This window comes from Microtus oregoni, unplaced genomic scaffold (assembly GCF_018167655.1).
Source record: "Microtus oregoni isolate MIOR12 unplaced genomic scaffold, Mior012 000000F_ref0000247, whole genome shotgun sequence".
NCBI lineage: Eukaryota > Metazoa > Chordata > Mammalia > Rodentia > Cricetidae > Microtus > Microtus oregoni.
The window spans coordinates 80,568,986-80,857,343 of record NW_024543059.1 but is presented as its reverse complement, the minus strand read 5'-3'; the positions used below and the strand labels follow the sequence as shown (position 1 = coordinate 80,857,343).

General features: G+C 44.6%; 2 protein-coding genes and 1 non-coding gene across 10 annotated transcripts; 2 read left to right on the top strand and 1 right to left on the bottom strand.

Annotated features, from left to right (window-relative positions):
• The first annotated feature begins 89,346 nt into the window (after positions 1–89,346).
• Bcar3 (BCAR3 adaptor protein, NSP family member) lies at positions 89,347–195,472 on the top strand. 4 transcript variants are annotated; one of them, XM_041653379.1, is made up of 13 exons: positions 89,347–89,735; positions 95,611–95,938; positions 124,588–124,627; positions 172,914–173,042; positions 173,702–173,782; positions 176,193–176,635; positions 179,219–179,322; positions 180,323–180,963; positions 185,646–185,761; positions 188,813–188,984; positions 190,477–190,588; positions 190,742–190,954; positions 194,850–195,472. In XM_041653379.1, the coding sequence occupies exons 2-13, from the start codon at positions 95,622–95,624 to the stop codon at positions 195,026–195,028; spliced, it is 2,547 nt and encodes an 848-aa protein (XP_041509313.1). In that variant the 5' UTR covers positions 89,347–89,735; positions 95,611–95,621; the 3' UTR covers positions 195,029–195,472. The 4 variants fall into 4 exon arrangements, with proteins under 4 accessions (XP_041509313.1, XP_041509323.1, XP_041509333.1 ...); XM_041653389.1 differs by lacking the exon at positions 173,702–173,782 and having other exon boundaries at positions 89,352–89,735; XM_041653399.1 differs by lacking the exons at positions 89,347–89,735; positions 95,611–95,938; positions 124,588–124,627 and adding an exon at positions 153,096–153,242.
• On the top strand, positions 134,831–134,986 carry LOC121454265. The gene has a single exon (XR_005975201.1). It is a non-coding gene; the product is annotated as a U1 spliceosomal RNA (small nuclear RNA).
• Positions 195,473–202,545: 7,073 nt separating the features above from the next.
• On the bottom strand, positions 202,546–268,827 carry Fnbp1l (formin binding protein 1 like). Of its 5 annotated transcripts, none has more exons than XM_041648113.1 (17): positions 268,613–268,827; positions 243,032–243,147; positions 234,956–235,009; positions 233,542–233,689; positions 232,749–232,811; positions 227,478–227,582; positions 224,619–224,747; positions 221,795–221,941; positions 220,744–220,947; positions 219,346–219,504; positions 215,258–215,272; positions 212,371–212,480; positions 210,183–210,315; positions 209,747–209,841; positions 207,987–208,135; positions 206,401–206,559; positions 202,546–202,673 (listed from the first exon to the last, which is right to left on the bottom strand). In XM_041648113.1, exons 1-17 carry the CDS (start codon positions 268,634–268,636, stop codon positions 202,618–202,620), a joined length of 1,866 nt encoding a protein of 621 aa, XP_041504047.1. In that variant the 5' UTR covers positions 268,637–268,827; the 3' UTR covers positions 202,546–202,617. The 5 variants fall into 5 exon arrangements, with proteins under 5 accessions (XP_041504047.1, XP_041504072.1, XP_041504063.1 ...); XM_041648129.1 differs by lacking the exon at positions 202,546–202,673 and adding an exon at positions 202,927–205,154; XM_041648122.1 differs by lacking the exon at positions 202,546–202,673 and having other exon boundaries at positions 202,927–206,559.
• Between the last annotated feature and the right edge of the window lie 19,531 nt (positions 268,828–288,358).

The window sequence follows — 288,358 nt, the reverse complement described above, 5'->3', positions numbered from 1 at the left end:
GGGGTGGGGATCCCATCAGTTCAGTGGAAGAGATTCCAATAGAGGACCGGTTGTTGGCATTTTATTGATGATCAATTATAGTTTTAGTATTAAAGTCAAGGGAAACTAACGGGAGGAATAACTAACAGAGGCTTGAAGGCTGTGGCGGATGGACGGACTGACGGAGGATACACTGCTCCAGGGAGGACAGGATTTAGGTCACCCCTGATTTCCAGAAACCAGGAAAAGCCATTATAAGCTCTGGCGAATATGCTCCGTTCACCAGCTTTCATGGGGCCATGAAGAGATCTGACCATCCTAGAGTCCAGCAGAGAAAAACCCAGGTTGTCTAGGAATTTCCCCGAGGAAGATTTCTGCACACCCACCTGCTTTCTGGAACCCTCCCTGGAGGGCCCCACCTCCCACCTCTGAACCCTTCAAATCTGACCTCGTTCCATTCCACTGAGAAGCTCTTGTTTAGCGTTCACTGGCCTGTAAGGCGTGTTTTCCACCTAGGACCATCTCTTAAGCCTTCTGACTTTGTCAAGTGCCGTAATGATTGTTTGAGCAACGTTAGTCTTCAGCCACATGAAGATTTGTAAGCCCACCCCGTGGATTGTAGATGCCAACTCTGAGACCATTTTAGTCACCAGGAAGAAATATTAGAAAGGGACACGGAGTCTCCCCTTCCTGCCTCTGTGCTCTGTAAGCTAAAAATCTCTTCTCTCTAATGATCTGTCAATCTTCCAGTCCACCTTGATTTTAGTTCCTTTACACAGATCAGTCTCCCAGAGAAGCGGAATACCAGGGTGGCAAGTGTAGGAGTTAAGGGCCCAGCTTCACCAATGCTTCCAGCATGGCTGACTATCACTGTACACTTCTTTCAGTATTTACCCCAAAGACCACGATGCACAAAGATTTTAGAACCAAAAATGACGGCATATACTAACAAGATTAAATCGAAAAGAGTGGGTGTTTTAGTTAGGTTTTTAATGCTATGTTACAAGACGATGACCCAAAGCAACTTGGGGAGGAAAGGGTTTCGTCTTTCGGCTCTCAGGTCACACTCGGTCACTGAGGAAAGTGAGCAGGAATCCCAGCAGACCAGGAGCCCGGAAGCAGGAACTGGGGCAGAGGCATGGAGAGCTGCTGGCTTGTTCCCCATGGCTTGTTCTGTTTTCTTATGCAACCCACGCAGAACCGCCTGCCCAGGGTGGCTGTGCTCTCCTGCATCAGCCAAGAAAAGGCCCCACAAGCTTGCCTCAGGCCAATAGGATGGAGGCCTTTTCTCAACAGAGGGTCCTCCTTCTCAGACAACCCTGACTTCTGTCAAACTGACGGCAGCACCATTGGTCACAGAGATAAGTGCTGGGACAGGACTGTCACTGTTCCTGTAGGAACAGTTCAGCTGAAGGCTGGGGGTGCAGCTCAGTGGATGGAGCGCTGGCCTGGCCTGTATGAAGCCCAGGTCCAGTCCCCGGAGCCTCACAAAACTCAGAGGTGGTGTCGTGTACTTTTATAACCAGCACTCGGGAGGTGGAGGGAGGAGAGTCAGAAAGGCTTTCAAGCTCATCCTTGGGTACGGAATGAGTTCAAGGCCAGCCTGGGCTACGGAATGAGTTCAAGGCCAGCCTGGGCTGCATGAGACTCTCATCTTGAGTTAGAAACAGGTCCAGTTGCTCAAGGCAGACGTGAAACAAAAAGGAGCTGGGAAGAGCCGAGTGGCTCGTCACTTCCAGTAGTGGTAACAGGCTCAGCGTCTAAAGAACAGAGTTCTGCTTTGTCTACCCTGGCCTAGCCGCAGCATCTCCTGCCCTCAGTCTCAGAGCTACATCCAGCCCTTCTCTGTCTTCAAATTCAAACGTAATTGTGTTGCTCCCTCCTGCTTATGAATCTCCCGTGACTCCCATTGTCCTCAGACTCATCTCATACCAGGTCCCTCACAACCTGGCCCCTACTGGCCTCTCCAGCCTATCTCTTTATCTATGATCTGTAACTCAAACCTGTGATCTCGAGCTACAGCCCTTCCCCTTGACAGTCTAAACCACTGGCAGTTCTCAGAATAGTTCAGTTCATTGACTCTTCAATATCACCCTTCCCATACATGTCCCTATGCTTGTCCACTCCATCCTCTGGGATTTCCCATCTCCCCAGACTTGAACACAGCCCTTCATACATTATGTCGCAATTTCTTAAGAACGTTCCAGCCTCATACCTGAGGAGGGTAGGCTCCTCCCAGAAGAGACGACAGCTTTTGCTGTAAGTTCTCAGCATCTATATTCCTGGTAGGCACTTGGTAAATACCAGTGGAGCCGGTGGAAGGCTGGGCATTTCAAAAACTTTTGACCCAAGAGCATTCAGAGAAAGATGCTAAGAATGACGAGGGCCACAGAAATAGGATGGCAAACACCTGAAGGAGGTGAAACGCAGTTTAAGAGAGGCAGAACAAGTCAGCTCTGTGTCAAGGACTGCTGGGCAGACGTAGGCTATGATTCATAGAGGCTCACCAGAGGGCAGCAGTAATCTCTGGTGGAAGGAAGAGAAAGGATCCTGGGGCAAGGCAGGAGGCAGGCAGCTTGACAGCTTTGGGGAGTCGCCCTGAAAGAGGAAGGAGCACCACAGAGGAGCGATGGCTTTATTGATGACCTGAAGAGCTCCCGGCTCTGAAAGGCTCCAGTTCCACCTCAGGACTGTGGATGGAAAGATTCTCCTTTTGAGTGTGGTAGTCACCCAAGAGCAAAACTCTGATGGGACTTGTGTTCTGATGAGTGGTGCCGGACATCTAACTGTCCAGGATTCTCATGCAGCCATGCGCAGTTGAAAGGTACACAGTTGCTCTGGCCTTCCTTTCTTAGCAGATCCAGGGCACTTTACCTGCTCTAAGCTTATCTGAGAGGTCTGGTTTGCTGCACTGTTCCACTGGGGAAGGCAAGGGAGACGTGGAGAAATCATGAAACCTGTCCTAGGTTTGCAGATAGCAATGCGGCAGTCTTAATAGGAAATAGAACTCTTGTTTCTTCAACCGTGATGGAAAGGAACTCTCAGGTGTGACGGTTTCACGTGTCAACTTCTGTGAAGGTTCTCTGCTCTTGCTGTTTGTCCCCCTTTCATCAAGTATCAAGGACACAGTCTGCTGCCACCCCACTCTGAATGTGCTCCATCTTATCTGATCTTGGCTGATACTAACCTGGGAAATCCGGAGTGGTTTTTGGGATGGGCTTTGAAATTTGGATTGCTCGCTTGACCTCAAAAAAGCCTTTAAAGGGCTAGAGCAATGTCTCAGAGGTTGAGGGTTTGATTCCCAGTACACACACAGTGCTCATAATCACCCGTAACTCCAGTTACAGGGGATCCCATGCCCTATCCTGAACCCTCGGGCACTACACACACAAACATGGTGCACAGACATACCAGCAGACAAAACACTCATATGCACAAAAATAAAAATTAATTAATAAAAATAATGAAATAAAAATGTTTTAGAAACCCATTCAATTTCTTCTCTCATTCCTATTTTATCATCTTTCAGTTTCCCCATCATTAAAACTGATAAAAATAGTAGAATTACTTTCACAAAATTAATGTAAGTGTTGTAATATGGGCGGCGGGGCTGCGTCCCCAGCACCCCAGCCGCCCGCACGGCTAGCTTATGCCCCGAAATAATTACACGGACACTGTATTCTTTTAAACACTGCTTGGCCCATTCTCTTCTAGGCTAATTCTCACATATTAATTTAGCCCATTTCTAATCATCTGTGTATGGCACCCCAAGGTGCGCTTACCAGGAAGATTCTAGCCTATGTCCATCCTGGGTCGGAGCTTCATCCTGGGAGCGGGGCATGGCGTCTCTCTCAGACACCTGCTCCCGAGAGGAGAGATGTGGAGTCTCTGAGCTCACTTCCTCTTCCTCCCAGTATCCTGTTCTGTTTACTCCACCCACCTATCTTCTAACCAATAAAATGGGCCAAGGCAGTTCCTTTATTAGCCAATGACCTTCCTCCATCATGTAAGGATAAAATGAACACAGTACAAGGAAACATTGGCTACTATTGCTAGTACTGGATGAAGACTAGAATCAGGAATAAAGAGGTTTGATTTCTCATTCTGTGCTAAAATATAATTCAATGGTCATCAGATTATTCCATGCTTAAGCTGGGAAGTTTCTTACAGCTTCCACTGAGAGCCTGCATAGGTCTAAGAGATGATTCCTTGGCATAGAGTTAGATGGCGGCACCCAGATAGTGTTCCTCTGCTGCTGTTACTGGTCCTGAACCCCAATTTATCATTAGGACCAAGGTAATTCCTTAAAGTTGGACCCAGGATACAACTCATATTTCAATATCCTCCCTCTACTACAGTTCCGTGATTATGACTAGTATTCCTATCAAATGGAATTTGGCTAAATTGATAACCCTTTGGGTCATTAGTTTTTCTCCCTTAATGTGTGATTTTCACTTCTTTGCAAGTTCATGAGGATGTAGCAGGTTCAATTCCACCCTCCACAGTTCGCTCTTCTGTGTTTGGCGTTCACACATGAGACAAGAGAGCGGACACAAGGAAATGGTTTTGACTCTGGGTTCCCCCCGGTAGAGTCACTGGAGCCCAATGGAGGTGTGGCTCAGTTTCAGACAGAGACCAGGAGCCTTACGCAGTTTTTGTAACAAGTGATTCATGTTTTCCAGAGGTCAGGATCAGAGCCTGTAGGTGTCAGCCACCACTTGCCTCCACCATGACCAGTGGCCCCTTCCCCTTCTGATCCTCTGCCTGGAACAGGGCAAGTCTCCCTACCAAAGTCACAGCTCTTACGTTAGATGCTTCAAAGGCTTTTCTTGATATTCCAACTGAAAATCATAGTGGACAAGGACTTAGGATAGTTCCTCTGTGGATCTGGAACAAGAGACAGATGAGCCATCCAGGATCTTACTAGAAACCTTTTTTCCTTTCTCCTAAGCCAACCAGTGTCTCTGGATGAGTCCCAGCTGCCACCTCCCAAATGCCCCCACCCCCACCCCAGGGAAAAGACACTGCTTTTGTCCTCTCCCTTGCTCCATTTGCTATCCTGAAGCTCAGCCATGTACCCAACACCCTCATCGGATAACTTCCCCGGTGACCTATAAGGTGGACAGAAAGTGAGGGCAGCCTGCCAGCTGGGCTCCCTCCGCAACCTCTCACCTGAGAAACATGTGTGCCCCAGAGTTGGCAGGGCAGGGGAATTCTCCCCACCTGAAACGGTGCCCTTTCAAGGAAAGAATTAGACGGTTTCTTTTCATAGATTCACAAAGCAGAACAAACTCTTGGTCCATTCTTCTCTCCCAGACGAGATTAAGTGAAAACAATGATTGTTAAACTTAGAAAGAAAGAGAGGAAAACACCTCCCAGAGAATTGCTCTAACGTCCCCCTGGGGCGAGAGGGTTGTTTTTCCCTACTGGCCACTAACTCCCTTGGGATGCAATTGGAGCTCTTTGCCTATTGTTCCTGCTTTGGCTCTTTCTATCTCAGGACATTTATTTCTGCCTGAGTTCTTATCCAATCACCACCTCCCACCTGTACCTCAACACACGCCCCCCCCCCACTCATATCTCTATATACATTTAGTTGTATACTGTAATCACTGGAATCAACCCTGGAAGTATAGTCAGAGCCCAGGGTTTGCAAACCCAGAAACGTATTTTCCCAGGAGCTGCTTATGTAGCAACCCGGACGTTCTCCTGGCTCTGCCTTTTAATTAGTCCAGGGAGTTGCAGCCTGATGGGGTGGGTGTGTTTGCCAGCTGTGCTTTTCGGGAAGTTATATGGTTGGCCCTCATCCTGTCTCCTCCCCGGGTTAGGAAATTATAGACTGCTTGCTTGTCTTGGAAGTGTGAGTGCTGACCTTACCCCCACAGAACCTTGTATACCCTCAGGCCTGTTCCAGCCAGCGCTGGAATCCTTAGGGACCACTGTGACAACACCCGGCAAGCGCTCAGGTCTTGCAGCTCGTTGGAAAGATGGCCTTGCAGTTGAAGGAGCTGGCTTGCAGCAGTGACGGTTCAATTTGCTAGGGTGACCTATTGCAGAATCCATGTCTGCCAGGGGCCAGAGGAAAAATGTCATGGCTCGAGGGGTGCCTGCAGCTCTGTCATGCAGGGCACTGTTTGCACTTCAGGCTGCTGGACACCTTATACCCATGAAAAGAGAAGCCGGAGGGTCCCTTCTGGCCTCCCTCCTGAAAGGCTGCGCTATCTATACTTCCTCACGAGGCCCTGTGGGCTGTAGGGCTGAAATCAGATCTCCCATCGCTGCTGTCTAATCAAATGTTTCTCCTCTGCACAGACCGCTCTTACTTTGTTTATGAGTTCTGTCTCCGAGTGACTGCATCACACTCTCGGGTCTGGTTTTAAATTCCAAGGTCCAGTGTACCCTCTTTAAATGTGTGGCTGCTGGTGGCCTTCCTGCTTTTCTTTATTTTTTTTTCTTTTCTTTTTAAATAAAACATAGATGTCAGTGTCTCTCTAGTGTGTTCACACGGGTTGTGTTGGCCTTCACCTGACACTTCCAGTTTATACTCATCAGGGTTTAACACACACATTAATATAATATTAACTACATTCAACTTTCCACCTGCCAATCATAATTTCAATAGAAAGTTTTAAAAATGCACCAGCTGGTGATCACAAATGCTTCCCAGTGCCATAGATTCAGAATGACCATGTGTAGGCAGACTTTTCTGTTCCACCAGCCAGTTCCCAAATAATCACGTGGAGACTTATTATTAATTATCAACGATTGGCCAATAGCTTAGGCTTATTACTAACTAGCTCTTACAACTTAAATTAACCCATATTTATTAATTTACATGCTGCTACATGGCTCATGACTTGTTACCTCATTTTCTCCATGTCCTGCTTCCTCTGCATCTGGCTGGTGACTTTCCGTGACTCCGCCCTCCCTCTTCTTCCCAGCATTCTCTCAGTTTGGCTCTCCCACCTAACCTCTTCCTGCCTAGCTATTGGTCAGTCAGCTCTTTTATTAAACCAATCAGAAGGTGCCTTGGAAAAGACACATCTTCACAGTATACAAAAAGGTTATTATTCCACAACACCATGGAGGTTTACAGAGGTGTCAATGGGAAGTATTAACCTTCACTCATGAGCATGGAAAACCCTGTCATTCTTTCATGGTTTGTACTGTTTAAATGGCAGCACCACTCATGGTTCTTGATTATCAAGAAGATGTCACTTGCAAGTCATACCTGCCGGGTGGGTCTTTACATGTCACACCGTGGATGCACAAAGGGAAAGTAAGTGCCAGCTGGTGGAAGGCCATCTTGTTTAATTCGGAGTTGGAAAGAAGAGACAGGGTTTGGGCTACTGAGCTGTCTTCCACCTCCAACTGGTCTTGGTACAGATTCCTTGAGGGTGTCTCTTTCAGTTCATGCCTAAATTTAGAGACTCCCAAGCCTTAGGAGGGGCAGCCTCCTGGTTAAGAGTGGGTGTCTGCCTGGCCAAAAGATACAGACACATAAGTGGGTAGACACTTCCCCAAGCCTGTGGGTAGCAGATGACAGACCATGATCGTGGCCTTTCGGTGACACTTTCCAGAGCCATATAAAGCAAGCTGTAGGAGTGTGGTCCAAGGCACTTTGTGTTGAGTTGAATGAACAAAACTATGGCCAGTGGTAGGAATAGGTGTTGCAGGGGTGTGCAAGAGACAAACCCTACAGCTCACAAGCTGACTGTGTGTATCTCTGTGTTCTGGGCCATCATGTTCACAGCTTGGAATGGGCATCAGGGGAAGCATTTACACCATGGTGATTGCCAGAGGCTGCAAGTCAGGCTCTTGTCTGCCAGAGAGCCAGCTATTAAAGATTGCCAGGTGTGATGATACAGCCTGTAATCCTGGCACTCATGAGACTGAAGCAGGACAATTAGCCAGAGTTAGAGGTCAGTCTGTGTGCCATCGGTCATACAAGGCTAGCCTGGGCTACAAAGTAGGACCTGGCACACCGCTTGGAGTGAAGCTTGCATGTGTAGGTGAGCAGATGAGTTCATGAGTCCTGGCAAGGGCAGGAAAGTGAGGGAGGGCGACAAGTCTGGTCTTTGAAACCCAAGAGTATGAATGCAAATTCTGTCACTTACCAGCTGTGTGACCTGGGACAAATTATTTAACCTCTCTGGGCCCTGGTTTCCAGCTTATGGTTCCTATAAAAAATTTCCAAAGTCTTACATGCAAAGCACTTGTGACAGGGAACAGGGCCTGGCATGCCATCATCATTCACATGAGTGTGAACACCACACTCAGCCCCCCAGTCCTCTAGCCCCATCTGAAGAGCCCTCAGATGAGGTCCGCCTCCTGTGCCCCACTTCTGCTCTAACCCTGCTCCTAACTGCTCTTCCTGTCCCTTGCTCCTTTCAATGTATTCTCCATGCTGCGGCGCCTGTTCTAAAAGGCACTCCGAAATATAAAAGGCGGTCATACCATCTGTCCTCCTGGAGCCCTTGGCAGAGTCCACCCCACTTCCACGCCCACCTCTCATTCTCCTGACCTGCTCATGCACCTCGTAGAAACACCTGCAGCATGCAGCTCTCGGGTCACACATACCTAACACACTAACACTAACACACGGTAGTGTGTTAGCCTCCTCTTTTTCTTACCCGTCCTCATTGTTTCCTTCCAGAGAGCGTGAGGCCAGGCATTTCCTTCATCTTCTCGGAATCACTTAGTGCAAGACTCGGCATCCTGTGGCTTTTCAGTGGACATTTGCTATTAATCAGGTATGAGTTTGACCGGTGCAGCTTGGGCAAAGAAAATGGAGCATAAAAAGGTATAAAAAGCAGAAATTCGTCCCAGAGTCTCTTAGTGTTGTAGGTTGCTCATACAACTGTCGTGGGAAACTGAGACCACTCAGCAACACTCGCAAGGGCCAACTCTGTCCTAACCCCACAGACACCTTCTGACTGAGTTCTGCCTTTAACCTTGCTGGGTGCCTATCTGAAGGAGGAACCCTAAGCTAGGCATTCCTTAGGAAATTAGCAGGCCCCTGGTGGGTTAAAACCCTCTGTTGTTTTTTTCATGAAGGGCAGAGAAAGAGAATTCTTTCCTGTCTATTTCGCCGCCTTCTGGTTATCATAATGACTCTTTGTTGGTGGCAGAAGGCTTTTCGGAGCAGTGGGGCAACCTTCACCCTCGGCCCCACTTTAGACGAGCCCGTAACTGTGCCACAGGCTGCGGGTTGCATCACTCAGCCGTGCTGTGGGGTGAATCTGGGGATGAGGCCTGGCAGGGGTGATAGCTGATTCTGCAGAATCGTGTTCAGGAGAAGAGCAGTTAGGCTATGAGTGCTTCTGGCTGGAGCTTCAAGCCTGGAATCTTCAGCAGGGCATCTGCCCACGGCACTAGGCGGGAGGCTGGATACTGGGAGAAGCCATGTAGGGGATGCTTCATGTCCATGAACCTGGGGATATTGCCAGCTACACCACAATGCCTTCGCCACCTTTGCCCTCCTGCCGCCACTTCCAGCTGTCCACGCTGTACTAACTCTACCTGCGCTGATGTCACACATGATGCAGAAATGACCCAGGGAAGAAGACTGGACTCTAGATGGAGCATCCCTTGTCCTCACAACCCACGTGGGATTGTCTCCTCCCCCCCAAAGGAAAAGAGGAAGGCGCAGGGAAGCGACAGGAGAAGGCTGGGTTTTGTCAGGTGGCTCACCGGACTATGGACACTGTCCTGTTCCCATTGGCTACACAAAGGCACCCCATGGGATACTGCTTCCATCCACAGCGAAGTCAGCCCTGGAATTATGCAACTAGACTCCTACCAGCTCCCTCACAGCACTAGAGAGGCAAATGAAAAAGTGGGGATAAATGAAACTAAGGGGCTTGGAGAGGATGCTCAGTGGTTAGGGGCCTATGCTGTTCTTCCACAGGACCCGAGTTCGGTTTCCAGCACCCATGTCAGGTGGCTCACAACTGACTGTAAAGTCAGCTCCAGGGAGATTCGGAACCTCTGGCCTCCGAAGGCACAGGAACTCCTGTATGTGCTCATAGATGCCCCAAAACATAAAATAAAATGAATTAAAATGTAAAAAGAAGCTAGAGAGCTATCATAGATACCATCTCTCTGTTGGAGAAGAGGGTTGTGGCCAAGAGGCCTTCGGGTGTGCCTGCCTCTGCTCCTTTGGCCTGGCTCTGTCTCCCAGGCCCATAACTCCCTGGTTCTTTAGATCAATCACAAGACCCCCAGAGTGCGACAGGCGGCAGGGGTGAGAGTCTTTTCCTTTGCATCGCAGTGAGGAACCCGGAAGCTCCAAACACCTGCCCGTCACACCCAGAACAGACCCCAATCCACATGACTTTTTAACTTGTGCTGGAAGTGAAGCCAGACATGGGACAGGCCTTCAGGTCCTTCCTGCCACTCTATAACCTGAAGGAAGCTTAGACACTATGGCAGAGCATCTCTGCCTCAGTCCTCTTCCGTGTGTCTCTAGAAGTATGTATTTTAAAAGGGCAGGTGCCCACATATGTGGGACTAACTTTTATACAGAATTTGACACAGCAGTTACGGGGAAGCCACACGCTCGTCATCAAAGCCTCGCAACTCTCCGGGTACTGTGGGTACCCAGACTCATTCCAGTCCTTTTCAGAGGCTGTGTTGGGTTATTCCCTGGAGTCTGCCTTACAGGGGAAGGGCAGTAGGTAAAGACAAGCTTCTGTGCAAATGATAAATGACCTCTTAGCTGTTAACTGAGAGCCCTGTAGTTTTTGTTAATGTGGTTCTTTAAAAGTGATTTGTAAATATAAGTGTCTCTTAGGACAGTTTCAGTTGGAGGTGGGAAAACCAGCAGGGATACTAACTTGCTTCATCAGTGCTCCCTGCCCCCCAGGACTCCAAGAGAGCCAAGGGAGGACAAATGAAATGCGTGGCTGTTAGTGACATGGCCAGCATAGCCGGGGATGAGCGGGCCAAGCTAGTCTTCAGGCTGACTCTGCTCTGTGTCTGGTTTTGCATGTGAAGGGGAGTCTGATGTATGTATGATGAGGGGTAAGGACGTTGGTTACTAGACCAGTGGGCAACATGCGGAGACAGAGTGGCTTGGGAGAGCTCTGTAAGTGAGCAGCCCCTCATGGCTGACCTGGGTTGATCCTGGGTCAGCTGTTGTTCTTCAGAATTCAGGGGACCCCTGCTACCCAAGGCTAAGATACTCCTGGAACAGAAACCATCCTGGTTCACTAGAGAGCTTCAAACAGTGTTTCCTGCAACTCCTTTATGTAATGCGGAGCACTAAAACCTTGTTTTGCATCTTTGTGTTGTGGGCAGTTTTCCACAACACACTAAATGTGTCAGGAGTGAAAGAAACACAAGTCCAGATAACAGGGGTCATGCTGTCCCATCTCTTCTTGTCAAGGGTAGGTGAACTTCAGTGGCACACTGGCTCCGGCCTGTGGGGATTCCCAGTCTGATCTGAGCCCTAAAGTCAATGCAGTTTCAGATAACCCTGAGATGGGACATAAAGCAAACATAAAGTGAGACATTAGCTTAGATAATTCTGGATAATTAAATATGCCTTCCTCCTACATGTGTGCACCCCCGCCCACATTTTTACATACATACATCTATTAATTTTCATTCGTGTAATGATGAAAAATCCAGGTCAGATTTTTCCTCCGAGATGTCATGAAGCTGTCCTGAAAGAGCAGCGAATGGAAAGCACCCCCCGCCCCCCCCCCACACACACACATAATAACCACATTTTCACCGCCTGTTATCTGACTATTGGGCATCTTGCTCTTTGTGTTCAGGGACCCGAGGAAGCCCTAGATTTAGATTCACTTTCCCTGGTCCCCGTGTTGACAAGACCAGTGCTGGGGAATACAGTAGGATACTGGTTGTTTTTCCAGGAAGGCTGACCGAGCAGTTCTGCAAACCTCTGCAAGCGCAGGGCAGAATTCCACCCAGCCTTCCAAGTTTGCACAAGACCAGCACTAACAAAGCCAAAGTTTCATGTCCGGACTGTGGGAGTACTGCAATTCATTCTAAAGTGGCCATTCGATTTGGCTTTCAGTAAGCACTGGGATATGAGGCACTTTTGTTGCAAGGTGACAAGTCTTTTAAATGGTGTATGATGAGAACTGAAGTGACTGTGGTCAGTTTGCACACACGGTTGACTTAGATGTGTGGTCTACAGGGTGTGTGTGTGTGTGTGTGTGTGTGTGTGTGTGTATGTGTGTGTGTGTGTGCAGGTGAGGACAGGTGTGAAGGCATTTCTTCTCTATTCTACTTCAGAAGAATTCCTGATTTAAGCCCCGATGTCAACCTCACCACCTACATGGTGGACACTGGGAGCTCTGGTATCCTCACAGCAGGGATTTAGAGCTGTGGCATCTCAGTAGTTACTGATTTTGGGCTTATGCTTTTCTGAGTTTTTGTTTGTTTGCAACAAGGCATCCCTATGCAGCCTAGGTGAGCAGTAAACTTTCAGTCCTCCTTTCTCAGCCTGCCCAGGTCTGGGATAAGTGTCTGCCACCATGCCTGGTTGGGTTGCCTGTTAAAGTTCCACATGGAGCTGTCCCCGCCTGTCAAGATTGGAGTAATCACAGGCATGTGTAAAGGGTGGTGGTGTCAGTGTGCCCAAAGCAGAAGAAATTCTGCAGGACACTGCCTTGCTGGATCCCAAGAGGATGGGCCAAGGAGAAGCCAGTGCATCTCCACGGCAAAGAAGCAAGCTCTGTGAACCGTGAGACATCCTGCCCGATGGTATGGGGCTGCTCACGTTCCCTTTAGATGTCAACACTGAACACGTAGTTGCATCTTTGCTCCTCCCAACTGGAGCATATAATGAAGAGCACAGTGAGGAAACAGAAGACCCGGATTTGAGCCTCAGGTCTATCATTTACGGGCTATGGGTTTAGAGCAAGATGACTCTGGGCTATTTCTTTGCCTAAAAACCACCTCAAAGGTCCTTTAGAGGGACTTGAGCCTACTTCTGCCAGTCAGCTCTTTACTGCTATAGCAAAACACCTGCAACAATTAAGAAGCGAGAGGATTGAATCCGACTGTGCTTTCAGAAGGTCTCATCCTCAGTGGCCTGACTCCATCGTCCCTGGGCTGTGGTGAAGCAGGATACTATGGTGGAGCCAAGCTACTCAATTTATGACCACCAGGAATCACGGGAGTGAAGAGATCCAAAGACAAGATAAACCATTCTAGGAGCTCTTCTCAATGACCAACTTTGTTTAACCAAGTCTTCCCTCCTCAGCACTCATCCAACGGTGATTGTGAACTCATCAGTGGATTATTGGTGCCATATAATCCAGTCGCCTCCCAATGGCTCTCCTCAGAACACTGAGACAATGGGACCAAGCATTTGATACTGAAGTCTCAGGGACACTTCGTATCCAAACCATAACGGCACTCATGTCAGTGTGTGTAAAAGTACTCCGTAGGCTTAAAGCACCAAACAAATACATGTTATCAGTGAGGAGGATCGCTTTGCACATCACCTGATTTGCCCAGGAGATCTGAAGCAGTAAAGTCATAGGGATAAACATGTCGCCATTGCTGTGACACCCATACCAGACTCCAGACTGCTCTTTTCCTGAAAACAAAATAGAACAAAAAGTCAAATGAACAAAGGCTCGCCATAGCCAAAGGATGATGGTCTCTTCTGCTGCTTCCCGGACAGGGAGTCTGAGGTATTAGTTCCTTCTCTGTGAGAAAGGATGCGGATGCTCTTCAGTTTTTAGACACAGAAAGAGAGCTGTGGTCTATGGAGTCAGTGAAGGTCATCACTGGGCATAGCTTTCTCAGCCGTTCTCCCTGGACACACAGGACAATTAACACTCAGGAGGGTACCACTAATTCAGCTATATATAACATAAGCGAGGAAGGACATATCTATTCTTATGCCATGCATTTCAAATCTTTGGCAGCTCCTATCGCTAATAAACGAGAAGTTATTTGTGACACATCTCACAAGCAGCAATGGTGTACCTGAATCAAGCTTGTGAATGCTTATCTTCATCTGTGAACGGCGACGAGAATTTGTCTAATGCATTTTGGGGCTTCCAATGCCTGGTACGTGGTAGATATTTATTGTTGACTTAATTGGTAGCTATAACCGGGGAAGGAGAAACCTCGGCGCTCCCTACAGATAAGTTGGAGACCATTTCGAGCCTCAGGGGGCGACTTCGTCATAGCCGTGGTGGTATCATGACAGTCACATGTCGGACCACGTGGAGGATTTCATGGCTAGGGTGAGCCAGCACCCTTCACACTCTAAACTAATGACAGTTTTAAGTGCCGGAGTTAGTCCTCGGCTTCTTTCAGGTCTCCCTTTAAAGAGAGTGGTCTTCTGCCAGAAAGAAGCACCTGCGGTTTTGGCTTGATGGGGACGGAGGAACAGAGTGAAGGCGATAAGGTTCGGGGAACAAATGTAAACAGCCCAAGTCAGTCTTTAAGCACACAGCGAAGCGTCACTCCTGAGGGTCAGTTGTTCTAAAGATGCTAAAGGGGCGCGCTTTTATCCAGGTCCTGTGACGGGACTTGCGGATTTGAGGACTGCGGATGTGAAGGCCAAAGTTGGGGTGGATTTCTCTTCCTGTCTGGGAAAGCCTTACCTGTTTGGGGTTCAGCCTGCTGGGAGCAGTCTGGAGAATGGCCACCCATGAGAACTCGCGAGAGCACACAAGGGCTGTGACTCTGTTGGGTAATTTGTCACAAGTGTGTTCATAACCCACACCTCATGTGCGGAAGTTCGATTGTATAAACAGTAGATTTGTGAATTATTGAATATTCTACCTGTAGCTCAGAAAGAAAGTCAGTCTGAGGGCTGAGCAGTTGCTTAGGAAGCAAGCATTCGCTCTGAGGGGCAGTAGCATGGCTCTTTCAGCTTGCCAGGTGAACAGCTGCCGGAGGCTGAAAACCTCTGCCCACCTTGGTATCGGTTATAAAACAGACCAGGTTGGGAAAAACAAAAGATGGTTCCTTCCATCTTTTGAAAGACAGGAATTACAGAGAGCAAATAGAAGGAAAGAGGGACCGGATGAAGCACACAGACAGAGGGCACAGGGAGAGTCGGGTCACTTGCTGCACAGCCGACTCAGCTGTAGCTCAGTGTGAGCTTTACGTGTGACTAGACCCCGGTTTCAGCTCTGGGTCAGCGCCATACCAAGCTCTATGGGATGAAGTGAGCCGTCGGCCCCCAGACTTCAGTCAATGACCCAGAAAGAAGTGAGGGAAGTCTGTAGTTCCGGCCACTGTGCCTCACACAGGCTAAGTTTGTTATTTTGACCATATTCTTACGTTGTTGTGATTGCCATCGCCCAGTGTGACTGTTCCAGTGACCATTGCCACATCATACATAACACATTAGCCAGAAAGCATGCATGCATGCACACACACACACACACACACACACACACACACCACACATGACCTCATCCATTTCATATGTTCACAAACTGTGGGTCAGGAGTTATGAAGCAGCAGAAAAAAAAACTGGTTTGTCATTCTTTCATGTTTGAGGAATCAGCCGGGAAGATTCAAAATCCAGACTATCTTGCTGGTTGGGGCCTGGAATTATCGGGAGACTCATTCACTCATACTTACAGTGTCCCAGCCTGGAAGACACATGAATGTTGGAACTGCCAGCCAACTAGCCTACTTAGACCTCTTTCAGTGGCTTCCCCATAGCATGGCAGTCTTAGAGAACCGAGACTTCGGACATGACATTTGACTTCTTCCACAGTGAGTATCCTAAGAGAACCAGGGTCAGGTGAGTCACCTTTTCAACCTAGCCTGGGAAGTTTGCTGTGTTGCACTGGCTGCCAGCGAGTCCCTAAGCTTGACACGCGTGGGTGGAAGGAGTGTTAAAGACTATGTAGACATGTTTGGAAACCACCATAGTGATGATGGAAACAGTGATGCTTATCTGGTCCCCAGAATGCCTTTCAGGGGTGAACAGGACAAGAAAAAGGAGCCTATTTTGTCAGTGCAGAGCAAGGCTTGGGAAGGTCCCTCATCCCAATCTAAGCTGTGAGGCAGAGAGTGCTTGCTTAAGTGATGCCCTCAGTAGTCCCCACCACCTCCTCAGGGTGGTGGCTTTCCTTTCTCTGCCAAAAGGGGTGGCTCTGCCAGCAGTTTAACCAGAATCCTGCTTAAACTATTTCAGCAACGCCGGTGACTTCCTAGGGCAAATGGAATTGCTTCCACTTAGCCCGCACCTGGATTCTGAAGTCAGCTAATTTTAGACTCCTTGGTCCAATGCTAAATATCAAAGGGGAGTTGAAAGAATAATCTTTGCTCAATTAGAGTACAAATTCCTTCAACTGAGACCAATTCTGGTGCCTTGTTGTGTTAAGATAAGAAAACCCGCATTTATCACGTACCTTTAAGCTGAGACATTTCAAATAGAACAAGAAAGGGGAGGGGGGTGGGATCAAGAGCTTTGGGCAAATTACTCACCGAGAAAGTAAGCAGCGAGCACAGAGAGTTTTGTGGAAGTTGTGCAGATGTAGGGTGATTAGCATAATACTGTGTTCCTCTCCTGCGTGAAAGTCGGGCATCTCTAAATCCAACGTTTGATTTTAAGCTAATTTAGAAGTGATGTGAGGATGGATAATTTCCTAGCAAACATCTCCTGTGAAAACTGACATCTTAATTTCAATGTTTGTTAATGCGAGTTTCTAGACATTGGATTTTCTTCAAGTTGGACCAACTTGTATTACATAATTTCCAAGTAATTGCTAATATGATTTTAGATTTTTTTCCTTCTGCCTGTTGAAATATCCACTTTGAATATTGCATTCATAGAATTTTTCCTTTTACTTTATGTTTTTACAAATACGGTGGCAGTGAGGGAAGGGTAATAAGAACTGTGAAGAAACATTGGCCAGAATTAAAGCCAAACATAACCCTTTCCAGAGGGAATCTCAGTGGGAGATCGGTACAGAATTACCACACTCAAAGCCAGCAAAGATGGCTCCTTGAATAAAAGCACTTGCTACCCGTATGGTAAGATGAGTTCATCCCTGAGATGCACATGGTGGAAAGAGAGAACTGAGTCCCACAAGTCTCTTTTGACCTTCACAAGCATGTGTGGTGTGTGCCTCCTACACACAAAATGAGCACACACACACATTTCTTGTGTTGAAGGACTCATTATAATATTTTAAGGCATGTAAAATCTTTGTAGTTAACCTGAATCATTTGGCAAGTCTAGGCTTAATTTGAGCATTTTAAGAAGGGTAACTGAACACATGAGCGTTCACTCAGACTTTGATCTTGCACCTTCCTGTGTCTAGCACTTCCTTGATTTTGTGGGTAATAAAGGAGACATAAGAAAGTTTCTGTCTCTCCTTCCCACAATCGAACTATGGGCTGAGATAGGTGCACAGATGCTGTAACCGCCAGCTTCGGTCACAGCAATATCACGCAGGCAAGAATATAGTTGTAGATCATGTGATGCTGAACCGTCATGAGTGTTCTGTAAGATCATTACAGATGGTTCCCGGGCAGATATGCCCCTAATATAATTTATTAGCAACAATCCACATTTCCTATGGAATAGTTGTCTTTCTTTTCTCTATATTCTACAGAACTGTTCTGATAAAGGATCTAGACTACCCTCCCCTTCCACACAGAACAGCTTACTGCACAGCATATTGTCACATTAATCTAGCATGTTATTTGACCCTCAAAATAATTACATGCTTGTTTTTCTTTGGAAAATAAACTGCCACTTACAATGGGTCAAAACGTTGTCACCAGGAAGCTAGGATTATTGATGACTGAGGGATCATCAAAGACTCCTGTTACAGGAGCCGCAGGAAACTAACACCAACACACACATACACATGTGCGCGCGCACACACACACACACACACACACACACACACTAACATGGTAAAAAGAGAACCCTAGAGAAAAGATGTAGAAGGAAGAACACACATGATCAAGCATGAAGTATAAAGCTGGATGAAAGGAATTAAGCTGGAAGTAACTGGACCCGGAACTAACAGACACAAAGAATGAAGGCCATGGTGTGCTAGACCTGGCTCCTACAGGCTCATGGGGAATCCACTGTGCCACTGTCTCCAGTGCACATTGGGCGCCATCATGTCGGCAGTGAAGTGAGCCATAGTATGGGTATTTCACCATGGAAATGTGTGAACACCACAAAGCAGGGCTCCTCTCATCTAGCCAGAGATTGACAGGTGGGGGAAAAACAGGAGAATGGGGAATTAGGGAGGTGGGAGACTCTAGGTGGGTTTGTGAGGTTCTGGGAACTTGAATTCGGAACACAGTGTAGAAGCCTAGGTAAGTAGGCTGACTGCACTCATGTAGGTCTGTGCCGACCGCTCAATGCCATTACCGGCTTGTTGCATAGCACTGAGTGAATTCAGTTAATACTTGTTAAATAAATAAATAAATAAATAAATAAATAAATGTGTTAGGAAACTTTGACAGTTAATCCTGTCAACTTGATTGATCACGAGGGACATATCTTTGGGGAACTCTGTTTTTTCCACGCCCCTTTCCTGTTGCTGATTTCTCAGTTTCCCACCCACTACGAGATGAAAAGGCTCTTCTGCCACTAATTCCCATCACCATGATGTTCTGTCCTTGAGCATGGGCCAAGGGATGGTCCATTAAACCCTCTGAAACTAGGAACCAAAATAAAAATAAATCTTTCTTCATTTCCCCTCATTTGTGTCCATCAACACAGCGGACACAGAAGGGAAACAGGAAAGGAGGTATTTAGGGGTCTGTTTACCTAGTGACACTGGGCACAGGGTTCAGGGTGGCAGACATTTCCATCCTCTGGGGTGAGTATCTCCCAGTCTTTGGTCTCAGCCAGAACCACAGGCACTTGGTGGGACAACAAATGCTACTGTCAGGATGATAAGGCTGGAGATCATAGTGGTCAAAGGTCTAGAAATTAAAGCAACATGTCATGTGTAAGGTGGCGGTAAAGAGTCATCTTAAAGGGCTTAGATTTTATCCTGAAATCAATGGGAAAGTTCAGAAAGGTTTTAAACAGAGAACTATAGGGTCCAGTTCATATTGGGGAAAGGCAAGTCTAGCAGCAGTGCAAATCAGATTGAGAGAGAAAGGCAAGAAGTCAAGAAACTCACTAATAAGCTATTCTAATAATGCTGGTGAATGCTAATGAAATCCTAAAGTAATTTTGTGCTGTGGGGCATGGAGGAGACAAAGTCAAAGGATAATTAGGAGCTTTGGTCAACCACATGGGGTGAAGATGATACAAAAGACTATGGGTATGATGATGTAATGGTATTACTCTAAAAAGGAAAGGTAAGAAAAGGGTCTCAAGAAAGTTGAGGGTTATCCTTAGGATAGCCACTGGAATGCTGGACACAGACAGCCTGTGCTGCTGAGCAGTAAATCTAGAACCTAAACATAGCAGAATGTCTCATCAGAATCCACTCTCGTAGAATGGAGCCTGCCAATGTATATATTTTTGGGTCTGTCTCTCTATTCAAAAGTATGTTTCAAACCTGATGGTCAGAAATGGTGTTGAATGTGTGTACTCGCTGCAAGGGAAGCTGAAAAGTCAGTACCTAGACGATCTTTGATTCCTGCCTAAGGTCTTAAGGAAGAAAATTGTTCAACTGAAGGATTTCTGGAGGGATTGTTCTACCATAAATAGCAAAAATTCTCTAAATACATAAAGAGATAAACAAAGAAGATGAAGGCGAGAATCCTGAGGGAAATATTATCTAAGGGATAAAAAGAGTCGGTGAACTCTAAGGAAAAGGAAGATTCAGAAGAGTATAAAGGAAGAGAATGCATTGAGCGAGACTGAACGGCCATTGGATGTGACATTGTGAGGTGGCCGGTGGCCTGGGGGGGGGGTCACTTGCAAGGTCAAGTGAGGGCTCTCAGAAGCATGGAGTTATGTTAGTGAAGACAGAGGATAGACTTCCAAAAAGTTTGACTGTGGAGGAACAAAGGAAAAGAAAGTCGAAACTAAGGAGTGGCAGAGAATGGGAGGGTGTGGGCTGGAGTGTTTGAGCCTGGAGCACCGTGAGTGCATGCCAGGCCAACTCCGTGTTCTCTAAATGTGCCCACAGGCTGCAGGGAAAACAAATTTAGCAATGGCCTCTCCCTTTCTGTTACTCTGACGAAGCTGCTCTGTTCAGCAAAAGGTATTAGTGTTCCTTTCAAGGTCCTAAACTCCCTATGAATCTGCTTCTTTAGGGATTAAGGGCATAGAAAGCCTCAGCTTCGGTTCTAGTCTTTGCAAACGTTCCCTGTTCCCTGTAAAAGACTCCCGGGAAGGGCGGAGACATGATGTAGGTCGGAGACTTGACGTGAGCCCAACCTTGTAGCACCTCAGCCTGGTGCATCTTTACCAGACCTCAGAGGCGCATGGCATCTGGTCCAAGTATTTTAGAGTCTGCAGATGCCATCTCTTTTCTGTACCATCCTAGAAAACTCCAAAAACTAGATGTTCTCAGTGTCTTCCCATCCCACATGCTTGCAAGCCCAATGGCTAATATGCAATCAGCCGCCTTCCCTAGACAGAGGACAAGAAAAGCATCAGATCTTTGTCTGAATTGCAGTCCTCTTCACGCCAAAGATGTCTAACAATTAGACTCATAGGTACTGCATATGAGTTAATAAAAACTGGAGAATTCTAAGCACTTCTGTTTGTATTATCACATCCCCCAGGTACATGTCCATGAGTAAAGTTTAAGAGACTTACCTTTCAGATAGGGAAGCCACCAAGTAAGTGGCATAAGACAGGAGATACCCCACCTCCATTAACAGTGGGGTTATCAATGCCTGAAAGTCCAGGGTACTTTTTCTGCCAAACGAATAACAAGAGACACCTGGGAGAAAAAAAAAAGGTGAGCGGGTTGGAACAAGATGTTCAAGTCAGTCGCCCACCTGTGTATGTGTGTGTATGCTACCCAATAGTTTTGGGATGTCATTTTTCATTGACTGCCCATCTATCATTTGGTCTGAACTTTGCTAAGTAGACTAGGCAGGCTGGCCAGTGAATTCTAGGAATCCACCTGTTTCCCCATGCTGAAATGACAAGCATGTACAACCATACCCAGTTTTGTTGGTTTGTTTGGTTGTTTGATGTGGATTCTGAGGATTGAACTCAGGTTTTGCAGACGTGGTTTTACGGACTAAGCTATCTCCCCAACCCTTGATTGCCTACCTTTGATCTGCATAAAGCATTTTAGTTCAAAACAATCTAATATTTGGTGGTATCGGTATGGCCGTCGGGGCATAGGACAAAACCATTCTTGACGCAAATTAGTGGTGGCCCACCCTGCTCTCCTCACAGATGCTGTGGACGAGGGCTCTGCTCATTTGTTGAAGGTGAAATTATCTATCTCCTCGGAGACCTGCAGAGGCTGCCATGAATGGCAACTCCCTTCTGCACTACTGAGCTGGCAGTGTCCCCTTCTCCCTTCCCCCTTCCCTTAGCACTTTCATGACAGGCCCAGCTCAGAGGACCAGCTTCTGTTCTGCATGGTGGACTCTGCCCGGGTGACTTTTTACCCCTCATTTACTGAGAGCGGTCGGTTTGTTTGTGCACTGCTGACCCACAGTGATCCCAGCATCCAAATAAGGGTATACCTACTGGGTAGGGCAGACATGTGTGTGCCTGATTTCCAGCTAAGGTTCCTGGAGACGATTAAGTTAAATGCCTTTGAGTCTTGGCCAAGCTCATGGTAAAACTAGGCAAGGCCTTGAAGAGGAAACAGAAACCAAAGTTAGGGCAAAGTGGTTCATTTGCATTTTTTTCTTCCTTCTGACAGCATAGCAGCTTGAATTCTGAGGTTTCCTTGCGGGAAGGTAGGAAATGCATTGCAGGATGCTGGGCAGAGGTAACAGACCATGTCAATGAGGGGGTGTAGGGAGTAGCACAGGGAAAGCAGGACAGGGGTTTCTGCTGGCCTCTTTATGGTAACAACACAGTTGGGGAAAAGTAAGGTTTTATGTGGGATGTTCCAGAAGGAGACTAGAAGGAAGGCCCAGGATGCTTCAGGCTGCCTCATGGGGCTCTTTTCAGCCCCAGAATGCTGCTGTGGTTTTTGTGTGTGTCACCGGAGAGTGGCCCAGTGCTGTGATTGGAGAGGCCCAAGGACACTCTTAGATCCCCTTTTCCAATAATATTTGTTTTATGTGTGTAACTGTTTTGCTTGCATGTATGTATGTGCACCACATGCGTGTCAGGTACCCAAGGAGATTCAAAGTGGGCACCTGGTCACCTGGAACAGGACAGGAGTCACACGTGGTTGTGACCCACCACGCGGGTGCCGGGAACCGAACCCAGGTCCTCTTTCGGAACATCAGTCTCTCAGTAACCACAAACTCACTCTCCTCAGCTCCTCCCTCGAGCTCACCTGTTAGTGGTATAGAACGCTCCCATGAGAAGCACCATGGTCTTCCCAGGGCAGGAGCCCCTGAGGTAGTTTTTAACAAACATTAGAACACGTCCTTGGGGAGAAAACCAGTGCTGATGGGGACACCCCACCAACTGATCACCTTACCTGGGCTGACACTGGGAAGGGGTGCTAACAGGAGAAAATGATTTTGCTGCTAAGTTTTAATATGACCAACCTCATGCCCCGAGTCTTGACTTTTTAAATCTAGAAGGTGGAGCTAAGATCCTTGTAAGAGTAAAGGGAAAACTCGGGTAACCGTCGCATACAGTATGGATGGTGGAGGCCGTTGTTGTCCCTTGCCTTCTGGCCCTCAGGCTACAAGCTGTCTTTTCTCACCACCTTTCCTACCACCACCTGTCACCCATGACTCCCACCACCCCAGCCTGTCTTAGGTGTTCTTTTTACGTGACGTTGTATTCTTGACACTATTAAGTTTTAACCCTCCCCCGGCAAAGTACACAGCAGTAATGTAGACAGGGAGATGACAGGCACATGTGCCAATGGGGAGTCTTTATAGAAGGAGGCACCCTAAGTAAACATCTGTCCGCATGAGAGCAAATAATGAGGTCAGTGTACCTTGGGGTAACTTGGGGAAAACGGGTTGTCTGTTTGAATAATTGCTCTCAGCAAAATCCCACATCATTTCCTACACAAAGGACTCAGCCTGAAAAAACACCACCTGCTTGAGCCAAAGTAGTCAAGTGCCCAGAGGGAAAGCCGTAAGAGTGCTTTCCCGTAAAGGCGCACCTTTTAGCAGTGAAGAAGGCTTATTGGGCCCGGGGCAAAGGAATTTATCTTATGGGTCTTTTGCCTCAGAAGCTCAAGACCTCGTGACAGAGCTGGGAACCTTAAACTTGAGGCTGCGCTGGGGGCTGTTCATAGGGCCATCTGTCTCCAGGTGGGTTTCTCGTCCACTGATCTAAAATGGCGGCCTCCAGGACTTCCCTTGTGTGGTCTTTCTCTGCCATGTGATTTAATACATCAAATAAAGCTCCAAGGAGACATTATTAATTTGTCTGGCTCCCATTCTCTCCAGGATTAACTATTTTAGGAAGAAATGCACAGCATAAGAAGCCTTCCCCATGGTAACAGTGTCGTGGTAGCTTTCCTTCTGAGCGTCTTGAAAATACAACCTTGGTAACAGTTCACGCTTAGTGTGATGCTACTTTGGAGGAGATCCTGAGCTCAGTTTGGGGGAATCTCCAGGGCGCACCAGTCTAGATTTTGCTTGGCAAGTCTCCACCAAAGTAAATAATTACTGCTGATAAGAAAAGGGACAGGGTTCAGCAGAGCTGTGGTTGTCGTGAGCTCTGTGTGCGACTGAGCACAGACAGGAGCAGCTGAATCTCACTCTGCTGAGCCAGTGGGGTTTTCAAGCAGAAGAGTGAGAGAGGGTTTGTCTTGAACTGCCATCGCGATTTTCCCTTCAGAAACGTAACTTGGAAGTACTCGTGAACCCTTGAACCTGACCGTCTGTTTTACCCCATCTTCAGGGGTCTCCTATTAGCATAGGTGTCCGGGCTTCCCAGAGTGCTCCCAGCATTCCAGAGCAGAAAGTAGTGCTTCTGGGAGCTGCTGTGCCATGTTCTGCTATGGGGAAAAAAAGGTGGCAAGTAGCTTAAAATCACCCAGTAAATATACACAAGAAAGCTGGAACCCAAAGGCCGAAAGTGATCCATCTCAAGCAGTATCCAGGGATGCTGCTATTCAGCAAGCTTTATTCTGGGTGTAGTAGATACTCAAAACTAAGACATAATTCTTATCTTCGGGGTGTACACAGTCTTGTAATGGAGAGGAACACACTGGCTGGTCCTGTTAGCAGAGGAGCTCAAGAGGTGTCTGGAATTGGGAGAGGTGATCACTGTAGTGCTACTGGACTCTGAATTTCTCTGCGTTAGTGACTGAAATGGGAAGCCTTTAGTGGGAGATGGATGGTGTTGGGATTGTGGGAAAATAAGAATGAATACTTGACACACACGGCAAGGTTGCAGGAGGTATTCTGTGTAGCTTCAACTGTCAACTTGCCTGACACAGCCTAAAATTATCTGAGAGAATGGTCTCAATTGAGGAGTGGCCTAGGTAAGAGCAGCTTGCTGGCATGGATGTGGAGGATTATTTTGTTAATAATTGATGTAGGAGGGCCTGGCCCACTATAGATGGTACCTTTCCCTTGGATGGTGGTCCCCAGCTATAACCCAGTTAGCTGAGTATTAGTCAGCCAGTGAGCCAGGAACATCCTTGACTCCTGCTGTATTTATTTGGCTGTGAAGTGAGTTCCTGGACTGGAAGTAATGTTGTGTGAAATGGCAAGTAGACCTGCCTTCAAGTTTCCGCCTGAAGTTCTGCCCGGACTTCTGTCGTGATGGACTGTCACCTCAAATGTAAGCTGAAATACATCTTCCCACTACAAGGTGTTTTGGTCAGAGTGTTTAATCATAGCAAAGAGAAGAAGAGAAAACAATGTCTTAGTCCATTCTGTGTTATACCAGCAACTCAACCCAGATAATTTACAGTGAGTAGAAAATGCCAGGGACAAGATGGTGCCCATCTGCTGTCCCAGCACTGCAGATGCCAAGACAGGAGGATCACAAGTTCAAGGCCAGCCTTGCTAATATCAAGACTAAATCACAAACAACAACAAGACAGTTTATTTTACTTATGGCCGTTAAGACTGGGCGTTCCAAGAGCATGCTCCGACATGCTTGCAGCATCTAGTGACAGCCTTATTGTCACTGATAGCGTGGCAGGGGCATCACACGGCAAGACTGCTCAGCAAGCCTATGTCTCTTCTCATAAAACCACCGATGCCATCTCTGGGGTCTACCCTTAGCTACTTCTCAAAGACTCCACCTGCACCTCCAAACAGCCTTAGTATGTGAATATGGAAATTGTCTTTCCAGCACATGAACCCAGGCTCTGGCGAGGCAAGAGCAGGCTCTGCCACGGAGCACATCCACAGCTCACCAACAGGTGACTCTTTTGAGGACATAGTCAAAGCAGAGCAGAAATCATCCCGGAACGGGCTAGTTTGGGGGCCTCGGAGGAGGCCGTCACTGTTGCATGCTTTCTAGCCATGTTCCGAGCCCTCTCCTCCCACACTGAGTCACACCTGGCCATGGAACCATAACAGCATGGCAGAGAGGAGGGGAGAGGAGGATGACTAATGGCCTTGTGGCTAGTCTGTCAGATCATCCTGGGGGGATGACAGCTCTCCCTGCTTTGAGGCTATGCAAGCAGTCCATGGAGAGGCGGATTTAGAGATGAGCTGGGAATTCCTGACATCAGTGAGCATCAGTCTGTCCATCAAGTGAGCAAGCCCTCTTGGGAATGCTGGACTCTAAGCTTCAGGCAGCTGCAACTCTTGCTGACGTGTTTTGTCAACCCTCAAGAGCCAGAACCGAATTCCTGATTGCAGACACCATGAGAGACAAGAGAATGCTATTGCAGCTCTCAGCCAATGAGTTTAGAAGTTATTTATTTCCTTTTACCGAGAAATAGTGAACCTAGTACTCAAGAACATGGGCCTTCTATAGCCAGTCTAGATATCCCTTGACCGCTTTTCAATTTATCACTATCCTAAACATTCCTTTAATGTTATATGTGTGTGTTCATATGTGGGGGTGGGTGCATGGATGTGCGCACACACACGAAGTCCAGATGATACCTTGGGTGTCATTCTCAGAGCCATTTACTTTGGTTTTTTGAAGCAGGGTAGTCAACAAGCCCTGGATCCCCCGTCTCTTCCAACTGCTGGGGCTACAACTGGGCATTACTGCACTCAGCATCTTTAACGTGTGTTCTGAGAGTTGGATTTAGTCCTCAGCCTGCACAGTAAGAATTTTACCATCTCCCCAGTCCTCCTAAAATAATTTTAACACCAAAAGTGATTAAGTAACTTTATTAGTATTATATAAGGAAATATAACATTATATGATTTAATAAAATTTGCTCTATGTTTTAAAAGCGATGAATGGTTAGAAAAGAGGTTTGTGAAGTTAGACAGACTCTTCATTTTCTTTCTGAGGCTCGATATGAGGGAGGTGGCATTTCACTGTGTCCCTTCAATCACTTTCTTTATATGGTGGCATTTTGGCAAGAGAGTTCCTTTTCTGTGGGGTAGCATTTCTGAAATAGTTGTATGTGGGTTTTATTTGTTTGTTTTCTAAATAGTGGGCTTACAAAAATTCCCTGTTTCAACATGTAAAACAATGTACTTCAGCAGAAATTTATCAAGAGTTCCTGTCGGGGTTTAAAGGTAAGAGACCTAGCAATGCTCCGACCGATTTAGCTTAGGAGAGGACAAAGGGAGGGATTTATTATCCATGTGGATAATAAATTGCTTCTCACAGGTGTAGGTTCCATTTGGAATAGACCCAGATGCTCATGTGAACTGGAGACGATAGAGCCTAGCAGATGGAGGGAGGGAAGAAAAGCCAGGTCCCCCAGGAGTATTGGTTTCAATCACACCCACTCAAGGAACACTTCACTGAGATTTGGGGGATTATCAGGAACCATTAGCAAAAGCCCATTTTATAGCCTAAAACTACTGCCTCTGTTTTCTTCCTAGAGGCTACCTGGTCTTAGACCACTCTGCTGAGTTTCTCTCAGAAGAGCCCAGTGAATGACAGAGGAAGTGTAGACAAACCCAGCAAGCGTGTCTCTAATTCTTTCCGTGGCTAAATCAGGCTGCCACACTGCTGTCCCAGAGAGACATCTCTCCTGCATCAGCCACATCCTCACCATTAGTGCCCAGGGGAAATTGAAAGGACATCTTAGGGTTGGAAATGCCGGCAGAGATGCTGACTCGGGCCCTTTTCCCGTCTCCCCCTTGACCATGGATGGTATAATGGTGTGGTGTGGGGCAGATGCGTGGGCTTTCATTCAAACTGGACTCTGTCACTTACCATCTGGGTCCCCGCAACAGGTTAGTTTTAAGACCTGCCCGTGTGCATCCCTTAGAGCAGTGCTTCTCAACCTTCCTGATGCTGCGACCCTTTAATACAGTTCCTCATGTTGTGGCAAACCCCAACCATAACATTATTTCATTGCTACTTCATAACTAATTTTGCTATTGTTATGAATCCTAATGTAAATATCTGATGTCCAGATTATCTGCTATGTGACCCCTGTGAAAGTATCGTTTGACCCTCAAAGGGGCCGTGACTCAGGCTGAGAAACATTGCCTTTTGTGTGTTATACTGAGGACCGCATTTAAAAAGATAATACTTTCACCTGTTATTGCACACTTGCTGGGTGCTAGGCATTAAGTATCGACTTATCCTTATAGTCACAGAGTTACCAGGTATCAGAGTGACATGTTCAAGTCCAGGTGGTCTGACCTGGGTCTATGATCTTCACCCCACACTGCCCTGTCTTCACAGGGACAGCAGATGTTATTAACACGGTGACTGTTAATAAGATGTTCTTCTCAAACTGCAGTCTGGTTTCTCAATGTGGACCCTGTTGTCCCTGGGGTGTTGGGGCCCAACCATCAACCCCTACCCATTAGCACTGCTTCCGGGTCCCACCTGGAATTACATCTCTGAGTCCAGTAACATATTTTCTGAATTTGGGTGCTGGGTGCTTGATGGCAGCCAAGCTAGGAATACAAAGGGAGACAAGCAGGCATCAAGCCAAACACGACTTGGGCTCATTCGTAGCTGTTATCCAGCCAGCCGCAGCCAGCGGCAGAGGATGTGGAAGCCAGCAGGGCACAGGGCTGGAAGCACAACCCGCGCTCTGGGGTTATTCTTGACTTCCCATTAGAAATAAACAAAAGCAGGTGCTGCTGAATTTCCCATTGGCTTCTTGGCTTGACAGCTGGTCCCTAGTGCCTATGGCCTAAGATAGCAAAGATGTTAGGCCAGGTCACTGGACTAGAACAAAAGAGGGTGGGAAAGGCCAGTCCCCTCCCTGACCTCTGCTCGGCTCAGCTACCAGGCTGTGGGAATCCAGATGTGTCAGGGTTTGGGGGCTGGAAGGGGATGGGTCCAGAGTGTGAGGTGAGGGGATCGTTGAGCAGGAAGACCAAAGAAGGAAAAGGATGCTGAGCAAGCAGAGTAGATAAACCTAGGGACACCTTCTGATTGGGATTCCCTGATGGAAATCCCAGGGCTTCCCTGTGCCCATTAACCAAGCCCATGTTTGGGCAAGGACCCACCCACAATAGGCTAATGGAGAGGTGGGTGAGGGAGACACTGCTCACTGTGGGATTGAAAATGGTGGCCCAGCTTGTGGCCAAGGCCAGAAGGCTCCATAGCCACCATAGGTCTCTGGACTTTGTGCTGTGCATACGTATCTGTGCAAACGCATATCTCTCTGGATATGCCGACTGTCCTGGGCCTAACGGGCCTCATGTGTGGCTCTCTGTCAGCATCTGGGATGAGCAGTCTTCCAGGTGTCCACATGCCTACCTGGGTGACCAGATTTCTCAAATGGCACCACTTCCCAGTGTCACTCTGTCACAAAGGTTGTCAAGGCTGGCATTGAAGTGTGCTATACTCATATCTTAGGCATATTCTATCCCTCCAGGACAGGGCCAGGAACAGAATTTACAGAGCCAGGTGTCCAAGTTCTAGGCCTCTGGTTCAGAAGTTATCAGGAGTTTCAAGATGGTGACAGCATAGCATTCAACCAATTGTAGGGTCCTTCTAAGTTCAGGGCCCTATGCATGTTGGAACCCATTACATTCTTACGGAGCTGGCTCTGTCATGGGCTCAAAGAGGCTCATGTTCCATAGACAAGGCTAACTGGGTCAGAAATATTTCACAGGATACCTTTTGAGTCATTTTTAGTCTTTGAATACTAAAATATTGCATTATAAGATCCAGTCATCAAGATTTTTAACAAATCATTGCAGGATTTATAAACTCCAGAGGACCTTAACTTTGGGAGATTGGAACATCCAGGGGCTTATGTATTAGCTCATACTCAACTCAAATACATGTTTGGAATTGCTGCTTAGAATAGCCCTAGTTTCTCCCCTTCCCTGAGTACCAGTGATTCCGTCTCACTGCTTCACTCAGGGCAAGGGTCCCCCTCTAACCGGAGGGAAGCTTTTTTGAGGTTGGTGTAGAGTCAGTCAGCCCAGAGAAGACAAGTTCAGGAGAACCGAAGCTTATAGCCCAGTTCTACAGTGAGAAACTCGGGGAACAGAAACAAGGAGACTAGTTCATATGCATAGAGAAAGACGGTGTGCAATAGTTTTCAAGGTTGGACTTGCAGAAGGGTGGAGGCGGCGCCAGTTCAAGCCAAGTACTTGTGTAAATTGGACCAAGGAAACGTACCCTTAGAGAATGAGGCAAAGTTCTGGCCCTCGGGTTTCTCCAGGGTTTTTGCTTTCTGACTTGACTCCAAGTTAACCTTCATTGACCTGAAGGATCCCAAGGTCACTGGACTTAGCAAATTTGAATAAATGGCATCAGTCAAATTAAAATTTCAGTTTAACAATGAATAATGCTTTAATGTAAGGATGTCCTTTCCAACGCTTCTTCAAATATGAATTCTCAGTTGTCTTACATTTGAATTTGACTAGGAAGTTTGCATTTCATCAACCACGCGGACTTGTTACTCTTCCCCCACCTCTCCCAATTCAGGACTGGCTCTTCACAGCTATCAATGCTCCCAGACTCTGGCAAATCTCGGCAGGCTTTTAGGACTTTGCTGATCTACCCTGCCCAGCCAGCCCTGCCGAGGTAGACTCCACAGACACGCTGTTGGAGAAGCTGCTAACCACGGTGGGAGACACTGGTGCCAGGCAGACTCCTCTCTGACCAGAGGCCAAGCTCTGTTGGGCCTTTCGTGCATTCCTTCCCAGCTCAGCTCATCCTTGGCACTGATACCAGCAGCAGGAGAAGGAGGCTGAACACGAGCTTCGTTCCATCGCCAGCCTGCGGGGTGGGCTCTCTGTGGGTTAGGGTTGTGATTATGGCTTGGGGCTGCTTGTTGGACAAGTTTTTCTGGATTTCATTTTTAATTTCCATGTTTGGAAAAGAACAGATTTCCTTAAAGCATGTCATTCAGTCTGCTTAATATATACTCTATGGTTGGCCATATTGTCCCTACTTTGAAGCTGAGAAAACAGTCTTATTATAGGTAGGTGCCCAAGTTTGAATAAGCTCCAGTGTTGTTCAACTTTATCACTATGTTCAGCCTTATCACTGACCACACGACTCTATGCTTCTGAACAGTTATTGCTCACACACTCTCTACCCAATCTGATCTCTTGGTCTTTAACATCTTGCCACTTCATACAACTGTATTCCTTCTCTTAATTATTTTAAGCGTCCTCAGAAAATGAACACAAGACAGATGACGTAACACAGCAGAAATTTACTGTGGTAATCTGTTGTTGTTGTCCATGGTGAATGAAATACCTGAGGCTAGGTAACCTTATAAAACAAAAACAAAAACAAAAACCGTTTTGTTGATCTTACAGTTTTGGAGGCTCAACCTCTAAGATCATATAACCCCTATTGGTTTGGCCTCTGGTGCGGGCTCAGTGGTAGATGGTATCACGGCAGTGCGCCCACGGCAGCAAGAGATAACATGACTAGACAGGAAACCACAGAGACCTGGCCAGTCTCCGGCTATTATAACACCTTGTCCTTGTGAGAACTCACTCCAGAAGAACGCCATCCCCTCTGAGGACAGCACCTCCAGGGACCTGGCAGTCTCTCACAGAGATAGATGCCCCTTCTCAAAGGTCCCAGCACCCTCTGAACCTCTGGAGGACAAACCACATGGGGTTTATCTATTCTCACAGTTACGAGGCCAAACAGACAAAACCACAGCCACACCCTCAAATGAGTCTAGCTGTGAGTAGGGCTGCCTCCTGGAGGCTCCGAGGGAAGAGTGTCCCCAGTCCCAGCTTACTGCTGGAAGCAGGTGCGTGTGGCGCTCTGTGGTTAGGACTGCAGTGTCCTAACTTACCCCATCATCACCGTCACATGGCTCCTCTTGTCATTTTTAACTAAAAATATTTTCATATAAATACGTTTGAATGATAGTTCCACTTCTCCAACCCCTTATAGCTCCTCCCCACCTCCTTACCTACCCAACTTTATGTTCTTTTTCAGAAAACAATACACAAAAAGAAAACCAAAATTAACAACACAAATACATACACAAAACATCCCCCCCCTTCCAAGTCACTGGTGTTTTAACCACACTCCAGACCAGTCCCCAGGTCCAGGAGTAGTTGGGCAGTACCAAAGGAACTCGATGGTATTTTTGTAGAGTTTTTATGTCATTTTGCTTTGCTTTGGCAAATGTCTCGTTTCCTTTATGTCTCCCGGGGTCTGCTTCCATCTCAATTTCCTTGTCTCTGTCACGAAGACATCGTTAGGTTCACGCTAATGTACTATGACCTCATCTTAACCAGATACAGCCACACAAGCCCCTGGGTCCACACAGGACTGCATTTTGAAGTTTAGACAGATATGTATCCTTAGGTGGGGGTTGGAACACACTGCTCAATCCAGTATCCTGGTCTTTCTCTATCTGAGACGCTCACCTGCGCTGGACAGCACAGGAAACTCTGGACTGAGCATCTGTATTAAGTCCTCCCTATCTCCATTCCATTACTTTCTGGAAAATAAATTCACCCGTAGCTCTCCTTCCCTAACTTCAAAGTATGTGCCTTTTTGGCTTACATCAGCAGCTCTCAGCCTTGAGGGTGTAAAAGGTCAAAAACAATGGCTACGCTGGGCGTTGGGTGGTGGTGGCACACGCCTTTAATCCCAACACTTGGGAGGCAGAGACAGGCAGATCTCTGTGAGTTCGAGTCCAAACTGGTCTATAAGAACAAGTTCCAGGACAGGCTCCAAAGCTCTGTCTCAAAAAACCAAAACCAAAACCAGAAAGAAAGAAGAAGAAGAAAAAAGCAGTAGCCCTTAACCTGGGGGTCGTAATCCCTTTGGGAGCCAAACTATTCTTTTCCAGGGGTCCCATATCAGATATCTCAAATATCAGATATTTACAGTTCATAACAGTAGCAAAATTACAGTTATGAAGTAGCAATGAAAATAACTTTATGGTTGGGGGTCACCACAACTCAAGGAACTGTATTAAAGGGTCTCATCATTAGGAAGGTTGAGAACCACTGGTCAAGAGGAAATCCTTTTAGAATCCATAGTTTCTGGTTCATAGGTGAAGATAAAAGCTCAGGAATTTGCCTTCTGCCAGCTCCGGAAGATTCTGTAGGAAAGAGGAATTCAGATTCTGCCATTGCCCGCAGGAATCCTCATTCTTTGACCCAGCTTCTATTTTTAGTTGCACCTCCCAGTTCTCCAGCCTCAGCCAAGAGGCCTTCACCCAGCCAACTGGACTCCTCTCCCTCCACTCTCTCGTCTCCCACACAGGCATGGGGCACGGTGAAGTAGCACGGATATGCAGCCAGCCAGGGCGATTACTCAGCTGCCTGTCTCAGGTTCCTCAGCCCTAAAGCGGAGTAGCCCTCCTTCCCTGAGCCTGTGTGAGGAGAAGCCTTGACTGCAAAGGGCTTGGGGCTGGAAAACAGGTACACAGGAAGCATAAGTTTTTTATTTATTTTTTTGTTTAAAATTATCTTTGCTCATTTTTACCTTTCTTCTTGGGATTCTGCTCCATCTTTCTAGAAAAATTCCTTCCATCCATCCCAATCCAGAGAAGGCTTTGCCTATGTGATCTCTTCCCTAACTTCAGACCCGTACTTGCCCCCCTTTTAAAGTAGTTTGGTGTCTTTTTTTTAGTTTACTTTTTGCTTTTACATTTTTTGTTTCCCCCTTTTATTGAAAATAGATTTTTTTTTCTCCTCACATAGTGTTTCCTGATGATTTCTCCCTCCCCCTACTCCTTCCAATTCTTCCTCAACTCCTCTTCTATTCAGATCCACCCCCTTTCTGTCTCTCATTAGAAAACAGGCTTCCAAGGGATAGTAAGTATAATAAGATTAAAAAAAACACCCTAACCCATCAGAACAGGGTAATACAAGCAAACAGAAGGAAAAGAGCCCATGAAAAGGCACAAGAAACAAATATAGACATTGAGACTCACTCCTTCACACACTCAGGAATCCTATCAAAACTGTAACTATAAATAGATGCCAAGATATGTAGGGCAAAAGATTTTATCTGTGTGTGTGTGTGTGTAATTAAATTCAAAAGAAAAAGTCCCAATGATATGACATTATTGGACAAAGAACCTCCAAAGATGACATTGACATTCATTTTCTGTTGGCCATTTGCTGCTGGTCATGTGGCCAACCCTTAGAATAATTTATTTCCCATTTAGAGAATCATTAGGCTATATTTCAAAAACCTGTACTCCACAAAATTGTAAAACTTAAAGGAAATGGACAACTTTCTGGATAACTATCACTTAACAAAATTAAATCAAGACCAAATAAGCAAATTAAATAGACCTATAACTGCTAAAGAGATAGAAATAGTCATCAAAAGTCTCCCAACCAAAAAAAAAAAAAAAAAAAGTCCAGGACCAGATGGTTTCAGCTCAGAATTCTACAAGATTTTCAAAGAAGAACTAATACCAATACTCCTCAAATTGTTTCACACAATAGAAACAGAAGGAACATTGCGAAACTCTTTTTATTATGAGGCTACAATTATTCTGATACCCAAACCACATAAAGGCATTATTAAGAAATATAATTACAGACCAGTCTCATTCATGAACATTGATGCAAAAATATTCAATAAAATGCTGGCAAATCGAACCCAAGAATACATCAGAACCATCATCCACCATGATCAAGTAAGCTTTATCCCACAGATGCAGGGATGGTTCAACATAGGAAAATCTGTCAATGTAATCCGCCACATAAACAAACTGAAAAATAAAAACCACATGATCATCTCATTAGATGCTGAAAACGCCTTTGAGTGGTATAGTTGGATCTTGAGGTAGATTGATTCCTATCTTCCCAAGGAACCATCATGTGATTATACAAGTTTGCATTCCCACCTGCATGAATGAGTGTTCCCCTTGGCCGGCGTGAGCTGTCATTTGTTTTATGGATGTTAGTCATACTGAAGGTTCTAAGTAGTTTTGCTTTTAATTTCCCTGATGACTAAGGATGTCGAACATTCCTTTAAGTGTTTCTCAGATATTTGTGTTTCCTCGTTTGGAAATTCTGTTTAGAGCTGTACCCCATTTTTAAATGGGGTATTTCTTTGATATTTGGCTTTTGATTTCTTTATATATTTTGATATCCCTTTATTGGATGTGTAGTTGGGAAAAATATTATCTTCTCTGTAGGCTGCTGAATGACAATATCCTTGCCTTACAGGAGCTGTTCAGTTTCATGAGGTCCCATTTATTAATTGTTGTTCTTAGTGCCTGTGCTATTCATGCTCTGTTCAGAAAGTCTTCTGGGCCAATGAGCTCATAACTCTTCCCGACTCTCTCTTCTATCAGATTCGATGTATCTGCCTTATGTTGAGGTCCTTGATCCATTGGGATTAAGTTTGTGTAGGGTGAAAAGCATGACGCTATTTGCGTTCTTTTGCATGCCCCTGTCCAGTTTGACCGTTGCCATTTGAAGAAGCTATCTTTCCCCCAGTGGGTATTTTTGGCTTCTTTATAAAAATTCAGGTGTACATAAGTATGTGGACTCATGTCTGGGTCTTTAATCAGTTCTGTTGGTTACTGTGTCTTCTTTTTACTTACATATTTTGTTATTAAATTCTTTTGTCACTCTTCATTGCATAACATGAGGCAGAGGCAGAGCTTTTCTTTTGTCTCAACTGGCAGGTCCCAAATAATCACATGAAAGCTCATATTAATTACAGTATGTTTGGCCTACAGCTATTACCAATTCGGTCTTGCAACTTAGATTAACCCATTCCTATTCACCTGCATTTTGCCACGTCTTCATTGCTTTACCTGTTCTCTAGCGTATCCTGTTCCTCTGGTGACTGGTACGCATCTCTCCCTTTCGATTTTCAGTTTGTCTTTTCTGCCTAGCCTTATTGTGCCTTGCTTCCTTATTAATCAATGAGAGTAAGACATATTCACAGCATACAGAAGGATTATCCTACAACAGATATTCAGTTTACTACTTTAGAACTGAACTTCACAGGGCATTTTGGAATTTAATTCAGTGATGATGATATTTTGCTATTAAGTCATCTCCTCTGTCTTCCCACCTCTTCCTGCCATGATCTACCCTGTTTTCTTTCTCCTGAATTCTCCAAGTTTCATCTCTGTGGCCAGTGTGCAGTGCGCTTCACATTCTGAATGCCTTATTTAGAAACCAGATCTTGCTGCCCACTCACAGATATGGCCCAGACTTCTGGGTAAGAATGTTCTCCTCTGTTCTGCCTACAGAATCCAGAGGAAGGCTGCCAAGTGTTAGGCTTTCTATAGATGTGTTTGAATTTCAGAAAAAACAAACTGGCTACTACCAATGGATACTGGGAGAGTGTGAAATTCCAGCCGTGGACCTTGCTATCTTGGCCCAAAGAATCTTCTTTCTGAGAATATTATCAGCAGGCCCCCTTTCCAATCAATCGATGAAGGAACACTTCATAGACCTATAAACAAGATGTGCAACACTGAGGGATGAAACTCAGTGCCAGAACTCTTCCCAGGTATGAATAATGATACAGGTTAAATTACTAATAGTAGAAAAAAAGTAACTGGGCATGGTGGCTCATACATGTTATTCTAGCACTCAGAAAAATGTTGTAGGTGGATTGCCATGAATTTGAAGCCAGATTGTGATACATAATAAGTCTGAGGTTTGAGGCAAGCCCGGGCTATAATGTGAGATTATGTTTCAAAAATATTTTTTTAAACCTAGGACTCTGTATATGATAAGTAAGTGCTCTATCATTGGGTTATATCCCCAGTCTTTAAATCCATATGTATTTACATATGTCTATATCTATATCATCTATATCTATATACCTATTACACACACACACACACACACATTTGGAGGTTAGCCATATTCTCTTTAAATTATTCAGGCTGGTCTTGACCTCTCTCTATAGCTCATGCAGACTTCATACCTGTGCAACTAGGCCCAGCTGACTACAACTCTCCCATGGTAACATGTTACAGTTTATGTAGACGAGGGACCATTTTAGCAGGCTTTATAAGGGATATAGTCTCCCAAAGCAAAAGTGTTTGATGCTTATGAAGCTTTCAAAATAGCCTATGTTTTCTGCCATGGCTGTGCTCATGTCTCAGAGTGGCCACACGAGGAACAGGAAAAGAAGTTCTTTGTCCGGGAAATCAGATACAGAGCCTTGCTGGGCGTGGTTGCCCATTATCTGTTACTGAAACATTTAGGAGGCAGAGGCAGGAAGATCAGGAGTTCATGGTCATCCTTGGCTCTATGTGGAGTTTTGGACCACTCTGAGATCTTATCTTGAACAGGAAAAACAAACCCAAACATCATCTAGTTAGATGATGGCAAGTCACTCTACAGTGTGGCCACTGGTATGCGGTGTAGGGTTTAGAAGAATACAGAAGACACATCTGTAGACAGCTGCTTCTCAGCTTAGAGCACTAGCCTCTGAGGTCCAGGTCAACACTGACCAAGGTAGAAGGAGCATCAGAGTGTCCTAGCTTCATCTTCGTTAATGTGATAAAATTCTCTGACCAAAAACAACATAGGGGAGGAAAGGATTTATTTCATTTTATAATTCCATCATTAAGGAAGCATCAATAATGCCATCATTAAGGAAGTGAAAGTAGGAACTCAAGGCAAGAATTTGAGGGAAGGTCTGCTTGCTGTCCCCACACAACACTACCTCCAACCAAAAACAAAACAAAACAAACAGCAACAACAAAACCATTTTATAGCTGAAGAAGCATGGCAGGAGCCATGGGGGAGCATGCTGGCTGGCTGGCAGGCAGGTTTATGCTCAGCTAGCTTTCTGATACACATCAAGACCAGGAAGGATGCTCTTCACAGTGGGCTGAGCCTTCCTACACCAAACAACAGTCAAAGCCTCCCATAGACAAGTTAGCAGTCGGTGTGAGCTAGGCGATTCCTCACTGGAGACTTCCCTTCCAGATGATGCGAGGCTGTGACAAGTTGGTGTCTAAAACGAACCAGCATGGAGACAGCGCATACCACTCAAGAAGGCCTAGAACTGTCCCGGCTTCATCAGCGAATCTACACTAAACAATATTCCTATCACGGTGCCACTGCGGACAGATAAAGCTCTGAGCAGGGCAGGTACCATCTCTGCCCTTAGGAGCTGACAGTCCAGCTATGAAAACAAATCTTAACAGCTAGTTACAGTGGAGATAAGGCCACGGTGGGAAGTGCAGGGTGGCATGGGTGTTTAGCAAAAATGTTTGTCTAGTCTGGGAGCCAAGGACGTTAATGTGGTGGTTGAGGGGTTTGTAAGAGTTACCCATGGAAAAGGATTTCTCACAGAAAACCTCTGGGCTGCCTATCAGCTGCACCCAGAATCCCTTATGCTCTGTAGCCCTCCTGCTGGCCCAGTAATATCTCTGTACCTGCCTTGGTGTTGCTGTTTGCTTGGAGCTCTATTGGAGTCACAGATAACTGCCTGTTTTCCTGAGGTCTTGCTACACCTGGATGTCCTGGCCTTTGTACTTGATGGTTTGGTCCTGGTGGCCCGTTCAAAGATATGATGCCACCGCCACCTATTCATAAGCTTTAACACTGCTCCAGAACACCACATGATCTCTTCAAAGGTCAGCCCAGGCCACATCACCCTGCTCCTTGGCCTCTGTGACCGCAAGGCCAATCTATTACAGCCCCATCTTCCTCTGACTCATGCCTACAACACAGCCGCACCTTGTGGCAGAACCTAATTGAATGTCCTGGGTCACAAAGCATTGCATCCCCAACAGGAAGATCCAGTGTACCCCAAACATATCCATGTGTCCCATTTGAGGCAACCCACACTGAAGATGAATGTAGTCACTTCTGATTGACATGATTATACACATAAATACTAGTGTAGTTTATAACTCAGGCACAGGCACATGGCTTCTGTGGGATCTAGTGTCAAAGCTTTGCAGTCTTTGCTCTCTTTGCTGAGATGAGGTGGGTGAGTGAGGAGAAGGCCTCTCAGTGGGGGTGCAGGTCTCAGATCAGACTCCCCCCTAAATAGGAGTGTTTGGGAGAAGGGGGTATTCAGAGGCTCCCAACACTTGACTGATCTCATGAAGGCCTGAAATGTGGGCCTCAGCTTTCCTTCTGGAATCCGTCTTCAATGCAGTATCAACGGGAGAGAAGATACTTGGGTTCAGGTGGCACCTGAAACATTTTATTTTGACACCTACTGTTTGTTTCTGTAAGGCACAGGCTTCCACAGATGTCCCATCCCATTTAGAACCTGTTTTTGAAGCTGAGTCCGTGGCCTTCCACGGCCTTCCTTTTCAGCCTCCTCCCTCTCCATATCTCCATGACAAACAGATTGACTGAAGGGCTCAGCAGGTCCGGTGGCTTTCCCCTGGCATAAAGTCGCTGCTATGCTTTCTCTCTGATGAAAACAAAAATCCGTCGATTGACAGAAAGGTTGCAAAGATAGGGCAGAGTTCCTGTGTCTCCCCCCCTCTGCAGGTGTCCCTATTGTTAACACCTACGTTCCCATGGAGTCTGTTGTCCTAATGAGAACCCTGCTCCCCCCCCCCCTCCCGGCACCATGTTCAGATTCAATTAGTTGCTCCCAGTGTCCTGTTATTCTGCAGGATCTCACCCGGATGCCAGCCTGCCCCGAGTCACCCTCACCCTCCTCTGCCTTCTTCCCGACAGTGTCTGACTTTCTTTTGTTTTAATGACCTTGGCTGTTTTGAGGGATGCTGGCCGGAGGCTGTGTAAATAGGCCTTCGGTCTGACTGTGTATGAGAGAGTGTGCGGGTGTGTATTTGTGTGTGTGTGCACGTGTGTGTGTGTGTGTATGTATGCATGTGCACGTGTGTGCAGAGGCATGTGTGCAGAGGCTAGGTGTTGGTGTCAGGCCTCTTCCTCCATCGCTCTCCAGTTGAATTTTTTGAGACAGTTTTCCACTGACTCTGGAACTCTGGCTTACATAGCCTCCAGGAATCCACCTGCCTTTGTCTCTTCAGTGCTGGGATAACAGTTTCATCTTGCTGTGCCCCCCTTTTTATGGGTTCTGTAGGGACTGAGCCATCTCACCCGTCCTCCAGTCTGTTTTCCTTTGGTGCTTTGGCTAAACTAAAACGTTGCGTCTGTGGGGAGACCCCATCAGTGCCGCCTCGTTCTCCCATCACTACATCAAGGATCCAGGCATCGATCGGCATGAGTTAGCCCGGATCATCTGGCCTCATAAGATGCGCCAGGGTTCTCCATGGCTAGTTACTCCCCACTCACTTTCCACTCTGGATTCCCTGGAAGCAAAGCATGCTGGGGGGAGGTGGGGGCAGGAGGTGAGCTCTACTTCCTGAGCAGAGGCTATCTACCTATACCACCTGACTTCTCCTTTAGGGGATATCCCAGGGATGCTTTTGATGTGACTGAGAAAGTCCCTCTAGAACCTACTAACAGGCCAGTGGGGCTGTGCATGTGGATTTCTGTGGGGCGCATGCTGCAGACCCCACATGTGTCTCAAGGGGCCATACCCTGAGGGTTTCTAGCTTCTAGGCCTTAGGAACGGTTTTGACCTGCAGAATACAGGGCACACACGTATAGAAATGCAGCCACTGGCCAAATCATTGAGTCCTTAGAAAGCAATTAGCATCTGTGCATCGATATACAGCACCCTGATGAGTACCGAGGCACAGAGGACAGAGACGACGGAATCAGACAGACCCTAAGCATCACTGGACAGCATGCACACCAGCAAAGACCGCACGATGCTGTCGGCCCAGGGCCGGGAGTAAAGGAAGCAGCGAAGAGTGATGAGCGGTAGCGGGAAATCCACGGTGCTGCCGGGGGAGCTGATTTAGGGGAGGTCAGTGAGGGTCCCCCTGTGGATCTGAAGATGAAGAGGAGGAATGAAATATGAGGCCTGACAAGGACAGTCCAGGGCGAATAGCTCTCCAAACAAGGAACTGCGTGTGTTCAAAACAGACTAGTGTCAAGACAGACATCTGAGGAACCGAGAGAGGCATATGTAGAAAGACGGCTTTCCTGAAAAAAAATATCACATGTCAATGAAGTCATATGGAATGGTTCTGCTTTCTGAAAATGTTTTCTTCTAGAGAATTTAGCATGTGAAACTCGGTGATGTTTTGAAAATGTCTTTGCACCTTAATTTGTGGGTGAGTGTGAAGGATAAGCAGTTTAGAAACTCTGAACATTCAGTCTGCAGGAACAGCTTCCCAAGGGTGGTGGTTCTTTCTCTCTCTGGCTACTGAGGCCATGAAAGAAGTTTCAGGTTTGTGTAAGTGTGTGTGTGTGTGTGTGTGTGTGTGTGTGTGTGTGTGAGAGAGAGAGAGGGGGGGGGGGAGGGATAGAAAGGGGAATCAAACAGCAACCAAGCCAAAAGTTAGGATCCATCTTTAAGAAACCTTCCCCAGAGGGCTGGCCCATGACCCCCATTAAGGGAATAGTAAAAGAGCTTCTTGAAAGAAAAGCATCCCCCAGTTACAGTCAGCAGCAAAAGTGTTTGCATCCAGGTCCTTTACTGGTGGGAAGGGGGGCAGGCCACTCCCATGTTGCTACCGTGGATGCAAGGTACACACTCCCAGAAGAATCTAGAAAAGAAGGCCTGTCAACAGTTAAGTGTCTGCTTGCCTGCAAGCCAACAAGGCAGTTGGCCAGGGGATGAGGGGGAGAATTTTCCTAACTTAATCTCTTGCTAAGTCGCTTTCCTGGCCAAGGTCTGTACTCCTGCGAAGAGCATTGGTTTTCCAGAAACACCTTATCCCTGGGGCCAGGTTGGTGTTGAAGGATAGTCGTGGTTTTTTCTCAGCACACCTCTGGGACTACCCCTGTTGCTTCATTTTTCCTCCTCCAGGCATTTTGAAGTCTTGCAGGGAAGCTCAGAGATCTGCCCGAGGCTCTGTTCATAGCCACCGTTTTATTCTTCAGGCAGTGACCCCGACTGACATCATCCTGACCCCTCCATCTATTTGAATCTCTCATTCTTTTGTCTGGGTAAAAGCGCTCACTCTCAGAAGTCTGACTCCCCCACCCCCAGTGCCTAGCAAAGAAGGAGGAGCCTATTTGCTAGATTCTGGGGTCGGCAGCCCTCATTGGCAATCAAAGTGCAGACATACTCCTCTTCTGAATTCCTGCCCTGAACTTCAGCCCCGAACACAAGCTCTTCTGTTCTTCCGTTGCCCTCCGGCCACTGGGACCAGGACCGTGGAGAGGGGACTTATGATATAGAAAGGAATAAGTCACCCTTCCAACAGACCAGCATTTGGTACAGAAACAAGTTAGTTTCACTATTGTCCTGGCAATATGACTCCTCAGAGACAAAAAAAAACCCCTCACAGTGTGTTATGGTTCTATAGTGGCTGCCCGTGGATAAACGTCTGTGAAGGTGACAGAGTCCGAGACTCAGGCCTTATTATCCTGGGACCCCGGTGGGTCAGTGTCAGCTGCCTAATTTCTGAACTTAAAAAGTACATAATTATGGTATTGTTCGGCTGCCAAGAATTCTGGGTTAATCTCGGTTTTATTTTGACTGCTACCTAAAATAGCATGTCCCCGAGGACAACAGCAGAAAGCCGGGAGACCTAAACCAGCAGGGCAGGCCTGCCTGAGAGTCAGGCAACCTCCCGCTTGGGAGCATGGAGCCAGCTCATCGATCCTCCCCGCCACAAGCCTCTTCTAAGGTAGCCTCTGGCCCACAGGAGCCCCCACCCTACCACCACCCCAGGCCCAGGTTCAGGCCCAGGTCCAGGTCCACCCCCACAGCTTTGGATCTGGCTTGAGCCCATGTTGAGCTGCAAAGATCCAACCCCCAACATACTCGTATCCCCAGATGCACTCAGGATAGTTCCTGAGATGCTTTGGCGCAAACACGGTAACTAACATCTCCAGTCGAAGTGACTAAGTGAGTACCTGTCCCTGTGCAAGCAAGTAGCAGCCTGTTAGTCCTTGGGGGCCTGTGGCAGGTTCTTTGGCTAGTGTCTGACTTTACAACTAGTAAGAGGCAGAAATAGAATTCATCTTCAAGGAACCCTTGTGCCAGAGGCCGTCTCCTATCCAGGTAACACACGGTCTCCTGGAGGTGAATAGTAACTGTATTCAGGTTTCCATTTGTAAGTGGAGCCACCAGAAAAGCAGGCTTGTGAGTGGTGCCTTTCCTTCCTGTATCACGGGAAGAGACGGGTGAGCATTCTCCTCCATCCTCAGTTCAGTGCATGTATTCGGAAGGTCCACTGTCCCTCTGGGCCTCTGGGCTTTGTAATATATTAGCCATACATGGAAGGAAGAGATACTTATACTAAACCTTAAGGGCGTTGGATGCCGCTGTGTAGACAAGTGGAGACAGCCTTCTAAATTAGAATGGAAGACATGAGGAGGCCACTGCTGTGTTCCACCAGGGTGTCTTTTTTTGTGTGTGTGATAGGGTCTCTTAATGTAGTCCTGGCTGTCCTGGAACTCAATCTGTAGACCAGGGTAGCCTTGAACTCACAGACATTCTCCTGCCTCTGATTCCCAAGTGCTAGGATTAAAGGCGTATGCCACCACGCCAGGCAATGTCATCATCCTTGAGCCTTCTCTTCCTGACCCTCTGAGCAACTGGGCACAGGACTCCAGCCTGCAGGGCATGGCAGGAACTGAGTAACATCCTCTCCTCAGCACTGATGATCTCCACCAAGCTGACCTCAAGGCCTTCCCTGCTTCCTTCCGGCTCCACCTAATATCAAGTCAATTTCTCCAGTAGGAGACACCTCTGGAGTCCCGAGGTGCCCAGAGCTACCCCCCTCCAGCTCCTGCCGGTGGCAGCTGAATAGCAATGCCACCAAGGGTCAGCATTATCTCAGCTGGGGTACCCACCGAACTGGCTCAGCTTTGTTCCAGCCACTCAGAATCTCCAGCTACGCCAGCAGAACAATGTCAGGGCAGGTGGACAGCCTGAGAACACAGGGAAGGTACGGGCCGGCTACTCCAGATTGCTCCTCCTTTCCTCTACAGTTTATTAAGACGGGGAGAAAGAAGCCAGAGAGCCAGGCTCCCGGCTGCAGAGCAGAGAAGCTTGTCCTACTGGCCTCTTCTTCTTCGCTCTGTAGCCCAGGTTGTCTGGAACTCGTCATGTACCCTAGACTGACCTTAAACTAATAACAACCATCCTGCCTCAGACTTCTGAGTGTTGGGGATTACAGACACAATCCTTGCCCAGTTTAATCCCACCGCTTAAGGGGTCTGCCACCTTCCCAGGGACTCAAACCTTTAGCACAGGATCCTTCAGTGAATGTTCTACACAGGCGTGTGAACTGGAAACACTGTTGCTGTCTTTCTGACTGCTTTGTATCTTTGTGGGAAGGGAAAAGACACTTTAACCTGATAACCACAGGGTCCATCTTGTGAGCGTTTCCGCTATGGTTAGACCAACAGCACTGGATAGACATCATATCATTTAAACGTTCTGAGGAACTTGGATGTGGCTGTCTTTTCTTTCCTTTTATACTCAAGTAATGTGATGCTCAGAGGTGTGAAGTGGCTTGCCCAAGGTCATGGCTGGGATGTGAGAGAGCAAGGACTCACGTGTCTCCCTGAATTCGTATTTTTCTCCATTTAGTGTGGTGCATCCCTCCCTCGCATCATTCCTTATAATGTAGCCCGTGTCTGCACAGTATGCTGGCACGCTCTCACCTTGGCACATACAGACCCTCATCTTAGGCACCCAGTGTCCTTTTGGGGAGTGTCTGGTCACAGTAACTAAGTAAAAGCCTGCTTCTGTCCTTTTTTCTTTGCCACTGGTCCCAGTACGGTTTATGCTTACCACACACAACTGCCGCAAAATGTCTCTGCATCCTCCAGTTGGACTTCAGCATCTGCCTTAGTAAACGGTCAAGCTGACTGGAGGCCGATTGATCTAGGGACGTTCAGAACAGCCCCTGCACCTGTATCTGCCTGTCAGAGTCCATTCTGCGCCTATAGTGTGTCCGACCTCTATGTAAAGCTGACCAGATAATGCCCCCTTACAGGTTTGAATGTGGAGTGTCCTCCACGTCTTTGAACCCTTGAATCCCACCTGCTGGTCCTGTTTCGGGAGGCAGAGCATAGCAGACACAGTGAATCCTGCAAGAGGCTGGCCTTAAAGTATACAGCCCCACCCCTACTTTCTTACCTGCCTGTTCCACGGAGCTGTGAGGAAGTTCGGAGTCTCAGCCACGAGCTCCTACTGCCGGGGTGAGGCCTGCGGGTCACAGCCATGAGCTCCCCTCCTATTCAGCCATGCCTTCCCCACCATCATGGCCGTACCCTCACAGTCAGTCAAGATATTCCTTCCTTGAGCTTTTTCTCGTCAGGCGTTTGGTCAGAGCAAGGACAGAAGAAAAGTAACATGGGCTGTTGGGGGAGAAAAAACAGTGAGGAAGGAAGCCAGGGGACATACTGCAGCCTCCCACCCTTAGGCAGATGAGCCCAGGGTGTGTGCTACACTCCCTCAGAGGGACCACGGACAGTTGAAGCCAGTGTCCCATCGTGGCCACTAGCCCCTGCGCCACCTTTATTGTTCCTCCTCTTCCTTGTTTCTCACGTGTTGCCTGCCGCCGCCTCATTCTCCGGAATTATCCTCCTCATGAAATCCCGCACTGTTTGTGACCAAAGCTCCTGAAATCTGTTCTGGGGGACGATTGTGCGAACACACGCCGGCAGCAGTGTGCTTGTCTGTCTCACAGGCCAAGCGAAAACCTTTGAATGTATTCTCTTGAGGGCCTTGAGCTAAAGAAAACTTATGTTTTCAAAACAAAATGAGTAGCGGAATTGGGCCTCATTCCCAGGTCTGCTGGCTTCGGGCCAGGGCTGTTAAATCCTGCTGCTATTTCAACGTTCAGATGTGAGATCTGTGGATTTTTTTTTTTATTTTTTAAAAAGTCATTTCTCTTTCAAGGGGCAAGGAATACATATCTTGTAAAAGTAGAGAAGCACAAAAGACCTATTTTTGTAATCATTCCCACCACCAAAGGAGCACTGACATGCCATTGTTTTAAAGGTGTTTTGTTTTTTAATACAAAGCAGAGGGCTGAAGGCGTGGTCAGCGGCAGAGCGCCTGTCTACCATATCGGCAGCCCTGGGTTCCATTTCTAGCACACATAAAAGTATATTTAAGTGACTTAAAAGGCAGGAGAGCTTGCTTTGACCCCATGAAAAGGCCCCAGCCTATGTCTTGCTCTGACAGTATAAATCCCTATACTTCTGTCAGCCTACATAGGGCTCTCTCAGCGTGCAGCATCCCACAGGTTGACTTCCCGTCCTCCCTCTGGAGAAGGATGCTGACATTCTTGGTTCAGAGATAACTAACTCAGTGGGGCTGACAGATGACACCCATTGCTGCATGTCATCACAAATAGCTACGAGTTGGCTGAATGCTACCCTAGTGCATTAACGTCTGTGGCTTGTTCTGACAGAAAGCGACACAGTGTATACCCAAGGCCAAGCTCGCAGCTTTTATCTAGATGAGTTGGAGAGCAGAGGTAATGATTCATCACACGTGGGTCTGTAGGCTTCTCCCGAAGAGCCTCCATCTGTCCAGAACATGAGGGGAGAAGGGCTGTCGGGTTGATTGCCTTGGATCAGTCAAAACATCTGCATTCCTTCCCATCAAAGTCCTCAACACTTCAGAGGGTCTGATGGAAGCCAGCTCTGAGCTCAGCTCTCTGGCAGTTCATGGAAGTCTGAACCACGAGCTCTGGCACCCACAAAGCAGGCTGATGAAGTGGCAGCTAGACAATTTTGGAGTCAGGCATCTCCAGCGAGGATTGTGGTCTCATCCCTGACAAGCTGAGAGATGGCTAGTTGAATCTTCTCCGAACTCATCTTACCTTTCAAGGGCCCTGCCTGAGACACAGGAGTACATGAAAATTCTAAAGGTGGGTCTCCACTTCCCTCCTCCTTCCCAGATACTCATCAGTTAGCAGAGAAAGAAGATCTGTGGACTTTGCAAAACAAAGACATCTCTAAGACATTCACACTTCGAAATTTAAAAGGAAACAAGAATGGAAGCAGACCCACCATATACCAATGTCTCATAGTAGGCTATTGGGGCTTCTTTTAATCTTTTGTTATTCAATAAAGCTCAGGAGTCAAATATTAGGGAATAAACCCCATTGATCCACAGAACAGCAAAGCAAAGATCACATAAAATAATCTTCTCTACCTCTCTGCTCCCAAGGCATCTTTTTAAAAATTGATTTTTATTGAGCTCTACATTTTTCTCTGCTCCCCTCCCTGCTTCTCCCCTCCCCTTCAACCCTCTCCCAAGGTTCCCATGCTCCCAATTTACTCAGGAGATCGTGTCTGTTTCTACTTCCCATGTAGATTAGATCCATGTATGTCTGTCTTAGGGTCCTCATTGTTGTCTAGGTTCTCTGGGATTGTGGTTTGTAGGCTGATTTTCTTTGCTTTATGTTTAAAAGCCACTTATGAGTGATTACATATGTAATAGCTAGAACCTAGAAATAGCCTAAATGCCCCTTGACTGAAGAATGGATAAGGAAAATGTGGTATATTTACACAATGGAGTGCTACATAGCAGAAAAAACTTATGACATCTTGAAATTTGCAGGCAAATAGATGGAGCTAGAAAACATCATTTTGAGTGAGGTAACCCAGACCCAGAAAGACAAAACTCTGCCCCAACCCTAGTTCTGGAGAGTTTCCCTTTTTGGTAGGTTATAACTGATCGAATGAAAAGCATTTGCTAGTTTTACAAGATAGCTTTGGATTAAATGATCAAACTGATCAATGAATTACCATCTCTCCTAATCAAGAGGTTTCTCCTGTTCAAATCTAATCTTTATCAATCTGGATTGTATCCATAATTTTTCTTCTCTTGTGAAAACCAAAGCAAATATTCTTTCCCAAAGTAACATATATCCTGGTTTCCATTCTGAGGTCAACATATCCTTGAAGTACACAGGCCAATTTAATTCAGCAGTTTTTTCTACTAGCCAATGTCTCTCCACAGCTGTCATTCCTTATTTCATTAGCATTCAAAAGCTTTAAAGTTAACAGACAGCTATGTAGTCTATTTCTTGGGGTCCTTATTACCCCTTCCTGTTTATTAAGCATATCTTTTAAAGTGCAATTAGATCTTTTTATAATTGCTTGTCCTATAGGATTGAGTGGTATACTTGTAATATGCTTTATGTTGTAATATACAAAAAATTGTTTAACTTTATTAGATATATATACTGGAGTGTTGTCAGTCTTAATTTGTACAGGTATTCCCATGATGGCCATAACTTCTAAAAAAATGTATAATTACAGAATCAGCCTTTTCAGAACTCAAAACAGTTGCTCATTGAAATCCTGAATATATAGGTATGGTATTATACACATACTTTAATTTTACAAATTCCACAAAATGAAACACATCCATTTGCCAAATTGCATTTCTTTGAGTAACTTTTAGGTTAATTCCTGCAGGTAGTAGAGTTTGGTTATACAAAGAACAAATAGGACTTGTTGCCAAGTGATAGAAAAATATTTCTTTAAACCCTTGCTATTAACATGGTGTTTCTTATGAATTTTTGAGACTTCTAGCACATTTACTACCAACAGTTGATTGATTTCATTGAATTCTTGTGCTGGAGGGCCTGTTAGACATGTATGGGACATGTGTTAGACATATATGTGTCATATACAAGAGATGATTGCTATTTTTGATTATTTCTTGTAATTGAATAAGAAACAAAGTTAATTCTGAATCATCTGTAATAAGTTCAGTGGTTTCATTATATAAAACAACTCTGTATATTGACAGTAACTATTTTAAGAGGTTCAGGAAAATATAATAATATCACGAGAATAGCATATAAGTCCAACTTTTGAACAGAATCATAAGGGCTTGAGTCACTATTCTTAAATTTCCTGACTTATAGCCTGCCTTTCCTAATTTATTTGTGTCAGTATAGGATACAGGGCCTCCAGAGACCGATGTTCCTTATACCATGTGAGGAATGATCCAAATAGTTCTTTTTTTAAACTGAAGTCTCTTATTTTGGGATATTTGTTGCAAAAAAAAAGTTACTGAAAGCTCTTTGCCAATGTTCGTTTTCTGCCCATAATGAGGAAATTTTAGCATTAGTGAAAATCATCACAATTTCTGCCAGGTCTATTCCTGTTATTGACAAAGTCTCAATTTTCCTTTCATGATTAATTCTAAAACCTTTCTATGTTGGCAGAGGCTGCTCATTCATTCCCAGCCACCCACACCCAAAATAATCACATGGAAACTGTATTAATTGCAATGCTGTTTGGGCAATAGCTTAAGTGTATTTCTAGTTAGCTCTTACATCTTAAATTAACCCATTTCTATTAATCTGTGTATCACTGCGTGGTTGTGGCCTACCAGTAAGGTTCTGTCTGGTATCTGGCATTTGTCTCCTGTGGTGGCTACATGGTTTCTCTTGGACTCTGCTCTCTCTCTCTCTCTCTCTCTCTCTCTCTCTCTCTCTCCATATATATATGTATCCCAGCCTGGCTGGCTATATTCTGTTAAGCCATTGGCCAAAAGCAATTTCTTTATTAACCAATGCCAATATTCATAGCATACAGAGGGGAATCCCACATCACCCACAACATTTCTACATAGATCTTTAATTTTTTACTTTGTTTGTATGGCAAAATATCCATTCTAAAATATTATCTTTTCTCTCTATAAGAATTTCTGTAGTAGAATACATAGAGGGTAAAATAACCGGAATACAATCAAACTCTGGATCTAAATACTCCACATGTGCATCCTGCGATTTCTTCTCAACCAAAGTCAATTCTCTCTCAGCCTCAGCTGATAATTTTCTTGGACTATTTAGGTCTGTTTCACCTTGTAAGGTTTGAAATAAATTACTTAGTTCTTGAGTTGTTAATCCAGTTGTGGGATGTAGCCAGTTAATATCTCCCAACAAATTTTGAAAATTATGAAGAGTTCAGAATTGATCTCTCCTGATTTGAAATTTTTGTGGTTCAACTTTTTTGTAAATCTATTTTATATTCTAGGTAATTATAGAATCTACTCTTTGTACTTTTTCCTCAACAAGGAAAATACTTTCTTTACTTCAAATATTTCTCTAAGGTATTGCATCAGGATCAGTTAGTAAGGTATCATCCATATAATATTAAATTATAGACAGAGGAGACAGTTTAGGGATTATTTCCAATGGCTGTTGTAGAAAATATTGATGTAAGGTGTGGCTATTTAACATCCATTGTGAAAGATATCTTTTTAACAATTGGGGGATTGTAAGTAGGCACTGTGAAGGCAAAATTTTCTCTACCCTGTTCTTGTAAAGGAAGAGTAAAGAATCAGTCTTTTAAATCAATTATAATAATAGACCATCCTTTAGGTAATAGAGAAGGCAAGGGAATTCCAGGGTGTAGAGAGTCCATTGACTGAATTACCTTATTTATGGCCCTTAAATCTGTTAACTAGTCTCTATTTTCCAGATTTCTTCTTAATGACAAATATAGGAGACTTCTAAGGACTGGTCGTTTCTTCAATATGTTCAGCATTTAGCTGCTTCTGTATCAGCTGTTCTAGTGCCTGCGATTTTTCTGGTGTCAAAGACAATATTTTACCCACAGAGGTTTGCCAGTTAACCATTTTAAAAGTAGAACTATTGGCACCTTTGAAAGATCAGATGTTGTGCCCTGCTTAAGTAGAGCCTGAGCAGTCATGACTGTTCGTAATACCTTTTTTTTTGTTTTTGTTTTTTTTTTTTGTTTTTCGAGACAGGGTTTCTCTGTAGCTTTGGAGCCTGTCCTGGAACTAGCTCTTGTAGACCAGGATGGTCTCGAACTCACAGAGATCCGCCTGCCTCTGCCTCCCGAGTGCTGGGATTAAAGGCCGTAATATCTTTTAATATTTTTCTCAGAAGTATACTTTAGTTGATGGTTTGTTTCAGAGATTGGAGGAATGTTAACCTGTGATTTTACTGCTATAAAAAAAAATCACATCCCCATAAATTTATTGCTATGTTAGGCACAGATAGTTTAATTTCCCTATCTGTCCTTCTGACCCTATAAACTCAACCCACCTTGTACTTTGTTTTTATCCGAGATTAATTTCAAATCCCTAGAAGCTGAATATTTACCTCTTGAAGAGGCTAATCCAGATGATAAAATTTTGGTGAAATTTTTTTTTTACATCCACTCATGTGTTTAGTAAAGCTTCAATCACAATGCCATTTATCTGTATTTTTAGTTTTGGTCATTGATCCTTTATAGAAGCTGGCTAAAATTCTTATTTCATGGTCTCTCCTGAAAATTTTGTTTTTTCTAGGGAAGCTTTTATGTCATCCAGAGCAGTATGGTTTTTAACAGCAGGCATTAAGTCTTTTAATTGTGGAAGGGTTTCCTCAATGCTTACAGGGAACGATTGAAATAGATTTGACACTGGGACCTGTGAGAGGCTTCCTAAGACATTTACTGATAGCCAAGTGTTCCCTTGTTTGTCCCCTGTTAATCTGTACTCATTAGTCCAGTGCTCACCTTGCCACACCTTCTGCATATTCCAGAACACTGTGACCTTCTGTTTGGATTATATCTATACAAACTATTGTTTCCAGGAATGCCTTGCCTATACTCCCCTATTAGATGACCTTGTTGACCACAATTAAAATATCTGACCTTCTTAAAATTTAAAAAAAAAATCACTTTTCCTACCCAAGTATCATCATAAGTGTGATATCCAATATCATCTGTATTTTGGATCTATTTATCTATGGGTAATGATCTTGTCTTTAAAAGTCTAATCACATTTTTGCATTCTGAATTCGCATTTTCAAAAGCCAAAGATTTCATTAATATTTGCCTAGATACTGTATTTGTTATCATTCTATTTAGAGCTCAAGTCAATCTTTGTAAAACAAAACTCAGTAAAGGCTTGTATAACTTTTTGTAAATGACTCAGTCCTCTTTCCTAAATCTTCAACTCTGTGCCAAGCTTTCAAAGCTGCTGTATGGCACAGGGACAAGCTGTGATCATCAAATCTAAACTGTATTTGCCAATACTGTATACTGGCCCTTTCTAAGAAGCTAGTCTTGGGAAATTTCCATACCTCTGTCTCTACTTCATTGTTCTATGACCTAGCTTCCTCTCTCCACCTTGTTTTCTATTGTAACTGAGGACCAGCTTCCAATGTTGCTGTAGCTGTATCTTTCCAATCCTGTGGAATAATTCTGTTCTGAGCTGCCCATGAACTTAACAACCTGCCTCACAAAAGGTGAATGTGTATCATATTAAACAACTGCTTCCTTACTTCTCTACAAATCTAACATTTCTACAGGATCCCAGTTAACTTCTGCATAGCCTTGGGAGTATCTGTCATCTGCTGGTCATTCTTGTGTGGTAACTGGATACATTAAGGTTGGTTTTCTAATAACCTTGGGCTGCTGCTCTGTAATTTCATAAAGCAATGTTGCAGCAGGTTCTGCTTTAGTGGATATGTTTCTTAGTTTCATTAGTAGGTCTTTCTAAGGATTGTATCTTATCTGTCAATTTTTCATATTCGACATCAATACCAAACCAGTTTTTTTAACCAAACTGATAATAATTTTAATCAATGTTATGCCAATCCTAGCTAAGTTGATTATTCCTTAATTTAATTTTTCAATTTTTCAAACCAGTAATTGTGGAACCATACAGAGACCTAACACCCTACATCGTAATAGTCACCATTCTTAACATGGGAAAGAAGTATTATGTATGTGTGTGTGTGTGTGTGTGTGTGTGTGTGTAGTTTTTTGTTTTGTTTGTTTTTTAAACTTAAATTCCCCTTTAATAATTCCCAAATGTCTTATCAGATCTCCCAACTAGAGCAGAAGGTGAAGGCAAAGCTGTGGGGAGGGTAGCCGGTTCTGGCGCAGGCGGTCAAGTGTCTGTGGGGGCTGACCAGGGAGCTGGTCCACACAGGACCAGGACCAGCCTGAGAGGGGAGCAGCAGGAGTTCCAGGAAGGTAGCCTAAGCATTTGTGCCAGGTTGTACTTGGAGCCTGGGGTGGGGGGCGGGGGGGGGGGGGGGATCTTAGAAGCAGACTCACAGGCAGGAGAAGCCCACCTGTCTAGAGCTAGCGCGCAGCGTGGAAGTGCACTGGCTACCTGAATGACAGGCTTGGAGATGGGGGGGGGGGAATCTTAGAAGCAGACTCACAGGCAGGAGAAGCCCACCTGTGTAGAGCTAGCGCGCAGCGTGGAAGTGCACTGGCCACCTGAATGACAGGCCTGGAGATGAGGGCCGATTCAAACAGCTCTAGAGCCCTCGGATGGCTGTGGCTACACTTGTGGAGACCTAGGGTGCACAGCTGGGGGGTCGCAATGAGAAGAAGGCCCTGGTGGGACAAGCCTGTGACCTGTGGTGGCGGGATGGTACAGCTTTAAAAGCTGCAGCGTGATTTCACCCCACCAGGTATTGGGACTTCTTTTAATGTTTTATTATTCAATAAAGTTTGGAAGTCAAATATTCTCTAATAAACCTGATTGGACCACGGAGTGATAGAGCAGAGATCACTTCGCCCTCTTCTCCACCTCTCCACTCAGAAAGTCTGTGCGTCCTTTAAGCCCCTTCTTGGTCTCTGTCTCTTCTGAGTTTACTAGAAAACTCTGTAGTTCATTCCATGGGTGGTCTCAGCGTGAAAACACAAAAGTCTCTCACGACAGGAAGCACTCAACAGATGATTGTTGGAATGAATGTGCAATCAATCGATCAATAAATAAACTAATGAACAGATGAATGCTTTATAGAACTTTTGCCGTTGAACCCTATGAAGCCTTTCCTAGACAACAGTATGCAGAAGTCACAAACAGAACGAATAGCTTTACCATTTAAAAAGTACCTTTCTCGGGCTGGCGAAATGACGAGTGGGTCAAGATGCCTGCCACCGAGCCTGGGACCTGAGTTCAATCCCCAGGACCCACATGGTCGGAGGAGAGCACCAGCAGGTTGTCTTGGGCGGTTCATAGTCACCTTCCTTTACCCTTTAGATGGCTGTAAAGCTTCCTGGGAGTCTGGGGATGTAGATCAGTGATAGAGTACTTATCTAGTATTTGTGAGACCCTGGGGAGGGGAACCCACCGTCCAATATTGTACTGACAGAAGCTGATGAAGGACAAACTTTGAACTTAACGTTTCGAAACACGTAGAAACAAAACAAAACAAAGCTGCAGTGTGCAAGGAGCCCGAGTGTGTGGGCGAGTATAGTTGAAGAATTGCTCTATTTTGAGACATTAGAGGCTGTAAATATATAACTAAACCAGGGAAGGAGTTGATGAATTTATGAAAGCTTATCTCAGAGTTCAGATGCCTCAGACTCCTCAGGGATTACACTGCTGGGTCCTAAAGGACTCCATGTTTACTCCTAGGTTGTGGAGAGCACAGATACAGCCTAGCTTCCGTGGCTTTATGTTTCTTCAGGGAATAAGTTGTAAGCATCCACCATACACAGGGCCATTTCCTCTGGAGAAGAAACCCTTACCAAGTTCCCATTCTGTTCTGGACATTGCTCTAGGAACCATATCCGTAAATAAGACAGTAACCCAGCTGTCAAGAATCCCCCAGAATACACATAGAAACATATAAGTGCAGAGATAAATTGCAGTTTATTGAGTTAAGCTTCATAACAGGAGTATGACCAAAGTCCTTTATGACCTCAGAAATTCTAGTCTCTAAAAGGTCTATCTATGTATTAGAGGCAAGAAAATCTGATAAGTAAATATATGCATGAAAAGGACCTGGTAGAAGGTACTATTGAGATAAGGGGTTCAAAGATATATGTTATTTGAACTATTATAAAGTCTGGAAAGTGATGGCTCAACAGTCAAGAGTACTTGCTACTCTTTCAGAGGACCACTTCATCCCCAGCATCCCTGTCAGGTTTCCCTAGCAACCAGAGAATCTGATGTCCTCTTTTGGCCTCCTGTGTATCTGCATGCATGTGCACAGAGATACACATAGGCAAACACACACATGCACATAAATAAAAATAAGGGGCTTCTGACCTCTATAGGCATTGGGCACACATGCAGCGCATGCATATAAATTGTGGCAAAATACTCAGACACACACACAAAAAAATCTTTAAAACATCTTTAAAGAAATCATGCCTCCCTCTCTTCAACTGGACTTTGGGAGCTCTGCCCAGTGCTCCGTATCTGCGTCCATCAATACTGGATGAAGGTTCTATAATGGCAATTAAGGTAATCAGCAATCTTACTACAGGAAAGACCAGTCAGGCACCCTCTCCACTATTGCTTAGCGTCTTAGCTGGGGTCATCCTTGTGGATTCCTGGGAATTTCCCTAGTGCCAGGTTTCTTGCTGGCCCCATAATGGCTTCCTCAATCAAGATATCTCTTTCCTTGTTCTCCACCTCTGTCCTTTCCCCAATGGGACCATCCCAATCCCTCATAGTCTCCTTCCTCCTCCCCTTTCTTCCCTCCCCCTCCCCTTTCTTCCCTCCCCCTCCTCCTTTCCCACATTCCCAATTTGCTCAGTAGATTTTTGTCTATTTCCCCTTCCCAAGGGAATCTATGCATGTCCTTTGTAACCTAGCTTCTCTAGAGTTGTGGAATACAGGCTGCCCCGAGCTAGTGGGAACCCACAGAAACAGTTGGGAGGGAATCAAATTGGTAAAAGTTGCATTTCTAATTTTTCAGCCCCTCTTTACCTCCTGTGTTTGAAAACTCCACACGTGCTCAGAAAATATAGATGGGCAAGTGGGTAGATGTGTGGAAGGATGTTTGGCTGAGTTTAAAAATAAGCAAAAGAATGAAATATATTTGCAAAACAAGACAAACTTTTTCAGTAAACATTTTTGAGGAATAGAAATGAAATAGAAATGTTTGATGGCTCACTAGAATCTAATTTATCAGGTAGCTATTTCTGGTTTCTCTTTGTAGGAAAGTCCTCAATGCGCTTTTGAGAAAAAGAAAAGTATAGCTTAAGTTTATATTTAAGTTTCTGGAATTCTTGCTGTGAACTTTTAAAATCTGCATGTCCAGAAAACTTGAAGTAGAAAGCTCTATGGAATTCTAAGCTGCAGGTCAAAAGTCATATTGACTACTTACTGATTTTCGCAGCATACACTGATAAAGGCCGTCTTGCTGGCGTTCTCTCTTTTTATCTTTATGCTGGAATGAAAGTGTTTCATCCTACACATTGCTAAGGAGAGCTAGCTGTCTCTGGAGAGTCTCAATATCCTTGATAGGGCCTGGCATTCTTGGTACCAGTGTTATGATTTGGTGATTGGAAAGCAGAGATCCTGGAAGAATCTTAGACCAGGAATCTGAGCATCGTTTGATATGTTTTCCTTATGAAGTTTAATCTTGGGTCAATCAGTATTCAGGAGAAATGGTTCTGTAGCTTTTTCTGTCGCTGCCCTCCCATGTACTCATTCCTAACCCCATCTCCCATCCTCCTCCTAATCACAACTGTACTAAGACCCCGGAGTTGTACTTCACAGTGCAGAAGATCAACTCCAAGTACAGCTGTTTGAGCTGGAAGTATAGTTCAGTTTGTAGAGTGCTGGCCTAGTAGATGTAGAACTCTGGGTTTGACCATCTTTGCTGCATAAGCTGGGAATGGTGGCACATTTCTGTAATCTCCAAACTTTGGGGGGAGAGGCAGGACAATCAGGAGTCACCCTAAGCCACATAAGGCTCAAGACCAGCTTTTCTAGGCTACATCAGATCCCAGTCTCACATATATACATAAAGTGAAACATATATATAGAGATAGATAGATACTTGTGTATACACACACATATATACTTCACATATATACTTAGAAAATTGTGTGTTTATATATCTTCATACTAACAACCTATCAAGTACTCTAAAGCCACATGTGTCTATGAACAATCATGACAGACATCACAGAGAACAATATCATTATAGAAGGACCTGTTGAGCTGCACTGTCCTAAGTAAAAGGCGAAGCAAGAGATGAGGAATTGAGAAAATGCTGATAACAAGTAGACCATCCAGACAGAGAGGAGGAACATTCTAGCAGGAAGTTGCCACAGAACACACAACTGAGCAACAAAGAATGAGTTTGGGGAGCAGAACTAGAGTTCAATTTTGGCTTTCCCACTCTCGGAGCTTGTGGCCCGGAGACATGTGAACTATATACATCTCCATCTTTTCATCAGGAGAACGGTGGAAAGAAAAGTTCCTGAGCCTCAGCGTTGATGTCAGGATGAACTAGACAATTGGTGTAAAGTCCTCAGCAACCTCCCTGGCATACAAACCAAGGTCAAAATAGCAAGGGGAGATGGGAAGCTATGAAGCTATGGAAAAAGGAAAGGAAGAACCTAGATATGAGACCACTAGGCTGGGAAGAAGGCATGTCCAGAGGGAAGACTTGAACAGTGAGCACAGTCATGATGGCTAGAAGGCAAGCAAGGGGACAGAGGACCAGAGTCCAGACACCTGAGTAGGGGAAGTCTCTGGCCTCAGAATAAGAGGAGCTGTGCCAATGGGTAAGTAACATGCCATCCACCTGTGGTCCCAGGAATTAGCTGTGCATTAATTAGAGTTTAGGTACCCTCATGTATTTGCCATTGGTTACATTCAAGAGACCAAGAGAGGTGGTGGTGGTTTGAAAGAAAATGGCTCCCAAAGTTAGCGGCACTCTTAGGAGGTATGGCCTTGTTGGAGGAAGTGTGTCACTGTGGGGAAGGGCTTTAAATCTCTTTTGCTCAAGCTTCCCTCAGTGTGACAGCTAGTCAACTTCCTGTCACCTGAAAGATGTCGCACTCTCAGCTCCAGCACCACATCTGCCTGCGTACCGCCATGCTCCCCACCATGATGATAATGGCTTGAACCTCAGAAACTGTAAGTGAGCCACCCCAGTTAAACATTTTCTTTACAAGAGTTGCTATGGTCATGGTGTCTCTTCACAACAATAGAAAACACTAAATAAGACAGGAATATAAGAGATATGACTTATCTGATATAAGCAGACAGAGCTAGGGCTGGGGCTAGGGCGTTCAGATCAAGGTCAAGATGATACAGGACATTAAGGTAAGGGAAAAGGAATGACTTGTATATGTTTAACACAGAATACACACCCACACAACAGCCCTTCAGCAGCACCAATGGTTACCCACAGTTTGTGGGGGAAGAAATTGTCCTCATCAGGCAAAGGAACTTGCCAGTGGTATATGATAGAAATAAGATTATACCTCCTGAAAATCTTGGTGTCACGAGACCTTCTACCCTTCCATTTCTTGAAATTCTTGAAACTCCAGCTGCCAGGTGACCGCGCCCAGGCTATCTGACCAGATGGAGAAAGACACAAGGGCCTTTTACTTCCATTGCTTTGATCAATGGTCAACCACCTGCCAGAGAAATAAAGGAAGTGATTTCAGACCCAGCAGTCCCATCTTACCCAAGAGCGATGCTGGATCAGTTATCCCAGTCTAATCAGGGGAGCCTGCACCAGGACAGAGCTCCAGCTCATCCACAGATACATGGAAACAATAGAGGGATGCTTTTCCTGAATCACTGGGTTTCCCTTGGCATGTTTCACAGCCAAAACTAACTGACACATGAGCAGTACAAACACTGCTTCTCAAGAGTCTTACGGTCTAATGGAGAAGATCAACTTCCATCACAAAAGCCCAAACATGTACTAAGGAAAAGGAATTGAGAATTAGCTGAGCGTGAAGATGCATCACACACACACACACACACACACACACACACACACACACCCCGCCCCAGGGATCTGCGCCCCCTTCTATACACACCATGGGACCTCTATGGGGTTTAGTTTTTGTGGACAATAGTGTATGACTGAAGGGATGTGCTCTTTCTGAGATTAGATTACAAAAGACTGGCGCTGCTGTCGCTCGTCATTGTCAGCATCAGCAGCATCCACTCATTTTTGGAGAAGCTAAATCTACAGCTAAGGATGCTCAGACAGACTATCGGGAGCCTCTAAACAAGGAACTGAGGTCTCCACCATCAGGCCAAGTCAGTTCCCTGAAGTCTACTGTCACCTGTGTGAGCGAGCTTGGAGAGAGATCCTCTTGCTCCAAATGCCTGAAGCCTGACTGGCAGCATGAATGTATCCTCTCATGAGCCCTTAAATTGAAACCACGCAGTTAAGCTGCTCCCAGGCTCTTAACCCAAAGGAACTGTGAGAGAACAGAATTTTTGTTTTAAGTGGTTCTGTCGGGTGATAATTTACTACGTAGGAACAGATTACTAACAAAAGGCCGTGTACAGATAAACAGGCAGAGGGTGTGGAAAGGGGTGGAGTGTTCCACACAGAAGGATTAGCTAGAGCAAAGATAATCAGAAGGAGGGGGCAATAGCACGAGAGAGCCCTGTGCCTGGAGTCCAGAGGACAAACAGTACCACACGAGGCTGGAAGGTCAATGAGGACCAGGCCTGATGGGCGTGGCCTAGTACCTGTTACTAAGAAGTTTGTGTTCAGGAACAAGAACAACAGATAATTAAGGGTTCCGTGCTGAAAGGAGAAGCTGAGGATGCTCAGCGTCTGTTCAGTGAGAAGAGGAGAAGCTGAGGATGCTTGGTGTCTCTGTCCAATGAGGAGAGAGGAGGGCAGAGTACAGTTCTAGATAGAATCGTTCCCTTTTGGCCTTAATCATAAATTGTAATAGGATAGGGAAACCTCATAGAAACCAGCTTGGCTGTTCTCACTGAGGACTGTTCTCCTCCCCTTGGGCACACATCCAGGTGTCTGGGAGTAGCAATGGGTGGACAACAAAAAAGAGAAAGGGTAAGGAAAACATGAGTAAGAGAAAAAGGGTGAGAACTGGGGACTCCTTCAGGAAAGAGGAGCCAGCAGAGAAATAAGACAATGGCTGAAAGAAAGAACGATACCAGGGGAGACAGGGGCAGGAGCAGGTGTACCCAGGGGAGGCAGGGGCAGCTAGGTTGGGGAATGAACCAGAGAAGGTGTACCCAGACGCCTAGAGAGATTGTGGAGTGGTCACCTGAAGAACACTGGAGACAGAGAGACAAGGATCTTGGGGACACTAAAGCTCTGAAGACCTGAGAATAAGAATCATAAACAGCATGTGTATCTTAGTTGGGGTTTCTATTGCTACAATGAAACGCCATGACCAAAAAACAAGTGGCTGGGGAAAGAGTTTATTTGGCTTCCACTTCAGCATTGCTCTTCATCACTGAAGGAAGTCAGGACAGGAACTCAAACAGGGCAGGAACCTGGAGGCAGAAGCGGATGCAGAGGCCATGGAGGGGAACTGCTTACTGGCTCACTTCCCACAGCTTGTTCACTGTGCTCTTTTGTGAATCCAGGACCACCAGCCTAAGGATGGCACCCCCACTGATGCCTAAATGGGAAAATGCCTTACAGCTGGTTCTCATGGAGGCATTTCTGCAACTAAAGCCTTCTTCCTCTGATGACTTTAGCTTGTGTCGAGTTGACACACAAACCAGCCAGTACGATGTGTTAAGAGTTCAAGGGCACACAGGCCAGAGAGGCAGCCCCCAACTGCAACAGAAACACCCTGGGAACCTGCCAAGCCTGCCAGAGAAACAAGTAGGCCAGTGAAGTAGATCAGTGCCTTGCTCAGTCATCATCAGAGAAGCTTCCTCCTGTAGCAGATGGGTACAAACACAGAGATCCACAGTCAGACAATGTGCAGTGGGAGACACTCAGCCCTAAAGGGGATGTCTCCGTTAAATCCCTCCTCTTAGGGCTCAGAGAACCCCTGTGGAAGAGGAGGCAGGAAGAGTGTAAGAGCTGGAAGGGATGTGGGGGGCACCAAGGAACAAGGCCCTCTAAACTGCAGGGCCGACGCATACATGAACTCATAGAGACTGAGCAGCATGCCCAGGCCTGTATGGGTCTGCACTAGAGAGTCCTAGAGCTGAAAGGAGAAGTGAACGCACGCCGCATCCCTAAGCATCCCTAACCCAGAAGCTAGCTCCAGTTGATAGCTCTTGCAAATGAAAGTTCTTCTTCTCCACGGGGTCTCACTGGGGAAACTACTCTTAAGGGTAGCCCACATGCCCAGCAGTAGATGGGTAACAGAAAGCAAACTCGACATCATCTTTGGAAGTTCTTTATCCCATATTGTCGCCTCAGGGTTGTTTTATAATTTTAATTTCACATTTATCTATCTTACAGGTTTTCCATATACATTATGGCTTTTGGTTTTGTATTTTTATGGTATTCCTGAGTGTGAAAACAAAAGTCTCTACAGCTGGATCTGTTTCTTTTGCCTTTCCTTGGGCTCTTTTCCTTCTGCTTGTTTTGTCCTATTTTAATTAATTTGGTTTTGTTTTGCTCATATTGTATTAGTCAGGGTCCTCTAGAGGAACAGAACTCATAGAATGAATATACATGGGATTTAATACAATGGCTTACAAGCTGTAGTCCTGCTAGTCCAACAATGACTGTCTCCCAATGGAAGGCCCAAGAAGCTAATAGTTGTTCAGTCCATGAAGCTGGATGCCTTAGTCTTCAGAAGACACCAGAATTCCAAGAGTGTGTTCTAGTGCCAGTGAAGGGTTTTGCCAGAGAGGCCCAGAGAATGCAGGCAAAAGGTACAGGTTTCTTTCTCCCATGTCCTTTATGTAGGCTGCCACCAGAAGGTGTGACCCAGGTTAAAGGTGGATTTCCCACTTCAAAAGACCGGGATTAAAAGAGGGTTTTACCACTTCACATGATTTAATCAAAAAACAAACCAAACCAAAACAAAACAAAACAAAAAAACTCTGACAGATCAGTTCAGTCACTGGGTTTTAGGTAGTTGCAAATGTAGTCAAGTTAATAACCAAAACATCCATCACACTCACTGTATCTTATTTTATTATTATCCCTTAGATGCCTGTTTGCTTTCTAAAGAGAGGCAGGAAGGGGGTGGATCTGGTGGATCTGGATGGGAGGGGAGATGGGAAGGAACTGAGAGGAGTAAAGGCAGGGGAAACCGTAATCAAAATATTTGTGTGAAAAAAGCCACCCTATTTTCAATAAAAGAAAAAAAAATAGTTCACAGGATGGGTTAGTCATTGCTGTATTTTGGATAAGTATTCCTTGCAGTTCTATGTGTTGAGTTTGGTCCTCAGTCAAGGTATGTTGTATGAAATTCTCAAAGAATTAATGAAAGCATTGTAATTTCTATAAAAAGTTGAGTCCCCAGCCGAACACTGCTGGGAGAGGGTGGCACAGCAGTCAGAACCCTCTGGGGGTTCTTCAGCTCATGGGGATACGTTGTTAGGTGAACCGTGCCTCTCTGGGGCTCTAGCTTTTCCTTCTCTTTCTTTTTGTTTCCTGTCCACAAGGAGAGTGACCCTGTTCAGCCTTCTATTTTTAGTATAGTGTGCTGCCACAAGGCTAAAACAATAACACCAACCAACCCATGGGCCAACATCTTTGATGCCAATATCTAGAATTTATCTCATCCCAGGCATTTGTTGTAGAGGTAGAGAACTATTACAGTCACTTTTTTGGAACATAGAAAGGCTGAAAACAAGAAATAAAGGGGGTAAGAATAGTATTGAGTACAGAACTGGACAGCACTCACAGCTCATGGGATTGGATGGACTCGGTGTACCAGGTCTAAAGCTCCCAAGCCATCACTGAGGCTGCTCTGAGCTCGCAGCCTTAGCGAATTCTCAGTCATGGACAGTGAGCCGTGGGGAGGAATGGGGATATTGGTGGGTAGGATGCTGGGGATGTGTTGGACTTGGAAGAATGCTCAGCGGGGTCTCGGAGGCTCTGTGGTGAGCTTTCCAATTACTGCGGCCTAAGACAAGGTCTGCCCTGCCAGCGTTCCAGACGAGAAACTACTGGCTCTAGTGTTCCCTTCTCAGGGGCATCCTTCAAGGTCGCCAAGGGGAGAAGCAAAGAGAAGTGGTAGCCGTGCAGCAGGAGGAAGGCTTCTCCGGCCCTAGCTATGCCAGTACAATTGTGCTTGTCAGACTTTTCAGGTCCAGGGCCTCCAGCAGGTGCAAAGACAGAAGGAAAGGGACACTTGTTTAGGGAAAGAGCCTGCTCTGAGTCCACCTTTCTCGACCTTTCTCGGTTCCTATCATCCCATCTCCCTATCCCAGTAGGAATGCATGCATATTGCTTCCTGAATCCGGAGACCCTTAGACTCCTATTGATTAGGTTGCTCTCACTTTCTTTTTCTGTTTAAAAGTATCTAAAGCTAAGCTTGTGCCCCCCCAAACCCAAAACATATGCAAAGCAAAGGAAGCACAGCATCAAGTAGATTCACTCATGTTGGGGTTTCATTATAGGAAGATAGTTAATATATCACTCCTTTTCTTAAAACTGCATTGCTCATTTAAAGCAGATGTATGAGTTAATTACACAACATTACACATGAACCATCAAGGAAAAAGATTCTACTATGAGGTCATAGAAGCGAAGTCCTGGTCACAACAGAGGAGAGTCAAGCTGATTTGGTAGATTTTCTCTCATCTACGATCCCATAAATATTACACAATAGGATTTGCATGAGATAACCTTCCCTTTTCTCCAGCACAGAGAATAACCCTTTCTTCTTTCTTTCCTGAAAAGGAACGGAGGGGAGGGCTGACTATTGAATCATCAGTCCTAACTTAATGCCACTAGTTCAAAACATCCACACACGGGATGTTTTCTCCCATTTTCTGTGCTGTCTCTGACTCTAAGACTAAGCAATTTACAAAGAATAAAGGCTCATCTGTCTCAGAGCTCTGAAGGAGGGAGGTGTAAGCCTGATGCCACATCTTCTTGCTGTGTCCTGAAAGGGTAGGGGGCATCATGTGATGAGACAGCAAGCGTGGCCAGCACAGGACGCACTTCTTCTGAAGAAGTCACCGATGCCATCATAGCAGCCCTGTCCCTCATCAATGTATCTACTACTAACTACTCACATAGATCCCTTATCCGAATACCTTTAGCCAATAAATGTGAAGTTTAACTTCCCAACCCAGTGTCTGGGTGGACACAGTCAAATCATAGCGTGGTGAGCTACTCTGAGAGAGATGGCTCCGTGTGCGGGAAGCCGCTGGCAAACACCTGTATAGACCACAGTTCCACACCACTGAAGCTTGAGAGAGCAACTTTAAGAAAGGGTTTAGAACTTAGCATTTGCTCAAAACCACTTCCCGGGCGGGCAGACTCCTTGGTACCACTTCCCTGCTGGCTATGCTTTGAACAGACCACAGACTGGGAGGGACCAGAGGAAAAGAAAGGCAATGTGACAGAGAGCAGAGTGGCCTCTTGAACGCTGGAGGTCACATGGAGGGAACATAGGCCCCACTTCACAGTCCTGGGATTACCGCTAGTGCATGCGTGTTACCAAGCATTCTGTTTTGGCATCTGTACACCCCCTTGTTCTTTTCTCTCTGGCATGAACCACGTGTTCATGAAGAGCAACAACTCTCTTATCACACCCCCCCCATCCACTTTTCAAACAAAGACTATCAGTGTTTTTTTTAAAGGAGAAATATCTTCTTAAAAGATGCAATCCATCCTCATACTAGAAAGTTCATGATCTCTGCTTTTGCAAGCCTGGCTGGAGCTTTAGACGCAGATCCTGATAGACATCAACAGAAATGTCTGGATGTTGTCACCACTGTCACCTCTCATGGAGAAATAGAACAGCCACCGACCTCCTGCCTGAGGCTTGGGCTGTCCCCTGTAGAGCAAAGGCCATCCCAAACACCATGATTCTTTGGGAGGAAAGAAGCAGCTCCGGTCAATTTGTGTGTTTTAGAGAATGTCATGGTGATCTTTATATATATATATATATATATATATATATATATATATATATATATACAGTTACCAATGCAGCTTGCGTAGGGCAAACTGCACGGGGGTAGAGCCCTATGGCCCTGACATTTGAGAGGATTGAAGAGGGAAATGAAACCAGTTTCTGTCAGTCCAAAGTTTCCTGAAACCGCCCAGCATCAGAATTTGCTAGTAACATTTAATTTTCTTCCAAAGCTCCTCACATCTACGGGGTGTGATGGGATGCCAGGGAAAGAATTTATGAGCTAACCATGCAGAGAGGGAAAAGATTAGGACATCTATCAAAGGACCCAGCATGGCTTGGATTACAGGAAAGGGGGACATAAAACAGCGAGTGTTAGAGGAAGCAAAGCAGATGAAGTCAAAGGAGAGACGTTGGTAACGCCCTGACGTTTTTTCCGGATTCATCCTAATGCCAGTTCTCTGGTACACACAGGCTCCGTCTAACACTGGCCGCATCCATCTGAACTCCAGATGCAGGGTCTGTGGGGTCTTATTTATCTGCAGGTTGGCTCCAGATGTGCTGTACTAGCTAGCATCCCAGGTGTCCCGTGGTTGCGATTTGGCGCTCTTTCCAGGTTCGGGCTACTTGGAACCTGCAGTTGTTTTGCAGAGTTCAGGAGAGATTTGCGAAGCTCTCGGTTCAGGGGTCTCTACTCACGCTCTCCATAAATGAGCATCGAGATGGGAGGCTGATCTCCTTCCTTTATTTCTCTAGCCCCCGGGGTTCCTTTTCCTCCTTGAAGCCTCTGACTCAGGGGCTAGAGGAATGTCACCCCACCCTGCCCTGTCCTATCTCTACTCAGAGCTCTGGTGACTGCCCCCTCACTCACCACCTTGCCCAGCCCATGGCTTTCACATGCTGGGTGGGCTGCTCTGGAGAAGGCACATATGCGGGTCAGCTGTTGTTTAGGTAAGGTTCCAGTCTGACTCTGTAGGTGCAGTTGGCTTTTGATTATTCCCAGAGAGCAGATGGTGGAACGCATTCCCAGGAACATTTAATACTATGAGTTGGTTTTTTTTTTTTTTTTTTTTTTTTTTATGGTAGTGTTTGGCTTCTCTATAGCATGTGATACTGATCATGGCTTAGCCTCGCAGGATTGTGGACCACAGGGGATCGTGTTGCTATGTTGTTATGACTTTAAAACGTGATTATTGCATCTGAATTCTACACATCCACTGCCTTTCTGAATAACTTTTTTAATTACTTAAATAATATAAGCAGGCTACAGGGAATTTGGAAAACAGAAACATCCTTTTGGTATATAATAAAAGTGTATACTTTAATGTTTCCATTTCTATAGATTTCTTTACTTAAAGATTTACTGTGACTCTGTGCATGAATGCACACATGTGTGTGCAAGTGACCCGGAAGGCCAGGGGGGGTTCTGAGTCTTTTGGAGCTGGAGTTAGAGGTGTTTGTGAGTCACCTGCTGTAGGTGCTGACATTTGAACTCCAGCATTCTTAACTGCTGAGCCCCCTCTCCTGTCCCTGGATTTATTATCTTTTTTTTAATGATACATACTGTGCAATTTTAAAAATCATTTATAGTAGATCATGGATGTATTTCCATGCTCCTATGAAGATTTTAATGACCAAGTGGAGTTTATATAACCAATTCCCCCTTATCAGAATTTATTTATCAAACACTGATATGTGTCCTTTCTATGTTGCAGACACATATAGATACCAATTCATTCAGCCCTCACCATAACCTACCATATAAGACTTAATACTGTCAGCATTTTGCAAATGAGGACACCGAGTCACAGAGTGTAATAGCTTGTCATACCTAGCATAGAAAGTGGTAGCTCCAGATTCAAGCCCACATCTGTGGCTCCACATCTGTGCCCCAAACATACTCCAAGTCCCTGCGCCCTGTCGAGAAGCGAAGGCTTCCCTTACCTGGGGATTGCTTACTGTACACAAGACTTGCCTGGAAAATAAGACGGCGATGAGTCACTGGCAGTGAACTCATCACATCTTGAGGCAACAGGCAATGAAGCAGCTGGGCAGGACGGGTGTCAGGAAGGTGAGTCCAAGGAAGGGCACAGTTTGGGGCCCAAGCTGCTTGACTCCCAGGTTATTCACCCCCCAGGCAGAACCAGAGAGAACCCAGCTTCCCCTGGCAGGTGGTGACTTCCTGACACAGAGGTTTTTCTTTTACGTTTTAAACAGGAGCTGCTGCCTCTGACCCAGCCAGCTGGCGGGATGCCAGGGAGACAGATAGGAAGTGGGCTGGCTGGCTGCTCCTTTGTTGAGCCAGCAGGAACTGTAGCGGGGCCTGTGGTGCTGCTCATACAGCCTGTGAGTGACTTCTGGCACAGAGTCCGGAGCTTATGGGAAACCCCCTGGCTAATCTGGGGGAACCTGGGAGATACGTGGATCCTTACTCATCTTGGCCTTGATACTGGGCTGGGGACATGGCCACCTCCCTTCCTTTCCTCTTCTTTTCAGTACTGATGATATGACATCATTGTTGACAGTGATAATGGTTTCCTGACCTCATTAATTCTACCTTAACCACTTTAATTCCCATAATGGTGCCAAGAAATTGAATAGCATTTATTAGCAATTATCCTCACTTTAGTAAATAAAGAAAGGCCACCCCAGAGAGGCTAAATATTCTGACATAAATAGGGAAGGGGGGCCAGGTGTAGTGATACACACTTTAATATAAACACTCGGGAGGCCAATGGAGAAAGATTAAGACCAACTTGGATCTACATGGTGATATCCTGTCTCAGAGAAAAAAACCAACCAATCAAACAATAGAACAAGAGGTATCCTGTATGGGCAGTATTGTGGAGTTCTAGCCTGATGCAAGCCTGTACCCAGAGACAGGCTGCCACTGAAGGCAGCTGTGGCCAGAAGGGAAATGATGGTTGACCCCATCTCTACTACAAGAGATTGAAAGAATCTCCTGGACTTGGTAAGGGAAAGCGTTATGGGCTGGAGGGGTTAGAGGTTGAATTGTTGAGACAGGGTTTCATGCCACTCAAACTAGCTTTGGATTTTATGTGCCTAAGGCTGGCTTCAAACTCTTAATCATCCGTCTACTTTCCAAGTGCTGGAATCCCAGGCTTGTGCCGCCAAGCCTAGCTAGAAGTTATCTTTTACTTAAACAACTAAGTCAGTCATGTGTAGAGACCGGGAGTAGAGCAGTATATGATAACATTCCACTTTTCCTCCCAGGAGGTCTGTCAATTCCATGACCTCATTTCTTCTTTTACAAGGGAACCTGGAACACTCAGACCCTGCATGCAAAGTGAGTGTTGGAGGAGACATGGTCACCCCTACAGTCTTGGTACCTTCCCCGCTAAATACTCAAGAACAAGAAGGGTTCTGAGCGGCTCACGAGGCCCCTTCCATTCTGAAACCCACTCCTCGGGTTATCCCCGAGTCAACACTCTCCCTACAGAAGCTGAAACAACCTTGAGTAGAGCCAGAAGCAACTCAGGTCAGACTTCTGAGCAGGGAGACACTTGGCATGATTTGATAGACATTTAAAGACTGTAAGCCCAGTGTTTTAAATCCAGACAAGGTGAGACCGGATTGAACTGCTCTCCTGCCATGATTGGAAAGTTGGGGTGCATGCATTCAGTTTTCGAATAACTCTTAGGGGTGTGTGGGGGTGCTTCCATGGAAGACGTAAATTGTAGGTAGGTATTGCCTCCGTTAGACAGCTAGTCCCTGGCTGGCACGGTTCTCTGGTATCTGTTGTTCCCCTGTGAATAGGTGCTTTCAGTTACTCCCTGAGCCACACCCAAGGCCACACCCCCAGCTGGAGTCCAGTCTGTTTGCTCACCGGCTGTGTAACTTTGCTAGTCTGTCCTCTGGCTCCCGACTGTTCTCATTTATTTGAGAACAGCACCCACCTTGATGATCCTGCTGTCACATGGTAAGCCTAGCTGTCACCTCTACCTCTGACTTTTGACCTCACAGCTGCTGTTGCCCCTCTAACCTCAAGGTCACACCGCGACCACCCCAATGTTTCTGTTCCTCAACTTTGCCAGACTTTTTCTTACACTTCTCTGGGTAGAGTCCCGATGAGTCTGCCTGCCATCACTCCCCCTTGTCGTAGTGAGAGTTCTGTCGCTGTGAAGAAACACCATGACCACCGCAGCTCTTATAAAGGGAAGCATTAAACTGGGGCTGGCTCACAGCTTTAGAGGTTTAGTCCACTGTTGTCCTGACAGGGAGCATGGTAGCATGCAAGCAGACACGGTGCTGGAGAAGTAGCTGGAAGTTCTCCATCTGGACCCACAGGCAGCAGAAAGAGAGGGAGACGCTGGGCCTCGTTTGGGCTTTTGAAAGCTCAAAGCCCAGCTCCACCGTTATACTTCCCCCCACAAGGCCACACCTCTTACTCCCTCTCACGAAGTACCACACCCTGATAACCAGGCCTGCAAATATTTGAATCTTGGAAGACCGTTCTTATCCAAACCACACACCCCTTCACCTGGAGTCTACCCTCTGCCCATCAGCCACTGATTTCTTCTCGTTTTCACACTCCTCCTCAAGGACCCTCCTCAGATAGGCCACCCAGTGTGAAGTGGCCCAGTCTCTTTGCCATTAGGTCTTCGAGGGTTGAAGTATTCTGTGCCCATGCCACCGGCCACTAGCTTCGTGGGACTTGTTAGAACTTGGCATGCAGTTGGGGTGAACTTAAGAGCTGCATTCTCATCTCACTTTAGTAATTTTATTTTAATAATTCAGACTTAAATTTAAGTGAGCTCCCATGGCTGTCATGATGATCAACATAGCCACCCTCTGGTCATGGCCTGACTTTCTGATTCTCATAACACTTAGCCCTCTCTGAACTTGTCATGTGTTGAGTACAGTCTGTCCACCCTAGCCGAGGTGGAGCCAACAGAAGTGTGTGTGTGTGTGTGTGTGTGTGTGTGTGTGTGTGTGCACATGTGTGTATTGTGTGTGCACACGTGAGCATGTGTGTATGTGTGTGCACGTGTGTGTGTGTGCGTGCGTGTGTGTGTGTGTGTGTGTGTGTGTCAGGGGAGTTATCGTATCTAGGTTGCTCACAGCTGTGATCTCCTGGGGCTGGAATAGTGCCTGGGTCTTTGTCAATAAACAAATGAATGCACCCGTAGAAGCACTTAAGAAAATCAAAATGCACTCCTGCACTCTGTGTTTTCATCTTCCATATGTATAATTAGAAAGCTCACAGAGGAGCTTTGCTTTTTATAATAATAAATTGCACGCTCGCACACACTTATGCTGGTTGTTAAAAGCCAATCATTTCTGTTCATTAGCAATTCTTGGACGGGTGAGATGTCTTAGCAGGTAGCAGTGCTTGCTGCCAAGACTGACTGACAACTAAAGTTTGATTTCCTGGGAACCACATGGTGGATGGCAAAAAGAAAAAAAAAGTCAGCTAGAGCAGTGTTTCTCAGTCTGTGGGTCGTGACCCCTTTGCGAGGTTGGTCGAACAATTCACAGAGGGTCACATATCTGATATTTTCATTACAATTCAAAACAGTAGCAAAATTACAGTTGCAAAGCAGCAATGAAAATAATTGTATAGTTAGAGGTCAGCACAGCGTGAGGGATGGATACAAAGTTAAATTATATTAAATATTGTATCTATGCATGCTTCTACTTCTGTTAAAACATTTTTATGTATTGATATATATATTGTATTGATATATATTTACCATATTGCAATGTACATTTCTACCTCTGATTAAGATAGTTACATATTGTTTATGTATTGATATATATATGTATATATATACATACCAAACTGCAATGTATACTTGTACATTGTTTATATTTGGAGGTCATTGTCCTCATTTATTGCACAGTTGTTTATTCTCTTAGTCTTTAAGTTAGATAGGTATTAAGAATTATAGATTAATAGTCATCTATGCTTGTCATATTTATAGTTAGGGTTGCAGCATTAGGACGGTTGAGAACCCCTGAACAAGAGCAAGTTGCCCTCTGAGCTCCCCTCAAGCTGTGCCATGTGGGCATCTCCTTTCTCTACACGAGTTATCAGTTAATTATAAAGGAAACGCCCACAACTTTTCCTGTCTATGAATGCAGTTGTCATTTCTTCCCAATAAGATTCCACATTTACAGACTTCACATACAACCCACCTCCAGCCAGAATCTTACAGGGCGCTGGGCCTGGGCTGGCTGCAGCTCTGTTTCCGGGTAATTTCTACGCAGCCCACCTTCCACCGAGGCAACACACCTGAGAGATCAGACCACAAAGAGCAGCTGCCTTTGCTGGTCTCAGCCCGTTTTATCTTCTGCCTAGAGATTACAGCCATGGGCATGGCCAGGGTCAGGTCCTAAGCCTCTGAAGTGTGTGGGTGGCTGCCTCTCAGACTCCCATAATAACACGAGCATTTTCTAAAGCAGTATTGTGGAAATTAAGAAGTCAGGTGGCTCTCCGTCCTGTGGGGGCAGTGAAGCAGAGTGTCCTGAATCACAAGGCCGGTGCTCGTAGGAGGGCTGGGACCTGCTAATTCCAAGTCACAGAGTGGGCGTGTGGTTTTTAGAGGGGGCTGAGTTGTGATCTGCCCTCCTGTCTTAATGATTTGTGTTGGGTTCAGGTCTGCTCTGAGAGAGGTCAGTGACCAGAGCAACAGACTCAAGTCAGAACATCCCCACCATGGAGCAAGTCATCTCTCTGTGCAGAATCTAACCTGAGCACAGCGACACCAGGAGCGAGACCTTGTGGCCAATCGAGCTGCTGGCACTGATCAAATGTAGATGTTGTGTCTGAGAACCTGGATCAGGTTGTTGTGCCCAGCTGTCCTGCACCTAAGCTGTTAAGTCGTTGGTACGTCACTAGTGCAGGCTGGTTAAGATTGTTTTTAAGACTCCTTCGTGGTCAGTGTGCTTGAATGTCCTGTCAACACCTACCCCACCTCCACCTCTAGACCTAGGCTTTTCCCCATTAGATCAAACCAGAGACTGGAATCCTGGAGAGTCTGAAGTAGCTGCGGGGTGTGGCAGCGGACAGGGTGGGGGCTTGGCTTTAGGAATTGCCAAGTGTGTAAGGATGGTATGTTAGCTCCTCTAGGTGTGCTATACCTGCAGTTCAAGAGCTACATGCCGCTAAAGATAGCTAAGAATATGGTCCAATACAAAATCTAATATAAAACATGAACTCTTTTATAACTCGGTTATGGTGTTTTGAGCGTAAACCTTGTAGGCAATGCCATGCTGTGAGTGGATATCCTTGCTAGTTTTCTTCCTAGGGGTGCCAGTGGCATGGTCCCTTCCTAGTTTAGACTGCTTTCCTGGATAAAGTGCCAGACCATTGTGCCCACTCTGATTCTGTCTGCAGACTCACACATGGCACATTCCTCAGCTGCCGGCACCCAGGCACTGTCTACAGACTTAGTCCAGGTTCTACCCTCTTCCTCAGGTACTTTTGATAAAAAAAAAAAAAAAAAAAGTGGGGCTCTCGAGGATGTCTGGCTGCTCAGAGACACAGGAAATGGCTCCTATGTGGCGGGCACCAGCTGCCCCATTGGGGAGTCACTGACAGAATCCTGGGCTCTGGGGCAAGCCTGTCTAAACAGGGACTCTAGGTGCCATGCCAAAGACAAAATCATGTTTGCCCGTCAGCTCTGGGGCCGGGGCCTGGAAGTGCACAAAGTGGGGACAGAGAAACCCTGAGTGGCCCTGTGACCCAGTACTCTGCCACATTTTCTCACCTGTACCCCCATCCAGTGACTTTGTGCTGTTTCTACTTTTTGCAAAGGCTTTCTTCTTTATCTACGTCTTTTTCAAAAACAATAATCTGTCTTTGTGAACATATGTCTTGAGGAAGGAATCTCTGGGCGTGGGGTGGGGGGCTTCCCTCATTGCCCAGTATACAGACAAGTATAGGGTATCCTCAGCATTCTCGTCTGGTAGAATGAACCCCAATACCAAGCAGCCACTTAGGCCTCTTCTGCCCTTCCTGAAGGGGTTTGGGGGCTGGAGAGGACCCTGGGTCCCCTGAAGGGAAGCTGAGTAGGGGAACTGGGATGGCAGACCCACTAGGCTTCTTCAAAGGCAAGTGGACCATTGCAGGATGCCTGTGGGTCCCTGGGCTTGCCTGGCATCACTATGTCTTATCCTCAAGGGCTGATTGATGTAAGAACTAAGTCCTCACAGGGTCCTCACCTCGCAGTTGGGAAACTGAGGAGCAGAGAAAACCAAAGGAAGTGACTAAGATCAGGCTGTTTGAAGCAGCAGAAGCAGCCCTCACAGCTCTGGTGGAGCTGCCCCCAGGCTGTGTGATCTTAATGACCATGCTGTCACCTTTCACCGGATACTGTCCTCTGAAGGCTCCCCACCTCCCGTCCTGCATCAGGAGTAAAGAGACACAGACACCCCTGGGCGAGCCTCTGTTCTTCCGTGTGTACCTGAGAGTAGTCAGTTTCCCTCCTCCCCAGTCAAGGGACTCAGACCCCATCCCCCGACATAATGTTTCTTCCTGTGGAATTCAGAGAGATGGTTCCCGACTGTGTTCATTTGTTCAGCACAGGAGAGTCCTGTTGGGGGAAAGATTATCAAAATATTTGCCCTCCGCACAGGGAGTATTGCAGTCGTGGCTGGAGCTCTGTTGGATGTGTGCGGCGCCGCTGTTCCTCCTGGCTTCTGGCAAAGACTATATTTAACCCATAGGTTGAAGCTGTATTTAGCCTCTGAGCCCATCAAGGATGCTCAAGTGCAGCGCAGATGTCTGACATGGGCACATCCAGATAAATATGCATTTAGGAATTGTCTACTTTGAAGTGTTAGACGGGATCAAACTCCGAGTGTGTTCATTAGCATATTCCTGGAGTCTCAGGCACTCTGAGACCCCAAGTACAGGAAAAAGCCCTGAGTCTTGACATTCCTATTGGCTCTGACCTTGACCAAAGCTTGTATCCTAGCCTGTGAAATGGGGAGGGGTGGCAGGAGGGATGAGCTTTGAGTGACAGGGAAGCTTCTAGGAGTCAGGTTGTTTAAGTTCCCTTCATAAGAGGTGAAAAACCCATCACGGGCTTTACTTCCCATCTTTGCTTATGTGTATATATACACATGTGCACACTGTGGGTTGTGTGTGTGTGTGTGTGTGTGTGTGCCTACGCATGCGCGATGACTCTAAACTGGTGCTTGGCAATGATACAACAAGCATTCAGTGAAGACGGGCTGTTATTATGACCCTTCCCACTCCTACATTTTATGGACTGCGGTGCGGATCTTGGCAATGATTCTCTAGGGATGATGCTTTGTTTGAACAATGGGTTGAGAATTGACTGGAGGAAAAAAAGGTTCTCTTCCTGGGATTTAAAAATGGAGAGGCGAAGGCAAGGGTCATATGTATGTCATCTATTCATGGGCGTCTTTTGCCCACCCTTCTTACCCTCCCCTGGTACATCATTAGTGCCCTAACTTCTCCTGTGTGGAAGTCCTCTGGGGCAGGGGCAGAGGCAGCTTCCCTGAGATTGGCCTGAAACGATCATCAGGAAGAGGGAAAGATAGCAGGAAGATTGGCTCCCATTACTCAATTCCACAGATGTTTTCTGATCTTTTGAATTATTTTGAGTCTCTTTCTCCCCAAAGAAAATATTTTACATATGGCACAGTATGGGTAAGAAACAAACAACGGACGACAAACAAACCAGAAACCACGTTAGAGCCAGCCAGCCGGGGGTTTCACATGGTGACTCCCTAAGACTCACAAAGCGGACAAGGGCATTTCGTCACAGCGAACTGTAGTATCTTTGTCTGCAGAACGGGGATAGCGAGACTCCCCCAGGGTTGGTGTGGGCTGGAGATCCCCACATAGAGCACAGGACAGCACTCCCCTCTGCGCTCGTGCCTAGACCAAGCCGCAAGGCAGGGAGCAAGGATCGATCCTGTAGGATGCTGTTCTCTTTCAGACAAGGCTCTAATCTTCCTAGAGGTTCCAGGCAGGTTAGAACCCGTGGGGTTCCATCAGCAGTGTACACGGCTGAAGAGAAGCTTTAAATAGGAAAGCAACCAATGGAGAAAACGCAACAGACCCTTCTCGCCTGTCTGTAGCCACCAAGTGGTAGCTTAGCTTGGCTAAGGTCTTGGCTAGGGAGTGAATGACAGGGGTGGTCACAGGCAGGCTGAGGATGACTTTTCTCCACACAGGTATCTTCACCCTGTTCAGAAATGGGTTGTGAGATTTGGGATGGCTAGGGCCAGCGTCATGAAGCTGTCTTCTTTTCTCTGATCACAGGGGCCTCAGGGCTGGGGGCAGGTACCGGGAGGGCGTGAAGAGGATAACTGGAGGTGGATAAAATAGTCTATTCAGTATCTCAACAGGCTAAAATTATGAGGCACATCTGGTAGAGTCCCCAAGGATCCCCAAGCTCTTGCCACCTGCTGCCAGCTACTGGTTTCCTCTGGCTTTCTCCTTGTTGCTGCTGCCAATATTTTCTCCATTAAAGTCATGATCATCCCAAATGGCGCCTTTTACAGACTAGAAACAGGGACCCTCTTTTCCTAGCAACTGTCTCTCACCCTAGCTTGCCAGTTGGGTGCACAGGTTAGGTTTCGGTCCTGGTCACTGCCTCGGACGGGCACTCACACCCAGGCAGCAGCACTCAGCACTGTTTGGCAACTCGGCTTCCCACTCTGTGCTTTATTGCATGCTGCTCTTGGGCTGCCTCCCCAGAATTCCCTGCTCCTGACTCTGCTGATGCCCTTCCTATCTGCAGGGCCTGTTGTATGGGTTGCAAAGTTAGCTCAACAGGGTCAGTTTCCAAGCCCACTCTTGAAGGGGCTGGCGATCTATTCCAGGAGCTGGTCAAATGGCCTCGGAAGGACCCCACAGAATGTAGTCCAACATATTCTTTCTGACCTCAGTCCACACTCCAAGCCAGGTAAAGGTCCACTTGGTCTTCTATCAGAAGATTCCAAAGAGAGTCCTCTGCTGACCGAGGGCAGCGTGCCGCTATTGTGGGCAGAGAGTGCATCCTAGACTCACGGAGGTGCTGCCATCCAGCCTAGGCTGTTCGCCTTCCCTTGAAGGAGCTTTTGAGGCGGCTTGTTACCTGCCCCCCACCCCCGAAGCCCCACTCTGACGCCTCAGGATTCCAAACATAGGTGGCTAAGTAAATTAGTACTTTTTCCTCCCACTACACGGTTCCCTCACTGATGACCTGGCTCCTGGGGTACAGGGTGGTCTGAAAACATGATATTTGTGTGATTCCATCTCTTCCCCCTTGAAATTCACAGTTCCTGACAGAGTATCTGGACCACCTGTTTAGACGTGAGCGATTTGATGCCAAGTTTCTGGTAGCTTTGCCAATAACCAGGGGGGCCACTCCCCCCAAGGAGCAAAACTAGAGCTGCCCTGGTTCCTGGGTGGTCCTAATGCTCTGAGAGGCCCAGGAAAGGGAGGTTTGGTGTCAGACACCATCTCCATAGGAGCAAGGAGGAGGCGGCTCAAGACACCCATAGCAACCAGGACTGGGGAGGATGTAATAGGAAAAACATCCCAGACTCCAGATCATGCTGAATTTGCCATTAGAAGCTGGCCGTGGAAGGTGGTTACAAAACTTCTCTGAGGAGCACAAACCCAGATATACAGAACCAGGAAAGGAACTGGGGGGCGTGACACCAGCTGAGGGAGGAGGATTGGGAGAAACGGTGGCATCCGTGACAGGGACAAGGAGTTTAAGGAGTGATCCAGAGATGTTTGACTTTCAACCTGTGGGCAGCAAGAAGCACATAGCAGAGAGCTGGAAACTGGGCTTTCATTTTAGGATCATTTGTTAGGTGACTAAATGAAAGAGAGACTGAAAAAGGAAGTGCAGGCCAGAAAGAGACTAGCTGGGAAGCCATGGACGGCAAGGTGAGAGAAGATGAACAGTTGACCTGGAAGAGAAGTAGAAACAAGGGAAGTGGCCCTGATTTTGAGGACTAATGAGGATAAACTCCAAACCTTAGATGAACAGTGTGTGTGTGTGTGTGTCTGGGTGTGTGTTTGTGTGCACGTGTGTGTGAGCCCGCAAGCATGTGTGTGGGGGCAGTGGAGGCATGTGTGGAGTGTGTGTGTGTTCTTGCATGCAGAGATGGAGAGAAAGCAGGATCTAGGACCATTCCTGGGGTTCCAGCTTGGAACCAGCTTGATGGAGGAGCCATCCTAACACAGGGAAATACAGCTAGTTTTGGGTGCGTTGGGCTTAAGAAGTGCTAATTTTGAAGTGTCCAGGACGCAGTCAAAAACAGTTTGAACATTAAAACCTAAAGCTCAAGTTTTCATTAACACTGCAGACATGTATGCAGTGACCAGTGACCAGAGACAGAGCTTAGGACCAGATACGTTCATTTGCAAAATGGTCACGGAAAGAAGGCCCACAAGGGAAAATCAGACTGGAAACTCCTGAGCATCCTGAGGAAACAGCGTCTCAGAGGTCACAAGATCAGGAAGATTCACAGGGAGGAAGTGAGTAACAGTGTTCAGTGAAGCTGCAAGACCAGGTAGCACGGGTTTGCCCAAATCACCTCGCCAAGAGAAATTCTGCAGAGGTGAGAGCTCTGGCCAGAGGGGTCACAGCGAGTAAAGCAAGGCACTTAGGGTGCCGGGAGCATGGGCAGATGCCTAATGAGGAGAAGCCATAGACACAGAGAGGAGAGAGAAGGAGTTTGATAGGATGAGACGTAATTTGGATGCATTAATGTGCAACAGGAGTAAGGCCTGGTCCTTTGGGGGAGGAGCTTGTGGTGAGGATAACTGAGCTCTTGGGTCTACTGTAGGTAAAAAGAGGATGGAGGGTTGAAGGCTTGCTGGACTCAACTTCTAGATGAAGTAGAGTTCAGTCTAGGCTGGAGATCATGGGCTCGTGGTGGACTAAGCCTGTAGAATTATGAAGCATCTCCGAAGACTTTAAAGTTCAGGAGAAGATCAAGGATACTGAGGCCGTTGGAGAAATATAGTAGAAGGCTATGGATGGACCAGACTAGTTCCTGTGATCAACCCTGAGTTCCAAATGGCCTGAAAAGGAATAAGGAAGCTCAGGAAGGGACTGATAGACTATGAAGATGTCCATGCGTGAAGGGACAGCATGGAGAGGAGAATGGGGTTGTCATGTAGGCAGAAGGAGGCCATTGGAATGTCACGTTGGAGCCAGGTGATAGCAAGGTCCCTGTGGGGCCTGGTGAAGGAGACCAGGTGTAGGTCACTGGAGTTGGGAGTGAGTTCGTTCTAAGGCTGGAGCTTTGGCGGCATTGTTACAGGCAGGGAGGAGATCCTTTGAAGACTATAGGCAGCTCCAGGTGGCTGAGTAGTAGCAGTTGCTACTGGGTAACAATGGGAGATCCGTCCAGTGGTCCCCAGAGGCAGGATCTCGTCAGCGCAGGCTCTCCAATCCGATCTTTCAGTTTAGAGCTCTAGGAGAGGAGCCTGGGAATCTGCTTTGGCTTTCACGTTCAGGCAAGTTTGAGAACATTGCTCTGAGGAAGAGCAAAGCCTCTAAGGAAGGAAAATTGGGCTGTGCAGAAGGAAGGATGGCGAAGGGTGAAAGTGGGGGAGAGGAAGAGAACAGAAGAGCCAGGGCTGTAGAGGGCGCCCATGCCCAGAAGACTAGCTTTTAGGATGGGAGCAAGGGCGGCAGAAAGAGGGAGCACTCTGGGATCACAACTGGGCTGTATCGTGCAGCCCAGGCTCCAATAATGACAGAGCCACCATCCGTCCCTACAGAGTCCTGCAGCGGAAAACCTGCTGCCAGTTCAGTTGGATGGCATTCTTCTGGGGCAGCTGACTGTGGGCCCCTGAGCCAGTAAGGGTTGAGCTATTTGTGGCTTTGGGTCCTTTGTTCTCTGATGCACTGTCTCACGTGGAAGCAGGGGAGTTAACGCTTGGTCAAGCTCCGTTGCCATTGTTTCTTTGGGAGCCTTGTTTTTCTGTGCCTTCCTGCTCATGGTTCCCATGAACAAACGGCCAGCACCCATCGCCTCGGTCTTCAGTGGTTCACGGGGTGTTTCAGGAATCTAGGGCTGGCGGGAGAGTGACACCTACGTGGAGTGGACAGTCTCCAGTGTGGTGTGAAATCGATGCACCAAGGAAACCCCGGCTGTTCCTTTACTCTCCATATACATCCCTTATCTACCTAAAATCCTGGAGTACGGACAACCACGTGTGGAGGGACGGACCTGAGCTGTAGCATCCTTGTCTGATCGGCAGTCGAATCTCACACTGCTTAGACACACAACTTCTCAGAGCTCCAGCCTTTGTCTATAAAACAGAGGTTATGATAGCCAGCTCCAGGGCCGTCTCACGGAGTAGGCAGGCAAAACACATGGGTGGCCTGTAATCTGTGCCAAAGCAATGACATGGTCATGGAGTCATCATTGCCTAAACTCTGCCCTGGAAGCACAGATGGGAGGGGTCCAGAAAGGGAGGAAGAGAGGCGAGGGGCCCTGGAGCTGCTGCTGAATTCTAGCCCCAGTGGTAGCACACTTACACAGCATGCCGGTGTCCACAGGGGCCCCTTGCCTGGCCTGCGTTTTGATTCCGTTAGCAGTGCGGCGGCATATTTTTGTATGGAGTGCTTCAAGGCCAGAGACCACCCTTCATTCAGGGGACTCGCATAAGCGTTTGTGACCTGGATCCTCAGAATTAAGAAACAGAAACCAGAAATTCAATCATCCGACTCGCAGCCCTCTGTGACTCATGAAGAATGTGTGGGGATTGATTCACTGGTTTCCTCCATTTGTCGTTGAGGAAGTGGGGCACTCACTCCCTCCGTGCTCATGAACCTGAGACCTACAAGGTCACATGCAGGTCACACAAGGATCAGCCTTCCTGGAAATGCTGACAACTGAGAAGTCTGCCTCCCACACTCACAGGGACAGGCTCTGTGACCAGGGCGGTGGTACCTCGGGACTTAGTCCCCAAGGGCAGAACGAAGGACTTTCCCTCACGCTGCCTGGGTGATGACGGGGACATTCCTTTGCTGAACAGAACATTGCCGAGCCCTGGGAACTCACCTGGGAGGCTTCTGACCCGCAGGCTCTCGGGCAGTGCTGCTGGGTTGGGCTGAGGCTTGGCATTTCTGACAGGTTTCTGGGTAGTGGAGGATGACAGCAAAGGCAGCTGCTCCATTGCTCTTGGGGGAAGAGAAAGGCCAGAGAAGCTCTTCTGTGAGCCATCTATGAACACTGTCTGTGGTGTCTGCCACGGAGGAGGCTTGAGTGGGGTTCTGACCAACAGAGGCAGCTTTCCTCTTCACCCCCCCCCCCCCGCCACTGCTGAGTCTAAAACTCCTTTGGAAAGTTCTGTTCACAGATATTACCAAGTCTTTCCCAAGCATTGTTCACTTTGTTAACGAGATCTCTTACTCACTTTTTACTTTTATTTATTTATTTGTTTGTTTATTTTATTTTATTTTTTTTTTTGAGACAGGGTATCTCTGTAGCTTTGGAGCCTGTCCTGGAACTAGCTGTTGTAGACCAGGCTGGCTTCGAACTCACAGAGATTCGCCTGCCTCTGCCTCCCAAGTGCTGGGATTAAAGGCATGTGCCACCACCGCCCGGCCTTTACTTTTATTTTTTAGTGCTGGAATTAGACCTTGGTACTGTGTGTAAGAGGCACACATTCAACTGCTGAGCTGTGTCCCCATTCTGCTAGACTCTTTCAAGATTCCCTTTGCCATTCTGCATGCTACTCCGGCAGTTTAACCAGACCCTTGAGAGCAAGGCTTCGCACAGAGGAATGGTGCAGGCCACGGAGTAAGGCAGTTGCAGTTTTGAGACCTCTAATCCCAGTTACGTTGTGGCTGGGTACTCCGCCTTTCTGTGCCTGCGTTTTCTCAACTTTGAAACTGGCTTCATAACTCCTCCGTTGCACCTCTCTGGATATCTGGAAAGATTCATGAGGTGATACACGATAAGGTTGGAGCTCACTGGTGGTAAACATAGCTGGTGTTCCAGACCAGGCGGTCCCCTCCCACAGGACATCTGATGCTCTGCCCATTGGTGCACGCACGCAGAGCGTTGCCTTCTAAGGGGCTCACTCCTTGAATTGGACTGTGTAGTCTTTGGGGAACTTAAGTACTGTCCAAATGGCCACCACCCAAGAGGAGTAGCCCATACTAACTTGCACACTCATACACACTTACGATGAGAAGGGAGGTGTTCCTATGAGGAAGAAACCAGAGAGGAAAAAAATCAAACCGACACCCTCACCCAGCTGCCAACTTTCTGTCCCAGCTGTATCTGCCCAGGAGTGTTGGCACTTACACACGGTGCCACAGGTTAAAACCCATTAATCTTTGAGAATTTCATACATGTAATTCTCAATGTACACAATGAAAACGTATTTTAAAGAATGAATTAGGAGACACAGATTGTCTCTATTTTAATACCCCTTTTATTCACTTGTATTCCGAATGGCTTTTTAAACATTTGTACTAACTTTTCACTGTGGTGTTTTTTAAAGCTTATTTAGAAAAAAGTGCAACAAATATTTTGCTCAGGAGGACACTGCATGTGTTGGGGGGAGTGCTTAGTGGCCGGTAACCCCAGATCTCCGCAACACTTGAATTTCCGCCATGGCAGGACACCAGAGGGAGGGTCACAGGTGTAGACTTTAGTCCACACGTCAGCCACTACAGGGCATGAGAATGTGTAGTAATAAGGGCAGCGGGGCTGCGTCCCCAGCACCCCGGCTACCTGCTAGCTTAAGCCCGAAATAACAACACACACACTGTATTCATTTAATCACTGCTTGGCCCATTTCTATCTAGCCTCTTCTAGGCTAATTCTCACATATTAATTTAGCCCATTTCTAATCATCTGTGTATGGCACCCCAAGGTGCGCTTACCGGAAAGATTCTAGCCTATGTCCATCCTGGGTCGGAGCTTCATCGCGTGCATCTGCCTGGGAGCGGGGCATGGCGTCTCTCTCAGGCGTCTGCTCCCGAGAGGAGAGCTGTGGTGTCTGAGCTCACTTCCTGTTCCTCCCAGCGTTCTGTTCTGTTTACTCCTCCCACCTATCGTCTAACCAATGAGGGCCAAGCAGTTTCTTTTTATTTAACCAATGACCTTCCTCCATCAAGAGTGAGTGACAAAGGTGTGGGATTCTAGCTGTGTCCTGGGATTGCATCCTGTGACAGTTACCTCAGAGCCAGATATACCACTTCCACACTCGGCTGGGGAGAAAGGGCTGAAAGCTCTGGGACTCCAAGCCCCCAGCAAGGTGCTCGTTCCCAGTCATGAAGCTGCTTTCCCAGCTCCCTTTGTCCATTTTTCCTCGAAGCACCAGGTGCTGTCAGGCTATCCATCAAGAAAATAGTCAACAACATTAATGCGTTAAACAGGTGATAATTCAATGTAAGCAGAGAAAACAGACATCAAATGCTCACTCACTAGCATGGGAGATGTCAGCTGTAGTTACCACCAGAGTGTCACAAGGGATGTGACGATTACCACCACTCTGTAGGTGGGGAAACTGAGGAAAAGTGAGACAGTTGCTAGGGAGGGTACAGTTAAGTGTCAGAGACTAGGATCCGTAACCAGGTGTGTCCGGTTCTGAAAGCAGCACCGTTTGTTTGTTTGTTTGTTTTTGTTTGATCAACTTGAGGCCTTACAACCTCGCCGCTAAAGAGCTCAAAGTCCGAGCCAGATATTCTCAGTTCAAAGTTAAGCTGCTTTGCCTTTGGCTCTGATATCTGGACAGAAACTGTCCACAACCCAGAGAAGGGGACAAGGTTAGTTCTGCCTCACCAGAACCGATGGTGCAGGCTTTCTATTCCAGATACCTGGGAGGCTGAGGCAGGAGGATCACAAGTTCAAGGTCTGTTCTAGTTACAGAAAAGAGTTCATGGTCAGAAAAAACAACTTGGTGAGATCCTACATCATTTTAAAAGGGGGGGGGGCTTGCTCTGTGTTTAAGTCAGAGGTAAAGCACTTAGATAGTTATACATAAGGCCCTTGGAACAGTATCTGTAGATAGTAAGTACTATGTACATTATTATAAAGGCAACTGGTGTCCACTGTGGGGAGGAATCAAACGGTTTAGAAAAACATGAAGGAAATAGGAAAGTCCCTTTCGATCACTCATCAACTTCGCTTTCTCAGACTATCTGATGGGAAGACTTCTCAAACTGTGACTATCTAGATGTATTCTACATGCTCCAACACAAATGCATGCTGACACAGAAATTTGTTTTTAGATTTTTAAAAAGACCTTAAGAAAAATAAGGCAGAATCTTGCTATACTCCCGAGGAGCACTTTGAAGTGCTGGGTTCAAGCTAGCATCCTTCCTCTGCCTGCCTGGTAGCTGGAACTACAGGCCTAGAGCCCCAGGTTTGAAAGGGTAACGGCTTCTGTTTTGTTTCCTTCTTGCTCGATACCCCACAGCTGTCTCTCCTCACCGTCCTCTTGACAGCTGCATTCCATGTCGCAATATGGATGAGCTGTAATTTAGTCATCGCTGACACCCTGCAAATGAGGCGGCCATAAATTTCTTTACATTTAAACCTTAGCATGTTCAGGTGAGGGGAAAACCTCCGAAGTCTGCTTTGCTCTTGAGAATGGATTCGTACCTCTGCACGAGCCAGCGGGTGTTGCTGTCCACCTGGCTCTCCTGTACTAGGGGAGCTGGTGGCTGCGTTTTCTTTAGCTACTCCCCCCCCCCTTTTCACCACCAACCACCCTGCCCCTCCACGGAGGGCAATGCGGGGCTTAACCTGAGCCCCTCCCCATTAGAGTGGCCACCACTAGATACTACGCGCTTTTGTTTCCTCTGATTTTCCATAGTTAGGTGGACATCCACACTTATATTACATGCGTATTTGAAATTCCACATTCGCCTTCATTTTCGTGAGCATCCCCAGGCTTTCCACTGTAGACTCTGAGCCCCACAGTGCAGGGACCCTCTGCTATAGCATCCCCCTCCCCCCCTTTTTTTTTCTCCGTTTGGATCTGTGCTATTTCCATATAGGAAGTCCTGGTACTGTTTTCGCCTTCCTATCTCCCAGATTAGAAGTGCTTCCTGGTGGAATATGAACAATGAATTTGCTTCTTAAGTGCTGTTTCAAATACAAACACTTACTAGGAGAGAAAAAAAAACAAGAGGGAGGGCTACATCGAGGAGAACGTTGAAAGCATTTGGAATTCCATAATTACCCAGAGGCACTTTATTTTATTTCCCTTCTAAATGTTAAATTAGTTAAGAAGCAAATTAATGAAAGTAAATGATAACCTGGTGTGTGTGGGGGGGCAGGCTTGTAATCCCAACACTCAAGAGGCTGAGGCAGGAAGACCACATGTTCAGATCAGCCCGAGCTACATAACAAAACTGTACTGCAAAACACACAAACAGCAGTGAGAGAGACAGAGAAACAGAGAAAGGGATGGAGAGAGAGAAAAAAAAACAGAGAAAGAGGTGAAGGGAGAGGGAAGAGAGAGAGAGAGAGAGAGAGAGAGAGAGAAACAGAAAGGGGTGGAGAGAGAGACAGAGGACAGAGAGAGAAACAGAGAAAGAGGTGGAGGGAGAGGGAACAGAGAGAGAGAGAGAAACAGAGAAAGGGGTGGAGGGAGAGGGAACACACACACACACACACACACACAGAGAGAGAGAGAGAGAGAGAGAGAGAGAGAGAGAGAGAGAGCAAGCAGGACACAGACTTTGGCCGTGAGGACAAGTCCTGAAGCGGCCGGGTCAAACACGGACAAGCAGGTTTAAATGGACCCTGACTAGAAACTGAGCTGTGTTGCTGGGCGCATTTCTTTCACCCTCTCGCTATTCAGTCAGGGCAGAGTGAGGCCCATTAAAGCCATAGCCCTCATACCATGAATTCTCTAGCCAATGTGGCAATGAGCAAACAGCTGTGCTGCCAGCCTCTTGGAAGCAGCCTGACTGCCAGCTTAGCAGACTGGGGATTGCCATGGCACCAAATCCGCGGCAGGAAGTTAGAGGGGAATGTTCTGGAAAATACTGCGGACCTTGCAGCCACAGTCTGTACCAGAGCTGACAGTTCCCTGGGTCACGGATTGTCTTTCTTTCTTTTTTAATGTGTTAACTTCGGGGACTTCTCAGTCACTCTGTCTGCAGTTGTTTAAGTTTTCGGTTTGGGCCTCATTGCAGCTGCCTGCATCTCTTGTTCCTTATTTTTTTGGGGGGTGGGGTGGGGTTAGAACTCTGCAAAGCTGAAACATCAGGGACCATTCTAGCTTAACATGCAGTTTGCCCAGCGCCTGCTGCAGCTGCCAGTCAACGCATGATGTCATGGGATGGGACTCAACAAAGTCCTCTGAGGAGCCACTAAGTGGAGGATCAACTCCAGGCTGAGTCCTCCCTGTCCAGGCGTCCTGCTCAGCCCTGAAGGCATTCAAGCACTGTCCCTTCAGACGGTTGCTGGACTGAGGCAGCTAGGGGCTCCCCTGTCTAAAACCACAAGTTCAGGCTAGCACACAGCCTGAAGAAATATGAATTCTATGACTGCTACAACTAACACAGCATCCCATTTATTTAGTCTGCAGGGAGCTTTAGGATAGGGGAGAAGGAAAAATGACCAAAGAACCTGGATATCTGGAGTTCATGTATTCATTCAACAAGTGTTGGGTAAGAATTCTAGATCAGGCCCCTGACTAAGAACAAAACAGAGAGCAACCCAAACCTAGACCATACACTCTATAGAGCAACAACTATTAAACAGCAATAACAAAAACAAATGCATGAATAGCAACAGCAACAAATACAGGGACGAGAAGGAAGCTCTGTTTATGGGTGACTGGGGGACCCATGGGGAGAGCAAAGGAAGGCTTTCTGCAGAGCAGGACATCTGAGCCAAATTTGCTACTTACTTTGCTCTCGCATCAGTAACAAGGGAGTGACACCGCTCCTCCAGACCCATAGAGATGTAGGAGAATGACCATGAAACAGACTTTGAAAAAACACCCAGCGTTCCTAACACTAAGCCCGTGTCTCCAGGGCCAGAGGCAGCTGTTCCCAGGCTTCTGCATCTGTCATCAAGCTAGGCATTACTCACGTGGACTGAAGACTTTGATCATTTTCCTTCTGCCTGCCAGGCAGCTGGGGTTGGGCAGACCAGGGGTTAGCCTTACTCTGTCTGCCACACAGCTCTCATGTGAGTTGGAGCCACTCATTTCACTCATAAAATTCACCTTTTCCGCCATCCCGAGTGGGTCGGGAACAGTGCGAAGCTCCCTGGGCACTCAGGACAGCACCTGCATGTCATCCCTCCTACACCGGCTGCAGCTGCCATCGCTACAGATCACTGACTCCCGCCAGTTCATTTCTTGGTAATAACTTTGGTCCTTCGCTCCTGTTTCCACTGCCACAAGCCAAGTGAAAGCACTTGTTGTGCAACAATAAGACTCCTGTCACAGCCTTCTGACCAGGGTCCGCCCCTTCCTTGGCTCACTATTCCAAGAGCTTTCAATGTGGGCTCCTAAAAGAGCAAAGCTTTGCCTACATCCCCTCTTTAATAAGTTACAATAGAAAAGGACATTAACGGCTCACACCATGAAAAACTAAGCTTCCTAATATGGAAAGACGCCGTAAAAATTGATAGAAAAGAACCCACAGTTGGATTTTTTTATTGGAAGTGTAGGGCCCTAGAGAGCTGTTTTTGTTTTTTGGTTTTTTTTGTTTTGTTTTGTTTTTTTTTTTTTTTTTTTTTTGTAGCTAAGAGAACTTGTTGCTTTTGCAGAGGACCTGGCTTTGATTCCCAGTACCCACATGGTGGCTTCCAATTCTAGTTCCAGGGGATCTAACACCATCTTCCGACGTCCTGGGGCACCAGGCATGCACGTACATAGTGTGCAGATATATATTCAGGCAAAACACTCAATACTCAATACACATCAAGTAAAATAACTATACAAAAGGAAAGATAAACACAAAGACAGAAAAACAAAAGACTAGTAAACACTAACTATGTGCAGCCTCATTTCTTATAAGAGAAATGCAAATTAGAATTCATATTTGACTTGATAAGTTGATGAAAACCCCAGAGTTATCCCTGATCAGGTTGGATGAAATCAGCCTGACTTTTATAAATTGACATAATTCCTATGGAAAGCAAGTTACCATTATTTATCATAATTTTAAAAAGCATATACTCTTTGAACCAGTGGTTTTTAATTGGGGACATTTGTTGTGTGGGTACACTTGCCGATTGTATTCATTGTAGCAGGTAAGGCTTGGAAATGGGAAAAACATCCAGGAACTCCAGTGCCGTCTTCTGACCTATCAGGGAACCAGACACGACCACGATACACATACATACGCGCAGACAAAGACCTATCTCCATAAAAGAAATAAATCTTTAAAATGTAACAAACCTAAGTCTGAGAAAGTCAGGGATTTGCTCAGCTGGTGGAGTTCTTGTTTAGCATGTGCAAGCACTGCATTCAATTCCTAGCCTTGTGTACACCAGGCATGGGGTTGCACGTCTGTAATCTCAGCACTGTTTGGGAGACAGGAGGATCATATAGTGACTTCCAAGACAGCCTGCGCTACCTGAGACCCTGCCTTTAGAAAAAAGAGTCTGTAGTTGGGAAGTAGAGGGTTAAAGGAGGGAGGCAACCGTGATTTTTTTTTATATTCATATATGAAAATGTCACAGTGTCATTATTTTGTATAATTAATATAAGGAAATGAGATAGATGAGAATGTGTCCTTATTCTCTAAACAATACAACTTAACAAGTATACACATAACATTTGCATTGTATTAGGTACTATAAACTATGGAGAATTTGGAGCACACAGGTATTTGTAAATATTATACCATTTGCTATAAGGAACTTGGGTATCTGTGGACTTTTTTCTAGCCTCACATGGGTAATAATTAACAAGGTGTGTGTGTGTGTGTGTGTGTGTGTGTGTGCGTGTGTGTGTTACATAGCTTTATTTTATGTGAATATTACCAAACCAAAAATTAAATTTAAATGTTCTCTTTTACTCCATCAAAACACAGTCTGATTCCTATTAGTGTGTAGTAATCCACATGTCTTCACACCAGATAAAAATGGGAAGCTTGTCATCAATAATAGGTTTCCACAGTGTGAAGAGAAAATTAAACTTGACAGAGAAAGATAAGAGGGTCATGGTAGTCCATCTTTGGGGACAGCCACTGACCCTTAGCAGCAGTCAGTTGCCCACTTGAGTCTACAGCTGGCCATGTTTTTTTGTTTTTTGTTTTTGTCAGTTTGCATTAAGCAGTAGACGGCAATCAGAAAATGAAATAAAGGGTCTCTCTGCTCCAGTGGCGCTCGGAGTCCAGGAGACCTGACCAGGACGTGACTGCCACAGTCCAAGCCTGGGAGACTGAAGTGTGAAGCCTGGGTTCTTACAAGTGGTTGTTTACGGTCTTGCAGACAAGCCGGAGCTTTTGAATACCGTGTTATACAGCCTTCAGCTGACTTGGCCTCAAAATCGACTGGAACAAACTTAATGTTCTGGAACCAGGTCACCTTTTAAAAGCTACTTCAAAGCAAAACTAAACCAGTGGCTCTTTCAACAGTGGCGTGGGGGCCGGGGTGGGGGAGCATAGGGGGGGCATGGTTTGAAAAGGACTTATTGTGTAGGTAATACATATACCCATACGTGCTAAGGCTCTGCTTGTAAAGTTTGATTGCAAGGTAACTTATGCTTGTACTTAATTGGTTAGCATTCCCTGGGCTCCATGGATCCAAATGTTCCTTTCTCACATTCAGGATGTTCTCTTCCACTGTCTCCTCCTCCGCTCCTGCCAGAATTCCCACAATGCAATACATTGGTTCACTTGATGGTGCCGCAGCAACCGATAGGCTCTTTCCTTTCTTTTTTCAAAAAGCACAAAGTTCCTCAAGTTTACTAATTTTTTTTTTTTAATTCTCGAGTCTGTTATTCAAGCTGTCTGTGGAACCTTCACTTCAGCCTTTCTTTAGCTGCAGAATCATTTGGCTCATTTTAAAGATTTGTTCTTGGCGAAATCCTGGCTTTGCCCACTTATTGCTTTCCTGGTTTCGTCCAGTTGCCCTTCTATGAGAGTTTTTGTTAATTTGAACAATCTAGAGTCACCTGGGAAGAGGGGGCATCAGCTGAAGAATTATCTCCGTCAGACATGCCTGTGGGCATGTCTGTGAAGTATTTTCTTGATTAATGATTGGTGTAGAAGGACTCAAACCACTGTGGGTGGTGTCATCCCTGGACGGGGGAGGGGGAGGAAGGAGTGGGGGGCTGGGCTGCATAAGAAAACTGAGCACACCACGGTGAGCAAGCCAGTGAGCCTCGTTCCTCCAGGGTCTCTGCTTGAATTCCTGCCTTGGCTTCCTCGAGGATGGACTGCAACTTGTAAGCCAAATAAAGGCTTTTTTCTCCCAAGTTCCTCTTGGTCGTGGCATTCATCACAGCAACTGAATGGAGCTAGGACACTGCCTACATAAAACTACCCTATCTGTTTTCGGTGATCTAAAGGCGTTCTTTATATATTCTGTATACATTTCCTTTATTTGGATGTGTTTGCTTATGTTTTGCCTGTGATTTGCATTTTCATCCATGGTAAGGGAGCTCACAATGTTAATTATGTCAACGAGCAGTTTTCCTTTACAGTTAATATTTCATGTATTTAAGGAATCTTTTTGGCAAAGTATTTTCTGATAATTTCTCCCTTTTACCTTTTATATTTAGATCTAAAATCTATCAGGATTTGATTTGGGGTGTGATATGGGATGGGCATCGTGACTCCATGACCTATCACTGGTTATTGGACTGTACCGTCCTCCGGTGTACCATATCAATAACTTTTACGCAAGTCAAGCCACCAGATAGTGCAGATGTGTTTCTGGATTCTGGCCCATCGGTCCTTTAGTCTGTCTGTTTCTGTGACTTTATAAATAGGTTTGAAAACTGTTAGTATGTGTAGCCCCACGAAGCCATATAGTACTGCGGGCACCTCCACCCACTGAACTTTCCATGCTCGCGTGTGGGAGTAACTGATTTGCCTGTTTCCAGGCTTATTCACTGTGGTTACCTCCGTCTTTGTCCCATCAAAGCCCTTTAAATTGAAAGTCAGCCAGGTGTCTGCCGAGCCGCAGGTCTGTTGGGTAATTAAATAACGCCGGCAAGGGGGAGGAGCGGATTAGGCGAGGCTTGCCGGTTGAGTGGGGTTCTCTGTAGGAAGAGTTTGATCTACACTTAAAGTCTTGCTTCTCGGGGTAGACAACGGAGAGCCAAAACTTTCAAAGCCGGGGCCCGAGGAGAGCCAGACGAGGTCACCGAATGTAAATGTCGCGGGGGTTCGGCCCAGCCCGGCGAATCGGCTGGGCGGGGTGGGGCCGCCAAGCCGCAAATCACCAGTTGAGGGCCAGAGAGCGCGGAGCGAGCTCAGAGCAGCGCTTGCCGCCACCGGGCCGGGTGGGAGCCGGGCTGGAACCGCACCACGCAGCCAGCAGTCGCGCCGGCCTCTCGGCGGACACCCGCGGACCATGAGCCGCCCGCGCTCCCGGAGCAGCTGCGGGGCGGTGCGGGCAGAGCGGCGCTGAGCCGCCCTCCGGGACCCCGAGTGCGGTGCGGGGAGGTGAGTGTGCCCGGTGCGGTCGTGCTCAGGATCCCGGGCTCCCTCGGTCGTCCCGAGTCTGCACTGGGAAGTTTTTTAGAGCGAAGTTAGATCGGGGAAGGGCGCAGCCCGCTTATTTTCCCCCTGAATTCCCATAGACTTGGTGTGGGAGTGGGGGTGGTCAAAGTGTGTGTGGGAGGGGTGAGACTTGTGCCCTCGCGGATATCGGGTCCCGGAGCTCCCGGGAGTGGAGCGCCAGTGATGTGCTTCCAGCATCTCCACACTTTGGCTCCCGAATGTACCATCCCGGGCGCTGGCCTCCTGACCCCTCCGGACCCCTTCACAGTCCTGTCTCGTTCTGCCCGAGGCCGGTCTAAGTTGGGGAGGTGAGGTGGCCCAGAGGACTCTGCTGGAAGCCGGAGTCTTTCTCCACTAATCTCTTGGGAAGTTTGCTAAGAAAGTGAAGGAGTCTGCCCTGTAACCGTTGACAACATCTCCCTCCCCTCGCCTTCCCTTTGTTGAGAAAGAATGAATAGTTGGTTGTGTGGCTCCCCTTGAGTCGGGGAGGGGAAGGCAAAGGAGGGAGGGACGGGTCACAGCCCATCTTCCTTTGCCCGCCGAGTCTGCTGCCACTTAAAAAAGTTTGATCAGGTGTAGACACTCATTGAGAGCAACTGGCAGCGGCAGCCGGTGCTGTGGGACTAAGGTTTAACAGTCGCTCGAGGCAAGGTGAAAAGGGGAGTAACCCTAGTCTGGTTTTGCCTACAGCGGTTAGGCAGGAAAAGTAGAGCCCCGAGTTCAGAGATTCTTTTAAACCTTGAGTCTTATCTCCCAAGGTTCCACAGACCTCTCCAAGGCAAGTACAGGGCCCAGGGAAGGTCAGTTTGGAAGTTGATGATCTCACTCTGTGTTCCCCCTGGTGGAGAGGAGATCCAGGAGGAGGCTCTGCAAGGCCGAATGGGAAGGGGCCTCTAAGTCCCCGGGAAGCCCACCGCCCACCCGCGAGGGTGCCAGGAAGCCTCCTGAGTATAAAGGAACGGTTTATTATGCCAAACGCTCCCTCAGTGCCCAACGCCGACTCCCTCACAAGTGCTGTTAAAAAGCCTGACATTTCCAAGATGAGTAACTAAGACTTCAGTTCCTATGGATATAGAAAGAACTGCTTTGTCAGATGGGTGCTAATCTTAAGAACCTTGCCCTGTAAATCCTTCACTGTATTGCTTGAAATACAATCCATGGAAGAATTATTCATACTTCAGTCATTTGGCTAGACTTCATAAGCTTGCCCTCGATTAGTAAAGCCAAGTGAAAGTTCTAAGTGGAGAAGCCAATCTTATCTGTGGGGTAGCCAGTCCCATCTGCCCTTGCTGTCTGCCTTTGCTGAGAAGATAGGGCCAAGGCCAGCTGAGGCAGGGGCATTCCCAGTTTGAAATATAAAAGTCCTTGAGGCCCTTTCCTCAGACTGCCACGTGTGAGTTCAACCTGAAAATATCCGGTTTCAGAACCAGAGAAAAATCTAAACAAGCGGGCTGTGTGCTTTGCCTCCGCTTGCAAGATCATCAGGTTTTGCTGTGAATGGGACCAAGCTCATTAGCTTTTCAAAGCTCTGTGGCTGGCCAGAGTCTGGCAGGCAGGCAGGCAGGCAGGCAGGCAGGCAGCAAGGCTGTTTGATGTGAGGGTCACTCATGGTCTCAGCATTCCCAGTGTCATACTCTCCCTATCAAGATGGGGCATCTGACCTTTGTATGTGTTTCAGTTGAAGGCGGATGGTCAAAGTCTTTGCTGGTGTTTGTTTGAAAGCATGCAGATGGTTCACTTGGTGTCCGTGCCCTTTTGGGTCTCTGTCCTCTCCACTCGGTGTGTTTACGTCTGTTCTAGGCTGAGACATCTCACTCCTCACCCTTCCCAGCTGCAGTGGGGACACAGTGACTGAGCTGGGCAGACACGGCCCCGGCCCTGTTTAGAGGAGATGTGTTTTTGTTTGCTGTGCGCCAAGGACTTCATTTTACATGGTCGCATTTAATCTTTCACAACAATCCATGAAGACAGGATTGTTGGCACATTGAAGGAAGGGCGACTGAATGTTAGCCGTGTAACGTGTCCCAGACCTCGTTGCTACCAAGGCAGAGGCAGGGTAGAGGTTTGATGTAGTAAATTCCTGGCTCTGAGACCCAGATTCTGAATTGTACCATTTTGATTTTCAAAGGCCAAATGGTACTTAAGAGTGTTTAGTGACCAGTGGCATCAACATAGAAATATCTGCAAGTAAAGAAGAATCCGTGGGAGTCGGATTTAGAACTCTGTGGATCTGCTCTAGCTGCTTAGTTCTTGGCTTTTGCATTGGTTGGTCTGGAATCCTCCCCCTGCCTGGAACTTCCTTCAGATCTTTTCTTGCCTGGTCCCTTATCTTTTTGTCTCAGAGCTCCTGTCATTAGCTCTTCAGAAAGGTCCTGCCAGACCATCTCAAGTTATCTTTCCCTCCAGCCAGCATCTTTTATCATTTCTTCTGTTTTGTTTTGAATTCCTTGGAGTACTTACACCTTGGGTATTGCCTGGTTTATTTTCTTGTTTATGTGGTTTGGTTGGACTCCCCACATCTCAACTGAGGCGTCTTGGGAGCAAAGCCTTATTATAGCTCATTCCTGGTGCACTGTAAGCCCTCACAAAAAAATATTTTGAATGAATGAACGTGATTCCTCTGAGCTTGGAAAATGAACTTGAACTACCAATGTTTGCTGCTGTTGTTAGCTTCCTCTATAAATTTTAACCTGGCAAGGTCAGGGGTCATTTCTATATTGTTTTGTTTTGTCTTGAAGACAGAGCACAGTGTCAGCCATCTTTGAGGTCTTCCACCTTTCGATTCTGTCACCCGGGAGACAGTTTGAGTGAAAGGTACTGTTGCCAGGGAGGACCCACAATGCCTTGCTTCTCAATCCTGGCTTCAGATTGGGCAATGCTGTGGAACTTTAGAAAAAGTGCTGATGTTGGTGTCCTGACCACAGAGATTCTCATTTTAGAATCTGGTCTGTGGTTGAGCCACACTGCAGATATTCCCTGTAGGATTCTTAACATGCAGCCAGACTAAGCCCTGGGTGTTTGCATCTTTGAACTTGTTCTCCGCCTTGGTTCTGATAGGCTTGCGGCAGCCATGGTGAGAAGTAGGGATGCAATTCATGTTTTGCTGATGAGTCTTGGTAGTATGGGAGATACTTTCGCATCCGTTGTTGTAAGGTAGGTGACACTATTACGTGCTCTGGTCTAGTTCCTTTGTGTTGATGATTCCATCCAGTTCCCTGTCTAGTGTACAGACTCTAACCTCCTTCCGCGCTGAACTGTCCCCTGGTGCCTCACACACAGCTCCAGTCACTGCCCTCTGGCCTGAGTCCCTTCTGAACCCACTTATGCTGTCCCACATAGCTGAACCCACATCATGCTCTCCCCCCCATGGCCATGGCTTTGCCTTCCTTCCTTCCAACTAGAGACCTTGAGCTTCTAATAATTCTTCCCTCTGTCCTGTCCTTTCTCTTGGCTACTTCCTGAGATCAGACTCCTGCATTGTTCTTCCTGGTCCTCTGCCATCTGCCCAAGTGACAGCTTGGCTTCCTTTTCCCTTACCAGAATCAACCAGAGTCACCTACCGAGGTGCAGTCTAGATCCCTCCTGTTTAGGCCTTCCCTGGCGCTCACCAGTCAAGTCCAGACACTTTGGCAGAGCCCTTAAGACTCCATGGCCTTGTCCTTAGCTGTAGGTCTTTCAGGAAAGGGTTTCTCAGCTTTTCCACTCAGGCACAAGGCCTGCAGGGTACCCAGTGTGTGGGGGATGATTCGTACCTGAATGGGTCTGGCATTACAGTGTCCTCTTACTTTTTCTGATAGAGTACTTCTGTCAAAGTTAACTGTTGTTCCAGCATGAGGGTCGCTATTTGTGAGTTCTAGGTTGGGATTCTGTGCCTCTTATAGAGAATCCTACTTAAATGTTTGTTGAATTAAAAATAGGAAAGGAAGACAGCAGACTTTGCTATCGGAGGATAAGTTGAGGTGGGGGATATACTCAAGGGCATCATAGAGCCTTCTAGTGCAATCTCAAACTGCAAACTCAACTTGGCTATGCAGAGAAGCCACCTGCCAAGGTCACTGGGGCTAAAATCACTTTTGCTCTTCTTGGCTCACGGAAATAGACATGATCAAGAGTGCAGCCTTACACATGAAGATGTTTTGTGTATGCTGTGTCTCTCTCCCCATCCCACCCCACCAGTTTCTTTAAGATGATGCAGGCCTGTCAGTGAAGAAGGAAGGTGCTGATAGTTTGAACAGAGGCAGTTCACAACTATGGGGGTTGAAAATGGGGGTGGGGTGGGGGACTGCTGGTTGGTTTGCGTCACTAGCGGTCAGGTAGAAGGCTAGGGAATTTTGATTTCTTTTTTTAATAACAATGATTAACATTGAGTAAGTGCTGGCAGTGTGCCAGGAACTGGCCAGGACTCTCCACCCTGTTTTTCTACATCCCCGTGAGCCAAGCCTTCTCTATGTGGTCTCACACGCAGCAGACAAGCTTCTGAATTTATCAAGACTGGCAAAGAGCAGTGGACAGGGTTAGGGCTATATCCTTGAGTATATTCTACGCAGCCCCCAGCACTTGTGAACTTTTCCCTGTGGCGTGTAGCGGTGGATTTGTGTGGCTTCACATACAAAGTGTGTTTCCTCTGCAAACTCCTTTTGTCCCGCTGCCACCTCCGTGGGCTCACATAGCCATTGATGGTGAAGCCAGCAGTTCTGTAAGAGCCAGCTCCGCAGGGGTGCCATAGGGAAATTTTCACTCAAGGCTCTTCTTCCCCCTGACGATTGCAATGGTGCTGCAAGCTTGGGAATGGACTGTGGAGTTCAGCTGTCCCGCAGTGATGTGCAGACCCCTTGATGTCATAGGCATGGAAGATAGCTTACCCGGGGAATGGTTACAGTTTCTTGTAGGGCTCCTGTTTTGATTTGTATGTTGGCCTTGACGGGTCTTGTATAATTTGACTAAGGTCAAAACCACAGTTTAGTTTGCTTTGGCGCTCTGGTACAAGTGACTCTGAGGCATACCTGGGCGTGGTGGTGGGAGCTGGTGCTGTCGCCTCGCTAGTCAGTGTCCTCTCTGTCTGTGCCCTCCCTCCTTTCTTTTTTCTCTTCGCCTTCCCTTTCTCTTCTTCCCTGACTTTACATGCACCTGTGGGTATGGCTTGACCTTGCTGGTGACTGGCAGGTTCCTGACTCCTCTTGGAAAGAATCTACAGGGTGTTACCACTTGCTGGCTTTCCGGTACAACCGATCATGCTGATGTGTAGAAGAACGAGCCACCCCTGACCCCTGACCCTGCCTTGGTTAACTGGAGTACACTGATTTATTTATAAGCATCGAGTCTTTACCAGAAAAGCCGCCCTGTCATTGTGGGTAGCGCAGTTTGGGTCTGGCACTGTAGATCCCAGCAGCTAAGGAATTTCACTAGCTCTGCCTGTCTTAACATTAGCAAGGTGGTGGAAATCACGGTAGCCATTGTCTAAGAATTTGTAATATTTTTCCTGGTATTTATTGCCGGACCTACCAGTCCTTCCGTAACAATCTTTTTTCTTAATTGCAACCCCCACTTCAATAATAGAAAGATGGTCCAGAGGATTCTAACAACTCTGAGATGCTTTCGTCTGTTTGGATTGGTTGCCCATCCAGCTGAATTTCCCTACAGAATCCTGAAAGAGCGAGACGATGAACAAACATCTGTGCTTATGGTGTTCCCCTAGTAATACCATCAGACATTATTCACCTTTTGATGTTTCTTAATTTTTCTCTAGTTTCTTCAATTGGCTTGAAGTTGATTCTTGTGGATATCTTAGCTTTATCCTCTCCTCTTTCTCCCTCCTCAGCGTTGAGAATCATGGCTGCGGGAAAATTTGCCAGCCTTCCGAGAAACATGGTTGTGAATCACCAGTTCCCCTTGGCCTCGTCCATGGACCTTCTGAGCAGCAAGTCCCCTCTCGCGGAGCCTCGCACAGATGCATATCAAGACGTGTCTATACATGGCACTCTTCCGCGGAAGAAGAAAGGCCCTCCTCCCATACGATCCTCTGACAGTGCCAGTCACATGGGTACCCTTCCCCACTCCAAATCCCCACGGCAGAGCTCACCTCTGACCCGGGACGTCATCCAGGAAAACCCACCACAAGACTGGAAAGGGGACACCTTCACCTTCAGGTAACTCCTGTCATTTTATGAGTGAAAATTATTTGTCTAAAGGTGTAGTAATAGGGGCGGCAGGGCTGCGTTCTCAGCACCCCCGGCCGCCTGCCCTGCCCGACTAGCTTATGCCCGAAATAACAAGACACAAACTGTATTCATTTAAACAATGCTTGGCCCTTTAGCCCTAGCCCTTACAGGCTAATTCTCACATCCCGATCAACCCATCTCTAATAATCTGTGAGAACCGGTCTTACCGGGAAGATTCTAGCCTAGTCCATCCTGGGTCGGAGCTTCATCCCGGGAGCGGGGCCTGGCGTCTCTCTCTGAGGCGTCTGCTCCCGAGAGAGCTGTGGAGTCTCTGACCTCACTTCCTCTTCCTCCCAGTGTTCTGATCTGTTTACTCCTCCCACCTATCCTCTAACCAATAAAATGGGCCAGGGCAGTTCCTTTATTAGCCAATGACCTTCCTCCATCATTTCCCCTTTTTCGGTTTAAACAAAAAAAAAAGGCTTTAACATAGCAAAATTACATATAACAAAACAGTTATCAAGTAAAAGTTACAATAATCTTTATCATAACTAAGGAAAACTATAACTATAACTAACTATTCTTAACTCCATCAAAGACTCCAGAAAGATATAATATTACCTAAGTAAACAAGAACTAAGAAACTTCAAACTCTAGAAATGACAAAGACATCTCGCTGCCTGGACAGTCACCCAAAGTTCTTTTGTACCGTTGGGGCATCCATCTTCAGCCTTCAGGCCCATGGTATCCAGCAGACATTTCCATAAAGCAGGAAAATTCAAAGTCAGTTCAGTCACTATCTGTTGTGTCCTGCAGAATGTCTCGCAGACTCTTTCAAAATGAATCAGGAACCCCGAAAGATCATCTCACCTTACGCAAGTTCAGTAGTCCTCTCTCTGCGGGTTCTCTGTGTCCAGTTTATGCAATAGTCCGGGCAAGAGCAGTTTCTTGCCCAAATGGCTATCAAAACTCCATAACGAGCCTCTTCGATGCCCATCTTCCTCTTGAAATAGATTGGTGCTGCCAGGAGCAGAGTGTCTCATTGTCATGAAAAGTCCTCAGTTATTAAAACATTAAATGTCCTATTCTGTAATCTTTGAAAGACATGAAGAATGTCTATCTAAAATATATCTCTATATATCTAGAAAATCTAACTAACATGACTACAAACTTGACTATTATGATTATCTATTAACTACCTATATACATTACATTTTTAAATGAACTACACAATCACAATACCTTAATCAATATCAGAAATACATATACATTTAACAAAATTGACCTTAAATCGCTATCAATGAAGCAAAATCTATACTAATGCAAATTATTCATATCTATATCATATCCCCCTTTAAATGTAAAAGGACGTTTATAAACCATATTTGGGAACATGGGCGCAGTTTTTTCTCTCCAAACTGCTTCCTGCTGAATGGGGGCGTCGTTAATTAGGTCTTTCATGGTATAACCTGTGTGCTAGTTTCATCTCAGTTGGCAGTTGAGCGAAGCAATTTTCTGAAGGTGTTCACACCAACCCTTCAGGAGGGCGTGGTCCATCATACCAAATCGGAGTAGAAGAAATGAACAGCGTCTCATCCTCTGTGAAAACAAAATAAGAAACTCCTTTCCAAAGTATCATGTCCTTAGATCCAAATTTCAAATTTAAGGCATCAAAATATCTATGTTGGATTAGTCCAGCAGCATTTATAAATAAATATCTTTTAGCATCTGTTGCTCCTTCCTCAGCATTTAAATATTTTAAAGAGAGCATAATAGCATACAGTATCAAAATTCTCTGTGTATTTTCCATCTTTGTGCAGCTTTGTTTTAACCTCTATTTTGTTTATTTTTACTTTTAACTCTTTGCTTTTTGAGACAGGTTCTCTGTATCTTTGACCTGAAGTAACTCTGTAGACCAGGCTGTCTTTGAAATCTCAGAGATCCACCTGTTTCTGCCTCCCAGGCATTTGGGATTAAAGGTGTACACTACTACACCTTGAACTCACAGAGATCTGTTTGCCTCTGCCTTCTAGGCACTGGGATTAAAGGCGTGTGCTACCACACACAACAACTCTTCCTTTTTTTTTTTTTGTTACTTTAAGAACTTTAAATTTTAGTCTGCATATATTTTTAACACACTTCAAACCATTTAGAAATTTTCTCTGTCTTTGAATTTCTCTTTACTGTATATCTCTCTTTTTCTGACCACATGAGTCTTTAATTTACCAAGCAATATCAGTAGGATTACAGGCGTGGCTTTGCCGGCTGGATCCAGCCCATTCCTTAGCTTTCCAGCCTCATGGCTGAGGTACTGGCTGTAGCCAGCAAGCGAGCTTCAGCAGCCTTTGCTTGCAAACCGCACAAACCGCTTGCGTAAAAGAGTCAGAGTTTGCCCTGGCAGGGCAGCCCAGAAAGCCAGCATTTTTAAACGGCGCAGCTTTTTTCCTGCTAAGGCTGAAAACCGAAAAGCATGCGTTCAGCTTTTCGTCAACACCGTTTAAGTGTTTCGTGGCAGGACCTCTTAATGAGCTGCAGGCTTTGCAGCTAAAGCTGAGTCAGGAAGCCTCTCTTAGATGAGGCGCTTGCTTGCCTCTGGCAAGCAGAGCAGACCCGAGAACACTGCGAGTCTAGTTGCCATCAAACAAATCATAGCCCTTTACTCCAAATGCTCTATTCAAAAGCTCTGTCTCCCGCAGTAGCCAGACAGAGATCACAATGGCGGCACAGCCCCAGGAAGTCGCGCTTTAAAATGACACAGCGTTTTTTTTCTGCTACTGTTGCCGAATCAGGAAATCTCTCTACAGCACGCCACCAACAAACAGCAAAAATCTGTGTTAAACTCTCTTTCCCTTATTTTTAAGCCTTCTCAGGTTTTTTAAGTGGGTTTAGTTGTTCACACGTCTGGGCGCCAAATGTAGTAATAGGGGCGGCAGGGCTGCGTTCTCAGCACCCCCGGCCGCCTGCCCTGCCCGACTAGCTTATGCCCGAAATAACAAGACACAAACTGTATTCATTTAAACAATGCTTGGCCCTTTAGCCCTAGCCCTTACAGGCTAATTCTCACATCCCGATCAACCCATCTCTAATAATCTGTGAGAACCGGTCTTACCGGGAAGATTCTAGCCTAGTCCATCCTGGGTCGGAGCTTCATCCCGGGAGCGGGGCCTGGCGTCTCTCTCTGAGGCGTCTGCTCCCGAGAGAGCTGTGGAGTCTCTGACCTCACTTCCTCTTCCTCCCAGTGTTCTGATCTGTTTACTCCTCCCACCTATCCTCTAACCAATAAAATGGGCCAGGGCAGTTCCTTTATTAGCCAATGACCTTCCTCCATCATAAAGGGCTTTCTGTTAAATCTATGCAATGTATGAATCTCTCCTCCCTTTTTTCGCTTCCTTCTTCCTTCCGGTGTTAGAGCACTCAGGGTCTTGTATATGTGAGGCCAGTGCTCTATCACTGAACTGCATCCCTAACTCAAATGAACAATTTAATGTCTCTAAAGCTCTCCCTGCCCCTTAGCTGTTACCAACTGATACAGCCAGTAGTGTTTTGCCTTTCTTTCTTCCTGTCTCCCCTCCCTCTGCTATCACTGAAGCAAATCTTCATTTTCTAATAAACTTCTTTTATCTAAATATATTTTTGTATGTGCCTGTTAAGGATAAGGATTCGGGTGTAAAGTGTCTGTAACCACAACTTAAATATAACAACTTTAAAGGAATCATTTCTTCATATCATGTAATATTTGAGTTTTAAAAATCAAACTTGCTACATTAAGACTCTTAAAACACATAAAAAAATCATAGTATTGGATTAAACTACATCCATTTAATTCTGCAGCAATGCCAAGGCATATGTAAGCTAGGATCCGCACTTCCTTTAGCTGCCAGTCTGCCAAAATTAAATTCTGCAGGCTGCATTGCCAGATCAGATTCACGGTATTATTGGGGAAAGATTGATTTTTCTCTGCTGAGGCCAGGGCTCTGGGTAAGTAAGCGTCACAGCTGCCAATGCTGTTTCTCTGGGTTCCTAGTGCCTAGGTTGTGATTGGCCCCTGCTGGTTAGAGCCAGTTTGGGAACTGTGCTCCTTTTCCTGTAGATCAGCAGCGTGGGATGTTATCAGGTAAAGAACAGGGCGGTGTCTTCCCTCCTCATTCTTGTCCAACCTTGTAGCAAAAAAAAGCTTCTCTGATCCGGACTCGTTTTTTGGTTCCATCTATAGATTGAATACCCGTGTTCTTCGGAGTATATTGACTTTATACTCCCCAGGGTTTCCACGGGAAAATTCTCCCCAGTCCCATTGAGCACTTAAAGGATTGGTCCAGCACTGAAGGTAGTCTCGCAGCCAAAGTATTGTGGTAATCAGCTTTTGTCCTCTTGCGTCTGAAGCCATGCCTTCTCTGAACTGCGATCAGATACAAGCAATCAAATAAGACAACTCGAGAGTATACCAAATGCTTTAGAAGAAACAGGTTGACATTCTGGCCTCCGGTGGACATAGCTAGTTATTGCTTTGTATTTGTAAAGGTCATTAAGGAGATGATTTTAGATCTAAGATGACTATAAGATGACTACTTAATGAAAAAGGTGACCTTGACCTGTGTAGGCGCTTCCAAAGGCAAGGAGCTGGAGCTCAGAGCAAGTTGGGTGTATTTGCAAACCCCCTAAAAATCTGGTGTGGTCTATAACTGGAGTGGGTAAAGCTGAGAGGTGAGCAGTAGAGATTTGGGGGGCTGGGGAGCGGGCAGACAAGACTGAAACACCAATTTTAATTTCATAATGTTTATAAGAAGAAAATAGGTGAAGGCCAGGCATTCTCCGTGGACAGTGTCAGAAGGCCCTGAAGTGCTTCTCATGTCAGATCGGATGGACCACCCGTGGGACACCCAGCTCTGTGGTTTCCTAGCAGAGAGCCTGCAGGCAGCCCGCTGCTGAGATGAGCAAACACCCGAGGGCATTATTGTTACTATGGCCCCGCTGGCATCCAGGAGGCAGGATGAAGAAGATGACTGCCAGAAGCAAGCACCAATCAATGTCAGGCTGCAAGATGCAGAGGCAGAACTGGCTGCTATGGTTAGCTAACTGGGAAGCACATTTTTTTTTTTTTTTTTTTTTGCCTTATCTCTTCTTGAGCTAGCTATCTGCCACGTACCAGACACAGATAGTTCACAAAGCCACACCTTAAACCCGTGAGGTCCTCCCTGAGCAGATGCCAACTCACACGGGGGAAAGCTAGAGTCGGGCTTCTGGGGAGGAGGGTAGGCGGGTCGTCTCCTGTCTCCAGGAAGTCCTTCATAAACACGCAGCGTCCAAACTGCCAACCTGCCTGGAGTTCAAAGCTTTTTTACTTAAAAACCGACTTGGGCAGAGGTCAGAGCTCTGTGAAAGACTTATCAGAGGGTGGACGCAAGTCCCGAGTTTGAAGTCCCGGCTGCAGAAGAATTAGCAGGTCTTGCCAACGTAGGGTTTCTGTGTCGTTCACAGCCCCGTTAATCTACATTCATACCTTCTTTTCCTCACTCAAAAAGTCTTATTATTTAACATAAATACAAGAAGAACCAAGTGTATATCCCACGTGAATCACAGAGAGTGGGAAGACCTCATGGGTTGTGTGCCAAAGGCTCATGAAGTCTGATCTGTTGAGACTCATTACCAAAAGATCATTTTCCAACATGTTTTTTTTTTTAACATCTCCCCTTGATTTTTAAGAGTTCTGAATACATGATTTTTTTTTCTTCTTTTAAAAGTATTCCAGTCAGATTATGAGTTACCTCTATTCCTTGAAATAAACCATGATATGAGGAAAGATTCCATACAAGGGTGGTTAGAGGTGAGGAGCATGAATGAGAACCCGAAATCCTGGAGAGGGAGGTTTTACCCGATGTGCCACAGTGGACGATACAACATTTACATCTGGTCTGGCTTAGAGCTGCAGGGAGCCGGCCAAACACCAGCCATCCACAGTTAATATCAGCTTATAGTGACCTGGCCAGACGCAGAGTATGGGCCCTTTCCATCTCGTCACATCTGGCATTGAAATGGCGATGGCAGGTCCTCCTGGACACCCTAGGCTTCCCTTTTATGGTACCCCACCAACACACAGAAGGCGGCAATCCAGACCAGAGCTTCCTTGCATTGTAAGTCTCTATCTGCACGTCTGGGGGTTCCAGTTACCCACCATCAGCTTTAGCTAAAATATTAAATGGGAAATTCTAGAGCTAATTCACTAAATTTCAGTGTGGGGCACACTAAGGAGCATGAAGAAATCTATGTTCTGTTCTATTCTGTTCCACACGGGACAAGAGTCTCACTCTGGTGCGGTGTCCGCACACTGTAAATGAGGCCTCCCGTCAGTCAGTGCAAAGCCATGTTGACTTACGGTATGGCATTGTTTGTATTCAGGTGGCCATGCTTGGCTTCATCATGGCCCCAAATCACAAGAAGAGTGATGCTGGCAATTCAGACATGCCAAAGAGCAGCTCTAATGAGGTTTTTTAAAATCGAGAATTAAAAGTTTTTAACTAAAAAAAAAAGTATGTTGGAGTTGCCAAGGTGTCCAGTATATATATTATTGTGCATGTTATAGTTCCTTTTTGCTGTCATCCTCCTCCTGTGCCTGAGCTATACTTTATCAGAGTTGTGTGTCCAGGCCGAAACCTAGCACCAACAGGGTCCAGTGCTATCTCACCTCCAAGCACCGTTGGGAGATAAGGGGACTACTTGTGGCAGATTTGCTGTTTGTACAGCAGACATGCTTAGCTTATTAATCATTAAACTGTAACCGTTATTGTAATTGAAAACGAATTGTATGTCCATCCCGTGGGAGACCTTGAACAAAGCAGACAATTTCCCCTGTGACCCAAATGTTTAGTTATTAAGCTGATATCTCCACATATATCATATCCTCCCTTCTATAAATAAGTCATGGACAAAGAATGCTATATAACATAATATAAAAGGGCACTATTAATGTTCTTACATGTTATAGCTTTAAAATATCTTAAAGGGCCAGGTGGTGGTGGTAAACACCTTCAATCCCAGCACTTGAGAAGGAAAGGCAGGTGGATCTCAGGGTTTGAAGCCAGCCTGGACTACAGAGTCAGTTCCAGGACAGCCAGGGATACCTAGAAAAAAAACCTGTCTCAAAACCAAAGCCAAAACCAATCAGCTTAAAGGGTCTATCTATCCATATTCTTATGGGACATCAAACCCTGTATAAGGCATGGCAGAACTCCTCCTGCTCTTCCCCCTCATCTTGCTCTTCTTTCTCTCTTCATCCTTTCCTTCTTCCTCCTCCTCCTCCTTGACACCACCATCATCATCAGTGGGAAAATGGATTGGGAGCTCTTGAGGTACCTAAGCCTAGACCCTAGTGGATAACTGAATTTGGTGGAAAGGGTTGGTGCTTGTTGGCCATTCCCCAGACACTGGCTCCACGGCCTCCAAGAACAATGGTCACAGCTGTTGGCACCCCTAAACTGTCTGCTTGAATGGAAGACGGCAGTCTCCCATGTAACCCTCTAACACCTCAGGCATGGGCTCTGGAGAGAATAGAGCCAAAGTTGCCAAGAGTCAGAGGGCCATCCTGGAGAAGGGAGTTGGTCTTCTCTTTCGGAGACCATATCTCTTAGCTTTCCCATTGTCTTGGCCAACCTTGGATATACTTGTGGTTTTGAAAAGTGGCCAGAGCCAGAAGCCAGAGAGTTCTTAAGCCTGCTGTTTGATGTCACAGGGGAGCCTTTGTTTCATAAGGACAGCCAGGCTTCTCTAGGAGGCCGACACACAGGATTTCCTTTTGACGTTAGCGTCATTTATGCCTGGTGTCCCTTTGACTCGTTTATCTTCAGGGTTAGATTTGTGTTTGAATCTAGAACGCTCCTTGAGTTGAGAGCAGACCAGTTCCTGCTGGGATGTCTGTGTTGCCAGGATAACCGAGAGATCGGTGCTTGGGCCCTTTTCCTGCCTGTGGGTATGTGGAGGAAGGCATTCCCGGGAACAGCTGTGAGGGGCTAATTCCTTCCACATCTTGTGCTGTGGGCACATGTGGCAGACAATGTGGGGTTTCATTAGCTCGCAGGACGTGCTCTGACTGACTCGGCACAAGTGTTGTAACTGACGTTGGACCGCAGAATCTGTGTAATTACTCCTGGTGAAAGCCGGCGAGCTTTCCCAGATAGTAAGTAACCCCGCATCACCACATCAGATCTTTCCAGAGGGGGAGCTGGAGGATGAAGTCCACCATCCATGCCAACGTTCCTTTGAGAATCATCTCAAAGTCCTGACTCTGGGCTGTTAGTGCCGTTGTCTGGAACAATCTCCAGCAATGGCTTTCTCCTTGACGACTCAAGGTGTTGCCCCAGCAGACACACCAGCAAATCAGCCTTTCCTCTCAAAGATAACCAGAAGGACAAGGAGCCACGTGCAGCCACGTGTCTGTAGCTTATGCCTGTCACCTCTGCCACCTGCAAGTTGCAGACCTTCCGTCTGCAGAGGAAACCTGGCTTTTGAGTTTTAAAAACGTATTGAGTAGATGAATAGATGCTATTTAATAAAAGGGCCCCCTTGTTGGGTGGTTAGGGGGTAACATTGGCTTTTCAATAGCTCTGAGCATAAGATTGCCTCTAGAAAAGGCAAAACTCCAGTGGGCTGAGTTTTCCTGACATTTGGAAGATCCTGCTTGACGTCCCAATGCAGCTGTTGTCGCTGGGCTGCTGGTTTCCCAGAAATTTTATATGGCCTGGCCCTGGTAGTCCCTGGTGTGCTGAGGCTAGGAGCAGCCGGGTCAGAGGTGAACCTGTCCCCTATCTTACACTGCTTCTGTCTTGAAGGAGACCAGAGGAGCTGCCCCACGGTAGCCCTAAATCCTGTCTTGACAAGGAACTGAGGGGCTGGGATCTGTGCATTCCCAGCTGCTCTGGGAGAAAGGAAAGGTTTTCTTTTTTCTTTCTTTCTTCTTTTTTTCCGACCAATTGTAAACCACAACCAAGAAAATGACCAGAGAGTGACACAATGCAGTCCTTGTCTAGCTGAACTTCTTAAGTCCCATCCCTTCCCCCCAGGGCAGACCTGCTCTAACTCAGGCTTTTTGCAGACTCCCCCATGCTATTTGGAAAGGGCCTTGCTTTAATCTTAGTAGTTTACCTCCCACAGAATCTGCTAAGGCTCACTGTAAATAGACCCGCAGCTATGCCAGCGAATCCGCCAGCCATCCCAGTCTGGCCAGGGTGTGCCCTCTGGAGAAGTCATAGTCGCTTTTGTTCATTGGAAACAAAGACTGTCTTCCAGGGACCTGGGCTTGATGGCCTGCTCTCCTTCAGGTCACAACCACTCTGTTTGTCATCATCCAGTCTTGGAAGCAGACTACCAAGGTCTCTCTTCTCAGGTGCCCCAAGACAAGCTCGTGTTGTCCTGTTGAAGCATTGTGTTATGTGCAAGCTATGGAGACCTGACGAACCGTCTAGCCTGTATAATCTATAGTTCCAGATTCACCTGCAAATAGAGATCAGATTGGGGTGACTCTTACAGACAAAATAACCCTAACACAGAGGCGCTAGAGGCCTCAGTTCAGATCCCAGCTCTGCTTCTTAGGCAGAAAATTCTAAATTATAAAATTGGTTTGAAAATAACCCACACTAAGGAGTGCTGTGATGTTTAACTGGTCCCCAAATAGGAAGGTGTCCCTAACTTTCACTAAGCTAAATCTGGGCCACCTACTGAGAGTCTTCTTCCAGCAGGTCACTTCTTAGTTCTCACCTGGTCCCCAGTAGTCAATTCCTCAGCTGCTCGACTCTTCTGGGATACATGACCTTGAGGATCCCGGGGAAATTCATGTTGCTGGGACCATCAAAGCTGCTAGGGACCTTGACACTGATGCCAGCAGCCAGCCCTGATAGCTTCAGGACATTAGCACACTATTTTATTCTTTTCTGGATTACCACATTCTTAGGGGGTAGCTCAAAGCAAGTATGGGGGAGGGGCCCAGGCCGGTTGGTTTCCTTCCTTCCTCCCGGAAGGCAGAACAGGGAGGCTCCTAATCCTCCTGTGTAACCCGAGATCACGTTCTATGCCTGCAGCTACAGCAGGAGAAAGTTTCCCACGTGTTGATGGAGTTTGACTAGGATTACATTCTCTAGGTCCGCCCCACAGCAGTGTGCCTCAGCCAGCACGCTCAGCACCATCTGTGGGGATAACCATCATCCAGGGTGGTAAGATACCAGCACACCATTGCCTTGCTGACCCCTGGGGACTGAAGCAGCCCCTGCCCAATTGTTCTGTAATTAATGTTAGTCTTCCATGCATTTTTATTAAGTTGGTCTTATTTGAGGCATTGTGTTAGGTACCAGGGGCCAGTGAAGAATGAAATAGAAGTAGCCCCTGTCCTTAGGGGGCACCCAGTTTAGGGGCCCTGGAACAAATGCATTGATAAATATAAAAGGAAGTGTCAGGAAGATACCATCAGAGGACCCTGACTTAGATTGGTGGTGACAGCTTCCCTGGGGGAGGAAACACTTGTAGATTAAAAAAAAAAAACTAAAAAAAAAGCAAACACATCACTAGTAGTTTTTAATGTTACTATGTATTGAAAGGGTAATATCTTCGAAACGGGTTAAATAAAATATATGATTAAAATGAGCTCTTCCTATTGGTCTGTTCTTGATTATCAGGAGACTGGAAACCACCTGTGTGATTCTTGGTGCATTTCCATTGGACAGCCAGACTTGCCTGCGTGGCAGCCAGGCCTTGGCACGAAGAGTGACAGCTGCTTTCCCAACTATAAGACCGGCAGCTCCCCTTGAGAATGGCTGTCGGCCCCAGAAGGCAGCTTCTCTGTCTTCATATCTGGTTAGGTGGAACTCTTTTTATGAGCGGTCTCGACAGTCACTAAAATCTTAGCACTTTGATTCCGCCTTTGGTACCTGAGAAGAAGCCTTAGCAAATGCGCTCTTTTAGAAGGGTGTGGGGAGGATGGAAGGATGGGGGCAGGGCGAAGGGGACAGGGCGGGACAGCGGGAGGACAGCTAGATACCAGCTAGACAATGCCTCTGCTGTCATCGAAGGTGCTGTGTTTGGGCTTCCACAGCCTGACGGGTCCCTGATGCCAGGACCGTGTGTGCCTGCCAAGAGACATGCTGGCCTTGATACGGCTTTTCTTGTTCTTACTCTCTTCAGTCTGGATCCCTCCAAGTTAAAATTTCAGCAGTGACCTTTAGCTAAATGCTGCCACTGGGGTTCCGCCGGGCACAAGCTAACCCCAGCCGGGTGGTTTACCAACTAGTACCTGCTTGCTATCAGTCTTGGATTGCCGGGTCAACTCACTGTAGCGGAGGGTACAAGAAACACAGACGGTGCTGTTGGATTGCGATGCCTCTTGCTGTTTCCTTTCTTTTTCGTTTTTACTCAGGCATTGCTACATTGTCAGATGAGCTAGACCTACTCAAGGAGGAATCCGCTCTTTGAGAGAAAGAAGCAGTTTTAGAAATGCGTACCCCCTCAGCTTCCCCCCTAACCCCACCCCCACCCCAGGAGGGATGTGTGTCCTCATCTCCAGCCTCTCAGGACTATACACAGATTCTCAAAGTGGAAAGTGATGGCAAACGTGACCCCGTGGACTCAGACTCCATATGGGAAGCTGTTAGCGAAACTAAAATAGAGTCCTTTGACCCAGAGAGAGGGAAAATAGCCAGGTGGTTCTTCCATTGAAGGATCTGTATAAAAGGTCACTTCCAGCCAGCATAAACAGGTTTAATAACGCTCCCCTACACACACACACACACACACACACACACACACACACTCATGCACGCACGCACACATGCACAGCCAGAGCCCCTTCTCATTTTCATTCACAGTATGTTGACCCACCATCAGGTGCAAGGCTTTGTACCAGGTCTTGGGGATTCATAGAGGCAGGACTTTGTCCTCAGGAGTTCGTAGGTCATGGAGAAAGATGATGCTTTTGAACCATCTGATCTTCCCAGCACGATTATCTCCATCTTTGCATGCCCCTGACTTCCCACCCACCAGATAGCCCTTTGTACCACTCAGTTAATCCCTGACCTCTGACCTTACCACCTGTCCAGGTACCACAGGAACACACTCCAACACAGTGTAGAGGTATTACGTAGGTAATCTTTCCCTCGGGGCCTGCCTCTTGTGTGTTCCCACAGCCACTATGGCATCCCAGTCTTAATCCTCGACTGCAGGAAAGGTCATAAAACTAAGGATCCTGGTGGAGGGTGTCACTGGTCTGAGAGAGAGGCAGAGGGCAGAGCGAGCAGGACTGTGCAAAATGCCACGAGTAACAAAAGGGCTTTCACGAGGTATGGCAGAACAGTAAGATCACAGAGAGAGGGACGGTAGAGAAACCAAATTGTTGGACTTCTGCTCGGCTCACTGGAATAACTGCTCTGATTGGGAAGGGGGTGGATGGGAAATGTCCAGGAAGAATTGTTGGCCTGGAGTGGGTAAGGCCTGGAGAAGAGGCCCAGAGATCACGGAGACAGAGAGGACAGGAGCTGAAGGCATGATAAGCCCTGTCACTATGGGGAATATCAGGCTGACAAATACCTCCGGAAAGAATCTACAGATTTTTGTTTTGTTTTTTATACAAAAGGCAGGGAGTTAAAACTCGTCTACAAAATGTGCTAAGGTTTAGAAACGGTGGGGTGTGTCTCTGGCAGCTGGAGTGAGCCACTGACTAAGGTGGGAACAGTGGGAGGGAGGGAGAGGTCGCGGTTTTTGTTGGTGATTATCCTCCGGGAGATGGTGGTGTCTGGTCTATGGAGTGAAGACAATGTTTGGGGTGACAGCTGGAGATGGACACATATCTCAGGGGACTTCCTTTGAGTAAAACCAGCAGGGCATTAATGAAAGCAAGCCCTACCTGGCTTCCAATGCTTACTGTGTATAGCAATGTTGGGAAGGCACCATGCAAACATAGCTATTGGTACCATCCTTAGGGTGAGAGAGTCAGGCTCCATGATGGCACATGAAGCCTGCAGAACCATTCTTATCCATTTAAAAAGGGCAATTAGACGATAATATTGGCATAGCAATCTCCTGGGTGCCCGATGTGAATCTTGGAGACTTAAGAAGGATGTCCCCTGACAGCCACAGAAAAGGATGTCGGATTCTGAAACAGCACACCAAATTTAATTAAATCAAGTGTTATAGGGAGAGACAAAGACTTATACTGGAAGTCCAAAAACACTAATTATAAAGTAAAAAATATGGGATCCAGATTAACTCCTGGCCATGAGAAATATCCTAGGGGTTGGATCACTGTGGCCTCAGAATGAGTCAGTGCCATGCTACGGTTGTCAGAGAAAATTACTGTGATTTTAGGGGCATTAATTGAAGCTCAATATTCAGACCAAGGGAGGTCGTCACACTTGACTGCGCTGCTCACATATGGTAGACGGTTTGAACTTTGACCTCAGAAACGCAGGATGATTCCTTCTCCCCAGAGCTTCATGGCTCTCTGCCGGGAAGGCCTGTTGATTTAGTCTTCAAGGAATCCTGGTGTCACGTGTTAACCCTGTGAGAGTATTAGAAAGTCCTCACGTTGGTCCGGTCCACAGCGTGTAATACGCATCGTGGTATCATCAGCAAACATGTTGAGATACAGAAGAATGTTTCTCTTCTCATTTGTTTGTACAAGCTGATGTGGCCAGGATATCTTCCTGTGTCCAAAGTGTTCTGGCCCTTGTGCCAACGGCTACATACCCTTTGAAGTTAGCAAAGGCAAAATCAGACAGTATTTCCCAGTACCATTAGTATTTCCCAGTATAATTGATCTCAGTATCAGAAAAAAGAAACCTTGTCCGTCTGGGCGTAGCTAATATTTCCCCTAAGATGTCATGACTTTGCTCACTGGCTCCATGCTGGGTTTGTTTCTCTTGTTGAGAGAGTTGCTATCTAGTCCAAGCTGGCCTTGAACTCATGACTCTCCTTCCTCGACCTCCCAAGTGCTGGGATTACAGGTGCATACCATGAGCAGCACCTGCCTTTTGCAATACATCTGTTTATCCTTATTTTCCCAGCCAACAGATGGAAATTGTCCCATGGTGAATCCTGTCCTCTGGGTTACCGTCCCGGTTAACTTCCTCCCTGGCATTTCAAGCATGTCCAGAGATTTTCGTGTTCTGCAGGGGTGGCCAACCTGTCGACATCCCTTCAGAAGCTTCTGGTCTGTGGTGTGGGGCCTTGGGAATGGATATTCTATGGCTGATGGATCTATCTGAGGTTGTCACAGCTCAGTCCCAACGATCTTAATGGTTAGACTCCTCAATCTATGAGCACTCTTCATCTGATATTATCTTCCCCTTGGTGAACCCACTGAGTGTGATGAAAGAGAAGGTTTGGGGTCCAGGTCTTCTGCACAGTGCAGACCACACACCTACACACTCATACACACAAACCAACGTTTATTGAGCAAAAATGGCAATGATATGGAGCCTGTGCTCAATGTTTTCACAGTCCAGGGAGAGAAACAGGGCGCACAGTGCATATTCAATAAATCTTACCTTAAAACTTCAGGACTTGGGGTCGCAGAGATGGCTCACTGTTTTAGAGTGCTTGTTGCTCTTCCAGAGGACACAGGTTTGCTTCCCAACGTCCTCATCGGGGCTCACAGCCGTCTGTGACTCCAGTACCAGGGGATCTGATGTTCGTTTCTGACCTCTGTGGGCTCCAGGCTTGCCTGTGGCACACAAACATACGTGACGCAAACACTCATACACATGAAATAAATAAATCTAAAAGATTAAAAACTTCCTGATTCATAAGAAAGGTGAACTGAGACACTACTGATTCTTTGAGTCGTGGCTGTGACGGAGCATAGAAGAGTGGTCACGTTATTTTTTCTGGGGACAAATGTTAATAAGTTGGAGAATCGAGGCTTGCTGATTCAGAGAATTTGGATTTATTAGAGTTAGAAAAAGCTAAGGCTGGCAGCATAGACAGAAACCCAGAACCACAGATAACTTCTAATGGAATAAAAAAGATGTTGAACTTTTCTGTACATTAACCTTCTCTAATTAAACATTCGAATTAAACATATTGTGACATGTAATATATGATTCTAATAGGCTGAAAGGAAGATTAGTAGGGTAGAGTCTGCCGCTGTATCCCCCTTCCTCTCTTCCCAGCCAAGATCCTGAGAGGTCAGTAGAGTTTCAGGTGGATAGCAGAGATTCTAAGGTGCTGAAGCCAAGTTACCAGTGGGAAACAAGCTTTGTCTTGGTTGTTGGGTCCCTCTTCCTGGCTTTTGCAGCATGCCCTGGTGCAGGGATTGGTTAAGAAAATAATTGGTAGATTCCAGGTTTGCAGGGTCACTCCTTTTGGGGGCCCAGTACTTCAGGTACACGGACTCAGCTACTGGCCACACTTGGCAAGTCTTCTTGTATTATTGTTGCACCCGGGGTTCTAGGAATGAGTGAATTTTGGGAACAATAAGTCACCCACAAAGCAAGGACTCTACCTCAGACGTACACACCTGCTGGCTCCTGCCCTCAGGAAGCTTTAATTCGAAGATTTTATATAGCACTTTAATATCTAGATCCTTGCCCTACTTCTGAGATCTTTGTAGATTTCCTTTGGCTTCTGTGCAGACAGTAACGTAGCACTATCCTCATAACCCTGACAAAGGACTGACAGAAACACCTAAAGGGGGAAAGGTTATGGGCTCATGGCTGGGGGCGGATGGGGAAAGCATGATCCAGCACTCACAGCAGTAAGAACTTGTGGCTCTGGACTTCCCATCATGGACTGCCGAGGATGGTATAACCACAAAGGCTTACTTCCAGGAACCTCCTTCTGCCAGCCAGGTCCCACCACCTAAAGGTTCCACAGCCGTTCAGTATGCAAACCATGAGCGTGTGGGGGACATTTCCCCTTCATATCCTAACATAATCTATGAATTGTAACAGTTTGAGTCTCCCTTTGCCAGCTTTTGTACCTTTATTTTATGTTTTTTTTTTTTTTTCTTATTTAGCTATATCGTCTAAGGCCTGTAAGCCCACAGTAGACAGAAGCAGTAACTAGGGTGTCTTTCCCTTGTTTCTGATTTGTTGATGCCATGACTGACTGATCCTACTAATACTTCTAATGCTTTATAAGTGAGACTGATGCTCGCTGTTAGAAACCTTTCATTGATCTCGGATGCCATGAAATGATGATTTTAAAAAGTATGTTCCCAATCAACTGGGTGCCCCACGGATGTATGACTAGTATGACTAGAACTTCTCCTATTAAATTGACAAAATCCCTGGAGCAAATCTAACTTGATTGTATTTTTCATGCATTCTTGGCTTTGGTTTGTCAGTATTTTGTTTAGACCTTTTTGTTTTTTCTTACAATTTGTGAAATTCAGCATATACATTTCATTTTTCTTTCCTTTTCCTAACTTTGCTTTTTCTAGCAACATCTTAGCATCTTCTTTGTCAAGTCTCCCGGGGAGTTTTTCTACTTTCCAAAGACTGGATCATTTCAGCCTGGCAGAACTGACTATGTAGTAAAAGCCGTCGTGTACAGAGATTTTCTTACTGGGAGGTTGTGAACCACTAATTCTGTGTTTCGGATGGTTGTGGGAGTGAGTGTTCTCTTTCTTCTTGGAGTCTGTTTTAGTACTCTTTTTTTGTCTTGTTTTTGTTTTCCCCTACACATCTGTTTGGTTTTCCTAACCACATGTATAATTATCCTCTGTTTCATTCCTGCGGTGTCTTCTGCCCCCTTCACTCTGTCGGCTTCGGTCCAGCAGGCTCTGTGAAGAGTCGAGTTTGTCTGTTGTTCTTCATGCTATCGCTCTTTACCATTTAATTTCTGCCCAATCTTTATCTCTATTTTGTGTTTATTCTGTTGTGTTAATGAAAACCAAACCCCTAATGGATTCCCAGTCTTTCTTTCCAAAAATAAGTACTTGAGGGCCCATACTTCCCTCCAAACATCACAGTAACTGGGTCCTTCTTGCACCGTCTCCTGTATTCTGAAATCTGCCTTGTAATTGAGAGTTCAGCTTTGTCCCAGCCTTGTGTTTTATAATATAATGGGTTTATACCTGCCACTTATTCTACAGTTCTATAATAGTTGTAAACTAAAAACAGGTGGATTTTTGCTACTGTTTCTGAATTTTTGAAAGTAATTGTCTAAGGCTGGGCAAGGTAACATCAGCCTTTAATCCCAGCACTTGTGAGGAAGAGGCAGGGGGATCTCTGGGAGTTCTAGAGCAGCCAGAGCTACATAGTGAGACCCCGCATCAAAACAAAACAAAATAAACAAATAAAACTAAATCCCACTCCTGTTCATTTAGAGGGTACTTTCAGACCTCTTTGGATTACACCACGAAACAACAGCAAACAATGCCTGCACTCACTCGTCTTGAGCCTTCAAATACCAACACGGGTCACTTTCCTTTCGACTTTTCTCTCATATTGTCCCATATTTAGAAGTTCTTATCTGTAAAAACTTTGTGAAAATATACATAATACAAAACCTAGCATATTCACCATTTTAATATTGCATTTGTTTGAGTGCACACATTAAAAACTTAAGAATTGTCCCTATTGACTGGATAATGTGATGTTTTGATACCTGCACACCGTGAGGAATAGCTGAATCTGATTAAACACTAAGGCTGGGGGCATGGCTCAGTAGGTAAGATCCTTGCTGTGCAACCCTCAGACCTAACACGAATCCTGGCACCCAGGTAAGAAAAGCCAGGCATGGCCATGTGTTCCTGGACTGCAGCCTTGGGAGGGCAGAGGCAGGTGAATTATGGGCATCCAGAAGCCAGCCTGCCAAGTGCAAACAGAGTTTCAAGTTCAGTGAGAGATCGTGCTAGGAGAATACATCATAGCACAGTGGAGAAAGACACCAACAGCTTCCACAAGCACGCACACATGCAGGTCATGGGCTTGCGCGTGCACACACCATCCACCCACCCACCCACACACACAGGCGCGCGTGTGCCATGTTAAATGTTGCTAACTTTACATTCATCATTGCCTTGCAGTGAAGTTTTAATCCTTTCAGCTTTCTGAAGTAGAAAGCAGGCTGCTGTTTCTGCATTTACCTCACTGGGCCATCCTGCTCGTTTCAATGTGTCGTTTACTAACTGTTCATCAACCTGGCCCCATCCCTTGCTCCAGCCTCCTCTCCCCAGGCTCAATGATACGTGAAGGGTTTGTCATATGGAGGGGAGGAGTGCACACAAATGGGTACACATGGGTATGGATGAGCACACAATGACACTGCAGAATGGGGGGCTGGCTCTGCAGAGTTTGGGGACATGTGGCGTTATCTCAGTCTGGAATAGTTTGGTCTGATTTCTCACATTCTTCTCTGATTTAAAATCATGATCCCAATAGAGGTGACTCATTTTGTTGTTGCTGTCACATCTCAAACAATGTCTGGTGACACTGGTAGCCACTAATTGTGCATTATTAACAAGAACAACAAAAGCAATCCTTGAGATATTTGGTAGACAGGCAGACCTCTGTGAATTCAAGGCTAGCCTGGTCTACATAGCAAGTTCCAAGCCAGCCAAGATCATATAGTGAGACCCTAGCTTAAATGAAGGAAGGAAGGAAAGAAAGAAGGAAGGGAAGGAGGGAGGGAGGGAGGAATGAAGGGAGGAAGGGAGAGGAAAAGAGAAATTCTGTGATTTAGGACAGAGGGCTTCTCAGTTTGGATTCTAACCACTCGAGAAAAGCAGGGAGGCCTCTCTCAGAGAAATACTGCTTAAGAGGTGTGACTCAAAACCACCACCACTCAGATCAAGTGTCCTTTTGAGAGAAAGGAAAGAATCAGTCTGGTTACTAATGAGAGAGTAAATTGTGAGTATATCATTTCCGTGACTTTGACATTCCTGAAGTTGAAACTGGAAAACGTGAATGCTTTCTAAATGACTTAAGTTAAGCAGAGAGTGATGTTATCTACATTTAATACACTTAAAATAACAAGAGTCTGGTTTCACCCTGCTGTCATCTCTGTTGACCTTGGGACACCAGCCTGCTCACCCACCAGGAGGGGCTGTGGTGCCAGCCAGAACTCCCATTTGTAACCAGAGATGCCACATCATGGATCATAGCCTGGGGGGTCATAATTAGCATGAGCCAAAAATATTATTTTTACCCCTGCCCCCTTCGCTTAGATTGCCAAGACCCTCTGTTTGTTTTCTAGTGATCTCTCTTGGAGAATATAAATCTGTGATTCGAGACTTCTGGCTGCAGTTTTATGTGAATAATTGGATATTCTATTTCAACTTAGAGGCAGGTCTCTCAGGCCAACTGCTATGGTATCTGGTCCATTGGGAAGGGTATTTGCGTAGGAGAATGCTCTCTCCTTTCTGGTGAGCTGAGTTCTAGTACTTGCCTGAGAAGGAGTAGACACAGTCTTCTGTGTCTAAATAGGTGTCTCATAAAAGATTGTTTTAATTTCCTTTGAAGTGCTGTTTTTTTAAAGTATTTGGACAGGGGATTGAACCCAGGGTCTTGTACGTACTGCCCCTGTCCCAGACCCAACCAGCCTGGGTTTCTGTCTCCTTCTCCTTCCCGCACCAATCTCTGCCTAGCTAGGAGACTAGTTAGGAGTCTTGATGCTACATTGACTGTATGAGCTGCTGCACTCCTGTCCCCGTATGGAATGCAGGCCTCGCTGGGTTTATTCGAGGATGTGACCCAGGGGGACCTGGGTTGTAGTCTCTCTCTGTTCTCAAGGCCTTTCCGATGAGGAAAACAGAATAACCAGAGGGCGTGCCAAATCCCCCCTTGGAAGGTCCTCCAAGCAGCTTGCCAGGATTTCCTTCCATCCTGCGCACAGTGCCTTCCGGTCCATCCATGTGGAGAAGCGTGAGCTGACACGCCCTTGCTGATATCTTCCACATGCCACCTCAGAGCCGTGTTGACAAGGGCTCGGGAGACTTGTGCTGATGTCCTGAACACCGAGCATCTTCTCTCGACTTCACCTGCAGTAGGAGAACCAGGAAAGCGGGAGAGGCAGACAGTTCTGACATGCTCGTCTTTTGGTCTCTGTCGTCCAGGCATCTGCACAACTGACTCAGCCGCTACTTTTGAGAGTGGGGGTTGTACACTGTCACTCGCTAGATACCAGGTGCTCTGATCGGTTAGAGGGTCAAACACGACTCCTCCTCCTATCTCTCTATTAATCTGTGCATTGCAGGGAGCACCACTTGCCTTATAGGAGTCTAATTAAATATTATGGTGTCTTTCTTTTTTTTAAAGCAGGGTTTCACTGTTGCCTTGGCTAGCCCCAGAACTCCCTATGTAGATGAGGCTGACCTCGAGTTCTTAAGAGATCTTGCCTGCCTCTGCCTCCCAGAGTGCTGAAATTCAGGTGTGAATTATCATGCCTGACTCCCTTGAAACAGGGCAGCACAGGCTAAAATGTTGGTTACTTTATAGAAAGAGCTCCACCCTTACGCCTGGCTTTTCCACCTGGAAGAGACCTGCCCAGCCCTTGACTGACAAATGATCACCACCTTTCCCTCCTGTGTCCTGGGATGACCAGTCTTGATGGTTGGGAAGAGGCTGACATCTCCTATGGGTCCACCCCTCCCCCTGGTTTTTTGGTTGTTGTTGTTGCTTTTGTTTTGGTTTGCTCTTTTGTTTTTCGAGACAGGGTTTCTCTGTAGCTTTGGAGCCTGTCCTGGAACTAGCTCTTGTAGACCAGGCTGGCCTCAAACTCACAGAAATTCACCTGCCTCTGCTTCCCAAGTGCTAGGATTAAAGATGAGCAATACCACCGCCAGGCTCCCTACCCCTTGTCTTAACAGAATATTTGCTCTTTCTTGCACAGAGACATTGAGCTGTGAGGTGACAATCTTGCCAACTCTCTCTTCAAGCCTCTTCTTGATAGGATAAATATCTTCTGTGTCAATACTTCCTCCCCTTCTGCTCACTCCTGGTTTTGCTGGCTGGCCTTCACAAGCCAGTATTTCATTTATTACTGTTTTATCACTTCTAGCATATTACTGAGTATTCCAGACATGTGTGACAAGCGGCTTCTACCTCCCTTTCATCTGGGGTTGAATCTATCAATGTAGCCTAGGATCCCTCTGGATCCTCGATAAGCTCATCTCTCTATTTTATAATCTGAATATGGTTATCTAAATCTGATGATCATAAAGTTTCCATCTTCCCTACCATCTCTTGATGCAAGCATGGTTTTTAAAGTTATAGGTTAAAATTTTATCCATTCATTGTATTTGGTTACACTTTATCCTTCACTTAAACTATTTGGGGAGAAGACAGGGGACCAGATTAATGTTATCTGATGCATTGCTCAGACTTATGCTATATGTGACTTTTGTGGGTCAGGCACTGTTTTAAAAAATATTTTGACGAATTAATTTTATCATTATTTGGTGTTCACATCTCCTATGATCTAGGAGCTATTGTGATTCCCACATTATAGGTGACAAAAGCAAGACTCGGAAAGATTTTGTTCATGTGACAAATTGGTCCCAGGTTCTCACAATTCAGAGTTCGTGCACAGAACCCCTTAGCACAGGTGCCTGTCCCGTGAGCTAGCCCTCCTGGGTCCCCTTCATGCATCCATTGATCACGGTGCTGTCAAACCACCATAACAGTGTGACTAGTGTGGCCGCCAGGCTGGGGTGATGCATCAGGGCCTTTCTAGGTAATCAGGGGTTGCTTTGGTTTTGCTGGGACGATGTTGGTTCAGTTTGAAACTAAGCTACTTGCTCAGACTTCCTGTAAGGCGTCTTGTCCTAACAATATCATGTATTCTCAGCGCCCTAACTGAAGTCCAGATATAATTTAGCTACTGCGTTCCTCAGACCAGCTCAACTGGTGAGCATATCAGAAAGGGAGACACAGTCGTGCGCTGTGATTGGAGCTCTGATTTTAGATGGAACTTTCTGTACTCTAGGATCTGCCCTTCCCACCCTATCTGGGTATAAATTTCCATTCTTTCCCCTCCTTGGAACATTCTTTTCTCCTGTCTCCTGCAATGAGTTCCAAACTTAAACCTTCTTGGGAAAGGGGGTGCTTAACCTGTACTTCCTCTACCAGGTGCTGTGCCTTTGTGGCTCCCAAGCCAGTGCCGGTGTCCCCCAAGAAATGGGATCACCCAGATGCTGGGTGCTCTATGCTTTCCCTCAGCCAGGCCTCTTTAATGGAGCAGGGGGAAGGTTGACTGGCCACCTAGAACAGCATGCAACAGTGGTGTGGACTGGAGTGACCTGAAGTCAGGCTGGGCTAGGGCCAACTTCCTGGAGGAAGGACTCAGAAGGAAGGTTCTCGGATGAAGCATATCTGGGAGGAGCAGCCTTGGCCACAATAACGCCTGCCTTTCCCAGGAAGGAGACCAAGATGGGTTCCTTAAGTAATTTGGGGTTTCCAAATAGTTTATCCTTAGCTCTGCTGCTTAGACCCTGGAGACTATTAGGAATAGGAGTTACAGTCACTGGTGGGAAGGAAATTGAAACATGCACTCACTGGTTATGTCAGAGATAGGAGAGGAAATCACACCTCTCATGTATCTAGCCAACTCATGGGGAATACTTGTCTTTTCCTTTTTCTCGTCTCCCCCACTTGAAGCTGTGGTTGTTAAAGAGTAGCCTTGGGAGTCTCTACATGGAGGCCCATGGAAGAGCATCCCTCTTTACTCTTTAGTGCGCATCCTCTGCTTGTCACGAGCAGCTTTTGGCAACACATTCAGAGTTATACTGGAGCATCTTCTCCCCCTTTTAAGTCTCAGTACATCACACTGGACCCTGGATCTCAAAGCCTTCACTTCATTGCTGACATTTGCAGGGAATGGCTCTGCGTGGCTTCTACCTGGTTTCCACCGCGTCAGAATTGTTCACACCCTGCTATAGAATGTTCGGGTGACTTGTGCTAGTTTTGACATCTAAAATAGTCTACGGACATGAAAATATTTCAGGGTCTTGAGCAGATAATTAAAAAAAAAATGACTTCCAAAAGCGAATACACTTATTGCACTGCTGGCCTGTGAAGCCAGTGTCTGGGGAGACCTCACCTGTAACTGAACCTGAAATTTCCTTTGCTCATTTAGTCAGTAAATCACGGCCAAGGATAACAAAGGGGCATCTCTTTGGAAGATGGATGTCCTTCTGTTTGGAAGTGTCTTGTAGAGGATCCCTCACTGGGGTAGAACTTGGGACTCTGGTGGCAGAGCTGGTCCATGATTGGGATGCGTAGGACTAGAGCTACTGACCGCACGTGGCCATTGAGCACTTGGACATTTTACTTAACTTCAAATGGTCACTGGGACTAGTGACAATCACACAGACAGCGAGGCTCTCAAAGGAAGTCACTGGACTGAGATGTGGGCCATATCATATTGCAATGGTGTAAGCTCTTGCCTAGTAAACCCAAGATCCTGAGTCCAGTCCCCAGCACCCTAAAAATAGAAATGACAGAAAGAAAGAAAGAAAGAGAGAGAGAGAGAGAGAAAGGGAAGAAAGAGAGGAAAAAGAGAGAAAAGAAAAAAAGAATTTACATCAAGTAGATGAACTTAGGGGGCTGAAGAGATGGCTCTCGTAAAGAGCACTTGCTCCTCTTTCAGAGGACCCGGGTTCAGTTCCCAGAATCCATAAGGTAGCTGACAACCACCTGCAACTCCAGTTCCGGTGGATCGAGCACCCTCTTCTGACCTCCATGGTGCACCTATATACATGCAGACAAACATTTATACACATAATATAAAATCTTGAATAAATGAATTTTGTCTCCTAAGGACAACACCAAGCAACGGCTGTATTTTTTAAAGATGTTCGAGGTGCTTCGAATGCCTGGTTGAAGTGCCAGCCTGTTAGTGAGTGCAGCATGGGATGCCCAGAAGACCTCTCACCTCAGAGCTCCCTGCTTGCATTGCTCCTCTGCTAAGCCCGTGAAGCTGTACTTGGCTCCCTCCATGACTGGCTGATGGCTTGGGTCTTGACCACCGCAATGCTCCATGGTGTTTGCCTTTAGTGGGTTGTAAAGACATCGACAGGCTCCATTGCGTGTTGTAGATGATTGTGTGATGTGTGTCGTAGGTGATGAGTGTTCTGTTAAGGTAAAGGAAAGCAAGAACGAGTTGGAGGTCGCGAGGGAATGCTACTGCTGAAGCTGTGTTCGATTGGTAGCAGCAAGCGTTCAAAGGGCAGAGGCTGATCTGTCTGTGCGCCGCTGCCCAGTGAGAGCCGAGGGAGACTGACAGGCACCATGCGAGTGGGGTCTCCAGAGCCTGATTGTAGTTTTTAAAAAGTCAGTGTTATTGTATTTATCTGAGGTATGCAGTATATTATTATGGGGTACATGCATACAGATAGTTAAAAGGTTACTATAATAAGGCAAATTAGCACATCATCTCATATAGTTACCTTAAGAGCAGAAAAAAAAAAAAACAACTCTTCATTTACTGTGAATTCCAAATGCAGTCCAGTTTTGTCATCTGTACACCTGGTGTTACAGCATAAAATCCAATTTTTTAGCACTAGGCTGATGTGTGCACATTTGTGTCTAGAGGCAAGCACTCATGCACGCACACGCAAACACCGTTTGGAATGAAAGTTCCTGATGTTTGATCTTGAGCAGGGAGAGCTTCTGTAACCGCCAGTCCATTTTCACAATGGTACCAGGATGCGACTGGCCTTTTCTCTCTGTGATGATATTTAAGTGGCAACGGTAGAGGAAATGACTGACACCTCAGGACAGGGCCCCTGTAGTCCTCCTCTCTGTGCTACTACCATTACCATTACATCAGACTACTTTTTACGAAAAGGTTAAAAACTTTACTAATAATATTACTAGGTCTCGTTTTTTAAAAAAACTATTTGCTAGCGCACGTGCTCGTGTGTGTGTGTGTGTGTGTGTGTGTGTGTGTGCGCGCGTGCGCACACACACGTCAGACACTTGGGGACCAGCAAGGCTGTCAAATACCCTGAAGTCAAGGTTACAGGTGGTTTGTGAGCTGCCCTGTGTGGGTGCTGGAAAACTGTGTCCTCTGGAAAAGAAGCATGGCCATCGTCCCAGCCTCCAGACCACAGTTCTTAAAAAGCCTGTTCACTCTCACTGTTAGGAAGCAGGTGGCATGTGAGGGGCTCTGTCTCTCACTGAAGATGCTACCTGCAGCCAGCAGAGCCTCGGGGGTGACTGAGGCCCGGCACACCGCCCAGCCGTGCTGGTTACACAGCCCCTAGCGATAGAGTTTGAGGTGTAGCCTGAGACTTGGCTAGAATAGTGAAGTGAATTTTCACGTACATTTCTAGAAAGAGGGAGGAATGCCCTGGCTTTCAAGGGTAAGAGTATATTGCGGCCAAGGCAGTAAGAAGGGCACAGATTCTAGACACAATTCTAAGGAAAATGACGCAATAAAACCTTGTGGCCTAAAACATTTTATTGTCACAGCACTGCTTAAAAAAAAGTTGAAATTCCAAATCATGACATTATAGTCTTGGTATTTGACAGATATTTTCCTGAAAATGAATGGCGCCCAAGGGAAATATTTGATACTGTTACTTGCCAGTGATTGCGGTGGGGGAAAGACAGGAAAAACAAAACCAAAAATTTAATCTTTCAAGTGAAAATTAGGAGTTTTAAAAACTTGTATCTTTCACCATGAATTTGACAGTCCCTGGTACTTAATGACCTCCCCAGTGAGGTCAGTGGTAATGTTAACAGACAAATGTACCGTGTGTGTGTGATGTGTGTGTATGTAATGTATGTGACGTGTGTGTGTGGTGTGTATGTGGTATGTGTGATGTGGTGTGAGTGATGTGTGTGTGAGTGGGGAGGGTTATGCTGAAATTAGCCAGTGCTTTCCAGTTATTGGTCACATAATCACATATAACAGATAAAGAACAGGCAGTCTGAGAGTCATACACTTGATTTTTGGTTCCATTTTTGCACCACCAGCTAGCCCGTTGTGAATTCAAGGCCTGCCTGGGACTCAAAGTGAGACTATTGAAAACACAAAGAGGAGGAAAAGCTGTAGTGATAACTACCACTTGCTGATGCATTTGATTCTGTTGTCTTTTCTAAAAACAACAGGGTCTCGCTAAGGTACCCAGGCTCACTATGATCCTGGGGTCACCTTCCTGACTTTTGGCATCAGAACATAAATCTGTAACTATACTATCTGTAATTTAGTGATGTAGTTGTAATATTTGTAATTTCTTTTTAAAGTAGCCTCCCCTTTGCCACTTAACTTACCCGTGCTTCCAGTGTTTCGCTCTTGATTTAAAACAGTGCATATGACACCCATGGAAGGCAGTAGACTCGAATTCAGCTGAGTCCTACCAAGTCCATGCTAAGATCCATGAAGCTAAAGTGATGTCATCCTCACTAAATCTTTACTGTATAAACGTGCCTATTTTAAATGTCTTACGTAAATATAAATTTTTTATTTATTTTATTATGATGTATGTGTGCATGCGCACACACACCACGGTGCACATTCAGAGGTCAGGGGACAGCTCTGTGGTGTTGGTTCTCTCCTTCCACCTTTTTATGGATTCCCGGCCTTTGACCCAGGGCTCAGGTCTTCAGGCCTGGGCTGCAAGCACCTTTACCCTCAAGTCATCACGCCGTCTCCCCAGTCCTGTAATGGAGTTTTCCATTTCTTTCTGCTTTTCCTTGTTGAAGGCAGAGTCTCTCTCCATAGCCTTGGATATCCTGGATAAGCTCTCTCGCTTTGATAAATATTTCAAAGTGTCTCAGTTTTATTTTCTAATATCAATAATTAATAGGCAGATATATACTAAGACCAAAAGGTTTGGAAGCCATCAATTCCGACAATACACACCAGTGTTTTTTTGTTTTTCTGTTTTCTAATCCATGCTTTAGGGCATGTGTGTGTGTATGAAGTAAATTTTAAAATGTCCATGGAATAGAAAGACAGAGAAGATGAAAGTCAGCATTATGGTTAGTGAGACCCAGGGTTGGGCCACTGGGCCTGTAAACTCCAAACATTAAGTGAGCGAACCCCAAGTTTTAAGAACTTAAACAGGGAAATGCAAGCAAAATGCTGCGGACCGTTTTTTAAATTACAGATAGTATAGTTACAGATTTATGTTCTGATGCCAAAAGTCAGGAAGGTGACCCCAGGATCATAGCGAACCTGGGTACCTTAGGTGGGATATTTCATGGAACCAAGGCTTCATGACATGACCACATTCCAAGCATGACACTTTCCAGATGAACCTAGCACTGATTTCACAGGGACCTGCAGAGGGAGGTAGTGATGTCACAGCAGGAAGACTTAAGATGCCTGGCAAGGGGACTCCCTCCACCCCTGCCCCTTCTGCCCCGCAGACTGTGTTCCTCTGCTGAAAGTGTGGAAGGGTTTTGGTTCATACCTCTCTTCAAAGGGAACATACCCTGTTACTGCAAACTTAGGCACTGTTCAGATCCTTTGACCCACAAAAGACTCAAGTCTGAACCTATCTGCTTGCCCAGCAGCGCCTTGAATACCAGTCTGCCCCTCGCCTGCACGCTCTGAACAGCTCTGAGTAGTGAACAGCCGTGGCGGTGTGAGGAGTGCTTATGAGTAGGTTCCCACCTCACAACAGGGTCATTGCATCCTTGACCTGTAGGATGGAACACTCTGATCCCAAGTGACCTTGCCACAGTCATTCATGTCCCCAGCATTGGCCTCAGCACTGGGCTCACCCTTCCCAGGTAGCAACTGTCAGTGCCTTCCTACAGTGGCCTTTCTGTCTCTGTGCTAAGAAGCCTGCCTGTTCTTTAGAGACCGGCCGTGCAGGCTTTACAGCCTTTCCGTTCTTCGTCAGTGATCTCAAATCTGTGCGAATGTGTTGCCCTTTTGAGGTTGACGTCTGTGAAGTCGTTGTCCTTTCCACAATGTCTGCCTCTCTAAAACCACGCGAGCTCAGCAAGCGCTAGATCTGGTGTCTCCCACTCTTCTCCCGTCTCTCCACATCTGCAGTAAGCCACCCTCCCCAGGACCACCCTGCTGTCTACTGCTGAGCAATCTGGTCAGCCCTGATGGAGGATTTTAGCTGACGCAGAGTGTACATTAGATGGAGTGACTACTAGAAGATATTCAGCTGAGTCACTCAGGTTTACACAGTGGGTGGGGAGCGTTACTGATAAGAGATGTTCTTGAGGAGCAGGGCTGTGTGCAAGGACCCAAGGGCTGGGCAGCTGCCCGCCTGCCAGGACCTCCATTTCCTTACTGTCCAACGGGCACAACAGCCCGTCTGGACATTAACCTAGATGACATCAATGCTAGAAAGGGCGGCATGTTTGAGTATCCGATGCCGCCGCCTCACCTTTGCTCCTTTGGTGTCTGCTTTCAAACTTGAGGCTAGTTTTCAAGGCTTATGTGTGCTGAGATTCATCACATATAAAATGCTATCACTTCCTGAGACCTTAATTTGGCTGCAAAGAATGACACATCTGGACTGAGCTCCTGGTTGCGCTCTCTCTCTCTCTCTTACACATGAGAAGACTCTGGTTTCTCCCTTGTGTGTTGGGCATATCATCTGGGAATTGGAGGCAGCTCACTAATGTAAATGATGAGAGGGAAATAATGTTATATATTAAATTAAAATGGATATATTTCTGTAAGAATTAGTGTGCGTTGTCCTAACTTGTTCTAACCGTCTTGTGTCTGTCTCTCTGTTCTCTTTTCAGGGATCCACATCTTCTGGACCCGACTCTGGAATATGTGAAGGTAGGAAAGCAGGGCATAACTTGTAGTTACGGCTCTGGGTAACAGACTCCCCATTCTAACAGTGCTGCCAAATGCTGCCTGCAGTCTAACTTACATAGAGAGCCGACCATATCACCTGCAACAGCCAGAGAAAATTTGGCTCTCATGGGCCTTTGGTAATCTTGGTAAGGGTCTCTGTCACCCTGTTAAAGGCTATGATCTTTCCCCCACGTACCTCCGATGTGTTTTAAGATTTGGAGTCACGGGTTTGTTTTTGTTTTGTAAGTTCTGGCTTGCACTCAGTAATACCTCCAAAGCGGTCTGGCGTCGGCAACCCTATAATCAAACTCATTATTGTGTCCCTGACATATAATATTCACACTGAATAAACAGCTAACAGAGGGTTTTATGGGTCCAAATCACATTTTGCCACCAAGTGAGGTCATACTGTTCTGTTGTTGAGTGAATTCTTTCTTTGATCTCTTAGTTTTCAGATATGGGGGATTTGGGCAGGGCATAGAAGAGGCATTGTGGCCAAAGCTTTATCTTGAGTAGGGAGGATGAAGGCCCTGGAATCCTAAGAGCTGTCTTTTCCTTTACAACAAGGCCCCCACCTTTCCTCAGTCACTAAGCAGTTGTAATGGAGTGTGTGGTGATAGAGGTGGGGATTATTTCTTCCCTTTTCAATTTTTCTCTTTTGGGGTGTGGGGGCGGATTTCTTCTCTGTGTAGACTTGACCTCCTGGAACTTGCTCTGTAGACCAGGCTGGCCTCCTACTCACAGAGACCCTCTTCCTTCTGCCTTATGGGTGCTGGGATTAAAGGTGTGTACCACCACTATCGGCTTCTTCCTTTTCCTTAGTTCTGAGTACTGTGTGAAGGACTGGGACTATGGCCAATGTGTGAGCCACAGCCAGCAGGGTTTGTGGTGTGTCTGAGCCCCTCCTGTGCACAGCACATCTGTTCGCACGAGGTCATGCACGGCTGAGCAGCGGTGGTATCCACAGAGAGTGTTTGACTTGGCTGTAGCAGAAGACAGTGTGCGCCAGGGCGATGCGGGTCCCACTTTAAAGTCACCCCGTTTCCACGGTCCAGAGGTTGACTGTCCCCCCCCAGAGGCTCAAACCCTCTGTGCTCACCAAGCGTATCCCTGATCCTTGCTCCAGGAACTTGCTTCCCCCTTTTACAAACCTCTAAACCTCTTTTCCAAGAATCCCGTGACGACTCTGCTACAGACCGGCCGTTTTAGGATTGTTCATTTTAGTGCAGAAGCTCTCACCGCTTTGTGGTTTCGCCTACCTACGACCAGCTAGGATTCAAAACTGCTAAATTGAAAATTCCAGAAGTAAGCAGTTCATACGTTTTAAATGTCTGAGTAGCATCTTGATCTTGCTGTGTCCTGCTCGTCCTTCTTGTGTGTCCACCCTGTACGCTGCCATGCGTCCCTCACACAGTAGCAGACTGGCTGGCCCAGCATTGCGGGGCTTGTGTTCAAGGAACCCTCATTCTACTGACGGGTTCTGAAGCACGGGTGAGCGATGTGACCGCCACGCTGGGGCGTTAAACGTGAAAGTGTGGACTGACTGTTTCCATGTGGCAGCCCTGCAGGCCACAGAGGCTAAAACATAGGACGGTATCTATAGACCGTGATATCATCTGTGATTTCAGTCCTGCTGAGGGCCTTGGATTATATACCTGAGGATAAGGGGAAGACTGTTGTGTTATCTGAGTTACTGCAACTCGTTCCTGAATGTCTGTCATGAGGAGTTGAACCAAGAAAAGGTGTGGTGAATGTCGGCGTCTTCCATTTACCCTGGCTTTCCCGGCCTTTTTCTGGCGCTGGCAAAGCTGCTAGAGCTGCCCTTGGGAGTCTGGAGTCTGCGTTTTCTCCCTTCTCTGATCTGAATCTGGTCAGAGCTTTAAAATGTGGCTGCATCTCTCTCTCTCTCTCTCTCTCTCTCTCTCTCTCTCTCTCTCACACACACACACACACACACCTGAGGCCAGAAGGAAGCATCAGACCCCCTGGGACAGGAGGCACAGATGATTTGAGCCACCATGTGGGTGGGTTGAACCAAACATGGATCCCCTAGAAGAGCGATGAGTGCTCCTAACCCCTGAACCATCTCTTCAGCCTCCAGCTGTTATTTTCTTTCTCTGCCCTTGGTCTAGAGCAGTGGTTCTCAGCCTTCCAAATGCTGCAACCCTTTAATACCATTCCTCGTGTTGTGACCTCCAACCATAAAATTATTTTCGTTGCTACTTCATAACTATAATTTTGCCATGGTTATGAATTATAATGTAAATATCTGTGTTTTCTGATGGTCTTAGTCAACCCCTGTGGAAGGGTCATCTGACTCCCAAAGGGGTCATGACCCAAGGTTGAGAATCACATAGAACAATGGCTGGGGGGAGGGTTGGGCCAGTGTGAACTATTTCATTGCCTCAATGGTCCACAATAACATCAAGAGAGGTCTCTGAGCACAAGGTCCCAAGAATCCTACCTGTCAATCTTCTTGGGCCAGTTCTGGCCATCCCAGCACCTCCCTGATGGAAGTGTCCCTCAGAGCTAGGCGGATGGTGTAAAGATCAGAGTCAGGGTAACTGGTGTCTGTGGTAGTTGAAGAGAGACTAAGGCAGACGAGAGGTGAGGCTAAAGGGAGGAGCAGCTTAGCCCCTTGACTTTGAGCTCTTTCTTCTCTATGATCTCCTTGTGCGTTCAGTATCTTCGGGGCCTCAAGAAGTAAGAAATTCCACATTGAGTCTGTTGTGCTCCGAGGGGCCTTTCTGGTAGGTTCACCATTGACCTAATGAACACCAGTCAAGGGGTCAGATGTTTAAGGACTTAAGGTTCCCCTAGGATAGGCGTGGTCAGCTCGGCTCTGTAGCCAAGCCCCATCTGAACAGAAGCACCTAACTGTGGCAAGAACAAGCATCTCCCTGCTTCCCAGTCATGTAGCTGCCCTACGCCTCCCAGGCCTGAGGCTGAAGCTGTCCTCTTAGCTGGTGGCCGGACTGCAGTGTCAGGACAAGATAGTGCTGGGGGAGAGAGAATCCAGATGTCAGCTCTGCCCAGCTTGAGTTCTGTATCCTCACACCTGGGGGTTTGTGTCTGCTGCACATTAATATGGCATGGAAGGGGACCGTTGCTTGGTTACCGAAGTTCTTTGCATAGGGAACGGAAGGAAATCACCAGGCTGAGAAGCCCCAGGGTGGTTGATGGGGTTTCACACTGTCCATGGGGCTGGCCTCCTGCTGCACCTCCTGCCTAGACCCTCAAGGTTGTATCTGATGTGTGGATGGGACAGGAAAATAAATAGCAGATTCCACATAGTCCCCCACCCCACAGTGGGGAGGAGGATGGCATTGGCTTTGCCTTCTTTGCTGATTTTGTCTTTCATCTGCCCTTGGACCATTTTGGGTCTGTTTTTTCCTGTTTCTACTCTTCCTCATTTCATGAATCCGCCCCTCACAGGTTTTTTTTTTTCCTCCTACAATAGCTCAGAAGGATGTCATCTTGAAGGTCGGGCTTGAGCTGTTTTATATAATCACAGAACCTTTTCTGTAGTCAAATATAACTCCTTCTCACTACATCTCAATGAGACCGGAATGCAGACAGCTCAGTGGCCTCCCCTTCTGCTGCCGCCGACTGTATTGTCACTGACTTGGTTAGGACCTAACAGCTCTGGAATTTTCTTCTGCGTATCTGGCATACCTGATGCTAGATAAAACCAACTTTTCTTTCTTTCTTTTTTAATAGAAGTAAGGAACATTTAGAGGTAGTTACCCCCGAGCATAGCTGGAGTAGAGCTTTGCACCCCCACCTCCTTCGTGCCTAATCTTGTCATAAGCATAGCTCCATCCAGACATGTTTACTCCGTGTCCAGTTTCTCAGACATGGCACGGGTGATTGCTTAGAAGATGTGATGCTGAAACCATTGCTAATAGTTCGGTGTGTTGTCCTTCCGACGGGAGCTGAGTCACGTGTCCCTTGGCCCCACCAATGAGTGTTTGCTCCACACCAGAGTTTTAACAGTGTGACCTTGCTGGCCCACCCCAGCATCCATTGAATCTCTGAACTGTTGGAGCATGCGGAGGGGACGAACCTACAGATCCAAAACGGCAGGATGTCCATGACACAGGGCAACAGGGCATCCAAGAAGAACCAGTGTGAACCCCTTATCAGTGGTGTAAGAAGCCAGGCCTGGAGGCAGACCAGTGACTCCAGGAAATAAACACTTGCGAGCAAATATGAGTGGACTGAAGGGTAACCTTCCACAAGATTCTCCGACTTTTGTTTTTATTTTGCTTTGTTTTTGTTTGGTTTGGGTTTGGGTTTTTCTTTTAGGTTTGGTTTTGATTGGGGGCAAGGTTGCCAGTGTGGAAGGTGGATTCAGGACAGGGAGATAAGTGGGATTGGAATGCGTGATGTGAACTCCACAAAGAATCAATAAAAGTTTAAAAAAAAAAAAAAAAGAAACCAGTGTGACCTTGAACTTTCACTTTCTCTATAGGTTCAGTCTTCCCATAAAGAGGAAGGCTGGGAAGGGCATCTGTCCTTCTAATTTTAACATTTTAGTGATCTCTATGAGAGACCAGAGAGAGAGGCTTTTTTCTTTCTTTTCATTTTTATATTGTTTTAGCAAGTGGTGGAAGTTCTTACATTGTCACTGTGCCTTGTTTTCGTCATTGTTTGAGACTAGCCATAAACTAACTTTACTGTAGCCCAGGATGGTTAGCTTGAAATTTGTAGTTCCCTTGTCTCAGCCTCCTGAGAGCCTGTGTCGTAGACATGTGCCCCCTGCTGCCAGCTACTTGATTATAAAAGCGCCATGTTGTTTGGGACCACGAGAAGCACTTCACGTTGTATCTCAGAGACGGTGATGGACGATGATCGCTTACTGGTTCCGTCCCCTATGAAGACAGGAGATTGACACTTATATTTGCATTATAATCCATTGTGTTGCACTTTTTAAAAAGCCCTAGAGGAGTTATTGCACGTGTGCACACGCGTGTGTGAAAATCAGGATAACTTGAAGGAGTTGATATTCTTCTTCCACTTTTACATGGGTCCCGGGGATGGAACTCGGGCTGTAGGGCTGGGCAGCTGTCGCCTTAGCTGGCCGAGCCATCTCGATGGCCCTGTGTCTCATGTCTGTAACCCTTCGTAAACGTCTGCTTCCACGTTCTTGTCATTCTTTGAACTGTTTTTCTGGGCCTGCTTTGTTCAGATTTAACAGTTAGGCATCTGCTTTTACTGAATTCCACGGGCATGTATATTTACAGTCTATTTTCTTTAGTTCATCTCCTTTTTATAATTAAAATTTTAACTAATATGTAATCACACATCACTTCCTTTCCTGTTCTCTTTCTCACCCGTCCCCCAACTCTCTCTCAAACTGACGGCCTCTTTTTGATTATTACTGCTAAACACATATGCATAAATCTATAAATATAGCCTTCTGGGTTTGTTCAGCATGGCTTGTTTGTGTATGGTTTCAGGACTGACCACTTGGTATTGGATAACCAATTAGGGGGCCTCATCCCTGGGAGAGGCTGATTCTTTCTCTCTGAGCAGTTATGAATCGCCTATAGTTCTATGTGTAGGCCTGGGGCCCCTGAGATGTCCCCCTTCCTCACTGGCATGTCTAGCGATGTCATCATTGCTTGGATCATGATTAGGCAGCTATGTTTCAGAATTGTCCTGGACGAGTGTTCCTGTGATTTCTAGGAAACAATCTCCCAGCAAACTTCCTGGTCCTCTGGCCCATCTCCTTCCACCCCCTCTTCCGAGATGTTCCCTGAGCTTTCGAGGCAAGCTCATCTTCCTTATGCTGAAGACTCCCCGGAGCCTCTTCACACGGGTGGCCCACCCTTACTTTAGTGAAATCTATTTTCTGGGCACGTTTGAAAGTTGAGGAGGGATGTGACTGGCAAGGACATGGCTAGGTGATTTTCTTCCAGGAAAAAATGTTTATTATAGATTTTCCATCTTGAAATAAATTGCTTTTACGAAAGATAAATTAGAAAGCCTGGTGGAGCCGGAAGCATGGGCCGCCTGCATTTTCAAGTGAGGAGCGAAGAGGCAAGTGTCCTCCGATGAGCGGATGCGCACTGCCCCATGCGGCCAGCAGACTGAAGGCTTGCTCTCCAGGGAGCACGGAAGGAAGTGTTACGAGGGGGCAGAGCCTTTGTTCTGGCTTCGTTCCTATCGTCAGCCTCGCTGGATTCTTGTTGCCTACTTGTGAGCATTAATAAAGGTTGCAGTTTTCAAGCCTGCATTGCAGGTTAGAAGGAAGGTCACAACATTGGAGCTATTGTGCTGAACAGGGCCCAGGGCTCTTCTACTTCTTCCTCTGGGGCCTAGGGGAGTCCTAAGGGGGCTTAGAAAGCCATCCTTTGTGGGGTTAATGCCGTTCCCAGAGGGTCTTATAAGTCTATAGAAATTAGTCTGCCAGGGGCTCAGATCTCTGTGAGGCCATTTCCTGCAGTCGGCTTGGGATACCTTAGGTCACCCAGCAGATGAAAAGAGAAATAATTATGCGAATTCCTGCACCAAGAATAAGCAGCGTGGCCGTGGGAGGCCTTGGTAGAAGAGGGGGCAGCAGGGCCTCAGCCTCCCCTTTTGTGCTCTATATGGCTGCAGCCATGGTCACGGCTAAATAGCTGTCTTTGAGGGGAGTCTTTTCTTCCGGCAGGAAAGCAGGCGAGTCTGCTCTGAATTAGCCAGCTCACGAAGTCATGAAAGGGACTTAGAGAAACAATGGCTCGCTGTACATTCCGTGAGATTTTAACAAGTTATCCGAACCAGAGAATGGCCCTACTGGCTGGCTCGGCAGGTTTTTTGCCTGAGTGTGCACATCCACAGAGCCCGTGCTATCCCCTGTGAGACCAGATCAAACCGGTGCCCGCAGCCAGTGTGAAACAGTCCAGGCTCACTCTGGGCCCGCATTCAGCTTCGCCCACTCTGCCCCCAGTGCACGCTGTGTCGCTCGCTATTCTTAGGAAGGTTAGTGTTACTACAGTTTAGAAAATTGTAGCCGCTGGGTAGGAAGACAGACAAGCAGGGTAGAAAACAGTTCCTCCTCCAGCAGAATCCTATCCTTCAGGTTTACAGAAGTATGGCCACCTTAAAAAATAAAAAGCAAAATCTTATAACAAGAATTTGTGTCCATAGGAAAGTCTCCGTGTATGTGCTTATATGTGACATTGTTCTCCAGTGACAAAAACTGGAGACAGCCTGAGTGTCTACTTCAGTCGCTGGAGACCCATGCAGTGACATACTCTTTGACTAGAGAAAGAAATGGACACAACCCCTAGTGCGCCAAAAGGGCAGTATGCCTCATGAAAAATGTCTCAAAGGCTACCAGAAGGACTGGAGAGGTAGCTCCGTGATTGAGGGCATGCACAGCTTCTTAGAGAGGTCCTCTAGTCCCAGCATCCACGTGGGGGGGGGGGGGGCATGCACAGCTTCTTAGAGAGGTCCTCTAGTCCCAGCATCCACGTGGGGGGGCATGCACAGCTTCTTAGAGAGGTCCTCTAGTCCCAGCATCCACGTGGGGGGGCATGCACAGCTTCTTAGAGAGGTCCTCTAGTCCCAGCATCCACGTGGGGGGGCATGCACAGCTTCTTAGAGAGGTCCTCTAGTCCCAGCATCCACGTGGGGGGGCATGCACAGCTTCTTAGAGAGGTCCTCTAGTCCCAGCATCCACGTGGGGGGGGGGGTTAAACAACCACCCGTAACTCCCGTTTCAGAGGATCTGACACACGTAGTCTTCCATGGGCTCTGCACCCCCCCACACACACACACAGACACGTACACACATGATTTAAAAAAAAAAACCACGTTTTTAATCTTTAAAAGTCCGTCAGTTAGAACCATATCTGTAGAGACAGAAAAGGAGTTTGTGATTGACAAGGGATGAGAGAGGGTATCTTTAAAAGGGGACCTTGGGGGAATGATGGGGGAATGAACAAGTCTTCGATGCTAGAAATAACTACCCGACTGGTCACTTGTCAACGCTCACAGAACTGTACTAAAAAGGCTAACACTTACTGAATGCAAATAAGACTTACTAAGCCTGGCTTTTGAACATGGAAGTGAAAATCTCCTCTTTTAATCTTTGGGGACTGCCCCTCCCCCGTGGGGGGGGCAAGTTTCCAGTTTGAGACAGGCTGATTCTGTGGGGACAAACCTCCCCATCCCCCTATGCCCCCATCCCCCCATCACCCCCCCCCCCACACACACACACACAGGTGGAGAGAACCCTTCGGATTGGGTTTCACCAGAGAGGTTCATGCAGCAGGTGCCTTCTGAGCCTCTACCAGGTATTCACAACCCTCAGGCAAGAGGGACCAGGTGAGGGGGAGGTTACGCGAAGCCTGCTTACCTAAGAGGGTGACAGTGGGCAGGCCAGGCCAGGTGTTGCCAGGCCAGGTGTTGCCCGAGGCCTTTTAGAGGGGGAATTAGGAGCCATTTTATGCAGCGAGCCAACAGATCCTGGCAGGGCTTGAATGGAGCAGGTGAGAGAGAGGAAGCTGGGGGCAGCTCAAGTTCACTTGAGGTCTGGGATCTGGCCAGAGGCCAGGCAGCTTCGTGAGCAGGAAGGGAGTCCCACACAGAGACCTTGCTACCACCGTGGTAAATCAACCCATGAGCATTTAGGGACTGTTTAAAACCAGGGGTTGGGGAAGCTCCTATTCAGGGCCAAATCTGGCCCATCCCCTGTTTTTCATGGGCAAAACATGAACTTTAGCCTGTAAATGTCTTTATTTCCTAATTTAAAAAGAGTGGCAAAATGATACAAAATTCACATGGCAGTATATATTCATAAGGGCCAATGATGTGTTGCAGGCTCCCAACAGAAAGTTCTGTCGCCTCATGCTGACATTACCATTGTGCAACTTCCTATCACTGACATCACCCTTATCTGGTGCCTCCTGACCCAGCTGAGTCCTTATGCGAGGCCTGTGATCTCACACCATCACAAATGCAGTGGTGCTGAAACACCACGCAACCTTCGGAGGAATGCAGCTCGTGGGGCAGGCAGACACGCTGGTTCCCAGCAGCCTAGCTCTGCTGCTCGGCTCCATTCCCTCTGCATGCAGCGGTGTGTAGGGACATCCCGGTGCTCAAAGCCTGGTGGCTTTGACTGGGGCTTGTCCAGATGGCCCCGCAGGTCGGGTGCGGCTCTGCTAGGAGAGCCCGAGAGTCCAGTTTGACTGGTGAGTGGAATAAATCAAGTGTGGATTTCCTGGGAATTATATTTCATGTTACAAACTTCAGCCTCGAAGCCGAGACACGCCCTTCCTGGAGGCTTTCCTAAGTCTCTTATACCAGTGGTCATCAGCCTTCCTAATGCTGCAACCCTTTAGTACAGTTCCTCATGTTGTGGTGATCCTCCCAACCTTAAAATTATTTTGTTCCTATGTCATGGTTATAATTTTCCTGCTGTTATCAATCATAATGTAAATATCTGTGTTTTCAGATGGTCTTTCAGTGACCCCTGTGGAAGGGCCATTCCATCTACAGGGTCGCGACCCACAGGTTGAGAACTGCTGACTTAGACCCTGAGAAAGAGAAGTCACTGAAAAACTGATGAGCAAACATGAACCAGAAATGCGGCTTCTTTTAGAATCAGCTCCGTGACTGGACCTAAAATCCCAGGGAGCCTGTCTGCGTCTCACCTCGTGTCCTGCCATGTCCCTTAGACCCTAAGCTCCACCATCCTGTCCTTCCTGCTCCTTTCCCTTGGCCTATAAGGTTCTGAGGCAGAACAGCTGAGTGGCTTGAAGCTGATGATACTATGATTTCATTGTGTGTTACACCGTGTCCACTGGTAATATATATTGGAAATGTAACTTCTAGTATTTGGACATGTGACCTTTTTTACAAATAGTTTTGCAGCTATAAGCAAGTCAGGAGAAGATCCTCCAAAAAGAGACAGATTGGAATTCTAACCTCAGTATTTGTGAGTGACACCTTATTTGGTAACAGTCTCTTTTCGCAATCAAGTGACTAAATTAAGATGACATCGTACAGGCTGGAGAGATGGCTCAGTGGGTAAAGCACTCGCTACATAAGTGTGAAGGCCCAAGTTTGGATACTCAGCAGGCACTTGAAGAGGCGGAAGCAGGCCAATCTCTGGAGCTCACTGCCCAGCCGGCTTAACCAAATAGTGAGCTCCAGGTTCGGTGAGAATCCCTGCCTCAAAAACACCGTGGAGTGCTCCCTGGTAGGCGCAGATGATGATCAAGGAGATGGTTTCCCAGGGGAAGTTCCTCCGTTGTACTTGGGATTTGCTTACCCCTGTGACCTCCTCAGATGCAGAACAGCACACTTTGTGGTAGTGAGGGCCTGAACGCCTTGCGCTCTCCCCTGGGGGTGCAAAGAATGTTGGGGGCTGGCTTCAGTTAGGAGCTCTTTGAGCAAGCACCATTCTTGTGTTTTCCTGGAGCTTTAGGGTGGGTGTGGCCAGCTGATCTCTGGAAACCTCGAAAGGACACTTTTATCTGAAGCAGGGTTTTGCTGTGTACCCAAGGCTGGCTCTGAATTCAGCATGTAGCTGAGGCTAGCTTCAGCCTCAGCTCCCGAGTGCTGGGATTACAGGCATGCACTCCCACACCTAGCTTCATTTTAAAGCCGCTGGGTCTGTGCACGTTGGTCACAGCGATGCTGGTAAACAAATACGCGTGCCAAACTGGTTCTCGGCATTCACTAAACTCAGGAGCCAGGTTTCCTCGACCATGAATGAAGGAATCCGAGGGTTGAGTGAGTTAATACAAAGTTCCTTGCAGAGAACCTGGGGTGTGCTTGGTGCCCATAGCACATGATAGCAGCTTCTGTTCCAGCTCCCTGGGCACAGGGCTCATCCCTGACTCAGGCCTTCCCCCACTCTTGACAGTAACCTCGAGGGTCACCCTTGGATCTCCCTCCAAGCGCTTCTCCTATGTGGTGGTACGCTTTCAGCCAGCCAGCTTGGCGGCTAGGGGACTCACTTGTGCTCTTAATACCTAGCTGGTGCCCGAGTGCCACCCAACTGAGTACAGGAGCGTTTGAATGGAGATTGAAACAGGGTCTCACCATGTAGCCCAGGCTACCCGAATCCGTCATCCTTCTGCCTGGGTTTTCTCACGTGCTGGGATTACAGGTGTGTGCCCCATTCCCAGCATTCCGAAGGTCTTTGTTTCCCTATGCAACTACAACTTATGTCTGTAAGAATTCTCAGAAGTTCTTCCGTGTCTCTATTTGGGTCTGACTTCTCTTGCTAACCTGCCACACAATGTGGAAACAGGAGTCACTTCTTGTTTCCCTAAATGCTCACATTTTTAGGAAGTGGTGTCCTAAGTTTTTAGAGATGTAGTTCTGGCATCTTCTGTGGCTTAGATCTGTCTACTTAGGAGATCTTGTTCTCACAATACCATGGAGTATTTGATACTTTAAAGGAGTTTAGCCTTGGAGTTGTTTGCTGTTAAACTCTTCCCTCTAGTGGTCACAATGTGTTACAACAATGCGACGTTTGGCTATAGCTCTGTTTCTAAACATGGGAGTTTTACTATGAAATGTAACAACATAGTACATTATAGTTCAACTTCGAAAAGGAGAACTGTATTTAGACTACATAAAGAAGCAAGGTGTTTATGTTGGTTCATGTACCGCAAGGTGAAGCTCTAAAGACCTTTTGTTATTAGAGTATTGTATGGCCTTGTGTGGTAGGAGACAATTGGGTTTGGCCTGAAGTTTTACCCACATCAGAATTTCTTTGGAAGGACTTGCATTGACATTGTGAATAACACTGACAGTTTGTCAGGAAGGATGCTTGTCTTAGTGAGTCAGCAAACAGCTGTCAGGACTTTAAGGACTGTTGGAGACGTCTTAGCCCTTGGGGACAGTGTGTGTGCTCAGACTGAAGAAGCAGGAGAGGGAAGCAGGGACTTGGGGAAGCCATGGCTACCCCTAGAGTCCCTGGAAGGGGAAAACTGAGGGAACAGTGTTCTTGGGAGATTCTGAAAAGACCACCTGTTGTTGAGAGAACAAGACTGGGTTTTCAGGAGTTTTCTTTATTTATCATCAGAATAAAATATCATCAAATAATTCTTTGTGACTAGCTTTGTTGGTTATACATCATTCTGTGTTAAACCCATGAGCCCATCTCCTTCCTTTACCTCCTCGCAAGGGACAGGAAAGTGTCCCAAATCTATCTGAAGCCCAGCGTGTGCCATATCCTGTAACTCTTTTGAGTATCAACTTGAAGTCACAACTAGGAGTTTCCAACCATGCAGCTTTGTTTCATGAACAAAATTATTGCATAAGTTATCTTCATTCCATGAATATAAAGTATATTTGGAGCATAAATTAATTTCGTGTTTAGATCTGGATTGCACTCCCAAGATCTCTCTCTCTCTCATTCCATATGTATTTTTGTATGTGTCTGTGTATGTGTATACAGATTTTTTTTTTAAATCTGAAATCTGAGCCAGGCAGTGGTAGCTCACACCTTTAATCCCAGAACTTGGGAGGCAGAGGCAGGCAGATCTCTGTGAGTTTGAGGCCAGCCTGGTTTAACAAGAGCTAGTTCCAGGACAGGCACCAAAGCTACAGAGAAACCCTTCTTGGGGGGAGTGGGAGAATCTGAAGTCTGAAACATTCAAGTATTTCAAATAACAGATACCCAACCTGAATTTCTTTATAAGAAAATGTCCTTGTGACATTTGGGCTTTTCCAATCAGCTCTGGTTTAAAACAGCTTTGTAGTTAGAACATAATCATTTCATGGTTTGTGTTATCTACTGTACCACTACTGCGAGCCACGGTCTAAGGGCTAAGGATACAGCACCCTGGGCCTTCTGTTCTGGAGGTGGGAGAAGGGGACAATGAAAAAGAAAGACAACCAAGTCAATTCTGCCAGACTGTGATTGTGCTAAGGGGGAAAAGGCTCACCAGGCATGGGGCTCGGAGATGTTAGGGTAAAGAAGCTCAGGCTAAGAACTTGTCTTTAGAGTGGAAGGGGCAGTCAGTGGGGTGTCTGGGATTGCTGTGAAGTCAGTAGCCTCTTCTGTAGCGGATAACAGGGAGGCCATAGGAGCTGCTTTTGGGGTTGAGGCGAGGGTGATGGCGGCTGGGCAGGCTACACAGGATCTGCACATCAGAACGAGACTGGAAGCTGTCTGCGGTTCACTTTCATAGACAGATAGGGAAAGGGCAAGAAGGAGGAGCGCAATTGGGGGGCCGTGCAAGTGTTTGGTAATGGGTGGGAGTTTGGAGCCGCTCCATAGCAGGGGAAGTGGGGAAGAAAGGGATTGGATGAAATATGAAGGTGGAGCTGGATGTCCTGGTGGACCGGATATGAGGTGGGAGGAGAAGAGGGGTCAGGAGCAACGCTGGAACAACGCAGGAACAACTGAGAAGAACTGCGGTATTTTCTCCCAAGAATTCCTGATAAGATAAAAACCCAGAGGCTGGAGAGATGGACCAGTGGCTAAGAGCACTTGCTCTCCCAGAGGCCCTGGGTTCGGTTCCCAGAATTCACACCAGGCAGCTCACAACTTACTGTAACTGTGGAGAAAAATTCCTAAGCTCTGGTCTCAAGACTTTTTCCCATTGTTAAAAATGGTTGAGAAGCCTTTTAAAAATTCTTTGGTTATAACTATACTCACTGTGTGGGAAATTAAAATGGAGAATTATTTACATATGTGTGTGACATGCATGATATGATATTTATATCCATGCGCTTGGGGTACACATCTCTGCTGGTGTGTGTGTGTGTGTGTGTGTGTGTGTGCATTTGTGGGTACTCGGGATTAATGGTGATTGTCTTCCTAGATTTCTCTACACCTTATATGTTGAAGTACGGTCTCTTGGTGAACTATTTTGGCTAGCCTGAATAGCCAGCTTGCTCCAGGGAATACAGGCGGGCTGCCAGGTATACACAGCTGTTATATGAGTTCTGGGAATAACCTCGGAGGCATCTCCCCAGCCAAGAGCGGGAGATATTTTAAATGTTTATTTTATTGTATTTCACGCCACTTTGTGTTCATTTAGTGCACTCATTTAAAACGAACAATAAGCCTATTATTCGTAAAGATAGAGTGCATGTGTTGGGAAAGATAGTCTTTTCTCAAAACACATTTGGTGGTAAGGATGGCCTTGTTTTACATTTTTGCAGATCTCTGTTGTGTCTGGTCCTAATAGAGCACAGCTCCCTGTGCGCCTGCTTCTGCCTCCAGTTTATTAGGTCCTGGTCGGATGCTGAAGCACCAGCCTCACACAGCTATGTGGTTCAGAAGGGCAGGAGCCCCTAGTGAGTAACCGGTGAAGATAATCACAGATCTCCTCTGGTTCTAATCTAGACCCTGGAGGTTGCCTCACCTGGGAGGTTAGCTGCAGTGTAGACTCTGAAGTGAGCTCTTCAGTTCTGTTCCTTTCTGGTCCGTCTGTCTGTCTTGCTGTTTTGAGCGAGCGGAGCTGTCATGCACTGGCTGTTTGAAGAACACTGGTTCAATGGAGTCAGCTAGATCATTTGAGCGTTTCCGTACCTCATTATATCCTGTCAAAACGCACTAGTTGATGTCGCCACCAATCTTCCCAGACAAGCTGTGACAATGTGGACAAGGTATGAGCTTCTTGGTGGTGACTGTCAGTCCTTCAAAACCCCAGTTTTCGCTTGATGGCTGAGATCTTTGTTTGGGTAACAAATGCTATTGGTTGTTTTCCTTGAAGGAACAGCCCACTTTGTTCATCCTCGCCCCACCCCATCCTCCATAAATGTCTGCCAATTAAATACTCAAGCAAGGGGCTGGAGAGATGGCTCAGAGAGCAAGAGGTCCTGAGTTCAATTCCCAGCAACCACATGGTGGCTCACAACCATCTATAATGAGATCTTGCGCCCTCTTCTGGCCTGCAGGCGTATGTGCAACCAGAATACTGTATACATAAACATAAATATTTTTATAAGTATCTTTAAAATGTAATAGTAGTAAATACTCAAGTGAGACTAATCGTAGTTTTTAGGTAGTCTTTGTTAGCTGGAGGATGGTGCCCCATGATGGAGCAGCTCTTCAGTGAGTGAGGCGGGCCAAGGTGTGCGTCCAGCCACTGTGTCTGGATGGGTAGCCCAGGCGAGGCCATACGCTGCCCACAAGCCCTGAGCTGGCTCTCAGTAAACCAAGTGGTTCTCATGGTGTCATCTACCCCAGCTTAGGTCGGAACCGCCTCTGTTTCCTTACATGCTGTGGGCCTGGGGTGGTCAGGAGTGGGGCCTGCAGGATGCAGGATGGGTGCAGCTGGTGGCTCTGCCTTGCATCTTCTCAAGGAAGCTGCATGTCACTCAGTGTCCCATTTGGCCCAGTGTAACAGGAGAAGAAAGGCTCAGTATTATTACGAAAAGAAGTTTTAGGCTCTTGGACCCCTTGGAAGGTCCGCCAGTACTAGGGGTAGCCTAGCATTGACGAGCTGTAGAAATACTAAGGACGTGAATAGCCCTTTGCTGTTTGTCCAGGCCCTTCACCACCACCCCAACTCAGCCTTCCCTAACAGTTACGCTTATATTTAAGGACTGATTATTAATATAGAAAAGACATTAAGCTATATGAGTCCTCTATAGCTTCTAACTGTTGAACATAACTGAGTCATTAATCACTATATTCTGTAGAGTGCTGGGCCGGAAACAGTTGCTGGTCTATAATTACTTTACAATAAAGCTATGAAAACCCAAATTTAGTTGAGGCCAAGGCCTGATCACAACAAAGATGCTGTTCTTGGAGTAAAAGCGCAGGCAAGGGATAAATTCGTTTAGGGGGCCAGATTTACTTGGGAAAACCGGCAGCACACTCCTGCTCCTTCAGTTTTTATCAGTTGCCCGAGCGCTTGCTTGCTCACTCTGTGCCCGCAGTGTGGATGAGCTGGCCGGCCTCCCTCCCCTCCTCGCTGTGAATGAGATAAGGATGTGTCAGACCCTGGGAATGAGAACATAACTGCTTGGCCCTCTGAGGCCATTTCCCAGTTCTCCCCAGATGGCATCTGATTGTTTCTTGAATGACCTCAGTGTCCAGGCTGCAGGAACCTGGTCCGAGAGGCCACTCCACATATTTATTAGCTTGTGGATGAGAACTCGCTACATAAAGCCTCCATTCAGCCTCTCCAAAGAGCTTTCTGTGCAGAAGAAGCGCCGAAGCTGATGGACGGCTTCCTGTGCCCCAGGCTCCATCTGGACCCTGGGTTTTCCCAGGCCCAGGTGGCTGTGTGAGGAGAGGGCTCTGTGTGCTCAGCTGAGTCCATCCTACGTGGATTCTCTGCCACGCTGTGTTCTCGTGGTCTTTATAAAGAAGCCTAGACCTGAGTCGAGCCAAGGTGGTGTGAGCTGGGAATTAATGCATTCTGCCTCGACTCCGCCCAGTTTGGGATCCCGGCTTGTTTGCAGATTAAGGAACCAAGATGATTATTTGAGTTAAAGTGAGAGCCAGCTCCACATAGTTCATTCCTGTTGAGATAAAATACCCTGACAAAAAGCAACTTAGGCGAGAAAGGCTTGATTTGGCTTACAATTCCAGTTTACAGTCCACTATTTCCAGGAAATTGAGGCAGCTGGTCACAACACATCCAAGAGCAGAGAGAGAATAAATGCATACAGGTTCACACCCTCTCTCTCCTCTTGATACAACCCAGGACCTAAACCCAAGGAGTTGGACTGTCCACAGTGGGCTGAGCCTCCCTCTTAATTAGGACAATCCCTACCAGAATGGAGAGATGGCTCAGCTGTAAACAATGCTTGCTGCTCATAGTGGAGGACCGGGGTTCAGTTCCCAGCACTCACATGGCAGCTTGTAACAGTCTTACTCCAGTTCCAGGGGATCCTGCACCATCTTCAGGCTGCCATGAGCACTGCATGCATGTGGTACACATACATACATGCAGGCAGAACACTCATACACATAAAATAAAAGTAGATAAAATTTTTAAAAAAGAATGAGAGAATCCCCCACAGACAAGCCCTCAGAACAACCCAGGATAGCCAAACCTCATCAGGACTTTCTTCCCAGGTGACTTTTGATTGTGTCAAGTTGGCAGTTAGCAATAACTGTCACGAGTCCTAATCCAGAGGATGGCAAGGCTGACTTGTCTGTGTGGGGGGGGGGGGGGCATTTGATTGCTGTATAGCACATCATTCCTCATGCCTGTATGGGTAACTATGTGGGGAGCAGAGGACAGAGTCCCTACGTGTTACATCTAAGATGAGAAAGACCATGTCCCTAGAAGTCCATGTGCATAGCGCTTGGCCACTCTTCTCCCAAGGGAACTGCAGACTGAGACTCTACAGTGCTTGTGTGTCCTCAGCCACTGTTGTATTTAGACGTTGTGCTGGACATCGCGGTGATGAATGTCACCTATGAGTAAGAGATGGTGTCTAACTAGGCATGTCAGTCATTCTAACAGCTGAAACCGGAACTCCTCACTGGGAGGAAGAAGCGCCACGGCAAGAGAGAAGGAATTCCTAAAAAGGCCACCTAGACTGACAACCCGGGCTCCAAGTTCTCTAAGTTCGTCCACCTACAGATTGGCTACAAACAAATCTGAGGACCGTTGGGTGTGGGGATGGTGTCAATTCCACGTCTTTAAGTTTTCTCTGGGGTCTGACCACCAGAGGGGCGCCTGGCTTCTGGAAGGAAATGACTCTCCAACACCTCTGAATCTGGTCCTGGGGTTTTGCAAATAACCAAATAGCCTTTAAGAAATGTCCTCTAGGAGTTTAAGATAGTAGATCGTGCCAGTGTCTGCATGGAGGAATCTACAAGACATTGATTCATGGCTTCCCTAGCCCGGGAGGGTCCTGGGTATGGAGAAGAGGTCACGCCCGTACTCACTGACACAGAACATCCCAGCTCCAGGAATCTCCTTCCCTACAGGCAAATCATGTCTTCTCTATCCCAGAAAACCCAGAACAACTCAGCTCCTCCGTGTAAGTACCTGGAGCAGACTGAGGAGCACCGCTCATATCCACCTGCTGCTGACGCATGGGTGAAGAGCCCTGTTATTAACGGGAGAAAATCATACACATGGCTTCATGCAGCGTCAGTTGATGTCGGCTTCTCTCTTAGCATGTCTCCGATGCGGAGTTGGCCGCACATCATTGCGGCAGAGCCCAGCATGCTGCGTTAACATCCACCTTGAACCTAAGCTAAGCTTTGCTGTTATTGTTGACGTGTTAAGGGAACATTTTTGGAGAACAAGTTTGAAGGACACAGATGAAGGTCACGCCGTACCATCAGCCCTACTCCCTAGCCCGCAGGCAGAAGGTTCCTGTGTTACCGTTGATTCTCACTCTGATAAGTGATCCTGTAAAGCTAGCTGATGTTATAAAGTAGTAAACTTCCTAGTAGAAAGGGCTTGGGTTTGGAACAGCCTGGGTCACTGCTTCTTCTGGAAAGGAGAAGGCCCCAGGGATGCTTGCTCCTGCGTTGCTTCTCTGCTGTGGAAGTGTTTTCTTAGATCAGCTTCATCCCCCAGTGGAAGCTTCTGGTGCCAAAGATTCCTCTTCAAAGGAAAGGGAACTTCTTCCTCAAGTCCAGTTTGGAAAACTCCCAGGGCAGCTCTCTGACTGGTCTCAGGTTGGTCATATGTTCACTTTCGGACAATATTCTGAGTGGTTCACACATCCATCGCACGAGTAAATACACATGCTCTCCAGTAAAGCTTTGGGCTATGGGAAGCAGTGTCAGAATTAGATTGTCAGGTCCACTTTCAGTAGGAGGTGTGCTTAGAGTCCATCAGTCATGGGCAAGCAGGAAACCCACCCTCTGGCGCTGCCACCAGCTTGTCCCCGAACGCTGGAAGTGCGAAGGTTACAGGAAGCCTGCTAAGTGATTAGGTCCACATCAGAAAAAGGGGCAGACAACCCCAAGTTATTCAGTCCCAGCCAATGGGAGAAAAGGACAGGAAGTTCTCATAGCCAGGGACCTTTTTAAAATGTGCCGTCTTATACCACGCCGGCACACCAGCCGTCCCCGCCATTTCTCTGCTGTATCTCCCTTCCTGAAGAATTACATATTAAAGTCTGCTTCCTTTCGACTAGCTTCTGGAATTTGTTATGATCTTATTTCCAACACTACCATCTGCTATTTACATATTTCTCCATAATTGTTGAGGATCATAGTAGGCTATTTTTCTAATTCTCTGTGTCTAGTTAGGATATACATATAATGTGTTGACACGCAACTGCTAAACTTTGCAGAAATACCTCCCCCGACCCTTTTCCGTTTTATCCTTTTAAGCCCTGCACGATGCTTTCTGTAGTTTCACTCTCTCCGGCTTTATCTGTGGGCGGTGACCCCTTGCCTCTGTTTCATGGCAGCTGCTGTTAGAGAGGGTGGAGAGGTGGGACCTTGTGAGAGCTTGTTATCTGGTATGTGGGTTTGGAAAGGTTCCCACGTCTGTTATCACAAGTGACCCAGCCCTAAGACACAGTGTTCCAGAGACTTACCCAGGTCAGCTCCTGCCGCTCACCCCTGAACCTTTCCCTTCCTCCACCTAGCTCTCCCACCTGTCTGGGAAGGAACACTTAAGGCATGCAGGGACCGGGTGGGGGTTGGGGGTATTGTGTTAGCCTTTGAACACTGGCAGAAACAATCCATTGTCCCCACCCTAGGCATCAGGTAAAGAAAATATTGACCTTCTAGATGTCACTTCTGAAGACGCCATTGTGCTTGGCGGCAATCAAGGAAGTGAAGACATCGGCTGCAGATCAATTCTGTGGCCCGCAGAGAACCATGGGGTTTGGCCTTTCCCCACCAAGGGAAAAGTGGTATCTCTGCACACAGAGGTGCTCCTGGCCTTCACTCAGTACCTGAGGTTCTGCTGCCTCCTGGTCTTGAGAGTCTGATCCCAGCATCCTCAGTCCATGCCCTGCTCTTTCCCGTCAGTTGTATGTTGTCTAGCCTCCCTGATGTTCTAGACGAACCCTCAGCCCACGTGGCAGGACTGCCCGGCATTGGATCAAGGGAGACCTGCTCTCTGGATGGGCTTTAGATAAGGCAGTGTAGGCATCCGGCGAGATAGATAGGCTTCTATTAGTGCATCGGCTAGCGCGGGTTCTGGCTTGCTTTCCTTCTTCACTCTGAGAGCTGCTGGTTGGTACCCACAGAACAGCAATAATGATGTTGGTCTCCTAGAGTGTGCTCAGTGAGACACTGGTAGAATTTTCTGTGGGGACACTGACTGTTGTGGACCTCACTTGGAAATAAGGTAGAAAGACGTCGGGAGCTGCTGTGGCCTTGCTAGATGAGCCCTCTAGGAGTGTGGCTGCTGCGGGGTTGCTGGCGTCCTACTGGTACATAGTCTACATTTACTGGGATACACAAAAGGCCCTCCCCAAGACAAGGGCAAAAGCTTCTCTCCTCTTACAAGTGGGAAAGCTACTTCTCAGTCATAAGGACCTCCTCCATGCTGCTTGCTGCTTGCCTGGCTCCTCCTCTTACTGGTCACAGCCCTGCCAAGCCAAACTGTGTCCATGGTAACCAGATACCATGTCTCTAGGTCCTCAGTCGCGTTCTTGACCACGAGGGTATTTAATTCACTTCCTTCATGCTGACTATTGAAAGTCGTTCTGAATCTTAGGCTGGTGAGACTCAGCAGGTAAAGGCAACTGTCATCAGGCCTGATGACTCGAGTCTGAGCCCTGAGACCCACAGGATGAAGGAGAGAAGGGATTCCCACACGCAAGCGTGCATACGCATGTGTAAACACACACACAATAAATAATGGATTAATTTACCCACAAAATGAATGGATAACTAAACAAATAAAAAATAAAATGACTTTTTCTAGTGAGAAAACAGTCAGCAAGGACTTCTAGGTCACCTAGGTGTTTTGAGTGTTGGGTATAAGCAGTAACCCATTTCTCCAGTGAGTGAATCATGACCACACAGCAGTGTGTATGGCTCACGGAAGTCAAACTTCACCCCCAAGTTAAGAACTCCTTATCTGGACTGATTCTAAGAACTATTTTGGCAGAATGCAGGATTGACCATTGCAACATTCAGATGATAATACCCAGGATGTTTCTGACGTGACATGACCAAAGGCCATTTTCCTACTGAAACTCACCCAGAAGGGATTCCTTAGAATGTTTTCTGTCATGGTTGGAATGGGTGGGGCTAACCCTGCCGACTCCTCTCACCTAGGGCCTGCTTGCCCTGGACTCTGGCAATCCTGCCTTTTTCTCATTCCTTGGCAGCCGGTTGGTCCACTCAGCACTTGGGAGCCTTCCTAGGTGGGGGTGGAGTGGGATGGCTTAGGAAGAATGAACTATATTATGACAGTGAATGGCTGCTGTTAGGGGCTTAAAGGGAAGAGGGGGTCAGAGGATAGCTTCCTGGGGATACAGACAGACAAGGAGGTGACAGCCTTCACGAGGCTAGATCTGGCATGACCTTAGAAAGAGCTGGCATCAGGGTTATAAACCAGGGCAGTATGAAGAAATCAGACAATGGGGAGATGGTTCTCAGGGGACTCTAAGCTAAAGTCAAAGATCTGTTGTCATGGCGACAGCCACCCAGTATGGGAGTGTTGGAGGACCGAGATTGGCAGGACAGCAGCTCAGAACATAGACCAAAGTCCAATTCTGCAGCCAGAGTGGTATACACGCAATGAAGTGGGGTGGGGGAGGCCACCCATAGCCCATGGGAATTGCCCACAGGTGCTCAGTCAGATTGGCTGGGACAGGGGTGGGCATGGAGTCAGACAGCATGGATACATTTCCTGTCTGTTTGCATAAACAGCTCCTCAGATGCCGAAGACACAGGAGACACTTGCCCGAACAAGTGAGAGTAAGATCTTTGTGTAACTTTGATTTCCAGGTTTTAAAATGTAGGACTAAAACAGACTTTTAAGGCTAAGCATGCTTGCCCATCTCCTCTTTAATCTCAGTTTTCAAAGAAGGGTCCTAAGCACCAACTGCAGTTGGTCAGTGGCTCAAGTCATCATCCATCTTCTCTGAGGACCCGGGTCTAGCATATATTGCCTAGCATATAAGAGAGTGGGTGGTAGGGGGGTGTCTTGTGCCCTCCTTCAAGGCTGACCCTGCCTTCCATGTGTTGGGGGACACATGGAATGCCTGTTATTTGGAGCCTTCGGTTACTTGGTGAGTTGGGGAGCAGCCCTGAGGTTTTGAGAGGTTAAGTACTTTCCCAAGGTCACTCAACTGGCTGTTCTCGCAGCCCCGCCCTTCCTCTAGTCTGGAGTGTGCTCAGAGCCACTTTAGAGCCCTGTGGATGTCTGTCTAGCAGCTCAGTTTTGGAAGGTGCCAATCTGCAGAAGGGCTCATAAGATGGGAAAAAGCTCAGCTGCTCCTGGTGGGGGCGGGGCGCTCCCTGAAGGCTCCCCTGCACTGAGGGGCCCTGTGCCATGTCTGTAGTCACTACCTGCTGGCTGCTTAATGTTGTTCACACTTACTAAAAGTAGGAGGGAAGGAGAAGGGCATGTGTGTGGCAGAGAAAAGCCGGAAGTCAAGATGACAGAAACGAACTTTGCTCGGGTATGATGTCTGCATAGTCAGTGTGGAATGGGAGGCAGCCTGGCCAAGTCGGTGGTGAACCACCTTAGATGGGTTAGACTCCCAGGGGTTTACGGGGATATATAGGAGCCTCTGAAATGTTCTGGCAAACATCATGAATCTGTGCCTCTTGCCCTGGGAAGATGGTCCATGACTTTCTTCTAAAAGTTGCCCAAGACCACTGGATAACCTGAGTCTGCTATTGGAGCTGAAATTACTATATCCTATACCACATCTTCTTCTTCTTCCTCCTCCTCCTTCCTTCTTGACAGGATCTTACGTATCCCAGACTGACCTCCAGCTCATTGTATCATTAAAGATGACCTTGGACTTCTGATCCTCTTGCTTCTTCTCTTATGTTGGGAATATAGGAGTGTATCCTGCACATTCATGTACGAAGTGCCGGAGTGTGGAATCCAGTCTTCGTCTGTGCTAAGCAAGTGCTTTGCCAGCTGAATTACAGCCTCAGCCTGTGCGTATATCTTCCTCATTTTCCCTTAATGCCACAGTATAGAGAAGCATTTCTGAGAAGATACCAGGAGATAATAGGTGGTCGAGATGCACGGATCTATGAAGTAGAATTATACAAGATAAAGCAAGCAAGAAAACCCAAGACTGCCTATTGTTTCACGTTATTCAGTTATGCAATTTTAATAGCTATTTAGGGAATCATAAAGTTGTTGGGGGAGGGGCAGGGACCTGGAGTCCAGCAGAAAGAAATCTATTTGTGGAGACTGTACTTAGTCTCCTTGTGTCGGGGCAGATCGATACTGTTTCCTGAAGGAGGCCATTTAACAGCCATCTCCCTTCATCCCCCTTGAGGAATCGGGGGAAACTGTCAACCTGAGATCAGAAGCCCATCAGAGAGTGTCTGTCACAGTGGAGAGCCTGCTTCTGGGGGCTCTGTGTCCACCGGGGCAAGGCAGGTGCTTATGGACCCTGAGCAGCAGAAATCTCGACAGCATTGCCTGCCCTCTGCCCACCGAGGCCAGCTTGCATTCTTGTTTGGAGCAAGAACTGGTTCTCATTCATAGAGGGGCATGTGCCAGGCTGTCAACAGCCTTCACTGCTCTGTCTGACCTGAAGAAAAAAAAAAAAAAAAAAAAAAAGAGGATCTTCCAGTCTCATCGTTCCGCAATGGTATCTGAGACGAATTCTGTCCCATTGGGCCCTGCGGCTCTCCACGTGAGGGTGCAAGTGGGAATTGCCTTACAGACGCTCCTCAACTTAGGACAGGGTGGCATCCTAAGGAGTCGACCAGAAGCTGAAACTATTCTAACATGAAGATGAACTTAATACACCCGACCCACCAGGCATCCCAGCTTTGCCCAGCCTGCCCTGGATATTCAGAGCACTCAGCCTCCAGCATAGCGAAGTGCTCAAATACAAAGACTCTATAAGAACATGTCCATTGTCTCATGCCACTGGCTGACTATGACTTTGGAAGGGAAATGGAGAGTGGATGCTGCCTTTGTTTACTTTGGAACAATCAACCAAAGACCGGCAGAGCCAAGTTCAAATCCTGTAACTCCACTTTCAGTGGCAAAGAACTTAGCTGTCTCTTCCATTCCTGCCTTGTGGAGTGCAATTCCCTTCTCTCTCTCGGGCTAGTGAACTCCCTTTCTATAACTCTTCTTGGTGCAGTATTTTGGGGCCTCCAAGGCATTCCTGGAGTTACCTGCACACAATGACCTCTCCTATCTTGCATGCAGTGACTCCTTAGCCACACACCTGGCCTCAGTGGGTTTTCTTGACTGCCATGGAAGATGCTATGACCCCTGTCCTGAGCCTTTCTTAATTCTAAATCCAGAGTCAGGTGGCCAAAGCTCCAGGGGAAGCGGGAGACCATTGTGTTTGTTCAGAACTGGGCAGCCGCAGAGCAGGCATCGTGGGAAGCCGAGCACTGATAAACTTCCCTCCTGCTGCTGCTTCGCTGGCATTTGCCACGCAGCTCTTCGGGGAGGTGAGACTGTGGCGTGTCACCTTGCAAGGCCCAGCTACCTTTCCCGCTTTTCAGGGACACCAGAGGTTGAGAACACCAGGGTTTCTTTGGCTTTATCCCATGGCTCATTTAAGATGCCTTTGTTCACCAAAAGTTAGGTCACTAGGACTTGGTGGAAAGAAAGCAAACTGAACCACAAGGCAGAAAGGATTGGTGCCACGCGTGGGAGGGAGGCAGGGGAGAATGGCAGTGTTTTGTGGGGAAGGGGAGGTCACGGTCACCTTGAGAAACTCAGCTATTTTGAGCACCATGACTGATGTTCACCCCAATAGCTAATCTGAAATTGCTCACTCTGGACAGGGGTACGCTGAGCCCCGCAGCCCTGGACAGTGTCTTCCAGTGCATGGATGGTCAGCAGTGAACCACAGGACGGCTTGGAAGAGACCCAGAGTAGCTCCACGGAAGCTGGATGTCTTGATTCTGAAGTGGGGAAGGCATGGAGGCTGTAGGTAGTATATTTTCCCTGGTGTCCTGACTAGGGAAAGATGGAGAGATAGCGGCCTCCATGTCCTCCCCACCATGTCCTATCAGAGAAGAGTTCCTGTCATTCTGGGGAGCCTGCTTCTACTTGGGGTGGTACTGATGCTTTGGAAAGGGACTCCACCTACACTTGCTCATTCCTTGGAGCCAATGGTTGCTGCCAACAGGAAGCATGTGTCTGCTGAGTGTGGCTGGGAAGGCCGCTCCAGTTCCATGGTTACTGAGTAGGGCAGGTCAGTTAGGAGGGCTACTCAAGGGGAGCCTGCCATTGAGGGCAGTTCTTTTGTGTGTTTTCTGGGTGTTGGGGGTGTCCCTTTGACAGCTGAACCCTCCATTTTGCATGGGGTAGAGACAGTATTTGAGCTAAGGAGTGGGGATTTCTCCGCAAGTGTCCACATGACTGCCTGGCTCGGCCCTCTCGCCTACCAGGTGTTTTCCTTGGTACAGAGAAACAAGCCTCTTGGGTGGCCTGAAGAGGGTGGTACACAGGACCCATCCCAGCGTTCTGCCCGCTGGTCCCTTTCTTCTCCTGGGATTTTATTAGAGGCTCTCTTCCCATCCGCAGAAAGGCATGGTGTTTAGAAAACCCTAAATCTGAATTGGTTTTAAGTCTCATTTACCAAGATATCAGTGAGAACCACTTTCCCCAGATCTCACCATTTGCGTGTGGCTACACGAATGACAGCTTTAATTACACAGCCTTCTACAATCTTTTATTTTGGGTTCCATGCGATCAGTTAACTAGGTCCTGCAGCCCCAAACTGGAGTCTCTGGTCCTTTGTTCTCTGCAAACGGCACAACCATTCCAGTCCTCTGTTTCTCTGTAGCTAGAATACAAGAATCACTGTGAGGAAACTAGGGGGGAACTGATCAGCGCGGACAGGAGAAGGACGATGAAGGGCGCTTTGAGAGCTCGTGCAATTATTACCTTTAGTTGCAAGAACACAATATTTTAGTGTCTCTTTGGCCATTTGAGAAGAAAATTAAGACTTGAGAGTTGCTTCAGAAATTTGTGTGTGTGAGTGCGTGTATATGTATATGAGCATATATGTATGTGTGTGAGTGTGTGTGCGTGAACATACATGTGTGTGCGTGCGTGTGTGTGTGTGTGTAAAACAAAGGCAAAATGTGTTCAGGAAACAGTTACCTGATGGGACAGTCGTTGGCCATTTCTTAAATAGGGAAACCCTCTGGTGACAGAGCAGTGACTCTGTAGTGACCTGAAGCCATTGTTCTGTTTTTACCAGACCCTGGAGCACCAGATTTCATAATTCTGTGTACTTTATGTCCACATTGTTTGTGTATTTGTTTCCAAGAATGTATTTCCCGGGGCTGGCAAGAAGGTTGAGTAAAGGTACGTGCCATGCAAGCCTAGTGTCATAGGTTCAAGCCCCAGGATCCCCTTAAAGCTGGGAAGAGAGAAACCTTCGCAGAGTTGTCCTCCGAGCTGTGTATATGCACCCCTCCCTCTTGCCCCCAACACCAGAGAAACACAGTAATAGATGTCTTTGAAGAATACATTCTGTCTTGCTGGAGATGCGGGCCGGAATTCCAAGGCTCTTGCTGACTAATCTTAGTAAGTTTTGCGCAGGAGAGAAGATGCTCCTTTTCCTGAGCCCAGCCCCTTGTGAAGACGTTTGTAGCCTGAAAGAGCTTGTCGTTTCCTGCCAAGGGACTAACAGCGGTGGCAACCGGGCCCCTACTGTCGTGGCTCTTACCCCGGCTGATGAGTCATCGCTGGGAAGCTGCTCCGTGTGTGCCCATCTGACAGAAACGATAGGAAATAGAAAATGCCGCCGCCCCCCCACCGCCCGCCCCCGGGTGCGAGATATGGACCCTGAAGGACCATGTGGACTCACCACCTGAACAAACTCTGGGCTCAGCCATCTCAGAAGCCGGCTGGAGGCTTCCCCCAACCATGTGATGTTTTAGGTAGGCTTCACAGGAGATCTCAGGATAGCCAAGACAGTCTCTTAGCAGAGCAAGCGGGAGAATGGGAGCTTGTGCAAGAGAAGTAGAACCAGCTTCCCTGACGCTTCCTGAGTCTAGAGAGCCTTCAGATCCCTGAGCCCATGTCAGACACGTTCAAGCAGAGCCTCAGCCTCTTCTAGAGGGTATGAGGCCTGTGGCTCTCCATTCTCCCTGATCAAATATAGAAGCTGCTCACTGGGCCCTGGACAAACAATTCCCTATTTTTATAGGCAGTCCTGACCTAGGCCAAAGGCCAAAGCCTCGGAGGATTTGCCGCTAATCCCGCCGGATAGTTCTCATACCTCTCTCATGCCTCATCCGGTGTTGTTCCTTGCTGGAATGAATAGGTTCTGTTTCTCCCGTGTTACATGTTTTAGCCGGGGTGAGGTTTTAGGAAGCGTCGGGACACACTCCGCTTTCGAAAGGGGCTGGAACCACTGAAAGCTAATGTGTGGAAAGATGGGGGACGAAGAGCTAGGGAACCAAAACCTGGGTTTGATTTTGAAACCAAACAAACAAGCAAACAGAAAACATGACATAGCAGAAGCACGGAGCGTCCACTCTAACTGGGAAGAAGGAGGGAATCTATTGCTGCCCCTCAAGGTGGCTGGGGCTCTCTCGCTAGCTCTTTCCATAGAGTCTTCTAGGAAGGTTAGGCAGGGGAGGCAATTAAGTGGAGATGGGTAATTAAGGCGAAGGACTTAAAGGGAACGAGGGGAGGAGAGCAAACAGCTGGGTCAGAAGGGAGTACCTCAGCCCCCATCCTTGGCCTGCTGCACAGCCAGGTGGGAAGGGCACGGGCCCTTCAGGGTATTTGCTGACAGACTTGCTAATTAAACACCAACAGGCAGTTGTGTTTTGCTAATAATGACAGCTGTGCCAGTGTTATCAGCTGCAAACGGCCTGCCCAGAGCATCCTAATGAAAAACAAACAGCCCTGGAGGTGGGCATGGAGACCCGGCACCTGCCTGGCTTCTCAGAGCTTCTAAGACTCCTCTCAGGGAAAGCCACGACCTGATTGATCACTTGTGGGCCACCTTTCCTCAAAGGAGCCTCTGTCTCACCCCAGGATGGTGTGATCTGTACAACTTGCCTTGCTTCTGAAAAAGCCCTAAGTGCTGGGGTGAGAAGCAAAGCCACCAGGAGCAGATTGCTGTGGTGTGTTCCAGCCCTGGGACGGAAGGGAAGGCTGCCCCGCGGCGGGGCGGGGGGGGGGGTATAACGATTTCTGCCTGGCCTCTGAATTAGGGGACAGCTAAAAGCTCAGGCACAAGCCCTCTTCTAAGAGGGGTTAGAATTTCATCGAGTCTGGTCACATGAGAATTTCTGGCACCGTGTGCATGGCAGGCTGGACACAAGCCGGCCAGAATTGAGCGAGTGGATCGTATTGGCTTCGCCGGAGGGGGGAGAAGTCACAGACTGGCCTGGGAGAAGGAGCCGACTCACTCCCTTGGCCGCTGGCTGTGGGCAGGAGCTGCAGAGCCGGACTGAGGAGCCACCATCCAAGGCCCCCTTCCTTTTGACTTGAATGAAGGTGTGTGGTGTCTGGGACTGAAGATGCCTAAAGAATGCAGCGCCTTCCACGCCCTCTCAGCAGCCCTGTGCTGCTTCTATCACCGCAAATCATTCTTTGGAGTCAAGGTAGGTGTGGCCTGGAGTTGTGCACATCTCTAAATCCTTTTGGGGCCCCAAGACACTGGGTTTCTAGAGGGCACTAGGGGGAGTTTGCAGTTTGCAAAAGCCGTTTGGTCCGGTGGATCTTCCCGAGGTCCTAGCTGTCCCCCCCCCCCCCCCCAAGAAAGTCAAATCAGGCTGTAGAGAAGGGGGAGGGGACTCCTTGTCCGTGTTTGGGACAAAACTCTGTTGTTTGCGACACTTTCAGGCTCCCTGGGTTGAAATCGTATGCCAGAGTAACCAAATATGAGAAAGCTGTTTTTTTTTTCCTTCTTTCTCTTTGGCTGTCTCTTTCCCCGTGTTCAGAACAAGCGTGCATTGGGTGAGTCCCTTGCTCTGTTCAACCTCGTGGTCCATTATACGCCCACAATGTATATAATGGACAGAAACCACAAATTATTTTCTTTCGAGTTGCATCCAGCTCCCAGAACATCTCAGGGTTCAGAAATGTGTTTCTCTTTACCGCCTGCATTTTAACCTTGGTGACGAGACCCCAGTGCCAGTGGCTTTTGCATGGCATGTCAATTAGACTGTGGGGGGGGGACTTGGCTAATTGAAACCAAGGTCTGTGTTCATGTCGCCCGCCCATGATGGACTCAGGACTAACACGAACACAGGCTTTCTCCAGTCTTGATTTGTCAGCCTCGAACAGACTCCCGCCAGCCCCAGAATAACTGCAGACCTCAAGTATCCCTGGGAAATTGGAGGCTGAGCGCTCTCAAGGAATCCTTCCCACCCCAAAGCAGAGCTGCCTCTCCCAAGGGACCGAGAAGCCACAATGGGGCTATAACACTGTTTCTTTCTTGCTACACAAAAGCTAAACCTTGGGAAAGTGACCTGTTGCAGGGAGAAAGACCCAGCTATAGAAAAGTACACAGTGGATGGGAAGAGAGGAGGCGCCCTCTGCTTCTCCTGTCTGGTTGCAGTTTCCCCGCAGCTACTCTGCGCGCTCATTTCTGTGCCTCTCTGTCAAGAACGTGTGAGGAGAGCGCTGAGGTATGGGTTGAAAGTGTTCCCCCTTGACTTACGACAGAGCTCCTATGTTATCCCAGAGCCCGGCTGGGCACTATGGTTTTCGACCTAAATATGGATCGTTCTGGAATGGGGTAAATGATGTCATGCCATCAACAGTATTTTTGAGTTGTCAAAGATAGACTGGGCGGTCCCAAAGGGACTCATGTGCGTCAAGGATTGGCAGTTAGCGCTCCCTCGAATAGAAGCCCATCCACGAGCCAATTGCTGTTAGTTCAAATGAGCTCAGCTCCCTCAGTATATGAGGAATCAGCTCACAAATGCCTGGGTCTCAGTGGTGAGCTGTGTGGATGTCCCAAGGCCCACCCAGAAGGAGCTACATAGTGGGTTAACTTGGGCCATCTGTTCTTCTGTTTGTTCCTTCTTGACCTCCCATCATGGGATCCTGGTGGATGCCTCTTGATAGAACTGACTTCCTTTATGCCCAGGTTTCCCACCCCACCCAGCTATGCTAAAGATTTTGTGCCATGAAGAAAGGCTCTGAGCCATTCACTCACACGTCACTGTGGCTCTCTGCTGGACCCTCCAGATGAGCTTCCCTGTTTGGTTTCGCTTGACTGGTTACCTGGGCAGGAAAACTGCTCGTACTTACATCTTCGTGGTGCCAGTGTTGCCCCAACGATAACAGAGAATCGTTTTATTGACTCCCACTTTAATCAGGGGTTCAGGTCGTGCTGCCCGTAATTAGTTTCCGTTGCAATTAGAATTTCGAAATTAAATTGGGATTGACTGCCTGATAACAAGGCGGAAATGCTGCTCCAGTTTGACCACGCTCGCTGCTTCCCTTGGCGTGAATGTCTCCTACCCCAAAATAACACTGCGGTAGCCATGGTAACTTTCCGTTTGGTCTAATCCATATCATCGCAGGAGAAAGCAGGGTGTTATTAATAGTGTTGGTTGTATGGGAAGAAAACTAAAAATACGAGAGTTCCTTGGTTGCCCAGTCGCACCGTTGCACTCTGGGAATAAGATCTTATTTGCACAGGCCTTGCGGGATTTAAGATGCAGTTAGCAGCCTCGTGGACTTGTACACAAAGACCCTGGGAAGGAATGATGTGGGAGGCCGAGGCAGAGAGAACGATCAGCGCTGAGCATACATTGCTGGCCCTCCCCAAGGGAAGGAGAGAGAGATGGTCCAGCCAGGCTGAGCATCTCAGCTCACAGTTGGCACCCATTGCAGGGAAGGGAATCTTCAGTCTGAATGAAAAAGAAAGTCTTTTGCTTAGGCCCATCCAATGGGCGGAAGCTGGTAACAAAGAAATACCAGACCGATGATACCAACAAGGCACACTCAGATGCAACATTGGATGTAACCCTGTCCGCGTCCATGTGCAAAACACTTTTTGGGTGGCTGGGCCTGGGAATGGGGGTGAAGTGTTAAATGGCAATTGAGGTGTAAGTCCTGACTTCAAAGGACTTGCCCCAAAAATGCTTAGAGCGTGGTGTCGTTACTTTCAACAGGCTTCCCACGGTCTTAATTTTTCATGAGTTGTTTCCCCAGAATAAGTTCTGTGAGCTGGGCAGGGTGATAGTTCGCCTTTCCAATAGAGGAGAGGCTGCACCTCAGAAATAGCCTCTCCACCATCAGTCTGTGGGGCACCAGGAAGGGGAGCCAGATGTCCCAGCCTTGAACCTAATAGTCCTTCTACGATGCCGTGTTAGGTTATTTGATGTCTGAACCAAGATGCTGTCGTGTATATTAATACTTCATTTTGCATTGCAGTTGAGAAAGAGCAGAATGAGCCTTTGTTTTTAGAAAAGATTTCAAGGGGGATATTGCATGCATGTGTGCATGCATGCATGTGGTTAGAAGGGATGTTTCTTCAAAACACTATTTTTAGTGACTCTGGATTTAGATGGATTCCAGTCTGGGTGAGCAGCGGGTTCCATGGCTCCAAGGTGTAAGTGGCATTAGCAGAAGCACCGAGGCCAGGCCTGGTCAGAGCAGAAAGCTCACGGAAAAGCTCAGTTCATAGCATGGCGGGGAAAATCAAGGAGAGTGAAGAAGAATGCTCTCTCCAACCTTGCCCTGCCAGGAGTTCACTGACAGCGGAGGCAGGTTTCACCCTGCTTACACCTTAGTTCAGGATGGAGTTGTTGATCACGGTACCGTTGTGCTCTGGCCTTTGCCAGTTGCTTTGGCCCTAAGCAGTTAAGACCCAGTCTTGACTCAGAGGAAGGTTTGGGTCCATTTGGAGACTGTGCCGCAGTGCTGGACAGGAGTTTATTGACAGGCTGAAAGGAAGCCTCATTTGTCAAAAATTTGGTGGAAGGCACCTTGGCTCCCCAGAGGAGGGCGCCTGGTTGTAGTCTGTGCTGGAGGACTCCCTGGGGAGAGAGGCCTTTGCTAAGCGAACAGAAAGTTTCCTGAGAGAGGAAATGACAATCTGGGTTGAGAGAGGAGAATCCACAAAAGCCTAGACATAACAACCAGGTGTGGGCAGGGGGCCAGCCAGTGGCAGATAGCACGTTATGTTCTTTAAGAAGCTGCAGAAGCACTTTGGCTAGGAAGGCATGGAAGTCTTCATTTTAGAGGCTGGCAATGGAATCCCATTACCTCTGGCCCCTTTGTCTCTGATGATTGATATTTTTAGAGAGAGGGAGAGGGAGAGGGAGGGAGAGAGAGAGAGGAAGAAGAAGAAGAGGAGGAGGAGGAGGAGGGGAGGGAGGGAGAGAGAGAGCGAGCGCTAATTCTGAAACTCACCAGCTGTACCCAGTATTTGGTCAAAAGGAAATGCAGTATGATTGTATTGGAGAAACCTAAGAGACAGAAACTACCATGCAAGGGTCGAAATGCTGCCTGCCCAAAACAGCGTAGACAGAAAGGTTGGATATAGAGACTATGTGAATGAAAGGACCAGAAAGGCTTGGTTAAGAACAGGCCATTAAGTCCAGTCCAACGGTCTTGTCCATGAGCTGCCATAGTTGTGAGGAATTGCGAGTGCAGACTTTCCCACACTAGGATTGAGCCATCTTTGCAGGTGTTAATCACTGCCATTATAGTCAAAAGATCCCGAATTGTGCTAGGGTGCTTCATTTGGATTAACGTTCTCTTGTCCCTCCTCCCCGGGTGGGTGGGGAGATTTGGAGCCTACTGAATCCACATTTCAGCTCAGGAGATCACACTGGCCATCCGTGGAGTGTCAGGTCCCTGGCACTTGGGTTCGTTTGAAACCGCCTTCCTCCTGTGAAGAGCAGGGGGAGTGGTGGTTCCGCTCATTCTCCCTGTAGCTGATCCTTTGATCTGTGTTGCCCGGATGGCCTGAGGAAGAGTGACATTCTGGCGATGACAGTGGCCCCATTGCCTTTGTCCTGGTGCAGATACATCATGCGTATGAACTGCCAATGGTGAAAAAAGCCACGAGGAGGAATCTTTCCAAGTGACTCAGCCCCTCCCCGCCGGTGGGCGCTTGTTGCTCATTTGTGCTACCAGACCTTAAACTAAAAAGGCCAGCAATACTTCTCTGTAAAAAAGAGCCCTTTAAGTGCATTCCATTGGCGTCTGGGAGCTGTGGGGATCTGGTGTCAGTATCAGGACATGACTGGTAGAGGCTGTGGTCCCAGTGTTCCCCAACTAGCCTTAGAGTTTAGGTCCCAGCCAAGGGCTTCTTTTTGCTGGAGAAACTAGAGGGGAATCAGGGACAGGGTTGGGACCCTGGGGATATCTGTCTGGGGATTAGCACCTGCTGAACTGCAAAGTTGGGCTGTATTAAACACTGTGGTGATACCAGAGAGGTTGAAGAGGGAGTGTGTGTGTGTCTGTCTGTGTGTGTATGTGTGTGTGTGTGTGTGTGTGTGTGTGTGTTGAGAAAGAACAATCTAGAACTTTCAGCAGAAGTGGAGAAGACTAAGGTTAGAAGAACAGTAGAAAAGCCTCTCTGCCGTGGCCAGGGTTAGAGGTCATCAGGACATAGCAGAGCCCCAGGCTCTGAGGTTTAAAGCCATGGCCGAGGGTGACCCAATGCATTTTAACTGAGAAGTAATTTGAATGTTCTGGCTAGAGAGGAAAGAAGTGTGTCATAGGGTTAGATGCCACGGCGGCATCTCTGTCGTCAACTGTCATAGCCCCAGGAGCTATTGTTGCTCTGACTCTGGTCACGAAAATGTGCCGACTTACTGTCTAGCTCATGAAAACCATAATCAGTATGTTAATTTTTGTGACTAAGAACTTGCCCTGGTTTCTGCTGTACATACGTGCACACTTTTATAAAGATGGTTACCCGTAAAGGCATGACTACCCCAAATTCTAGCTTCTCACTAAGGGACTTGAAGAAGCATTGGAAGGCTCACCTGTCCCTCCCAGCTCCACTCATCCCCTGCATCGAGACCTAGAGTGTACGAGGGGGACAGGGCTGGGTTCCCACCTGGAAGGAGCCTCTCCATGGCTGCTGGGGCATGGCTTCATAGCCAGTTCTCTCCGTACCTGTGGCAGATAGAAAGGAAGGAAGACAGACAGCCCAACACAGCGTATTGTGACACCCTAGAGGTTTTTAATGCCAGCCCTGGCCAGAGAACTTCCCAGAAGAGGTAACAGTAGGTGCATGCGTGTGAGGCAGAAAGAAACCATCAGTCTAGAACTTTGGTGAAAAGGAGATCAGATGGAGGAGGGTGGGAAAAGGGGGGGGGGGGGGTGGAGCGCACAGGCGTATGTGCTGGGAAAAGGAAGGACACACCCCGCTGAACAGCTGGGGTGAGGAATGGGCTAAAGGTTTGCTGGTTGCTCTGAGTGTAGGCTGATGTGTGGAACAGAAACAGCATCTCTCCCAACACAGGCCCCTCCAGGCTCCTTTCGGTACCGTGTCACTGATCAGCCCCTTTCCCAGGGACGTATACAAGATCAAACCCAGTGGGTGCCTTCTAACTGGTTGATTGGAATGCCCCTGCTGCACTTGACCTTTGCAGTTACTTCTTCCAGAAACTTCTCTTCCAACCTCCAGGAGACTGCACCCTCCTTGATCTCCTGGCTCCTTTTTAGCCAGTCCCACACTTGGGGTTCTTTCTAGTTTGCCTCTTCAAAACCAATATCCCCAGCTTTCTCTTCACACTGTATCCCATTTCTGAGGTGGAAGTTGAGCAAGGTTCTTCTAATTCTTGGAGGATCCCATGTGTGTCTAGTCAACCTATCTCCACAATGCCCCACAGCCTGGTGAACAACCCCATTCAGATACACGGCAGCACACCGGACTCTCTGCTTTCTTCGGAAAACCTGTTTGCCTCGCTCTTGGGTTTCTATATTGGCTGTGGGTGACTCATGCATCCTTTCAGGACACTTAGATTTCTTTGCTTGTTCACTTTCCGCGTGTAATCAATCGCCAAGGCTTCGCAGCAGCACCTAAACATAGCTCTCGCCGGTTTCTTCCCTTCTGTTTCCACCACCACTGTGTTAATTCAGGCCTCATTATCTCTTGCCAGATTTCCGCACTAGCTTCCCAACTGGCCTCCTGAGCCTTCAGAGAACGTTGACATTTCTAGAGGAGGCGGTGCATTCGCATAGTTGAACAGATCTAAGTGCTAGGCTCTACAGGGTCCTATCTTGTTTGGCTCAAAAATCTCTGCAGCTTCAACATATTCCTGGTTCTGGTCAGGTGGGCCTTCTGGCTGTCAGATGCACAGTTCCCCCTCCAGACTGTGAGCACATCTATTCTGAGGCTGCATGAGCTTGTAGAAAAGGGCACCTAGAAACAAGGGAAAGAGAAATGCCCAATCCATCTCACTGGGGAGTTGGATCAAGAATATCTGACCTGATCTTGGGACATACTAGCCTCATAAACTTTGAGCTGCTTCTAGAAGCCCTCAGGGGCCCCTAAGGGTTCTGTACGGGCTAAGTGTGCCCAGTCGTATTCTCTATAGATACTCTGTATGACTTTAATCATCCTAAGTGTCGGGGAACCCTTATTTCATTAAGTCTGATCAAATCGTGAAACACGTGGCCCCAATCGCGCTTCCTCTTGTGACGTACAAAGACTCTTACTTGTTGTTAGTCTCCAGGCACGTTGTATGGCTGTGTGAGATCTTAGTGGCATTGTGTGGAGTGTCTTGTCCAAGTGAAAATCTCAGTTCTCTGTTTCCTTTTACAACAGCTAGTGATGTTCTGTTTTTAACATAGCTAGTAACCAAGATTTGTGGGTGTTGAGTGGCCTGAGCTCCTCTGGGAACAGAGACCTTTGAAGTGACGGGTGAGTTATATATTGAAAGTAGTGGAGTTGCTACAGAGTCTGATGCTGTCTTGTGACTAGCATTTGGCTTTACTGAAGCCTACTACACACTCAGCACTGATATATAATGTTCTAGCCCAGATCAGAGCTCTAAGGCAGTTGTTCGTCATGGTTCTATTTTGGAGAGAGAATTTGAAAGTTGTTTGTCCCATACCCCACACTAGAAGACTCTTGGAATCTCTCCCTTTTTCTCCCTGTGTGTTAGCACATCTCAGTTTTGCTTCTAATCACATCTCCCAGCGCCTTTCCACTGTGATACATTCCACTGATTCATCAAAACTCCATCCATTCAAGATGAATTAAGAAAAGGATGGTGTTAGAATTAAATTGATTTTGATTTTCTGACATTCCTTATTGAAGGGCAAATAGGACATCTATTTTGGTTAAAAGCTGTGCTCCAACTCATTTATAATTTACAGTAAGATGTTGAATCGATGAGGTTAAATTGCCAGTGATCAAAAATTCTGGCTCAGATCTTATACAGTGAGTTCTGATCGTCTGGTCTTCAAACCCTCTCGCCATGGCTCACCTCAACCCCAGTCTATGGTTTTCATTCCCTGCAGACCTTTACTGAACACTGCTTTTCTGAATGCAAATCTCACTGAACAGTGAGTGATGTCTCATTTATACTGTCTCTTTTAGCACACATGTCAACCCTGTATGAGAGGAGAGTATTCTGGGAGTCTCTGGAGGGCACGGTGAAAGGGACCAAAATGATTTAGAGGGCGTTTTGTAGGCCAAACTAGTACTCAGCTTTTATTTCAAGCCCATCATGTCATCAGCCCATTAAATGATTAAGTGCAACCAAGTGACCTTTGACCATGGCTGTGGCACTCTGGTTTTCTCCATGGGGATCAGAATGCAGGGCTGCCCCACCGAGTGGTTCCGGTGCTGACCCCACTTCCGGCTGCTCCAGAAATCATCATCTAAATTTGATGCAGATAGAAGGTCCCTGTGCTGCTGGAGCAGAGCAGCGTGTTAATAAATGGCCTTTTGAAAAAAAAAAATCTCTTCGTTTTATTGGTTAACAGACTAAGGTGAGACACCACCACCTTGGAACTGAGTGCTGAGTGGCCCAGGGTAAATAACACTTTGTCAAAAGTAAACCACTCATTTGGCACGCCTTTAGGGGCCAAGGTGGAAGGAGATCTTAGAACAGATGAATTCAGTGAGCAGCTTTCCCAGTGCATAGAAGAAATAAGCTGTCTTTGTCTCCTTTGGGTTTGCTGCATTTTCCAAAGCTTAGCTGCCCCAGTCTTCAATCTAAAATCAGTCTCCTTCAGTTTAGGGAAAAAAAAAGAGGGGGGCTTTTCAGTCCCTTGATGTTTCATCAAAATAAAACTGAGCAGCGAAAGCAATAGCTTCCTGATCCTGCAGGGTGGGGCGCATAGAGGAGACCTTGCCCAGAGGATGAGCGTGGATGAAAGGCAGAGCCGTCTAGCATCAAAGGGAGCCATGGGCTCCCATCAGAGTGACTCTAATGTAATTAGTTTGGATGTAGGATTAAGTTCCTCCTTGCAGGGTGCTCTACTTCAAAACGCCAATCCACAAAAATTGCAATTAAATTAGTCTCTTTAGTCCGCACACGGGAGCGGGAGAATTTTAATGAGTGTTTCTCGGAATCTTGACAAGCAGAGAGCTCTGTAGAGGGCCTCTTCTTGGTTCCTATTCACAGTGACGGAGCCTCTTTGATAAGGGTTTGATAAGTTTGGGTAATGAATAATCTCTTGGACTTGGGCTCTCTGGGGGTTTTGCCAGCTTTCCTGTCTACAAGAGCATCTGATGGCCCTTGTAATCACTGTTCATCTGCGAAAGGGAAAATCACGTACAGCAAGGAAACGAAGCCTCTTCATTTAACTGAAAATTGCAAATCAGTTTTTAATGGTGCTAGAGTGGGAATCTGCTCTGCGGGGTGAAAAATTGCCTCGGTTGAGTTAGAAAATGGGGAAATGGATGGTGAGAGCCCATCTACAAAATCTGTCCATGATGATGAGGTTCTCGAGGATTCAAAAGAGCCAGTGATGTTGTCCAGGTGCTTAAATGTCAGCAGCACATCAGTGAAAACAGGTCACTGAAACTTGTTGAGAGTTTTCAGGGTGTCTTTCCAACTGATCCCTTTCTCAGAAGGGGCCAGAAACCTCCACTGACCTCATAAAACTGAGATTCCTGGGCATCTGCAGCACCACTGGCCAATTTCCAAATGCCTTGTCTCCTCAAAGAAACAGTGACCACGTGGTAGAAGGCGTGAAGTCCTTTTACCATGCCATTTGTGACCTTCTCAAATCTGGGGAGGGAGAGGGCAGGTCCAACAGACACACTCTGGGGTGTAGAGGGAGCACAGCAGGGGTATAGAGGGAGAATTGGAAAGAATGGCTCAAAAATACGGGTCTCATCACTAAATGTTTGGCACCCAGAGGGTGACAGGGCCACAGGGTTATGCCCATAGGGTGCCCTTGGTGACTTATAATTAGGCACCCTTTTCTGAAGGCCCTCCATTGCCATCTGACTGGCAATGGTTGCAATCAGTAGACAACTCTGCCCTGGCCCCATGACCAGCACACCATGTCACTGCACTGCCCACATCTGGGGTCACAGGCCAAGCTACCGTGTGCCCATGGGGCTAGAAGAGGCAGGGATGCTTTGGGGCTTTCTGTAGTGAACAGAAATGGAAAATTTGAATTTGTTCTTTTCCCTCTTTGGATTTTTCCTTTCCTAAGTTAATTGTCGATTTAAGTAAAAGCTTTGGCATTGATCACCATTATGAACATGAGAAACTTCTCGTCCATAGAGTGGCTGGCACATCTGTTCTAAAAGTAGGAGCGGTGACTTCATAGCTGCCATGAATTATCTTTGTATTTTCATCTCTTTATGGGGACAGGGTAGATGTGGTACATGCCATGGCACATATGTGGGGGTTAGAGAACAGCTTGGGGGTGTGCATTCTCCCCTTCTACCATGTCAGCCAAACTCAAGTTGTCAGGGTTAGGGATAACTTTCTCCTCTGAGCCCCGTTGGAATTCCCTTGCTAAGTTATAATAAAATACTGTAGGTAAGCTTCAAAGGCAGCTGGTATCCATGAGGTGAAATAAGCTGATATTGCTCTAACACATATACACAGTCATGAATACTGTCTCATTCTCTCTGTCCTCCTTCAGGTTGGTACGTCCAAGGGATCACACTAATTAAAAGTTGCTGGTCCTGAAATCTGTAGAGAACAGGATCTCTTTGGGCTGTGGGTAGAGCTAATGGTTAGGAAATTAGTTGAGATGTATTTGTTTGGGGGAGTTTATGATCCATTCAGGCAGGGTTTCGATTGTAAAATACCATCTGGGTCTTTAAAAGTCATTTATGGGGCTGGAGAGATGGCTCAGCTGTCAGAAGCTACGCAACGAAGTCGTTGATGTATATACTTTGGAATTTGGCTTTCAACTTAGCCAGTCTGAAATTCAACAAAAGACAGGGTTCTAAAGAGCTAGGTTTCTGAATTCTACAAGGAACATGGTGTTTAGGTGAGGTTCCTTCAAGATGATTGCAAAGGCTGTGCATTTCCGAGTGATTTGTGGGTCGGCTATCCAAGACACATTTGGGGAGGGTTTAACTGATTCCTGGATGTTTAAGATATTTGTCGGGGATAGCAACGTTCTTTGTCATGTTACATTGGGTCTTGCGAGAGTTCAGAGAATCTGAGATGGGGGTCTGTCATCTTGAATCTCTGCACCACCTCAGCTTGGGTGGTCGAGCACAGCATCCACCATGCCGCACAAGTCCCACCTGAGCCCTGGGGAGGACAGATCTCACTTAGAAATCAGACCAGTTTCACACGATGAGCTAGAACTGCAGTCAGACTTGTAAATTCGTGAGCATAATTTCTGGGTAAGATTGCTTTAAAAACCTGGCCCATGGAGTTGTTTGGTATAACTCGATAAGAGGCCTGCACTGTTGTTGGCCACTCCCTTACTCTAATAGGCTGTTCCAAGACTGAAGAAAGGAAGCTTTGTGTGAGATCCCCGATGGTATTCTGGGTGCTGTGGCCTGATACTCTGAAGTAGACCAGAAAAGCACAGCTGCCTGCCTGCTTGTGTGTTCTCCAGTCTTCTCCCCTCCTCCTGCTTCTCCCTCCCCTCTTTCCTTGCATGCAGTTTATTCTCCTTCATCTTTGTTTCTAGTAATTTAATTTCCAGTCTTAATCATAAAATGAATGAATGACCAGAAATTTATCTTATTTGAGAAAATTCAGTAAGATTTTCTGTTTTTTCCCTCAACTAGATGTTCAAGGCCCTGAAGAAGGCACAATCTCAGTTTTGTGCACATCCCAACACTTTCTTGCACTCTTGTGTGAGGCTCTGCCATCTTCATGTCTGTGGCCTCACGAGTCACCTGGGGCCAACTGGATATACGTATTAAAGTTGAAATTTGTAATTCAGGTGCTTATCATGGAGGATGGGTTCTTATAAGGGACCAGCTTCATCTGCATAGACAGACCATTTACTGACTCTGTCCCCAGGTCCCAGGAATTGCTGGCTCTGAATTTGAACAAACAGACTAAATGACGTTGTGTCTAAGTAGAGATTAAGTTGTCTAACAGCTGGTTTTTTTAATTCTATTAGAACTAATTTCTCAGAGGCCAGAGAGATGGCTCAGTGGGTAAAGGCACTTGCTGCCAAGTCTAACAACTTGAGTTTGACCCTCAGAACCCCCATGGTAGAAGGAGAGACTATATTATCCTCTGACCCCCTCCCCCACACATCAGTCAATCAATCAGTGTAACTGAAAAATATTTTAATAATTTCTTAAAGGGCAGATTGCTAAAACTTCCTGGTGGGTTTTATTCATAGGTTATGTTTTAATATTTTGGTTTTTAAAAAAACCTTTTCATGTCTGTTGCTAAGAGTCATCTTCGAAAGAAGTTTCTCATTGCACATTGGTTCGAGTGTCTGCCTGTGCCACCTGCAGAACTGGGTTCTTGTATCAGGTCGTCCTATGAGGTGAGATTTCTCACCCCTGGGTGCCAAGAAAAAGCTCCTGTGCCTAAGGTCACTTGTCTTTGACCCGCCTGCGAGCTCTCTTCTCCACAGTCCTGACAGAAAGGTTACCAAGTGGAAGGGAAGGTGAACAGATGAGCGCAGTGCCTGTCTCCGTCAGACAGCGCCTGTTCAGGTGCAGCAGTGTGTGAGGGGCTGGGCCAGGCTCTGGGATCCAAAGGCAAATGAGGCCTGGCTGGCCATTCCATGAGGATTAATGTCCTGAGGGCCTCTCCTAGAGTGGAGTCCTCCACCTTAGAAAAGTGTAAGCTCCAAGCCCTTCCCACATCTGTCTAGCCCCCCTCTGGCTGTCCTCCTCCTGGAGTCCAGCCGAGATACACAGCCAGCAACTCCCCAGGTGTCAGTCTGTCTTTCCATCCACACTACTAAGGCACAAGGGTGGGGGGCATAGGGGACAATGTATTTGGGGAGCCATGGAACAGGGTTCCATGCATGAGAACATATAAGTTATTTAGGGGGCCTATTGGGAGAAAGCTGGGTTTTATCCATAGGTGACTATGAACCCTTGGACAGATGTCCAATATTTCCCTAGGCCTCAACAACCTCAAGACCCAAATAAGAGCCTGAAAATTGTATGCAAATTTGTGGGCTCTTAGACCCCCACTTGGCTGCTGAAGCCCACCTTCCCTGTCAGTAGTCCTCTGTCAGTATGCTCGGTATTTATGACCCTTCCGTGAGCTGGGTCTCCTGGCAAGTTCAGAGCTGATCCCAGCAAATTCGCAGGTTCAGCTTACAGCAAGGCTGCGGTTTGGCTTGTGGAGCTGTAAGGAGGATGGGATGGGACAGGATGGGGTCTGGGCCTCTGGCCCTCATGGACACAAGCCCTAGGGGTTGCTTTAAGTCCATTAGGGGTGAGACTGAAAGGATCTCATGTCTGCCTCAGCCTGGAGCAACTGTGATGAAAAATTGCTTGATATGCGTCCTGTGACATTGTGGGTGGCAGATTGTAGGACTGAAGTCAGGAGGTGGAGAAATCATAGGCCGTGGCTACTATAGGTGTTTCAGAACAAGAATTGAATTCAAGTCGGAAGCAAATCAGGGTTTGTTTTGCCTTAACCAAAGGTAGTTCTGAGGGTCATTTGGGTAATGAGGTCAGAGATGCCAGCGGCCAGCCGTGAGTGGGTTTACCCAGATGGACCTCGGAGCCTGCCACTCACTGTCAGGGCTGGAAATGGAGACTTGAACATGCAGCATGCATTTCACATGACTGCACTGGCCTTGTGCCTCCCAGCCCTGATCCACCCAGCCTTCTGCCATTGCAGGAGATTTGATTGCTGTAAAGTGCCTTTGTGTACTTGGTCCTTCCCAGGGAGAGGTTTTCTTTCTTTCTTTCTCTTTCTTTCTTTCTTTCTCTTTTCTTCCTTCCTTCTTTTCTCTCTCTCTCTTTTTCTTCCTTCCTCCCTCCCCCTTTCTTTCTTTTTGTTTTATTTGTTTGTAATGACATTATCCATGGAATAAAGAGCTGACCCTCAAATTCCAGTGCCAGGTCCCATGTCTGAACCCTGTCTTTCCTAATTAGAGCTGCGTTGGTCACAGTGAGACCCAGCTCGTACTGGCTAAGTCACGGGATTTTACTGTCTGCTTTAAGGTTTGTGCTTAGGGACTTGCAGGTCACAGGGATACCAGTCATCTCTTGTCTCCCTTTTGAGCACTGATTTCATCCCCTCTGCCACATTGGTCCTTCTGGTATAAAAAGTGTGGAGGTGAAGTAACTACCAGGCTCCAAGTCTCATGGCATTTTCACCAGCGTGAAATAGGCTGTCTTCTTCCAGAGTGGACGAGGGGCTCTCTCCCAGGCAACCAGTGATGGCCAGAATGACTCCGTACCACAAGCCTGGAGTGGGGATGGGGTTGGAGGAATGGGGGGGCGGGCTGGAGGGTAGGGGTGAGAGAGCTGAAGACACAGGTATAGATCACACGCATTGCTACACCCTTGCGGGTTTCAGTTCTTTGTGCCCCATCCCTGAACCTCTGGGCCATCATGTTCCACTACTCATTATTTCCCAGAGCTAGGGTGCCTGGCATCTCCCTCCCGTTCTCTTCCAGTTTTGTCCTCGAGACGCAGTTCTTATACGCTGGCCCTCCCTTTCACCCCACCCAGTGCTCTGTGGAAACTGTCTTGAGAACAGCTCCAGGCCACAGTGTTTCTCATTTGGACACAGGAGAAACCCAAAGACAAAGAACTGGAGAAACTCACCCAGGCTGCAGAGCGGGGAGAGGCGGGGATCGTATGGCAAGGCGGTTGGTCTGTCCCCAGAGCGTGGTGTTGGACTGGTGTGAGTGTGTGTACATGTGTGTGTGGTCTTCCCAGAGAATGTCCCTCTCTGGAGCCTCCATCCCCTGCTCCTAGTCCCATGCTTGATCAGGTTCCCAAGTGTCCCTGCCAGTTCCTGGTGATTTGTACAACGTAAAATCCTATGGGAACTGAACCTTTCCTTACAGCCAGGGGTAGTCTTAAGCAAATATTAATCATAATGCAGATGCTGTCTTTCTCTGAGTCTCCTGTCTCCTCCACAGGAATGGGTGGCTGCAGCATCCTCTGGGGGTTTCTGGCAGAGGCCTCCTGAGCTCCCTCAGCTGCTGGCTGAGGAACTCACTTTGCCTGCATGTCCAGGCCTGTTCTTGGGTTTGATTTGAAATGTAGGCTCCGGGGCTCATGCAGGAGACCCAGGGCTCAACTCTTCCCAGGCCGGATTAGCTTTTCCTTCCTTGGAGAGCTGCTGAGACATGGGTTTCCACAGTCACGGAGGATCCCAGCACATCCTTGGAGCTGGCTCTGAGCCTCCAAAATCTGTTTTGCAACATTTCCTGGGCCCTGGCTATTCCGGCTCACCAAGACCAGACTTGTAAGGTGTGGGGGCTACAGAAGCACTCTTTGTACCATTAGAGTGAGAGGCATGGTTCCCCCAGCCACGCTCAGCCAGCTAGTATCAGTTCTGGCTGAGGAACTGGGCTACGGCAAACTGGCCATGAGCTCTGTCGAGAGGGTTGGCGAAGCTTGAGGCAGGACCCTTTCCCTAACTGCTTCCTTCTCAGACTCCAGCATCTCTGAACCTGCTGCATCAGACCCCAGCATGAAGTCTGCTTATTTTCCAGATCTAGATTAATAGCATCTGGATGTCATTATCACAACAGCTAGCATTAGTGCTGATTCCCCTGCCAGAGTATCTTCCAAGTCCTTACAGATACCCACTCATTTGGACCCTACTAACATTATGTGGCATATTATCCCCACTTAGCAGTCAGGGAGCCTAAGGCTTTATGAGGAATTAAGGTCCCTTGCCCAAGACCACATAGCTGTTCAATATTACTCTGGCCTCTGGATTGAGGTGGCCAACTGGCCAATGTTCATGAATGCTGTAACATCTGTTAACATCAGGGTTACTAAGACACCAGTGGTAGAGCCATGTGTGATGGCGTATGCCCATAATCCCAGCACTTGGAAGGCAGAGGCAAGAGGTACGGGCCTTCAAAGCCACCCTTAGCTACACAGTGAGTTCAAGACTAGCCTGGACCACATTAATCTTGTCTTAAACAGCAACAACAAAATGCTAGTGATTCAGAGCCCCCATAAAAGACATCCACCTATAGTGACTTATGAATTTTCTAGCCAGTCTTCAGTCTAGCTGGACAACTGTGGGTCTCACTCACCCTGTCCCTCTGTTCCCACATCAGCTTTCTGCATCTTAGGTCAGACACTGGTGCCGATGGTGGGACTTGGGTGCTAATTTACACACGGGTCTGGTAGAGGGTAACCTTGACACAGGAGTTAAGAACTCCACTTAAAATCAGGCAGGCCGCGGAGTAGATAATACAGGTCCCGCCTGCCTCCATCCCGTAGGACTGTGGATGGTTTCAGCTCCTAGATTGAAGTCGGAGGTCTCTTGGGCAGAATGCCCTTGATCCAGAGACAAGCTTCCTTTCTTAGGCTGTTGAGCCCTACATATCTGTGGTTGGTGTCCATAAGAGTCAGAGCCTATACCAGGCCACCATCTCCTTCCCCCTCCAGACAAGATGGGGAGGAGTGCCCTGAGGTGCTGTCCTCCAGATGTGGCGTGGCTGCTGCACACATGAAGGACATGGTATAGTGGCTGACATGAACCCACAGCAGCTATAGTTGCCAAACAAGACCTGCGCAAAATTAAACATGGAGGGCCAGTTGTGGTGAACATACCTTTAATCCCAGAACTCAGGAAGCAGAGGAAGGTGGATCTTTGAGTTCAAGGCCAGCCTGGTCTACAGAGTGGGTTCTGGGATATCCCGGGCTACACAGGAAAATCTCTCTCTCTCTCTCTCTCACACACACACACACACACACACACACACACACTTCAGAAGAGAGGAAGGAGGGACTCTCAAGGCCTTATCCCTAGCTGAGGAACTATTGACAGTTGGTGGGGGCCGAGGGAGAGTCACTTTGTGAGTATGGCCACTGGTAGGTTCCTCGGGCTCCAGGGGATGACCTAGTACTCATGGGCGGGCACTAAGGACTCAGTGAGTAAACAGATAAGTAAAAAGGAGGACATGAAGTTGGTGGGGGAATTTAAATGTGATAGCAGGGTCCTGGGGAGACTGGAGGGGACAGTGAAGGGTGGAAATAACTAAGATATATTGTGCTGCATGAGAATGTCAAAGAATATATAAAAATAGAACATTTTAAAAGACTTTGAGAAACAGGGAAATCAGACTTGCCTTCTAAGATGAAATTCAGATCTCATAGCTAGATAGGAGTTCGAGCCTGGAGAGAAAATTGCACGGCTGCAGTTCAGTCATCTTGTGGGCGAGAACTGGCTCTTGGATTTTCTCGCTTCTGCTTTCTGTCTGGCAGCAGGAGAGCACACATCTCAGGGAGCAGAGTTCGAGGCTAGCCTGGGCTACCCAAGTGCTGTCTCCAACAACAAGTTGCATTAATTAATTAATATATACAATTAAACAGTAAGTGAAAGCTTTAGAGGGTACCCACTCCCTCCAAAAGTGACCACCTACTCATGTGGTGGCCTTGAGCGGTGATTCTGGGACATCCCTTCTTCAGTCTGAGAGCGATTACACAGGTTCCCTACAGCAGTGTATGACCCGGTTTTAAAGTCTGGTCTCCACCTCAGTTATTGGGGAGAAGCATGTCAACACTCTCCTTTCCTCTCCTCTCTGGGTGCCCCGTGCCCCGCCCCGCCCCCCCCATCTCCTGGAGCATGCTATTACAGCCTGTTTGTAAGCACAGAAGCCGAGAGCGGTAATTAGGGACTTTCCTCTAAGGAGTCAGGACAGAAGTCACAGGAGCGCCAGCCGAATTTATAGTTTGGGTAGCAAGTAAGAGTGCAGTGTGCTTTCCGGGAAAACTTACATTGTAGCCAATGCCTAGAAGGGTGGGGAGGCGGACAGTGGTCTGGATGTCGGGGCCTGGTGAGGAGAACCCAGCAGCAAACAGGGGAATAGCTTTTAGGGGGTGAGCAAATAAACTCTCCGAGATTATAGCAGAGCTGGCTCCACAGGTTTACATCTTCTACATTGTCTCAGCTCAAACCTGGAAGCGAGCCCAGGGTACAGCACCAGGGCCTTGCGTGACACTGCCAGTCTGGGTGACTGAAGAGCAATTGGGTTCACACCAGGGGTCAGGCTTCAGTACAGCCACCTTGAGGGGAAGCCCCCTAAACTATAGGCTTCATGAGGCTTAACAGAAAAAACTGGGGACCAGTTGTCCTCAAGTTGGTTTGTGGGCCCCATGGATATCAGTGCCCCAGTTTTGTTCTGGCCTTCTGTGCTGTTATTCCTAGCTATGGCTTCCCCCTCATGGTCTAGGCTATTGTTGGGGTGCTGGCTCTCACACATCACCCCAGAGGTCCCTTTAGCTCTGTGACTCGACTCCATTGTCCTTGGCTTGGCCTCAGAGCAGCATCTTACAATGAGGAATGTTATGTTGGTATGAATGGTGGCACCCACAGGTGAAATAAAACCGCCGATGACTGGAAGAAGAGAAAAATCCCCACAGCCAAGCAAAGCTGCAGAAGCCTCATTCTGGGATCTTTGTTCCTGCGGCTTTACTGAGTTCTTGAGGTGTTCAGGCCCTGCCTGAGGCCCTGCTCTGGGGAAAAGGTTGACAGAGTTCATTTCCCATGAAACATAGCGTCCAGCAGGAGCTAAACAGATAATAGACGACCATCAGTTGACAGGCTGCCTTTTATACATGAATCTTCAGATGTAGCTTTGCATAATTAATGCCAAGAGCTGCCGGTGCCAAACACCACTGTGTGAAGCCCATAAGCGTCCTAGACAGCCAGCCTTGCTCATCTTTGATATAAATTCCATCCATCAAAAGTCCCTCACCAGGCCTCGTGGCTCACACCTCTAAGCCCAGCAAAAGCTCCGCTGTGATACAGAGGTCAGCCCGGATTATGTAGTGAGTTCTAGGCCAGCCTGGGTTACAGTGTGAGACCCAAACAAAGCGAATGAACCGAAAATGCTCGGTATCAACCTCAGGAACCTACATGCACACACGTGTGCATCCATCCGCATGTAAACTCAAGCATTCTTTCATATACAGAACATAAGCAGGAGAGTCATCTATAACTCAAGGGCTGGGAAGGTGGCGCAGCCGTTAAGAGTTCCCAGCACCCATCTGTGCTCATAATCATCTGTAACTCTAGTACCTACCTTGTCTGACCTCCAGTCATGTGATACACAGACAAAAATGCAGGCGAAACACCCATACAAATACAATTAAAGCAAATAAAAGCTTTTAAAAAAGAAATCTTGAAATGAACAGTTATGTATAACTCAGACATCTATTACTAGATTGAAGGGTAAAACTCCTCCCTCTGCTTAAAAACCTTTTATAAGCTAACTTAATTCTTGAACTGGAGTTTGCTTACAGCAAAAAATAAAAAGGAAAGAGAGAAAAGAAAAGCAAACCAGAGCCTTTGCTACCAGTCTCAAGAACTGTGCTTTTGGCTATCCTGGCCCTGGGGCCCAGGGTCAAAGGCCACTGGGGAACTGCTGTCCTTCCCAGCTCCTTGTTAGGGCGGTTATAAAAGAGAATGAGGAAGCTCCCACAGGAAGACAGCAGCCTGGTTGGGCTGTCCCTCACACCTCTCTCTTGGTTAGTTGCTTTGCGAGCGGATGATTTCCCTACCAGAGCTCCATGCACAAGTGAAGACTTTATTCTCTACCTGCAGTTGCATCTGGGGAAGCGAAAGGGCACGGCTCCGCCTCCAGGTCCCTTTTCTTGAAGGCAGCTTTGGGTCTACACCGGTTTGCTCAGTAAAGCAGTGGGCCAGAGGTGCTGGCCACCTCTGGCTGGCTATGGCCTGGCCAGGCCCAGGAAGGTGAGGTCACTTTGGACTCTTGTGTTGCAGTTCTCCAAGGAAAGGCACATCATGGACAGGACCCCCGAGAGGCTGAAAAAGGAACTCGAAGAGGAGCTGCTGCTGAGCAGCGAGGACCTGCGCAGCCACGCCTGGTACCATGGCCGCATCCCGCGACAGGTATGCTCTCTGCTCTCCTTAGGCAATGTCGTACTGATGATGCTGTTGGGTCCAGCCCACAGATCATAAAACTCTAGTACATATAGTGACTCAGCTTAGGCCTGGCTCTAAAGAGACCTTGGGAAGAGCCAACAGTGGGATTCTAAATGCATTTCCAGTTACAGAGGAAAGGCCAGCGCTCCTGGGAGCTACATACATGTGGGCAGGAGGCTGCAGCGGCAGTACCGGCTGCCGGAAGTAGGTGGAAGGTTAAGGTTCAGATAATTAACCTCTTGGCCCAGTGGCTAGAGCTTCCTACCACTTGGACCCTTTTTGTGAAGGCAGTGACTTACCTCAGATGACCAGGCAGGTGGCACAGACTGACAAGAATCGGGAGGAAGAGGGATCATCCCAGGGACCGGGGCGCCATGGCCCAGGATGTCTTTCATGTGGTTGTCATCAATAATTTTTTAATAGTATAAGAAAAATAGACTAAGTCTGCATAATTGAAGTGTCCAGTTACCCATGGGTTTTTATTATATGTGTAGTCTGGCCAGTCATTAGCCAGGGACAACAGGACAGGAAATGAATGTCCAAGTCTACACTGGTGGCAGGTAAATATTGTCTTTGGTGTAATAGATTTCACCTTTTAAAATTGTTACATTTATTCATTTATTTAGTGTGTGTGTGTGGAGTGTGCCTCACCACACATGTGGAGATCCGAAGACAGCTTGTGGGAATTCTCTCTCCTTTCCCATCATGTGAGTTCTAGGGATCCAAACTCAAGTCATCAGACTTGACAGCAAGTACGTTTACCTGCTAAGCCATCTTGCCAGCCCAAAATTTACTTATTTTTTTTCTAACTGTCCTAGAACTCGCTCTGTAGACGAGACTTGGCCTTGAACTCACAACAATCCACCTGCCTCTGTCTCCTGAGTGCTGGGTTTAAAGGTGTGTGCCACCCCTGCCCAGTTTAGTCCCAAATTTCTTAGTTAACTATCAAAGAAATAATTCTTATTCTGATCTTGATTTTTTTTTTGTGTGTGTGTATGTATGTGCGTAATCTTAAAATTGATTGTAGAGGGGGCTGAAGAGATGGTTTGGCGGTTACCACTCTTCCAGAGGACCTGGGTTCAATTCCCAGCAACCACATGGCTGTTGTTCACAGCTGTTTGTAACTCCAGTTCCAGGGGACCTGACACCCAAGGCAAAACACCAATGCACATAAAATAAAAATTGAGTATAGGAAATTCAGATAAGAAAAAAGAAAATTCAACTCTTATCCCTAATTGTCTCCCCTGGGAATAGTCTTTATGAATATTTTGGTGCATATCTCCCCAGACCTCCTCTATCAAGTAGGGGATCTTCCTGCTTTCCTTGGCCCAGTTTCTTCACCTAATGATGTGGCCTGGGAATTCACTCTGGCTGTAAAACATCCTCCTGCCCCATCACACAGCTGCATCACAATGTATTGGGTACTTAGAGCGTTTCCAGCAGTCTGACCAGCATCCTGTAAGATAACTACCATGTTCAGACCTATAATTCTTCCTACTGGCTCGATTCCGGGAAATGGAATTTCTATGTGAAAATATATTTTAAGGCCAAGATGCAATTTCAAAGTAACCATGGTAGCATACTATTCTGAGCTAGCAGAAGTATAGCATCACTTGGATGCTAGAATATCCTAGAAAAAAAAATGGCATCACTGCTGTCCTTAGTGTGCCGGGAGGATGAACTCTCAGTAGTGTGCCATCCTGGACTGGTAACTGAAGCCCCTTAGCAATGATAACAGTATGCCAGCGTTCTATTCCTTTGACACTTTTGGCCCCTCTATAGGCAATAGCATTATCTATATCTCATAGATGATGTAACCGAGCCACAAAGAGCTTATGTAATTTGTCTAGTGACACATCCAGGACAGAATGTAAACCTTGGTGGTCAGGCTCTGAAATGACTGACACAGTATAGGTCTCTGCTGTAAACATCACCATCATAGTGGGTACCTATTTGGGGGTATCCATGGTGTTACAGGCATTGTAAAACTAGTGTTTTAAATATTTTATATATGCAAATGTATTATCTTTACAATAACTTTTTGTGAGATGAGGGAACCTCAAGCAACTTTTTTTTTTCTAGCCTCCTAGCAAGTCCAGAACTCACCATGTCGTCCCGGGGCTCACCCTGCTGTGCAGATGGGAATCTTAGGACAATGTCTAGGGACCAAAACAGCCTCCTGCTCTTCCTCCCTTCCTGCTTAAAAGAGAATCAGACCCACAGGGCACACACTCTCCTTTCTTCTTGCTGTTTTACATTTGTCATGTTCTTGTGACATCTTCCTGACCGCTCTCATTTTAAAGATAACCTTCCCAAGCACCCTGTCTCCCTTCCAAAGTTTTCTTTTCCTTCACAACACCTGGCATATTCCAGTGGCTGTCTGTCCTGAGATGGGAGTGGCTACAACACATTAGAAAGTCCCTGAAGAAGGACACTTAGTCACTAATGTGTCCCTAAATCTGCAGGCAGTAGCACTGGGCACGTAGAGGATGGGCAATAAATAGTTGGGGTGTTATATTTTTGAGAGAGGGATGACCTCCAGCGTGTTATGCGTCCCTGGCTGGCCTCAAGCTGACAATCCTGTTTTAGTGTCCTGAGCACTGGGCTTACAGTTGTGCATGGCCTTACCCAGCTAGTAAATACCTCTGGAGTGCGACATTTAACAAACTGAAGATCTGACCGCAGGGGAGTGCTAGAAGATAGCTCAGTGGATAAAATAGTCATATCGTAGCACAAGAATCAATCCTTAAATCCACATAAAAATGGGGGAGGGAGGGAAGGGAGAGAGGTAGAGAGAGAGAGAGAGAGAGAGAGAGAGAGAGAGAGAGAGAGAGGGAGAGAAAAAAAAAAGGAGGAAAAGCCAGGTGTCGTAACACAGGCAATGGGGAGGCAGAGAGAGGCAGATTCCTGGCTTGCTGGCCTAGTGAGACTACTTGGAGAGGTTCCAGGCCAGTGGGAAGCCCTGCCTCAAAAAAAAGATAGATTGTGCCTACGGCTTGATACCCAAGGTCTCTGCATGGATGCACACACGGCACACATACACAAAGTCTGACTTCTGCTAAACTCCTGAGAAAATATGTTGCCTTTCCTGCTCCTCACCCACTGTTTCGTCTACAGGTATCTGAAAACCTGGTGCAGCGAGATGGTGACTTCCTGGTTCGCGACTCCCTGTCTAGCCCGGGAAACTTTGTTCTGACCTGTCAGTGGAAGAACCTCGCTCAGCACTTTAAGATCAACCGGACTGTTCTGAGGCTCAGCGAGGCCTACAGCCGCGTGCAGTACCAGTTTGAGATGGAGAGCTTTGACTCCATCCCTGGGCTGGTGCGCTGCTACGTGGGCAACCGGCGGCCCATCTCCCAGCAGAGCGGTGCCATCATCTTCCAGCCCATCAACAGGACAGTGCCCCTCTGGTGTCTGGAGGAGCGTTACGGTACCTCACCAGGCTGCAGCCGGGAGGGCAGCTTTACTGACGGAAGGCCAGATGTGGCTAAGAGACTGAGCCTCACCACCACTGGTAGCATCCAGGCTCGGGAAAGCTTGCCCCGGGGAAACCTGCTCAGGTAGGTCTGAGGGGTGCTGGGGGCCCAGCTCAGGCCAAGGAGTTGAGGATATTGCTACCCTCAGTGTGAGTGGGGAGTGTTACAAGGTGTGCGTGATTAGTTCCCAGTTAAAGAGCACGAAAAGCCAGTGGTGGAACCCGGTGTGTAATGCATGCTTATAACCTCAGGGCTTCAAGGCTGAAGTGGGGAGATTGCCCCAAGTTCAAGGCCTTCCTAGATTCCAGAATGAGACCCCGTTTCAAAAACAAAAACAGCAACAAAAGTCACAGGGGCTGAGCAGGGGGGAGGCTGACCTGAAGGTATGGGGATGTTTGGGGGACACTGCGAAAAAGAGGGGAAGACAGCCAAGGGCCAGAGGAGCCTGGAGGGTTGAGGGCTCAGTCTAGAACAGAGGGCTATGTAAAGAAGGGGTGGCGCAGGGGTAATGGTGGAGGCGTTTGGCAGACTAAGGTACTACAAAAGCTTGGTATGTTGAACAAATCCTACACCAAAACTGGGCAGCACTAGGCACAGACTGAGGAGAGAGACTGAATGAAGCAAGCAAGTCGGAGAGAGTTTCAGGAGGGGCCCAGGCTGAAAGGGAGAATCTTGAGAGAGAAACTAGGCTTTTGGGGTCTTGGGGGTTGGAGGGAGACAGAGAAGACTGCCTAGGCGACACACAGCAGTGACTCTGGGAAGGGGGTGTGTCTTGAAGGAAAAAGTCATTTCATCTGAGGAGGGACCGCGGCCGTGCCGGTGTCAGCATCCAGCAGGGGTCAGTGTTGAGGACTCGGACTGGGAACTGAGAGCCCAGAAAAGGGTTTGGCTTGGAGAGGGAACTGAAGGACTGAGATGGGGGGGGGGGGGGGGGGGGGGGGCACGACTGTACCCTGTGCCCCTGGGAATGAAGAGAAACATTCAGAGAACAGGACAGGAAAGGGCTGAGAGGCGAGCTTCCAGAGCTGAGACTCCTTCACAGATCCAACTGCTAGAGTGGGTGGGAGGAGACAAGATGAGATGTAGACTGACCTCCCCCCCCCCCCCCCCCCCCCCCGCCGTTATGCCCCCACTCCTGGCTTCTGAGCTCCCATGTTTAAGTGAACGTGTCCGTTCTCTTCTCGGTCTGGGCCAGGCAAAAATATAAACTATAATTTCTTTACGGCAAAAAAAAAAAAAACGCCTCATGAAATCCAGGACTATGTGAGTAACAGAAATTACAGCTGTGCTCCCTGGTTCACGTTAGTCAGCATCTGACTCAGGACCTGTGGCTCCTGGCTGGCTCCATGCGGCTTGCTGTGCAACCCCCGGACAGAGACCTTAACTTCTCTGGGACTCCCTTTCTCCGTCGGGAAGCATGGAACTTGCGTGGGTTTAGACGGTGAAGGAAACGGAAAGTGTTTACTTACAGTAAGCGCTAACGTTCCCGGTATCTGTAGGGGAGGCAAAGTCAGACTTGGGCGTAAGCAGGGAGGCAAGGATGATATGGGAGATGCTGTTCTGATTGTTCTCTGGAATGTAGAGGCGCTGCTGCTGCAGCCCACACAGTCCAGGTGGAGGAAGGGCGACCTCAACATGACCGGTGGCCTTAATGAACTTGTCACCCCTACCCCGCTGCCCTTCGGCGACTTCCCCACGTCAGCTTTGGCCCGCTGCCACCTGCTCTGACGTTGGGCATGCTCTTCTTGACTGGCAGCCTCAGGCTCTGGGCAAAGGTGTGCCTTCGCGGGCAGGTTACATTCCACTCGTCAAGCTGTTCTGGGCCCCTGGAATCTGATGGGTTGATCGTTGATCTCGGTGGACGCGGCTCAAATATTATTTTTCAGGAGCCACTTCCTTTTGGAATTTGCCTCGTCTTTGACTTACTTATCTTTGGGAGGTTGCTGAAAGTTTGTTTTGTTTCGTTTCCCAAAGGTAGGGAAGACCTGGTTTGTGTGAGATGGGGATGGAGGAGTAGGGAGGTGGGGGAACGGGTTCCCTGCAGCCTGGCTGGTCCTGTGTCTCTCTTCCTCTATTGAGAGCATCCAGTCCCCTGGTAAAAGTGTTCCAAGCTCTTCCAGCTTCCACTTTGCTTCTAGCTCAGCAGCTGGGGGTCACCTGTGCATGCTTCAGGCACAGAGTCAGGAAGATAGGTGCATGCAGGCATTTGCAGATTATTGGGGTGGGAGGTAGGGAGGAGGGAGTGCTGATCTGTGCATAGACATGGAGTGACCTCCAACTTCCGTCCAGCTGACATTGATCCATGGTGGAAAAGTCGTGTTAGTTAAATAAGTCATCCCCCCAGAGAATGAAAATCATCCTAAGCTTTTTTTAAAAGTACACACTCCCATCCATCAGATTCCTCCTCATCCCCCAGAGGGCCGCGACCCATGCACCCTGCTCTGTTCAACAGGATGGAAGGCTTGGGGAGGCCTCCTAGGACCCAGCTGCCTTGGCCCTGGGGACTCGGCACACCCCGTCAGTTTCTCCTCCTTGTGGCCTTTTCTTTGCTGTGAAGGGTATGCGCCGCACTTGTTCTGGAAGATTTCTTTCCTTAAATTTCCATGACGTTGCCTGCAGAAAGCTTTACTACTTAATGACACGTCTGTGCCTGGTCTTTGGCTTCAGGAATAAAGAGAAGAGTGGCAGCCAGCCCGCCTGCCTGGATCACGTGCAGGACAGGAGGGCCTTAGCCCTCAAAGCCCACCAGTCGGAGAGCCACCTGCCCATAGGTAGGTGTGGGGGAGCCTCAGGGACGAGGGTGGGAGTGTGGCCCTGGCTGAAGCTGGGCTTTTCTTGCCTGAACAAGCCCCAGGCTTTGAGGACTCCATACCTGCAGCCTAGAGGGGAGGTTAGCAGAGCTGCCTGGTTGTGGTCCCTGAACTCAATGCTCTATCATCATCCAAGCATTTAAATCCCATACCAGCCTTCAAAACGGGCAGTTATCCTCATCTTGCAGCTGAGGAAACTAATGTATTAAGGAGGAGGGTCACCTAGCATTTGCACCCAGGGTTTGTACATTTCAAACCCTTTTGATAAGTGGTGGGCATCATGACAGAAAAGTGCTCCCCTTTAGCGTTCCCCCTTCCCCTACCCTATGTAGCAGTAGCTCACCCACAGATGCATTGCCGCTTCTCTGTGCTCTTTCCATGATGTGGGGGGTGGGACCTGGGAAAGGCAAAGCATTCGGTGTTAGTGGGATGGCTTTTCATTTCTTTTATATGTAACTTCCCATGGGACCACAGAGTGATTTTTCCTAGTGCCCCTTTGTAAGCTGTTTCTGTGCGACTTAGCGTGTCTGTCTACCATCCCTGCATCTCTTGCTCTCTCGTGAATGCTGACTGAGATCAACCAGACTTCGAGAGTGACTCAGAGCCCTTAAGGCTCTGTGGCTGGAGACTTCTGTTCCTTAGTGCAGGATTGTGTTATTTACTGCCCAAGACATGTTTTCCTGTTCTGACTGTCCCAATCCGCTGTGACCATAAAATGATGTTACAGCCCAGCCCCTGGGGTTTAGAATCTCTCCCGAGAGTGAGGTGGAGCCAGCGGAACCTTCACAGTGTTCTGGACTGCCACAGAGCAGACCTGCTGGGAGAAAGCCCACCAGTGTTTCCTTTGTGGCTGAGAGGGGAACCCAAGGGCACGGAGTGAGAGCTGGGAACTGCCACTCCCACTCTGCTCTCTGTTCTCCAGACAACTGAGCTTTCTCTGCCCTTCTTTTTTCCTCTGCAGGCTGCAAGCTGCCCCCTCAGTCTCCAGGTATGGACACAAGCCCTTGCCCCAGCTCTCCTGTGTTCAGGACTGGCAGCGAGCCCACCCTGAGCCCGGCACTGGTCCGACGATTCTCTTCCGACACTAGGGGAGGAGGGGAGGCCCTGCGGGGATCAGACAGTCAGCTGTGCCCCAAGCCACCCCCAAAGCCCTGCAAGGTGCCCTTCCTCAAGGTTCCCCCATCTCCGCCTGCCTGGCTCAACTCTGAGGCCAACTATTGTGAACTGAACCCCGCTTTTGCTGTGGGCTGTGACAGGGGAGCCAAGCTTGCCCCACAAGAGGAGCTGCTGACAGCCAAACACAATGGGGCGTCAGGCCCCCGGAACTCTGGCATCAACTACTTGATCCTTGATGGGGATGACCAAGCGAGACCTTGGGATCCTCTGGCGGCACAGACGGACGAGGGTCAGGAGGACAAGACGACGTTTGTGCCACCTCTCATGGAAACTGTGTCGTCATTCAGACCAAATGACTTTGAGTCTAAGCTCCTTCCTCCGGAGAACAAGCCCCTGGAAACCGCCATGCTGAAGCGTGCAAAAGAAGTGTTCACCAACAACGACGCCAGGGTCATCGCACAGCACATGCTGAGTGTGGACTGCAAGGTTAGTGCTCTGGGGTTGGCCCCTTCCCACAGCGGAGGCTTGTAAGGGCACCTGCCTGGCTGTATGTACTCTGCCTCCTCGGCTAGGTACTTTGTCATAGGGAAAAGCCAGAGGATAACCCAGGTGTGGAGATTTACTTACAGGGTGGGAACCACCAGCAGGACAACCTTTGCCCAGCAGGAAGCTGCTAAACTTCACCTTGGACAGAGGGAAGGCAGGCCCGCCCCTGACCCCCTCTGCTGATATTTGTGACTCCTCCTCCTCCTTCCTGGTGCTTGGTTAAAAATTCTACTCAGGCCAGTCAGAACTGAACAGCTGGGGCCCAAGGAGTATAGCTGAAAGCCTGGTTTTGGGAGTTGCAGGACCCTGGCTGTTTTATTCTATACTTACCTATGTGCCATATTTATTTTATTACTGACACGATCTCTAGGATAATCATCTTCAACTACATCTTTTTAAATTTTTTACAAGAATTCTTTAAGTTAGAAAAACTGTAAAATGAAGATTAGAAGAAAAGATAAAATCATACAAAATCCAGTTTCCTTCCTAGGCCTGAGAGATGGCTTAGCAGGTATGCTGACTGCTAAGACACGGCCTGAATACAGTCCAGAATCTACATGGTGGAAAGAGAGGACCAACTCCTGCAAGTTGACTTCTGAGCTACACAAACAACATGGCATATATACATATATACACACGTACACACACACACACACACACAGAGAGAGAGAGAGAGAGAGAGAGAGGGAGAGAGAGAGAGAGAGAGAGAGAGAATAAAAAAATCTCAAAAATTCATGCTGGAGAGATAACTCAGTGATTAAGAGCACTGGCTACTCCTCCAGAAGACCCTAATTTGATTCTGAGCACCCACATAGCAGCTCCTAACATATTTAACTCCAGGTCCACGGGGTCTTACTTTCTCTTCTGGTGTCTGGGCATGAGTCACACATGTACTGTACAGACATACATGCAGGCAAAACACCCATACACATAAAATAAAATTAAAAACTCATTTAAAAAGTCCTGGTTCCTAAATGACAGCCACTGATAGCACTTGGCATGTGGCATGCTAGGCCTGCCGGCTTTGTGGGTAACACTTGCTAATCACATACAGATACAATCTCAAGCCTGTGGCTCTCATTCCACAGCTACACAATTTCATCATCTTCATTTCTTATAGCGGCATTTGCTTCAGGAGCAGTGACCTGTGTCCATAAGCTCTCAGTCTCTCTTCGACAGTGGGCATCTGGGGCTTGACCCACCTTTTCGGTATACAGTAGTTGACGCTTGGGCATTTGAGTGACAGCTAAGGCCTCAGTGGAATTTGATGTCCGATTTCATTCAGTTCAGAGAAGGCCATGAGTTTCAAAGGTTAGGATTTGTTCAAGAGCTGAATTTTCCTTCCTGTGTCAGGAATCGTGGCTGGAAATCTAATCTCCTAGCAATCCCCCAGGGGGTTCTGGAGCTGATAAAGGGCTCCCAAAAATAACTATAATATAAATAATCCACTAAATAATTGCGGGCTCTCCTGGGTAGAAAAAGCTCCTGTCCTGAATCCAGGACAGGAAAGGTAATTAGTGCCCATAGTTGAGGGGGTCATCCATGCTGGTAGAGGAAGGAGCGGGTGTCCCTGCTAAGCAAGGCCCAACAGGAGAGCTGAGAAACAGGACTGGTGTGAAAGAACAGGACTTGTTGACTTCATTAGATGAGCATCATTGGGCACACAGGTGGGTAGATGGATCTTTGCCTTAGTGTCCTGTGCAAGAGGATTGAGAATTTCTATCCCAGCAAGTCAGCCGTGTGGGCCCTGGGTCATGCCAGTAGGCAGAGGTGAATTCCCATCTAGTGTGAGCCTACCTGCTCACCACCAGCCCCCAAGAGGGAGCTCTTTGTGAATGCGGGGTTCTGCATTTACAGAACAGCTCTTCTCCTGGGGGTAGTCAGTCCGTGAGTGTCAATGAGGGCTTGAATGTCTAGAAGGAGGAAAAGGGGAGATGCCTGCCCATGCTTCACAGGTCTGGAACCTTCCCACTGCTTTGGACAGCCTTGAAGGGAAAGCCTAAGTCTGATGTCACCAGACAAGTATGCAGTCCTCCTCCTCTCCTGCCCTGTGCACTTTGTCCTTCTGATGGGCCTCCTCCCTTGTCTGTCTTCAGGCTTCCTGGGAGTCCCCAGCAAGCAAGGAGAAACCAGCCTAGACTGTTCACCCTAGCCTCACGGGCAGGGCTGCGGTCAGCCCTCTGAGTATTTCCCTTCGCCACCCATGCCTCGTTTTCCTCCTCTTCCCCAGAACTACCAGGCACAGCCAGTGCTTCGAAGAGGAAAACTGTTTCCCACCCCAAATGTAGCAGCAATGAGATGGGGCCACCCAGGAGCGCATCTGGGTCCCATGTGCCCATTCCCACCCCGGCACGTAGTTCAGGCACAGATGCTTATTAAGGGCATCAGGACAGTGGGTGGTTCTGAGCACACGGGAAGCTGGAGCCCATCAGTGCCCAGCACCCACCTCCTGGGCCCTCCTACCTGCAGATGGGCGCTGCTTTCCTCACCCTGGGGAAGCACAGCCACCCCTCCACCTACTGTCTGAACGTGGACTGAAATCCAGTCATTAGCTGTGTGACCCTCGTTCTCCATTTGCAGACAGTGTCCTGCAGGTGGCTACGAGGCACATGTGCCAGGATTTCTGTCAAAAGCCATGGGGAGAGAGCTTGTTCTAAATAGGCTTCATTTCTGGATCCAAGAAGGGGGTGGGTTGGGAAGGGCCTGTCTGCCTTTCCCGGTGTGTGTGAGTTTCTTCTGGGCTCATACAGGATCTTGCTGTTAGAGCACTTTACCATCAAGTAAGAAAAACAAACCTATGAGTATGTGGGTGCAGGTCTGAGTCCTCTGCCGTGGACAGCGGAGCCAACACAGCTAGAGATTGCCCTGGCAGTGTGATTGCACCTCAGGCCTCTTGGTAGCCGAGAAGAGGGCCAGGCCAGGTACCCACCAGGACTCCTGCACACTGCACTGGCCTCGAAGCAGTGGAGTGCGGAGAAATGGGTCCAGGGGCTTCACTAAGTGGTGACAAGGAGGACTTAGAGGGCAGAAGGAAGACTTCTGCATCCTGCCCTGCCAAGGTGGGGTCAGCCCACGGTAAACACTGCCTCCTCCCTCCGCTATAATACAATCCCCAGAGGATTTTACCTAGGCCTGCACGTGTCCTCCAGTGTGGGCCTGGTAAGCATGTGTAGCCCAGGAAAGGGACCTGCTGATGGCCAACTTAAGTCAGAAGGGAGACGTTTCGCTCTCCAAATGGAACCCCAGAATTCCTGGTACTGCTTCTAGAAGGAAACTGCCAGTGGCGAGCCTTTCGGCCTTGTTATGTAGAAGGTGTGGGTTACAGTGCACCCCAGAGAGGCACTGCTTGCATGCCTGGAGTGATCACGATAGAGCCCAGTCCACCAGATGAAGCACGAGAACCATCCTGTGCCAGCCACGTGTCCAGACTTGGTTAGGCCCCCGAATCCCAGGGTCACACTGCAGTATGTCACCGAGCTCTCGTGGCCCCAACTTAGGAACATGCTGAGTCCACTGTCACACTTCAGCACGACGTGTACTAACTAGGAACGGTCAGGTCTAGTATCCAATTCCATTAGACCGTTCGTTAAACACATGAGAAACGAGCTGGTAAAAAACATACTGTAAGAAACAGAAAGAGCAAATTTAATCAATGAAGAGAAAAGAAAAGGATTGGATTGGGATGAGAGCTGGCTCGGATAAAGCCAAGATTTCCTTTCAGGGAAACCTCTCTGGAGGAGACGTGGGTGTGTGGGTTTCAAATCACCATATGTTTGTAATGGTTCCCAGCCGTAAGGTGCACTTACGGCACCCAGGAGAGGCGTAATTAGGAGCAATCGCAGCCAGCTGTGGCAGCTAAGTGAGAACATGAATGGCAAAGCCCAGAGCAGAGGGGAGCTTGGAGCGCACTCTGCCTTTCCACTGAAGAGACTGGTAGGCTCCACACACGCGCAGCCTTGCTGTTGGCAGCAAAATGTCTCTCCAAGATCCAGCCTGTGTCAGCCCAGGGCTTGAACGAATGATTAATTCCCTGGCTGGGCATGAACGCATGCCAGATCTGCAGGTTGTAGAGATCATTTGGGAGTTCCCTCAGCACTTTGCCCACTAAGCGAGGGAACTGTGTGTGTGTTCATGTGTGAGGCAGTACACATGGGAGGAAACACTTGCACATGTCAGTGTGTGAGGTCAGAGGACAACCTCAGGAGTCCTGAGGAGCTGGGCACCTTGTTTTTTGAGAGACAGACTCTTACATGGATCTGGGGCTTGCAAATTAGGTTAGGCTGACTGGCTGGGAAGCCCCAGAGATCCACCTTTCTCTTCCTCCTGAGTGCTGAAGATTGAGCCCATTCCACCATGCTTGGCTTTTTACAAGGGTGCTAGTAATCAAACTCAGTTCTCAGATTGCACAACAAACACTTTACAGACCAAGCTATTTTATCAGTCCTCTCCCAGCTTTCTATCTTATTCCGTATATTAAGATTATGCTGTCACTCAAAGAAATATAAGTGCACTCTATCCACAGCCACAGAATTTCCGTGGACCGTATTTCTTTCCTCATGCTAAATTAACAGTGGGGCCAACCCACTTCCTGATCTAGCAAATTTCTACTCGGCTCCTGACAGGTTGCTAGGATACTGGAAGTCTCTGAAGACATGAAGAGGAGCATGGGTGTGAGCTCAGGACTGGAACTCATTACCTTGCCTCACGGACGCCAGCTGCGCCTGGACATTATCGAGAGGTGAGCACGCTGTCTCTGCAGCTCCCACTTTCAGCTCCTTGCACACATCTGTGCAGCAGGGTGCAGAGGAGTCATATTACTCCAGGGTCCGCATGGCTCTTCTCAAGCCTGAGCTATAGAATACCTGATGAGAAGACAGTACAGCGGGGGTCAGGGGCATCGCACTGTCCCGGCCCCATTTCTGTGGGTGGCAGGAGAAAGACTTTGAAGCTGTGCATGGCTGCAGCTGGGAGACTACACCTGCTGTATTCTACCTCTCATGAGCATCCGTGGCTCTGGAACTCAAGAGCTCTTGATGAACTGGGGAAGACTGAGGAGAGTGGGTTCTGACCTCTTTCTGTAAGGGGTGGACAGGAGGACTATGGATCCCAGGGCTTGGAAACAAAATCACGCTGCTATTTTTTCAGAAACACTACAATCCCAGGGTAGCTTCCTTTCTAGTTGCTGTACTAAATTACCCTGGCAAATACATCCTAAGAAAGGGTTTATTTAAGTTCTATTTAAGTTCACAGTCTCTCTGGTGGGGAAGTGGAGAGAGCAGGAGCTTGTGCCCACAGTCAGGAAGCAAACAGTGAGTGCAAGCTGCTGCTAATGGGGGCACTGCCACCCACAGTGGCATGTCTTCCTTCCTCAGCTATAAAACCCCCCAGAGGCCCATTTCAGATTCTCTCAAATTGACAGTACTGACCACCACATCAGGTGTCTATTAAAATGCACACATGCCTATAATCTCAGTACCTGGGAGGCTGAGGCAGGGGGATCAAGCCAAGTTTCATAATAAAGACTTTTCTCAAACAAATAAAAAAATGAAACAAAACAGAAACATGCCCTTGAACATAAAATGCTTAGAGACATGATTTTAAGAAGCACAAGACTAAATTTTTGTATGACCACAAAATCAGTCTATACACACACACACACACACACACATGCATGCACGCACCCACTATTGGGCAAACTGTTTCCCAGTAGCCGTGACTAACTGCTATGGCTTCCATGATATTCTTGGGCATGGCCCTGACCAGTTGAGCGTTCTGTGGTGCAGGAGTGCGCACAGACACTGACTGTTCTGGCCACTGTACATGGGTGGCAGATGCATCTAAGAGATGTGAAGAAAATTTTTAGCTCTCCAGTATCTATATCCACATGTGCTGGCAGCTGTCGGCCTCTAGGAAGTAAAGGCTCTATTCACATAATGTTACAAAGATGAGCCTGCATTGCACAGCTGTAATCCCAGCACTGTCATCGAGAGAGAGGGCTTTGAGGGAGTGAGGCAGAGGCTTTGGGGATGCCTTTGGTCTCACAGCAGGTGGGGGGATAAGAATGGGGGGGCAGGAGCAGGATTGATGGGTTAGAAATGGCTAGTTTTGTTCAGGTGAAGGCATCGGGGAATTACTTGTCGCACTTCTGAGCTGCCTGCTTTTCCTGACCAGACTCCTTTCTCCAGTGTTGCCTGGGTGGAGCGGTCACTCACTTCCTCGTTCCTAGTAGATATGCTATAGTCTGAGATCTCCAGAGATTTCTTCTTTTTCCTGGCACTGAGAATTGTGCCGGAGCCTGAGCTCTGAGCCTCAGCCACGATGAGCAGTTGCTGGTCTCTCGTCAACATCCCTCTCTCTATGCTTCGTGCCTAGAATCTCACATCCTAATTTGTTTCCTATTCATCTCTGACTATGGGATCTACCCACAGAGCCAGGGGGACAGTCTGAGTAGCTATGATGTGTTAACTAAATAAGGACCAAGGTCAAAGGAATCCTGGACTGCCCAATGACTTTATTCTCTTGCTCTTGAATCAAATCTAAAAGCTACCCTTGACTTCAGGTTTACCATCTCACTCCAGGGGCATCCTTCTGATAACATATTGAGTAACCTCTAGCTGCCAGTCATTGACATGTAAGCCACAGACTGAGTCATACACACACACATCCTTCTGGTAACATGTGAGTACCTTTAGCTGCTGACCACTGACAGGTGAGCTGCAGACTGAGGCGTCCTCTCTCTCTCTCTCTCTCTCTCTCTCTCTCTCTCTCTCTCACACACACACACACACACACACACACACACGTAAAGACACTTGGAGCCAGCAGAGTTAACAAGCAAGGCATTTGGGGGACTTGGAAAGGCAGAGCAGAGCTAACTCCCTGCCACCTTCTGCCAAGGGTGAGAGACCACTGACCTAGGCACAGCAGCAACACAAGAAGAAGCCCCAGCCCCCTTTGTGAGCTTTCAGGACAGTGTGACCCTGCAGTTTCAAAGGCACATGGTACCTTCAGCAACTGCATAGTAGCCTAGAAAATTAAGACTATTTTGACTCAGTGCAGTAAATTCCTGGACTGAGATTTACAGAGGGAAAGAAAGAGGTCACTGTCTGAGCTTCCTGCCACTGACTGACCCTGTTCATAGGGTCCCATTGTCATGTCCAGAAAAGTCATCCTGTTTCCTGCCCTAAGTCTCTGAGTTTGACCCATGTAGTCTAGGGTGAGAAAAGGGAGTCTGGGGGAGGGCAGGGTACTGTTTTATTAGGATCTGACCTTATAGCAAATTCCCGCCTCTCCTTCAGCCATTGTCCACCTCTCCAGTCACTCTGTGGCATCTGTACTGGGGTCGTAGAACACCCTTTCTTGTCCCCATCTCTCCTCCTCTTGTTCTAATATATCCATGTCATTTTTCTGAATCAAGTATATTGCCTCTCCCTGTTTTTGTCTTTTACACTCCTCACTAAGAGGTGGTCCCAGTCTTCCTCAGGGGTAGCATCCTGTCTGTTAGGGAACCTGGTATCTCCTTAGGCCTCTCATGGTAGTAAAGGGAGCCTTGTAGCCACATCACTTCTGAGGTCCTCTTCATGCTTCCATTTGTAGAGCTGACCTGGACATGTTCAAGGGCATCTTACTTCCTGAATCCATCCTCTGCCTGGTGTGGGATGGCTTTATTAAGATCAGCTTTTCAAACTGGCTCCTAACCAGGAACACACAACCTTGTTTCTGGAGGATTAGGGCCATTTTCTCCTCATCTTGTTGACCTGAGCCTGACCCTTGGTCTTCTTCCACTTAGACACAACACCATGGCCATCGGCATCGCTGTGGACATTCTGGGCTGCACGGGTACTTTGGAGAACAGAGCAGGTACCCTCAATAAGATCATCCAGGTGGCGGTGGAGCTGAAAGACACCATGGGAGACCTCTATTCTTTCTCAGCCATCATGAAAGCCCTAGAGATGCCTCAGGTGAGATGCTGGCTTTGTGCTGCTGCCCACACAAGCGTGCATTCAACGCTATGCAGAGTTCTGTTCATCTACACCATGTATGGCTGACTGCTCCAGCCAGTCTCTGAAGATAACTGAATTTTAGTGAAAGCTGCCTTGGTTAGAGGCAGCCAAGCGTGTTGTCCCCAGTATTTTGGCTCTGTTTGTAAAAGCACTGGTAAGTGCTGACAGCCCACATCTCATCTTCGATGTGTAATACTAAGAATTAGCCTTACTAATAAGCAATACTCCTGAAGAAGCATTTAGGACAAGACAACAGGCTGGAACGTGTGGCGTGTCAGAGGCTATATCTACTTGGGACATCAGGAATGTGATGTTTGGGTAATGCCTTGGGGAAACCAAGGCATTCATTTAAGAAACTTATACCAGAGAATCCCTAAACCAGCAGTTCTCAACCCCTTTCATGGGGGTCACCGATCAGATATCCTGAATATCAGATATTTACATTACAATAGCAAAATTGCAGTTATGAAGTAGCAATGAAAACATTTTTATTGTTGGGAGTCACAACATGAGGAACTGTACTAAGGGTCAAAGCCCTAGGAAGGTTGAGTACCACTGTCCTAGACTGATGGTCTCAAAGTATCTTCCCTCAGGTTCCTTAAGACGGATGCCATGTAGCTCCCTGGAGGATGTCTCAGGTCTGACCTCTGACTGTCTGCACTGACAGATGTTGGATGTTTTCAGAAAGAATCAAACAGAATGGGCCTCCTAGAGGGAAGTGGGATCTGTTGTCTCCCCCTTGTGTGAGTGCTTGGAGAACTTTGAGTAGAGTCGAGTCCTGCAAGCCAGGTCAGACCAGCAGCATCGACCTGCTGGGTTTTTTTTTTTTTAATATTTATTTATTTATTTATTTATTTATTTATTATGTATACAATATTCTGTCTGTATGTCTACAGGCCAGAAGAGGGCACCAGACCCCATTACAGATGGTTGTGAACCCCCATGTGGTTGCTGGGAATTGAACTCAGGACCTTTGGAAGAGCAGGCAGTGCTCTTAACCTCTGAGCCATCTCTCCAGCCCCCGACCTGCTGGGTCTTTATCTGGGCTGTTTCCTAGACACGGGTTAGTCCTGAAATCCTGCCAGGTGTCCACAGACATCCGTCCCGGCCACTGAGGGACATGCTTGGCACATAATTTCCCTCATTAAGAAGAGTGATGGAACAAATTAAGTGCACACCAGAAGTTTCTTGGAACTCACCCACAAAGTAGCTACAATGCTACAATGAGATACCTACTTTTTCAAAGCATGCACAGACACACACATGCAAACTTAACTTGTGGGATGGGCCATCAGAACCATGCAGAACAGGATAGAGGGGTCATGTTTTTCTCTCAATGCACAACCGCTTCTGACACTGTCCTGCACATCTATCACCTATTCCAAAATTGAAGCAGAAAGGCAATTTTTAAAAAGAGGCTTTCTGAAACAATAACTTTTACTCCTTCCAGATCACACGGTTAGAAAAGACATGGACCGCTCTGCGGCACCACTACACCCAAACAGCCATCCTCTATGAGAAGCAGCTGAAGCCCTTCGGCAAAGTCCTGCAGGAAGGCAAAGGTGAGTGCCGGGGCACAGAAGACCCTACCGTCAGGCTCCTCCAGTTATATAATCTCACGTGGCATTGCATGTACGGACCTGCAGTTCCTACACGAAACACAGTCAGCTGGTTTGTAATTAACATGATATGGAACTTCCCTCCTTGTTCCTCAGAGTCCACACATGTCCCGCCAGGCAGTGTGTCAGTCCCACTGCTGATGCCTCTTGTGACCTTAATGGAACGGCAGACTGTCACTTTCGAAGGAACTGACATGTGGGAGAAAAACGACGAGAGCTGTGAAATTATGCTGAACCACTTGGCGACAGCCAGATTCATGGCCGAGGCTTCCGAGAGCTACAGGAGGAATGCTGAGAGGATCCTGGCAGGTAGGAACTTGTTTCTGGAATCCTCTCTCTGTGGGGATTAGAATGAAGGAATAAGAGAAAGGGCATGGATACCCTCAGCTAGAAAAATGACCAACGAGAAGAGATTAAGGTGTGGACACTCCCTTTCCTATGTCATTGCTCATTATACCTATTTCAATAGAAGAGCACACAAATACATAGGTGTCATTGTATGTGCGTGTTCGGGCCAGAGTCAACCTCAGATGTCTTTCTTCAGGCACTATACACCCCTTTTTTTGTGTCAGCATTTCTTACTGGCCTGGAACTTCACTATGGGGGCTAGGCTGGCGGGACAAGTCCCAGGGGCTCTTCTATCTCTGTCTACCCAGCATGGGGATTAGAGGTACATACTACGCCTGGCTTTAAAAAATTATTAATTGCACGTGTCTATGCAGGTATGTATATAGCATGAGTGAAGGAGAACAGGGAGTTCAGAGGCGTCATCCCTGAGCTAGTTACAGGTCACCTGACATAGCACTAGGAGACAAACTCAGATCTTCTACAACAGTCGCGCACATTCAGAACCACTGAGCCATCCAGTTGACCATGGCCAACTTTTTTTTTTTTTTTAGAATTTTATGAGTACTGTATTTAATGTAATTTCTACCACTTATTTTCACTTTCTGTCTCCCTTTGAAGACCACCTGTTACATACACGCCTGCATCTATAAGTATCTGATGAGTCCACTTTGTTGTTCATATGGCCATGTGTTTAGGGATGACCAACTGGGATTGAATAATATATCAGGGAGTTTGCCCCTTGAGGGGACTGATTCTTCTCTCAGTAGCCATTAATTACTTATAGCACTTCATCTAGGGGTAGGGCCTTGTAAAATTTCTCCCATCCACTTTGTCAGCTGGTGTTGCCACTGGACAGGTCTAGGTACATGACCTATTTTTGAGATTTCCTTAGTGCAACTCCTATTGTATGTAGAAGACAGTACCTCATAGCCTATACCTTGGTCCTTCTTCCTTGATGTTCCCTGAGCCTTTGGTGCAGAGATTGAGTTGTAGATTATCAACTACAGATGGGCCGTCCACAGTAAATTTTTCTCTGCACTTTGACCACTTGGAGATTTCTGCCGCTGGTCACCATCTACTGCAAAGAGCAGGTGCTGAGGGGCGCGAGCTACACCTGTCTGTGGGTGTAAGCATAGATATGTAGAATGCACTTGGGAATTATAATGGTTTAGGAAAGTGATGGTAGTATGTTCTCCCCTGACCTCATCAGCCACAAGTAGTTGGCTAGGTTTACAGTACCAGACACGAATTCCCTTCTACTGAGTGGGTCTTAAATCCAATTAGATGCTCTTGGTAACCTCCAAGATATAAGTGCCACTTCTGAACCCTTGCTGTAATAGCCATAGTTGTGGCTCACAGGCCTTACAGCTGAGTATTGGTTGTGTATCTCCCTTGGCAACTTGCATAGCAACTGCAGGTGCTGAGAGCCATTCCTCAGGGTGGAGGCTTCCAGGTCATTCCCAGCTTGATTCCTCAAGGTCCTGTGTCTAAAGTATGTGGTATCTTTAGCAATAGGGTTTTACCTTCAAGTTCTGAGAGTCTCTTGAACCCCTTTGGTTAAAGACTCCAAGGAGTTCCCCATGCCTGGCACTGGGGCTTCTGTTAGATTGACTATGGCTCTTGGGGGAGCATTACCAACCCCAGTGGCATAACTTCATTTAAATTATGCAATACACTAACATAAGTAAACAAACTATGTTTCTCTATAGCCTTTTCATTCTTAGTATCTTTTAACTGGGAATGGGGTTGGAGAAGGGATAGAGCTCCCCCCCCCGCAACTTTCCTCTTCATAGCACCTGTGTTCTACTGTCTGCTCTCTAGATCTCCCTACACAACCCACCACTGTCTCTTTTCATGAGAATAGGACTTCTTAGATTTGTCCACTTACTTGTAAAATTCATTATTTCACTTTCTTTACAGTTGAAGTGTTCCGCAGAATCACAGTGTATATATACCCCTGAATAGTTTTCCGTGGAATCACAGAGTATATATACCACATTTCATTATCTATTCATCAGCCAAAGGACACTTAGGTTATTTCTATTTCCTAGCTACTGTGAGCATGGCTGAACAAATATCTGTGTAATAGGATGTCAAATACTTTGGGCATATGCCAGGGAGTGGTATAGCTGGATCATACGGGAGATCTATTTTTAGCTTTTTGAGAATTTTCACACTAATTTCCATAGTGGCTGCACCAATTTATAATTCCACCAACACTGAGTGTTTCCCTTTCCCTGCATCCTTGCAAGCATTTTTTTTTTTTTAATCTTAGCCATTCTGATTAGGGTAATGGGTAATGACATCTCTAAAGTAGTTTTAATTTGCATTTTCCTAGTTGCTAAGAATAGTGAACTAACACTTTAAAGGTATTTCTTAGCCATTTTTGTTTCTTCTTTTGAGAACTCCATGGCACATTTTTAAATTGGGTCATTTATCTCCTTGACTGTTTTTTGAGTTCTTTGTATATTCTGGATATTAATCCTGCCAGAGCTCTTATGTGTTATAAAGTGCACTGTGGACATTGCACTCAGGCCTCTACTCACACAGCAAGTGCTTTTCTGATTGAGCCGTCTTCCCGTGTGTAATCATCTTCTAGTTCATCCCCAAACTATGTCCTGCAACTCCAGATGACTTAGGGGCCCCGCATTTCTTTTCTTTTGTGCTCTATCAAGGGATAGAATAAATAAAAGCAGTGGCAAGAAGAACGTGCACCATTACCACCTGGGAAGGCAGTAGCCAACACAAGGTGTTTTATCCAGACTTCATTGTCTGTGTGCCTCTTCCTTCCTAGTTACCCCTGCTCCAAGTGTCCCAGAACACATCCTGGGAGGTGTAAACTGAACTTTCTCCTTGAGCTCTGAAGAAGGATAAACATACGTCACCGCTGCGGCATGTGCTGCATGAGCTAAGTGGTGACACCCTCAAGGGTATCAGCACACAGTGCCAAGAGCAGAGCCAGCCATGAACACTCAGTGGTTTGCTCAGAAGGGCAGTATGTGGGAATAACACCCGGAAGAAAAGAAACCCCACTGTTTGGGAGACAGGGTCTCATAGAACCCAGAATGACCTCAAATTTGGTACCTTGCCAAGGACAACCTTGAACTTCTTGATCCTTCTGCTTCCACCTCCCAAATGCTAGGATTACACGTATATGTGAACCACCAATCCTGATGTATGCGGTGCTGGACTCTTCCTATATTAAGAGTGAAGAGTTTATGACTAGTTCTTTCGAAGTAAACACATGCTTACCATATGACTGCCTTGAGAAATGAATGTCCACACAGGCTTGTCCATGTTGACATTACTCACCATACATCAGTGAATGGGTATATTTGCATAAATGCCTATTAATCAGCAATTAAACAGAATGTGTTATTGCTAACATGCCACACATTGAACAATTTGAAAACCATTCATACAGAGTTGAAGAACCCTGACAGCGCATAATATATCACGATTCCCTTTTTATCAAACCTCTAAAGATGCAGAGCTCATCAGTGGTTCTCTAGGACCGGGGCTGAAACAGAGGCTAGCTACCTGGAAGTACTAGGGACTTTCTAAGCTGAAGAAAGTATCCTTAAAATGATAAATTTACTAAAATCAAACTTTACAGCTAAAATAGTTGAATCACATGGCAAGTAAAGTTGTTACAAATGCAGACAAGCTGCCATCCAACACTCCTCACACATCGGACACAGGCTTGTGAATTCTTTGACGCTCGCTCGTCAAATGAGGAGGTCCTACATTTTTCTAGAGGAGAAAGTTCATTTAATTCTACTGTAAAACAGGATAGCTTTCACTCACTTACAACCCTCTGAAGCAGAACCCAACTTACCTGCTTTATTTTGATTAGATTTTCAACCGGATGAAGAAATGACTGAGATCTTGAAGACTGAATTTCAGATGCGATTGCTGTGGGGCAGCAAGGGTGCCGAAGTCAACCAGACGGAGAGATACGAGAAGTTCAACCAGATTTTAACAGCCCTCTCACGGAAACTGGAACCTCCTTCTGTAAAGCAGGCTGAGCTCTGAGAACCACTCAGGAGACCTTGGGGCATTACTGAAGCTTTCCCAGACCTGCTGGGAATGCTTATCATCTTATAAAGTAATAATGTGCAAATCTAAGAAGATACAAGCTTTTAATATCCACAGGATATTAAATGTATAAACTGCACAGAGCATACTTATTTATATGAATTGTTTAAAATTACTACTGATTTTTAAATGAATGGTAATTTATTATTGAGATAACTATTGCTAATGTTGATCAGCAAATTCAAGAAGACATAGCTATGTTGCTGGTTGTTTAATAATCATGGTATTTGACCATCTTAGTTTTAATTCCATGTCATATAAATGTAAATAGAGGCATTTAAAAGAAAAGCACGAAGCATTGCAGAAGGTATCAGTTATATGATATTCTTTTGAATATGAAACTGTAAATAGTCATGAGTAGAAATATATGTTTTTGTCAAATGATTGTATCCTGTCTCTTTAGTATTGACTCACCTTAGCATAATTCTAACTCCTGGATTCTAAGGAGCTTTCTTCCCTATTCCCATATTAAACCAAAAGTGGTTTGCAAATCTAAGGATTCTACTGCAAAGACAGAATGTGAGCCAAAGTGAAATCTACTTCAAAAGTCCTAGGTTCAAACTCAAAGGAAAGTGCTAGCTAACAGCTGGACTGGGCACCAGATGTCAGCTGCCATTCTATTTCTTTATTCTTAATTTTCGAGACAGGGTTTCTCTGTGTAACTTTGGAGCCTGTCCTGGAACTCGCTCTGTAGACCAGGCTGGCCTCGAACTCAGAGATCTGCCTGCCTCTGCCTCCTGAGTGCTGGGATTAAAGGCGTGCGCCACCACCACCTGGCCTCACAATTCTATTGCATGACACAATTGATCTACCACACTGGCTCCCCTGGAAAGCTCTCCAGACACATTTGGAGTTGGGTAACCCTTAGCCCCTTTATGTTAGTTACTTTGTGTTGTGCCCAAAATCAACTTGAGAAAGGGTTTATAGTTTGGCTTATGGTTCTAGAGGGACAGAGAACATCATGGTGGCAGGAAGCCCCAATCTTTTTCATCTGCACACAGAGCAAGAACAGGAAGTAGGGTGAAGCTATAAATACAGCCCACACCCCAGTGATGTTATTTCCCCCAGCAAGACCTTTGTGATCTTCCCAAATACATGAGTGTTTAGGGGACATTCCCACCACATCATGCCAACAAACTTAAGAATCTCCATGTGAAGGCAAACCCTAACATTTTTAGAATATATAGTATTTGCTATAGTCTGAATCAACTATAATATACAGAAAAGGCATATGAAATAATCATTTCCTCTAGAAGATACACAAATCTTACAGGCTCATTTTCTAGGTTTCTGACTTTCCCCAAAGAATGTCTAGTATTTAATTTATATAGTCTCCATTTTTCCATTGTAAAACTTTTGTAATACAAGATTTTAAAGTCTTCTGTAATCAACTATCTAACACTTACCTATTTGTTTTCCTGTCTTTTTTTTTTTTTTTTTGCTTGAGACAGGGCCTCACCATGTAGTCTTGGCTGTCCTGGAACTCACCATGTAGACCAGGCTAGCTTTGAATTTACAAGAGATCCACTTGCCTCTGCCGCCAAGTGCTGGGATTCAAGGCATGTGCCACCACGTCTGGCCTGTTTCCCTCTAAGTATTTAAACCACACCAAGTTTTCTTCATGATATTAAATAGACTTGGAGGACTGACTGCCTGGTTATAGATACTACACTCTAACATGGCCATCTTAAGTACATTGTCCTGGTTTGCTTTTTCTTGTGATTAAAATAAAGGGGTTGGAAGTGGCTTGTTACAACTTCTAGGTTAGTCTGTCAGCAAGGCAAACCAGGGCAGGAACTCAATGCAGAACCTGCAGGCTATAACGTGGAGCAGAAGCCATGGAGGAATGATGCTTACTGCCTGCTTCTTGCTTCTGTGTTCTTACACAACTCAGGACCACCTGTCTGAGGTGGCACACCTACAGTGGGTTGATCTGCCCACCGTAGTGAACTTGAACTGCCTCCAGGAAACAGGGATCTACTTATTAAATAGGGTTGAGGAGAACATTTACCAGCAAAAAAAGATAAAAACTGGTTACCAGATATGTTCTGGCTCTCCAGACACAGAACCAAGATATTTATATAGCTATGGGGAGGTTGGTAAGGGAACTGACTTACTTGATTATGGAGACCAGAAGTCCCATGCCAGGCCATCTGCACATTGGAGATCCTGAAGGGCTGTAGCCTCGCTCAGTCAAACTTCAAATGCCTCAGAATCAGGAAAACCGAGGGTGTGATTTTCAGTGTAGAGCAAACGCCCAGGACCCTGAGAGACTATGCTACCAGCAGTGGAGTTCAAAGGCCAAAGGAGGAGTCAGAAAGTTCAAGGGCAGGAAAAGCATCCACTGTTCTGTGTTTATGTTCTGTGTAGGTGCCCATCTACACTGAGGGTGAATTTTTCCCACCAGCTCACATGCCAGGCTCTGGAAACATCCCAGACATGCCTAGTGATAGGACATTCCCTCCAGTGTTCTAGTGGTTCCTTAACCCAGGCAAATTGACCCCTAACCTTAACCACCACACCACAAAATATGCCTGTCTTCACATACAACTTGAGGAAGAAAAACTGTACCTTTCAGTGAGGTTCTGCAGCCATTGTTCTCCCATACAGGTCTTACAGCAAAACTTTAAAAACCGAGATATTGATTGGTTGTGATCCCAGGTTGGTATATCCTACTTAACACATTTGTTTTGTTAGATAGAAAAGCTCACTAGGGAGCACTTTAAGAAGACAGCATACTCCTTTTACTTTAGATAACTAAGAATTCTAAGATTTTATTTTATGTGTGGGGGTGGGGGGGTTGTGCACTTGAATGTATGCCCATGGACAGCAGAAAGGAGCATCTGATCCCCTGGAGCTAAAGTTATAGATTTGATCAGCAATGAACTGGACCTTATCAACAACCTAAAAACCTTTAGTTACTGGCAAGCCTTCAGATAAATGCTACCCGTGAGAATGTCTGAGTCAAAACTAGGTATCTATGTTTCATATCTAGCTGTGGTGTGCTACACAAACGACACATTAGCATCTTCAATACATTAAAGGGTTCGAAGAAATCAGCTGAAGTCCTCTACAACAGTGGTTCATGATCCTAACTGCTAAGCTATCTTTCCAACCCAACTAAAGAGTTTTCTTACAGTAGATAAAAGAAAATAGTAGTTATGAACAGTAGTTGATATGAACTAAAATGGACCTCATCAAAAGAATAAGTGGGAAAGAACCAACACAGAACTGAAGAAGATTGGTATGACAGGCACCCTCTGAGAAGGCCACAATGTTCCCTGTCCTCTGCTACTAACAGCCATGTACTGTTCCACTCACACTATGCCAGGGTTGGTCACTGTGCTCACAAGCAGAGGACAGACGTTATGTCACACCTGACATTAGGGCACAAAATTAGGTCTCCATCATGGCTCTTTGCTCTCCTGGACCACTCCCTGTAAGATACTACACTGACAGCGTCCCAGGACAGAGGTCCACACGGTAAACCTATGGTCAGAGATCAGCAACGAACTGGACCCTATCAACAACCTAAGAACCTTTAGTTCCCGGTAAGCCTTCAGATAAATGCTACCCATGAGAATGTCTGAGTCAAAACTAGGTATCTATGTTTCATATCTAGCTGTGGTGTGCTACACAAACAAATGACACAATTAGCATCTTCAATACATTAAGCATTCCCATGAAAGACAATCAACCAAAGGGAAAGAAAGGTCAAAGATAAAAATGGGCTTTCCATAGAAAGGGAAACACGGTATACATGTAAAGATGCCCCACAAGAGTTAAGAGAAACCCAAACTACAATGAACCTTGACATCTTTTGAACTGACAGAAGAGAATGCCTGACTCACAAGAGTGACAGAATAGCTGGGCGGTGGTGGTGCACACCTTTAATCCCAGCACTCGGGAGGCAGAGGCAGGCAGATCTCTGTGAGTTGAGGCCGGCCTGGTCTACAAGGGCTAGTTCCAGGAGAGGAACCAAAAAGCTACAGAGAAACCCTGTCTCAAAAATAAAAAAAAAAATAAAAAGAGTGACAGGATGTAGAATAAGTGATCCTCACATAGAAATTATTAGAATGTAAAACTACATACAGTAACTTTGGAGGTTAAATGTGGCACAATTTTTAAAACTGAAAATTAATTCATCACTGTCTTAGTTACTATTGCTGTGAAGAGACATATGACCAAAGCAACTTATAAAAGAAAGCATTTAACTGGGGGCTTGCTTACAGTTTCAGAGAATTAGTTCACGACCATCACAGTCAGAAGTATGGTGAGAGGCAAGCAGGAATAATGCTTGGAGTAGTAGCTGAGAGCTCATATCTGGTCCGTAAGTTGTAGGCAGAGAGAGACTATGCCTGGTGTGGACTTTTAAAACCTCAAAGCCCATCCCCAGTGCCACATCTCCCAATCCTCCCTAAGAGTTCACCAACTAAGGATCAAGCATACAAATACACGAGTCTATGGAGACCATTCTCATTCAAACCCCCACAAACATATAAATTAGGAGTTCCACTTCCAGGTGTGAATTTCAGAGAAACTTCTATGCTGGAAATACACATGTGAATATTCTCAAGCAACACTTGTTTCGGCTAGAAAGTTCAGGAAATACCAAAAGTGTCCACCAAAATGACGGGTAAATTTTACTATACACAGTAAAATGAACTATGTATGTATGTGGATAATCTCACAATAAACCTTAGGTGAAAATCAGTAACAAGAGCTATTAATATATCCATAATACACAAATACGTATATAATCCAATGTACAAACCAAACAAAATGAGTTGTTTTACTTCTCCAATAAACTACATAATAGAACTGCGAAAAGATAAACTGCCGGTAGTATATAGATTGTTTCTCTAGTGGGTAGTAGACTCCTGTTTCTAATAGTCAGGGTAAGGCATGGCCCTCCCGTGACTCCATAGAGGGAACTAACTGCATTTTCCAGTCGCTTCGTCCTCTGAATTCAGCCATGAATGTACTAATGTGCTTCTGTCCCTGAAGAGAGGAGTCACGCAGTAATGCCTCCAGATCCCATCTCCATGCTGACTCAATGGCCAGAGCGTGGCAGAGGAGACAAAGGGGACAACGGGATGGAGACTGCTGATCCACTTGAGTCTTGTTCTCATTCCACACCCAGATTGCACTTTCACACCAGACAATCAGGAAGCCAGTGGGCTGTCAAACAGATGTTGTGAAGCAGGAGAAATGCCAGAGGGAAAGAGGCTGAAGAGTAACAGGCCGGGCAAATCTACTAGGGTTTCCTCTAGTTCTGAGTCACAGGCACTTGGTCTTCTCAGCGGGTCAGCAGAGGGAGACAGATAATATTCTGGAGACCAACCAAGCAGAGGAGAACATAACAGCTGTGCTGTGTCATTCAAAGAGCTCCCTTCTAAGCAGACACAAGTCCCTTTCCCCACACTTACATGGACAAGGTGGGCGGGCCCAGGCCCTCCCTCCACTGCACAGATTAAGTTCCCAAATAAGGCACAGATTTTAGGACCATTCTAAGGGTGGACTACTGCATTGTCGAGCGGCCTGCAACCCATGTTGATATCCAGCCTTTTGGAACTTCTCTGTGGGGTGAGCAGAGTAGAGCCTCTCCCATTCAAAGGTTTATGATACCAGTGTAGCTCAACATGTGAAGAAAGAAAACCATAGTAAACTTTAGTTTTGTGTCCAGTGTTCACACCAGAAGGGCTGAATGACCACAGGAGCAAGGACTTAACAGTTCACTTTATGACTTTTCTGGTTACTCCTCCCACTGAGCAGTATGAGAGTCAACATTTAACACTTCACTACAGCTATGCATGAGTGCACAAAGCATGAACATCAGCTCCGCTCACATGGAGCACCTCTACTGAATCATCTGTTCAGGGTACCAAAATACAATGAACCATTTCGGAAAACCAAAACTCAAATTCAAGATAATGGTTCTTCACAGAAGAGTCGGTGATGGTGTTTCTCCACTTTTTGAATTGCATGACAAATGCTTCTTCAGTGTGGTCCTTAGAAACTCTCTTCAGGGTTGACATTCTGGGTTACCAAATCGGCTTGTTACAAAAGCTCCCATTCGTAGTCTACTGCATCTCACAAAAATGAGGACTCTTGTCACAGTGGTGCTGAAATCAGGAGAGTATGTATGTCTTAGACTTCTTCATCTGTACCAGACAATGAGGCCTTAATTTCATAAGAACGTAAGTCAGTTTCCTATTAAATTTCCCCTGAAAGCTGGGGAAATTTATGTAGTACCTTTAAGGATTGTTCTCAAACATTCCAGAAATTACTCTCCAAATTTTATGATTGCCCATTTCCCAATCTCTTGGTGCCTTTCTACTTTCTATGACCTCTATAAATGCAGACAGTGATTGTCAGCTCGACTACATCCGTCCGGAGCACTAAAATCTAAGCAGCTGGGCACCGTGAAGGGTTTTCTTGACTGGACCATTTGATCTGGGAAGACTCACCCTAAATCTGGATCATTTAAGGTTGGAAGGCCCAACCAAAATCTGGGCCACACCTGGTGGCAACCACATAAAGAGGACATAGGAAGTTTTGATCTTTGCCTGCGTGCCTTCATTCTCGCTGGCAAGTTCCTCTCTAAGGCCGAGGCTGAGACATCCCTTCACTGGTATTAGAGCTTACCACTTGAGGATCCCAAAAGAGACAAAAGACCTGCTGAGACAGTCGCTGAAAAACAATTAGATTCTTGGCCTCTCTACTGAGATGTCCACTGCTGGACTAGCCAGATCACAAACTATAAAGCCACTCTAACAAGCCAAGCAGTGGTGGTGCACGTCTTTAATCCCAGCACTCAGGAAGCAGAGGCAGGTGGATCTCTGGGAGTTTGAGACCCGTTTGGTCTACAAGACCAAATAGGACAGTTCCAAGACAGCTAGAACTGTTACACAGAGAAACCTTGTCTTGAAAAACAAAAAACAAACAGTCACTCTAATAAATTACCTTGTAATAAGTATTATAGATCAATTCTGTTCCCCTAGAGAACTCAACACTGTGACATCCTTCCAAAGAGGCTGGGCTCCTTTCTTTCCAGAAAACAAAGTCAGAAGCCTTTTTTATTGTCTTGGATGCCCCCCTCCCACACACAGTCAAAGGAAAACACACACCAACAACTTCTGCTCATCTGAAGCTGTAATGTTTGAAGTTTTGCTGGTGTTTTCATTGTTTTGCACTTGTCTACTCCCAAATTTTGCACTGATCTTTCAATTTTCATCATCTTAAAACTCGTAGCCTCTCACTGCCAAGAATCTCTACTGAAGCTTTATTCCCTTTGGGTTTCTAAAAACCTGTAGTAATGGTTGACCACTTGCCTTTTTAAGAGATGATTCTTCTGAAATTAGACTTCCTGAAAGTTACCAATAATGTGTCACTAACGACAGCAAATGTTCTCTTTCCATGCATTTTCTTTTCCCAGGAAGCATGGATGTTCTGCAACTAGTCAGGAAGGAAATTCTGGCCAATGTGCAGAGGCCAGATCAGACTGTGTGGTCCAGGGACAGCTCTTACAGATGCAGTGAAGAAGATGGGAACAAAGCAAGTCTGTGCAACATGGCTACTGCTGAATAAAAATAAACTGAAATTATTACACTTGACGTAAATTCACTCTAATTAAACATCTATTCTTTCTTTTAGCAAAGCTTGGAAGAAACTAAAAACCCAGAATAAAGTACCTATAATGGCTTCTCCCAAAGACTGTCTTACTTTAGGAATTTAGCGTCTACTTTGAGTTATCTAAACGCTATCACATTTATTGGAAGTATCGCAACTCTTTGGTTCAAACACCAGAGTAAAAGATAAATACACATCTTAACTGACCATGAAAAGATTGTTTTATTCCATGAAAATATTCTCAACAGAGAACACTATCATAAACAAGGCATTTTACCATTAAGAAATCAATATGTGCACAAAGAGTGAAATTACTGCAAAATTAAGAGATTTCTTTTAGACAGTTCACATGTTCAAAGTTTAAGAATGATTTAACTGGGTAAGCACGAGTGTCTTTTCAAATGGTATAACCCATATGTAGGCTGCACTACTCCACAGGAAGGAACTTGCCTCCTATGGAAGCAAACCCAAGCTTTAAAAAACACACAGTAGCTTGAAAAGAACAGTCTTTTCAAAAAAGCTTTGAACTTTGCCCTCTGTGATTGTTAGTCAGAAAAACATAAGCACTTCAGGCTTCGTACAGAAGACAAACACAGTCAGATCACATTTCCTTCTCCTTGCTAACTTCTGAAACAAAAATAGCACTACTTTTTAAAACTACTTTATGTAGTCTGTCAGTATAGAATAATGTCACATTCTATAAATAACCCTGTAACGAGATTTAATATCTAAAACTGTATAGTTTACTAGCCTCAAAGGTAATACACTATATGTCAGCTGTATAACAGTGGTGTACTTGATCTTATGAAGGCATTAATGTTCACACAATTGTCATTCAGCTTTAGTATAACTGGTAGTATGATTCCAATAGCACTGGAAAAAATTATTAAAGCAGTCACACAGTTTCTAAAATATTGCTTGAAATCCAATAATACACAGAACATTTCACACTCTCTTTCTCCCCTCAAAACAGTAAGGAACCAAATTAATGGAGCTTCAGTGATACAAATACCCCTCCCACCCCACCCATGTCCCTGTTACAAGACCACTAAGAAATTAGTTCAGATACAAGTCATTAACAGAATCACAAATGCGAGGCAGGACAACATGAGCAATGAGAGCACTAACGACAATTGTATTTACAAGTATAAACATACAGAAATTTCCATTTTACAAGTAAAAGTGCACATAGATCATTACAAAGTTTCACTAAATTTTATCTGATTCAAACAAAAGCATCACTTGGAAACAGACTATCATTGTAATAATCAAATGAGATCGTCTTCACCCCGTTAAAAGACAATAGGGGAAGGTCCATCAAACTTGTCATAAATATACTGATGAAAGTAAAATGGACTTGGACAGGTCTTTAGTTTGATGCATAAATTTGAAGATGCACCACTGCACATGGTAGAGCTCTAGAAGCCACCTACCGAGGCTACATCACAGCTGCGGCGACACCACAGAGTTGGAGGAGAAGCACTGAGCTGGCACATAAAGCCCTTTGTGGGATACTGTAGTGGTAGTGTTGGCAATCAACAGATTTAGGCACTCGAGTTTAAGGCAGCATTTGAATGGAAGCAGCTGACTTTTGACAACAGTCCTTTCGGTGGTGCGTATCCTCTGTGTTTATTATGCCAGGATTTCAGTGCTGACTAGAGTCTTCCCAGACTGAGGTGCTGAAGATGTGTCACATTTCACAGAGTTCTTTAACTGGGCTGTAGGCTAGAGCAGAGATGTTTTCTTTTTCTTATCATAAATACTTCAGGTTCACAGACTATGTCTTCATAATGCCAAAACTGGAATGTTTGCAGTGGGGAAGTTTTAGCAGCATACACAAATACTAATATGGAAACATTAGTGCGGAGATGTTTGACAAAGTGATTTGCACTACAAACGCAGAACGAAACGAAGGCTTTGACAAGAACAAGGGATTACAAAGACATGCCTGAAGAATCTAAGCCCAGATAACTCTAGACATGCAACAGGATGTTAAGCAAGCACGGAGGTGGCTCAGGCAGACACTGACAAATGGCAAGGGTTCTAACAGACGACGGGTCTAAAAGCCAATTAAAACAGAGCTGGATGAAGACAGTCCTATTGGGACAGCCCAAAGTAAGACAAACTTTAAGACAGCTCTGCATTCTTTCTGATTTGGTATCAGTAAAATAAACGAAAAAAGAGGTTATCCATTGCTGGCTTTTTTTTTTCTTCCATGTGAACTAGGAATTTAAGGACTGGTACTATAATGAATTTTTTAATGTATGGAAATGCTAATGAAGTTAGTAAAAAAAATCTGCATGCATTCATGCAACTTGCTTCTCTCACTTTCTCTTTGAGCCTGACAACTCTAATACCCTCCCCCCAAAAGCAGCTGCATGTAACCTCCTTCAACATCTTGCCCATTTTCTCAGAAACCCTCTTCAGGAACCTGCAGTCCAGGAGGAAAAAGAAAAAAACAATTACTGAAGACCTTTGGTAAGACCAAAAGGGGTATTCAGTTTAAAGTGTCCATCCCAAATGTTCCTAAAAGTATTTTATACTCAGCTACTAAAAACACCAGCCAGCTTTGAAACATAAGATAAGCAAAGGCCAGTGTTGCTGCTTCCTCCCTTTCCTTCCCCACTCGATCAACTGGGGTATGGCCACATAGGACTGTACAACTCTTGACTGGACAATGATTCCAACAGATGCTTCTGGTGATACAATGGAAAAAAGGTATCTAATCTGACAGTCAATGATCCCGAGAAAATGAAGCCCTCAATGGTAGTACAGAGGCCTTCTTTCATCTTAGTAGAAAAAATGTTTCTCCTCTAAGAGTCAACACTGTCAGCACTTTCCTCCATTCCAGACTGTCCTCTATCTTCACTGAATTAGATTCAATTCTTCCTACGCGTTAACTGCCAAATGCTAAATGAGCACTAATGCAATATTCCTAAAAGACAATTTCAAGTGAAAAGTACAAGTTTAAGATTAACTTGGAATGAACTTTGTACATCATTAAAAATTACCATAAGCCTGAAAATATTTTCAGGTCTCAATGCTGTCTTATTTGCATACAAGCTCCACCAGGTGATTTATCCTGGGATGCTGTGATGAGCTCATATTAAATAGACTATCTACCAGAGATTCTCTTTCTTTAGGAAACCAAGTTAAGACTAGCAAAGACAATGGCTGTTATTTTACCCAATTATCCAACTATTACTTTTCTTCCTAGAACCTGAAGCTATAAATTCAAGCTCGTAGGTCGAGACGTTCTTGAAAATGAGCTTCCTGCAGTTCAGAGCAGGCTTGTTTATTTCAGTTCAACAGTCACTGTTGCCTCTGAAGTGAGGGGGTCAGGGAACATTTTACCTATGATTCTTGCCTAATAATCAAATCTATTATTTATAAGGCAGAAAAGCACACATCCTTTACACACACTTAGGCAGGACAGAAAGCAAAAGGCATCAATTAAGCTTCCACACCAACATCACTTGAACAGTAAGGCGTCAAAGAGAGTTTCTTGTGGCAATATTCACATCTCTCTGATCAGGCCTGCACTCAGCTCACATAGTGAACAATATAGATCAGGATGCCCTTGACTTTTTGGTTTTTCTGACCTGTGGAATGTGTTGTCATTTTATGTTATACATGGCACAAAGACGCCTGGTTAGTTTAGATATAAGTTACTGCACCTTTACTGTTTTTCTCTAGAGTTACATCTATGTATGTCGTGGGAACGTAGCCTTCTTCGCCATTCTGTCTCCGGGCTCTTGTCCACCCATCACCTTTGTCCTCCTCAATAATGTACAGAACTTCGCCTTCTTTCATTGCCAGAGTACCTTCATTATGTCCTAGGCGAAAGTTTTCAAAGCACAAGTGGAATTAAAGCACTGCAATAATTCTTAATAAAAATTATAAATACAACATAATACAAACTACTACTAAATTTCGTTGTACCTAGATGCAAGAACCCACTGACTGCCACAAGCAGCATCCTTCTTGTAATGTTTTCTAGTTTACTCAACATAATTCTACACATTCTCATGTAAACTACACAATAAGCCCATGAGGCTGGTTGTATCACCTGCTGTATAATGGATTAGTAACTGACCCACAGCAGCACTGTGTGACTTCATAGGGTAGTCTAATCACTATTTCACAATTCTAATTCTTTCCCCAAATCTGAGCAGTGCCTACCCACAAGCTTCATGAAGTATGGATAAGAAAAAAGTAGGGCTGTGAGCAGGAAAGGAACATATACAGAGGTGTTCCTCAGAGCAAGCCAGCTAGCCAGATCAGCCATACCAATGAGCTTTGGGTTCTACTGAAGGACTCTTGAGTAAAGGGAAAGAAGAACTAAGGATGACTCCACATGTACTTGCGCCCCTGTACATATATGAACCTACATATGTGTATACCAGACCTACACATGAAAATGGAAAACCTATTATATTTGTGCTTGTGTGCATGCGTGTGAGTAAGCATGTGCTATGGCCCAAGTGTGGCGATCAGAGGACAACTTCAGGCACCAATTCTCTTCTTCTACCACATGGGCCCTCAGGAACAAACTTGGGTTCTCAGGCTTGGAGGCAAGAGCCTTTACTCACTAGGAGATCTCCCCATCCCTTTAAATGTAAAACCTACACAAGGAGAAAGGTGTCAAATTGTAGAACATTTCATAACTGTTGATGAAGATGCTATTTTGCTCTTCGGTTAAAGAAGAGAACTATAAAGTCTGCAGAGAGGGTGACAACACCTCCTGCCCCTCACGAGCCTACTCTTCAGCCATCATAGGAGAAGGCACAGTAATCAGAAACTACCATTTTCTTTGCTACTCTCATCTGAAGGGGGAAGCCTGCAGAATCAGGATACAATGACAGCACTCAGTTATGCCTTATACTTGGCTCTTGATATTATTTAGCTGCAATGAAGAGCATGAAGAGTCATTTACTTCCTGGTTTGGGCTATATGTTCAAGCTTTCAGCATATGTAAGATCTAGGGTCTGGGGAAAATTCTCTATTACCTAGAGTTGATAGGTGATCACCTGTTTTAGTATTCTAGCAACATGCATGACTTTCTTTCAATTCAGCTATGGGTGTGGAGGTAGGGGTAATACTATATTTATATCATAGTTAAAACAAAACTATGCAATTAATGAACCAGGAATGTAATTTTCTGACACTATATCATTTAGCTAAGCATAGTAAAATAAATGGTGACATATTTTGTGTTTGAGGAACCAATTTTATCAAATATTACATATTAAGAACATCATACCATCAAAAGGATAGATAGCTTTGCAGTGTCCAATAGCAGGCAAGGGATCATCATCTTCGAATTCATCATCAAATTCACTGTGGTGGCCATGCTGCTGCGGTGGCCCACGGACTTCTTGGTTTGCATCGTCAGTGTAACTTCCCTCAGGACTAAAACCCATGAAAGTATCTCTGATCAAGTATCGCATCATGACAAGTCTTTGTGTATTATTTATAAGTGGATCTCAGGGGAAATTAGGTATCAATGACAAACTTTCATATTGAGCCCTATTTTCAGACATTAGCTATGTAAATTGCTTGTAGTAATATAAAATGATTCTTCACTTAATTTCCTAAAGTAAACACTTAAAAGGTTACAATGTTCTAGATCAAATGCTCAGTAAACACATTCCACTGGTGTAGGATCTAAAGGTGAAACAGAACTATGTGGTAAACACCAGGCTTCTAAAATGAGAAACAGTCCTTAGCAGATCCACCCAGGTCTACATTCAGCACATGAGATATCACGAACACAGCATGTGTACAGAGGTGGGCACTATCATACAAAAGTGCTCTGCCCAGGACTACCAACAGAAGCTCACTTCCTTTTCTCCTTAAACCTGGAGGAAAACTACAAATTTCAATTAAAAAAAAAAATCATTTGGAGCCTTAAAACAGACCCAGTACAGGAAGAGGGACAGCCAAGAGATAGGAAAAACAAAATAAAAACAAAAGCAAAAAACAAAATCAAGTCCTAAGAATATTATCTAGGCTGTTTCTTATTTAACGAAGTGCACTTTTCCTCTATTAATTTTTTTAAATAAAAATTCAATCTGCTACTTAAAACCAAAATACTCCAAATTCAAATAATATGATTTCCAACTGATTAAAGGAAACTAGTAATTCAGAAAATCCAAAAGAACGGATTAACACATGCACGCAGTAGACTTGGCAGCACTGCTAGGTAAGTTAGAAAACCATATTTTAAAATCACACATAATAGAAAAACCAAACTCATTTAGTTGGGTTTTTAGCCTAATAACAAAAACCAGTTATCTGTATATATCTCTTGAAGTGACAGGAGCTGGAGAGGAGGCACTCCCTCCCACCTGTGAAACACACACCAGGACCAGGTATTTCACTACTAGCTGCCTACACCACTTCCTTTGCCAGCAACAAGTGAGTATTTTAACTTCCATTTTGTGTTTTTAGGAAACTGAGATTAAGGAAATATGAAAAAAAGAACGTGCTCGAATTATGTTGTAATCAGTAAACCAATATCTGATATTAGGCCTCTCAAATTTTCTAAAAGATGAAACCCAGTTTTCTGATTTTTTAATGATAGGGAAAAACAAACACATTACACTAAGGAAGACATGTCATAAGCAGGATGGAGACCTTGCAAAAGCTAAGTTGAAAACTGTCCAAGCTAAGACACAGCTCCTTTTCTTCTTCACCAAATTCTAAGCAATTTGATAGCATAGGCCCCCCCCCCCCCATCATAAGCTAACCAAGTCCATAAAAACCTTAAGGGAATCTCTCCCATCCCTGAGGTTCCTAGGTCTGTTAGTTTGTGTTGTTATTTTTATTCTTACACGCTCAGGGATGTAGTAAACTAGAACTGAACAAGATGAAATTTCTAATTTTCCTACAACCATTACTTAAGGTACAAAATAGTTCCAAAAGACTGAAGTTATTTAACCAAACTTACTAATGGGGCAAAAAAGGATAAAAATTAAATGAATAATGAAATTAAAAATAAAAACTAAAACAAACCCTGACCTTTCTCTGCCCTGTGTCACAAGATGATTTATGTCACTACTATGTCTTCTGTCTCCTCTTCCACCTGTTTTGCCTTCAACTTCAGAGAGCCATGCCTTCAGAGAGAAAAAAAGACAAAATACCCGACAGTTCAGTAAGTCTGAAACTCCTAAGGCACCCTAAATTTAAATGTACTTTCAGACTTTATGATTCTCAGAGAATTAATTTTAGAGTTGATTTTTTTAAAAAAGTATATTTAGTTTTATATGAAGGTTCAAATAACAAAATCAATAGGCTGTTAATTTGATAATTATATATCATAATTATATCTCAATTCATAAATTCTAAATTAAACATAAATATTGGTATATAAGTCTAGCAAAACACAATCACTATAAAGCTTATAAAATACTTAAAAATATGCTTTTATTTCAGACTGCTGAGTTAACATATGTACCTCATTCTTGTGGATTTCCATTCGTAAGCGGTCAATGTTATTCATGGTCTCTGCTAATTTAGGCTGCAAACTTCCTGGGTCTCCCATTTGTGGATTTTTCTCATACACATCCTTCATTTTGTTGAGTGCTTCTCTGAGAAACAAAAGGAAATCACAAGATTAACCATCCACATAAGTGTTTCACTGGGGACTAAAGTTAACCTCAGCCTTAAAGAGTCACATTTCTAAGTTTAGACTAATGTATCCTAATAATGAAAATTCACATAAGGCTGTCTGTCTGTATATGACTATGTATACATAATGAGTAATTTAAGGAAGACTCTTTTAAAACATGACTGTGCTTGACTGTTTACATTTAAAAGACTTCTAATATGAAAAACATTTCTCAGGTCTTATGTAACTTACGCATATATGGGCTTAATAAACTGTTAGTGGAATATTTTACACTGTTCTTAAACATATTGTTTTCCAAATCAAATTCATTAGGTTGCTTTATTTAGAAACAGGTTGTTACTAGGTGGCCCAGCCTGGCCTTAAACTCTCGATCTTCTGATGTGCTAGGATTACAGATGTGACACCATGCCTGGTTCTAAATCAACCTCATTCTATTTGCACCGAGCATCATCATTCCTGCAGCATTCCTTATCTCATTTCCCACAGCACCACTGTCCTCCCACTCACCTGTGCTAGAAATAGCAATGCCATCTTTAACTGTGCCCCCTTCAGCTCCCTGCCAATTTCTTAGCCTACCTCCTCTTCTCTAGTCCCATTACCCTAGACTATATCCAATCAATGTGTCTGACACAAGCACCTGACACTGTTGACTAATACTCCTTAATACTCTTCCTTCTTGACCTAAACGTTCTAGTTTCGATTTTTCCTCCACGCCTCTGCTTTCTTAACAATCATTCATTGGCTTCTTCTTTTGTTCAACTTTTAAATGTCTGTTACATAAAATGACAAGCAGTGTCTTCTCATCCTACACTCCTCTTTAGACTGCTTCATCTTCAGATGATTCTCCTCCAATGTTTGTCTCCAGTTTCTCTTCAGTTCTAGGTGTCTATTTCCAAACTCAACTAGACACTTTCTGTGTGGATTTTTCACAAAACATAAGCAAAACCACTACTTTCAATTCAAAATTTATTTTGCTTGCTTTTCAATTCAGTATCTACAAGTTAGTTCCCTAACAAGTCTCCTTTTCTCATCTACATAAGGTTCAGTCTTTTCTAGGACAGCTGTTAATGTCCTCAAGCCCATTCAAAACTTCTAGAGACCCCACCCCCATTACCAACAGAATGCTACAAGACAGTACCTTAAGACTTTTCCTAACCCATCCTATACTTCTCCCTTGTTCTAGTACAACAGTTTATAATTTCCAATTTCCACCTTTCCACTTATACAGTAAGAACAACCTCAGATAGCCATTTTGAAGGATTTAATGACATCATACTCCATGAAAAATGTTTGATGAGTAGTGTATATAATCCCTCAATCAACTGTTCTGAACTCAATTGATAATTTAAACAATATATAAGACGTGGTTGGTGCTGGTAAAACTATTCTTGACAATGAATTACCATGTCTTGAGGTTCTGTTTTATTTTTACAAATTTGTAGAAGGAACTCCAATAGCAACTAACAAAAAAATCTGCAATTAAAAAAATATTGTATTTGATTTTTGCCTAAATAACATGTAAGTCATAATGTTTTCTAGTTTAGGTAGTATGTTTTTTTTTTTCCCCCTTAAAAAAAAGCATTTCAGGGGCCTGGAGAGATAACTCAGATCACTGACTACTCTTCTAGAGGAACCAAGTTCTATTCCCAGCACCCACATGGAGGTTCACAACCATTGTAACTCCAGTTCCAGAGGTCTTCTGGCCTCCACAGGCACCCAAGTTGTGTACACACACACACACACACACACACACACACACAGATAAAATACTCATACATATAAAATAAAAATAAACATTTTTAAAAAAAATTTCAGAAGTGTTTCAATTGGGATATATGACTTTTGGGGCAGGGAAGGGGGATGACTGAATTCAGGTATTCATGAATGCTAGGCAAATACTCTTACCACTGAACTATACCCCCAGGCAAGAATAAATGATTTAGAAATATTCTATGTATCATGTATCATATGAGACTCTAAAAGGAAGAACAATGAGGGCTTAACGGAACACTACTTTTGGTCTGACTCTTTCTGCAGCCCTCGGTTGAGTTCATCGATGCGCTGCTGTAACTTCTTCCGCCTCTGCTCTGGTGGCAGATGACTGAAATCTTCTAGTGCTGGGCCCTGAAAAGAGAGTCTAAGTCACTATTAAAGACAGCTTTAGATATTTTATTTTTAAACTTTACCTTTTTATAAAATAATACTAACTTTAATTTTCAATTAGCCTCAATCTTTAAAAAAAATCTGCATAGCAATTAGTAAAAAGAGCTTAAATTTCTAATAAAACATGAAAATAGGCAGAAATAAAAACAGAAACCTCACCAAATACAGCTGAGTAATAACTGTATCACACTATTTCAAGTCTCAGGAGAGTTAAACACATGAGGCTTCTTACAGCAACAACAGAATGGGAACACAGAACACTTCTTATTTACATTATCTTGTTACTGTGTATGTTCTTGTACATAGAACCTTAAGGAATAAAATTCACTGTCATGACATTCTGAATACCATGAATGTGGAAAATAAAAATATAAAGTTCGTAAGTGAGCAAGATAAGCAACTTACCGCTTAAAGACAACTGATTTAATATATATTTCAATACTGCAGATAGTTTTTGAATGATTACATTTATTAGACCATTTGGAAACAAAATATTTCTGATCATTAAAACATTAAAGGTATAATCTACTGATTGGAAATTATATTCATAATTTGGAATACACTTCCAATCTTCGTTTTGTAGAACTGAATTATACACCACAGTTGTTTCCAAAAAATATAATCCCACTTCCCTCTCTATTTTGTTGAGACAACAGTCTCTTAACTATAGTTTGTAATTTGAGCTCAGATGCTCCTGCCTCAGTCTCTTAAGTGCTACCATTACAAGCATGTGACACCATGCCCAGTCTTGACGCAGTTCTTTAAGGTTTCTTGGTTAGAAAGGCTTCAATGCTTCTGAATCTAGATTAATGAAATGCAGGTATATAGGAGATTTTCTATTAATGATGTCTTTTTCCTGAAGACTAGGCCTCACTTAGTGTAGCCCTGCCCTAAATTCCCAGGCCTTCTGTCTTAGCCTCCTGGTATTAGCTAAGAGTGTGTCACCACACTTGGTTCCATTTTCCTCTTAAATATTAACCATTATTACTTCAGCTATATTATTAGAGATTATAACAGAACCATTATTAATTACTGAATCAATTTAATATAACCTGTATTAACATATTACATTCCAAAAATTAACACTTATTTTTCACTTCAAATGGTTGAATATGAATATTGTTCAATTTTTTAAAGTGCTGCTAAGACAAGCTTATAAAATAAAATGTATTCTTGCTCTCTGGGCTACTAGTACCTTTAACATATGCTTAATGGCTTGATTTCACTATGTACAAGGACACTTCATTTACCTTTAAATTATTTTATTTTATAATTTTATGTGTATGGATGTTTGCCTGCATCAGTGTCTGTACATACAGCTCACTCTTGCAGAGGCCAGAAGAGGGCATCGGATCCTCTGGAACTGTAGCTCCAGACCATTCTGAGCTACCATGTGACCATGTAAGTGCTAGGAATAGAACCTGGGTCTTCTGTAAGAACAGCTCTTAACCAACGAGCCACCTCTCCGTGCCTGCATCATTTACTTTTAAACAAAAGTAAATTCACTTACAAGAAAAGCCATGACCAAATGTTACAGTTAACTAACAAGAACCTCTGAGAATATTTACTCAGAGGCCTCACTATGGGCATTCAACCAGCATGACGACTAAAAGTGGGGCCCTGTCTAAGTGGCTTGTGTTTTGTATCAGGCATTTGTGACAATGTTAATCAGTCAAATTTAAAGTAAATAATGGAATATCAAAATCTTCTATATAAAGTCCCTTTATATTTATTAGCTAATGTTCAATGTAATTTGTTATATTCATTCTAATTTGGGGCCCAGGGATTACACTATCATGTAACAGTACAAAGAAAACCTTCTAATTTATATTTGAAAAATGTTTCTGAAAAGCTTGAACATTATTTAAGGAAATAAAGAAATATAATGTTTTAATAGGTATCAAGGCACTTGCATTCCTGATCTCATTTCAACATTATAACCCTTTTTATATAAGTGCACAAAGCAAATCCATTCTATTTACCAAGGTCTTCAAAACAAAAACAAGCAAGGCATTTACCAAATCCTCTTACTACCAAGGAACTTATAAAAGTCTCAACTACAAATGACTAAAACAGTAATTTGTTTTCTAAACCTGTGTGCATAGTTTTCTATCCAAGCACCCAATAATTTGAGGATTAGGTCTTCATAATGTAACTCAATTTGTGTGCATAAATGTATATAGGAACACCTCAAACACTGAGGGATGGGGACACACACTCACACACACTCACACACAAAAACAGATTACCTGTGCTTCTGAACAAAGCACTGAACCCATAATGAAATTAACTAAACTTTTTTCTCTATTAGACAAACCTAATAATTCTTTTTTTTTTTTTTCCCCTAATAATTCTTATGATAAACAAGTTTATATGACCTTTAAAAAAAGTATTTAAAAAGAAAAATATTTTTCTAAATTTTACTACTGTACAACAACTTTTGCACCATGTAAATAAAAAATTTATTAAAAAATTTTAAATTCTCTTAAACATGACACAGATTCTATCCAATAACATTTAAGAATTTGATGGGCTGATGACAGTTAACCCCATTACTGTCTAATCTAAGACACCCAATAGGTATTGGCATATGCTGGACTATGGATTAAATTATAAAAAGAAAAAACATACAAGTTGAAAATGTGGATGTACATTAACACTTGTTCTGAATTAAATAAAACAATGTTTTGAGATTATTTAATGTTTGCACAGTATATAGATCAGCACACAGGGCTTACCATCTTCACCGACCACTGAATAGTTCAATGGAAAACAGAAAGAAATGGTAAATTATTCACATGAAATCATAATACAAAAGATGCAATAACCTATATTTTTTTTACTATAGTAAAAAAATAAGTACACTTTACAATCCAAACAATTCTGCCAAAAACAAAAACAAAAAGCTTTAAGCACATTTGGGAAAGCAAATTACTTGCACAGAAAAAAAAGAAAAATAAAAAGAAAGGAAAGCACACACTGATAATGGGCAGATATTTTCTAAATTTAACTAAAACTCAAAAGTAAATCATTCTGCCAGTAATCATATATTCTCTTTCAAAGAGAATTTTATGAAGGCATTTACTCATGTCATTCATTTTCAGAATCAGTGATATGATATTTGAAATACATTGAATCAAAAAGATCTAATGTCAGCCACTTAAAAGGAAATCTATGGAAAGTTTAAAACCCAAAATGTCCTTCCCAATGCACCAGAGAAAGCAACATTTCCTTTAGTTTCTTTAGCTTCATACTTCAAACACTACTGTGGATTTAAATGTAAACAAAGTTTGGTAAAGGTAATGTTCTTAAGGTGCTATTTCTAAAAATAAAAATAACAAATGATTTATCCTGTATCAAATTCTCTTTATATACTTATTACACACAAAGATATAGCTTAGGTGTTGCTTTGAAAATAGATTTTCTATTTTTAAAGTTTCATTCTGAAATCGGTGTGCCTGAAAAACAGCACTAAACCCGTAACATCAATTTTAGCAAACTGCATATGAACAGAGTCAGAAGAGATCAACTACAGGTGCTCTTATAGAATCAAAATATCATAAACCATTTTGACAATAGGATTCTGCAATGGCACAAAATGTATCACACATGAGTACACACACAAGCGCGCACACACACACAGTGGCCTAGATGATGCATCAAGCTTTATAAGTCTTCACACTCGTCACATTCAGCTAGTCTTAAAATGTCTTCATTTTGGAGGCCTGGAGGCACAAGTCAGTGACAGGCTATTTGCCTCACACCTGCAAGGCCACGGGTTCAATCCCTAGTACCCCTCATAAAAAAATGTATTTTCTGTTTTTTAAATCATGTTGTTTTAAGGAAAGGTAAAATATATATCACAAAATTTCACATAAAAATTGAAAGATATTTAATAAATATCTAGCAAAAATATCTACCCCTTATCTCTGATGAGTTGGCCATGTATATTAATGATTATGACAAAAAGATGGTATTTGCTATCCATTGTCTTTCTAAACTAAGCTTAACATTCTTTAGACTGTCAGTAGTTTAAAGAAGAAAAAATTTCTTTTGCTATCACAAAATTCAGCGAGAAAAACAGACAGATAAATTAAGGAAGATATTCACAGTATTCTTTAAACACTAAAAAATTGTACAACAAAGAATAAACTAGTCAAATGAGTGGCTTAACTTTTATACTAATTTTTACTACTGAGTGATAATTATTTTTCTAATTTATATTTTAATCTTTTAAAGAAAACAGGATAATTATAGCTAAAATAACAAATGTTTCTATTTTAGCTTATCTAGTTTTACTAAAAAGCAGAACAACTTATAGTTCATTGAAAACTAAAGTTCTCTGTAAAAACAGCACAAATATAATCTGTTTTAAAGTGTTACATGTTCATGCAAAACTACCAGAGTTTCACAGAGAAATAGTTTACAAACTAGAAAATTTCATACAATCACTCCATCTTAAGGTACTATAGAATACAGGAGTACTAACATTAAGTAAAGGAATAATTAGGTGTGTTTCATTTAGAACAGGTCAAAACCATGGAACTATATTCTCAATATATAAAAGCTTGAAAGAGTAACTCTGAAACTCTGTTAAGATTATGAATAATTAAACACAAACATGAATTCCTATTATAAGCTAAGTAATTCTGTTACTTTAAAAAGGGATGTCTATGAAAACAAAAGAAAGTTTAAAAATGTTCGTTTGTGTATTAAGCAAATTTGAGTGTATTTCTGAGTCACTGAGGCACAGAGCTTGACGTCACAGAGGTCAATTATAGAACCTTATACTTTAGAGCAGATCCAGTGGCACCACTGCCGAACTCAAAATCATCGTTCTGATGTAACAGTTTTCAAATCCTTGACCATGAGACTGAATACATCAGTTTTTCTTTAAAAGTGAATATATACACCAACACTGTAAATTAACTGGACTGAAATCCCTGAAAAATCCATGTAAAAATATTAGTTTAAGGTATACTTTCCTTGTGGAATTCTTAAGTGGAAAGATAATATCGCTATCACTAGTGTTAATTCTGAAATATTATCTAGTAAACTTCCAAAGATCAATCAAAATATAAAAATTTCTCAATCCCAAGACAAATACTGTCCTCCCTGCTCTGCCCTCTAATCCTCCGGTTGGGTTCACCTGTCCTAGTTTCTACTTTGAACACTGCATTCTTCAGTTTTCCAAAATTATGAAAACAATTTATGACTTTAAATTAGAGCAACACATGAAAATAAAACTAATAATAATGAGCAAGCTAACAATTTGTAAGTGCTGCAGTTTTAAGATTCTAGCTGCGAACTGTTCAGTAAGAATGTCACACATTTAAGGTTCTCCTCCAGGCCTTATAGTTCTAACTCCTTTAATTTTTTTTCCATATAATTAAATTTACTTCACGTTATCTATGAGAAGCAACTTAGGAATTCTATTCATAACTATGGCAAGAGGAATCCCAAGTATAACCTCTCCAGCAAGCAATTCAGTTAGCTAAGTTGAGGGGGAGTTGAAGGAGGAAGTTACACTACATTACTGCCATCAGTGAAGCTTGTCACATTATCTTAATAGATAAAATGTGACCTTGCCCTGAACAAATATATTTTGTTCTTCAGGTAGCTAAATGTAAATGTACTTTAATTTTGGGAAAAGCTAAAGGAAAGAGAGAGAGCACATTATTACTATATTATTGTTAATAATTGGATGGTATATATGGTATCACAACTGTGTCTTTCAAATGGCCAAAAATCCTATAAATTAACCTAAATTATAGCTATATAATTAAAAGTGCTAAAAACATAAAAACAAAAATTTATGGGCTGGGGAGTAATTTATGCTCAATCTTCAGAACCAAGAAAAAGAAAAAATAGCTTTACTAATAATGGAGTATCATTATTTATTAGTAATGTTAACAGTCATTGCTAAGAGACAGTTTAAAACTGTATTTGAATTTTACTAGTCTATACATTTTCATTTGTAAAGCACTTTTAGGAATAGATGTCTAAGGTTGGTCAATTAAAAAAAGAGTAAAGGATAAAACTCTTAATAAAATGGAGTTTTTGATGCTGTTCATGAAAACAAACTCCTTATGAACATTACTAATAATACTTAAATATTTTAAAGGGTTTATCATTTAATAAATATTTTTAATATATTAATTTTATATATAACACTTTGTATTTAATGTACTAATTATCTTTTTTTAATTTTTTGCTTTTAGAAATATCATTTCTCTGTACAACCAAGACTGATCTAACTCCATATGTAAACAAGTTAGGCCTCAAATTCTATCCTCTTGCCTCAGCCTTCTAGGTGCTGGAATTACAAGGGTGTGTTCCACCACCACAATGGCTTTTAGTTTTTGTTTATTATTGGGGTATTAGAAATTTTATGCACCTAAAAGTAAGTAGGGCAATTTAAATCACGCTTGACATTTTACTGTCAACAAAACAAGACTATAAAATTGGTAGGTGAAGTCAGCATTAGTGATATTATAATTACAAGAGCAACTCCAGTGACAAATTACTGAAAGTCTCAAAAATGTAAATACATTACAAGACAATGGTGGACATATGATTTCACATAAACAAAAAAAGCTAAAATATGATCGTACCCAGCACCCTCTTTATAATACCATTTTTTATGGTTGAACATTTCAAATGTTATAAAGAGGAGTTGTTTTGTAGTTGAGGGCAGCTATACTTAATTCTGTGGGGACTATGTATTTACAGGAGAGAGCCTTATAATGAGGGTGGAGAGTATTGAAAAAGCCACACTACACACACAATTAGGCCATCATGCATTTCAACCCATTTTTAAACTTACCCCTCTTTTGAGGCTTCTGAAAGAAGGAATTCTGGGCTTCCCTGTTTTTATTTCATTCATACAATAATGCACGGGCTCAATGGAGAATGTGAGAAACTGGGACCCATTAGGAGTACTGGATGTGAATAAACTAGTAGGGGTTAAGGGTGGGGACTGTGGCTAATATGGAAATAAAGAAAGGAATCAATAAGCCAAATGTGAATAGCTTTTTCCTAAATGAAAATTCTATTTCTGGCAACATATTTTTCACAAAATATACTTCAACTAAAGTTTTCTAAGAAAATAGAGAATAAACATAATTTTGCCAAAGCTATCTTTTAAAAGTCAGTTACTTTTACACAATATGACTTCATGTTTTTTAAACAAGCTAATAGATTAAAAATATAGAGTAAACAAATTATGTAAGAACAATAAAACTTAGATTAAAAAAAATCTGGATTCTAGCATATTATCACCATAATGGATTCCTGTAAGGGTTATATTTAACTTGTAGTTGTCAAGAGATAAAGGCAGCAGCTATAGTTAAAGTTATCACACAAAATACTTCTAAAACTGTACCTAATTACCATAAATATTCAAAAAGCTTCCCATAATATCAAAGCTCTCCTCTCAGGCTGTCTCTTCTTAAGTGTTGTAATCTGTAACTTCTAAGCTGCTCTAGCTACACTGCTTTGGCCAAACTTCTTGACTGGACAGCATTACTAAAAGCATAGGTAAAGCCTGAGTTACCTGTAGCTGTGTTTTAAAGATACTTACAAATAGGAAATTTGAGTTAAATTGTATATACCTTCATATGCCAAGATCAAAGCAATGAATTAAATTAAGCGTACTTTAAGAAGTACAGCATATCGGACTGGAGGACCACAGAGAGAGAAAGCACTCATCTACTCCATCTGCTCATGTGTTGAGCTATGTTTAGTTTCCTGAAATTAACAGCACATCAAGAAGCTAACACTAAGATTCTCTTGGCAACTAGAGGTTCCTAAAAGCTGAAGCTAATCAAGCTCTTCTCATTAAAATCATACATGGATAATAAAAATTATAGTAGTATGAGCTATAACATCTAACCTGACATATCAGTGAGTTTAATCATTCATTGCAATTAAGAATTTCCATTATTACAGTAAGTAGTGATAGTAAAACATTGCCTTAGAATTCTGAAAGAAACTCTATGCAAAGGCATTTCAAAAACATTTAATTCAACTAGATATTAAAACTTAGTTCTTCCACATTATTAATTGCTCAGCATTAAGGTACAAGACTGTTTTATAATTAGTAAAAGATTAATTGACTCATTCTGGCTGAATGAAAATTTATCTGCCCAACGTCTTTTTTTTAACACTTTAACTATTGCCTAAGTAAGAGTCTGAGCAGCACATGGGGACTCTGGGTTTTTACCTTTGGCTTCTTCCCAAAGAGCCACAGTTTGCCCTTGGCCTTCCCTACTGTGGACTTGGCATCCATCTTGCCACCCTCCTGTTTGGATGCACTGATAGTTCCATCAGAAATGGTTCTGTAAATGTGCTGACTGTAGTCTTCAAATGGAAAGTCTCCTGGAGGTTCAAAGCCAGACTTGAAGGAGTCTACTACCATTTGAGAATCCTAGAAACAAGAAACATTTTTAAGACATTTATCTGACCACAGTACATTAGCTTTCAAACCGTTTTTTAAATGATGGCTTAAATAGTTCTACAGTAATCATCAAAGGTTTAAAGAAAACTAATCTCTCCCTGTTGTAATAAGCATTCACTATATTATTCCCAATTTTAAAAAAGAAACTACAAAATAAACTTTCCTTTCTAAATTTAGGGATTCAGTTAGTTACAGGTAGGCTCATTAGTATTGACTGAATGATTTTCTATGAAGACTAAAGTACACAGCACATATCTGACATTCATCCAAAACTAGTTCTTTTTTCTGTCCATCCCCTTGGAATGTCAGTGTCTGCCTGCCCATACTTCTTAATGACTCAATTAGCTCTACTGAGAAATTATCAAATCTAGACTAGGCTACACTGCTAAGTCCTCAAGAACAGGACTGTGCTGTCCTTGTCTCCTGATGCCCTCTTCCTCCTCCTCCTCCTCACGGTCACTATTCCATTTGCCTTTGTTTCTTGCTCAGCCCAAGCACTAACACCTGCATTGAAGGCAACTGACAGCTCTAGATTGATCTAACCACATCCTTCTGTTAACTTTCACTAGAATAACAGTACAATATAAACACAGTTCAAAGGTTATACTCTTGGATTAGACTTAAAAAACTGAAAGGGACAGGGCTGCAAAGTTTCTTTTAAAGAATCCAAATTTTAGAGTTCAACTCACTGTAGGAATAATTAAGAGCCAGGTATTCCCTAGGTTATTTCGTTCCTAAGGAAAGTCTGGGAAACCATTTCAACTTCAACTGCAGAACTACCCCACATGCATTAATTCAGAGACAATACAGTACTTACTCTTCTTTCATCAACTGATTTTGCTGCAAGAATCATCCCTTCCAAACACTTTGAGATGATAGGAATAACTTTACGTTCCGAGTCTGCAAACCCTCTGTAACATTCACTGAGTTTAATTGTCCTCCGTTCATCCATTTCTTGTAGTTGCTAATAATCCAGAATTCAAACAATGAAGGGAAATTAATTTTCTAGTCTGAAGGAGAACAATGAATGACCTCCCCAAAAAGATTTCTTCCCTATACACTTGTATTTTTAAGATCTTTCAATTGTTCTATATAAACTTATTAATAATTGCAATCTGTTAAATAATAGGAGAACAAAACAGGCTTTTAATACTGATATTCAAGACTGTCCAAAACGTTTCTCAGCTGGCAAGCAGATAGATGCGTTACAGCTCTCCTACCTTTTTCTCATCAATGAGGGAACTTTTATGTTTTCAGGAAATGTTCTATTTGAAAACCAAATTTTAGCACTAATTTTTTTTTTTTAAAGCAATAAGCCATAACACCCAAGACTGAGAAGTACTCCTTAAACTGGTTTACAGTACTAGCTGGATGAAGTGTCCATGATGGTGGCACACAAACAGGCCCCAGACCTTACTATAACTGGCAGCTCAGAGTTGGGGACAAGGAGGAGAACAGAAAGTCACTCCACCAAGGCAGCACATGCCTAAAATCCCCCAAGTCCAAACGCACAACAGGAAATATGTCGAGGCAGGGGAGTGAGTTCAGTAAATCATCTCTGCACACTTGCTCTCTGACAGCACTGGTCTTTCTCCTCACCATCTCAAACTCTACTTCACATCACGTTTTTGCTGTTTCAAAGGTTTGGGGGTTTATTCTGAAACCTATGGGGATTGTTTATTTTTAAAGATTATAAAATGGCAAGACTGCTCTAAGCACGTTCCACAAAGGCCTCCAAAAACAAAGGGTACTTCACTTCTAAGCTAAAGTTGCTGCAGAATGTGAAAATGTGGCTAGTTAATCCTATCCCAGTGAGGAGTCACAGGTCTGCTGCTCTGGGTTCAACGACCAGAATCTGCTACCCACTGGGTGACACTCTTTCCCCAGACTCTCTGCCTTCATTCAGCACTGGTTCCCTAACTCCCTTTCTTCTAAAATTCTAGATTCACTATTTGCTACAGCTATAATTAAGGGTTGGCACATGGAGCTAATAAGCAAGCCTTACAACTATGCCCTAGCAGACCAGCAAGGCAGAGAGACAGAAAAGTCAGGCCAGCAAAAATGTTAGAAGACTTACTGCTGCCATCCGCACTAATGCCAATGATTCTAGGGTGGTGCCAAAAAAGTTAAATCCCAATTCTAGGTGAACACATTACAACATCCAACCTCAGTTAATTCCCTTTACACAGTGAAAATACTTCTACTGAACTATATTTCAAAAACTGTCATTAGCTTTGTGAGTTATATGTAACATTAATAATAGATATACAGAAAAGTCTGATTTAAAAATAAAAATATCTCATCACCTATCTTAGCAACTAGTGAATTTAGAAATATTCTGATTTCTAATAATTAAAAATGTAATTAATAGATAGTCATCTATAATAGTCAAACTTGTAGTTGTTACTTATGTTTTCTAGATGTATAGAAACAAATGGATAGTTATTATTCAAACCTTTCAAAGTCTATAGAATATGGCATTTAAAATGTTTTAAGAACTTAGGAAATTTCTTGACAATGAGAAACATTGGATCCTGGCAGCAACAAACTACTTCAAGAGGAAGATGGGCATTGAAGAGGCTCCTTATGGAGTTTGGGCAAGAAACTGCTCTTGCCTGTACTGCTTGATGTTATGCTGTATGAACTGGACATGCAGGACCCACAAAAAAATGACTGCTTAAATTGCCTAAAGAAGGTGAGACGATCCTTCGGGGTTCCTGCTTCATGAAAGAGTCTGCAAGACATTCTGTAGGATACAGAAGAAAGTGACTAACAAACTGCCAATAGAGGCAAAACAGTCTTTCAAATTTCCTGCTTTATGGAAAAGTCTGCCAGATACTATGGGCCTGTAGGCTGAAGACTGAATGCCCCAATGTCACAGAAGAACTCTGGATGACTGTCCAGGTAGCAAGATGTCTCTGTCAATTCTAGAGTTTTGGAAGTAGCTTACAACTACCTGTTAACTTAGGTAATATTATATCGTCTGGGTCTTTGATGGAATTGAAGAATAGATAGTAATAATTATAATTTTCCTTAGTTATGATAAAAGATAAAATAGATATAAATATTGTAACTGGAATTCTTGCTTGATACCTGTTTTGTTATATGTAATTTTACTATGTTAAAGTTAAAACCTTCCTCTTTATTTGAACGGAGAAGGGGAAATGGTGTGGGAGGTCCTTCTGCCTATGTGTTGCTTTTATTGGTTAATGAATAAAGCTGTTTCAGTCAATAGCTTAGCAGAATAGGGCAAGACAGGAATATCAAGCAGATAGATGTAGAGAGAGAGAGGAGGCAGAGTCAATGAGAAGCCATGTAGCTGCAGCAGGAGACAGATGCCAGATGGAACCTTACCAATAGGCCACAACCACATGGCAATACACAAATTAACAGAAATGGGTTAAGATTTAAGAGCTAGCTAATAAGAAGCGTGAGTTAATAGGACAAACAATGTTGTAATAATACAGTTTCTGTGTGATTATTTCGGGTCTGGGCATCCAGGAAACAAACGAGTGGTCTCTGCCTACAGCAGTGGTGCACGCCTTCAATCCCAGCCCTGGACAGGAAGGGGCAGGACAGCTAGGGAGGATGCACAGTGAAACTCTGTCTCAAAAATACTCTTTGAATGCAACTAAACTTACCTTGTAAATCTGAGGAATCACCACATAAAAATGCTTGTGCTGTTCTCCATTAAAGTTTTGCAGCTGGGCAGCATACTCGTTCTTATTCTCATCAGCCATATGCGTACGAAGGTTCAACTGCTGCTTGGCCTACAGGCAAAATTGGTTCAAGAACAAATTAATTTTCCTGAAAATTATACCAAAGCTAGATTTTTGTCAATAGATAAGTCAACAGCTAAAGAAAATGCTTTCAGATCTTATATGGCTTTCTTATCACAATAATCCCTCTGTCTCTATTATAGTTGTCCTCTTTGCAGTAACTGAAAAAGTCTCTACGTAACAAAATTCACACAGAAAATAAAAATGACATTATGCCTTGAAACATAACATGTATAAACAGAAGAGGAGAAAAACAAATACCTCCAGGAATACTTTTGACTATTAAAAAGGTAGTAAAATATTTCTTTACTCCATTAGAATATGAAACTACATAACAAATATAACAATTAAAATGTGTTTGAATAATGTAAAATTCAGTTTCCATCTCTATAAATCCATAGGTACTTATTTTAAATAGTTCTGCATTCAATTTTTTGTAGAAAATCAGAGAAAATTATATTCACTAGCAAGAATATAAATAAAACTGTTCGTTCTAATGCACTGAGTATGAGCAAAAAATTTTCCTAACTGGTCTTAAAAAAAAAAAAAAAAGGAAACAAAGAAAGAACTGGCTGCCCAGATGCAGCACTGCACACCAGTAGTCTTACGTACATACAAGGCTGAGAGGAGAGGATCATCAGAGTTCCATAGCAACCCAGGCACAACACAGCAAGAAGAGAGGAGAGAAAAGAGGGGGAGGGTGGGAAGGTGTGTGTGTCCACTTTACATTGTTCCAAGGAACAAAACATTTAACAGGCTATACATTACAAAGCACACTGGGGCTATACGTCACTATTTTTTTCTAGTTTTTTTGGCTAAGGATTGAAATTAAGGGTCTTACCCTTATTAGATGAGTGCATTGATCCAAACCCCAGCCCTATCCCTAACTCTTCTGATTCTAATTTCTACAGATGCAGTTATTTACCTAACGTTAGTCCATAACTAACTCAGAAATAAACTGACTATGGAAGCAAGGTAACCAAGATCTTATATAAGCCCATAAAACCCTATTAACCTACAGCATATTATTAAAAGATTACTGCGAATAAGTACCATGTAAATTAAATAATACAAACAGAAGTTATTTCTATAGGAAAAAACTGAAACAAAACTTGAAGTTCCAACCTGGAACCCTAAGTACACATTTATTTACACATCCCCTTTCTCTTTCTACCATAAACCACATTGGGAAAAAGATTCCAAACATCCTAGCCTTAAGCCCTCATGACCTGTTGGAAAACTACCCCACCAGCTGCAAGTCCCATGAGCTATGGTGGAGGTTTCAGCAGGGTGCACAAGGGAATACGGCTACAAACTAAAACAGTTAAGTTTTCTAATAATAAAGAGACTTCAAATAATTGAACATTACACCATGAACACCAAATTTCTGAGAAAGTTAGGACAAGTTAACTAGCACATAGATGCTTAGCTACTGTGCAAAGCTAAACTCTGCAGACAGAATGAAGGTGTTAAATGAAGAGTCCATCAAACAAGGAACTTTACATTCCCAGGACATAAATTTCAATAACTATTATTTGTTGATGAATCAAAGGAGTGTTTAAAGAGTGGGTGTTAACCTTCAAAAAGCCTCCCACATGCAAAATAGTGCCTTTAGTAGTTGCTGTTATTCACAGTACTGTCAAGTAACACACTGATCAGTTACAGGTACAGCATAATGTTGTGAAGGAAATTATACTAGACGATCAAAATTAGGACATAAAAAACTTAATAGGATCAAAGCTAATCATGAATAAAGATGTCCATACAAATTTAAAATACAGCGTAAGTTATGAGAGACACATCCTCATATCAACTTACACATGAAAAGACAAGGATTCCAGATAATCATTAACTCTATGGGAGTTGGTTCAAACAATGTGACACTCAGGTCACATGAACAAGAACTTAGTGCTCAGACAAGAGAGGCAATCAAAATCAGAACTGATCTGACCAAATAGTATTATATTCAGAAAATGACCTAAGTGGGACATTGAAAATTTAAAGGGAAGTCAAAGAAAGTAACATGATGAAGGTAATTCAAGCTATTTCCTATATGGAATAGTAGAAGAAATCTGTTTATCTAGAACTAGAGATATATCTAATAAGCTAAAATATATACAAAACTATTACGAAAAAATGTATTTGACTTTTTCTATGTAATTCAAAACTGTGAAACACAGATGCATAAAGCCTGTGTAAGGAAAATTAAAGCTGGAATAGAGGGGGGCAACCAGCTGAGCTCTAGCAAATGACAAAGAAGAAATACTGTTACAAGGACAATGCTACCAGCAACTTATGCTACAGAATAGCCAGCTTAGAATCAGAGACAAGACGTTCAATAAGTGACTAGGTAACATGGTGACAACTCAAGGCCTAGCTTCTGCAAAGCTGCTGAGGAGTCCTGTTCAATCATACCCAGTCTGCATACTTGATAGATATGTCTTGGTCTTTCTATCTAATTTTGGAGTAGGGAAGAAACAATCTTAGTAGCTACTGTTTCTCCTGAGCACTCTGAAAGCAGCTAAGATATTTTATTATCAAGTTTTCTTCTCAGATCAACATATGCCATTTTCAAGTAAGCAAAATTTGTGTATTTTATATTTAGACAGAACACTCTTTTCATGTGTGTAGTATCTGCACCTCAAAGCAGGATTGCTGACTGCATGCAGTGAATACACACCAGTAAGTAATCTAGTTTTAAAAGCAGTTTGGACATCTTACCTTTTCAACATCTGCCTTGGTTGCATTAGTATCATTATCCAATCTTTCATAACTCTGTTGTGCTTTCTCTGCTTCTCTACATTCTCTTTCAAATTTCTTTTTACTCTGTAAAGAAAATGGAAATAACTTATCTCCTTTGAATAGTAGCTTAAATGTTACCAATGTGTGCTAAGTAAAAATGAACGGAACACTGTAAGTAAAATTGTTCTAAGTTGGAAAATTAAATCTATTATTATAACTAATTTATATTGGTTATGGTATTTATGTGTCTTAAATTATCAGATATTTATTTTTGACAATAAAGAAAAAAATCAGGCATGATTAATACTCAGTGTATACCTAATTCTCTGTCCAAAAAAGGGGAAAATTTTTATTATAAACAAATCTTCATTGGTTAGTTTTGGTGTTTGCTTCCATGTTTTTCTAGTAGGACCCCAACACAATTAAGATGCAGAACTATCCCTTCAAAAGGGTTTTATGTTGCTTCTATTATTATGTGACAGGAGTATTATCAGCACAGATACAAACTTGTTTTTGTGTTAGATTTTTCCTTTAATAAACAAAAGCAGGGTTTTACTATGTAGTTCAAGCTGGCCTAGATTTCACTTGTGTAGTCCAACTTGTCCTTGGGCATTTAATCCTCCTGCCTCAGACTTCAGGGTGCTAGGATGCCTAGCTAGGTGCCACCATACCCAACTTTAATTCAAACTAATATGATTTAAAAATGCTGTTTATGAGTGCTCAGCAGTTGAGCACTTGCAGCTCTTGTAGAGGAGGGCTGACTTACAATCATCAGTAACTCCAGTTCCAGGGAGCTGACACCCTTTTCTGGCACAAGGCACACACATGGTGTACATAAATACATGCAAGAAAACATTCATACACATAAAAAAATGAAAAATTTAAAAGCTATTTATGACAAAAGCATGATACTTAAATGTACACACACGTTTGATTTTTTTATTTTCAATATACACTTATTGCTAATTCAACCTGAGTCTCCCCACACCGTTTAAATCTCTCCACAGTAAATTCTAACATTAGGAATTCTATCAATTTTGTTTTCTCTGTTCAGTTTCTCCTTTGGGTTTCTAATCTGCTTGCGTCTGAACTCATACCAGCTATCCCAATGCATAGCTGTTCTCTTGGGGTTTCCCTTTCCTATAATCCCAAGGACACCTTGCACCTCTTATCTGGATTACATTTAGCAGTAGCTTTCTAGAATGTTTGTAAAATACCATTTTTTTTTCCTTTTTCAGAGAATTTTATTTGAGTGGTTCTTACAAAGATTGTTGCAATATGAAAGTCATTTGTTTGATAGAAATATCAAGCTATCTTGTCAAACACACTGAAGTAACCCAAAAATATATTTAAGAGCTCACAGAGCTTTTAAAAAGAGCAAAGATTATATGCAACCAGACAAAACCTATTTCTGCATTTCCTATCACTTGCTCAGACAGCTTTGCTCAAACTGTTACATCAACCATTTTCAGGAAATGCAGGGATCATTTTGTTTGGAACCTCAAGACACACTAACACACAGTATTTACAAAGAAACTTTTACAGATACATTAATTGAAAAGTTACCAATACTATTTTTGAGATTAGAAATGTTTGTATTGTTACCACTTCACCCCACCCCCATTATGAAGCTTTCTGAACCCAAGCTACTGTGACGGCCTTTCCCACAACTTTTTTTTTTTTTTTTTTTTTTTTTTTTTTTTTGAGACAGGGTTTCTCTGTAGTTTTTGGTTCCTGTCCTGGAACTAGCTCTGTAGACCAGACTGGCCTCGAACTCACAGAGATCCGCCTGCCTCTGCTGGGATTAAAGGCGTGCGCCACCACCGCCCAGCTCCCCACCACTTTTAACACAGTTTGGCTGAATATAGTTGGAAACCATTTCTTTCAGAAATTTAAAAGTACTACTTTACTATTTTCTGTGGGGTTTTGTTTGTTTGTTTGATCAAGACAGGGTTTCTCTGTATAGTATCTTTGGCTGTCCTGGAACTCACTTTGTAGACCAAGCTAGCCTCAAACTCATAGAGAACCTTCTTCTGTCTCCCGAATGCTAAGATGTAAGGCTTGCAAAACCACTGCTGGCTGATTTTCTGGTTTCTACATACACAGACCAGGATATGCCCAATCCTATTTATATTTCTGATTATTTTAGAAGACACGCTTATTTTATTTATTGCATCATTTTGTTGCCATGATTAAATGTGTTTCTCAGAAAATTCATGTCTTTGAATTTTTTCCTGGATTTACTTATGACCATCTTTCTTTTATATCTGGCATGCTTATTATTTTGAAAAAGAAACTGCTAAATAAAATCTTCTAATTTTATTATGTTGCTTTATAGTTTTAACCTATGTTCCTTTGCTTTACTAGTGAATTTTTCTTTCCTCCTTCTATGAACTTCTTTTGTTCCTTATACCCACTGTTTTAACTAGTAACCATATTTTAGTAACTGTCCTTATTTCCAAAGATATAGTATTTCCTCTGTTGCACAGAGAAGATTAATACCAGTTTTAAATTTTTAAGCTTTTTACCTTTCATAGTTGCTGTTTCTTTTTCTACCACTTTTTCCTTTTGGTTTTTCGAGACAGGGTTTCTCTTTGCAGCCCTAGCTGTCCTGGAACTCTTTCAGTAGACCAGGCTGGCCTCAACCTCAGAAAGATCTGCCTCCCGAGTGCTGGGATTAAAGGTGTGCATCACCATGCCCAGCACTGCTGTTTCTTCTAAGTTGCTTTTTTCCTATATATTAGTGTGGTCTCTGTCTGGGGAATCTTTAGCTGTGTGCTCTTATTTCAAATGCCCATTAAAAACTCTATAGGTGGGGTTGGTTGAGCCTGGTCTTTCCCTCTAGAATGAAACAGCCAGGTAGTTTCCTTGGAAAAACCCTGTGTGATTCCCCTCCACCCCCACCCCACCCCTCTTCTAAGTCCTTGCCTGGAAAATGCCTTGCTATCAGTGCTCTGAGAATTACCCCCAAAAAAGAAAGCAGAAGATTTGAATATTTTTATTTACCCAATCCCATTGTGGAGCCAGTGGCTTTGGGTTAATAAATCTGATACAAATTGAGGTTACTTACAAATAAGTATTTTATATTAGGTATCTTATTTGTGGAAAAACATTTACTTTTCCTGTAATTGTCAAGTACACAAAAGAATACAAATGAATTAAAAATAATCCTTTCCCAGTGTGAAAACCATGTCTAGTCCCTATTCTTCCTCAGCAGAACCTGCCTCTCAATACAGAGGCTGTAAATGGCTGTGGCGCGCTGTCCCACTCTCCTCACAGGCTCATCAAAGGTACCTAGGGGGAGATCTGCTGGGGGTTTCTGGAAGTTTTATGTTCTTGATAAAAAAAAAAAAAAAGGACAGTGAGAAAAGAAATTTTCCTTTTTTCCTGCCTCTGGGTGCCACTTAAACGAGAACTGGTTCAATCCCTGACCATAAGGCACAAAGCTGTAGAATAAGAACCAGAACAGTCCGTGCGGCAAAGCAAGCACAGACGACATGTAGCCCTGTGACGCCACTGCACTACTGACCCCGGGAGCTGTCACCTGTAGCCTCCTGACTGATAGGCCCTTGTCAGATGCTGGGCCTATCAAAAGATCTTCAAGATCCCTTTCACAGCTTAGTTTACTCTGCCCTCAATTTAAAAGCCACTGTTCATCCTGAAAGTAATAACTATCTTCCAACTTTTTCTTCAATTTTCTCCTAATTTCCCCCCAGTTCTTTTATAGCTTCTTTCAACTTTACCAAACTATTAGAAATTCTGTAATTTTGTTTTGACTAAAAAGACAAAAAATTAGAAAATAGAATCCTATACTTATTTCTACAAACATAAATTATAACTGTCAGTTTCTTTCACTGACTGCTGGTTCCACCAAAGATAAAAATCAGGTCATTTTTACTTTTGAACATATTAGGACAAGTACAAGTAAAGGGTTGATTAGGGTAGAATTTACTTTCATAATATTATTAATGACTTAAAAATACATTTGAAATACCTTATTTTTATAATGGTTCTTTCTTAAGACCTTTGCAACTTTTTCTTAATAACTGCCAATTGTTCTAAAGGCAAGTCAGCAAACTATCAGCAGAGTTATGTAACAGGCATTTCTAGAAGAACCAATATCTCCTTCGTATAGGAGTATGTTATTCTGGGCAAATGAAAATACAGACACTCTCACACTAATTAGATGGCAGAAACTAAGGATGCCACTGACAGTAATTTAAAATTTAATAAATAAAAATCCTCCCTTAAAAGTCTTGTTGAAACCAATTACAAAAAAAAACGAAAACAGACTATTAATGTACCTATGAACTCTAAATCAGCACTGGAGATTAAAAACATTGACAGTTAAATATAGTTAACTAAAATTAGTTTAAAAAATTAAATATTCAAAATCTAAGTTTTGAATATGCATTTTAAAAGGAAAATATAAAAAACATGGCAAATATATGCATGAGCTTTCAAAATGCCAAAGATCTGCACAGCATGAAGAGAAAACAGTGTACCCTGCACACCCTTGTAAACTTTCAGCCACAAAGTTCTTATTCTTAAGGAATACAGTATCTACCATAAAAATGCTAACAAAGAAACAATCATTGGCAACCTGAATGTTTAAAGACTGCTTTATACTACAAAGTCTTTCAATCCAGCATTTCCAGTAAAGAAGACTAGTGGCAATATTGGCATGTTTAGCAAATATTTAAGAAAATCCACATTATCAAGGACCTTAGGGGAATTTTAAGTAGACAGTATATTTTCTATCTCAGTCCTATCAAGTTCTTTTTCTAGTTAGATGCTTACAGAATTGTAGGACTACCGAGCTGGAAGAAACACTTCCTGAAGGTAATCCTTGCTTTTAGCATTCATATGCTAAAAAGGAGGTCAAGAGAAATATAGTGTTAAAAAGGTTCAAGAACCACAATCTTGGTTCTCTCCATTTGGAGGCAAGTGGTCTCCCAGGAAATCTGTTTCCCACTACTCCAAATCCCTCTCCATATTGGATAAGTTTCTCTACCATACACCATGATATGAAGACTAGAGAATTCGTCTTAAGTATTTACATAGGGAAAAAGGAAAAGGAAATGAGCTCATCTCCTTCATTTCTATTTCTTGTTTATTATACAACAAAACAAATGGCAGATTATGAACAATACACTAGAAATATTAGACTCAGAGGTAAAGTATAACTGGGTTTAGGAGAAAGTCAGTTTTTACGTTTTCTGATTAACCATGAAAAATACTGTGACTCACATTATCCATCTGTTTCCAACACATGTCAAGGTACTGTTGAGCTTTTCGTCCTTCTTGGAGATGCTGAAGATTAAAACCGCCAACAAACAAAAATAATTACACTAGTAAGTAAAAGGCCCTTCACTTTATTCTTTTTCAAGGTGATACAATACATACAGGTATAGTTATGCTTCTTTAACCAGAGTTAGAAAGAGAATAAAACAAACGTCTTTAAACCACATCTTATAGATTACAGGCACATTTAAGGAAATAATGATCATCTTCAATAGGGGTTTTCTATAAAACATCAGATAACAAGTAATATATCTTTTAGCTCTACCGGCCAAATGATATTCTGTCTAGACAATACAAAACAGCCATAGAAAATATCAAATACAATGAATGCAAATTAAACTTTATAGACACTGAAATCCAAATTACATAAAACTTTACATGACAAATATTTAGTTTCTAATTCTTTCTTCAGTCACCTACATATGTAAAGTATCCTAGCTTGTGGGACCTAGGAAACAAATATAAGTGATGTGCTGTATTTGGTCTGTGGGCTGTATGTTGCCAAACCCTGCTCTTAAATTCAAACAGACCATAAACTGGTACGCATATCTTACAGCTTTTCCTCTTTTACTGAAAAATATTTCACAGTATATTCTGATCTCCCAATTTATAAGTAAAAGAAATTTAGTAATATAGAAAACAAATTTTATTGAATATATATTTCTAAAAAGAAAAATAATTATTTGTCTGAAACTATTTTATAAGACTGTTGTAATTATATAAAAATTACAAAGATTACCATTTTTCTTTCAGTTTTCAGATCATGGGCATATCTCATTAATTCACCATACACTCTGTGTGCCATTTCTTCCGCAACCACCTCTCGCTGTCCTGCATAGTCGTTTAACTCGTTAAGGATGTTAAAAAAGGCAATACATGAAGTAAACCTGAAAAAAACATATTCAAAATAGTAAGTTTTGCTTCCATTACAATTTTCTGGTGAGGGATTTTTGGTGTCTAAAGCAAGTTTTAATAACACTCAACCTAAATTCCAGCTACTGGTTATACATTAACTACATACGGAAAGAATCCTGTATTAAGCTTAAGTTGTACATGTCTAAGTATCTTTAAGTAGCCTTTAATTTATAAAGGGATATTTGGGGATCAAAATATAATAAGAATACTACCTGCAGGCTCTTTTGACATAGTGGAACCTCTTAAGTTGCCAACTGACTGGCCTGAGCTTGGGAATCACTTGGGTGGATTCCTAGGCTTGGCAGCTGAGCCTGTTGCAGAGATGATGTGCTTGTTCTCGAGGACAGAACCTGCCAATCACACCACTCAAATGCATCTTGATGGCTGATCTACAGAACAACTTTGCTATCAGCTCTGGATACAGCTGCCTGTATGCCTGCCCACATCCTGAATGAAGGTGTACCATTATGATTGGCACCAAAGCGGGATAAAGGGGGCAAAAATAAGGGTAAAAATGTGTGTGAGGGGAAGGAGAGAAACAAAGAAAATTACTGTGTTAAAAAATGTATATATCTACTTGGAACACACCAAGGAATATATTCTCTGAAACTGACAGATCAGACAGGGATCCCTTAAGAATGCTAAAATCAATACATATACAAAAGCTGTTGAGCCTAACCTCATTTAGTTTCTGTAGTTTCTGCATAGTCAAGCTTAATATTTTCCAAACACCCAAAATAAATGTATAACTTTCTATTCAGGATTTAAAAATTATCCCCCATATTTCACCACTTTCCATTATCCTTTTAAAGCAACCAGCCAAGCAGTTTTCACTACCTGCAAGGCAATACTCTTAGAAAGCTAATGTCAACTATACAGTAAAAGCCACAATGAAGTATGGGAAAATACTTTCTTTTAGACACCAAACAACTCAAGTAAAACCCTGGTCTAAATCTTACTTGGAAATCCTCCTTTCAATTATTCTAAAAAAAATAAAAAATAAAAAACAAGAAACAAAAGACAACCCAATACCAAAAAAAAAAAATAATAACAAAAACACTACTAAGTTCATTAAAGCACCCATCCTCAAAAGATAAAAAGCAGTCCATGTGATGTTTTTATTAAAACAAATTTAAAGAAAAACTTCATAAGCCAATCACAGTATATTTTACAAAGTAATAAAGTGTATATATGTTCTGAATATTTTTAACACGCAATAACTAACAGCTTAGATTTACCTTGGCTCTTCATCTTTGGATGAGCGTTTGGGACAGTACTTCTTAACCAAATTTCTACAGAAAGAGAAGTTGTAATTTTATAAACAACACCTTTGCAATAAAATTATTCTATAGTTTCCAATTTTATAAAATACTATTGTAGATAAAAACACTGAGAACAGCAACATGATCTTCAGCAAACATTAACATAACATGATCATTACTTACATTTTGTTCTTAGAATATTAGCACTACATCTGTTTATGGTATTGTATTTAATTAGAGTATGCTATTAACGAAGAGGAACAATACAAAAATAATAAGAAATTACTACACAATACAGTAGCCATTTTAGTTTCATTTCTGTTGCTGTGACAAAATACCCTGAAAAAATTACTTAGTGGAAAGGGTTTATTGTGTTACAATTCCAAGTTACAGTCTTTCATTGTGGGGAAATCAAGTCAGGAACCTGAAGCAGCTAGACAGTCACAATCAAGAATAGACTGTGAATACGCACATACCTGTGCTCATCTCATCTCGATTATACAGTCTAGGACCCGAACTCAGGAAGTGCTGCCACCCACTATGGTTAGGCCTTCTTGCCTAAATTAATGTAATCAAGACAACCTCTCACAGACATGCCCATAGGCCAACCAGATCTAAATAACCTCTCATTGAGACTCACTTCCCAGGTAATTCTAGATTGTGTCAAGTCGACAAGTTAACCATCACCATATTTTTTACACACACACACACACACACACACACACACACACACAATTTCTAAGCAACTATACAGAAACACAAACAAACATTTTAACAGGTAAGATCACTGATCTAGACTTATGAAATACAGATATTTCTAAGTAATATCACATGAAGAGACTAGGTAGCTCTTAAAAGGGCTTTCTGAAAAGAATAAAGGCTAAAATTTCCAATTTGCTGACTATATCTAAAGAGGAAACAAGAAATTAGGAAGCTGGAAAGCCTTGGGGAAATTCTAACAGAGAAAGTACAATGAGCAAAGAACAGGAAGCAAGAAAAGAAATTCATGAAGAACTCTAAGTGGGCTCTACCTTGCTAGCCCATCAAAAATGAACCAGAAAATGAGGAGCACTGAGGTAGAAAGAATAAATAAGGAACACATGGAAAACCTTCTAAGTCATATTAATAAACACTAACTACTCTTAACCAATGGTTAAGTACCAGAAACGTAGCCCAAACTCACTGTAGTACCTTGATATGGGATTCCCCTCTGTATGCTGTGAATGACTACCACTGGTTAATAAAGGAACTGCTTTGAGCCCATAGCAGAGCAGGGCAGAAAGAGCTGGGGGGGGGGGGGGGGGGAGGGCAGGACTAAATGGAAGGCTAGGAGAAAGAAGGGCGGAATCAGAGAGATACCATGTATCCCTGCCGGAGACAGACACCAAAACTTTAGCTGGTAAGCCACTGCCAGCTAATACAGCGATATACAGATTAATAAAAATGGGTTAAATTAATAGGTAATAGAGCTAATGGGCCAAGCAGTGATTTAAATAATATGGTTTCTGTGTGATTATTTCGGGTCTAACCTAGCTAGGTGGCCGGGAAGAACAAGCCACCTTCCTCCAACAGTACCTAATTTCACAATTCACCTAAATACCGGCAAAGATATGAAGTGCTACTCATCATTTCAGGTATCAGAATGGCAGGGAAAACGAGTAATAACTATCAAACTAGCAAAACGTACAGTCATTCTGAAAGAGAACCCAAAAAGGGGAAGGTATGAGGAAGAGATGACACAAACCTAGGAGTTAAGTAGAATAAGCAAATCCAGAGACAAAAATAGATTAGCAGTTGCCCAAACCAGGAAAAGGAGGAAATTACTGGGGATAGGAACAAAGTTTATTTTTGTGATGATAAAAATGTCCTAAAAGTATAGGACTCTTGAGATGGCTAAATCCTGAAGTGCTTATGTGAAGAGAAAGGAAGAAAGAAAAAAGGCCTTTGACAAAATCCAACCTCCAATCATGACTACAGAAAGAAATTTGATTCTGGGATCTATCAAGTTAAACCATCATAAAGGTATCTTGCCTTCAAAACTTAAGTCTAAGGGTATGTTATTTTGAAAAAGAGGTTTTGTTTTTGTTTCCACAGAAGATTGAGAACCTATGGATTCCTTCCAGGCTAATGTGGTTTAATGGAACAATACCCTCAAAAGTTCCCCATGAACCCTAAAAATACTTAGCCCAACAAATAGTAGGAAGCAATTTGTAGAAAACAGCCAAATTCCCCAAATGATTATTTATAAATGTTTATTTTCATTTAAAGAGAGATATGATATAGAAATGAATATTTTATATTGGTATGGATATTGGTCTATTGATACAAATTTAAGGTCGATTTTGTTATACTGTGTTTATGTATTTCTGCTCTAGTTTAAGGTATGATGTTTATTCAGTGAGACATGTCTGGTTCTGGCAGCACCAATTACTTCAGAGAGGTTAATGGGCATTGAAGAAATTTGTTATGGAATTTGTGTTCTATATGACCAGGCTAGTCATTTGGACAAGAAATTGTTCTTGCTTGGACAGCTTGATGGTATGCTGTATGAACTGGCCATGCAGGAACCACAGAAAAATAACTGTTACACTTGTCTAAAGAAGGTAAGACAGTCCCTCATGTTCCTGCTTCATGAAAAAGTCTGCCAGACATTCTGTAGGATACAGAAGAAAGTGACTGACAAACTGACAGTAGAGGAAAACAGTCTTTCAAACTTTCTGCTTCATGGAAAAGACTGTCAGATACTATGGGCCTTAGGCTGAATGGATGCCCCAAGATTACAAAAGAACTTTGGGTGACTTTCTAGGCAGCAAGATGTCTGTCAATTCTAGAGTCTTGGAAGTTGCTTACAATGCACTTCTTGTTAACTAAGGTAATATTATTTCCTTCTAGAGTCTTTGAAGAGTTGAAGACAGTCATAGTTTTCCTTAGTTATGATAAAAGATAAATTAGATATAAAACTTTAGACTCACAAAGAAATATTGTCACTGTAATTCTTGCTTGATACTTGTTTTATTATATGTAATTTACTATGTTAAAGTTAAAACCTTCCTTTTTATTTAGACAGGAAAAGGGAGATGATGTAGGATGTCCTTCTAAATACGAGTTGCTTTTATTGGTTAATGAATAAAGCTATTTTGGCAGATGGCAGGGCAGAATATAGCCAGGCTGGAAAAGATATATATATATACACACACACACACACAGAGTAGGCAAAGTCAGGGAAATGCCATGTAGCTGCCAAAGGAGAAAGATGCCAGAACTGTACTGGTAAGCCACAGGCTCGTGATGATACACAGATTAATAGAAATGGGTTAATTTAAGGTGTAAGAGCTAGCTAGAAATATGTCTGAGTCATCGGCCAAGCAGTGTTGTAATTAATATAGTTTCTGTGTAATTATTCAGGTGTGGGCAGTTGGGAAACAAATATGCAGTCTCTGTTTACAAAGAAAAGTATTTCTAGGGGTTAAAGGAGGTTGAATTGAGGAGCTATTATTTAATGGGTAGAGTATTTCTGTTCTGAATGATGAAAAGAGTTATGGAGATGGATAATGGAGATAGCTATACAACCATGTGAATGTACTTAATATCAATAAACTATACCTTTTAAATAGTTAACATAGTAAATTTTATTATTTTGCTTCAATTTTTAAAGCTAAAACTAGGCTATGATCCTACTCATTACTACATACTATTAGAATACCTGAATATAATGCACTTTCAGTTTCAACATTTATACATTTATACCTATACTAGTGACAGATGCTGAGTAGACAGGTAACAAAAAGAAATTAGAAGCTTTAAATATTGTTACCTAAAAAACCCCAGGAAAGAAAAAAAAAATTAAACAAGCTCCAAGATATGAGCTCCAAATTGGTCTTCTCACATCTTTTATACGCTTTATTTTTAACATGTCAAGAAGAAACTACACATACAGATGAATGTGACCTACACATGTTAGTATATCAATTCTATATACACTCAAAGAATGTTAGCAATGTATCATTACTGTTATGTGATAAGCGTAACAATGAGGCTTTTTAGGAAACTGTAGATATTTTAGAAGAATCTTTTAAGTATATTTAAAATAGAAAAGAAAAAAAAACTTATCTGTTCAATTTAGACCAAGAACAAACTGACACCACAGACCTAAGTATTATGTTTTTCAGATAAATTCTGCTAAGAAATTTGACCATTTTTTTTTCTTTTAAATGTTAGATTCAAAAGACCAACCAAATGGGAGCTATCAGACTCAGTGCTTCAGTGCCTATCTAACAGACATGAGGCCCTGAGTTGATTCCCAGAAATAGATGAAAGGCTGAATAAAGTATACACAACTGGTATTATGAACAACCAAACATTTTTCAGTTTAATGTTTAAACAATGAGGTCCTTAAAGAGTGGGAATTCCACCATGAAGACATTTAACCCAACAGGTTTGAACTTATTTTCTTTCTTAAAAGGTTTTATCCTTTACATATTAAGCTCTGTTTAGATCATATAATCTAAGAAAATGCTTTCATATAATAGTCAGGAATACGCCTTGCATTTCTTGGGGAAGTGGTTATGCCTAACTTTAACAGAAAAGTGACAGTTTACTAAATCATCCCACAAAAATTTAAGGCAGAAGTCTACTGTAAGACATACCTCTTAAGCGCTAGAAACACAATGGTTATAGAAATCATCAAACTCTTGAGAACATTAAATGGAACAGCAGTTTAATCATACTGATAATAATCTAGTTGTTATAATCAAACTAGCTTAGTAGCCTGTTAATTAAACTAAACAGCCATCTATTTAGGTATAGCAGAAAAGAAAGATTAAATAGAGCTCCAGAGCACACAAAAATATGCAAGAATAGGATCAGAAAGCAATGGAAAAAAAAAAAAACAAAAGCCAGCTAAACTAATGATAGCCAAGGGAGGTCCAACAATACATAAAGATGCAGTTACATAATACTGAAGAAAAATTCTCCAAGTATTGTACTTTTTTCTTCTGATAAAGCCTCAAAAGAAAATAGTTAATAGAACTGAGGAGAATATTAGTTGGAAATCAGGGGAAACTAAAGTAATATACCATCTGTAATTTATAACAGGTTACAGAAACAAATTAAACAGTATCTACTCAAATCTTATAAGCACTCTCTAAATGAGGTTAAATACCTCAAGTAACAGAGGCACCCCAAGTCTGTCCCTCAATAGGGCTTTTTGAAATAAATGCTGTTGGCTTTTAAGAAGCTTCATTAATGAGAAAACATTTTCTTAATGGAAGAACCTCTAAACTGTTAGCTCCCACCCCCTTTTTTAACCTTAACTTTATGGAAAAATACATAGCCAAAACTAACTTTATAAATTATATAACTTCTTTTTTCCCATTGAGACAGGTCTCACTGTGCAGCTTTGGAAGGCCTAGAACTTATAATTCTTCACTTCCTCTCTCCCCCAGGTGCCATCATGCTAGGATATCTAATTTATATTTTCATCAAATTTCTACAATTGTTACTATGTTATATTTACATGGATCAGTTAATTGGAAAGGGTATGTTACTCAGTTTGGTGATAAGTTACTAATGGATGCAGCAGTCTTTATAGATGTAAGATGTACTTATTATTCATTGACTATGGGGTAGGGGGATCAACAAAGAATTAGTAAATCTCTTAATGGTGAAATGCAATATAATGCAATACCCAAGAGCCCACAATCAGCAGCGACAGATAAATACAACTAGTTCTGCCTTAACTTTTCTATCTTCATTTCCAATACTGAAATTTCAATTATTTTTAAAGGAAAACGTGTTACAGCATGGAAAATAGTGCTGACATATTAAATGTTACAGTAAGAATTAAGTAAATATACTTTTAAAAATTGCTTATTCTTGTTATTGCCAAGGAAATAGGAAGAAACAGAACAGAATGAACAAACCCCTCCATTTGTGGATTTTGTATTTCAGTGCAGAGATCATACTCTAGAATTTAGAAACAGAATTTAGTAATAAAGTTATTCAGTGATTAAATTCAGGTAGAGATATGTACTGAGGCAAAGTGAGTGGCAAGAGACTGACAATAACTGTGTTTCCACCAGATCAATTCTATCCAGGCAATATAGATATAGCTGGGTATAATGACGCATACCAGTAATCCCCCTGGGTCACATAGCAAAACCTTGTGTAGAAAGAAAGGGAGAAAGCTTACAGGGCAATAAAGCAGTCAAGAGTTAAAAAAGAACAGCAGACCAAAAAAGAAAAAAATAATAAAATTTTTACTTTCAGAAAGTCAGTATAAAAATGGGTTCCCTGGGTTCTCAGTTTAAATGAGTGACAAGTTAATGGCAAATTCTGATAAAGGAATGGAAAATATGTAAGCTTACCCTAGAAACAGGCTAACGTAAACCAATAACCTTAAAACATGTGCATGATACCAAACTCCAGTACAGGCAGAGAGCAGTACATCAAAGGCCATGAGAGTCTAAGTTTGATGGAAATAATATTCATTCATTCAATCAATGTATACTTACTCAGCTATATTATCCAACTTGGGAATACAAATGCACATAATACAGTCTCTGATTAAAAAGGAAGTCAAAGAGATTTCTGCTCTAAAAGAAAACTAGCTTATAGGCTCCTTGCCTTCCAGAATAGTTTGCTCCCAGGACCCCCACACTATCCATTTGGGTGTTCTAATGTGGATGCTGTAGGATATAATTTTACACAGCCACATTTCTGTGATAGAACATAATACTGTAATTATTTTTACTAGAAGAGAAAATAATATATACTTATTGTGCATATACAACTTCTCTTTTTTACTTAGAAATCTTAATTAATCCCTGCCATTAACATATACAAGTTTATCAAAATAACAATTGGACTAGAGATCAACTTAGTGGCAAAGTGTCTGCATAGCAAGCATAAAGCACTGCATTTGACACACACACACATAGCCTGATTTCAGTTGTCTCTGTAAATACAAAACAGTAAACTAGTACTGTTACCACCATTTTGCATCATTCATTTTCTATACTTATACTTGTACCAACCCACCAAATAAAACAATAGTCAGCACCAAAATAGAGTTAAATTTAAACTATCAAAACTCATGAAGAAATGGGTGAGGTGGTATACTCTGTTAATTCCAATACTCCAGAACCAGAGGTGAGCAGATCCCTGAGTTGGAGGCCAGCCAAGTCTACACAGTGAGTCAGGACAGCCAGGGTCACATTGAGACCCTGTCACAAGAAAATAAAAAAGAACACAGAAAAAAAAAAAGAATTTAAAATAGGAATAATGGGAGTTAGACACAGAATGCCTTGGTATCAAAGTCTTATGTTTAGTCTTGCAATGCAGTTAAACTGGAGCAGGCATGATGATATAAGACTAAAACCCAGCATTTAGGAAGCTCAGAAGGGAAGGATGCTGAGTTGGACAAGGTGGCTAAATATAGATTGGTCTTCAAATTTCAAGCATTACTTTTATCAAGTTCCAGCAAGACTACCAGAAAAACTGTGGTAAACAATAATAACTGTGCTATCTGAACAAATAAGATTCGTTCCACCAAATTTAAGATTTAAAAACTCCCCTTTAAATATTCTGACAATAAATATATTAACATAGAAGCTCAGTTCAGTACAAACTATTTCCAAGACCTGAAAATTCTCAAGTTCAGGGCATCAGAAAGCTTCTCAAACAGTAGCTATGAGGGAAGAGTGCGAGCAGAAAGCACTGAATACCCAGGCCTTGTTTGCTTCCTCACTGAAGCATTGTATTCAGAGGCTTGAAGGTAGAGAGGCCATAAAGAAGACAGCAGGCTCTGGCTGCCTGGACAGGGTTTCCCTTTGCTGAGATTTAAGGATTTTAAATGCCTTTCTGCATTGATTTTACTCAATATTCTCCAAGGGTACAAGGCAATGATTTAACTAAACTATTAGTTCTCTAATTCAAACCAATTTGGATTAAAAAAACACAAGGTTTAATCTATACAATACTACTTTTTATTAATATTAAGCTGCTTAAACATGTAACTTCATTTGTACAAGGTGAAAAATAAGTTAAACTTACCTCAACTGTTTCGCATAATTCTGTTCAATTTCAATCCTCTCTTTAACAAACTTGGCGTATCTTTCCAAGAAGTCAATTCCCCATTGCGTGTGCTTGTCTAAGCTATCGAACTGATCCTAGAAAAGGAAAGCAAGAACAGGCTGAACAGGTTGAAATTGTATCCACAAATATTTTAACCACTTTCCCATATTTGTATAGAGAAATAATTAAGTATAAAATATAAAAGGAAACCCCTGGCTCCGCCCACCTTTTCCTAAATCAGAAGGAAAAATGCTAGAGGACCACCTTGGGTCTGCAATTGTAACTCTTCCTGGATTATCCTTTGCAGATTTTTGTAGCACGAATAATAAAAATCCAGAGACGGATATTGGGGTTCAACCTGAAGATCAGAAAAGCAAAGCAGCTAGCCACTGGCTCTTACCTCTGCCTCAGATCAAATGGGTGAGATCCTGTCTCCAGGAATCCTGAAGACCCCCAACTCCACTGAGTTCCTGTCTCTTCCCCTTTACATTCCTCTCTTCACCCAAGACATATGGCTCATGTCTCTACCTCCCTGGTGCTGGGATTAAAGATGTGTGATCCCAAGTGCTGGGGTCACCTCTGTGTGAGCACTATTTCTGTTTAAGATAGAGTCAATCTTGTGTAGCCCAGGGTGAGCTCACAAGATCCATCTGCCTGTCTCCTTGGTGCTGGAATTAAAGGCGTGTGCCACCACTCCCTGGCCCGTATGGCTGACTAGTATAACTGCTTTCTGTCCTCTGATCTTCAGGCAAGCTTTATTTACTAAAACACAAATAATATACCACTGTAGATTTGTCTTGCCAAGTCTCCATAACCACATAAGCCAATTATTTTAAAGCAATCTCTCTTGAGTGTAGTTATCACTCTCTGCACAGAGTGCTGGCTCTGGGCTTGTAAAGTAGCAAATCTCTAAGACTGTAATAATGGCACACACACCATGTCTAGAACTAGGAGGAGGAAACAGAGGAACAACTGTAAAGATAGGCTCAGAAAGCCAAAGAAATGGAGCAGCCAAAGGAGAGAGAGATTGTCCTTAGGGAGGATAAAGCCATCAGGCTACAGGAATAACAGACAAGCTCACTGCTTGCTCCTAACTTCTGAAGGGAAGATGTTACCCTTCGTCTCACACCTTGACTTCCGTCACTTTCTATGAGCCTGAGGTCATAGGGGAAAAAAAGTTCCCACTCTTTTCCTTTCTGCTGCACTTTACTGATCCACTTACTGTGAAACCATCTTATTCTCACTATCAAGAGTCTTGTGTTCCCAGTTCCTAACTGCCCGTGTAGTCCAGCTTCTGTCAGTAGTAGAATTTCACCCATCATCATAGGAAAAGGTAAAGTTAATAAATCAAAAAAAAAAGAAAGAAACAAACAAACAACAACCATTTCTTTGTAAACATATATGTATGTGTCCTGTTGGTCCTTTCTCTAGAGAACACTGAGGAAAACTTTACAGATTTTGAAATAAACAGAACTTGGCTGTCATTGTTTTGGCCTAAGCTCCTCTACTAGCTCCCAACAGACCAAACCAAAATGGATTTGCTCGAGCTGAAGGTCCCTGCCCACCACACCCAAACTAAGTTACCCATCTCGCCTGAGAAGTCAGAGAGGGAGAAACTGAGACAAATAGTAATAACCAAGCCCCTAAGCATGCCAGTTTTAACCTGCACAAGCGCTTCAGCAACTCCCACAAGCAAAGTAACATTTAAACCTTCAAATTGCCTTTGCTCTGCTCTGCTTTCTCAGCCCTTCTGTCTACAGGACCAGCACGCTCCTTGTGTTTTATGGAATCAACTGTTGCCCTGTAAATCAGGTCAATTATAATCTTTTAACTTTTTAATTTTGTCTTTTGACAGATTTGCTGCCAATAAATGATACAGTAATTGTAGATGACATAGATAATAGATGCAGTCCCAACCATTCATCTTCAAAATGCTTTTTTCATAATTCAGAGTTCTTTGAAAAAGCAACTAATCACTAACCATTAAAAGTTCCCTTTATCTTCTGAAGATACAAAATTTATCAAAATTACATATCATGTGAGGCTATAACTGACAACCACCTATTTAAAAAGGGTAACATTCTTACAGCACCCAAGAGATAAACAGTGAATTTATGAGAAACAGATTTTCAAGGGTCCCTCCCAATTTTTCTCGGGAACACTTGTAAACAGTTTACCTTCCATATATTATGAAAGTATTATTTCTGTAAGATTAACTATAATAACAATATAGCTCAATGTTCTATGGACTCCCCTTATTCATTTTCTCTTTACCTGTAAATTACAAAGTGAATAAATTCCAACCTTATCCCCCTGTCCCTTTTAGTCAAAGCACAGGGCTAGTGACAGAATGGAAAAACTCTAGTCAACACACCACTTTACTGGTAGTTAACAGTTTTTTCAAGGAACACTGTTTTTTGTTAAAGACATTTATTACTGAGTGTAAATAAATGTTCAACACATCTTTTCTTTAACGGCTCACAAAAAAGTGGTTCTAAATATACGTGTATATTGAAACAGAACCTAACAGACGTTATAAGTTAAGAAATATTAGCTATATCTGTAATATATATTGTATTAATATAGAACTTTAATCAAACTACCTGATCAGTTGTATGACAACACTGTGGTGCATTTTACTATTGTTTTTGAAAATAAAAACTAAAAGTGAAACATTCCTTTCAGGGCAGCTACTTTGGAGACAGAGGCAGAAGAGCCACCTGGGTCCAGGAATTTCTAGAGGTGTTTTCTATGCAGCTTCTAAAGTACTTAGCTTGTTGCCAACGAGGTGACTTGGAGCTGGAGGTAGTTTACCAAAGGAGTCTTGTTAAGACGAGGTTGAAACTTTCAGCATTCTTAGGTGAAAAGGGGCTAGATAGTGATTTCAATAACCAATAATTTAACCAATGGTGCTTATGTTGTGGAACATCCATAAAAAACCTAAGCAATATGTTTAGAGAGCCATGTGCCACAGGGACCAAGGGTCTCCCTTGCACTCTGAGCCTCTCTAAACCTCATCTTATGTGCCTTTTCATATGGCTGTTTACCTGCATGTATCATCATCTAGTAATATTTAAGTGTTCTGAGTTTTGTGAGCGATTACAGCAAATTACAAAACTTGAGGAGAAGGTCATAGAAACACCAGACTAAAGTCAATTCATTCAAAAGTTCTAGAGGCCCAGGAAGCACCCAAGGTAGGATGAGTCCTACAGTGCTAAGGCCTTAAACTTATGAGGTCTTTCTTCATTAAAAAAAAAAAAAAAAAAAAAAAAAAACTAGTTTTTCCTTAAAATTCAGTAAGATGACAAACATTATCTTGTCATTTCTTAATGTCTACCAATGCTCAATGTATTAAATTTAACCTAATCCCTCTTTGAATCCAAGACACCAGTGTCAATTCATGTTTTACACACTAGTAGAGTTTTAGATAATATAAAGAATTCTAGAGTTTTCTGCTTAGCTTAGTGGATCATCTTGTATGCTCTTTTCTTAAGATTCCTGCTTTAAATAATGAACTAAGCTTATCTGTTCTGTATTAAATCCTGATTCCCCTGCTGAAATGTTACTGAGTTTTTCCAGCACTCAGGAGGCGGACAAGAGAGGCCAGCCTAGGTTACCATGAATTCAAACCCAGTTCAGGTACATATGCCGAGACCTTGTCTCAACAATAAACAAACCTGCTTTTAAGTACATGCTATTTTAACAGTCAAAGGCATCCACGCTGTAGATTCACCATCTATTTAGAGTCTTGGGATATATATATATATATATATATATATATATATATATATATATGACTATTAGCTCCCCTCTCTGCCATGCTGCCCCTGAACTTGCCTGATCTCACCTAATCTCAGACACATGAACGTTTTAAAACTCAACTAATCAGACTAGTGAGACAACAGTCAAATTTCATTGTTAATGGTTAAATTACAAGCTATAAAATCTTTTAAAATATAATTCTCTTTTACAAGGTTTTACAGATTTATAAGGTTTATTTTGTACATTTTTTTTGTTTTGTTTTGTTTTGGTTTTTCAAGACAGGGTTTCCTCTGTGTATCCCTGGCTGGCCTCTTAACTTAGAGATACCCCCAGCTTCTATCTCCTGTGCTAATATTAAAGATGTGTGACACTACCCCCGACTATTTTTGCTATTTTTAATTAGGGTGTGTATGTGCGTATGCATGTGAATACAGGTGTCCAGAGAGTCCGGGTGCATCAAATTCCCCTGGAGTTACAGGCAGTTGTAAGCCTCCCCATATGTGCTGAGAACAGAACATACTCTTAACTACTGAGTCATCTCTCTAACCCACATTTATTAATTTTTGACAAAAATCTTATATGTGTAATATATAATTCTAATTAGTTTTTTGAATGCAGAGTCACATATAGCTCTAGTAAGTCTCAAACCCACTATGTAGTTGAGAATGATTCTGAATTTCTAATCCTATTTTCACCTCTAGAGTGCAGAGACTGCAGGTGTTGTCATCAGGCCCTGATGACAGCTGCATACATGCTAAGCAAGTACCTACCAACTGAGGTATATTCGTAACCACACAACTTTTTTTTCTTTTTTTAAAATATTTATTTATTTATTATGTATACAACATTCCTTCCATGCCTGCCTGCATGCCAGAAGAGGGCACCAGATCTCATTATAGATGGTTGTGAGCCACCATGTGGTTGCTGGTAATTGAACTCAGGACCTTTGGAAGAGCAGGCAATGCTCTTAACCTCTGAGCCATCTCTCCAGCCCCCAACCACACAACTTTTAATTGTTAATGTAAATACTCAGAATTAGTACTGGAGAGCTGGACCTGGAGACTAAAGAAAGATCAAAAGTTCAAGGCCAGCTACATAGTGAGTTCAGAAGATCTGCCTGGACTAAACAGCAAGACTCTGTTTCAAAAAACAAAACAATCAAAATAGAAACAAAAGTACTAGATAACAAGCAGAAAAACTAAAAGTGCAATAATTAAATATATTTTTTCTAAGGTTTTACTGCATTTTAAAGTAAACAGGTACCAAATAAATGTCACCTTTATTAACAAAACAAAAGTCAGTGTGAAAACGTAGCATGAAGGTAAGAAAAAGTCAGGCTGGTTCAGAGTGAAACAGACTTTGCATGGTAACCATTGGAAACAAGAATAAGATCAGAGTTGGGAGGAAAAACAAGTATTAAGATAGAAACATTCTATTATGCTACAACCATATTTTATAGGTTTTCTTCTACCTCAAACAGTAAACCAACAAGTTGAAAAAGTTAATATATTTAAAACGCAAAAGAAATTCTTTACGTTTAGGTTAGATTTTGCACAATTCACTAAGTAGTAACATCTTGGGCTTCAAACAGACACATTAACTGCAATATAAAGAAATAAAACCTATAATCCTAGAACTCGGGAAGATAATACAGAACAATTACTGGAGTTCAAGGCCAGCCTCAAGTATAGGGAATATCAGGCCACCAAACAACAGTATTCTTGAAAAATTAAAATATTTGGTAAATACATGCTCACTTTAAATTCTTACTAATTATTTTACTTGAATCACTGTTAAGAAGAACCAAAGAACACACTGGTTGGCTGACTGAAAGATGTTGAAAACTGGATCTCACAATCTTCCTGCCTCAGCATTCCCATAGCTGGATAAGCGTGCCCTACCAAATCCAGCTCACAGGTCAATTTTACGGAAACAAGAGTATCAATTATGAAGTTGGTCTAGTTATTCTAAATCCAAAAAACACTAGATCAGAGAATATTATTTGCTGTTACATAACAGTCTTCAATCAGTTTAATTATTCATAATTTATATACTTGGAACTCAAAACCAAACGCTAAATTAAGAAGAGATGACAAAAGTGGACTTCTTCTGAAACCGTGGCACGTGAAAAGCTCTTAACTGCTGGTTGAATCACTCTTTTTGTATAGCACTTTAGAATTTACAAAGCTTTGCATGCATTACTACATGTCACTAACAATCTTTTCAAATATGGCCTTTTACAAATGTAGACAGCATGTTTCTGAAATTGAGAAATTCACCCAGCATTTTTACTGTAAATTTCATTTTCTTTCTATTATAAGACATAATTATTTGCTTAAGGTTAATAAGTAGGGGCTGGAGAGATGGCTCAAAGGTTAAGAGCATTGCCTGCTCTTCCAAAGGTCCTGAGTTCAATTCCCAGCAACCACATGGTGGCTCACAACCATCTGTAATGGGGTCTGGTGCCCTCTTCTGGCATGCAGGCATACACACAGACAGAATATTGTATACATAATAAAAAAATTAATTAATTAATTAATAGAAAACGGTTAATAAGTAAATTTATTAGGACATAGTGGCCCCAGACATCTCATTTTGATATAAGATCACACAGCTTCCTACTCTAACCTTGCAAATATACTAGGGGGAAGGACAGAGACAATCTAAAAAGTATGATTAATAAAACCACTCTGAAAACATCTGAAAAATGAAATTTATGCCCTGGCAAAGCCGAAGTACGCATGAGCAGCCCGAATATGGCAGCTCTGTTGACCTTGTCCATATTGGGTTTCATGGTCTAAGTAGATGAGGACGACTGACCAGGTCTCTTCCTCCTGAAAACATCTACAAGTTAGAAATAAGAATAAGAATACTGGGCTGGTAGGTGCGCTGGCTCTGCAGATAAAGGTGCTTTGGCACCAAACCTGACCACCTGAGTTTGATCCCCAGAACCCATGTGATGGAAGGAGAGAACTGACTTGGGCAAGTTGTCCTGACTTCCTTCGGAAGCTGTGGCATTCTCATGCCCACTCACAAACACACACACACATGTAAATAAAAAAACTGAAAATACTGCATCATCAAAGCAGGCAACTTAGCATCAACTCCCTTGTTCTTACTCTCTCTAGCATGTCTTCTTATTCCAGATTACTAGTTGAGTCTAATTTCTTTGTTCCTGCCTTAATCATTCTCTATTCCTTTCAAAGGCATTCATTCATACAACAGCTTCTATGAAATGAATCCCCCATTAGTGGTGTGCCCTAAATTAATCTTTTGTCATATTAAATTCAAGACAGCTTTTCTGCTTCTTTTAGGCATTTCTTTTTAACTCTGTAAAATATTTCAAGTTAGCTTATTTTATTTACCTCAGAATAAGAAAAATATTCTAAGAGCTAGCTAGAATTATCATCAAAATCAAATGTTCCATACTATGCAGTATAACTCAAATTATGTTTGTTACTCCCAATAATCTACTATATGTGCTGGCTCATAAATATATCTATTCAAACTATTTTCATCCAGATACTTTATATCTAATTCAGCATAAACTATTACAAAACATTTCAAGTTTCTTCAAGTCACTTCTAAATATGCAATTCTTGTTTTTATAATTACTTTGATACAGCCTTGCATCCAAATGAAGTCCCAATAAAGTGCTCTGGTAAAGTACCAAGGGACACCGCCTTTTAAAGAAGACTTTTTAACTGAGAAGTTGAATAATGACTCTGCTGTCCTAGTTTAGACTTACTTTATGGCTCTGATTTGGCTGCCAGAGTTTCTCCAGCACTTCTGAATACCAAACCACTACACTAAAGACATTTAAAAGACCTAACACGGCTGACTTTTCTCCTCTAGCTCCTATGGGCTGCAGAAAGATTTTCTGTTTGCTTTTGTCACATAAAGCTAAGAAATCAATTATGCCACAGAGTCAATTAATAACAGCTACACACAAAGAAAACTAAACAATAATGTGCTTTTGTCTAACAACTTAATTATTCTGATGCTTCTTTAGGTAGAATTACAAGCTGTATATCTGGACAACTCAAGCATCTTTAAACTTGAGTTTTTCAACTCAATTCTCAATTTAAGCTCATAGTGACTTCAATTTTGATACAAACCATCCTTATCACAATTTCCTCTGTAGCTTCTCTTTCTAACACTGACTATACCTCTACCTACCTCAGATACCCATTCTTATGGCTATTTCCATTGTAGTTAACAATCCTACAACATGACCACACAGACACACACACACACGAAAATTCAAGCATCTCATTCAGATGGCTTGTTCTATCTGTTTCCCCTCAAAACCCTAGTCCTGCGATTGTTTGACCCCCCAAAGACTAGTACTAACATATTACTATCTTTTCTTCCCTCTTCTTCATTTCATCTTTACACATGTCGGGTTCCATAAATCATCATTATAATCACTTCTTGCAAATATTGCTCACTGTCCTTGCCACTGTCAAATTTTAACACTGATCTTATATTCAGCTTTTAATCAACCTTTCCTCAAGCTACTGTAGAAAGGTAAAGATAAAGAATCACATTGACTGGTCAAACTTTGAAATTTCTGTCTACTAAACTAAGGGGTCTTTAATGCTACCTAAGCCGAGCCAATTCACTATCCCATTATCATAGCCAACTATCTCATACCTTATATTCTTAAACCACTTCCCACCCATTCCACTCAGAGTCAACAACTTTACTTCCTATTTCACTAAAAAAGAGAACAATCGAAGACTTCTATTCTGAAATGGGATACAAAGATGGGAAGTTAGCAAAATTAACACACTGTGAAGATTACCTATAGAGACACGAGATTCCTTTTATATACAGATATTTAGGAATAAATATGCTTAAAGGCTAAGTACACACATATACGCACACACACACACACACGAATTTCACAAGAAACTACATTTACTGTGAAAAAAAAAAGTTTTAGCCTCTTATGTAATCTTCTGTGACCCAGAAATCTTATCCAATGCACCTCCAAAGACATTCTGTAATTTCACTTATCAAAGGTGGGAGGAGCTGGAGCTTGCATTAGCAGCCTTTTGAAATGTAGCTCAAAAGTAACCAAAACAGGTATGGCTACTGCCAAGACATTTTAAGATTCACTGTCTCTTGTGAATCCCTCACCCCCATTTGGGGGTGTCTTATCCTTTCCCTGAATGCTTCTCTTTTTAATACTCCTTCCCCCTTACACACATGTTAATCTCTCCTCCTAATAGACTCCACTCTTTTCATACTGGCTCACCCCAAAATTCTTTCTTGCAGCAAAGTCAAGAACCCTAGCTTCATCTGATCAGAGGTCTCTGCAAAGAACTCCTCCAACTGGTGCTGGCTGCAGCATGGAGCTGTGTCTAGCCTACCTGGCAAAGTTCTACACTGATGAGAGAGAACATGTTTCGCATAAAAGGTGGAAAAACTTGAGGAGTGATACTTGAGATTGTCCGCTGACCATCACATGCACATACGTGTGTATCCACACACAAAATAAAATGTATGAGTGTGATCCCCACTCCCCTCTCAAAAAAAAATCGTACTGTGCTATAAATTAGCATCCTCAGGACACATTTCCCCCTACTTCTTTACTGAAAAATTTCATCTCTCCCTTAAAGGTAACACTTTATAGATGCTAATCCTTTCTGTTTTCCTGAACATAAACACTACAGTGTAAAGACTGTATCGAGTTATTAAGTGGTAGATAGCCCAATGGGTGGGCAGCACATACAGCATGGGTATCTGAGACAAAGGAATGCTTCCAACTACTGCCCTACAGGTCAGCACACTACTCAATTTACAGATAGTTTATTTCTGGAGTTTTCCCATTTAATATTCTCAGCCCTTGGCTGACCGTGGGTAAGTGAAATTGCAGAAAATAAAACCACAGATAATAAGAGACTACTGAATCATCTCCCTGCAGCTGACATTTTATCCTGAGCCCACAGAACATAATCAGCGCACAGAGAAGCCAAGAGCAGAACTGGTCTTTATGTGTATGCTTTGTATTTTTAACACGGAAATTCTCTACAACAGTGTTAGCTTCCTTCTGCAGGTTCCTCTTTGATTTCTTGGCATTCTCTGTTGGGTTCATTTTCCTTTTCACTCTGGCCTGACTTTCCCTTTTCCCTTTCTAAACCAGATTCTTAATCTCCTCGGTAAGTGCAAGTATAAAGTCTAATCACAGGCATTTAATGGCTAGAAAGGACTTTAAATATTAGTGTTTGTGGATAAAGAAACTGAAGCATAAAAACTATTTGCCTATGGTAACAGAGCTAATACAACTGAATCAAAGATCCATGAGTCTTAATTTCCCGTTTTCTCGCTTCAACTCAGTCCACTTACTTAAATAAATACTCTTAAGCTACATTTATTATTTAGAAATCAAATAGGCTTCCTGGTGCTAATCTAATCTGAAGGGATACTTAGCTGTTAGTATATTCTTGGGAATAATTCCAAGGAGTGACCTCATGCTACTCTTACCATGTAATTATGGTTAAATGCTGAGGTAATTTAGTTCTACCCATTTATGTTGCTATAATTTGAAAGAAGCAGAGTTGACCCAGACAATACTTGATGCCTTATTTTCATTAATACTATTAGAAAATCTTAAAATTTACAATTAAAAAATTATCATTAATGAATTATATCATAGAGGATACATATCCAAGTATTTACATCTATCTGATGAATTAGGTAGCTGGTTAAAAGTTATCAAAATAGGCTGACCCTCCCATCCACACCCAATTCCATCCCACCCCCGAGACCTCCAATTGGCTTTGGAAAGCGAGGACAAAGTGGTACTCAGGCTTTGCTAACACCCATGAGGAGAAGCTCTTTCCTTCTGGTTAAGAACGGCCATTACCGTTCTTATGACATTTCTGTGACAGAATGTCTGACAAGAACAATTTAAGGAAGGGTCCAGCTCCAAGGCAGAGAGTATAGTCCATTATGGAAGGGAAGCCACTGACTGTGGCAGAAACATGAGGCATCTGGCCACTTAAATCTCCTGTCAGGAGGCAGAGAAATGAAAACTGGTGCTCCTCTCCCTTTCTCCTTCCCGTTAAACTGGGAACCCAAACAACAGCGTGGCACTGTCTACATTACAGCAGCTGGTCAGTTAAACCTTTAGGGAAACACCCTTGTAGTCACATGCAGCAGTGTTTCCATGGCAATTTTAAATACTATGAACTTGACAAGTAATAATCACATTTTTTATAATTTATTTTTCTTTAATTATCTTAACCTAGTCACTCCATTACATGATTTTTGATATAAAGAACGGGACTTTAGTTCTACCTCTGGCCTGAGTAAACACATAATTCTCTAATAGCTCAAAAGATTATTCTCAAATTACAAAAATACACTATTGTTCCCTCCTGCAGAAGTTAATTCATATGAGCCTGTCAAACACCTAAAGAGGAACCTGCCCTCAGAAAAACTGTCTATTCCAGAAGCTTAAAACACACACACACACACACACACACACACACACACACACACCTGAAGACATACTGAGAAGAGCAACTATCCCCTTATGACATTGGAACTTATATACAGATGTCCCTCCCTTGATTTAGCTGCTAACAGACCTGCACTGCTCAACATGCCACTGACCCAAACCACAAGCTGCTTGCCTTGCCTGATATGCTGACCGTTCTTCTCATTCTCTTGCTCTGTCCTCCACGGCCATGAGTTGCTTGTGGTTCTCCATTGCTAAAGCTACCTACTTTCTCAACCTCTAATTTGAAATTTAAATGAAATTATTTATTTCCCTCCTCTGGGGATCGACACAGATCTCCAGTTTGCCTGTCAGGTTTTGTTGGTTTGTCTTCCCACACCCACCCCCCAAATCAATAAGCTGTCTTCAAGAATCCTTCTAGGTCGACTTCCAGGTTTTTTTTTTTAAGCTATCAGACTAAGAACCCACAAACATGATACTGTATTCCCTAAAACATCTTCATGACCCAAACAGAAATATATGCATGTTTTAATCAATATTTCCCTCTCCTCTCTTTTACTAAAGACTTATTTTTACTTTATGTCTATGGGTGCTTTGCCTACATGTATATCTGTACAACACAGGCATGCAGTGCCTAAGGAACCCAGAAGAAAGTGTAAGATCTCCTAGACTTGGAGTTAGAGACAACTGTAAGCTGTCATATAAAGCTGGGAATCCTCTAAAGAAGCAGCAATTGTTCTTAAACTCCAAGCCTTCTCTCCAGACCTACTTCTCTTTTCTTACAGGACTTAACTTGATTGCAGTAATAGCTGAAAGCATCAAGTCAATAAATTCTCTTGCACAGTAACAAACTACGCATTCTTTTTTCTTTTCTCCCCACTTGAAACATGAGTGCACTTAACAGTCATTCAAAACTTCTTGCTTGAAGCAGCCCAATAAAGAAAAGGTGAAATAGGCTTCAACTCTATGCTAAAAAGAAGTATGAGTTTAGGGACAAGGAACTCTACCAGGCCCTGAACAAATAAATGGGGAGGATCTTGTATCTCACAAAAGCCCAGCTTATTTTCCATCAAAAATGGGGTATCTCCAGGCATGGTGGTACACACCTTTAATTCCAACATTTGAGAGGCAGAAGTAGGTGAGTCCATGAGTTTGAGCCCAGTCTGGACTACACAGAGAGACCCTGTATCAAAACAAAACAAATCCACCACTACCTAGCTTATAACCTGGTAGGTAGCTACTGTTAGTGCTGTGAGCTTTTATTCCAATTGTATGGGGGGGGGGCTGATTTTTCTATATTAATCAGAAAATTTTAAATAAAGCTGGTAAGCTTATTATGTGGAAACCTGCACAAGAGATTTAATAAATTGCTTTCTTAAGATTGGGAGGCTTTAAGATTAAAGGACCGTGAGAGGACCCAATTTGTAGAACTCCTAAAGCCACTGGTTAGAAAACGGAGATACCTAAAGGGAAGTACATGCTAATGCATGAAGTGTGGAGAAACTTGGTTACCAGTTTGTGGCATTATTTTGGGAGGTTATAGAAACTTTAGGAGGTAGGGCACAGCCAGAGGAAGTACACCTCTTTGAGACATGCCTCTCTCTGATGTTTTATCGGGCCTCTGGTCCTTTCTTTCTCTTTGCATCCTGATCACTGTGGAATAAACAGCAGTGATGCTCTACCCAACTGCATAGGGTGAGCAACCTTGGACCAAATTCTCTGAAAACATGAGCCAAAGAAAGTCTTTTTTCACTTATTTCAGTAGGTATTTTAACTATGCTGACAACAACAACAACAAAAACCTAGTATACCAAGATATTGTAATTTGTTCTCTAAACACATGACTTAAAAGGATGCATATAATAATCAAGGAAATTCCTCTTCCTCATGAAAGTTCTCACTTAACTTTTGCTTTGCTCATTTTCATTTGGTAAATTAGATTCTATTTTTCATTAGGAAAACTAAATCTATGGATAATTCCAAATATTATGATTTGGACTTTAAAATATTCCCAAATGCCCATATGCTGAAGACTTGGTTCCCAGAATCTAACACTAACAGGAAGTGGTAGAACCTTTAAGATGGGACATCTCATAGGAAGTTGGGAGCAAATGTCCTTGAAGGACCCTAGCTCCTTCCTTTTTATTCTGTTCATTTTTGCTTCTGGACCACCTGAGGTTAGCAGCTTTACTCTATCAGCATTCCCTGCCACGATGCACTCACTCACTACCTGGCCAGACATCAACCAACTCTGTGCTGAAACCTCTAAACTTCCAGGTACTTGTCACTACTGTTGAAGGCTAATGCACATTTCTATCATTAGCTATCAACTTACAATACTCTGCATTATTTTTACCTGGCTCCTAAGCTCAATTCTTTCAAGGCTGGGAGATTGCTGAGTGGGTAAAGTGCTTACCCTGTAAGCATGAGGACCCAAGTTCAGATTCCCACCAAGCACGTAAAGCCAGGTGCATCTCTAATGCCAGTGCTGGGGAGCAGGCTTTTGGGGCTCACTGGCAGCCAGCCAAACCAAAGGATGAGCTCTGGGTTCAATGAGACCCCTATCTCAAAAAATTAAGATACCTTTATTACTAAGAGTAAACTCTTCTGTTTTAGAGTCAGTGGTGTCTTCTGTTTAATCCACTCACATTCAGAGCACGCTTCCTTTAACTCTCCTATCTGGGGAGCAGTAACAGCTTTGTACTATAACTTGCTGTGTACATTTAAAGGCTTAGTAAGAACTAGAAGAACTTTACAATATTGGGTGCACCAAGAAGTCTGGAGGGTGAAAACAGCCTGTTAGTATACAGACCAACATCTTCTACTATGTACGTAAGATTGAAGTTTTTATTCCAACAGGTAATTCAGCAGTTGTTCCTTATAAATAGCAAATACTGAGGCAGCACACAGTTATACGCAAGCCATTGGTTTAATTTTCCATCTACTCACAGGATACACTCACTTTGAATTATAGCCATCTATTCTCCGCATCTCCCTTGCCATCATTTACTCTTAAGAAACAACCATCATAGCCGGGCGGTGGTGGCTCACGCCTTTAATCCCAGCACTCGGGAGGCAGAGGCAGGCGGATCTCTGTGAGTTCGAGACCAGCCTGGTCTACAAGAGCTAGTTCCAGGACAGGCTCCAAAACCACAGAGAAACCCTGTCTCGAAAAAAACAAAACAAAACAAAACAAAAAAAAAAAAAAACCATCATTTGGGATTCTGCAGGACTGTCTTGTTTCTCAATGTCATTCATTCTATTGATCCTTGAAGCCAAATTTCACATTTTCTAGCTCAATCATTTCAAAGTTCAAAAGCAATCGTGTAAGACAATATAGCAGTTAAGAGCACTGATTTGGGGCTAGGGAGACAATGTGTACAGGGGATCAACTGATCTCCATACCCATACAAGAAAAGCAGAAGATAAAAGTAGAGAACTCACAGGATGCAAGTGGGAAGACACACCCAATGTCGGACTCAGGCTTCCACACACTACCACAGGAACGTAAGGTAAACTTTTGCAGATTTAAAAGTTAACTGAGGTGAATAAATCATATTTTTCCCAAAGTTTTAACAAATGGGCTGAAGGTGTAGCCTTTTTGTTAAGTGTCCCCGAGGCCCAGTCTCCTCTCCTGGATTACCTCTCTCAGCAATGTCTGCTCTGTACCACCTGCCTTTCTAGAATCACTCTCCACCTGCACTTCTGCAGACCCCAACAGACCGCATCAGTGGATTCTCTTGTTTTCTATCTCTTCCTTGAGCTCAGGGTATGGGAGGGACAAACAGGATAAAAGTGAGGCCAAGGTTCTTATTTCTTTGGCATTCTGCCTATCGGGAGCCTGCAAGTTTCCTATGTTCCTTGACTGAAAGTCACAGATCCTATCAGGTACGACTCAGTCAAAACTATATTGGGGCCTGGCAACCGTTTCCTTCTCTTGCCTTTAAAGCCTAAGCAGTAATAGTTCTATGCTGTTACCATGACAACTATACTGGTAAAGTACTACTGGTACTTTTTCCTTTATTGTCAAGTCTCTTAGAGAGGACTAATATATAGAGGGCAGTGTTATCACTGCCATCTTTACAATAAACTGACCAAGACCAAATTTATCCTCTTTAATTGACTTTAGTATGCTGTCAGAGTTCTCCAAAGGCCTTCAAACACCTAGCTTCATTCATTTTACTTTTCTATCAATACTAGTTATTTTCCTGATACACACTACCACAGGAATTTAAGATAAACTTTCACGTCTTTAAAAGTTAGCTGAGGTGAATAGATAACTTTATCCCGAAGTTTTTACAAATGGGCTGAAGGTGTAGTCTTTTAAGTGTCCCTGAGGCCCTGGGTTCCAGTCACAGCACTGGGGGAAAAAAAGAAACAGGGAACAGGTACAGAAAAAGATGCTCAGCGGTTAGAGGGATGGTCCAGTGATTAAGAGCCCTGGCTGCTCTTCTAGAGGAACCAAGTTTGACTCTTGGCATCCACACAGTGGCTCACAACCTCTCTAACTCCAGTTCCAGGGGTCTGATGGCCTCTGTGGGCACTGCATGCATATGGTACCCATAATATATACATGTAAAACATCTATACACATAAAATATAAATAAATAAAAATTTTAAAGGATGCTCAACACTATTTGCCACCTGATAAACGCAAATCCAATTCACAATGAAGTACTGCTTTATACACTCTATGAAGGCTACGGCTATAATCAAAACAGCGAATGAAGGGCTGGAGAGAAGGCTCAAAAGAATGTATACTGCTCTGTCAGAGGACTCTAGTTTCTGTTCACAGCATCCACACTGAACGGCTCACAGCCAGCTCACAATCCAGCTCTGACATCTCTCTGACCTCTGTGGGCACCTGTACTCCTATATACAGATACAGATTATTAAAAATAACAATAATCCTAAAATAAAACCATTTGGAAAAAAAAAAGCAGATGAAGGCCGGTGAGATGAGTCATCAGGTAAGGGCACTTGCCACTAAGCCTGGTGATCTGAGTTCAATCCCCAGAACCCACATGGTGAAAGGAGAGAACCAACTGCCCTGTGTCTCCTCCCCTCCTGAAAAATATTAGTGTAAAAAAAAACTAAAGTAGCCGGGCGGTGGTGGCGCACGCCTTTAATCCCAGCACTTGAAAGGCAGAGGCAGGTGGATCTCTGTGAGTTCGAGACCAGCCTGGTCTACAAGAGCTAGTTCCAGGACAGGCTCCAAAACCACAGAGAAACCCTGTCTCGAAAAACCAAAAAAAAAAAAAAAACTAAAGTAGACGAAATAGAAAACAGTAGAGACAACCCAAGTGTTCAATAATGGATTAATAAAATGTGCATGTGTATACAATGGAGTATTATTTGATTAAAAAGAATAAAACACTTACTGATAAATGTTACAACGTGGATAACCTTTGAAATCAAATGACCCTTTCACAGGGGTTGCCTAAGACCATCAGAAAACAGATATTTATACTGCAATTCATAATAGTAGCAAAATTACAATTATGAAGCAGTGAGAATAATTTTATGGTTGGAGATCACCACAACTATATTAAAGGATCACAGCATTAGGAAGGTTGAGAACACTGATCTAGACAATGAAGTGTTAGAAATATCCTCCAAGATACAGACCGACAATTAAAGAAGTGCATTCAGAACTGGGGAAGTAGCTCAGTTGGTAGAACATTGATCTAGAATACAAAATCCTGGCTTTAGTGGATAGCACTGTACAAACCAAGTGTAGGAGTGGATGGCATAATCTCATTATCAGGAAGTAGAAGGCAGGAGGATTGACATCAAGGCCAATCTTTGCTGTGTAGCAAGTTTGAGGCCAATATAAGTTACATGAGATCTTGTATCCAAAATAAAAATAAAAGAACATTCAGAAAACAAAATATACAATAAGTCAGCTCTTACATTAAGGTCAAACTAGCTCATGTAGATCAACATCACTATTCCACTGGTTAGTCTAGATTAAAATCTGGATAAAAAGCATTTCAATAAGCTAAAGCAACAAAGACAAGTCAAGGTATTGTGGTTTAAATGTGAACTGCCCCACACAGGCTCATGTATTTGAAAACTCAGTCCACAGCTGGCTCTACTATTTTGAGAAGTAGTGGAAACCATGAGTGGTGTCTAGCTGGAGGAAGTGGGTCACTCAGAGGCAGGTCTTGAAAGATTATACACCCCCCCCCATTTCCAGGGAACTGTTTACTGAGTCAGAGACATAAAAAAAACATATATACCATAATCTTCCAGCACCACTGACAAGAGCTGCCTCGGCCACTATGTCCTCCCTCCCATGGACTGGAAGCTATGAATCAGCCAAAACCCTTAAATTGATTCTGCTGTGTACTTTTGTCAGAGGACAAAGAAAAGTCACTAAAAACAAAATAGTATGAAGTTACAAGGCCATAAGTAAAATAGAAATGAACATTCAGAATGAATGAAGGCCTAACAGCGACCTCTGCTCTAGGAAGTTTGATAATTTTGAAACATTAGATCTTTGTTTTAATAAAATAATAAGAGATAGGAGACGAGAAAGCAAATCCAACAACCACACCAAGTGAATTCCAAAACCTTAATCTTGGTTTAAAGTGGTCCCACTGGTAGTGACCTAAACACAACAAAGAAAATCAAAGTCCTACATGTGTAACTAACCACAGATGGACAGTTCTCATAGATCTCGTGTCAAGATGGATGAGAACAAACACAGGAGGATATGCTATGAGATAGCACTTACATGAAAATTAATCCTTTGTTTTCCCAATTCATTAAGTCAACTCATATTGACCACCCTACAGGTTAACACCAATCAATTAGAGGAACAAGGAACAAAAAACTGGGTGCTCAGAGTACTACCATTTAGAATCTGAACAGTCCAGAAGTACACTGTTAAAGATAATCAATTGCACTCAATCAGGAAACAAGACTCCCAGATCTAAATAAAGGGAGAACATTTTCACATGAAAAGATACAGCTGGTTTTATTTCCAAGTTATGAAAAGGATCCTAAGGCTAAAACAGATAATAACAGGGAGACCTCAGAATCCATCGGGGACTGAATTCAGTACTACCCACAGAAAGAACAATCTATGAATGCCTCAAGATGGAACCATATCTGGTACAACCTGAGCACACAACCTGAAAGTTTTCTCACATACTTTAAAACATCTCTAGATTACTAATGAAAACTAATACAACAGAAATGCTATGCAAACAGCTGTTACACTAGATGGTTTAGGGAATAATAAAATGAGGAGAGTTTTGAGGTAGTGGTTTTTAGTGCTCCATACAGACACAATCTTTTTTAAACATTTTCAAACCACAGATGGCTGACTATATTGATGCAGAACCCAGGGAAGGCCAACAAATTACACAACCAGGGCATAAAAACTACCTTGGTATCCAAAGCTTAATTTAATTACAAAGTTACAGCAACCCATTGAATTCCTTCAAGTCAAGAAGAATCTGAGTGCTTACTATACACCAGTAGCTGCTTGTCTAGAAAAGAGGAAACAAAATAGGTACAACCCTAAATAAAATAAAATCTAATGCACTAGAAATGGGGATACTTGACAATGAATGTGTGCTTTTAAAATTACGATAAGCATGTAACAGATTTTCACACCCAGAGCTATAAATCAAACCCAAGCTACTAGGCAAATCTCTCTGCCATGGAGCCACATCTCCAGCCCCCTCATCAGGTATTTTAAAGACTGCTGATTAGTGTTCTCTCAAGAAATTAAAGAGAAGTCAAGCGGAACGGTGAACACCTATAATTCCAGCACCTGGGAGCTGGAGGACTTAGAATTCAAGTAAGCCTCAGCTACAATAGAGAATCTGAGGTCATCTTGGGCACAAGATCATGTCTCAAACAAACAAACAAAACATAAGGAAAAATTGCTCCTAAACCCTACATGTTAATATTATTTTGGATTCAGGGGGATATTTTATATAAACCCTTTCTCACTGTGCCTTTCTCAACAGCTCTTCATACAAATCCTAAATGCTGAATGCCACATTAACAAGGCAATCATACATCATCTTACGATGCCTAAAAGCATCCCTTTATACTATAAAGGTTTCAACAAACTAGTCAGTAGAAATTATGCAAAAGCAATCACAAATTTTACCATAATGTTATTTTAGGAACAAAAGAAAATGTTGAAAAGCATGAATGACAATATTAAAATGATGTGTAGGCCCAATAGACTGTTTTCAAAGCACAATTTGCAACATAAAGCGTTTATCATTCTATCACTAAAGAGTGGTATCTCACTCATAAACAAGTTCATTACTTACACACACTTTTAGTGCATAAATCAGCTCACAAAACTCTTAAAGAGCAAAGTAAAGTAGCACAATCAAAGTTATTGCCTTTTCCTATTGAAGAGTAGTCTTACCTCCAGAAACAGCTCTGGTAACTAAAGTGATATGGAAGTAAAAATACTAAATGGCAGATGAGGGGGGAGAGGAAGGGGTAACAGCATTAACAAGTTGTGGTCATAGTACAGATTAAAAAGTTACAGCTGGTTCAGAATCAGTAACATACTAATAAACTGAAGAAACCAAACTCTTCAAATACTTTCTTGGGAGTGATGAAGTAGATGTAATTTTTATTTTCTAAAACCTAAAGAAAGGGCTGGAGACATGTTCAGCAGTTAAGACCAATGCTCAGTCCTTAGATATGGCAGCTCACAACCATTTATTTTAAAACTCTTATAACTCCAGTTTCAGGGAGTTCAATACCTTCTTCTGGTCTCCAACAGCACACAGGCACACACATGGTGCACAGACATACATGCAAGCAAAATAGTCACACATATAAAATAAAAATATATCAAAAATTTCAATAAATAAAGCCTAAAGCAATGCCTCTTCCTTTCACCAAAGAATCCCTTCTAATAAGGCAAAGTAAGATCTCCTTCTGTGGATTTTTTTTTTAATGCTCCAAAAGCTGGGCTAATTATATGCGAATGCAGAGCTGCACGTACACAGACACGCAAATACCAAGTTCCTGAATCAAGTAGTCAGTCCAACCAACCTCCGTGCCTGGTCCCTGTCTACAACTCACCACTTTCTCGTATCTTTTTTTTTTTTTTTTGGTCGAGACACTTTCTCGTATCTTACATTTACACTATAACCAGGTCAGGCCAGAAAACATTTATTCGAGTTCCTACCAACACGAGGCTCTGTGCCAAGAAGCATGCTGATAACTGAACAAACAGTAATGAAGCACACAATCAAGAACAATGAAGAAGATGTGATCTCTGCCCTTTAGAACTTGAGAATTCACACATGAGAATTCTTTCCTCAAGATTCTAAAACCCGGGCGAAATGCCACAATCTTTCTAAAGTTTTCCTGACAATGACCGGAGTAATAATGTTTTTCTTAATAGTTTTAACCTTCAGCTGTTACTGTCTACTCATTGTAGTGTTACTTCTACAGTCTTAAGTCAGGGCTGGAGAGACGGCTCAGTGGTTAAGAACACTGGCTCTCTTCCAAAGGACCCAGGTTCAATTCCCAGCACCTAAACAGTGTTCCAAGGACTCCACTGCCCTCTTCTGGCCTCCAAGGACCCCAGGCACACATCCTGGTGCATAGACATATATATAGACAAGTATATGTAGTAATAGTCTTTAAGTCATATAAGCTACTAGATTCATTTTCTAATTGATTCTTTTAGTATATGCCCACAAAGCCTAGATTACTGTATAAGTCAGAAGAACACAAAATTAAATCTAATGATTGACCCAAAATCGGTCTTTCCCACATCTTTTTAGTAGGTTACTATATATGGGCTGGACTGAAACATAGGGCAGCTCAGTTTTATTTACCGAGGCATGGTCTCTCTCTGAATCTGGGGTTGGCCAACTCTGACTAGTCTAGCTAGCCATCTTTCTCCGGGGTCCTGTGACTGCCCTGAGTACAGGGATTTCAGGGTGTCTGACTTTTGCAAGGGTTCTTGGGGATCAGAACTCCAGTCCTCACACTTGAACAAACAAGTGCTTTACCCAGTAAGTAATCTTCCCAGGCCGAGGTAGTAAAATTTTAATAAACCATCCAATTGGGTTATAATCTAGTCGATTTCTATCATATATATACACGCTAATCTGTACTTTGTGAATATTAAGATATGATCCTCTATTCTTTGTATGGCAAATTCAACTAATAACGAGTATCCAAGATGTCCCCACCTATCATGCATACTAGAAAAGACAATGCAGGCTGTGACCCTAGTCACTACCTCACTTAAATACTCATTTAAAACTAGAAGTCTCTTAAAGCACAGCTCAAATACACTGCTGCGTAAGACTTTAAAAACTACACAACCCTCAAGAACAATGGCAACGGGTTTTTGATCCTACTGCACGCACTGGCTTTGTGGGAGCCTAGGCAGTTTGGATGCTCAACTTACTAGACCTGGATGGAGGTGGGTGGTCCTTGGACTTCCCACAGGACAGGGAACCCTGATTGCTTTTCGGGCTGAGTGGGGGGGACTTAATTGGGGGAGGGGGAGGGAAATGGGAGGCGGTGGCGGGGAAGAGACAGAAATCTTTAATAAATAAATAAATAAATTAAAAAAAAAAAAAACTACACAACCGAAGCCTGACCTGATCCACTTAGCAAAGTTACTGTTAGTTTTGCAACCCGGTGCTACAAGCATTCTACAGAATACTTTTATGAGACTTTAAAACAAGCAAGCTATGGTAGTGTGCACCTGTATTCCCAGCACGCTGGAGCCTGAAGCAAAAGGATCAGGAATTCAAGGCCAGTCTGGGCTGCATAGTGAGACCATGTGAAAGAAGGAAGAATTAAAGGTGTAAAAAAAAAAAAAGTAGGACTGTGGAGATGGCAGGGTTGATAATGTGGCCTTGCAAGTATAAAGATCTGAACCCAATGCCCAGAACCAGGTTAAATAAAAGGTAAATAAATAAATAAATGCCAAGGAGTAGTCCCAACACCGAGGAACCAGAAACAAGTGTGCTCCTGGAGCTCCCTGGCCACCAGGCTCACCTATTCTGTGAGCTCAAAGTCAAGGAGAAATCCTGTTACAAAAAAACAAGATGGCCGGGCGGTGGTGGCCCACGCCTTTAATCCCAGCACTCGGGAGGCAGAGGCAGGTGGATCTCTGTGAGTTCGAGACCAGCCTGCTGGTCTACAAGAGCTAGTTCCAGGACAGGCTCCAAAAAACCACAGAGAAACCCTGTCTCGAAAAACCAAAAAAAAAAAAAAAAAAAACAAGATGAATGTCTCCTCAAAAACACGCAAGTTTGATCTCTGTCTTCCACAAGCATGCATACCCCACATATATAAACACACACACACACACACACACACACACACACACACACAAAGGACAGCAAGAGCCACTACTTATGTAACAAACGACCCAAATTTGAGCATATAATTGTGTACCATCAAATTTGTATGTAACAATGAGTTTTTGATAATTAAGCCTTTGTGACAGTAATGCAATTCCAAAGATGAAATGTGACAACTACTTTCTATATTTAAATTTTGATGAAAATTTTCCCCCAATCAAATTCTTAATGACAATAGCCATTAAAGGTGTCTGTATCCTATGGCAACCCACTGGGAAGCACACCATCCTTGTTCAACACTGTAACAGGGACTGGAGACATGGCTCAACAGTTAAAAGCACATACTGCTTCTTCATTATCCGTTAGACAACTCACAAGCACCTGGAACTCCAGCTTCAAAGAATGAGACATCCTCTTCTGGCCTCCCTAGGCGCACGCGCGCACACACACACAAATATTTTTTTAAAAAATGAAAACAAAGTCCAATAAAGTTTTATGTTCAGTCCATTCCTAATGACAATCCTTTATACCAAGTTCTATTTATTTAAGGTTTAGGAACTAAGTTCATAATAGTGGAGTCTACATTATTAATTTATAATAAATGTTCCCCTCAAGTCCTCAAACTACCAAAAATGCTTACTCAAGTTTAATGGAAAAATAGTATTTTTTTTAAATTTCTGAGTTCTATTTAAAATATTTTTAATCTGAACCTAAATTCCCATCACTCTGCTTATCTTTTCAAATTACTGAGAAATTATCTAAATGTTAATGCAAATAAATTAGAATATATATTGGAGGACTGGAATTATTTCTGAATGTAACATATTCTTAACTTTTTAAATAACGTTGATCCTGGTAAGGCAGCTCACATCTGTAATCCTAGTACTCTCAGGCCAAGGAAGGGAATCACCACCATTTCTGGGCTAGCCTGGGCTACACACACAAACACAAACAATCACCCTTTAAAATTAAATGTAGTTTTACCTAGAACTGTTTTTTTTTTCTTAAAACTTTCACTGTAGTAAAATACAAAGAGAATTTCTTTAAATTTGATTTTCTTTCATGGTTTTCCTATAGGTACTTTAAAAAAAAATTCTGTTGCCTTCTAGATTACTCTGTGCTTGGGTCATCTGAATACGCAAAAAAATAAATAAAAGTATCTTCTAATTATAAAGATGGAAAATAAGTGGTTGGAGAGACGGCTCTATGGATAACAGCACTTGCTGGTCTTGCAGAGGACTGAGTTTGGTTCCCAGCATCCACATTGAGCCTCTTTTATCTGCAACTAGAGCTCCATTGGATCTGATGCCATCTTCTGGCTTCTTTGCCATATAGACCCACAGTATGACACAAATGAACTCATGATTTATTAAAAAAAAAAATAATAAGGGGCTGGAGATACAGTTTGATGGTAATGTGTTTAGCTAGCATGTGTGAGGTCTTGGGTCCAATCGCCATCACCGAATAGATAAATAATAAATTCTGAAAATAAAACTATACTTATTTTCATTCACCGATGACACTGCAATCCATCATAAAATGTACAAATAAAGGGGGGGGGAGCTTTAATTCCAGCAATCAGGAGGCAGAGGCAGGTGGATCTCTGGGTTCAAGGGCAGCCCTGGTCTATATAGCGAGTTCCAGGCCAGTCATGGCTTCAGTGAGGCTGTCTCAAACAAGCATACAAGCAAATGGGAAAGGAACAATAATGCCTGAAAAAAATCTATCTGATGTTACACAATTCATCTCTAAATGATGCTTCCCATTATTAGAACAATCAATGCAATCTAAGAATCAGAACGGAGAGGTTCCTGAGATATTCTGTCTTGGAGTGGTGTGTGTGCAGACTGGGCAAACACTTGTGCCCTTTTAAGAAGAAAGATTCCTGGGGCTGGGAGAAGTAGGTGCCGAGATGGGCTTTTAAGTGTCACTTCTAACATTCCCGATGTACAACACGTGGAAAATGAGAAAACATTCGGTCTTCCAATTAAACGAATTCGAATCCCAGCCAGGGCACACACTCAAAACTTGTTCCTCTCCCACCCCCCCCCACCCCCCCACCCCCCCTACGGAGCTTTCCCGAGATTTTCGCAAACAAAGGCACGGAAAATATGCACAGGTGGGATAAAAAGGGGAGTGGCAGAGGCCAGGCGGCGCTCGAGACAGCGCCCCCAAGCCGCCAATCTTCCCGGCCGCACCTGGGAAATCACTGCCCAGCACACCTCCACCCTCAGGTGGCGCGTCCCGAGCGAATTCCCCGACCTCTTACCCTCCCGCCCGCACCTTGCTCAGGCGCTGGGCATTGTCTGGAACCTCCCGCGCCCAAGGCAGGCACGGAGGAAAGACAAAAAGAGAGAGAGAGAAGTGAGAAGAAAGAACGAGCGGGAGGGACATCAAGCCAACGGCCAGCCGCACGCTCCTTTCGGGCAAGCTGCGCGTCCCTGCCTCGATCCCTCTACCTAATTCCGGTCACACACACACAAAAAAGCACGAGCCGCCAGCCCGAAGAGGCTGAAGCCGGCGCTGGCCGGCGAGGAGTGGCGGGCGCCCTGGGTCCCGAGCACGGAGGCAGCGAGAGGGAGAGGGAAATGGGCGTGTGGGTTGGGCCTGGCTGGCCCGAGGCCGGGCTCGGAACAAAGCCGCCCGGCTCCCCCTACCTGGAGCTGGGGCGTCGCCCCGGCGCGCGGCGCGGGGAGAGCGAGCGGAGCTCCTTCGGGACAATGGTCCCCTCCCCCGCCGTCGGGCGCCGGGTACAAAGGCGCGGAGCGGGACCGGGCGCCCGCCCGCCCGTCCGTCCGCCAAGTCAGGCGGAGGCGGGCGAGGGGACGGCGGCGGCCGTCGAGGGCTACGGCCAGTCCCCTTTCGGCGGGAGCACGGGCAGCCGCCTCCCCGCCGAGGTGGGGGGGGACTCTCGCGGGCACAAAGAGGAGCGGGACCCCCGCGCCGCCACCACCCCGGACTCCCGCCGCCGACGGCGCGCGCCTCCCCGCTCGCCTCACTCACCCACAGCTCGGTGCCCCAGCTCATGGCGGAACCTGAGGCGACTGGCGCCGGCAGGCTAGCTCCCCAATGTCCGCTCGCTCGTCCCGACTTTCCCCTCCTCAGGCTCGGGCCGGCGAGGCTCTGTCGCGGAAGGTGCCGCCCGCCACCACCGGGTTCCCCAGTGAGTGAGAGAGAGCCACGACTGGAGCGAGCCGCCGCCGCGTCCCCGCCTCCCGGCCGCGGGAGGGAGGGAAGGAGGGAGGGGGCCGGGGCCGAGGGGGGGCGGGCCGGCGGGGAGGGGGCGGGCCGCGGTGCACGCTGGGATCGGGGCGGGCCCGCCCTCGTGCGCGCGGGGGGCGGCGAGGGTCTCCGCTCTGCCCGCGTTCCCCGGCCCCTCCGCGGCGCCTGGTGCAGACGCTGTCGCCGAAGCCACACTCAGACCCCTGCTCCAATATGGAGAGGAGAAGAGGGCGCCCGCTGTCCTCTGCCTGGCTCTGAGACCCCCCCACTCAAGCGAGGCGACCCCCACACGTCAGCGTTCCCCGCCGACCACTGACAAAGAAACCTCGTCCAGACGTTCGAGCAGAGGGGCGTTTGTGTGTGCGTGTTTAGGGGAAAATCTTTCTTGTTAAGGGACTTCTCATTCCAGGCTTTGCTGCTTCAGCCTGGGGTCCTTAGGAATCACAAAAATGTGTAGAGGTCAAACGTTCATAAAGCATTTTGGATTGTCTTTCGGGGGAAATCTTTTTTTTTTTCTTTTTGAAAGAGACAAACGATCCGGTAATCACCTGGGGAAGTTGCCATGGTGAAAGGAGAGGCTTGGTGTAAAGCGAACCGGTCTGACACCTGCTGGAGGTGAGCCACTGTGGTAGCCCGGATTCTGGCTTTGCTGAGCTCTCTGGACCCGATGTCACCCCTCACTGTGCCAAACACCCTGTTCAGAAACCGAGGCGTCTCTTGCCTCTGATAGGAATCTGGGATGCGGACCACCAACTTCCTTTTTCTCTCTGCTGAGTTATTTCCCAGCCTGCCTGCACTGGCAGTCAGCAAATTTGGCTGGTGCAACTAAATTACCGAGTACAGTATGCTCGGTAACTCCCTAACATATGCTTTAGTATTAATTGCTCGTTGCTTAAAACACACACACACACACACAATCTATAACTAGTAGCGTACTCCTCAGTAGTGAGTCACGACTGACTACCTAATGTTCCAAGGTCCCCGCAACAGGCTTCGTGTCAGCATTGAAACTCCTCCCCTCCAGGACCTGGACAGGTGTCCTCGCTTCTTCCGCCCCAGCCTTCCTGTTTGCCCAGTTCTGCTCCGCCGCCACCACCACCACCACCTGAGATCCAGGCAAACAGCCAGAGCTCTCCGGGCAGCGTAGCCACCACTCAACAGATTCTCTGCTGTCCTTTTCTGAACACTCTCTTCTAATTAGGCTAAGGCTGGTTTTTAAATGCTTTTGGAGAGTCTCTGAAGCCCGGTGTAAGTCATCACCCTGGTAATCTTATTGCCTCCCGAGCGGCTAAGGCGGGACTCCTGGAGTTCTAGGCTAACCTGTGCTGGGGTGGGGGTGAGTCTAGACTGTCTTCCAAACATTGCCTAAGCAATACTTACTTTATAGTCTTTTTTTTTATTATTATTTCTCTAGTTCAAGCAGAATTCTTTGAAGCTCTATCTCCCAACAGTGCTAATCTCCTCTGCTCTCACTTTCTAGATAGCATGAGTTTATGTAGCAATAAGAGGTTACACTAATTAGCGGTGGAAAGGACTTTCTAAATGACTTTCTCCTGTTCCAGCGCCATCGTACTGAAGTTCAGTCCTGTAAGTTAAGATGTAGGGAGAGTAATGCAAACCAAATTACACCTCTAAGAGGCAGAGGCAGCTGATTTCAAGGTCAACCCAGTCTACACAGGGAGTTCAGGACAGCCAGGGCTGCATGGACTCTGTCCCAAACAAAACAAAATAAGTTATTAGTCATAGTAAAGCTATACTGACTACACAATTCTCTAATAAGGCAAATGCTTTGACTCCAAGCTGAGCCATTTTGCATCTCCCGAAACTTGCAAACATGACTTAATAGGACACATCCGTGACAAGCTCCATAGAGAGCTGAGTCTTGGTAGTTTACCCTAAGGCAAGACCTGGTTCCAAGAAAGACCCCAAACTGAGACCACCCAGGAAAACACCATCCAAAGGAAATTCCTGATGTTCCAACCATTGTAGATAGGATTACCTGCCAACACACACCCATCACTTTTCCCCACAAGACCCCTAGACAAATGTCCGCCAATGAGGGGTTCTCAACCTTAGAAATCCCTCACCCCCACCTTTCCTACTATAAAGACCCAACCCCAACTGAGCTGGGGCTCTCCGATCAGTCCAATTCCTTGGACACAGGGAGAGTCCAAGTTTGCAAACTTGTATAAGAATAATAAAGGCTCTTTGCTTTTACATACAGGACTCGGTCTCTTAGTTGGTCTTGGGGGACACTCTGTGATCAGGGCATAACAATGACTCCACCATTAAAACAACTCATTTTCTTACAAATGGAAGTAGATCTTGAAATGGGGCCGTGGGCAAAGCACTTGCCCAGCATGTGAGAAGTCGTGGGGTTCAATCCTTATTTCTGAAAAAGACATAAAAAAAAAAACACCTAGATTTGGTGTGATATAGAGATTTGTCTATACTTGACTACACCTGGAATTAACGAAATCCCAAGCAGCTGGGTACACCTGTGTGGAATTTTTCCTACTGAAAACATTTGAAGTGGGAAAACCCACCTTTCTTAAGGTAGGAAGAACCACTTTAACTCTGGACCACGACTTCCATCACATATTCGTTTTTAACCACTGCAGCCTGGTCTGTTGTGTTCAGCATCTGGGATTTGACCTCCAGCAACACAAAAAAGAAAAAGAAGTTCTTACAACACAGGAATAAATATGTCTAGTGTTATATATTGTTTTTAAAAAATAATAATAGAATTCAAAACATACTCTACCCTATATCCATATAGGGCATGTACGGACAAGCCCTGAGGCAGAAGTGCCTAATGGCCCCAGGGATCCTAAAGGGCCCCCCACGTGACCCACGTGCCGCATGGTTGCATCATCTACATATAATGCAGCTGCGTGAGCCCTTGCACAAATGCATGAGCTCCGTCATCTCTGTATGATGTAGCCCCGTTATCCCCCTGTGCGCATGCGCTGGGCAGCCTTTAAAAGCTAGACGGCCACCTTCAGCTCTCAGCACCCCCCTCCATACACCTTCTCCCCCCCCACGCCGACATTACCAGGCCTATACACACACCCCCATAAACTCCTAAGCGGGTTTGTGGCGTGTTCTGTTTTTCCTTCTCACTCACACCAGATAATTTCACTGTGAATGCTTACATTACTACAAAAAGTCTTTCACAACTTTTGCAACCCTTTGTTTCCTTTTTATATTATTGTTTTTATTGAGCTATATATTTTTCTCTGCTCCCCTTCCATCTATTCCCTCCCCTTCAACCCTCTCCCAAGGTCCCCATGCTCCCAATTTACTCAGGAGATCTTGTCTTTTTCTACTTCTTATGTAGATTAGATCTATGTATTTCTCTCTTAGGGTCCTTTTTGTTGTCTAGGTCCTCTGGGGTTGTGAATTGCAGGCTGTTTTTTTTTTTATTTTACTTTATGTTTTATTTATTTATTTATTTATTTTTGCTTTATGTCTAAAAGTCACTTATGAATGAGTGCATACGATATTTGTCTTTCTGGGTCTGGATTATCTCACTCAATATGGTGTTTTCTAGATCCATTCATGCTCTTTCACAATTTTAACCAATTTTACACTGTATCCTTTATTTTTTAAAAACAGGGTCTCATATAGGCCAGCATGACCTCCAACAGGCTGCCTTGAGGTCCTCCTGCCTCTACGTAGGAAGGGCTGATAGAGCACTGTAGTTTGATACACGGTTTCTTTCCTGTTATGAAAAGCTCTTTGATAGAGAGCATTTTTATTTCAGGCTTGCACTCCTGGTTTCCTGCCTCTCTAGAGGGCAGATATGCCAACACCTCGATACACTGTTTCTTTCCCTCTATGAAAAACACTTCGATAGGGGGTGTTGTTTTCCTTCAGGCTTCTGTCCCAACTCCAGTCCTTAATAAACCAAGTGATATACTTTTCCTTTTATCACATATTAACTCAAACACAAGCCCCTTTTATAATTTCTTTTTCCACTGAGTAGGCTGTTTTAAAGTTTTTATTTTCAGTTGATGCAAAATAACTATTCTCTTATAATTTCATTATGTCCTTAACATTTATCTCAGACCCTTTCCAGGTTCTGTTTCCCCAAGGGAATTGTGGCTTCTTTAAAAGTCAGGCTGTAAAGCACAGTTGTTCACTGTTGCATTGTGAATATGTAGTAATTCAGTAGTCCAAACACACCAAGCTCCAAACCCTTGGCTGCAAGGAGGAAGCACAGCCTCGTCCAACTTACTATCTGGAGTATAGGAAGCTTCCCTTGCACATGTGTACCAGTGTCCTCTCTGTGATTACCAACCATGCGCAATTTCTACTGTCCCAAGTATAGATAGCACAAGTAGCAATTAACTTTCTCTCATTAGAAATACCTTAATAGCCGGGCGGTGGTGGCACACGCCTTTAATCCCAGCACTCGGGAGGCAGAGGCAGGCGGATCTCTGTGAGTTCGAGGCCAGCCTGGTCTACAAGAGCTAGTTCCAGGACAGGAACCAAAAGCTATGGAGAAACCCTGTCTCGAAAAATCAAAAAAAAAAAAAAAAAGAAAGAAAGAAAGAAAGAAATATCTTAATATTTTCATTAAGGCTGTGTTTTAGAGATGAAAACTTTAAAATGTGATGGTGGGACATGCCTGTAAGTTCCCCACTCAGAAAGTAGAAGCAGGACCATCAGAAGTTCAAGGCCATCCTCAGCTACCTAAGAGTTTGAGGGCAGTCTGGGCTACTGGAGATCCTGTTTCAACAAATGAAAAAACCTACAGAGGCAGTGTCCACAAATAAAATGATTAATTAAGACAGTAGGCCAGAATATCAAGCTAAATGTGATTAGGAAGAATGGCAAAAGCTATCTTACCCTTCAAATGAAGCCCACACAAGGAAAAGAACGCTACTAGCGTCTCAATCCCACGCCAGCCAAGGAAGGAATGGCAGTAACTAGTTAATAGTTGTCATTCCTTTCTGTACTGTTGAGAACTGGAAGAAATCCAAACTTCAAGGGCATAGTTTAAGGTGGCTCCCCAGAGGAAAGAGAAAAACAGGAAGAAAGTGAGCAAGGTGCAGAGAAGGACTAGTCTATGCCTTCCGGGAATTCCACTCTCATTAAATACAGTTAAACAGTCTCCTGTAATAGTTCTAAAGAAACTTTGCAAGAAGAAAAAAACGTATCTGCTGAGCATGGTGATGATGCATGCCTGCAATCCCAGCACTCAGGAGGCAGAGGCAAGAGGATCATCGCAAGTTCAAGGCCAGCCTGTTCTACACAGAGTAATATAGGAAAGCTAGCAAAAGTAATATAGGAAGACCTTATCTCCAACAAAGAAAAGAGCTATACAATCAAATGAGTTAAGTGTAAAGAGGTGAATTGCTTCTACACATATTTGTCTTTCGTTTTTGTACAGTTTTAAAAACAATTCAATACGGGACTGAAGAGATGACTTGGTGGTTAAGAGCAGTAGCTGCTCTTGTGGGTGACCTGGGCTCAGTTCCCAGCACCCACATGACATCTTATAGCACCTATAAGTCCAGTTCCAAGAGACCAGATGTCTTCTGGCATCTATGGGCACCGGGCATGTACACACTTACATGCAAACAAAATATTAATGCACATAAAACAAAATAAATAACTTAGAAAATTTAAAAAGTTAAATATTTAGCTAAGTTCTCTTAAAAGCAACCGAATAGATATTACAGCTTTCTTTGGATATTTATTTTAGTTTCTTAAACTAGTTTAAAACTGTTAAAAGTTGAATGATTATTTTAAAAGTTTATATTATGTAATATGAATGAGTGCACGTAGGTATATGCACTGTGTGAAGCACCTGGTCCCTTTGGAGGCCAGAAGAGGGCATCCAATCGCCTGAAAGTGGAGTCAGGCAGTTGTGAGCCTCTATGTGGGTGCTGGGAACTGAACTAGGGACCTCTATAAGATCAGTAGAGCCACTGAGCCTTCTCCTCAGCCCTCCACTAGTTAAGTAATTGAACTACTACGATGGTTTCTCCTACTTGTTGGTGTGTTTGAAGGTTATCTGTGTTGACAAATTTTAAAATATGAATATCAACTAGCAAAAAAACCCACATAGTTCTCTGTGTTATTCTTAGGAAACCCGGTTAGAATTTTATGTGGTTGCATCCACCTGTGATCCCAGAACGTACCAACAGGTAGAGGCAGGAGGAACAGAGTTCAAGGTCACGCTAAGCTCCTAAGTTTAAAGCCAGCCTGGGCTACAGGAGACCCTGTCTTAAAACAACACTATTACACTAGGGTTTATTTTCTTTCTTTCTTCTTTTACTTTGTTGTGATATATGGTCTCACTCTGTGGCCCAGGGTGACCTGGAACTCACTATGTAAACCAGGATGGCTCTAAACTCTTGTCTCCAAACTCATGTATCAGCCTTTGAGTGCTGGAATTACAGGTATGAACAGTGATACCTGTCTTGGAATTAAGTTTCTAATATGGGAATGTTGAAGAACATATTCAAACCACAGCATTCAGGACCCCCAAATTATGTCCTCCTTACATAGAAAACACAATCACTCTGCCTCAATAGACCCCGAAGTCTGAATGCATTCCAGCGTCAACTCCAAAGTCCTTAATTAGCGTCATCTAAATCAGACATGAGACTCAAGGTTTGATTTGCCTTTTCCTCCCAGTTGCTAGAGATAAAATTCAAGGCCTTATGCCAGTGGTTTTCAGCCTTCAGAATGCTTCCAGACTTTAGTACAGGTCTTCATGTTGCGGTGACCCTCAGCCATAAATTTTCTTCCGTTACTACTGTTATGAATCATAATGTAAGCATCTGTGTTTTCCAATGGTCTTAGGTGACTGTAACACAGTGGCTGCTCTATGCATTACGGTATGGTTCGCGAGCCAGGCAAGGGGCTGGAGATTGAAACACACACACAGGGACACGGGTCATTCTTGAAACAAGAACACCAAGAGTGTCCCCTTGAATCAAGAATGCCAACTTGAATCAAGAACACCAACGTTATTGTGGCCCAGGGTAGCTTATATAGGCTCTCCTTGACTAATGGCCACGCCGCCCCAACTCTCGGCTGCAAGCCCACCAGAAACCACTCCCCTGTCTCATGCTCAGAGCAGCTGCAAACACAGGAAAACAAGTTGTTTGCTCAAAGCAGCTGCAAGCATAGGAAAACAAGTTGTTTACAAGAAATTCAAGGTCTGGGCGTTCACAGTCCCCAACAGGTGACCCCTGTAAAAAGGTTGTTTGACTCCTCCCAAGGGGTCATGACTAACAGGTTGAGAACCACTGTCTTATGCCTTATTAGACAAGCATTCTGCCTTGGAGCTGTATCCAGCTGTTGGCTGTTGTTAAGGTTTATCTTTCTGTTTTTACTTATGTATGTCGACAGGGAGGTGAGTGTGCACTGCTTCTGAAGGGTGAGCGGTCCATCCTGGGTTCTGGGACTAGAACTCAGGTCCTCCACAGGAGAGTAAATGCTCTAACCCCTGAGCTGTTAGCATTATATAGCCCAGGCTAGTCTCAAACTCACAGTCTTTCTGCTTCCGCCTTCTAAACACTGGGGTAACAGATGTGACCCAGCCTAATGCTATGATTTAGTGAGTCACCAAGTTCAGCCTGTGTGATTTATTTTGAGGCAGATTCTCCTCCAACTGTGAGCATATGAAATCAAAACATGATATGTGATTCTAAAATAAACTGGTGGGCTAAGGACAAGATGGACGCGCTCCTTCCAAAACGGAGGAACAGGCAGGAAAGAGAATAATAGACTAACCTATTCTCAAGCCCAACATGAAAGACAGCAATACATCTCTTGTTTTTATTGTATTTATTATTAATGTGTGTATGTGTGTTTGATGTGTGTGGGTACACATGCCATAGCATGCATGTAGAAGTCATAAGACAAACATGTGGTCGGTTCTCTCCTTCCATCTTTACTCGGGCTCCAGGGATCAAACTCAGGTCATTAGGTTTGTGCAGCAAGCACCTCTACCCACTGAGCCATCTCAGTGATCTTTCAGTAAGTCTTAAAGCTGGGGAAAAAACCCTTTTGATTCCATGCTCCTCTCTCTGATTACACAGGATGGGCTGCTGCCAAGGACTTTGCCCCTCTGTTCCAGCTCAGGCCTGCCTGTTGAACAATCTCATGGGTTAGCTTCCCTACCTATGGTTTCCCAGGCTGGTGTTTTACACTGGTGGCCTGCTGCCAGCATTCTTTCCCTGGGGAAATGTAAACAAACGCCTACTTCTCCTTATAAAACCCCCAATGACAAGACAGACCAATGTATGATTCCACCAAAGCCCAACTTGTGAACCCTTGAGTTTATTGGGCTTACTAACAGAGCACGAAGAGGAGTTACCACTTACAGAATGAGTGATCCCCCAAAGCAGCCTCACTGAGTGATGGCTTTCCCTCCATGCTCCTTCCCCGACCCCCACTGCCCATGCCCAGTCTGTGTGTTCTGACACTCCTGAGCTCACTAGGCCTTGTGGAATTAGGGCATAATTGCGTACAAATGTCTAGGAGCACAGGAGAGAGCTCTCGGGATCTCAGGTGAGGGTCCAGTGACTTTCTTCATCCCTCCCTCTCTTCCAAGGGAAATCAACAGTCAAGTCCTATCTCAGGGGTCTCTTGTGAGTAATCACAGTTATTGGGGTGACAACAATGGGCGGTTGCTCAGGACCAAATTCTGCAACATGATTATTCCCTATTCCATTAGACAGCGCTGTTCTGAGGACTTTCAGCAGGTGGTCTACCTCTGTGACGCATCTCTACCTGGAAATCTGGCTGTCTGTGACACACTTTGAAATCTAAGTGGATGTCATCCCAGGATCACAGCTCTTACAGTAGGAAGGTCTACAGAGTTAGCCCCACATGGATACTGCCAAGGCTCACTTCTGTGTCCCTTAGAATGGAAGCAAAGCCTCCACCAGAGCCTGTGTGAGCCATAGCTGGGGAAGCCAAGGAGAACTTCCCTGGGAATGCATTGGAAGAGAGTCCTAAGATGGCCCTAGCTCACCCCAACCCCACAAACCGTTCTTCCCCACTGATACTCTGGACCTGGAATAGGAGGAGCAAGCCTAATGACCTCTGAAATGCTTAAGGTCAGTCTTTCATTGCCTTGAGTAGAACCTGGCTTCTTTCTACCCATAGTAATCACCAATGAATGGTTCCTTGGCCACATACTTTGTCTTCGAAATAAATTCTTTAAATGGCCGTATGATTTGAATAACTCATCACAATTCATTCTGAAATTTAATCCCCATTGTATTAAAGTGATGAAAACTTTATTCAATTGCTGTATTTGAAGGCGGCATCTCTGGAAGTAATTGGGGTCGAATGAGATTACAAAGACAGAAACACACACACACACACACTGTTCCCATGATTGTATTAGTGACTTTATAAGAAGAAAGGGTAGATTGGATTAAGGCCTTTGCTACCAAGTCAATGACCTGTCTTCAAGCCCCAGAACTCACGCAGTAGAAGCAGAAGGAAAAGACTCCTACAAGTTGTCCTTTGACCTTCACTTGAATGCCTCAGCACCCTCACGACATGGAGATGCACACACACACACACACACACACACACACACACACACACACACATACGTACCAGGTTTTTTTCTTTTGGAACCACCAACCAGCTTCCAAATCATAACAGGGAGACTTTTTATTAGTTATGAATGTTCAACCTAGCTTTGGCTGTTTTCTGGCTAGCTCTTTTAACTTAACTTGTTTCTCTTTAATCTACCTTTTGCCTTGGGAATTTTTTTCTTTCCTTCTGTATATCTTACTTTCACTACTTCTTGTGTCTTGTTAACAGTTTCCTGGCTTCTGGTCCCAGGTTTCCCCCTGCCCTCCTTGTTCTCTTTTCTCTTCTCTCTTTCTTTAGTCTAGATTTCTCCTCCTATTTATTCTCTCTGCCTGCCAGTCCCACCTACCCTTTCTCTGCTTAGCTATTGGCCGTTCCGTTCTTTATTAGACCAATCAGGAGCCTTAGGTAGGCAAAGTGACAAAGGCAACACTTGTTTACATAATTAAACCAACGCAGTACACGCAAATGTAACACACCCTTACACTGTTAAACAAATGCAGCAGAAATAAGTGTAACACACCTTTACACAGTTAAAATAATATTCCACCAGCATAAACAAATACAGCACAGCTTTGCCTAGTTAAGAAAATATCCCACAACACACATAAATTAATGTAATTTTAAAAAGAAAAAGATCTGTCTTGCCATGTGATGCCCTGGATGGCCTTAGGACTCTGAGGAGAGTCAACCAGAGCAGGAAGGGCCTCCATAGATGTGGCTGCTCCATCCTGAACTTCCCAGCTACCAGAGCAGGAAACCAAACAAGCTTTGTGATTTAATCTGTGGTATTCGGTTACAGCAACAGAAAACAAAGTAAGACACGTGGCCAAGTTAAGAGCATTCCAAATCTTTCTGCTCTGCTATCCTTTTAGCTTTCAATGCCTTCCATTGAGGGGAGCACTGAAACCACCTTGCTCGTGCCAGGCAAGTGTGGATCCACCGCTTAGCTCCATCCCTAGTGCTAGGTGGTGCGCCACCCCTTTCTGAGATAGCGTCTGCTGGCCTCAGATTGGCCTTGGGCCCAGAGCTTCCTGCCCCTTCCTCATTCTCCTCTAAATTGCTGGAATTGTGCATATGTGCCACCATACTTGGCTATATAAATCCCATCTTTAAACCATTCCTTTTTTCTCTCTTTTTGCTGTGGTGGTTAAATGTAGCCATGCAGCCTCTTCAGTATTTTGTTGCCTAGCGATGTCTTCTGTTGGATGCTCTAGTTTATTGCTCTTGAATTCTACTTTCCTGGAGTCCCGGAAATAAATGGAGTTCTACCATGTTCTTTCCAACTGTGTAACAAGCTTGGTCTTATACTCTAGTGTTTTGTTTTGTTTTTTAAATTATTTTCTTCTTTGTGTAGATGGGTGTTTTGCCTGTGTATGTCTGCCACTACTACTGGGTATATAGCCAAGATGACTAGATAAGAGATAGGACAGAATTCTGGTCTTCACGTCCCATTCTTATCCCCAGCCCCCAGCCCCAGAAAGCGCAGGTGGTCACTGCCCTTTCCCCTAGTAAACTTCTCAATGTTATGGGCAGTTGAGCCCTCACGGAGGTTCGCACATCTAATTATTGAATTGTGGGAAGAGGGCTTCTAAGAAAGCTTCCACCTATTCTACAAAGAACACCTTCCCCACCACCCTGAGAGTGGGGAAGGGGAGGAGAGATGGCAAACTGGGACTTGACACTCAATTCTGTCCATCCCCACTCTGGAGAGGGCGCCTCCTCTCCACACTTGCTTCCTCATCTCTTCAAATACACCGTGAGTATTTGCTTGCTCTGCCTGTGACTTGGCATGAGTTCTCTTCTTTAGGGAGCACAAGGTCCTAGACAACTGCCCTGGTTGGGGTTAGAGAGGATGCAGATGGAGGTGTCTGTCATCTACAATTTATGTAGTTCAGACCCAACTAAGGTTTTTGGCGGGGGCTCAAACCTAGGACCTTGTACACTGCAGGCAACGTTCTGGCATTGAATTATATCTCCAGCCTTTTTAAGCTAAGATTCTAATTCTGATTTCAAAACACATGTAGCTCAAGACTTAGATATTTCTGAAGGAGTTTGCCTTCATATGTTACCTAGGTCATCTCTAAAACAAACTATTGGTTGAAGTAATCTGTAAGATTCTCAAATTTAGCAGCTAAAAATACAGAATTACTATTTAAATTCCAAGTTCAGAAACTAAAAGGATTACATAGAATGCTTACATAATTATGCTTCAACTGATGATGGGGACACATTTTGAGAAATGCCCCATTAGGCAGTTGCATCCAAGTGCCTTTACCTGAACTAAGACAGCGATTTTACTAGCTGAAATCATACGGGACCATACACCACGTCAGCTCCAGCAACGCTGTCAGGTGGCATTGACTAGACTAGAAAATCACCTTCTTATCTGAAATTCACATTTAATAGAGAATCCCGTATTTATCTGGAAACATCAAATATTCATGCTTTAAACCCCCAAGGTCAAACGCATTTGAATAGACTTATCTACACCGTGGATTTCAGAGATTTAATGAATCAGTAACATCGTCTATAAATGATGCCTGTTTGTTGTTTGAGACAGGGTTTCTTTTGCCTTCCGTGCACTACACAGTCAAAGATGACCTTGAACTCCTGAGTATCCTGTGCCTACCTCCCAAGGAGGAGAATTTCAGACCTGCACCAACAAGTCCGGCTTATAAAATATTCTTAACAGGTATGTCTGTAGTTCTTCTCCTGGGGAGAGGAGGGAGGGCTTTCTTAGTGACTCTTCATAAAAGAGCTTGCTCTGACAAGGTTTAAAACAGTAGGTAGAGGGTGCTTTCCCTTCTGTCTGAAAGAGGAAGGAGCATGGATGTGGTGGCTCATACCTGTGATCCCAGCACTTGGGAAGACAAAGTAGTATGATTGTCCTCAGTTCAAAGACAGCCTACGGTCCATAGTGAGTTCGAGCCCAGCCTGGACTACAAGAGTGAGACCCTGTCTCAAACACTCAAAAAGAAAAAAAAAAGAAAAAAAAAAGAAAAGTAAATGTGATATAAATGGGTCCTTTTCAGCCCGGAATACAGAATACTTACGAAAAGACTCACAGGAAGGAGACCAGAGGAACTAAGAGATGAGAAGAGAAAGGTCTTTCAGGCCACTGTTACTCTTTTGTGCTATTTGATTTTCTCACAAGGCACATGCTTTATTTATTTAAAAGAGTTTGCAGCTACAGAATCACAGTAACAAACCCTAGCAGTACCCGGGCCCTCCCCTGGGCCTAGGAAGTCAGAAGTTCTAATGCTATAGCGTGTTGTGATTTGACACGAAGAACACACACCTTCTCTCAGTAGCCCTGACCTAAATAGTCGAAGAACACAAACGCAGAAACCTCTCAGGATACACATGTCATCCCTTGAATATCTCTGAAAAGAGTCAAAAGGAAGAATGAGTCTCTTCACGTGAGCCAGGGGGTTCTGTTTTGCACTCTTGCGCGGTGAGCCAAAGCACTCCGCCCTCAGTTTGGGGTAAGACCAGAAGCTCCGAGGGCCCCAGTTTCAGGCTCAGGACAACAGACCCGTAATTAATAACCTTGGCCACCAGATTCCGACTAGAGGCCATTAAGCCTTTATTTATGTCTCTAATAAGCAAGCTGCTTTTTCCTTGCTTGCACTGGGCAGGGCCAAGAATAACAAGAGCCGGACGTCCTGCCACTCCTGGAAACTTCCCGTGTGTTCTGGCATCGTAGGAATCTTCCCAGCCTGCTTCAAGGTGACACGCCACCTGCTCACAACTGACCTCACTGACCGAGCAAATGCCAGCAGACAGTCAAGGATTTCTTGATGGGAAACCGACAGCTAGGATGGCGACAGCCCCGAGATCACTGTTCTGGAGTCCACGGCAGAAGCAGTGCCCCTTTATTGGTACCTCTGCCTGTCTCAGCAAAACTGGCAGCCAAGAAGTTCTTTGAAGGCAAACATGCAATCTGATGAAAACAAAACAAAACAAAGAGCCAAAACAAAACAAAAACCTTTTATGAGGCCTGGAGTGTCAACTCAGCGGTTAAGAGCACTTGCAGCTCTTGCAGAGGACCTGGGTTCCTTTCCCGTGCTCACACCAGGCAGCTCACAACCACCCATAACTCCCAATGCCCCAGCAGCTTTCCAACCTCCACAGGCACCTTCTCTCACACACAGAAACCCATACCCGCACCCAGACACACGTACATGTAGTTAAAAATAAACAATTTTAATGCATATAGATTTTTTTTAAAGAAATATCTGTTTATTCCTTTTCTCAGTGTTCTGTTTCTGTCCAATGTATCCAGAAGAAAGAAATACCACAAGTTATACAATACCATGCAGCTGATTATATTCACAAAGCCAGCCGGGGCACTGCTAGGAACCCTGGCTCTAGAAATGTGTTTTCTTTTGATACTATTCCTGGGGTTACTCAATCTCTAAACTGGGCAATTTCTGTAAATATTTCATGTATTCTTTGGGAGGTAGAGGTCTGAGTCTCCCATACTGGTCCTGGTAATTATCGAGAATCCTTAAGATAGTTTTGAGGGTTTGTTTGGCTTGCCTGGATTTGTTTTAGGTGTCTGTGTGTTAGATGGGGTTTGTTATATGGTACAGGCTGATTCAGAATCTTCCCAGCCCAGTTTAGTGAATTCTGGGATTATGATGCCCTCTACCACACTAGACAAGTTGTGAGTGAGTGTGTGTGTGTGTGTGTGTGTCTTGCCGACAGTAGTCTGTTTACTGTGTGTGTACCTGGGGTCTGTCAAGGCTAGAAGAAGGATTCAGATCCCCTGGAACTGGAATTACAGCCACTGTGAGCTGTGAGCTGCCACGTGACTGCTGGGAACAAAAACATAACTCTCTGCAAAAGCAGCAAGGGCCCTAACTGCGGAGGCGTCGCTACACTCTCCAGTCCCCTAAGGAGATATTTTTAATAAAAAGATAAATTGTAGAATTGTGATTTTTACCTGTGCGTGTGCGCACATGCGTGCCTGTGTGAACATGTGTGTGCCTATTATTCCATTTTTGTTTGCTTTCAAAGTATAAAGAAACAGGATTAAAAGAGATTAAAAGGAAGTCTTACGGGCTGCAGAGAGGGCTCAGTGTTTAACTGAACTTGCTGTTTTTGTAGGAGACCTGGCTTTCGTTCTCAGCACCGCATCGGATGGCTCACAGCCACTGCGACTCCTGTGCAGGAGAATCCAAAATCCTCTTTGAGCATGCACATGCAGACAAGCAGGCACGCAAACTTACACGTGAACAAAACCAAAATGCTAAAACAGAGATCTTAAAATAACTACTGCGAAATATTGTTAACATATTATTATTATATAAGAAGAATGGAGAAGAGCCAATTACTTTAGATTTGTGTAATACATAGAAAGTTGTGTAGACTGCCCTTGACAAACACTGTTTACCCCAGACTAGCCTTGGACCACAGCCCTGCTGACTAAGTCTCCCAAGCGGTTGAATTGTAGGCACGTGCCCCAATTCCAATCACAGGTTTCTGAAATTAACAAATGCTCTCAAACTTCAAATTTTGGACAGTTCACACGGAAATGGTGTAATCTGACTACCATTTTCTTTCTTTTTTAAAGACTACCATTTTCTTTCTTTTTTAAAAAATATTTATTTATTTATTATGTATACAATATTCTGTCTGCATGTATACCTGCAGGCCAGAAGAGGGCACCAGACCTCCTTACAGATGGTTGTGGGCCACCATGTGGTTGCTGGGAATTGAACTCAGGACCTTTGGAAGAGCAGGCAGTGCTCTTAACCACTGAGCCATTTCTCCAGCCCCCTGACTACCATTTTCAACCTTGTTCAGAAATCCGGATTCAGTGAATTACTTTCCAAATGAGCAAACCGACCGTGTTGACAGCACCCAGTGCGTGAAGAAGGAAGATCACCAGCTGCAGACGAGTTCAGGCTAGGTATCAAGTTTGAGGCCAGTCTGGGCTCTCTAATGAGATGTTTTCACCAAAGCAATCAATAAACAGAATTCAGAAAGATTAAGGCCATGTGGCTCCACCAGGCCGAGCAATAAAACCAACCCTGGTGAATGGATTTGTTAGTTACACATTAGACAATACACCAAAGACGGCAACCTTAAAATACAGAAAAAGCCATTTAACTGCAACGCCCAAGCTTGTAACATAAAATGTCATTTTTGAGATAGCGTCCAGTTCCTAGCCCGGGATGACCTTGTCTCCCATGCACTGAGATTACAGGCATTTGAGATTATAAGCACGTACCCCCAAGCCTTGCCCTCATTTTTTTTTTCTGTTGTTACCTTCCTAAATATTTAAACTTGCAGAAAAATCATACAATGTATCAACGCAAGACATTTCATGTATTCCAGTGCATCCAGTACTTTACCAAGGTTTGGATAGGGTGGAAGTCCATAAGATAAAACCATTCCAAGAAAATACACACACAGCCAAGACTCTCGAGAAATAGGAAGCGCATTACCCTGCCTCCAAAGAAATTAAGTTACAAAGTACGGAAATCATTTTAGATTACAATACCTCTTGTCTAAAATCACACAATTAGGCTTTTAAGTTTTACTCTTGATTGTGGAGTGTGTGGAGGTTGTAAACCACGGCGCCATTGTGGAACTCAAAGCCTCATCACGGGAGCCGGTTCTCGCCTTCCTTCTACCATGCTGTTGCCAGAGGCTGAACTCAGATCCTCGGGCAACAGGCACCTTTACCCCCTGAGTCATGTCCCTGGACCACAATTAGATGCTTGTCACTACAAAAACATAGCCAGCAACAGTCAAAGATACTTGCTACCACACCTGAAAACCTGAGTCCAAACCCCAGAACCCAGGTGGCGGAAGGTGAAAACTGCCAGCTGTCCTTGGTATTACACATTGCGGCATGGGTATGCCCACACAACACACACAACATACAAAAAATAAATAAAAGATTTAAACTGGGGGTCTCACTATTAAACGCGTGGAAAGGGGACTCTTGTTTATTGACTTTCACCCGTTCCCGCCATAAGGAGAGAGGGAGGGAAAGCATTTGGCTTTACTGTGTCTGTGTTCTAATGGGTTAATATGTTAGTATTTCCTAGTCTAGATGACATCTTCAAAGGCTTGAGTCAGGGCAGTCACCAAGACACATTAACCCAATCTTTGAGGATGGTGATTAGCGCTGCAGGTATGCAGGGTAAGTTCTAAGCCTTCATAATCTACCTGACTTCAAACAAATTGTTTATCCTCAGTTTGAATTCCTTTAAGGAGAAAAAAGGGAACCGGAGACCTCTCAGACAATTCAATACATCTTGGCTCGTGATGAAATTATTCCGTGTGATAACCAGGAATGATCAGAGTTTAGCTCCTCCATTCTCAGTCCCACCGTGTTTTGGTAGCACATGTTCTCCTGTTCATGCAACATGTGGACATATAACACATGTGTTCTAGCCGTGTGGCGGCTTGGGCACCGTTGTTCTCACGCCTGCTGTGTCCTTGGGCTGCAGCGTGGTGGCCTGGACATGCCTGTTGTCACAGCGGCTGTGTTCCAGGGCTGCCATGTAGTTTCCTAGGCACGCCTGTTTGCCGGCTGGCCATTTCCATATCGCCACCATGTGACGGCTCAAGCCTGCCTGCTTGCTGGCTTTCTGTGTCCTCTGGCTGCCATGTGGTGGCCTGTGCACGCCCGTTCACACACCTGCCGTGTGCTAGACCCACCAAGTAATGGCATAGTCACAATGCCTATTGTCAGCTTACACTCACCTGTTGGAGCACACCCCACTGCCCAGGGCCGCCACACATGGGTGGGAGTGCGCTTATTCCCATGCCTGCCTGCACCGTTCCAGCGACACCATGTGTTGGCACAGGCGCCTTTGTTCACCAGCCTCCTGAGTTACAGCATTGTTGCAAAAGTCTAGGTGAGCTCCGCACTCACGTGTGAGCCACATATCGGCTACATCATGTTGTGGCGCACCTGGCAGCCATGTTCCAGGCCTGCAAAGCGTGGGAGTGGGTTCGCCCGCAAGTTGTGTCCTGGACGCCAGGCTCACCTATTGACACTTTTCTGTGCCCCAGTATCTCCATGTGGTGGCCTGGGCATTTCTGTTCACAGGTTTGCGGTGTTTCAATGCTGCCACCTGGTGACGTACTCCTATTCACGTCTGTTTTGTCCTAGTGCTGCCCCCTGGTGGCCTGTGCATGTATGTTCGCTCGTGTGTTGTGTCCCAGTGCTGCCCCCTGGTGGCCTGTGCATGTATGTTCGCTCACCTGTTGTGTCCCAGCACTGCCCCCTGGTGGCCTGTTTACATATCCGTTTACATACTTGCCATGCCACAAAGCTACCATGTGTTGACCTGGACATGCATATTTGAATGCCTGCTGTGTTCCAGTGCTATCACTAGGCTGCCTGGGCACACCTGTTCACATGCATTCTGTGTCCTTATGCTGCCACAGGGTGTCCTAGGCTCACTTGGTAGCATGCATGCTGGGTCCCAGTCCCAGGACCAACGTGTGTGTGTGTGTGTGTGTGTGTGTGTGTGTGTGTGTGTGTGTGTGTGTTGGGTAGAGTATGACTTGCCATATCCTTGTGCTACAACTTGGTGGTGTGGAGATGCCCGGTTATGCCTGCCACATCCCAGTATCTACCACTTCGTGGCCTGGGACTATGTTTGCATGACTGCTGTGTCCCAATGCTATACCACTGTGGCTTAGGTGACCCATTTGGTTGCCTGCTGTGACCTAGGGCTACCAAACAATGCCTGTTCTTACATATGCCACATCCCAGCGCAAACCCTTGGAGGCCTGAGCATGCCTCTTGGTGTAGAAGATGTTTCGCACGCCTTTAATCCCAGCACTTGGGAGGCAGAGGCAGGTGGATCTCTGGGAGTTCGAGGCCAGCCTGGTCTACAAGAGCTAGTTCCAGGACAGGAACCAAAAGCTACAGAGAAACCCTGTCTCGAAAAATCAAAAAAAAAAAAAAAAAAAAAAAAAGAAGATGTTTCCCAGTGCCGCTGTATTTGGGTGCAGAATCCCTAGTTTGCACATCTGCCATGTCCAAGAACCACGCTGTGGCAGAAGAGCCCTGGAGCTCAAATGTGTGCCGTGTGCACCGCTGTGTGGTGGCCTGGGCCCCGCCTACTCTCATACAAGTCAAAACCCAGTGCTGCCTCGTGGTAGCGCTGGTTCTTCCGTTCACATGGCATCCATGTTTGAGCATTGCCATGTGGGAGGTGTGCTCACCTGCCATACTCCAGCTGTGTCCCTGTGCCTCCTATCTGCTGGCCTGCCATGCCCAATGTGTTTGCACTGGCACCCTTGTTCACACGCTTGCAGTGACCCAGCGCTGCGCTGTGGCAGTCTGGATTCACCCAGGTGTATGCAAGCCAAGTCCCAGCTCTGCCATGTTGTAGCACTGGTTCTCCTGTTCATGTAACAGCCATGTTCCAGGGCCACAATATGGGGGAGAGGGTTCATCTGTTAGGAGGTAAGTGTGTCCCCGTACCCCCACGTGGTGGCTAAGCTCGTCCTATTTGAACTCCTGCCCTGTCCCTTCACTCCCATGTGATGGCCTAGGCTTGCCTGCTTGTTGAGTTCCTTCGCTACCATGTGGTAGCCTGGGCGAGCCTGTCAAATACCTGCTACGTCACAGCGCTGCTGTGTGACAGCTCAGGCGCTGCTGGGTAGAGGTCTGGAATGTCTGTTTGCATGCCTGCCATGCTTCTGAGCCATGATGTGGTGGCCTGGGCAAGCCTGTCACATGCCTGCTGTATCCCAATCCTGCCATGTTGCAGCCCTGGGCAGGCCTGTTCAGTAGCCTACTGTGTCTTAGGGCCACCAAGTGATGGGCAAGGATTCAGCACAGAATTCTACCAGATTTTCAAAACACATTTAATACCAAATATTCTTCAAATTATTGCATAAGACAGAAACAGAAGGAACATTGCCCAATTCTTTTTACAAGGCCACAATTACCCTGATACCAAAATT

Coding starts and splice junctions, on each gene's coding strand:
- Fnbp1l (XM_041648113.1), bottom strand. CDS start 268,636: ATGAGCTGGGGCACCGAGCTGTGG. Junction 243,148..268,612: donor GCTGGGGCACCGAGCTGTGG/GTGAGTGAGGCG, acceptor TTCCTTTTCTAG/GATCAGTTCGATAGCTTAGA. Junction 206,560..207,986: donor AGCTATCTATCCTTTTGATG/GTATGATGTTCT, acceptor ACTTTCGCCTAG/GACATAATGAAGGTACTCTG.
- Bcar3 (XM_041653379.1), top strand. CDS start 95,622: ATGGCTGCGGGAAAATTTGCCAGCCTTCCGAGAAACATGGTTGTGAAT. Junction 95,939..124,587: donor GGGGACACCTTCACCTTCAG/GTAACTCCTGTC, acceptor TTCTCTTTTCAG/GGATCCACATCTTCTGGACC. Junction 124,628..172,913: donor CGACTCTGGAATATGTGAAG/GTAGGAAAGCAG, acceptor CTTGTGTTGCAG/TTCTCCAAGGAAAGGCACAT.